This window comes from Schistosoma haematobium, chromosome ZW, assembly GCF_000699445.3.
Source record: "Schistosoma haematobium chromosome ZW, whole genome shotgun sequence".
Classification (NCBI taxonomy): domain Eukaryota; kingdom Metazoa; phylum Platyhelminthes; class Trematoda; order Strigeidida; family Schistosomatidae; genus Schistosoma; species Schistosoma haematobium.
The window spans coordinates 25,982,092-26,270,449 of NC_067195.1; the positions used below are offsets into that span (position 1 = coordinate 25,982,092).

Below are 288,358 nucleotides of genomic sequence, written 5' to 3' on the forward strand. Positions count from 1 at the left end.
ATGATGAAATACTAATTACGAGAATGAACAAGTGAAAAAAAATCTATACAAAAACCCGGAAAAAATATCACAATGTGAAAAAATTAAAAATAAGGCAATGATATATAAAATCGCATAAAGAAACAGACTCACTCTTTGCAATTTGTTGTACCAGATCACGTTGAGCTCACTAATAAAGATGCCACAGGTATTCGGAGTTTGACGACGCTTTAACCAGTAACACCGACTATGAATCGTATCACCAAGTGAAATCAAAAGACAGAAGCGAGGAGATTCGACAACATATTTGGTGGGTTATCAATATATAAAGGATCGACTGATTTAATCCGGCTAGCGATTGCAGGGGATGTTGACCACGGTGTTCCGACTCGTGATCTGGTGCGGGTGCATGACCGAGCTACTTCAGCTAGGTGAGTCCATTAAAAGTAATGTTGTCAGCATCCAATGTCGAAGACTTCATATGTTTTGGCGATTTCTTCATCGCTACAACTTCTTCATATAGCTGAAGCCATAGAATAAAGAAATTGCGACATTTCAACAACTGTTGTAAATACAAGTCGTTGAGCTTCCCATTTATCCAAATCTGTTGATCAACTTTATTGAATCATCTCGGCGGCCTATCCGGGTTTCGTGTTTCGAAATGGTCAGAGGATTGCCTGCAAAGGTCATTGTGAGAGGGCTGCCTCCTAAATTAAGTGCTGATGATTTCATCAGGATTGTTGACCCGCTACCCTCTCACACCTACTTTAGGTTTTGTGGTGCTGATGACTCATTGGGTGGTCTGGGGCTGACGCGGGTTTACATTACATTCAACGACATAGATTCTCTATTTGATTTCAAAGAAAGGTTTGATGGCTACATTTTTTTGGATAGCGAGGTAGTCCTAGTTTTTTAGTTACTCGTTCAGGGAAATGAGTCCTCTGCACTTGTAGAGTTTGCCGTTTGCCAGGCATTGGCGATTGCTAAAGGCTCTTCAGACGATAATAAGGGAGGGAAAGTGGACAAAAAACAGGGTTCCTTGTTGAAAGACTCAGCATATTTGAAGTTTATGAACTCGCACTCTGCTGAAGTTTGTGCCGAAATATCTGAATCAGAGTCTAAAAAAACTCCCTGGGAATCCATTTTAGATGATCTCCAAAACAAGGAAGCGAACGCTCTTCAGGTTAGTGCGATAATGCAATATTATTTTTTCATCCTTAATATTCAGTTTGTAGTCTTGATCATTCGTACGTATATATTGTTAAATAGGGATAAAATTCTCAAAGATTGCTGCAAACATTTTGCCCATAGTCTTCAGTAATAAGGATAGTAGGTTGGTGAACCTGTGTTAGTCCTGACAGATTGCCTTCCAGTGAAGGTTCAGCTCCTTGAAAATATTGACTGATGGGACTGGTACCACTTGTTTGGGTAAGCCGTTCCAATCATTGACTACTCAATGAGAAAAACGGGACCCCACTTTAAGTTTATTAGATCGCAGCTTGTGGACCTTCTTGCTATAACCTCGGAAATTATTAGTGCTTGAGGGAGCAAAAAAGAGAAGACATTAACACCCAAATCACCATTAAAGATACGAAATGCTAGTGTATGGTCACTTTGCGTCCTACGATACGAGAAGGGTAAAAGGTTTAGGCATTTTAAGCTATCATCGTAAGGGAGTTTGGGAAGACCTTTTACTAATTTTGCTTCCGAACGCTGAACATGCTCAAGTGAATTGATATTCTTTATCGGACATGGGCTAGGTGCCTGGATACAGTACTCTAAGTGTGGTCTTACATAGGTTGGATATAAAATTCGAAAAATTTCCTCGTCAAAGCATTTGAATGCTCGGCAAAGTGACCATAACTCACGGTAACATTTGGCAGCAGCTGCGATGAAATGCGTAGTTGTTTTCAAGTCATGACTTTTTGTACTTGAACTCGAAGAAGTGATATACCATCAATAATATAATGGTAACTACTACCATACGACTGTAAAGTTTAAATTTGTCAGTGATGCTTTCATCCTTAGGATTGACGTAGTCATTATATGGTATTTCCAGCCCTACGTAGTGAGTAATCGAAAAGTCAATTTAGAACCACATGTTCTTAGTATCTACAAAGAAAAGAAATATTGAATACTGCAGGACATCTATCCATGTTCATTCAAGATACCTTGCATTAAATTGACCGTGTTAAACTTGGAAGATCGTAAGGTGACTACAGTGTGTTGTGGCATTACATACTACAAAAGTTGATTTGTTATGTTATTAGGGGTTAATGGCAATGTAATTAGTTTGTCTATCTCTGATCGACACGAGTTACCCTTGAAAGGTTCTCATCATCTGGTTATAAGCTAGTTGTTTCCTTTCGATAGTTCATCCATGTTTTGTGCCTATACATTTCAAAAGTTCGCATTGGAGTAATTTTGAGGATCGTGAAATGTAAGCTCAAGTGAAGGTAGCCCTTCAAGGGTTTTCTAAAGGCTTCGTCGTCGTAGTGCGAGATTTAGATAGTTATATCTGGTCCTCAAATTATGAGTAAGCTAGTCTTCTATACAGCGTTACAAAAATTTCTCGATTTTCATTAGCTACTGTGTTGGATAACTCCTGAGTGAATGTTTAAAGCGTTGGTTCCCAACCACTAACTTGAAAGCCCAGATTTTCCCACATACCTCGGCCTTAGTAGCCAGGTAAAATTGCTGGCCCTTGCACAAAATGTGGGCATTTGTGGTAACTGATATAGTCGGTGACGGTGTTGTTTCCTAAATGTAAATGTTTCAAAGCCAAAAGTAACATAGTTAGCTGGGATGGACAAATAAATAAAGTACATTATTAACTTAAAGCACATATGATAGGTTATTCGATCATTCACTAATCCTTCAGTTAAAATGTTAATTTTTTTGTATGGAAGTAATATAAGTTGTCTTTGTCATTGCATATGGAATAATTCATATTGCTTCTGCCTGTCCATAAGCTTTCCACATATCACAATTTCTATTATCACCTGAATAACTTACTGAGCGTTTCGTACGGTGCTAGTTACTGTTGTGTACAATGGAATGCATAAAGGGGAAAGAACAAATATCTTTGGCACGCCACTAGTGTTGGTGTGTTTACGGTTGTAGAAAAAAGATACGTGAGGCTTCTCTCCTTCGCTCAGCGTTTTATCTCAAAACACAACCCATTCTCCAATATTGACTATTTCGTCACTAAATATTTCTTTCTTGATAATGTACTAGTTTCTAGCTATAAAAAGCTTATAAATTCCCACGTGAATTCCCATGAATAATTTTACCCTACATTCTTTTCCTTTCTGCATGATGCTGATGGTCAGATTAAACGTCTGACTACTCATCATTATCACCTATTTGCTATCTCACTAGTGCGTGAAAATATTATTTCTACCTCGTGTAAGTAGTGTCGTTATCTTTCTGATTATCCGTACTGTTTGTCTGCATATTTCTATCTTTATCCGTCTATCCAACGACCTGTTTACCAAATACGAGTTTATGTTCTTAGCTTTACCGTTTGTTTGAGGGTTTCTACCCGGTTACCCAAATCAAGTAGTGTCAAACTTGTAACATGCTGGGTTAAACCCGGATTTTCTAATCATCAAGATATCGCATATGTATACGTATTAAACCTCCGGATGATTGTTTTGTAGACACAAACTGTCACACCACTTTTAACCTACCTAAATAACCGTGGTGGAGATATTAGACGTAAAGATGAAGAATCATCACGTCACAGGCAGTTTAGACAAGGTAATGCATCTGTCATCAAGAAAACGCCGAAAGTAGACAAATCTGTACGAAGTCATCCATCAGTTAGGCGACCTCATGAATTAAAACGTATTTCTTCTGATCGCATTTGCGAGGTTTCAAACAAAGAAAACCCTCAACATAATAGCACGGAAGATTTAACGAGAGTTGATCCAAAAATGCAAAAGAATAAGAATTCAGAAAAGTTGATCACATTGGATGCAAATGAATTTCCTGCTATGCAAAGTTCCTGTGAGTTCTATTATTACTTTTTAAAAAAATTTTTATTTAAAAGTTCATCTGGTCACAACATCAAAGTGGTCGCAATGTTTATTAGTAAACAATCATTCCAAGTGATATTAAGTCCTTGTGATGGTTTTTGATGCTAAGAATTTGGGTGATGATGCTTAACCAGTCACAACGCGAATGTCAGTACAGTTAGACATTGAGAAAATTCATCACATAAAATGAATAGACATGTTAGGAAAAACATTGAGTGAGGAAGTGGCACATGAGTTTATGAGAATAATTTTTAACAAAATACAGTTTAGCTGAAATACAGCTAGAAAGACATTTTAGATTTAAGGAAGCTCATTAAACCGTAATAAAACGTTGTAATAGAAAACTACAGCATCTCCATCAACTATTCTCAATCGTATCGAACGACCTCTCAAGTCTTGCGTAATCCCCAGTCCCACTAGTAGAGTCCTAATGGCCCAGCATATCCCAGTCTTACGCAACTCAGTCAGTCAGTCAGCTACAACGTAGGACCAGGCACATATATGCATCGGTCCAGGTTGCCATACCTCATTAGCACAGCAAGATGAACACCAGATTCATAGGAGTGGTTAGGTCAAAGGTGGTAATATATAGGAGAAAGATTGCATATAAGGATACAGTACAGGAAGAAAGTAGTTAGTAGAAAGAAAGATATGAAGTGATTTTAATCTCTTAGTTTAAGAGAAGACAGGGAGTGTATACACCTACGCCATTGCGATCGATTCTGAGCCATGTCACCAAGAGTCTCTTACCATCGGTTACGAGTCACGCGGACCCCAACCAAATAGTCTGCATCTACCAACATGGCTCAGACTAGAGGTTAGTGTCTTCAAGCACTGATGCCACGTTTTGGTTTGGCCGCCCCTAATTCTCTTCCAACCATCTCTAACACCCGTTAGCATTGCACGACGTGGTAATCGGTGTTCAGGCATACGTAACACGTGGCCCAACCATCTCAGTCGATGAAGATTCACAACCTCATCGACTGATTTACCATCATTACCTAATACCCTGCGTCTAACCTCACCATTACTTATCCGGTGATCCCAGCAGACGCCAGCAATATTTCTAAGGCATCTGTGGTCAAATACTAGTAGCTTACGGGTGTCTTCTACTCTTAAAGGCCATGTTTCGCTGCCGTAAAGTAAGACAGAACGGACTGCCGCGCAGTATACTCGTCCTTTTATTGATAGATGGATATCTCGCCTTCGCCATAGGTGACGTAAGTTGGCAAAGGCCAAACGAGCTTTTCGAATCCGTGCTGAGATTTCGTCCGATACCAGCCCATTAGGGTTGATCAGACTTCCAAGATAAGTGAAGTTGTCGACGCGTTCGACCACTTCACTCCCTATCCTTAGTTCAGGTGTTGACGCAGACCATTCCTGAAGCAACAACTTGCATTTAGAGGGAGAGAAGCGCATCCCAAACATTCTGGCATTGTTGCTTAGTGCTACCAAAAGACTCTGCATTTTATCGGCGTCTTCACCAAACAGGACTATATCATCTGCGTATTCTAAGTCGATAAGTGGACCTTCTGGTAGGAGATCAATACCCGAGAATTCAGTCGAGAATGTTATTTCCATCAGTAGGTCTATGATGAAGTTAAACAGAAATGGAGAAAGTGGACAGCCTTGACGGACACCACTTGAGGTTGCAAAAGTAGATGACAGTTCGCCATAAGCTCTGACTCGACTAGTAGCGTTCGAGTAAAGAGCCTTTACAAGGTTTATGTACTTCTGGGGTACGCCTTTCAATGACAGACACTGCCACAGAATCTCGCGGTCTACTGAGTCAAATGCTGCTTTTAAGTCAAGAAAGACCACCATTGTCGGACGTCGATAAGTATGCCTGTGTTCTAGAACCTGACGAATGGTGAATATGTGGTCGATGCAGCCACGACCAGGTCTGAAGCCAGCTTGGTTCTCTCGTGTTTGCAGTTCACGAGTCTTAGTTAAGCGTCTGATAATTATTGAGGCTAGTATTTTAGATATTATATTAGTTAAACTAATCCCTCTGTGGTTGTCACAGGATGATTTTGACCCTTTCTTATATATTGGGACGATAAGTGATTGCGACCAGTTAGATGAGATAACGTCTAACTCCCAGATTTTAGCTAAAATATTAGTCAACCTAATCACTAAAATTGGACCACCATCCTTAAAGACTTCTGGAGCCAATCCATCTGGACCAGCTGCCCCTCCTCGTTTCAGATTAACTATAGCCTTTTGAACTTCTGCTAGAGTTGGGGGACCTACTTCATTGTTCCATTCACACTGTCTGGGAATGGAGGGTAGTTGTAGAGTCGCTGAAGGCCAGCTGAACTGTTCCCTAAAATGTTCCGCCCATCGTTCTAAACGTCTGGACTGGGAGTAGATGAGTGTATCGTCTTTTTCCGAAATAATCTCACTTACACTTGACTTATTAGTTCCAGTTTCTTTTATTAGTTTATAAAGCTGCCTTGTGTTCCCTATAGTCGCCACCTTTTCCATCTCTTTTGCTTTCGTTGCCCACCACTGCTCACGGTCGTTTCTTAGACTTTTTCTTAGCCTAGATCTGATTTGTTGTCGCTCTTCATCATGTTCGGAACCTGATGGGACGAGTTTGCGAGAATCCATCAGTGTGATAGACTTTGAAGAAATCCACTAGTTCGTTGTAACTCTGTGGTTTAAGTCACTAATAGATTTCATTGCTGTTTCCACAGCTGTTTGTATATCTTTCCAAGCAACATCTAGGTCAGCCTCGTTTTCAGAACTACCTAAGTGTGACCTCAGTTGTTCGTGGAACCTACTTTTGGTTTTCTCGTTACTCAACTCAGTTCTAATGGGTCTTTTTAATGTGGCTTTTTTGCGTCCAGTGAGGCGCAAGCAGATGCGTGCCCGTATTAGGGCATGGTCGGAGTCCAAGCAGGTACTCCAGAATGAGCAACAATCTTCTACCGACCCTCTCCAACTATGACTGATAGCAATATGGTCTATTTGAGTCCATCGTTGGTTTGTTGTAGGGGATCGCCATGTTAAACGATGTCTCTCCTTATGCTTAAAATTTGTGTTTGCTAAAAATAAACGATTGTCTGAGCATAGTTGCAGCAGACGATCACCATTATCTGTTCGCTGTGCCGGTATACTAAAATACCCACCTAAATGCCTTTCTGTTTGGTTTAAACTACCTATCTGTGCATTAAAGTCACCTGCCACGAGTACTATGTCTGAACGTTTAGCTTTCTGAAGAAGTTCAGAGAGCTTTCTGTAAAATTCATCTTTCACTTCATCTGAACTGCAGTCGATGGGAGCGTAGGCAGAAACGACAAAAAGGCAACGACGTGTGTCCCTATCCTTCCGAGTCCTTACGGAGCCGTTTAGCCGAACAGCACATAGACGACTGTTGACGGGGATCCAATCTAACAGTGCTTGTTCCGCCCTCATGCTTAGTGCTATCCCTACTCCTGCCAGTCCACGAGAGCTGGCCATCGGGTCACCAGATACACGGAGGGTGTATTTCGTTGGCTCTCCGTTTTGCCGAGGTGAGGTCAAGTGAATGACCACACTGGGATCCTGTATGCATGTTTCGGAGACACAGCATACATCAATGGTACGAGATTCTAGGGTTTTAGCCGAGGAAGCCTGCTGACCGATTTGGCATAGGGTGCGTACATTGAAGGCTCCAATGTGTAGTGTGGAGCGAGGTTTCAGTAGACCTGGAACAGTGTTTTGAGCACTAGAATCGTTGGCTATGGTGACACTTGAAGAGGAAGCCGAAAAAAGAAGTTTAGAGTTTGAAGTCGATGTAGGAGGAATAATAGGAATTGAAGAGGGAGGTTGATTATGAATACAGTGGTCTTGAGTGCTGTTAGAGGTATGAGGGCGGTTATCACTTTCCGGTTGCCCACACCGTGGAAGGGTTCTTCTGGAGGTACCTGAAAAGGAAATCGGATTAGAGATGGTCTTAGTGACCTGGGAGCGTGACCACAGTACCCAAGCGAAAACTGCTTGAGGTCGGTCACACACTACCTTTTTGTGAGTAATCTTTGTGCTAGCTCCGTACTTGTTGAGACCTTACCTCCGGAGACGGATATCCGTGGGATAAGGCGAGGTGTGCATTTTTAGGGTCGACCTTTTCTAACCCCACCCCTCCTTATGGGAAGGCAGCATCGCTGTCATGCTGGTTGTCTGAAGGAAACACCTTACTGCTGTCACACCTCTGTACAGTCAGCAGTACGACTTCACCTTCGGACCTTGGGTTTGTTGCATTTAGTCTTACTGCTCTTCAACCGACCTTTCTGACGTGGTAGGACCTTGAGGAACAGTTGTTCCAGTCAGTATAGCTCAGTTGCTTCATCACGATAGGCAAGCCCGACCACCACGTCAAGGTAGCAGCAGCGGTGGCGGTGAGCTAATTCAAAAGAGATGGAAAAGGCGGGAGTTGTAGTCGACTTTTCAAGTTTATCAAAGAAACAGATATTAGGAATTTACGAGTTAAGGATATTATTTGTAAACAAGATGGGATAATGATCCACTTTTAGCCCAAGAGGTTGAGATGAGGAAAACGCTGAAGAAAAATCCAAATGTTACCCACCTACCCTTCAGTTGTTTACTTTTACCAAGCAATCTAAATAGGATGCCAACATACGCCCTCCGACTCTTAATGAGACAGAAGTCATAGCTAATCTAAAGCGAGAGAACGCTCTGATGGGTTAATTTCGGAGATTTTTATGGGAGAGGTAGTCCAGTTTTATCTGTTAGATTGGCTGACATATCCGTTAGAGTCTGAGAAGTGGACGCGATCCCATCTGGGTGGTCTTGATCTCTGATCGTTCCAGTCTATAAGAATTGATAGGAATAGTTTTGTGATAACCACAAAGGAATCAACTTGGTAGTGTCTAAAATATTAGCCTGACTAATCATCTAGCGCCTAACAAGGGGTTTGTAAAGAGTAAACTTAGGAGAACCAGATTAGTTTCAAAACCCGACTTTAATGTGTAGACCAAATATTCAGTATTTGCTAGGTTTTTGAGCAGGCATACCTACCAACTATCAATTATAGTTGTACTTCTTGGCTTTTAGATAGTGCTCGACTCCGTAGATTGAAAGGTTTTGTGGTAGTTAACATCATTGAAACGTGTAACTTATGGAGCCTCTCTCTATATAGAAACTAATGGTGAAGAGCTTATAGGGAACTGTCATCGGAATCGATACCTTCAAATGGTGTTCGTCATGGTTGCCAACTGTCCTCATTTTTATTTAACTATATCACAAATGCTTTTCAGAGTTAACTCTCTTGTCGTTTGAATTGTTAGTAATCGATCTAAAAGGTTCTTATGTTCATTTAGAATACCCAAAAGATAGTCCTAGTTAGTGAAGACGCGAATAAAATACAGTCTTTCAACCGCCTCAAGCAACAATGCTATCATGTTTGGGATGCGTTCCTACCCCTCTAAATGCAAGTCATTACTTCAGGACTAGCCTGTGTCAACACCTGAACTAAGGATAGGGAGTGAAGTGGTCGAACGCGTCGACAACTTCGTTTATCTTGGAAGTCTGATCAGCCCTAATGGGTTGGTGTCTGATGAAATCACTCCACGGATTCGGAAAGCTCGTTTGGCTTTTGCCAGCTTACGTCACCTATGACGAAGGCGAGATATCCACTTACCAATTAAGGGACGCGTATACTAAGCAGCAGTTCGTTCTGTTTTACTTTACGGCTGCGAAACGTGGCCATTAAGGGTAAAAGATACTCGCAAGTTACTAGTATTTCATGACAGATGTCTTGGTAATATTGCCAGCATTTACTGGGATCACCGGATAAGTAATAGTGAGGCTAGACTCAGGGTACAAGGCATTGATGGTAAATCAGCTGATGAGGTTGTATGACGTATGTTCAATCACAGATTACCACGGCACACAATGCTGACTAATGTTGGAGACTGATGGGAGAAAGTTCGGAGAGGCCAAACCAAAACATAGCTCTATTGTTGTGACCTATACTTAGTTGTTTGAGGTCAACTCTTAACTAAACAACCTAAGCTGGTACAAAGTCATTAACCTCTGGTCTGAGCCATGCTGGTAGATGCAGACTATTTGATTGGGGTCCGCGCGACTATCGTAACCAATGGTTGGAAAATCTGAGTGTCATGGCTGGGAATCGATCACAGTGGCGTAGGTGTATCCACTCTTTATCTTTCTCTAAACCTTGCAATAAAAATTACTTTATATCTTTCTACGAACTAATCCTTTCTCCCTGTATTATATCCTTATATGCAATCTTTCTTTTACATATTATCACTACTGAAATAACTACTATGAATTTGGTGATCATGTTGTTGTGCTAATGAGATGTGGCATATTGAGCCGATGCATATATGGTCTTACATTGTAGCTGACTGACTGGTTGGTTGAACGAAACAATGGAGAGAGGTGGTTATATGCCCTTATTGTGCTTAAGGTGTTTGCATATAGCGCCTGGACTTATGATAATGAGTGAAGCACTTGAGTGCACTGATCACTTCACTTATCTTGAAAGCCTGAGCGACCATGTGGATTGATATTTGACGGAGTTCCGGAACAGATTCGGTAACTGCGATTGATTTTTTTGAACTTGCATCACTTGTAGCGTACATGAGCACTGTGTGTTTTGGGGAACGACTAAGTAACGTTGGGGTAAGGTAAGCACCAGGCAAGTAACAGATCAGTTGAAGAGGTTGTAAAATCTTCATTGATTGAGGTCCTTAGGACAAATATTACGAATACTTAACCACCGCTTACTTCAACAGGGAGTTCATTGGTTGGAGTAGGTTGGAATAAAGCTAAGGGAGCCCAAATCAACACATACTAACAGTTCATGAAGTCATTGACTATATTATTATTATTATTTATTATTATTATTTATTATTATTATTATTATTATTATTATTATTATTATTATTATTATTATTATTATTATTATTATTATTATTTAAACATAAATATTCGTAAAAGGAGGCACCAAATATATGCGCGCTATACTTCATTATTCGGTTTCAGTGAGGGATGGGATATCATCCGGGTGCCCAAACCGAAACAGGTGGTTCTCCTAGAGGCCACTCCTCGAGCCCTTGACCTACAGGTCCAATCCACAAGACGGTGGAGCAACATTATGAGATACAATTCCATGCAAACCGGAGACCAACAGTAGGTTTATACACCATTCGTTCCCTCAGGACCCTGAAGCCCATGTGCACCAATGATTTGGAACCAGGGTATTCCAACTCCCCTAGGTGGACCCTTCGTGTCCACCGACCCGGTTAAGGTATCGTACATCCACCTTTCGTCCTCTCAATTTCGTGTACAGCATCCCCGTCGCGAGAAGGCAGTGGGTAGGTCTTCCCTGGCGTCGGCAGCGCGTCCATGTGAGATCATTTCGAGAGGGAGAGCAAACTCTCCCCACCCTTGGCTGAACCAGGGCATTTACGGACCGTTGACTGTCCATTTGAACCATATTAATAAATGCAAATATTATGGTTGTGGTCTACGCGATAACCACGGCCAGTAGCTAAAGAATGCGAGTGGCATGGTTCAAAATCTTTCAAGATAGGACTGACATTATCTTCATCTTCCTCTCAATCTCCAATCATATTACTCACTTATATGTATTTTTCCACTGTCTTTTCAAATCATATTCCCATGGTTTCGTTTTTTTTATCATCAGTAACACATTATTACGATCTCTTTTGTGATTAGCCATGTTATATTCATATTTTTCATGATAATGCGGCATGTCAACTTGGGTCTATTCACATCTATGCCAGGCTGTAAGTTGACGATGATTGACAAAACCTTACTTACTTACTTACGCCTGTTACTCCCAATGGAGCATAGGCCGCTGACCAGCATTCTCCAACCCACTCTGTCCTGGGCCTTCTTTTCTAGTTCCATCCAATTCTTGTTCATTTTTCTCATGTCTATCTCCATTTCCCGGCGTAATGTGTTCTTTGGTCTTCCTCTTTTCCTTTGACCTTCAGGATTCCATGTGAGGGCTTGTCTTGTGACGCAGTTGGGTGCTTTCCTCAATGTGTGTCCTATCCACTTCCAGCGCTTCTTCCTGATTTCTTCCTCCACTGGGATCTGGTTTGTTCTCTCCCACAGTACGTTGTTGCTAATAGTGTCCAGCCAATGGATCTGAAGTATTTTGCGTAGACAATTGTTAATAAACACCTGTATTTTCTGGATGATGGCTTTTGTAGTTCTCCAGGTTTCTGCCCCATACAGTAGAACTGTCTTGACATTTGTATTGAAAATCCTGACCTTGGTGTTGGTTGACAGTTGCTTTGAGTTCCAGATGTTCCTCAGTTGTAAATATGCTGCTCTTGCTTTGCCGATCCGCGCCTTCACATCTGCATCGGATCCACCCTGTTCATCAATGATGCTGCCCAAATACGTAAAGGTTTTTACATCTTCCAAATCTTCTCCGTCAATTGTGATTGGATTGGTGCATTCTGTGTTGTGTCGGAGAATCCTGCTTTTCCCTTTGTGTATATTGAGACCTATTGCTGCTGAGGCTGCTGCCACACTGTTTGTCTTCTGCATCTGTTGTTGCGTTTGGGATAGAAGGGCCAGATCGTCTGCGAAGTCTAGATCATCCAACTGCATCTTAGATGTCCATTGTATCCCGCGCTTTCCTTCAGACGTTGACGTCTTCATGATCCAGTCGATCACCAGGAGAAAGAGAAAGGGTGAGAGTGAGCAACCTTGCCTAACACCGGTCTTCACTTTGAACGACTTTGTCAACTGTCCTCCATGCACGATTTTGCAGTGTAATCCATCATATGAGTTCTGTATGATATTGACTATCTTCTGAGGCACGCCGTAGTGTCGAAGAAGTTTCCATAGTGTTGTTCTGTCCACGCTATCAAATGCCTTTTCGTAGTCAATGAAGTTGATGTAGAGTGATGATTTCCATTCAGTTGATTGTTCCACAATGATCCGTAGAGTTGCGATTTGGTCTGTACACGATCTATCCTTACGGAATCCTGCCTGTTGATCACGAAGTTGGGAGTCTACGCAGTCCTTCATCCTGTTTAACAATACCCTGTTGAAGACTTTTCCCGGTATTGAGAGAAGAGTGATGCCTCTGTAGTTATCACACTTGCTGAGATCGCCTTTCTTTGGTATCTTGATCAGGTGTCCTTCTTTCCAGTCTTTTGGTACTTGTTCTTCATCCCAAATCTTATTGAAGAGAACGTGGAGTATCCTTGCAGTTGCCGCTACGTCTGCTTTCAGTGCCTCTGCTGGGATGTTGTCCGGTCCTACTGCTTTGCCACTCTTGATTTGTCTGATGGCCATGCTGATTTCGTCAATTGTTGGTGGACCAACATTGATTGGGAGGTCCGTGGGTGCTGCTTCGATGTTGGGTGGGTTCAGTGGAGCTGGTCGATTCAAGAGTTCTTTGAAGTGTTCTACCCACCTGTTTTGTTGCTCTTCAATGTTGGTGATTACCTCGCCTTCCTTGCTTTTCACTGGTCGTTCTGGTTTGCGGCGATTTCCAGAGAGTTTCTTTGTTGTGTCATACAATTGTCTCATGTTTCCTTCTCTTGCAGCCTTTTCCGCCGTCGTTGCTAAATCTCCCACATATTTACGTTTGTCGGTTCTGATGCTCCTCTTCACTTGTTTGTTTACTTCTGTTTATTCAGCTTGTGCCTTGGCTTTTTCTGCTCTTGTTCGGCTGGTATTGATCACTGCCTTCTTGTTCCTCCTTTCTTGAATCTTATCCAGTGTACCAACAGTGATCCATTCCTTGTGGTGGTGCTTCTTGTGACCCAGGACCTCATGACATGTTGAAGTGATTGCCTCTTTGATCCCCTTCCAGTTGCTCTCCACAGTAGTTCGTTTTCCATTGAGTAGATCATGAAAGGCCTGGAACTTGTTGCTGAGGTCTATCTTGAATTTGTTGAGTTTGTTAGTATCCTGGAGAAAGGCCGTATTGAACTTTTGTGATACTGTCTGCCCCGTTGTCCAGTGCTTCTTGAGTTTCAATTTCATCTTGGAGACCAGTAAGTGATGATCTGATGCTATATCAGCTCCTCTCTTGGTTCTCACGTCCTCTATAGTCCTCCTGAACGTTTTATTGATGCAAATATGGTCGATTTGGTTTTGTGTACAGTGATCCGGTGAAGTCCATGTGGTTTTGTGTATGCGTTTATGTGGGAATATGGTGCCGCCTATGACCAGCTTATTGAAGGCACATAGATTTGCAAATCTCTCACCATTTTCGTTTCTTTCTCCCAGTCCGTGTCGTCCCATGATGTCTTCATATCCAGTGTTGTCCGTTCCAACCTTGGCGTTGAAATCTCCCATCAGAATGGTCAGGTCCTTTGTTGGGCACTTCTCGACTATTGACTGCAGCCTATTGTAGAATTGATCTTTAGCGTCTTCATTGTAGTCGTTGGTAGGCGCATAGCATTGGATGATGTTCATTGAAATGCCCTCTTTCTCTGTTTTAAACGAGGCTTTGATGATCCTTGGTCCATGAGATTCCCATCCTATAAGTGCATTTTGCGCTTGTTTGGACAGCATCAATGCAACTCCTTGTGTATGTGGTGCATTTTCTTCTTCATGGCCGGAGTATAACAGGAGCTCTCCTGTAGTTAGTCGTTGTTGTCCAACTTGTGTCCAATGTGTTTCACTGATCCCAAGTACCTCTAGGTTGTATCTTCTCATTTCTGCAGCAGTTTGGAAGGCTCTTCCGGTGTCCCACATTGTACGAACATTCCATGTACCTAAATAAATGGTCGCTCTGGTCGTCAGAAGGGGCATCGGCCTCGTAACTTCCGAAGGAATTCGGCTTTCATCATGAGGCGTCATAATTCTTCTGAATGAAGATCTTCTGACTCCCAGGGCAGAGTTTAAAAGGTTTGAATAATTTTTTCTGGTTAGCGTTTTTTTAGCGAGTTAGTTTTCTACGGGATGGGGACGCTAAGCCCATGCCCAACCCTCCTCCTTTATCCGGGCTTGGGACCGGCAGTAGCCCCCGGAGGGACTCCAGGCGGAGTTGATTTGCAAAACCTGGCATATGCTAATTATTATCAGTACAGTCGGCAGTTGTATTCCCTTAAACTAAAAGGTTAAAATCGCTTCATATCTTTCTTTCTACGAAACAATGCTTTCTTCCTGTACTATATCCTTATATGCATTCTTTCTTTTATATATTACCACCTCTGAATTAACTACTTTTATGAATCCGGTGTTCATCTTGTTGTGTTAATGAGGTATGGCAACTTGGACCGATGCATATATGTGCCTGGTCCTACGTTGTAGCTGACTGATTGACAGTCGGCAGTACATCCGCAACTTTCGACCTTATTTTTGGTGATTTTAGCCTTTCGAGTCATTAAATCGACACAATTTAAATCCTCACATCCAGTGGAAACACTATGTTTGCAATCAAGACGCCAGACAACGTATTATACTTGGAGGGTAGTACTGAAAACCGAATTGGTTTCACTACGTTGAAACGGTAACCACGACGGCTCAAGCGTATTTCACTGTCATCCTAATGTTATTATCATTTGGCTTTTTTTCTATGCGGCGCATTAGTAGCCAACGATGTTGTTGCTACCTTGACGTGGTGGTCGGGCTTGCCTATCGTGATGAAGCAACTGAGCTATACTGACTGGAACAACTGTTCCTCAAGGTCCTACCACGTCAGAAAGGTCGGTTGAAGAGCAGTAAGACTAAATGCAACAAACCCAAGGTCCGAAGGTGAAGTCGTACTGCTGACTGTACAGAGGTGTGACAGCAGTAAGGTGTTTCCTTCAGACAACCAGCATGACAGCGATGCTGCCTTCCCATAAGGAGGGGTGGGGTTAGAAAAGGTCGACCCTAAAAATGCACACCTCGCCTTATCCCACGGATATCCGTCTCCGGAGGTAAGGTCTCAACAAGTACGGAGCTAGCACAAAGATTACTCACAAAAAGGTAGTGTGTGACCGACCTCAAGCAGTTTTCGCTTGGGTACTGTGGTCACGCTCCCAGGTCACTAAGACCATCTCTAATCCGATTTCCTTTTCAGGTACCTCCAGAAGAACCCTTCCACGGTGTGGGCAACCGGAAAGTGATAACCGCCCTCATACCTCTAACAGCACTCAAGACCACTGTATTCATAATCAACCTCCCTCTTCAATTCCTATTATTCCTCCTACATCGACTTCAAACTCTAAACTTCTTTTTCGGCTTCCTCTTCAAGTGTCACCATAGCCAACGATTCTAGTGCTCAAAACACTGTTCCAGGTCTACTGAAACCTCGCTCCACACTACACATTGGAGCCTTCAATGTACGCACCCTATGCCAAATCGGTCAGCAGGCTTCCTCGGCTAAAACCCTAGAATCTCGTACCATTGATGTATGCTGTGTCTCCGAAACATGCATACAGGATCCCAGTGTGGTCATTCACTTGACCTCACCTCGGCAAAACGGAGAGCCAACGAAATACACCCTCCGTGTATCTGGTGACCCGATGGCCAGCTCTCGTGGACTGGCAGGAGTAGGGATAGCACTAAGCATGAGGGCGGAACAAGCACTGTTAGATTGGATCCCCGTCAACAGTCGTCTATGTGCTGTTCGGCTAAACGGCTCCGTAAGGACTCGGAAGGATAGGGACACACGTCGTTGCCTTTTTGTCGTTTCTGCCTACGCTCCCATCGACTGCAGTTCAGATGAAGTGAAAGATGAATTTTACAGAAAGCTCTCTGAACTTCTTCAGAAAGCTAAACGTTCAGACATAGTACTCGTGGCAGGGGACTTTAATGCACAGATAGGTAGTTTAAACCAAACAGAAAGGCATTTAGGTGGGTATTTTAGTATACCGGCACAGCGAACAGATAATGGTGATCGTCTGCTGCAACTATGCTCAGACAATCGTTTATTTTTAGCAAACACAAATTTTAAGCATAAGGAGAGACATCGTTTAACATGGCGATCCCCTACAACAAACCAACGATGGACTCAAATAGACCATATTGCTATCAGTCATAGTTGGAGAGGGTCGGTAGAAGATTGTTGCTCATTCTGGAGTACCTGCTTGGACTCCGACCATGCCCTAATACGGGCACGCATCTGCTTGCGCCTCACTGGACGCAAAAAAGCCACATTAAAAAGACCCATTAGAACTGAGTTGAGTAACGAGAAAACCAAAAGTAGGTTCCACGAACAACTGACACTCATCTACTCCCAGTCCAGACGTTTAGAACGATGGGCGGAACATTTTAGGGAACAGTTCAGCTGGCCTTCAGCGACTCTACAACTACCCTCCATTCCCAGACAGTGTGAATGGAACAATGAAGTAGGTCCCCCAACTCTAGCAGAAGTTCAAAAGGCTATAGTTAATCTGAAACGAGGAAGGGCAGCTGGTCCAGATGGATTGGCTCCAGAAGTCTTTAAGGATGGTGGTCCAATTTTAGCGATTAGGTTGACTAATATTTTAGCTAAAATCTGGGAGTTAGACGTTATCTCATCTAACTGGTCGCAATCACTTATCGTCCCAATATATAAGAAAGGGTCAAAATCATCCTGTGACAACCACAGAGGGATTAGTTTAACTAATATAATATCTAAAATACTAGCCTCAATAATTATCAGACGCTTAACTAAGACTCGTGAACTGCAAACACGAGAGAACCAAGCTGGCTTCAGACCTGGTCGTGGCTGCATCGACCACATATTCACCATTCGTCAGGTTCTAGAACACAGGCATACTTATCGACGTCCGACAATGGTGGTCTTTCTTGACTTAAAAGCAGCATTTGACTCAGTAGACCGCGAGATTCTGTGGCAGTGTCTGTCATTGAAAGGCGTACCCCAGAAGTACATAAACCTTGTAAAGGCTCTTTACTCGAACGCTACTAGTCGAGTCAGAGCTTATGGCGAACTGTCATCTACTTTTGCAACCTCAAGTGGTGTCCGTCAAGGCTGTCCACTTTCTCCATTTCTGTTTAACTTCATCATAGACCTACTGATGGAAATAACATTCTCGACTGAATTCTCGGGTATTGATCTCCTACCAGAAGGTCCACTTATCGACTTAGAATACGCAGATGATATAGTCCTGTTTGGTGAAGACGCCGATAAAATGCAGAGTCTTTTGGTAGCACTAAGCAACAATGCCAGAATGTTTGGGATGCGCTTCTCTCCCTCTAAATGCAAGTTGTTGCTTCAGGAATGGTCTGCGTCAACACCTGAACTAAGGATAGGGAGTGAAGTGGTCGAACGCGTCGACAACTTCACTTATCTTGGAAGTCTGATCAACCCTAATGGGCTGGTATCGGACGAAATCTCAGCACGGATTCGAAAAGCTCGTTTGGCCTTTGCCAACTTACGTCACCTATGGCGAAGGCGAGATATCCATCTATCAATAAAAGGACGAGTATACTGCGCGGCAGTCCGTTCTGTCTTACTTTACGGCAGCGAAACATGGCCTTTAAGAGTAGAAGACACCCGTAAGCTACTAGTATTTGACCACAGATGCCTTAGAAATATTGCTGGCGTCTGCTGGGATCACCGGATAAGTAATGGTGAGGTTAGACGCAGGGTATTAGGTAATGATGGTAAATCAGTCGATGAGGTTGTGAATCTTCATCGACTGAGATGGTTGGGCCACGTGTTACGTATGCCTGAACACCGATTACCACGTCGTGCAATGCTAACGGGTGTTAGAGATGGTTGGAAGAGAATTAGGGGCGGCCAAACCAAAACGTGGCATCAGTGCTTGAAGACACTAACCTCTAGTCTGAGCCATGTTGGTAGATGCAGACTATTTGGTTGGGGTCCGCGTGACTCGTAACCGATGGTAAGAGACTCTTGGTGACATGGCTCAGAATCGATCGCAATGGCGTAGGTGTATACACTCCCTGTCTTCTCTTAAACTAAGAGATTAAAATCACTTCATATCTTTCTTTCTACTAACTACTTTCTTCCTGTACTGTATCCTTATATGCAATCTTTCTCCTATATATTACCACCTTTGACCTAACCACTCCTATGAATCTGGTGTTCATCTTGCTGTGCTAATGAGGTATGGCAACCTGGACCGATGCATATATGTGCCTGGTCCTACGTTGTAGCTGACTGACCGCTTACTATCATTGGGTAAACGTTTTGTCAGTCTACATATCGTGGTTGAAACTCGATAGTATGAGTTTCGTAGTATCTATGAGTTCAGTAGACGCTGATGAAATTCGTTGGTTTTTCTTAACCTATTGGTAGATATCACTGCTGTCTGGATATCATATGATTCCGCATCACTTTGACGATTGAATAGCTGGTTCTCTAGTTGTTCCTGAAGTATCTTGTTAACATTTTTGTCGTTAAGTTGAGCTCTGAGGAGTCTTCTTGACGTGGCTTTTCTGTATCCAGTAATACGCAAACGCGTGCTCGTACTGATGAATGATTAGGATCTATATGTACACACTAAGTGTGGAGGCTGTTGATAATACTCAGTTGCTCAAATTGAAGTAGACGAGGTCCGGATCCATAACTTATTGGCTCGAAGTCGAGCACACCACTGGGCTTCATGTAGTGTGGTTCACTTTTCGAGTATCAGGAGACTCAGCTACTGGTGTAAGCAAGGCATTAACTTTAAAAGCAGAACAAACATCCATGAAATGAATTCAAGTAACTAGTCACTTTTTCTGTTCATTTAAATAGAATAATGAAGACTTGTAGACCGTTGCTTTTTGTATTTTTTGACTACGCTACACTGACTGCAGTACGATTGAAGTAAAATGAGTTTTACAAAAATCTTTCGGACCTCCTACCTCCCTAAACGTAAGGCAAGACATTGTGCAGCCTAGCTATCCACAACATCGAAACAGCAGCTTCTACAAATAAACCGTATATTTATCACCCACTACTCAAGATTCTTTGGGCCTCTGATCGTTTTCTAGTTCAAGTACACATTTTCATAGGTTTTATTTGGTCCAGTAAAGTCAGAACAAGAATTTTTTAGAGTTCAAATTACAAATCCACTCAGCTTATCGCAAACTCTCATCTGAACTGGTTAAGTGATATTCACTAAGACTGCCCACTTTTACTCCAGACAGAAAGAGTTCTTCGTTTAAATTTTAATGTGTTGATCTCTTACCATAAGATGCAGTGATCGGTGACATAGTGCATTTGTCGACGTAGCTGACAAAACTAGTCTTTTAAGGGCCTAGAGTAACTGCAAGGATGTTTGGATTCAGAAAACTAACTTAGCTTTTGTGAATAGTCAATATTTGTGGTGTAGGCGGGGTAACTGCAAGAGAAGAAAACATAAGACAATTTTATGACACAACAAAGAAACTCTCTGGAAATTACCGTAAATCAGAACGACCAGTGAAAAGCATTGAAGGCAAGGTAATCACCAACATTGAAGAGCAACAAAACAGGTGGGTAGAACACTTCAAAGAACTCTTGAATCGACCAACTCCACTGAACCCACCCAACGTTCAAGCAGCACCCATGGACCTCTCAATCAATGTTGGCCCACCACCGATTGAAGAGATCAGCATGGCCATCAGACAAATCAAGAGTGGCAAAGCAGCAGGACCAGACAACATTCCAGCGGAAGCACTAAAAGCAGATGTGGCAGTAACTGAAAAGACACTCCATATTCTCTTCAGCAAGATTTGGGATGAAGAACAAGTACCAAAAGACTGGAAAGAAGGACACCTGATCAAGATACCAAAGAAAGGCGATCTCAGCAAGTGTGATAACTACAGAGGCATCACTCTTCTCTCAATACCGGGAAAAGTCTTCAACAGGGTATTGTTAAACAGGATGAAGGACTGCGTAGACGCCCAACTCCGTGACCAACAGGCAGGATTCCGTAAGGATAGATCGTGTACAGACCAAATCGCAACTCTACGGATCATTGTGGAACAATCAATTGAATAGAATTCATCACTCCACACCAACTTCATTGACTACGAGAAAGTATTTGATACCATGGACAGGACAACACTATGGAGGCTTCTTCGACACTACGGCGTGCCTGAGAAGATAGTCAATATTATACAGAGTTCTTATCATGGATTAAACTGCGAAATCGCGCATGGAGGACAGCTGACGGACTCGTTCGAAGTGCAGACCGGTGTCAGGCAAGTTTGTTTACTCTCACCCTTTCTCTTTCTTCTAGTGATCGACTGGATCACGAAGACGTCAACATCTCAGGGGAGAAGCATGGGATACAGTGGACAGGTAGGATGCAGCTGGATGATCTAGACTGTGCAGATGATCTAGCTCATCTATCGCACACGCAACAACAAATGCAGGAGAATACGACTAGTGTAGCAGTAGCCTCAACAGCAGTAGGTCTCAACATACACAAAGGGTAAAGCAAGATTCTCCGATACAACACAGCATGTACCAATCGAACCACACTTGACGGAGAAAATTTGGAGGATGTAAAAACCTTTACATACCTAGGCAGCATCGTTGATGGACATGGTGGATCTGATGCACATGTGAAGGCGCGGATCGGTAAAGCAAGAGCAGCATATTTACAACTGAAGAACTTCTGAAACTTAGAGCAATTGTCAACCAACACCAAGGTTAGAATTTTCAATGCAAATGTCAAGACAGCTCTACTGCATGGGGCGGAAACCTGGAGAACTACGAAAGCCATCATCCAGAAGATACAAGTGTTTATTAACAGTTATCTACGCAAAATACTTCAGATCTTTTGGGCAGACATTATCAGCAACAACCTACTACGGGAGAGAACAAAACAGATCCCAGTGGAAGAAGCGCTGGAAATGGACAGGACACACATTGAGGAAAGCACCCAACTGCGTCACAAGACAAGCCCTCACTTGGAATCCTCAAGGCCAAAGGAAAAGAGGAAGACCAAAAACACATTACTCCGAGAAACGGAGACAAATATAAGAAAAATGAACAAAAATTGGACAGAACTGGGAAGGAAGGCCTAGGATGGAGTGGGTTGGAGAATGCTGGTCGGTGGCCTATCCTCCATTGGGAGTAACAGGTGTAAGTAAGTAAGGCGAGGTAACTCTCCGCCAACCGCACAGGGAGTATAATGTTTTTGGAATGCACTTCATATTACTCCGACATTCTAAAATTGTGATTTTTCTCTAGATTAGCGGTATTTATCACATGTTCCTTCAAAGCATTACTCAGATATGATAGAAAAACGGAGTAAACAATACTGAAGTCAGTTACAGGTTACTTGATAAATATGACAATAGTTTACAAGGTTGTTTATCTCATTCAATGGGCTGACCGGAACACGTGTTACATATTCTTAACCACCAACAACCTCAGTCTTCAATATTATTTTAGATAGGAGTGGACTAGAAGAAAACCAGGAAGATCAGACTTAAATGTGACTTTGGTCTCACAGGGTCAGATGCATTTATTTCTTACTTCCCCCTACATCCCGAATTCCAGTATCACTCCGTGCTGTCTGTCTCCTAACTCCATTCCTTCCCGAAATATGTTCTGTATGTTTTGTCTTACTGTTGCTCTAACTCCTTGGTTATTCATCTGGTTTACATTTATATCATGTCCTAGGTTGATTACAACCGAAGGATATAATTCGGGGGATTCATTGTATACTGCTTGGTTCTTATTAGTAGCTTACAACCTGCCAAATTTATATATACAACTGCAGTGGAGTTTTGAATCGCTTCAGTCTATTGAAACAAAGCCTGTTGGTGATCATAAGTCGTATAAGACGATTATGAGATCAAAGGCTCTTGAAAAATAAATAAGATCAGTATGTTACAATGTTGTATCAGTTGTGTATGACCTGGTACGACCAATAGTGGGCAGAGGCCGCTCACCCTCTCGAAATGCTCTCACATGCCTACGCGTATATAGCCTATGCCAGGGAAGTACTACTCACTGCCTTCTCGTGGCGGGGGTGTTGTTTACGAAATTGAGAGGACGAAAAGCGAATGTCCGGCGTTTTGACCGGGTTGGTGGACACGGAGAGTTCACCTAGGTGAGTTGGAAAACCCTGATTCCAAACCAATGGTGCACATGGGCTCCAATATCCTGAGTGAACAAATGGCGTATGAACCAATCGTTGGTCACCGGCTACCATGGTACTGCATCTCCTTACGATGCTTCACTGCCTTGTGGATCAGACCTGTACGTCGAAGGCTCCGGATGTGACCCCCCAAGAAAACCATCTGTTTCGGTCTGGGCACCCGAGCAGTATCACAGCCCTCGCACAAATCATATGAGATTTGTGTGGCGTATATGTATTTGGTGCCTCCTTGTACCAATATGTTCAAATAAAAATAATAAAGTATGCTATCTAATTTACGTATTTAGTTTCACGTTATTTCTGAGGTATTTCTCCAAAATGTTCATATCGTTTTGCTGTCAGGAAATACTATATCTTGGGGCGATATTTTCCGCTTATTTGTAATATAAAACTACCTTTTTCCATTAAATCCCCAAATGTAATAAACCCTGGGTAATATGATTTCTAACTCGCCACTAAATATACGAAAATATCAGTAATGCTAACAATAGAACAGCTTAGTAGTTACTTTTAATCTCGATGTATCAGGTCATATGTAAACCAGAATAATTAGCAATAATCTAAAAAATACTTAACCCCTGGCATAAATATTGTTTATGCCTTTTCGATCACACAACTGATGTACATTACTCGCATGAAGGTCCTCTAATTTCACTCCTCTTATCTACCACAAGTTTATGTTCAATTGTATTGTATTGATACGAAATTTTGTACGTACATTTTTTCTAAATTTGAGATCACATATCTTTGAATATATGGTTTTAACTGTGAATACAAGCATTGCCACTCCACGAAGGCGTTAAACGTTTATAAACGTCAAAAGAGACATACTTTTGACCATACACTCAATATTCAAAAATAATTTTTGAATTATTATCTAGGTCAGCGTCCAAACAGGTCTACAAATCAGTGTTCGAGTTGGCCATCATTTCGGGCATCAAACATTTCAGATGCAACTTCAGAAAAACCTAGTGCATCAGCGTCCAGAAAATCAGCCATTGTAGCGGACTCAAAACCATTTTCGGGGATTTCGGATTCTAGTTCAGAAAATAGGGTTAGAATAAACCTTTCAGAATTAGAAGGACACAAATCATCAGAATGTGTGATAAAACCAACATCAAAAGAATCACTACCAAAATGTCAAAACGAACAAACTTTGAACAGCCAAAGTGAGCCAAAACATAACGACCAGAGTTCAACTCAAGGCAACGCTTTACGAACTAAAAAGGGGAATTATTTCTCTGCCCGTCCATCTGCTTCTGTCAATCAAACGCGAAAACACTCAATAGTACCAGCCGGAGGAAAACGGGATTCAGATGCAAATATGCAGAATTACACTTCATCCTGTCAGGTTGATGACCAAGAAAATGAATTTAGTCATGAACGATACAACAACTTTTCGAAGTCTGGGATTCGTGGTCGCGATAACCGACGTGGTACCGTCTCCAGTCATGAGGTACTTCATAATTCGTCTCGCGATTCCTATAAGTAAGTATTGTCATATCCACTTGTTTCATATTCTTTACTACATATAAATGTCATTTATTTTCTTCAGCGTCAATTCCTAACGCCTTCTAGTTTCCTTTTATCCTGATCGCATAATGCATTTGGGGCTATGATTGTCTTTTTACAATTACATTTTAACTACAATTATCTGTTTTAGATTCTCTTTCGTAAAGCAATCAAATTGTTAAATCAACAAAAATATGTGTATCTTCATTTTTATTTGGTACTTCCAGCTCATTCTGATGTAGGTAAAAGTGAATAATAGATTAATCATGTGTTTTCTGGGTTATATAAATGGTGATAATTTCAGTTCATAAGAAAGGTCAAGGGATCTTTTTAATGACCATAAAATGATTATTTTGACTAATATTGTCCTGAGGCTTTTGACCCACCAGCGTAAATCGATTTTATAGTTTATTTTGCTTATTGGTTTCTTTTCAAACGTTCCTTAAAACTGTTGAACCATTTTAGGGATAGGTTCAGTGGCAGCAAATGAAATTTGGTATTTAGAATGTTATGTTTCTTGTATACATACTATGTTACGTAATGTCTTTAACAAAAATAAAAGCTTTTACAACTTCTATACTTACTTACGTCTGTTGCCCCTCACGGAGGAGCATAAGCCACCCACCAGCACTCTCCATCTAACCACGTCCTGAACAATCCTTTCCAGTTGCCGTTCATCCTTTTCATGTCCACTTCCGGTTACCGACGCAGTGTGTTCTTCGGCCTTTCACTTCTCCGTTTCCCTTCAGGATTCCAAGTTAGGGCTTGCCTCGCATTGCAGTTTGGTGATTTCCACAATGTATATCCTGTCCACTTCCAACGTCTTTTCCTTATCTCCTCTTCAGCTGGAAGCTGGTTTCTTCTCTCACATAGTAGGCTGTTGCTGATGGTATCCGGCCAACGGACATTCAGTATCTTACGTAGACAATTGTTTATAAATACTTCTACCTTTTTGATGATGGTTGTGGTAGTTCTCCAAGTTTCAGCTCCATACAGTAGAACTGTCTTGACGTTCGTATTGAAGATTCTGACTTTGATATTAGTTGACAGTTGTCTTGAGTTCCATATGTACTTCAGTTGTAGGAATGCGGACCTTGCTTTGCCAATCCTCGCCTTTACTTCTGCATCAGATCCTCCTCGTCCGTGAAAGATTCCACATCTTCCATAGCTTCTCCATCAAGTGTGATTGGGTTGGTGCTCTTCGTATTGTATTTGAGGATCTTGCTTTTTCCTTTGTGTATGTTGAGGCCTACGGATGCAGAGGCTGCTGCTACACTAGTTGGCTTCATCTGCATTTGCTCGTGTGTATGGGATAGAAGGGCCAGGTTATCTGCGAAGTCCGAATCTTCTAATTGGTTCTGAGCTGTCCATTGTATGCCGTGTTTTCCCTCAGATGTCGAGGTTTTCATAATCCAGTCGACCATCAAAAGGAAGAGAAACGGAAAAAGTAATCAGCCTTATCTGACTTCGATCCTCGCTTGGAATGAATCTGTTAGCTGTACTCCATGCAGCACTTTGCACTGTAGTCCGTCGCATAAACTCCGTATGATATTGACGATTTTCTCAGGTATACCATAGTGTTGAAGTTTCCCTAGGACGCATCCCAAACATGATAGCATTGTTGCTTGAGGCGGTTGAAAGGCTGTATTTTATTAGTTCAGGTGTTGACGCAGACCAGTCCTGAAGCAACAACTTGCATTTAGAGGGATAGAAGCGCATCCCAAACATTCTGGCATTGTTGCTTAGTGCTACCAAAAGACTCTGCATTTTATCGGCGTCTTCACCAAACAGGACTATATCATCTGCGTATTCTAAGTCGATAAGTGGACCTTCTGGTAGGAGATCAATACCCGAGAATTCAGTCGAGAATGTTATTTCCATCAGTAGGTCTATGATGAAGTTAAACAGAAATGGAGAAAGTGGACAGCCTTGACGGACACCACTTGAGGTTGCAAAAGTAGATGACAGTTCGCCATAAGCTCTGACTCGACTAGTAGCGTTCGAGTAAAGAGCCTTTACAAGGTTTATGTACTTCTGGGGTACGCCTTTCAATGACAGACACTGCCACAGAATCTCGCGGTCTACTGAGTCAAATGCTGCTTTTAAGTCAAGAAAGACCACCATTGTCGGACGTCGATAAGTATGCCTGTGTTCTAGAACCTGACGAATGGTGAATATGTGGTCGATGCAGCCACGACCAGGTCTGAAGCCAGCTTGGTTCTCTCGTGTTTGCAGTTCACGAGTCTTAGTTAGGCACTCGATAATTATTGATTAAGGGCATCCAACCACCTTTCTCCATTGTCCCATTCAAGCAGTGGGCTCAGACAGGGTTGCCCGATCTCACCATTCCTCCTCAACTTTGCCATCGATGACATTCTGGAAACAGCTCTGATGGATGTAAGTAATGGTGGTGTGGATCTGTTGCCTGGAGAGAGACTTCTCGACCTTGATTATGCAGATGATATTGTCTTATTGTGCGATGATATCCAAGCCATACAATCCTCGCTTAGTCAGCTCCCTTAGGAACTGCGTGTGCTTTGCACCTTCGAATTGCAAAGTACTTTTACAAGACTGACAGGACCCTGATCCTACACTCACCCTGGATGGTGAGCAGATAGAAGTAATCGAGAAGTTTGTGTATCTGGGTAGCTACACAAGTGCTGGTGGTGGCGTGAGTGATGAGATCAATACACGTATAGTGAAAGCCAGAGCAGCTTATGCCAATCTGGGTCATCTTTGGCGCCTTCGTGATGTCAGCCTGGCTGTAAAAGGTCGGATCTACAACGCGTCGGTGAGAGCAGTTCTGCTCCATGCTTGTGAAACCTGGTCTTTTCGAGTTGAGGATGTTAGGCAACCCTGTGTCTGATCATGGTTGTGTTCGAAGGATTGCTGACATCGAGTGGCATCACCATGTTAGTAATGCAGAGCTTCTGCATCGTGTGTTCAGGCACAGAGACGATAATGCAATTTGTGTCACCATCTTGAAACGTCGACTTCAGTGGTTTGGACATGTTCTACGAATGTCGTTCCAGAGAGTTCCACGTCGTACATTTTTTGGTGTCTCTGGGACTGATTGGAAAAAGCGGAGAGGTTGTCAAATTATGATACGATGTTGTGGTGTGAAAGGAAGTCGTACAATACTTGCATCTGTTTGTCCTTCACGATATCCTGGTTGGGGTGCTAAAGATAATGCAACACACAGTGTCTAGAGACGTTATCAAAAGTGGATCAGAATAAAAGCCAATGGCGAGCTTGCTGTAGTTTTCTTTTACTTCACAAAAATGAACCTAACTTTGTCTGAATAATTCGTTCTGACTATATTATTCTTAACGTCACTGTTTCTCGCGTTATGATTATTATTCTCACTATTATTATTATTTTTTCACACTAATACATCAATTTCTCTTCGTTGTTCTCCTTTTTGTTGTACACACTTCACATTATCTAGCTCTTCACGACATCATCTTTATTATGTGGCGCATATGTATTTTGTACTCCATTGTACCAACGTTTATTAATTTAAAGAAACATATAACTAAAGTGTGGTTCTATTCACGTTAATCATATCTAAGTATTACTCTTCAATCTTTTTCTGTGCATAATAATATCACTATATGATATACTTTCTAGCATTCGATTAATTAGCAACCTCAAGAGTTAAGCATGGTAGCCAAAATTTGTGGTGTATGCCCTGATTCGTAACTGGTTAGTTTTATAATATACTTACGAAAATTCATGTAATTAAAGCCAAGTAAATTACAATATTTTACTTATGACATAATTTCACCGCCAAATATGTTACAACTCTAATTTGTTTATGAAATTTCAATTCTTGATCTAATAGGGGATCTCAACCGAGCTCCAGAGAGACTGTTAACCGTGGTTATGACTATCGAGGAGAAGGAGAGTCCGTCAGAAGTGACTATTATTCTGATCAACAAAATTCAAATGCTCGGTTTTCTGGTGCTTCTCGAAATTCGTGTTTTTCAAGCAAAGGTCGAGTAAATTCAGTGAGCACTACCAGTTATCGCCGTCCTGGTAATTACGCTTCTCGTGGTCGTGGTTCTGGTTACTAAGTGGTAATTATTTTTTGTTTGTACATATTAAGTTTTCTTACTAACTGCGTTTTTTAAAACATTTCATGAGAGCTCTCACCCATTGATTTAAGATATATAATCATAATAATCACACACTAACCAATGGTTGTGACATGAAATTTACGACCTCTATTTGAATATCTTTTATATAACCAACATGTTGAAGGTTACCACCAGCAAAGATCGAGACATTGATGTTTTTCAATTATTAATTTGCAGCGTATAAAATTTTGATGTAACTCAAAGTTTTTTGAATAATTTAACCCCTTTTGTTTGTTCTTCCTTACAGTATCTTCACAAATAATTGATTTTATTGAAATCTGCAGATACATATTAAAAACAACCTGTTTTATTGATGCAACTCATTTAATTTACTTCTACTTATGTACCCATTTTATCAAATAAAATTGTTTTTGTATTTTAATCGATTACTGGCTGGTCTGTTGAAATCACTTAACGAAGAATGGGATACATCAATTACATCCCATCCATAAATATGTTTGATTGAAAGATAACTGTGTAAGACAAATTTCGTATTACAAATTATGATATCAAAAATTAGTAAACAAGAAATTATCAGCCATGTAGTAGTTTCATAACCAGAATCTTAAAGGTTATTGGGTCGTATATATTGCAAATTATCGAGTTGAAGCTCTTCTAAGATTATAGCGCACTTGCGTTGTAGATATTAATTCTCTAATATGTGTAGTGCAAGCAAAAAACACATTACTACATTCGAACGCTCATCACAAATCACAAAATATACATAGCTTAGAAAATGATAACCTGTACTTGTTTTGCGGTTGTGCAAATAAAACCAGAAATCCCAGTCAACTTTTCTTGTATACTCAGTATACATGTATGGTTCAAAATTATTGATGTAAGTTCAACGAACCTACAATTTTTAATTACCTGAACACTTGGGATACATAGTGACAACATCCTCTGGAATTATTTTACTCTTAAAAGTTTCACACACGGATTTAACAACCACAAAGTTTGGAGCCCTGGAAATCAATAAAGAATGAATCTTCCCTGTATGATTTGCCAGCTGAAAGGACCATTGACTTCCCACATTAACTACACGAGCAACTCATTCTTATGATTGGTAGACCATCTTGTCACTGGATGTAACTCTTCAAACAAACGAACATTGAACTAAAGACTTAGATTCACTGCCATTGGCTTGCCTAAACTACTAAATGGCCGATATTTTTTGAAACACATCTTCATGCCGGTGTTATTGATTACTGTAGGTCTATTGTAATTCTGGAAACATGTTACACATGAATAGCATTTAATTTTTAACAGCTGTCTCGAATCGTAAAGTGATTTTTTAATATCATATGGCCCGTTAAATATCATGTGACAAAACCGCCAATCAGAACACCGACCTATATGAGCTTTTCCTTATGCTAAACCATTGATGCGTTAATCAGTACCAGCAGCCTTGAGTCAACTGAGTCCGTATTGGTTTTCTGTATCGCAACTTCTCGTCTAGTCCAACCCGTTCAGTCTAGGACACAAACATCAGCCTCCGCTGCATAAATTGCATGTTTCAAACATAACTGGTTTATATACAAGCAGACAGGACCTGCATCACACCATAAAATGAAAAATAATAATTATACTTCATTAAGACACAAGTGGCTGTGTGTATGAGAGACTGTAGCCAATAAATTAAGAATGGTGAGTCGAATAACCTTAGCCAATCGGTCAAATGAAAGTTGATGATAGAAGGAATACGAATATATATATAATCTAGTTAATGATTATCTATTAAGAATATATGTAATAATAGTCCCTAGCAGTTACCATACATTTATTCTTTCGGATGTAACAATTTTCGTGGAATTTTAATTGTTTTACAAAACCTTCCGTTTAAAATCTGACACCCACAAACCTCTAGAAATGATATCAGCCTCACTGTTCAAAGTACTTTGAGATAGCTTAACTCGTAACACAGTTTACGAGTTTCTCCTCAACTTGGAGAATAAATTCCTTTAATTGTCTGAAACGAGGGTTCCCATTGAGCATTTAGAACTACCTTTCTGAATTGTAGGATAGAGGAAAGTACTGAGGGCATGAAGTAAATCGAATCAATGTTACACCATTAAGATCTCGTTTCCGTTGGGTGCGTGACACATATTTTGTTGCCAGTGTGGATCATTTTATTAGCTGTAAGTGATTAATTATTCCAACCTGATCAATAAAATTCCGTTAGATTTGATTAAATGTTGAAACATTTACATTTTGCATTTGAGATTCATTTCAACGAATGATCGTCTAGTTCGGTTTAGTCATTTACAACGATAGTGTTTAAGCAACTATAGGTGAATACGATAAATCACGTTGAGTTGATTTCCATGAGGAGTTAGAATATTCATAATCTATCTCTTTAATACCAAAACCTTATGAGACCCGTTATGAGTGATACAAGTTGAGTTTACGATAAATGCAAAAAATAAATAAGATATATAAATGAGTTTTAATAGTGAGAATCTGACCCAGCTAATAAACATGAAGATATCATATTAAGTAGGTACTGCTTACCTATAATCAAAATTATGCGGAAGTAATTTATGTTATGTGTAGTGATTTTCAAATTGTCCTTTCAAGAAGAAATTTGATAACAAGTATGTATAAATGGAAGGATCAGAGATATTATCCGAATAGAAGTAGAATAAATAGATAACTTTTCCCAGCTGTTGCACTGATTAAATGCAAGTCGTGCTTAAAACTATCAAAAGCTCGGTGATTACAAACTCTGCATTATTTGGCACTAATTTTCAATTTCTTGAACCTTGCCTTCATGATTTCCGTATCTCATCTACAATATTCATGCAGGCAACTTAATAATAAGTATCCATATGAACAACTTTTTAATTCTTCTTCATTTATTACTCTACACTCACGGCAACGTTAACATTAATCAATACTTCTTTAATCTAACATATTTGGAGGTACCATTGATGGCGGGCTGAACATAATCTTTCTTCTTTATAAAGTAGACACCACTCTATTTTATAATAGTTTATTTCATCTGAAAAAATTACCTATAAATATGATTGTACAGCTAATAATATAAGTCGCCGGGGAAAGTTTTCTTCTCTCCTCATTTTTTTAACGACTCAGTGGGTTTCTTTGACTGTTTTTTTCTGTCATCAACGCTAGGTTGTAGGGAGCAAAGGAGAGTCCATAATATAAAGGAGTGGAACAAAATATATATTGAGCATTTAATAGCAATATCATTAAATCGTAAAATCAATTTCTTCACCAATCAACAGTTCACAAGAAACTAACAGTAATTATGGATTAACAAATCTCTTTGATGAGTTTAGTTTTTTCAATAAAAATATTCAAGTATTGCTGTCTATTTTATTAAACCCTGTGGAAATGTAGTCGGTAACAACGTAGTTTATTTTTTTCCTTGATCGTAACAATTTCTGTTGGTGGTAAGCATATGTTTATTGTCACTAGACAGTTCGTTATCAAAATTGTCTAAGCAAATAATATCAGAATGATGATCGTCATAATGACTTTCCACATTTTACATTACACCTTGTCAACTTTGCAGTTGATACGATTTATGTGGTCGACGACGAGCGTTGGTCAGAAAATCGTAATTATCTGGACAGACGGAATTAAACGTGATCATGACGGTGTAATGTAGAAATCTCGGATCATTTCTCGTCGTCTTTCTCCAGGCTGCACGATAATGCACACTAATTCTCGAACAAGCATAAACTACTATACGAGCGGGATCTAATGTAACCAAACATTTTAGGTCTTCAATAGTATCAATCGATAATAGCCTTACATCTCAAAAAATTAAGGATGGGTAATTCATTCTTACTTAAGATGCATTGACTTTTCAGGTCAGCATATCATAGACTGCGAATTCGAGGTTTAAAACAAAAGAAACGAGGGAACGCAGACACAGATATACAACTAAACACTTTTTTAAAAAAACATATAGGTCTTACACCAGCACAACTGTATGCCCACCTACACCGTCGACACTGATTTGTGCCTCTATAGCCTGTCTTTGTAGCACAATAAATTCCTACGATATACACCACCGCCACTCATACGTTTGACGTATCAGGAATTGATTTTAGTTTCATTTCCACTTCTCTATGATTAGTCGTATTCGACGCTTTCGCTCAAATTGAGATGCGGCTGATTCATATAATACGTATCTCTTACATACATTACAGGAAGTTTACACGGTTCGAAGTTAACCTTCATTGTTCGCTCCTCCCAACCTCGTTATTATCATATTTCTCATAGGTGTTTACTAAACTTAAGCTCTCTAAACCTCATTCGTTTCAGTCCACTTGTAGACATGACGTGGTTGTGGCTCTGTCTCAACTGTGGGTCCTTAGTCCTATGTTATTCTATCGCTCATCCTTTTCATGCTATTTTAATTTGAACTTACCAGCAACTTTTTCCTGGCAGCACTTTGGACACAAATAATCTCAGGTAGTCTCACATTCCCGACCCTATCGCGGTTGACCTACTCAACATGGTATTAATATGCGGTTGAACTTAAGAATAAAATAGATACAGGCCAGGTAACAAACATAGATGCAACAATTAGTTAATCAAATAAATAAAATGTCGTTGGAATCATGGTTTTCCTGGTCATTCTGTCAAATTAGTTGGGCTCAATATTGAAGAAGACGTAAAAAAATGATCTACGGCGAACACAAACTTAAAAAGAACACAATTTAATGCAATACGGTAACTTAAATGTTACGGCTACGTTGCATGTTGTGTGCAACAATTATATTAGTTAATACAATACATCTTAGATCAAGCACTAATATATTCGAAATCACACAGTGTACACCATCCTTACGAATCATGAAGGCGAATCACTAAGTGGGGAAATTATATATTTGAAGATATATTTGTGTCGTGTAGTGTTCTTAAACATTTACAAAAACCATACAACAACATCGCTATCTACCATATACAAAATATTTCTTTCAAGTGTCTTAGTGATTCGGTTTCGTGTGTTTGTTTCAGTGATCTAAAATGTCTCATGCTTACTAAATATGCGTTTGTGTGGCAGATATTGAATATCAGGTATCCATTGCATACATTATATATCTTAAAGACAAAACTAAATAAGTTCATGCAAACCAACAAACAAAAATGAACCAAAAAGTGTAATAAACAACGTATTTACCATTTAGAGTTACTACAATATGTCTTCACTTAACAAAGCTCTGACATCAATATGTACCAGAAAGACGTGTTTGATCGATTAAAAATGAGATGTTTATAAATGTATGCTTTTACTATAAGTGTACTAGAAAACTAGAGTGGGAAATTATCACTTAACGATTGTCAACTGACAATAAGTGTTCTGAAGACTATAAATAAATGTAAATACTGTGATCATTATTTTCGTTTATTGTTTATCGGTTCAATTTCCGAAGGACTAGACATCTTTTTGGGTACATTTTAAATTATTTTGGAATGTTCAGCGTTCTTGGACCTCTTTTTGATGTTGGTTGTTCAAGTAGATAATCGAAAGATTCGTGATAATTCAACTTCCCATCTCCATCTTGGTCGTATTTACGTATAAACGCTTGTAAATCCTTTGAACTAAAATAATTTTTGTTACCACTTTCATAAAGCACATCTTATATTTCATGCGTAGTTATGTAACCATTTTTATCTTTGTCTAATTTCTTCAAAATATGATAACAATTAAAATACCTGAAATTTAATAAACAGAACTTTGTGTAATATACATGTTAATAAAACCCACGTCAGATATCGCTTACAAGAAAAACGGGAGCTCACTAAGATTAAAAGCTTCACACAGTAAAGATGTTTACTACGACCTGATGAATTAAACTATTTTCACATCGAGCATATATTTTTATAGTTTATAATGTGTTACATAAGTTAATTACTTTAAATGTATCATATTCTCTCCCATATCTATTTCAGACAGTGAAGTTGACAAAATCTTCAAATAGATGTTTTTAAGCAGATTTGAGACTAGTAAAAGCTTATGAGAATGTGACTTTCTGTTATTTCACAATATATGGCAGTCATTGAAATCCAAATGACTTTTACATAAAATGTGTATACCGAATGAAGGGTCACCTCCAAAAACCAACAACTTAGGCAACACAAATGTTTGTCTCACAGTACATACTCTGTCCAAAAGTATAGACAGCCTGTTGATAGTGGTTCTGAATCTTATATTATAATAATAATAATAATAATAATAACATTTCGTTGTCGAATTTGAAAAATTACGGGATTCGTTTAAAGATGACTCTCCATTTGACCTTTAGAAAACTACTTTTCTGATTAGTCGTTAAGGTAAAGGGATAGAGAGTAAACCGAACAGATTTCATACCCTTATAAATTCTATTCCCCCTTTTGATGCTCACCTTTATTAATATGCGCCTTTTCGTGTGCACATTTATTAATACTCGCCCTTATGGATGTGCACCGCTAATAATAGTGTCCTTTTTCTAGCATCTTTTAGAATGGATATTGATGGTTTAAACACTGAGGCTTCTTTTTAAAAAAATTATCTTTCAATAAAATAATTACTATCCCCCTGTTATGTTACTTCCTTTCGATTTATGACGTAGCCAGAGGTAGAGTTTCTCTTGTAAATCATGGAGCTGATACAATGTTTCCTATTCTTTCAGTTTCGAGGCAAAGTTGACTGAAGATTTACTGAAATTGATCTTTTAAAATGTCTTGAGTTTTATAGCTCACTATGATGATACTGACCTGAAGATGTTCGTTAACTTCTTTTAAAATATATATGAAGATTTTCGATATTATCCATTAGTATGCATCTCTAATAAACCTTTTTCGATTAATTTTATACCAAACATCAAAACATTCGGTATACTGAAGTTGCTTAGTGGTAATAATATTAAATATAAATTCCATCCTAGCAGCTGCGAAAATTTGATTTTTCATTAAGACAGTGTTGATTAAAATCAATTTAATTAGGAAGGTACAAAATGTACTTTGAAGTTTCAGTCATGCCACATCACAATACAGTTCACAGTTTAATAAAGGTATAAACCGTGTTCAGTACTGTTTCTTAGGCGATACTTATAATTGTTACTCTGTTTTGATATCTCTTGTTGAACAAGTTTACTCTTACAAAGACAGAGCGGAATAAATAATCACCTGTGTTCTGATATTGCTAGAAGAGAGCGGTATATTGCACATAAAAAAGTATACCACCCTTTCTATAACTGCAGTTGGTATACCTCGAAAGCTGTTCTTTTCGATTTCATTCTTATGGATGATTTGCTACTTTCCATTAAATCGCTTCTGTTAAATACGTAAACAGTCTTACTGATTCTTTTGAAATATGACTTACTGAAGTTAATTAGTTAGAGGTAAAACATACACTCATCAAAAACTGTAAGACATTTCTAACTTTCAAGTTAGTACCAGTTTGATATAGAAGGTAAATTGCTATTTAAAGTGGTTTGATAGTGACATTCGTTTTAATACGTACAGTTTTTTTAAGAAACCTGGTTACTATTTATTGTTAGATAACTATTATTAACGGACGGTTCTTCATTAGAATAAGTTTATCTAAACTTCATAATGGATAAAATCTGATATTTACGAACGAACCACTAACTAACTTTTATAATCCGGTAGAAACTTGTTTATATATTTAATGCTTGCTTAATTTAATCTCTGGAAGAATTAAATATGGCACGGACTAGCGGGTAAGCCAGGGATTTTCGCGCACACGTTACACATTGTCGTGGATTTCTTGTGTCGTTATTTATCAGCTATTAACAGGCTTTTTTGCATGACACATCAATTTCTGTATTGCTAGTGCTTGTAACATAGTTTTTATTCCAATTTATTGGCAGTTTGACGTATTTCTTGCTCACCACGTAAGTAAATCTGAAGTTAGCTTAATATAGTTATTTGTAACAATACAAACTCAAGCAAGTAAAGTTCACCGTGTTTCTAGTCAAAAAATACATCACAGATTGAGTTTTCATGAAAATGAACCGTAAAATCTTTTACATATGGTTCACCTCCTTGACTGCGGTGACGGTGAACATGGATGTCGGTAGTTGTTTATAAAATGTAAGTAGAAGCAATCAAGCGTTAACCTAATTGTGAATATTATATAACTTGTTTGTATTTAGCCATAAAAAGTTATATCCATTAGAGGTACCATTGTTTTGTACTGAAGTGACATAATTATGTAACGTATAAAAAAATATGTGAGTAACAATTGACGTTTATAGTGTTGTCCAACGGCTTTCTGAATGTCTGCAGTAATAGTGTATAACACCACATCAAGTAGGAACAAAATCTTCATGAATAAAACGATCGGTGTTTCTTGTGAGAATGGTGACACAACCATGTTTTTTAGTTAATACTGATTTGTGACGTGTCTGTTATAGGGTTCACAAATGAGTTATTATATACTCTTCACTCCGTTTCGGTAATACAGTTGTTGTGTTACTTAGGAAGTTATGAATGAATGTCACTACTTGTTAATAAAAGACTTATAGGCACAGTCTGTTACTTGCTATTTGAATAACTTATTGAATATGATACTGAGAACAAAGTTTAATTGTTTGTCTCAAAACGGATTTGTTGTTTTTCAGAATAGTATGAAGCTTATGGAATTTAGGATTACGGATGATCGTGTGGAAAACCGGTTTACAAGTTTACGATAACTGTTTTATATTGCCTACTGCTATGCTCATTCATCTAATGAATTATTTAAATATAAATATAACAACCATACGCAGTGTTTTATATTATAAATCCTGTAAGTTTGTATAATTATGGTCTAAATAAAGCCAAAACAAATATTGACGCACAATCATGTGACTGCATTACATTTCGTGGTTTCTTATAAGTTGCATACAACTGAATATGCATTATAATTTAAGATTGAGGGAAGAAATAGTATGAAATATAATAGAAAGCAAAGAATTGGAATGACCTAGGTTATCAATAATAACTATACATATGTATATGCTTGAACAGGTCAAAGGTCATTTGGTGTTAGACTTAAGGGAACATAAAGGATGGGTGGTGTAATAGTCGAGTGAAGCTCAGAAGCATATAAGATAAATTGTGTGATAATTCTAGATGTAATGAATAAATCATTGAATTAAGAACTAATAAGATAAGTGAAGACAATCTGAAGAGTTAACATAATTTAGCAAAGAAGTGTGAGTGGAAGGGTGGTCTAAGGATTACGTAATCCATCTCATCAAGGAACTAGCTGCATGAAATTGTCTAGTTCCATACTAATACTAACTTGATAATGGACGTAATCTGACAACGGAAAATATGTAAGGCGGTTGTTTAATCTGTAAGGTTTTACGTGGAAGTCGCATTATTGTTTTATTTGACTCATTGATTCCTGACAATGAACAACGATATAACGCTAAGTTCTAACGACAGTTCGTAACTAATACAGTAGTACAAATTCTTAATTTTCACACACAATTATTCGTTAAAGCGATTGGTAAACCTCCCCATGAAAGTATGAAGAAGACTAAAATAAAAAATGAGAAAAAGTTTACTGATTTTTCATGACTACTAAAGTGGAAAGATAAGTTTACAAGTTGTATAAATAGTGGTATAAAATAAAGCCACAAAGAACTGTTAATCGTAAACCTGCTGTCTAGCTGTTTATAATTCTTAAGTAAAAATTGTAGACCCTTCTCTCCACCTGATTCGCGAAGCGTTCACCATATTTCTCAACAATTCGTTGTTTGCACATTCTTTGGAGCCGTTGAAGTTGTATATATTCTTTACTTCGTCTCCGTAATGAAATTACTGTGTTGTTTTGTAAATTGTGCGTATTGTCTAATTTCCATCTACAGCAACACCTAAGAAGTTGATGAGCTATGCAGTTTATATTTTATAATTTAAATAGCTTACCTGTTAGACTTCGTCTTTTAATATATGCCAGCAGGAGATGGCGGCACGGATATCGACACATATTAAACGTGCTACAATTGCATTCACAAATACTTACATCTACTTCGTAATGTTGTCCGCGGTCAAGCATAAACAACCACTCGCCGCTTTCATATTCTAAGTTAACGAAACGCATTCTTTTTAGTTCGTATAACACTTTGGATCTTGCGAATGGGGTCAACATGTTCAGCAAGGGTATAAGACGCTGTGGAGCATCATAATTGTATGCATGCTCTCTAACTTGACCGTTTTGTCGCATCATCTGCAATACCTGCTTCCGAGTCCAACCTGAAATATATTTATATACACTTACCAGTGGAGAGTTCAGCTTTCATATTTTTGACATCAGCAGCGGTCACCTGCTTACCTGTTCTTCCCTTAATACTTTCGATAACTTCGTCCGTCGACTGACAGTGCAATATAACTGGTTTCAAGTTTTCTTTTTCTTCTGATGACAATCGTCTACTCAACGGATCACAAACCATCCACGAACTTGTACACGGATGGTTGTGAGTCATGTTGTAAGATTTTATAACGTATTGTTGACCCTCCAATCTTACGCGAAACATCGATTGGCAATTTAAAAATTTAGACCTTAAAGGTAACACATTAGTTAGAGTCCTCACGGTTTTTTAATCACATTCAGACCTTCTGATTTACGTTTACGACCAAACGTGCAACGAAACACTACGAACAAGTATTTATATCTCACATCCTTCAACAATCTACTTTCTGCGTGAACATAGTGTGTATGGGTCATCTGAGAAAACATAGATTTATCCCATCAAACTTTATGGAAATCCTTTAGCGCATTATCTAATTCAATCCAGCTTCCGAATCTCTTATTCAGCATAATACGTTGGAACGCGTCGCTTACGTTCACTGAAATTTCACTTGAGCATGAAGCACTAGATACAACATACAATAGCTATTAAAAAAAGGTTATTCCTTGAAAAAAATTAACTGAAGGAAGAACAACAAATATTTAGGACTTACCCTTCAGTTGACATTTCGTCTTAACTCACGAAAACTATGCGCATCTATAACCTTTTACGTTATTTTATCTTTCTTACGTTGTTTTCCGGACCTTATCAACAAATTATATATAGCTGTTGACTTTCACTACAGCACTTAGGACCACAGATCAAGTTTCGAAGGAACAACAGAGCTAAAGTGTGCACTACAAAACAGAAAATACTCAGTTAATGCTCTTAGCAGTTATTTAGTGTTTATTATGCATCAAAAGATGACTTATATATGGAAACATTTAATACTCATAGGACCCAACACACACACGACAATTGAAATACGGAATGCCCGCTTCCAGTCAGCGCGTTCAAGGTCGTTGAAACGAAACGGCGAACAGATTTGAAAGGGATTACCGTTTATAACTTGCCCTCTAACTAATGTGTTACCTTTAAGGTCTAAATTTTTAAATTGCCAATCGATGTTTCGCGTAAGATTGGAGGGTCAACAATACGTTATAAAATCTTACAACATGACTCACAACCATCCGTGTACAAGTTCGTGGATGGTTTGTGATCCGTTGAGTAGACGATTGTCATCAGAAGAAAAAGAAAACTTGAAACCAGTTATATTGCACTGTCAGTCGACGGACGAAGTTATCGAAAGTATTAAGGGAAGAACAGGTAAGCAGGTGACCGCTGCTGATGTCAAAAATATGAAAGCTGAACTCTCCACTGGTAAGTGTATATAAATATATTTCAGGTTGGACTCGGAAGCAGGTATTGCAGATGATGCGACAAAACGGTCAAGTTAGAGAGCATGCATACAATTATGATGCTCCACAGCGTCTTATACCCTTGCTGAACATGTTGACCCCATTCGCAAGATCCAAAGTGTTATACGAACTAAAAAGAATGCGTTTCGTTAACTTAGAATATGAAAGCGGCGAGTGGTTGTTTATGCTTGACCGCGGACAACATTACGAAGTAGATGTAAGTATTTGTGAATGCAATTGTAGCACGTTTAATATGTGTCGATATCCGTGCCGCCATCTCCTGCTGGCATATATTAAAAGACGAAGTCTAACAGGTAAGCTATTTAAATTATAAAATATAAACTGCATAGCTCATCAACTTCTTAGGTGTTGCTGTAGATGGAAATTAGACAATACGCACAATTTACAAAACAACACAGTAATTTCATTACGGAGACGAAGTAAAGAATATATACAACTTCAACGGCTCCAAAGAATGTGCAAACAACGAATTGTTGAGAAATATGGTGAACGCTTCGCGAATCAGGTGGAGAGAAGGGTCTACAATTTTTACTTAAGAATTATAAACAGCTAGACAGCAGGTTTACGATTAACAGTTCTTTGTGGCTTTATTTTATACCACTATTTATACAACTTGTAAACTTATCTTTCCACTTTAGTAGTCATGAAAAATCAGTAAACTTTTTCTCATTTTTTATTTTAGTCTTCTTCATACTTTCATGGGGAGGTTTACCAATCGCTTTAACGAATAATTGTGTGTGAAAATTAAGAATTTGTACTACTGTATTAGTTACGAACTGTCGTTAGAACTTAGCGTTATATCGTTGTTCATTGTCAGGAATCAATGAGTCAAATAAAACAATAATGCGACTTCCACGTAAAACCTTACAGATTAAACAACCGCCTTACATATTTTCCGTTGTCAGATTACGTCCATTATCAAGTTAGTATTAGTATGGAACTAGACAATTTCATGCAGCTAGTTCCTTGATGAGATGGATTACGTAATCCTTAGACCACCCTTCCACTCACACTTCTTTGCTAAATTATGTTAACTCTTCAGATTGTCTTCACTTATCTTATTAGTTCTTAATTCAATGATTTATTCATTACATCTAGAATTATCACACAATTTATCTTATATGCTTCTGAGCTTCACTCGACTATTACACCACCCATCCTTTATGTTCCCTTAAGTCTAACACCAAATGACCTTTGACCTGTTCAAGCATATACATATGTATAGTTATTATTGATAACCTAGGTCATTCCAATTCTTTGCTTTCTATTATATTTCATACTATTTCTTCCCTCAATCTTAAATTATAATGCATATTCAGTTGTATGCAACTTATAAGAAACCACGAAATGTAATGCAGTCACATGATTGTGCGTCAATATTTGTTTTGGCTTTATTTAGACCATAATTATACAAACTTACAGGATTTATAATATAAAACACTGCGTATGGTTGTTATATTTATATTTAAATAATTCATTAGATGAATGAGCATAGCAGTAGGCAATATAAAACAGTTATCGTAAACTTGTAAACCGGTTTTCCACACGATCATCCGTAATCCTAAATTCCATAAGCTTCATACTATTCTGAAAAACAACAAATCCGTTTTGAGACAAACAATTAAACTTTGTTCTCAGTATCATATTCAATAAGTTATTCAAATAGCAAGTAACAGACTGTGCCTATAAGTCTTTTATTAACAAGTAGTGACATTCATTCATAACTTCCTAAGTAACACAACAACTGTATTACCGAAACGGAGTGAAGAGTATATAATAACTCATTTGTGAACCCTATAACAGACACGTCACAAATCAGTATTAACTAAAAAACATGGTTGTGTCACCATTCTCACAAGAAACACCGATCGTTTTATTCATGAAGATTTTGTTCCTACTTGATGTGGTGTTATACACTATTACTGCAGACATTCAGAAAGCCGTTGGACAACACTATAAACGTCAATTGTTACTCACATATTTTTTTATACGTTACATAATTATGTCACTTCAGTACAAAACAATGGTACCTCTAATGGATATAACTTTTTATGGCTAAATACAAACAAGTTATATAATATTCACAATTAGGTTAACGCTTGATTGCTTCTACTTACATTTTATAAACAACTACCGACATCCATGTTCACCGTCACCGCAGTCAAGGAGGTGAACCATATGTAAAAGATTTTACGGTTCATTTTCATGAAAACTCAATCTGTGATGTATTTTTTGACTAGAAACACGGTGAACTTTACTTGCTTGAGTTTGTATTGTTACAAATAACTATATTAAGCTAACTTCAGATTTACTTACGTGGTGAGCAAGAAATACGTCAAACTGCCAATAAATTGGAATAAAAACTATGTTACAAGCACTAGCAATACAGAAATTGATGTGTCATGCAAAAAAGCCTGTTAATAGCTGATAAATAACGACACAAGAAATCCACGACAATGTGTAACGTGTGCGCGAAAATCCCTGGCTTACCCGCTAGTCCGTGCCCACACACACGACAATTGAAATGCGGAATGCCCGCTTCCAGTCATCGCGTTCAAGGTCGTTGAAACGAAACGGCGGACAGATTTGAAAGGGATTACCGTTTCTACCTTGCCTTAAATATCTACAGGAGACACATACTATCAATTCTGAAGGAGTTATTAATGAGATGTACCATTAAAACAGACATGAAACGATGTATTTCCCTTAAAACCGGGTATAGGAGATCATATAAACAAGGAGTATATTGTCTTCATCAATCTCAAAATTCAGAACTCACTTTTGAAATTAATTAATCTGATAACAATAGTAATCACAATAAGAGTGAAAGTTTTCAAATTTCTAATAAAACTACAAAAATTTATTTGAAATTTCGTTTCTTTACACACTAATTAATCCCTTTAACAAATAGTACAACTCACTTTTTATGCAGATGTGAAATTTTATGTATTCCTGCTTGATATTCTTCAAAGGTTATCATGCCATCTCGATTTGAATCAAAAGTTCTTAGGAATCTCTAAAGAAAATCACTACCTCATATTTGGAGAATTCTTTTCATATATACCGTAATGAAGCATTCATCGAATTCTTTTTTGATCAAGTATCCTCTTATTTCATCGCAATCGAAAGCTCCAGACTTATCAACATCTATATCGTAGAACATCTGAATCTGCGATAAAATAAAAGACCATACTGATTTTCAAACCATTAATTTACCTGGATTAATGCATCATCTGTGGTCATTGTTTATTTTTACTTGAGATCGAGAATTTTCCCGGTGAGATGTGCTGAATTTTCTCATAATCATAATTCTTACTTGTTTTTATAGGCTTTTTCTGCTAATCCTCTTAATCCGGCCGTTAAATTATCATATTCCTTCCGGCCGAGTTGTACATTGTATTTTTTGTCCCATATATTTAAGAAATTTGAGAAGTCAATAAAATATACAGCGTCAGATACTGACCAATGAGGCTGAGAATAATGTTAGCTTTCCCATGAAAAATAATTTCTTATCAGGATTAAGGCCTAAACTTCATGTCATATTGTTTAAAGTGTCGATCATGCTATTTAGTACTGAAATAATCATTTTTATTTGTCTACTAGTATTATAAAGTGGATAACAATTGTTCTTATTTGTGAAACTAAGACTAATCATGTAAACCTGGTTATTTGAGCAGTAAACTACTACAAATAACAAAAAAGAATGTAAAAAATTGGATAGATCAAAAAGTTATGAAATTTAGGGTTCGCCAACTGATATAATGACTGAGTTCTTTGTAAACACTTATGTTACACACAACTGAGTTTGTTCAATTTTAGTTGGGTGTTTGGAGTTTTTCATATGAGAATCATTTTATTGATAAATATGGTTAAGCAGGTATAGCGGTAAATAAATCCCCAAAATAAATAGCTCTGTAAATTTTCGACATTGGATGCTGACCATATGTTTTAGTGGACTCATCTAGCTGAAGGCGTTCGGTCATGCATTCGCACCAGATCACGTGTGGTAACGCTGTGCTCAGCATCTACCGCAATCGCTAGCCAGATTAGATCACAGAATTCCGATATATTGGTTATCGCCAAATACACTCTTCCGATCTCCTCGACTCTGTCGTTTGATTTCTCTTGGTGGGTATGAATTATATTAGAAGGTGTTGCTGGTAAAAGCGTTGTCAAACACTGAATACCTGTGCCATCTTCATTGGTGAGACCGACGTGATCTGGTACACCTAATTGCAACTGTGTGTCTGTTCCTGTTAGGGATTTTAATATATTATTGCCTTATTTATTATTTTTTATACATTGAGATATTTCTTCCCCGTGTTTCAGGATATCTATATATTTTTCCCTCGTATTCTCGTACTTAATATTCCCCTATGACTGAACAGACTCCTAAGGTATTTAAGATTAAGACCATGTCCCCACTCTCGTTCCAACTCATACCCTCCTGGCCCGACACGGCACTACCGCGGGAATTCAACAGGTACGTAAAATCTAGTATGTTTACTAGTGATGTTTTTGAACCTTACGAAACCTTAAAGCGTTCGATTCTTAAACGAGGAGACCTGACCGATCAACAAAGTTTGGATCAACTCTTTAATAACATAGACCAGCAGCACGGTTCTGCGACGGACATGTTGCGAAGGATGAGAGAGGTTATAGGCCTAAGAACTTTCGACGAAGGCCCATCCAAACAACTTTTCTTGTCCAAACTTCCCCAACAGGTGCAAGCGGTTCTGATCTCGTTTCAGAACAACGCCTTAGACGAGCTGGCTGCATCTGCCGATCGTATCTTAGAAATAACGAAATCTTCTACTACCGAGATTTTTCAGTCAAAGAAAAGCCTCAAACGACTCAGAATGACATAACAGAGCAATGTCATACACTTACGCGTTATCTTGAGTTTCGTAACGACCGTAAGCGATCACACACCCCACGTAGAAGCACTTCGCGTAAGCGATCTGTCTCTAGACCACGAGAGACGGATAATCCTGACTGGTGTTGATATCATAACCAGTATGGAAATTCTTCCAGAAATTGCAGAAAACCCTGCAATTTTCCCAACTCAAAACCAACTGGCTCGAAAAACAACTCGGGAAACTTCCAAACCGGCACGCGTTAACGGCAACCGTAGCCGGCGAACATAGCTGCCTGTTATACGTCACAGATGTGACAACGAGAGTTCGCTACCTCGTCGACACTGGCGCGGAAGTTAGCGTTCTCCCAGAGAATCCCAACGACCGGCTTCAGGAATCGGCTCTAAACTTACAGGCGGCAAACGGAAAACCAATCTCCACGTATGACAAAAGGTACGTTTCCCTTAACGTGGGTTTACGCAAACCCATTCACTGAATCTTCGTTGTTGCAGATGTTTCTATGCCAATCATTGGTATGGACCTTCTACAACACCATAATCTAATCATCGACACGCGCAAACGGAGGCTAGTAGACGGAAACACTAATTCATCCGTTTGCGTAACTTCTTTTACTGGTTGCAGATCATCTCCAGTCACAATTAAGCATACGATAGACCCACTTTATCAACCGCTACTCGATAAGTATCCTGGGATTCATCAAACGCAACCGAAACTACAGTGTGTAACCAGCAACGTTACACAGCACATCACGACTACAGGACCACCTGTATTCTCTAAAGCACTCCGACTAGCCATCGAAAACTAAGGTTGGCGAAAAACGAGTTCGATCACATGATAGACTTAGATATCATAAGACCGTCGAACAGCCAATCGGCATCTCCGTTGCACATGATCCCCAAAAAGGACAGCAACGATTGGCGTCCAACTGGTGACTATCGGCAATTGAATGTGAAAACCATTCCCGATCGTTACCCGTTGCCCCACATTCACAATTTGACAGCTACCTTGAAAAGTACAACTGTCCTTTTTTCGAAAATCGACTTGGTTAAAGCGTATAACCAAATTCCCACGGCCACTGACGACATACCGAAAACCGCCATCATTACTCCCTTCGGACTCTATGAATTTTTGCGAATGCCTTCCGGTCTAAGAAATGCTGCCCAAACATTCCAAAGATTCATAGACGACGTTTTTCGAGGTCTCAGCTTCGTACATGTGTATGTTGACGACTGCCTAATCGCAATCTGAACAGAGAATCACATCTCAAGCATCTTGATCTTGTTTTCGAACGACTACAAAACCACGGCATTATTGTAAACGTTCAGAAATACCAAATCGGAGCTGACTCACTATACTTCCTGGGACACACTATAGATGCTCAAGATATTCGACCCCTTAGGACCAAAGTGGCGGAAACTCTGGATTACGCAGAACCGACCACGATCAAGCAACTACGAACGTTTAACGGCCTAGTACGTTTCTATAGGCGATTCATACCTAAATGCGCTTTACTCATGAAACCACTAACCGACCAACTTCGTGGAAATGCGAAATCCATTAATCTGGACGACACCGCACGAAAAGCATTCTCCACAATTAAGGAACTGATCGCTAAAGCAACAATGCTTGCACATCAGGACACCGAAGCACCCATTAGTATCGCAGTAGACGCATCCGATCCAGCAATCGGAGGAGTATTACAACAATGGGTTAACAACTCCTGCAACCCTTGGCATTTTTCTCTAGAAGATTGCTAGATACCGAATCAAAGTACAGCACATTCGGTAGGGAACTCCTAGCTATGTATTGTGCTGTACAACATTTTCATCACTACATCGAAGGTCGTGAATTCACTCTTTTCACTGACCATAAACCACTCACCTTCTCTCTAAGCTCTCCTTCAGACAAGTACTCTCCCCGCGAGTCTCGACAACTGGACAACATTTCGCAGTTTACTTCAGATATTCAACACATCTCTGGAGCAAACAATGTAGTCGCAGACGCGTTGTCTCGAATAACTTCCATGAACAGTTTACAAGGAATCGATCTTCTGAAACTCGCCGAGCTTCAAAAAGAAGACAGTGATCTTCAGCACGAGTTTTCGTCCCTCAAGTTACGTGTCAAACAGATGAGAACAGGTAAGGAGACCTTACTGTGTGACACATCTACAGGTAGGGATCGCCTAATCATGCTGAAACGTTATCGACGCAACGTCTTCAATACGTTGCACAAACTTTCTCACCCAGGTGTCCGTGCAACCATCAAGCTTATAGCAGAACGGTTTTGCTGGCCTGGCATGAATAAAGACGTGAGGGAGTGGGCACGCTCCTGTGTAAGCTGTCAAAAGTCTATGGTTATCAGACACAATAAATGTCCCTTAGGCTCATTTAAAACTCCCGATGCTCGTTTCGACCATGTTCATCTGGATTTGGTAGAACCTTTACCAGATTCAAATGTTTACTCTTATCTCTTAACCTGCGTAGACCGTTTCACTCGATGGCCAGATGCAGTACCTATCAAGGACACTCTTAATTCCTCAACTGACGGGCAACATACACGATGATACTTCAATAGTATCGGAAAATAAACTTAAGATGACACGTTCTGGAAGAAGAGTAAGATTTCCAAAACATTTAAACGATTATTGCACGTAAGGCAATGCTTGACATTTTATATTATCTCGATTGTTCTTTTTACGATATGTAATATTTTTTTTTTAAAAAAAAACAATTTTAATATGCTTATACATTGATATTTTTATTTAAGAAAACCAACAAGAAAAACAAAAATTTTTTTAACGCTATTACTTGTGCTTGGGTTTATTTTCCATTTTTTCGCCGACGTTGTGTTTTTACGCACATACGAGTGTATTTTGACATGCACTTACATTTTCTTTTTTTACTATGTTGTACCTCGGTCCCATATAGTAAGGAAAGACGACCAGACGCTGCTAATCCTAGCAAGCTATCAGAAGAGTGTTTACCAACGACAAACTCGTTAAGTTTAAACTTCTGGCAGGCCACGTCTTAGGGTCATCACTAACCCACTAGGGGGGAGTGATCTGTAGTGGTAAATAAATCCCCAAAATAAATAGCTCTGTAAATTTTCGACATTGGATGCTGACCATATGTTTTAGTGGACTCATCTAGCTGAAGGCGTTCGGTCATGCATTCGCACCAGATCACGTGTGGTAACGCTGTGCTCAGCATCTACCGCAATCGCTAGCCAGATTAGATCACAGAATTCCGATATATTGGTTATCGCCAAATACACTCTTCTGATCTCCTCGACTCTGTCGTTTGATTTCTCTTGGTGGGTATGAATTATATTAGAAGGTGTTGCTGGTAAAAGCGTTGTCAAACACTGAATACCTGTGCCATCTTCACAGGTTTAACTGTCCAGGAGAACCGTCTATGTAGATGTTAATTGGTCCAGTAGCTTTTCCAGCAATTCTAATCAATATCTAGTTCAGGTCACGTAGGGAAACCGAGTATTATATTTCCCTAAAATCATAAGTCTTACAAACCTAGTGCTATTAAAGGTCATCACTGATATAAGATATAACCAACTATACATGATAATTCATTCAGCCTTGTGTGAATAAAATGATACTGTACTCCGCATACATTGAACGGTTTTGAATTCAAGCCCTTCAAATGTCAAAATGTTAACTCTACCCTAAGTCACTGTATTATATGTACTAATTGATAATTTCTTTGTATTTGATTCCACGATTAATTGACTATCCAAATACAATACGTCCTGTTTTACTCAACTATTTCAATCTCTCTTAAGTCTTACTACCCTAGGAATTCTTATTTAGCGCATCAATTCAGTTACTTTTAATTATCATATATGTGTAAATTATTTATATACTGTTGAAGTTACATGGCTCTGATACTGTTGATGATTCGCGTATAAAATTCGTGTCAGATGTCATTAATCTTTAACTTCGTGTTAATTCTGTTATCGCTTGGTTTTTCAATATTTTTTCAATACCTAAAATAGCCTTTCGTCTAGATAAGTGTTTTTAGCGCCACTGATTATTCAATTTTAATGTTTTCGAGTTGTATCATGTTATCTGTAAGATTAAGGATCTTCAAACTGTTCTGTAATTCTTCGACATTGATGCTGACCTCATTGGTTTTACTAAACGCACCTATTCTAAGGTGTCCAATCGCACATTCACTCCAGACCACTAGTGGGTACACCGTTCTACACATCTCCTTAAACAACTAGCCAGCTTAGATTGATCACTTCTCGATAATATTGATAGCCTATCATATGCATCTTTGAAGCTCTTCGCTTCTGACTGGGTTGGCATACTTCAATTATAAAAGTGCTACATGTGTAGTGACCTACTTTTATCAAGAGAACGCGATTGGTTTGATGGAAACGATTATTATTATAACCAATTTTACCAGTGATTGTTTTACTGTGCTTGTTTGTTTAACTGTACTAAAGACATTCATTATTCTTCCATTCTTCCTTCCGTTGGTTTTGACATAGCACAAACTTACGTTTGCTCAGTAAATTCGCTTGTACTCCTTTGGTACAATCTCGGTATTCTTTCGATACCATGAGAACACAAACAAATATATATCGCTACAACCTTCAATCGCCCTCTGATATTTGGTACTCAACCTTCCTGTAGTGGTGATCATAGCCAACCTCTACTCGACGCCACACTACACATGTAAGGGCATTGCCAAACTCCGAATACCTATGGCATGTTTAGCGGTGAGCACGAGATGATTTAGTACATTAAAAAACAAACTGTGAGTCTGTTTTCTTGTTGGAACATCCTGTCATTTTTCAACTCTTATTTTTACATATATAATATTGGTTTAAGGTACTCGAGTATTTGTTTTTCTCGCCAATGTATATTTTTTATTTACTATAACGGAACAGACAACCAATCTCCTGAAGATTAAAACTCTTATGCACCCAACCTTTCAACTTACAACATTCTGGTTCGACGGTACAGAAGCCTGATTCTGCTAAGCATAAGCTGACTTTCACAAGAACGACGTGATAGACCCGCATACTCAATTTATCTCAGTAGTGAAGGAACTACCGCATCATTCTAACAAGTACGTCACACACTGGTGGTGTTTATCAACCTTACGACACTTCAAAGAGGGCTATGCTCAAACGCGAAATCCTAATCCACCGACAAGGGCTAGGCCAGCTCATCGATAATATAGAATTACAGCATGGTTGTTGCTACGTGTGTGATAGGATATTAGTCAACGGACCTTCAATAAGTGCATTTTTAGACACTTCTCATCTGGAATTCCCAAACACGTACAAGCGGTTCTCGTCTCATCTCAAAAGAAACTTTAAGGGGAACAGACTGCATCTGCCGGTTGGATTCTGGAAACTGCCAGAACCGACAGCACCAAGGTTCGTTCGGTCAAAGAAAGGCCTAAAAACCGGCAGGATTATCTTGGAAATAGCGAGATAAAAGGGGAGTGCTTAACGACGACATACTGATTGAAACTGCAATCCCGTCTGATGAAAATGAGGTTATCAATACATCATGAGAGGCGGAAGAGTTGTGGCTATAAATAACACATCAAACGAAAGTTCTAGAAGTCATTAGTAAATAATAATGAATTCCAGATCAGTATGTGTTCATACTATGAGTATCTGCAACGTTGTATTTAATGCAAAACACAAAGCAGCAAATATATCCTCGAACTGAATTTCTGTAAGTCACCAAAATCAATTCCAACCCTGTTGGTGTTTTTAGACGTAGCCCAACTGAACACGCTCGGTCACGCATCCACACTAAATCACGAGTGGGTTCGTCATGCTACGAATCCCTTGCAACTACTAGCCACCTTAGATGCTTCGATTGTATAAATTTCACGGGCAAAAAGTTGTCAAACTCTGGATATCTGTGGCAACGTCAACCCCTGCAACCCAACCTGTTACGCCGTACATCTACGTCCTTTAGTTCGCAATGAGACAAACACAATTGACTCGTTTAGATACCCTCGGAAAGTTGAGACATATCATTTTACCTTGTTCTTACGAGTTATTATTGTTACCAAGCGCCAGACCTCTCTTCTTATGACTGGAACAAGGTATGCTGGAGTCGGAAGGTTCAACTTTATATGAACACGACAGTTTACAGTAAACCAGTCCAGCACCAGAAGTAAAGTCATTAAAAGACTTAGCCATGGCAGAACTCATTGAGAGTGCCAAAAGTTTCACCCAGACTGTCGTTAAAATCCAAACAGATTGTAGAAACAGGAACAGATCTCAAGTGTCCAAACGGTCTGGACAGTTCTGTTGATATCACTGGAAGTTTGGCTCCGAATCAACCAGGTGCAGTCATCCATGTGCCTGGTCTAAGCAATATCCCAAAAATATGGGAAAAGAATAACCCCGATACAGGTCGGGGCTATCGGGGTGTGCATCAGCAGTCGATTGTTTTATGTTAGAAACGGAGATTCGGGCTTGAACGTTTGGGTGGATACTGGTGCTCCACTCAGTGCCATTACTCAGAATGAAAAGGAGCTGGGTCGGAAAATGTCCCCAGTTAAACTTCAAGCTGCCAACAAAACTAAAACCGCGACTTCTGGTCAGAAAACACTGACGATATGTTTGGGGCTTGGGAGGCGACTCCACTAGGTGTTCACCACAGTGGGTCCAGGTCTGACTATAATGGGAATGGACGTTTTAGAAAAATATGAATTTTTAGTCAACACTATGAAACGACGTTTAACACTCGGAGAAACATTGAATTACACAAACGCCGATAAAGGTCATGTCGCTGCTCTAAATTTGGTGCTAAATCGCCGGTAACAACTCACGAAATAACCAAATGTAACCAAACCAAACCCCCAACTTTGCAAAAGTGAGCTAAAAGTAAGTCGCACAAACAAAACTGAAGGTGCCGTGTTTTAAGAGTGTTTCCATAGCAAGGTTTATATACTGGAGAAAGAATTCACTAAAGCTGTTTGGGGCATTTTAACAACAACTATTACCACCGAAGATATCAACAACTCATGTTAGAACCTCTGTGCAACAGGCACATTTAACCAAACTTCGTCTTTGTCTAACGGCTCATAAATTATATTTCTTACCGTTAAATCTGTCGAAGCGTCTAGATCACACAATTGGGATACTCACGAAATCAAAGTTCACAAAACAGCAATTTGTCTAAAAGACAGTTTTTTATTGAATAATAGTCACAAACTATTTACAAACCTCATCTTGTGAGGTATCTGCGGCGTTTACCGCTCTGTATGTCTGAAATAAAAAGAACTTTGGTAGTGCAAATAACAGCTGATAGCTGTGTCCAAACTCGACAAAAGTTTATCAACAAGTAAGAACGGAACCAAAAGCAAACAATACGGAAATTGTTGCGTCTAAACAAGGATTAAAAGACAATACAAAGGCTGAGGATTGCTGCTACAGGCAATGAAAGTAATTGTAGTGATAAGTACAATAAGTGTTACGGGAATATGTAAACATTTTAGAATATTACACAGCAAACTTGAGTTACGACATACGCGTAGATATTGTCAGAAATACAACTGTTTACTGAATGAGTAGTATGAAACAATACACAGAAGAGTCGATGGGGAGTGAATAACGACAGGTAACGTGAAACTGAGTTGTTCCGGGTCATCGTTAGCCAATACTAGAGATCTATCATTAAGCATTATTTCTTATCCAGTCAACTAAGTGTTAAGTGTCTCATAAGACATGGTTTGTCCACTAGATAGTGCACTCAAAATTCTACGTACACTCCTAATTAATCTTTCCCATATTCTTCCACTTGCGTAGGGGGTATTGTAGTGCTGTTCCATGTTCCATCGAATTACTTCTTTGGCCACTCTATTATCCTTCAATTTTGGCAGTTCAAGGCGTGGGACACTGGCAAATTTCAAGACAGCCATTCTATATTTGCCCAGGATGAAACTAAATCTCGTTTCACTTGCGTCCTACTCCAATCTCATATAGATTAAGGCTTCATAACCGCTTTCTGAAGCATCTGAAGACAGATGTAAATATGTTTGTCCTTTACCACGCTATTCAATATTTGAACATCGTGGTATCCTTAGGGCTCTAACATCTGTGATTCCTTCCGACCAAGTTTCCTAGCTTGAGCGTAAGTGATAGAGGTGCTAGAAGCCCAAAAGGGTCATGGAAAGGTGCTCCATATGATAGAATACCTCTCTTAGTGGTCGGACAGTCAGAGAGGTTAACGTCAAGCCGCCACAGTGATAGAGGCCATCTTTAAGCGAGTCACTGTTCCTGAAATTCCCACTTTCTTTGCTACGTCACTTAGTAACTATGTCTTTTCCGACCCGTTGTCTAACGAGGCATACATCTCCACGTTTCCTGTAGAGCCATATAATCTAGTAAGTACAAATCCCAAATATGTTCCGTTTGAATAAGCGGAGTCGCAACATGCCCGTTTAATTCCATGGTGTTTTTGTTTGCGACTTTCGACGTCACGCATCATGGGTTGGCGACGGTTTGTCGCTCATTGACTAGGCTTTAAGCAACTAAAACACAGCCTACACTTCTCCAGTATTTCTAGCCTTTTTGTGTAACCCACTGACAGTAAGTGCGGACTGGAAAAGACTTCGTGAGCATTAGGACAGATAGGACAATACATTTTTTCATTACACGACAAGGTATGGACCTTAGCTCGATTAGCTAGTTAATGTCGTCTGAGCTTGGTAGCTTCCGCTTGCCAATTGACTATCAGTATTTGCAACCACCGACACTATCTCTTTTAGAAGCAGTAACAAGTCGTCGAAACTAGTTTCTACCCCCCTTCAAAATAGCGTCGACCTCTTTCGTCAATTTAAATTATATGTTTCGTGATAGTCGCTTTACTATTCATTTTATATTGGTGGAACAGTTCAAATCTGCATCTCGTCTCATTTGCGACACGACTACCTTACAATTGTCCACATGTCTTATTAGCCTCTTTAAACCAGCTATGTCGTCCTGATGTAATGACAGACCGTTTGTTAACCCTGTTAACAATTCTTTCACGATGTCATGCGGTCTGCTGCCTATGTGGTATACTGATCGCTTTAATGTAACATTCTCTTTCTGTTAGCGAGAAATAATGTTCGATGGAGTCTTTTCTTATGCCTTCACAATAGCGTATCAAGTGCGTTAGTCATTGAGTATCATCGTTCGCTCGATTAGCAATGTTCACTTTGAATCCTTTCATAAACGTCCACAAGTTTGGAGGATTTGCATCGCGTTTGATAGTTTCAATCTTAGATAAGCTCGCTGTCATGGACAGTGACCTGGTAGTATATGCGTGCGCTATAAGTTCAACCCCACTGCTCATATCTGTATTAGTATGTCAGTGACCAGCTATAACTTCAGGTGTCATGTCTTTGGATCGAGATCCAGACAGCCCAGTAGTCCGACTCACGTTTTTGTGTCTGTCTCATTTCCAACAGCCATTTACAAAGCTGAAGATGCCTAATCTCTAATTTTAATTTTTATGAAAAATTTTTGAAATCATGTAAAAGAATTGTATCTACTCTACCTCTTTTATCTTATATTATGCACTTCTATCCTACACTAACTTTTCTCATAGGCTTATGTTTCTCAAGCTCACTTAGGAGTATTTCAAAAGCCGTGCATAAATTGTGGTCACGTCGTAACGTCTCATTCATCTGATATTTTTGCAACTGATCTGCGAAGATATTAAATGATCAACGAAAAATTCGCATATGACAGGTTCGTCTGGTTAAGACGGACGAAATACGGTTCTTTGATCTCCTTGAGCAAAACTGTGAGTATGTTTAAACGTGTTTCTCGGCCTGAAAATTTAAAATGTTTGTTCAGGACTGGTCGGCGACAACATCTAGAGTCTGGGTACAGTGGGTGAATTAGTTCAAAGCATTTGTTCCATGGCTACACTGGTGTTTATACCAAATTCATGAAATCACCATTATTGTCACTTGGCAAAACCTTTCACACATGTATAAATAACAACTCAAATATTTTTTCTGGTATAACTGAATATTTTTTCAGTCTATCTTTCTCTGTAAAATAAACTGATGGTCAGTGTTTTGTTTATGGAATGTTGAGAGCACATCTGAAATCTTAGGGTGCAAAACCAAGACATGAATAATGTTGTCCTGATTGTAATACGTTTTAGACAGATGTCAATTTATGTACTAAAGGATCGTGCAGTGTTCATTGAGTAATGAGTGTTGGAAAAGATAAGAACAGAAGAAAAGTGGAGTCAATAACCAAGCAAACGCACACAGTGCACTTACATTTATTTGGGAAAACAATCGGCAGAACTAGGAGCAGATGGTTTAACTTGATACACCTAAGTTTTTATAACAGTGGTGTAAACTAAACGCTTCTTTGTCTCGTGTACATATAACATATTGAAACGCGGCCAAAATTTCGATGATGGAATATGTAGTTGTTTGTTCTATCGTATGAAGAAACAATATCATTCGTTGTAATTATCAACTAAAGGCTTCACACAATTTAATAAGAAATAAATCCCTGTCCACACAACTATGCCATGCTGCTTTTGAAGTTTTTCTCCAGTATTTCCAACGGATTTTGGGAAGTAACCTATGTATCCATTGTTATGGGGTTTCTCGCCAAAACACCTACAAAATCTCCCACTACGAGGAGATTAGAGACAAATATGTATTCAACTTTAACGGTCATATACGTTAAAAGCCATTATGTTAATTAGTTAGATTTGACTGTCATTATTGTGGTTATTACCAATATTACTCGTTGATGTTGAAAAATTATAACCACTTTGTCTTCACTGTGAATCCATAAAATTCAAAGGGTCCTCTAATTTGAAGAATTATAACTTCTGATACACATGGATGAATACTTTAAAGTGGTTCCCGAAAACTTTCTAAGTATATTTCTGGTTTTTTCTTATTAGCATGTTCTTTTTTGACGATATCATTAGTCTGCAAACACTGGACACGGAAGCGTTTTGTATGAAATATTCTTCCTTTTTGTTCATAAGAATTTGGACAATTCGATTTTTAGTGGCGCACTGGATGACCTTCGGGCTGTCGACTTTTGTTATGGTTTTTGGGGATTAGACCAACAGGAGCGTAAAAAATGAATACAAAATAGTTATCATAGCACAGAATAAAACGTTATGCCGGGAGATATTGGACGTATACCCATAATATCTCTTAGCGGATGCAAGTATTTGACCAACATAATCAATGACCTCCCTCTTCCTAAATCCACTAATGTCCCCATAAAATGTCATACTCTACTAAATGACCAGAAATTCGCTCAAGAGGCCTACAGATGTATCAATTGTCAAAACGAGGCCCTTGTTGGAGCACTGATTAAAGCTATAAGCAGTGTTAACTACGATGTGTAAGATTCCTTATTATTAATGCTTAGAAACTTTAGACAATTCAAGGATAAATCTCTTGAGCACACTATAGACTGTCCTACTTCTCCTTTGCTCCTTCGAGCCCTTTTGGAAAAGAAGCCAGATATTTTATCTGGTAAGGCTTCACAAAACATCTCGCGTCAACTTGAAGGTTTGAAGCTTTTAATGTGATGTGATATTTAGGTCTCTCCACAAATGAACTATTGGTCTCTAAAGGGTCGGCCATTAATAGGTTTAAAACAGCTGATAAGCAGAAGAGTAAGAAGCCTAAGGGTGGCAGCATCACTTATAATGCTGTGAGTGTAGCTCCACTAAAAATCTCGATCAAGAAGACCTGTACTTCAGAAGTTAAGAAAACCTCAAGTAGTGGAGAAACCCTAGATGATTATTCCACGATTCACAATATTCAGACGGTAAGTCATATCTTTGCTTTTTTGTCACCGTTGTGTGATTCGCTTACTGTAAATACGGTCTCTGTAAAAACAGCAAAATTTTGTTCCCTGTTGGACATCAAATCATCCACGTCATTTCGTGCAGATGGTTTGGTACGGTCGCAATCAATTTGTGTATTTTTAAGAGTTGTAGTGATGTGTATATTTTTAACTATTTTTAGCTAGTCACTATTAGAGATTTCCACCATTCCTGACATTATGAAGCTCTAGAATAAATGACTAGGAATTTGTTGCTTAAGTAATTGATTCCGTTCCTAGACATTCAGATAACATCACTTTTCAGGATCATGTCGCTCCCTGGCTATGTAAACGGTGATACAAAACCTCTATCTATTTAGCCTACTTATAACTTCATAAATATTCTCATGTTCCTCATAGGACAAAGTGTATGACAATTGTGTCGCTTCATAGTTATGACATATTTCCTTTGGCGGAGTACTGTATATTATATTGTTTGTAAAACCTTGTCGGACGATCTGTCTTCATGCTTGAAGTTGGTGCTTGATTGAGATAAACTCTTGTCTAAAGGCAATACTAGCGGACGGTCATCGTCATTTGTCCATTGAGCTGGGGAATTGCAAAACATACCTAAGCAACTTTGCGCTTGATTTGGCCTGTTGTTTCACCTAAAATCACCTGCTACGACTGGTAGATCCAAGGTTTTGTAGAGGAGTTGGATTACAATTAGTGAGAGCGTAGGGAGGGACGGCAAAGATGCAACGATCTGTGATTTTATCCTTTTGAGCTGACGTTTTCATTACTTCTGTGTTATTTCAAATCTCTTTGGCATTCATATTATTAACTCCAACTCGTCTTGCTGATGTGTGTGAACCGTCTAACATTTATGTGTCAGGTGTTACATTAATTATGACTGACACTACTTTAGTTACTGGCTAATGTGGAATTGCGTCTCCTAACGTTGCTCTATCGGAGTGTAGATTAGATCTCTTACGTCTCTAAAAGGACTACCACCACCTCAGTTTGGGCGTCCGAATAATGTCCCCTCTCATACAAATAATGATGATCATTATACCTTTTTATTTATCCCACATGAATAATAATACCAATGGACACCAAAATATATAAGCTCCACGCGATAATAAAATGAGATTGTGGATAGAGAAAAGAATGTGAGTATATAAAAAAGGGACTAAAAATAAGTGAGGCCAAAAATATGATGGAAGGAGCAGTTCAGTTAAGAAAAATAAAGCTAAAAAGAATCCCTTCAGTTAAAGAAGTTCCTTATTGCTTATAAGAAGAAAGTAAAAGGGAATTACAGCATTATCGCCCCTGACTTCTGTTTTGGACCGTATCTGATAATGTCTCAAGCTACCGGGTCTCATTATCTCTAGGGCCTCAACCAGGCAATCGTGAAGGACTAACAGATGCTAGTCCCGTATATCTTCCTTTCATACCTCAACATCATGTCATCAACTAGCACTTTTCCTCAGTTTCCAATCAGTTCCAGCGTCGGCAAGTAATCCACGACGTGGAGTTCTCTGGGACGATATTCGTAGTACATGTCCAGGCAAATGAAGTCGGTGTTTCAGAATGGTGACATCAGTTAAATTATCGTCACTCTGCCTGACCTACATATTGCTAATATGTTGTCACTAAGTGTTAGCAATCCTTCAGAGACAACGGTCCTGAGTGCTGTTGGAGGTATGAGGACGGTTATCACTCCCCAGTCTCCCATACTGTGGAAGGGTTCTTCTGGAGGTACCTGAAAAGGAAATCGGATTAGAGATGGTCTTAGTGACCTGGGAGCGTGACCACAGTACTCTTTAAATAACATCTCCAAACCCTAATCTTCCCGATTACTGCTTATACTCTTGCTACCTCTACCACTACGGGATTTGAATCGACAACTGCATCTCTGTGCCAAGGTGGTGTGGCAACTCGAACTGATGTACATACGTACGAAGTTCTACGTTGTTACTGACTGACTGACTGACCCAAGCGAAAACTGCTTGAGGTCGGTCACACACTACCTTTTTGTGAGTAATTTTTGTGCTAGCTCCGTACTTGTTAAGACCTTACCTCCGGAGACGGATATCCGTGGGATAAGGCGAGGTGTGCATTTTTAGGGTCGACCTTTTCTAACCCCACCCCTCCTTGTGGGAAGGCAGCATCGCTGTCATGCTGGTTGTCTGAAGGAAACACCTTACTGCTGTCACACCTCTGTACAGTCAGCAGTACGACTTCACCTCCGGACCTTGAGTTTGTTGTTTTTAGTCTTACCGTTCGAACAGTTCATCACGATAGGCAAGCCTGGCCACCACGTCAAGGTAGCTACAACGGCCGGGAGAGACAACGATAATCACATACAATGAGTCGTCTAACATCCACGATTTGGAGAGACCAGGCTTCTCTCGCATAGAGCAAAACTGCTATTACCAATACGTTATAAACTCAACCTTTTACAACCGAACTAACATCACGGTACCAATGATGGGTCAGATTGGCACTAATCCGTTTGGGTTTAACTATTATTATTATTATTATTATTTGAACACATGAATATTGGTACAAAAGGGCCCAAAATATATATGCACCACAAAAAGCAATGAGAATGGGAAGAGAAAAAAGGGAGGTAAGGAGCGTAAAAACAAAGAACAATAACGACCAGACTATTGTAAGGTAGTGTAATAATCATAATAATAATGGAGGAGACGAAAAGGTACAACCAGAAGAAATCTTTCAGTTAAGGAAGATATAACCGCATTTTTATGAAGAAAGTAAAAAAACGTTACAGCAGGATCACCACTGGCTTCTATTGTGAGCTGTATCTGATAACGTCTCTAGCCACTGTGTTGCACCATCTCTCGGACCCCAGCCAGGGAGTCGTGAAGGACCAACAGAAGCCAGCTCTTCGCAGCTATCTTTCATACCCCGACACCATGTCATGCACTGACCACCTCTCCGCTTTTTCCAACCAGTCCCAGAGTCGGCAAATAATGCACGACGTGGAACTCTCTGGAACGACATTCGTAGAACATGTCCAAGCCACCGAAGTCGGTGTTTCAAGATGGTGACACCAATTGAATTATCATCTCTGTGCCCGAACACACGATGCCGAACCTCTGCATTACTGACATGGTGTTGCCACTGGATGTCAGCAATCCTTCGGAGACAGCAATGATCGAACACAGAGAGTCGTCTAACATCCTCAACTTGGAGAGGCCAGGTTTCACAAGCATAACGCAGAACTGCTCTCACTGACGCGTTGTAGATTCGACCTTTTACAGTCAGACTGACATCACGAAGGCGCCAAAGGTGGCCCAGATTGGCATAAGCCGCTCTGGCTTTCACTATACGTGCATTGATCTCATCACTCACACCCCCACCAGCACTTATGCAGCTACCCAGATACACGAACTTCTCGGCTACGTCTATCTGCTCACCTTCCAGGGTGAGTACAGGATTAGAATCCTGCCAGTCTTGTGGAAGTACTTTGCACTTCGAAGGTGCAAAGCACATACCGTACCTACGGAAACCGATTGCTAACTGGTTAAGTGCGGATTGCATGGCTTGGGCATTATCGCACAGTAAGACAATATCGTCCGCATACTCAAGGTCGAGAAGTCTTTCTCCAGGCAACAGATCCACACCACCATTACTTACATTCATCAGAGCTGTTTCCAGAATGTCATCGATGGCAAAGTTGAAGAGGAATGGTGAGATTGGGCAACCCTGCCTAACCCCACTGCTCGGATGGAACAATGGAGAGAGGTGGTTGTATGCCCTCACTCTGCCTGAGGTGTTTTTATATAGGGCTTTTAGGATGTTAATAAACTTCTCAGGCACACCCTTCTTCAATAGACAATCCCAGAGAACAGTCCTGTCCAACGAATCGAAGGCAGCCCTGATGTCAATAAACACTACGATTGTTGGCCTTTGAAAAGTATGGCGGTGTTCTAACATTTGGCGGAGGGTGAAGATATGATCAATACATCCTCGACCAGAACGAAACCCGGCCTGCTCCTCGCGAGTCAATCTTTCTCGGGTTTTGAACAACCTACGAAGTATGACGGAAGCCAATAGCTTGGACGCAATCGGAAGTAGACTTATCCCCCGATAGTTGTTACAGGAACGACGTGAACCCTTTTAAAGATAGGGACAACTATCGACTCATTCCATGACGCTGGTACGCTCTCTAGTTCCCAAACCTTTGTAAACAACGTCGTCAATTCCTTAGTCAAAAAGTCACCACCATCTTTAAAAAGAGCCGGAGGTAAGTCATCTGGGCCAGGTGATTTGTAACGCTTCAAGAGTTGGAGTTCCTTGCGGACTTCCTCCTCGTTTGGTGGATCAGCCGTCACCGGCCATGGAGGGCAGGACAGTCTGACCGATGTTGCCGGAGCAGCAGGCCAGTTGAACTGCACTTCGAGAAATTCTGCTCATCGTCCAAGACGTCGTTGGATGTCAGTGATTGGCATCCCATCATCCTCACAGATTGTTTCACTCACACCAGACTTCTTGCTGCCAGTGGCTCGGACGAGTTGAAAGAGCTTCCGGAAGTTACCAGATGCAGCTGCTGCTTCCAGCTCATTAGCACGCTTCGACCACCAGGCTTCTCGGTCCTTACGCAAGCTTTGCCCAATTTCCTTACGTAACATCCTTCGTTTATGGTCAAACTCACGGTCACCCGGAGTAGACCGACGGGCTTCAATGAGTTGTAAGGAACCTGCAGAAACTCAGTGCTTAAAAGCGGGACGTTTCACGAACCCACAACTGACTGTACCCGCCATTTTCATGGCGTCATGCAATTGCAACCAATGCTCATCTATACTTTTCGGTGGAGTGGTAGCTAGCCTAGAGGCTAGCTCAGTTCGATACTTACTTGCAACAGAAGTTGCAACCAGATTGCTAATATCAATCCGTTGATGGCGGTCACTTCGTTGTCCACTGAAAAGTAAGGTAAGATTGGCGCAGACCAGGGCATGATCAGAGTCCAGATAGGTACTCCACAAGGAGAGGCAGTCTTGTACACAACCACGCCAGCGGTAGCTGATCGCGATGTGATCAATCTGAGTCCAGGCTTGAGATACAGAGGGAGGACGCCAGGTGGCATGTCGGCGATGACTGCGCCGGAAGTTAGTGCTAGCCAGAAACAGGTTGTGGTCTGTGCACAGTTGCAGTAGACGGTCCCCGTTATCTGTCCTGCGACCAACAAGTCCCCATCGGCCACCTAAACGACTCTCTTCTGTGCCTAGATGCCCAATCTGAGCATTCAAGTCTCCGGCTAGTACTACAATATCTGTCGAACGCACTTCCTGGAGAACAGTTAACAACTGGTGGTAGGATTCATCCTTGATTGCATCCGGGCTGCAATCTGTCGGGGCATAGGCGGAGATGACGAAAAGACGTCGTTTCTCACGCCGATCTCTTCTCACTTTGATGGAACTTTCTAATCTAACAGTACATAACCGACTGTTAACGGGGATCCAGTCGGTTAGTGCTGCCTCAGCTCTAGCGCTTAGTGCGACACCAACGCCAGCAAGACCAGACTAAGATGCCACAGGGCCCCGGATGAACGCACGTAAAACAAGCTTTTTGAAGCGTAGTACTTCACCAGAGTCTTGAATACGAGTCTCGGATAAACAACAAACATCGATATTAAGACTTTCAAAAGAAATAGCCAGCCCTATCTGTTGTTCGACCTGCATATGTGTGAACGTTGAAGGCAGCCAGTTTGAATGGTGCAAGTGGTTTCAGAAAAACTGCTTCAGTACTCATATTCGGTGGTAGCATACAATTTTCAACCGGACAGTGACTCGAGAACGTTTAGATACAGTCGAATTTCCACCAAAGACGAGCCGCTGTATAAGTATAAAAGAGGGTGAATAATGTGGAAAATAATAATAATAATAATAATAATAATAATAATAATAATAATAATAATAATAATAGTAATAGTAATAATAATAATAATAATAATAATGACAATAATTGTAATGATAATAATTTGAATCAATTGATTGTTTTTCGAAGCGAGAAAAGTAGTTTCCATAGACATAGAGAGTTCATCATGTGTGTGTGGGCTGTGATACTGCCTGGGTGCCCGAACCGAAGCAGGTGGTTATCTTAGGGGGCCACACCCCGAGCCTTTGACCTAAAGGTCTAACCCACAAGGCAGTGGAGCATCGTAAGGAGATGCAATCCCATGGTAGCCGGTGACCAACGATTGGTTCATACGCCATTTGTTCCCGCAGGATACTGGAACCCATGTGCACCATTGGTTTGTGATCCGGTTAAAGCGCCGGACATTCGCTTTTCGTCCTCATTTTCGTAAACAACACCCCCGCCACGAGAAGGCAATGAGTAGGACTTCCCTGGCAGTGGCTGTATACGCGCGGCCGTGTGAGAGTATTTCGAGAGGGAGAGCGGACTCTCCCCACTCTCGGCCGTACCAGGGCATTCGGGGGCTTGAGTTTAACTACACATAAATTGACCTCATCACTCACACCACCAGGACTTACATATCAGCCAGCTAGTCGCAACGTTGGACCTGGTAAATCGACTCAACTTACCATACTAAATTAGCTCAGAGATGAGACTATCAGGCCAAATCCTTGAATAGTAGAGATAGTAACAGTGTCAGTAGTGATTGCGAAGAGTAGATATCGAAAATACGATTCAAGAAAACATAGATTAGTTTGTTAACTACAGAAAAGTTATGAGGGACTCAGAAGCTCAGAATTTGAGGGAAGACAAATTATGAATGCAAGTGCTCCATTCCACACAATTTTGAGCCATGTAATTCAAAGTCTCGAACCAAGTAGTTCATACCTATTAACATAGCTCAGTCCTATTGTCAATGACTTCATGGACTGATGTCAGTGTTTTGGTTTAGACGTTTCTAACTCTCTTCCATCTTACTTCTACACCGAACAACATGACCCGTCGAGGTAGGCGATGGTTAGGCATACGTAAAACATCTCCCAACCACCCCACTTGATGAAGATTTACTGTCTCGTCAATAGATTTGCCGTTTTTGTCTAGTATTCTATTTCAGGTACTGCTTACTTCGTGGTCCCAAAATACACATACAATACTTCGAAGACACCTATAATTGAATACCAGTACCATGTGAATATCTTCTATCCTCAATCTCCATGTTTAACATCCATAAAGTAGGATACAGCTAACTGCTGCACAACAAATTCGTCTTTTAGTTGGCAGACGAATATCTCACCTACGCCACAAGTGACGCAAGTTTACAACAGCCAGTCGAGCCTTTTGAATCTATGATGAGATTTCGTCGAACAGCATACCATCAGTACTGCTTCAACTCCCAAAATAAGTGAAGTGGTTTGGGCGTTCAGTTACTTCACTCCTTATCATTAATACAGGCGATGACGCAAGCCAATCCTGAAGTTTCACCATACATTTGAGGGAGAGAACCGCATCCCAAACACTCTTGCATTGTTTAAGGTAGTCAGAAGACTGCATTTTGTCAGTGTCTTCACCAAACGGAACTATATAATCCGCATATTATTAGTCAGAAAGTTAATCTCTTGGTAGGAGTCAGACAATGAAAGTGTTATCTCGGAAAGCATGTCTATCACAAAGTTAAATAAAAATAGAGAGAGCAGACAACCCTGACTAGCACCACTTCGTGCGCCATAAGCTCTTACTCGACGAGTAGTGTTCTAGTAAAGAGCCTGCGCATAATTAGTGCACTTTTTTGGTACGTCTTTCAATGGCAGACACTGACGCAGAGCTTTACGATCAACGTAGTCAAATGCCGCCTCTGGGTCGAGAGATACAATTATGTTCAGACGTCTAAGAATATGTTTATGTTCCAGAATCTATCGAAAGGTAAATATTCGGTCTATACATCCACTTTCAGGTCTAAAACCAGCTTGGTTTTCTCGAGTTTGCTCTTCACGAGCTTTGTTTAAGCGTCAAAGTATTATCGAGGCTAATATTTTAGATACTATATTAGTCGGACTGATTACTTTGTGATTGTCACAAGAAGATTTCCGTCCTTCCTCATACATTTGGACGGTCAGCGATCAAGACCAGTCAGATGGGGTTACGTCCAGTTCCCAGATCCTAGCCGATATTTCAGTTAGTGTAACTGCTAAACCTGGACCACCATTATTGTAAATTTCATGAGTTAGTCTACTAGACTCTTCTGCTTCTCCTTACTTTAGATTATTTATGGCCTTTTCAACTTGTAAGATTTGGAGTTTATTTATCAATTTATTTGAACACATAAATTTTGGTACAAAGAGGACACCGAATACATATGCGCCACACAAGTCACTTGATTTGTGTGTGAGCTGTGATACTGCCCGGGTCCCCAGACCGAAGCAGGGGGTTTTCTCGGGGGCCACTCCCCGGGCCCTTGACTTACAGGTCCAATCCACAAGAAGGTGGAGCCACATTATGAGATGCAGTCCTATGCTAGCCGTTGACCAACAGTAGGTTCATACAACATTCGTTCCCTAAAGACCCTGAAGCCCATGTGCACCGATGGTTTGGAATCAGGGTTTTCCAAATTCCCTAGGTGGACCCTTCGTGTCCACCAACCCGGTTGTGTCAGACATTTACCTTTCGTCCTCTCAATTTGGTAAACAACACCCCGTCGCGAGAAGGCAGTGAGAGTTGGAGGAATTACATAAGTATACCTTACAAGTTGCTTGGAAATAGTGAGTAACTGAAGTGTTGCTGAGGGTCAGTTCAATTGTTCCCTAAAATGTGCTGCCAATTGGTACACACACAATTAAAATGAAAATGACGACATCTACTGAAAATTGAATTCTCGCTTCGATTTACAGTCAAACAATTCACATTATTATTATTATTATTATTATTATTATTATTATTACTATTATTACTATTACTATTATTTACTACGTCATTTATTCACTCTCTTTTATTCCCGCCTTATGTATCCTTATTTTTCGACATATACAGCAGCTCGCTTATGGTGGAAACTCGGTTCTATCTAAACGTTCCCGAGTTACTGTCCGGTTGAAAATTGTATGCTACCACCGAATATGAGTACTGAAGCAGTTTTTCTGAAACCACTTGCACCATTCAAACTGGCTGCCTTCAACGTTCACACATATGCAGGTCGAACAACAGATAGGGCTGGCTATTTCTTTTGAAAGTCTTAATATCGATGTTTGTTGTTTATCCGAGACTCGTATTCAAGACTCTGGTGAAGTACTACGCTTCAAAAAGCTTGTTTTACGTGCGTTCATCCGGGGCCCTGTGGCATCTTAGTCTGGTCTTGCTGGCGTTGGTGTCGCACTAAGCGCTAGAGCTGAGGCAGCACTAACCGACTGGATCCCCGTTAACAGTCGGTTATGTACTGTTAGATTAGAAAGTTCCATCAAAGTGAGAAGAGATCGGCGTGAGAAACGACGTCTTTTCGTCATCTCCGCCTATGCCCCGACAGATTGCAGCCCGGATGCAATCAAGGATGAATCCTACCACCAGTTGTTAACTGTTCTCCAGGAAGTGCGTTCGACAGATATTGTAGTACTAGCCGGAGACTTGAATGCTCAGATTGGGCATCTAGGCACAGAAGAGAGTCGTTTAGGTGGCCGATGGGGACTTGTTGGTCGCAGGACCGATAACGGGGACCGTCTACTGCAACTGTGCACAGACCACAACCTGTTTCTGGCTAGCACTAACTTCCGGCGCAGTCATCGCCGACATGCCACCTGGCGTCCTCCCTCTGTATCTCAAGCCTGGACTCAGATTGATCACATCGCGATCAGCTACCGCTGGCGTGGTTGTGTACAAGACTGCCTCTCCTTGTGGAGTACCTATCTGGACTCTGATCATGCCCTGGTCTGCGCCAATCTTACCTTACTTTTCAGTGGACAACGAAGTGACCGCCATCAACGGATTGATATTAGCAATCTGGTTGCAACTTCTGTTGCAAGTAAGTATCGAACTGAGCTAGCCTCTAGGCTAGCTACCACTCCACCGAAAAGTATAGATGAGCATTGGTTGCAATTGCATGACGCCATGAAAATGGCGGGTACAGTCAGTTGTGGGTTCGTGAAACGTCCCGCTTTTAAGCACTGAGTTTCTGCAGGTTCCTTACAACTCATTGAAGCCCGTCGGTCTACTCCGGGTGACCGTGAGTTTGACCATAAACGAAGGATGTTACGTAAGGAAATTGGGCAAAGCTTGCGTAAGGACCGAGAAGCCTGGTGGTCGAAGCGTGCTAATGAGCTGGAAGCAGCAGCTGCATCTGGTAACTTCCGGAAGCTCTTTCAACTCGTCCGAGCCACTGGCAGCAAGAAGTCTGGTGTGAGTGAAACAATCTGTGAGGATGATGGGATGCCAATCACTGACATCCAACGACGTCTTGGACGATGAGCAGAATTTCTCGAAGTGCAGTTCAACTGGCCTGCTGCTCCGGCAACATCGGTCAGACTGTCCTGCCCTCCATGGCCGGTGACGGCTGATCCACCAAACGAGGAGGAAGTCCGCAAGGAACTCCAACTCTTGAAGCGTTACAAATCACCTGGCCCAGATGACTTACCTCCGGCTCTTTTTAAAGATGGTGGTGACTTTTTGACTAAGGAATTGACGACGTTGTTTACAAAGGTTTGGGAACTAGAGAGCGTACCAGCGTCATGGAATGAGTCGATAGTTGTCCCTATCTTTAAAAAGGGTTCACGTCGTTCCTGTAACAACTATCGGGGGATAAGTCTACTTCCGATTGCGTCCAAGCTATTGGCTTCCGTCATACTTCGTAGGTTGTTCAAAACCCGAGAAAGATTGACTCGCGAGGAGCAGGCCGGGTTTCGTTCTGGTCGAGGATGTATTGATCATATCTTCACCCTCCGCCAAATGTTAGAACACCGCCATACTTTTCACAGGCCAACAATCGTAGTGTTTATTGACATCAGGGCTGCCTTCGATTCGTTGGACAGGACTGTTCTCTGGGATTGTCTATTGAAGAAGGGTGTGCCTGAGAAGTTTATTAACATCCTAAAAGCCCTATATAAAAACACCTCAGGCAGAGTGAGGGCATACAACCACCTCTCTCCATTGTTCCATCCGAGCAGTGGGGTTAGGCAGGGTTGCCCAATCTCACCATTCCTCTTCAACTTTGCCATCGATGACATTCTGGAAACAGCTCTGATGAATGTAAGTAATGGTGGTGTGGATCTGTTGCCTGGAGAAAGACTTCTCGACCTTGAGTATGCGGACGATATTGTCTTACTGTGCGATAATGCCCAAGCCATGCAATCCGCACTTAACCAGTTGGCAATCGGTTTCCGTAGGTACGGTATGTGCTTTGCACCTTCGAAGTGCAAAGTACTTCCACAAGACTGGCAGGATTCTAATCCTGTACTCACCCTGGAAGGTGAGCAGATAGACGTAGCCGAGAAGTTCGTGTATCTGGGTAGCTGCATAAGTGCTGGTGGGGGTGTGAGTGATGAGATCAATGCACGTATAGTGAAAGCCAGAGCGGCTTATGCCAATCTGGGCCACCTTTGGTGCCTTCGTGATGTTAGTCTGACTGTAAAAGGTCGGATCTACAACGCATCGGTGAGAGCAGTTTTGCTCTATGCTTGTGAAACCTGGTCTCTCCGAGTTGAGGACGTTAGACGACTCTCTGTGTTCGATCATTGCTGTCTCCGAAGGATTGCTGACATCCAGTGGCAACACCATGTCAGTAATGCAGAGGTTCGGCATCGTGTGTTCGGGCACAGAGATGATAATTCAATTGGTGTCACCATCTTGAAACACCGACTTCGGTGGCTTGGACATGTTCTACGAATGTCGTTCCAGAGAGTTCCACGTCGTGCATTATTTGCCGACTCTGGGACTGGTTGGAAAAAGCGGAGAGGTGGTCAGTGCATGACATGGTGTCGGGGTATGAAAGATAGCTGCGAAGAGCTGGCTTCTGTTGGTCCTTCACGACTCCCTGGCTGGGGTCCGAGAGATGGTGCAACACAGTGGCTAGAGACGTTATCAGATACAGCTCACAATAGAAGCCAGTGGTGATCCTGCTGTAACGTTTTTTACTTTCTTCATAAAAATGCGGTTATATCTTCCTTAACTGAAAGATTTCTTCTGGTTGTACCTTTTCGTCTCCTCCATTATTATTATGATTATTACACTACCTTACAATAGTCTGGTCGTTATTGTTCTTTGTTTTTACGCTCCTTACCTCCCTTTTTTCTCTTCCCATTCTCATTGCTTTTTGTGGTGCATATATATTTGGTGCCCTCTTGTACCAATGTTTAACTGTCCAAATAAAATAAAATAATACTCTAGACTGCTCGCATCGGGTTTTACATGTCATTGGTCCGATCGATAATTTACTACTCTCCAATTGGCGGTATCATTACGTTATACATTAACAGGGCACACAGGCTACAAGTTATAACAATAAGTTTATAATGTTTTCTGTTCGGGTTAAATTTTGCTCGCATTGTTCAGAAGACTGTATTTATAGATATTATAAATGGCTGGTTTGTCATCATTTGACTTCGATTTGATTACAAAATCCTCAAAGAGAAACGTCTGTGAAACGTGAGATATTTCATGCAATTAGTTCCCTTTATGAATTTAAATGGAGCCAGAACAAATATAGATGCAGAATACTATGAATTCATTGTATGTCGTGGTTATCAATAATGACTATATATATATATATGAAAATTTTCAGCTCTTACCACTCAAAACCATTTGTACCTTTTGGTCTGAATATAATTTACTACTTGGCTTATCCTTATTTGTAACCTAAAGTCATCTATAAATGTCATTCTATTCGAAAGTTTATTCTTTCCCACAGTTTCCAGTTATGCCCATTCTTTGCGATGTTATAGTTGCAGTCAGTTGATTATATACATAGACCAGGAGGTATCCTTGTATATCCTAATTATTTGTTTTTATCAACTATGCACATCGTAGACATTGATGTGTTCTTTACATCTATTTCTAAACAAATAACTCATACTAATTTTGTGGCACTAAAGTAATATTATTGTTCAGGTGTCCAGTTTACTTGTTGCTGATAAAAAATCCATTTGTTGTGTTAGCGGGACATAGACAGGATTAAGGCATGTTCCTTGCATGACTGTTTTGGTGCACGCTGATTGGCTCTTTCTTATCCAATCAACACTAGCAGATACTTGGAAAAGACTTGAATCTTCTCATGTAGAAACTAAATGTATTAACGTTTTTTTATTACTTCCATCTACCCTTGTTATTTGGAATATAATTTTGTTCCTGTTCACCATTGAAAACCTGGAAGCACGGCCGTTTCGTGCTATTGTGGGACTCCTCCTCAGTGCGCACCCACAATTCCGCTCGCAGGATTCGAACCCAGGGACTTCGGTCACGCACTTAAAATTGCTTTATAACTTTCTACAAATTAATTCTTTCTTCCCGTACTATATCCTTATACACAATCTTTCCTTTATGCATTACTACCATTGAAGTGATTGATTTTGGTGTTCATCTTGCGCTAATGAGGTATAGCAACTCGGACCGATGTATATATGTGCCTGGCCCTACGTTGTAGCTGATTGACCAACACACGTCTACTCTGCAAGTCTGAACAGATGTCTAATGTTAGCTATCGCTGCTGCCTTTTCCATCTCTTCTGCTTTTGCTACCCACCACTGCTCAAGATAATTACATAGACTTTTTATCAGCCTACATATAAGCTACCTTCTCTCCGTATTGTGTTCGGAGCCAGAAGTGATGAATTTCTGAACATCTCTCAGTTCTGTAGACTGAAATGAAATCCACTGGTTTCCTGCAATCCTTTGGTTTAAGTTACTAGTAGGTATCACTGCTCTTTCCACAGTTTGAATATCATGCCAAACTACCTCAAGTTGGATATCACTCACGGTTGACTAATTCATACATCAACTTGAATACACAAATTATGGAATACTTGTATCTGTTTACTATCAAGAGAATAGGCACAGACTCCTGTCAGTTTCGTAAAACTACCTTAAACTCCAAAAGTTTCTAAATAAATGCACATAGATCAAACCAAGATATATTAACAGTTCACGAAGTCATTGACTATTCTATTATTATTATTATTATTATTATTATTATTATTATTATTATTATTATTATTATTATTATTATTATTATTATTATTATTATTATTATTATTATTATTATTATTATTATTATTATTATTATTATTATTATTATTATTATTATTATTATTATTATTATTATTATTATTATTATTATTATTATTATTATTATTATTATTATTATTATTATTATTATTATTATTATTATTATTATTATTATTATTATTATTATTATTATTATTATTATTATTATTATTATTATTATTATTATTATTATTATTATTATTATTATTATTATTATTATTATTATTATTATTATTATTATTATTATTATTATTATTATTATTATTATTATTATTATTATTATTATTATTATTATTATTATTATTATTATTATTATTATTATTATTATTATTATTATTATTATTATTATTATTATTATTATTATTATTATTATTATTATTATTATTATTATTATTATTATTATTATTATTATTATTATTATTATTATTATTATTATTATTATTATTATTATTATTATTATTATTATTATTATTATTATTATTATTATTATTATTATTATTATTATTATTATTATTATTATTATTATTATTATTATTATTATTATTATTATTATTATTATTATTATTATTATTATTATTATTATTATTATTATTATTATTATTATTATTATTATTATTATTATTATTATTATTATTATTATTATTATTATTATTATTATTATTATTATTATTATTATTATTATTATTATTATTATTATTATTATTATTATTATTATTATTATTATTATTATTATTATTATTATTATTATTATTATTATTATTATTTAGACATAAATATTGGTACAAGGAGACACCGAATATATACACGCTACGCTTCATCATTCGATTTGAGTGATATGCAGCTAGCCGGTGACCAACAATAGGTTCGTATAACATTTGTTCCCTAAGGACCCTGAAGCCCATGTGCACCGATGGTTTGGAATCAGGGTTTTCCAAATCCCCTAGGTGGACCCTTCGTGTCCACCAACCCGGTTGTGTCAGACATTTACCTTTCGTCCTCTCAATTTGGTAAACAACACCCCGTCGCGAGAAGGAAGTGAGTACGCCTTCTCTGTCAGTGGCTGTATATGCGTGGTCATGTGAGATCATTTTGAGAGGGAGAGCGGGGTCTTCCCAACTTCGACTGTACAAGGGCATTGGGGATTCATGGAAAACCTGTTGGCTTTTACAATCTGATAAAATATTTATTGCTTCTTGTATCAAGTATTAGCATCCCTCAAATATACTATCGTTTGAAATTTTAGGCACTAATAGTAAAGTGATTTCGATCTTTGAAGCCTAAACCAGGTGGTCGAGTTTTTCAATTGTATATCAAACAGCCTTGTAAACTTCTTGTAATGCTGCACAACTTCTTTACCCCTTCTTTTTCATGGCTGGTTTGGTATTCATTGTATTTTATACCACCGATCTGTAATTAGAGAATAAAATTTCTTGCAAGCATATGTTCTATGTATGATTATTTAGTCAATTAATTTCATTGGACGATCATTGGTAATTAATGCTAGTATAAACATGAGTAATTTTATGTTTTTCAGTAATATTGGCCTTTATTATATCTTCTGTTTCCATGCTTCTATGTTGTTTGTAATAGGGAAATTATCTGGATAAAACTGGAACATGTCTTGTAAGAATAGCTACCCACACTCTCGATTCTCTAAATCGTTCAGCAAGCCAAACACTTGGTTCTACTACTGAATCCCAGAACAACCCATCCTATTTAAATAAATCAAAGAAATCAGAAGATTACACTGAAATAACTGACGACCCATCGAAGCCAATCAATTCTACGGGTTTGGTCTCTTTAAACTCCACGATAAATCTCGTAAAAGACCAGACTAATTACACACTATCAGATTCATCGGCGAATATTTTGATTGATGATGCATCAAGAGTGGAAGTCCCGTCGACATTTCATACCTCTCACTCTCCGTGCGAAGCTGATCAGTTGTGTACAGAACAATCCCCATCTCCTAAAATTAGTGATCTCACCTTTGGATCGTCGGGTTATGATACGAACTCAGCTCAAACTCGGCGAATCCCCGATCCAGCATTGTCCCAAATCTTTCATTCTGTGGCTCTCTTTCACACTTACCAGCCTACATGCGAGCCCGACAAAGGAGTGGATAACGAAGGTGGTGGCCTTTTTGACGACTGGGTTGATGCACCGAAGCTTTCGGAATCACCAGTTATGTCTGTTCCTACAGTACCAAATAAATCTATCCCCCCTGGATGTACTTCTCAGACCCCTTGCATTTCATCTACATCAGCAGCCATCAAGGAAAAGTTATGTGTCTGTGCTGATAATGAAACAATGGGGAGTTTTCCTCGTAGTCCTTTGTCTACGCTTGCGATTAGCTCATGCCCAACCACTTCAGGTAAAAACATCCCTGTTTCGTTTCACAATGCTACCTCTGCAGTGAGTATATCCGCTTCAGCAGTGGCAGCATCTCTCTCAATATCCAAGGTTAATACACCATCACCTACGAGATTGTTTGACTCACTTGATGAAACTCTAACTACCAACCTGTCTACTTGTAGTGCCTTGGAAGAACAGGTGAATTGTACCCCTCATGGACTGGCGGCGTATCTACCCCGTTGTAATAATCAGCGAATTAATTCCGCACATCCATCTGTATTTTCAAATGAAGATGTTCCTGCAACTTTTGCAAACTCAGTGTCTCCGAGACCAGCTTTGTCCCCGGCTATTGATTGCATTGACCTAAATTCTGTCAGTCCGTTAGAAATGACTGTTCGAACTTCCGGTTCGTTGAAAACCATCGGCTTCTCCGGTAACGGCCCAACAACTTACTCAAAGCCAAAACAAAATGGTCGTGGTCGTTTTCATCTGGAAAGCACAGAGGTGGAGGTAAAATACATTTCCATGTTTTAACAGTATAGTCTCAATTTATGTCCTATATATATATATATATATATATATATATATATATATATATATATATATATATATATATATATATATATATATATATATATATATATATATATATACGTATATGTATACCGAAACTATTCTCCGAAGTTTTTGTATGTCAGCCTTCGTGATTTTTTTTAAGGATTTACATATAATTAGTGAGACTAGTAATATTCTATCACTGTTTTTCTAGAAATCTTTTACCGAAGGATCCGTATCACATGTATCCGCTAACCACTATTGTATACGTAAATATCCACTTGATAGTCCGAAATATCTGACTCTAAATAACTCTGAGTCGAGGAAATTAGTCAGTTTAGCTTGAACAATCGTAGTCATATTGTAGTTTCTTCCTAAATCAGAATCATAAAAGTAGTCATGTTCTATTTTTCGATATTACTTTTGTTATTAACGTAATGTAGAATTGCTATGGTTTTCTTGTGCTTGACTGTTTCCAAAAGTACTTTTACTGTTTGTATCAATTCTCAGGTCGCCGTAGACGAACTGAACTTGAAGAACTTAAGAGGTGGAGTGTCTTAGATCACGCAAATCCTGGTTTCGAACAAAAAAATGAGGATCTTTGCGAAGTCCGCTATTCATCCCAAAACTCGGTTACCGGTCGGGATCCTGGGACTACGTTTGCTATATCAGAAGCTTCGGTTCAGACTGCTGTTTCAAAAAAGGATATTTCAAACTTAAATTTCTCGGATGTATGCCACCAGTATGGTGGTTTTACAGAGGCTCTTGTAGAACGTGTCAAGCGGCGTCGACAACAGCGTGAAATGGAATCTAAGGGCTTTAAAGCATCACCAAATAAAGAGACACTCAGGAGTTCCTGTGAAGTTTCCCCTCTCTCTACCCCATCTCCAGGGCAGAGTCATCTCAAAGTCACTTCACCTCTTAGAATGCATAAGTCAGCCAGTTTACTAAAACGTGAAAATAAAAAAGGTACTCAACGTACAACATTCAAAACAGAACGTGAGAGCCAAGGAAAAGGAGGTAGCATTAGTGCAGCTGTAAATGACTATACCAAACTAATCCAATCAACTGACAGTGATTGTTCGCTGTCTCCTACTAGCACAGTTTTATCATCTGTTCAGTCTAATTCACCATCCATGAGTAGTGTCCCACCTATTAACAGTTTGCAGCCTAGCCCTCCTGTTTTATCATATCAGAAAATCGACTCAACTAGTAACTGCCATACACACGACACGACTGTGTACGACAGAACAGCGAGATCGTTTGTTCCGTGTAACGTCAAGAGTCCCAACATGGCATCTAATTCCAACGATGATGTTGCTTTAGTCTCTACTTTTTCCACTCAGGCAAATGATCAGGACTCTGATTTCTCAGATGCAAAGAAAGCTCATGCTACATCACAATGGAAAGATACAAAGTCGTCGTTGACGTGTAATTACCGAGATCCAGTCACTGTGCAGGTATGTTTATTTAGCGTCCTTTTGGTATAATGAGTTAAGTCCATCATTTATTTTTATATCCAACAAGAGTAAATCCCGTCACTGTATTGACTGCTCTTATTATAAGTATAGCACTCAGTAAGGTCACGGTCACACAATTTGTTAGAAAGTGGGCTTCACTGTACACTTATTGCATGAGCCATTTCTAAATAAATTTTCAGATAATCTTCCTGGAACATCTAATGACCAAAAATATTTAATCACAAATTCTTTCCGCATCTTGATCCTGTACTTCCACAAACAAGTCAACACGTTTACACATTTTTCTATTTGTGAGTGACTTTTCTCTGAAAATCTCTTCATAATCTGTATAACTGATTCATAGGCTATTCAAGTATGAGTCACTGACAAATGTATGTTCAAGATCTTTAAACGGTTAAAGTTTTATCGTCTTCATGTTTCGCTATCTTATAGCAGGGATTAGCTGTGTGATTCATCTTTTAAGAGTTTGATTTATTTGAAATGGTGCTTTTAAGAGACATTAATGCATATCTATGTATTTGCTTGGTATAGGTCATGTGCATGAACATATATGAGTTTTTTCCCTTATATATTGTAGTGAATTGTTTGATGTCTTCCAAGAACATAGATCGTTGGTCTTTTGTTCTCCTGTACTCCAATCATATACATTTTATAAAGGAAAAATGTGTGGTATAATAGGGTAACGAGGATTTTGCCACAAAATAAAGGCATGTTATGATGTGATAAGATGGGGAAACTATATCGTGATGGCAACAATAAAGACGGCTTAAATAGGTTCCATATCAAACGCATATCTTACTGTTTATGAAAAACAGCGTCATACGTCAATACGATCTCCATTAGTTACTATTTCGGATCATGTGTTATAATGTTTCAAACTACCGAGCTGCATAATTTCTGATTCTTTATTCGGTGGTTTGTAGTGAAATAACATGATTTGATAATGATATCCTTCATTCTGAAAGCTTTTGTCCACCTTTTACATTTACTTTCGCTACGAATTAATGCTTTGCTTAGAAGCTATTGAGAGGACATGTGTAAAATAAGTCTTGCTTTCCATGAAGTTGCTTCAATTTTAGGGAACTGTAACTTAACGGACTTAGCACAGCAGATGTGAACTCCGGTCTGCCTACTTTGGTTTGACTAACCGTACGGTAACCCTAACGTTCAGACTATGTGGCTCAAAATCAACTTTAAAAATGTATACCTGGCAAATTTGTTGCACATGCGAAATGATAACACATATGCAGCTATGGTCTTCAGTACAATCATACTATCGAATTCCGACATAGTTTGTACAATGTTGTCACTGTGTATTGATTACTGTGCGAAATAAATATGGAATGATTAGGAGAATTGTTTCGGAGTAAGGAGGGGATTTCTCCAAAATATGTTTTATAGAAGAGGTGGCTCATATGCTTCTTTGGTGCATGACCATTGATTCACTATTACTAGCAGTTTTACATCCTGATCTTCACAGGATAGCAAGAAGTACAAATATTTAATTAGTTAATTGAAAACATAAGATTGTTTGTATCTGCTTATCATTGTATCATTGATGCTTTATTATGAAATCTGGTGAAGAATACCCGAATATCATGTGACTTAGGATATCAGACTGTGATTTGTTTAGAAGATATTAAGGGATATTGCTTCTCACCTAAATTGTTTGATATTAATTCTCTGTGATAACCAGCTACTGAATATTCTCGAGACGCCTTCAAAGTCGCTTCTTGTATTGTTTGTTGGTAATTAGAAATCTAAAAGTAAAATGACATGAGCTTCAGTGTGCTGGTGTTATTATAAGATACGTTTTGTAATACTACTTATGGTAATCGGTCACAAAGTCCTGAAGATAATTTTCTGTTTTTGGCTTTGTGGTTGGGAGTGGCATCCAGGATGTGCGTTTTGTTTTGGACTCATCAATCGGATGTTCCTACACCTGAAATTCACAAAAATTCTAATCCAATACCCATCGATTCAAACAGCGTCACGTTATCCACTAAACCATTGTGCCATGGTATCCACTAACCCTTTAATGTTAATGGTAGATATTTTTCTTTCTAAGGTTTCGTAATCACGTGTTGTGGACATCCAGGACTGCACTTAATCATTCTCTATTACCATATAGGATCTTCAGACAGATATCTCGATACTACTAAGATTTGCAAAGACTTGGTAAAAATCCGTATGTGTTATCAACATCGATTCATCCTCCCGGGATATACACATGCAAATGGAGACTGAGCAAATTTCTGCCAATCGGCAAGCGAAGTCTGTAAAAAATGGATAACTTATTTGACCGTTTCGAGTTTTCATCCTTATTTTGCTTTGTGATACTGATAATACGATTATTTATCATTTATGAATTAAAGCAAATATCATGGTAATAAATAGGTATCATTATTTCTCAGTATTCTTCTTATTTGTTTACATTTCCCAACAGCTATTTTAACACCAACTTTTTAAATATATTCGATTAAAAATTTCTCAGCATTTTATTAAATAATTGGTGCTGATTTTAGTTTCTCCTTTATATTATTGGGTCACCATCTCAGCAGTCTGTCAGTCGTCAAATAATTCAACATTCTTCAGCGTCAAAAATTGAAAACTCCTGCCATTTTATCGTTTATATTGGATTCAGTGTATTATGATGATATAAAATATAATCCATACTTAGTAGTATCATTATTAGTGAGGTATCAATTATTTTCCTGTTATCAAAGACTTATAAATTGTCTTTTACGAAGCAGTTATTGTTCTTGTTAACTTCTATGGTTATGTTTGAGATTTTTTTCTGACTTAAGGGATCTGGTGTATAATATAAACTTAACTGATATCCTTATATCTACATAATAATAGTGGATTACTTATTATTTTATATAGATAACTTAATGCACCAGAATAACCAATAAGTCCACCAAAAAAATTAATGACATATTTGCCTATAGAATTCCACACCTAATTGATGATTTGTTTGTGTATCACACGATTGTATTTTGTACTATGGTTTCGTATTTTAATAAATCTACGATTTTAGTTTTAATACTATCTATTACTTTGTTAAGTGGATTTGTATTCCTTGTAGTTTTCTATCGAGCTATAACAGTTGGCAACGTTAGCTAATGCAGTTAAGCGTCGTTCAGATCATTTCTTTCTTGCGACATACTTCGCTTCGGTGTGGAGCTCATTACCGAGTACACAAATTGATACTCAATCGCATTATTATTCTGTTATTTTTTAATACCAAACATTTTTATTTCAGTTAGTTTTTTGCATATTTTCAGTTGTACTTTCATTGACTTTTATCTATAAGTTTTTCGGTTATTATTGTATGTGAATATATTTTAGTCTTTCAGATCTCGTTCAATTCATGGATCTTGTGCTCGGTCAAATAATTCATCTCTACATTTGCCACCCCTCTTACCCTTGAGTCGCTACTCTCCTAGTTTACTTCATAAACCATTGTCTGTTGATGTGTTAGAAAGTGCTAGATGTCAGGACCACGTTGGTAAGTAACATGGTTGTTACAATTCAGTTGGTGGAAAATTCATTTGTCACTTTAAAAATCCTAGCATTTTTAATTAGTTTGAGACTCAATCATTAAAATTTTCTAAGTAAAGTATATTTGCAACTGTTTACTTTGACGGGCTACAATTTTTTAAAGCATTCATATTGGCTCAACTACTTGTTTAAGACCACAATTAAGTGAAACGTGTAATAATATTCCAATATCTGTTTTACAATAAGTCAACTAAAAAACAGTTTAGCAAAAACTATAAAGCTTTCCTAGGTTACTTTGTATGTTACGTTTTATGTTATCTCTGATCATAAGTCGATTCGTTATATCACTCATCCCTTATTCACTTGAGCTTTTTTCATAATGTGTTTCTACTACTTTGATAAACTATGAACGTTGCCATTTTGGTTTGTCATATCTAAATTATCATGTAAGTGGATATAACCGAATTTGATTTTTGTATATTGTTTTGATAATATTGTTGATGTGTATGGCTTTTGTACTGATTGTCATTTCCTTTTCTTGCACAACCATTATTACTGACAATGCTAGTCAAAAAAGTAGCTTCTACCTGCCGTTAATATCTCGTTCTTTTGACTAAGCGGACGCTTTTAGTTCAACATTACTCTCGTTTATGCCTTAGTTCTCATTCCCGGTACTTTAAGAAAAACAGGTTTAGATATCCATTACAGTAGAGGGAGAAATAATCCATTATAGAAAAAAAAAATAGTGGAATTCTTGGACATTCTAACTAAATATATACCCAAAATCTTTGTTGTAAAGTTCATTTGATTTTCATGCAGAATCCGTTAGACGTGTGTGAGAGTTTCAGATGTTCGAATTTATCCATACTAGAAACGATTTTCAAGCTGAATAGGAACAATCCTCTAATTAATACCATAGACACTTTACTCAGAAGAGAATAAGGATGTTCGCAAAATACTTTATACTGTGTTGGAAAAAGAAGAATAAGTATTTAACTATGTAGCAAATGATTTTGCGAATCAAATAACATGACAGATTAAAAGCACTGAAAGGGATAAAACTACATCTAATAGACATATATATGGAATAGAGACTTCCTAATATACACTTTACCCCCCATTTACGTTAATATTTGTACAAGGTATATAAAGTAAATCTTTTAAAGAAATATAACGGAACTATTTATATTTTATTTATCTTGTAGACTCAGGTTAAAATACAAATTCTATTGACAAGTGATTTATAAAATAGATACACCAATGGCTTGGAATAATAGTATTATTACGATAAATTTTGACTTGTGTTCGTGTGACTAGAATAACTAATTGTTGACAGGTGAAACTCTATATATGTGTGTAGTTGCTGGATCTCCATTCCATTACTTATGTGATACTTGAAGTTCCATCATTGCGCTATGTTTTTCTCAAATATGCTTAAGTCTAAAAATGTTCACATTAAGTTATAGTTTCGGACCCCGCCCCACCTGATTTGGCTTGAGCGACTAGGTATTAATGTAAAAAATCAAGGTGATTTAAATTAAATAAACAAATTTAAATGTAATAAAGCAAGAAGTAATGTTAATAAGTAGCAAAGCTGTTAACTTAAGCTTTGAAACTTTTCCCACGTTCATGAAACGTAGACGAACATACCCAAGTTTTTGATGAAAGTGAAAATACTGCTTATTTGCCATCAAGCAAAACTAAAAAGCTATCGCGAAAAATTCCATTTTCCTTAGCATTGTTTAGTTTATTGATGTAGATACTTAATGAAATTAGACTACACTCTCCCAATGTTATAAATCATCTTCAGTTAGCAACAAAATTGTAGGGTCGAGAAATTAAATCTTGTAAACAATTGTTTATTTGTATTTCAGATCTCATATTCGCTTTTGATTATTTAAAGGATTCCACGAATCTTTTTAGTGCTTGCTATGTACTTGGTATTATTTCATTCCTGTTCATTATAATAATTAGTACTAATAGCAATAAATCTCTATCATCCAGTAACAAATCTTCTAAGCCTCATGTTTGGTTTGTTTCATGTTCTCATCCGTTATTCCTTTCGTTGATTGTTTGAAATAATTTGGATATTTTTTCCTGGAACGTTTAATCATTTTTTATTTTGGTTCAGTTTATGTATCTTGGTCAATCCTCTATTTAAATTGCAGTAGGTAATCAATTGTTTTTTTTATGCCGTACCTGATTTATCTATTCTTTACAAACTTTTGGTAAATGTACTTTATATATGAACTATCCCCTAGTTAAACGGAGTTAATTCAATATGTTCGTTTGATTACAAATTCTCTTGTAATTCAGAATTTTTTCATCCACTTATCTGATTATTAAAAAATAATCTACTGAGAAAATGTACGTTAATGGGTATATGAATAATCGAAATACTAAACGTAGCCTAAGTTTAGACATGTTTTACATTGTTTGTTTTGTTTTATTTAATATATCACAAAGATTAATCTTCAGAACAATATGAATTATTGTTAGTGAAAGTAGTTTACCCTCATCTTTATTTTTACTCTACAGAATGTAGTATGAAAGATATGCCTTCACCACAACCGTGTTCTACACATCATACGTATTTGAATACAAAAGCAACTAAGAAGCCTGTCGTGTCACTTACTGATCTGTCTTTCGGTCATCTCACTGTTGATGTTTCCTCAAACTCAAACATTTGTTCGTCTGAGCCGAGTCATAGTGTTTTAGATAAGATTTCTAACACAAAACCTGAAACAATGAATTCTCATTTATGTAAACAATTCGATATTTGTCCAACCCAAGTAATGGATGGTCAAAATGTACCGTCAAATCAAAGTGAACCCAGTGAATCCAGCAATAGTAGCATAGCAAGTTCGTCTCCAAGATTGTTTTCAGGAATAGATACTGCATGTGGTTCTGATCACAGGTGTCGTACACCAAGTACAATAGCCTATACCCACAGCTCTGCCATGGAAGATAATGATGACGATTCCCCTGACGTCAACTGCCGTCGACATGATACAAATCTAGATGTTGGTTCTGATTCTGACTCTTCAGAAATCAAATCTTGTTCTGCTTCCACAGATCTTGATGCACCGAAAGCAAACGAATTCGGTTCCTTCTCACCGTCTTCGTTATCTTCTATCACTGATGATGTAGCTACTATTTTTTCTGATGAGCATGAATTTGAACACTCTCGTCAGTCAGATTACTCTACATCAACTGTTCTCCATCAATTTACAAACCGTCTAAGCAAAATTTTACGACGTGTTGAAGAACTTGATTTGCTCCAGTTAGCAGCCGTTGTTCAGAGCAAACTTGGTACTGTCTGCAAAAGGAGTTCCTCTGATCAAGAGGATAGTGATGAGTCCTGTGCGCGCAATAATGTTTCATCCACTTTTCCCGATTCAGCTCGTCTTACTAAACAAGAAATCATGTCGTTATGCTCCGATTCAGCTAAAATCCGATTTGCTGGGTCCATGTCAACGATACCAACAGGTCGTTTGGTTCGATTTCTAACTTTACTGTTGGTAAATATGCAAGAAGCTGCTTCCGTTTCTCCAAATATTTCAAATATTGTAAGTTAGTTTCCATCTACATTCTTGTCGTTTTCATTTCATTATATGTTAAATCGTTGAATACTGTTGTCTAAAGCTAGATGCAATGATTTTGTTGTATTGTTTCAACAACCACCTTTTTTCACCTCTTCCCATATCTTTTGAGATAGGGTTCATTCACTGTTCACTCGATCATTGCTGGGCATCAAAACTTACCTCAGTCGGCTTAATTTCAGCACATGATCACAATAGACAGTATAAATCAATTAATTACATCATGGGTATTTTTGCTCTTAAACCTTTTTGGTTAATAAACTTTAGGTAAACTGAAAATTTGTTAATCCATATTTTCTTATTGATTCATAAATCTGAAAATTTAGATTACCGCTCTTTGTGTTATCTTAAATGAAATGAATAATATTCAAACAACTTGAAATCTCTTTATAGCTCACGTACAGATCTTTCTATCCTCATTCATCAATGTAAAATATTTTTCAAAATTTTACATTAACGCAACTATTAGACAATGTGGTGACTGTTTTTAATGCATCCTCTTCAGTTTTTAACGTGACTGGCAAAGTGATTTTTCATTCAGAATAATAACTTTTTGAAGGTGGCTGTTAATAGTCGTTCTCTCATGTTGATTGTTAAAATAATTAATAGTATTAGTTTGTTTGAAATAATTTTGTCCTATTCTACTTGATATTAAAAGTCCCTGTTAAGTCCAGCAATTACTTGTGTAAGTTTTTAGATACGTTAATCGGATATCCCATTTTCTTTCATTATCAAATGCAAAATTACTGAAATACCGACTAAGATCAAGAACAGTTTATTTTAGAAAAAAGAATTATGTTGTAACAAGATCATTACAGCCCATGTTTACATATAAAATACCTTTTCCTGTCTTTATTTATTCATTAGCTGGGTGTCAAATAAATGCCTTCACACTAAAAAGTTATTTTCCAAATGATCTGATTTGGATATCGTCATATAATAATGTATACCAGTGAAGTTAAGACTGTTTTTGCGATTTCTGATAATCAATACTTTTCAAGGGAAACAGTTCCATTAGGTTGTGGTTTTTTATTTTTCGAGTTATGCGAGTATAATTGTTACGATTTCAGCTTGCTACTGAACACTTCGTGGTTATTTAAATCTAGGTTGAAACACATCGAATTTCTAAGAAACGCTATAAGTATAATGGGGAACAACTTGAAATCAGTGATAATTCTTCTACTCGGAATGGCTATTTTACAGAAACAGTCTTATGGTCTGATCCCGAATGGTCCTCCTCTCTCATTGGTTTAGATTGCGCCCGTACAGCTTTAAATATTATTGTTGGACCAGATATGCCACGGCCTTTACTCATGGAGGATTTGATCGAAGGTATTGTATCTGTAGTAAAACAGCAACTAGATTGTCTCATTCATAATATTATGAGTAAGTCCCATGTTTTTCATGTTTTCCTTGTTCCTTCATTGTTTTTTACGCTGTGTCCTGAATTCACAAATCATCTTTATTCATATTGTAAGAACTTTCATCCTTAAACATCCATCCTAATACCTACTCTAAGTGTTCTGTAAACGTTAAAATTTATGGCTGTTCTAGGATATAAACTGATTCACAATAACTCAACATTATTTCCCTGTCTGTCCGTCTGTCTGTCTATCTATCTACCTACCTATCTATCTGTTTGTCTCTATCTACCTGGTTGTGCTGATTTCATTTCAAGTATTTTTCAGCACTGTTTTAGGTTTTGTGTAGAAACAACAAAAATTCTTTTAGTTCTCCATTCCATCGTGCTTAATTTTCTTGAGGATTTATATTTTTAATTTATTATGATTATATCGTAACCGCCGTTAATTCAGTCGCCTAATTAATTGTATAAAACTTATTAAATTTATGTCTTTCATTGCAGGAGTTACTTCTCATACACCTCATTATCAAAGCTCAGCTGTGTCACCAAGTTTTTCAATACTGGGTCATGTTGGTTATCGAATAACACAAATTATGATTCTACTAGTCAATCTTATGCGATTACAGCCCAATCGTTTTACAGATAATTTAGTAATTAATCTTACTTCACTCGGGATGGCAATTCCTTCTTATTCTTTGACATCAGGAACCAGCATAACGAATGAATGGAAACGATTTTTGCTCTCTCCACAGAAACTACTCAACTTCATAAGTCATACTGAAAATTCTTCGGAATTCATGGGTTCTTCAGCAAAAACGCTTGGTACTTTGTTTATGGTCAGTTGGCCAGAGCACCTACAACGCTCAAGTCTTGCACTTTTAGGCACTCTTTATGGACAGTATGAAGCTCACAGGAAGATGATTGTTGATGAAATATTTCGTACGTTTTTATCAGGTCTTGATGTCAAGCGAAAATCTGCACCCAGTGTCAGTACAGAAACTGAAAAAATAATATACCCATCCGATAGGCGGACTGCTAAAACCTTCCGGTATGTTTCTTATGACTTCAACTGTTTATTTCATTATTTTGGAATAAAATACTAGCAATCTCCGCATTTTTTTATTTTCTGATGCTACTTGTTTCTTTAAACCCTGATAAATGGGTAGGTTTTAAACCATTTGGGTATTCATTTAAAGTGCATGAACAAGCGAGTCACACATCTGTATCTTTTTTATGCAGAGAGATAAATATAATCAACATAGATGCTGGAATGGATGAGCATTGGTCCAAGTTACCATACTTGACTCAGGATGCTGTGTTCCCTTTAATAGAAGAGTTAATTGTTTTTTCTTTACTACCTACTTGTAATACTACCATCATTTTCAGATGATTTCTCCCCACTATTTTTGTTAATTTTATTCGTGTTTATGCAATCTTCTCACCAAAATCTTTCTTAAATTGCAACGATCTTACAGCTTGTTGTCATCTTCATATTTTTATGAAGAATATTATGGCTCTAAAGCAAAATCCAATGTATCCCGTTCAATCCAAAGTGAATCTCCCCAATATTTGTACATCCATGCACTAAGTGCCCTCTTTCTTTGTATCACTCAAGGTTTAATTCACACACCGAATTTATCTTTTCCTGCAAACAACTGCTCTAACCCGTCCGTTCGCAAATTTCCTTCATCTGCTGTGTCTACTCCAACACAAAGTTCATTTGTTTCCGAAGCCGTTACAATAGATAACGCACAATTCAATAAAGATGAAAAACATGTATTGAGCAGTTATAGTACAGCTGTTAGACATGCACATTACCTGCTATCTGGTTTATTCAAAAGGTAGGTGAATAACGTAAAATGAATGCTTTTTGTTATTAATCAGATAAATCAATATTTAGTGAAAAATAATATGGTCAACTCATATTTTCTGAGTAATATTTTTTTTCGGTGCATTCAAATTTTCATAGAACCAGTGAAAATCACTCAGTGTCACTATGCTGGTAGTCATTTATTTACAGTCACACCTATCCTTGTCTTTAGATCTAAATTTTAAATTTAGAAGCTGTTAGGTATAAACGATTATCACAGCAATGTAAATGTATTTATTTTCTCTCTTTGGACTATCATTATCTTTTTGCTCTGCGTCTTATTCACCTTTTATCCGGTGACGTTATTATTCCTTTTTCTATCTTCGTAAATTTATCTGTTTTTCTACTACTGAAAAGCGTGACCCTCTGAAGCAATACATTATTCGCAGCTCTATTTCCTGTCTAGAGGAGCAACGTTAGGCGATGCAGTCCCATGGTAATAGGTGACCAATAATTGATTTGTATGCCGTTCGTTCCCTCAAGATCCCGGAGCTCCTGTACATCATTAATTTGGAATCAGCATTTTTCAACTCCCCTAATTGGACCCTCCGTGTCCACCAACCCGTTTAAGGTATCGGAGATTCACCTTTCTTCCTCCCATTGAGTATGCCTTCTCTGTCAGTGGCTGTATACGTGTGGTCACGTGAGATCATTTCGAGAGGGAGAGCGGACTCTTCCCACCCTCGGCTGTACTAGGGCATTTTGGAGCTCTACAGTTAGAATAAATATACATAGTTGGTAACAATAAGTATAAAAGCATTTCTGGTCTCTATCACCCACAGTTGACTGGACGCTTAGAACATTTCATCGACGTCACTCAGTGAGATTTGATTAACGACAAAAGGAGACAGATACTAGACCAAAAGACAAATTCGTCCTGAACGTCTCGATGAGCTACTCCTAACCGATGTTTTCCAGATGGGGAGTGACCATTTTATAGCCCGTTTGGAAGGAGAATTCGAACACTTTTCAGTACTGAATTGCTGCTAGAAAGGTTGGAGGACGAGTTGTATATATTCGTAGTTTTCATGTTGGCGAGATCGATTTCATGAAATCTTACAGGGTTATCAGTCTAAGAGAACCAGATGCAATGAAACGGAGTGTTGGGAAGTTGTTTTATGGTGTGTTATGAATGTATAGAACCTAGAATGGTCAAATGAGTTGGACCGAGCTACGAAGAATCATATTATAATGCGAGCGCGTATTTATATGCGTCTTAGTGGACGTAGGAACGACGTTGCAAGGAAACCTCTTAGGGTTATACTTAACGCTAGCCAAGCTAGGAATATATTTCAGGAACAACTGGAAAAAACAGTTAGGTAGCCATGTAAGTGATGCCCACCACGAGGCAGCGTGGAATGATATCCGAAAAGCTGTGGAAACAGCAGTGATATCTGCTAGTAAGGTAAACCATAAGGTTAGGGAGAAACGCTATCTCAGCAGCATCTACCTCATAGATGCTCGACAACTCATCCCATCTGGCTCTGAGCATGACGAAGAGCGGAGTCAGTTTAAGCGCAGGCTGATAAGAAACCTACTCAATGGTCGCGAATAGCGGTGGGTAGCGAAAACAAGAGGTGGACAAGGCAGCGGCAATAGGTAACAGCAGACAACTGTTCATACTTGTCAAGAAAACCGGTAATAGGAACCCGACTGTTAGCGAAAAGATCTCGGAAAAAGATGGACATATTATTCATTCAATCTAGTAGACTGGATCGATGGGCAGAACACTTTAGGGATCAGTTCAACTGGCCTTCAGCCACACTTCGGTTTCCCACGATCTCCAGTCAACCTGAATGGCAAGTTAATTTAGGTCCTCCGACTCCTTATGAAGTTGAAAAAGCCATAGGAAATCTGAAGCGAGGGAGGGCGACAGACACTAACAGGTTCACCCCTGAGATTTTTAAGGATGGTGGTCCTGTATTAGCAGTTAGATTGACTGAGATCTTAGATAGAATCTGGGAACTGGACGTAATCCCATCTGACTGGTCTCAATCACTGATTGTGCCGGTTTTTAAGAAAGGACAAAAGTCCTCTTGTGGCAATCACAGAGGAATCAGTCTGACTAATATAGTGTCTAAAATATTAGCTTCAATAATACTTCGACGCCTAACCAAAGCTCGTGAAGAACAGACTAGAGAAAATCAGGCTGGTTTTCGACCTGGACGTGGTTGTATAGATCAGATATTCACACTACGTCAGGTTCTAGAACAGACATTCGTTCAGACGCCCCACTATCGTAGTATTTCTCGACCTTAAGGCAGCATTCGACTCTGTTGATCGTGAGGTTCTATGGCAGTGTTTGTCATTGAAAGGAGTACCGAAGAAGTACATTAACCTTGTAAAGGCTCTCTACTCGAACACAACTGGTAGAGTGAGAGATTTTGGCGAACTGTCATCAGAATTGATTACCTCAAGTGGTATTCGTCAGGGCTGCCCACTCTCTCCATTCTTGTTCAACTTTGTCGTCAACGTACCTTTAGAGATAACACTTTCCTCATCTAAATTTCCAGGAGTTGAACTTCTACCAGGAGATTCACTTGTTGACCTGGAATATGCCGATGACATAGTTTTATTTGGTGAAGACGCTGACAAAATGCAGAGTCTTCTGATCACTCTAAGCAACAATGCAAGCATGTTCGGGACGCGATTCTCCCCCTCGAAATGCAAAATGTTGCTTCAGGATTGGGTTGCGTCGTCACCCGAACTAATGATAGGGAGTGAAGTAGTTGAGCGTGTTGACCGCCTCACTTATCTTGGAAGTCTCATCAGACCTTGTGGTATAGTGTGTGAAAAAATCCGTCTATCAACCAAAGGACGTGTTTACTGCACAACAGTTCGTCCCGTCCTACTTTATGGCAGTGAAACATGGCCGGTAAGAGTAGAGGATATTCGTAGGTTGCTAGTATTCGATCATAGGTGTTTTCGAAACATTGCTCGTATGTCCTGGGACCATCGAGTAAGTAATGTAGTTGTTAGGAAATGGGTACTAGGTAAGGATGGCAAATCGATTGATGAAGTAGTGAAACTTGATCATTTGAGATGGCTGGGACATGTGTTACGTATTCCAACCACCGACTGCCCCGACGTGCGATGTTTTCTGATGTAGGAGTAGGTTGGAAGAAAGCTATGGGCGGCCAGACCAAAACATGGCACAAGTCCATGAAGTCACTGACAAGTAGACTGCGTCATGTTGGTAGGTGTAGACTACCTGGTTGGGATCTGCGAGACGATAGCAACCGATGGTTAGAGACCTTAAATGACATGGATCAAAATCGTTTGGCGCAGGTGCATCCACTCTTCGTGTCCTCCCAAATTCTAATCTTCTGAATTCTTCATGTCCTTTTTTCCTCTTTCCAAATTTATTTCACTGTATTATACTCCTTGAATAACATCTTCAAACCCTAGTTTTTCTGATTACTGCTTATACTCTTACTACCTCTACCACTACGGGATTTGGATCAACAACTGCATCTCTGTGCTTATGTGGAACGGCAACTCGAACTGATGTACGTACGTACGAAGTTCTACGTTGTCTGTTGACTGACTGACGAAGGTGCAATTAACGCCGAGTATATTCCCTTAACCGTCCGACTTAAAATACTGAATGTCACCAATAGGTGGAATACCTCTTGAAATGAGTTTCCAAGTTTCAGGCGTATTTGAAGACACATTTGTATTCTTGGCAATTTTCTTAAAGGTAAATAACGTGACCCGTTTATAAACCCAGAAAATACTGCAGTCCTTGCAAAGTGCCGAAAATTTTCTGACCGGTCGATGTGCTTTATTAAGATGTGTGAAAATTCTCTAAAACAACTCGTGTGCTAAATCTGATCGTACAGATGTGAAGTTTGTGAGTCCTATTATCTTTTCAGGAGACTTCCAGGACTTCAACGTGTTTTATTTTGTATTTATCGTTTTTTCATAAAAAACGATAAAATAAGTAACAGAATATTATTTATTTTTTTATGGTAACCAACGGTTATAAGGGTGAATTATATGGGATTACCACGTTTCCAATTTCAGAAAGTTACTGTTTGAAAAATCACAATAATTATAAATGTTCTGGTATCACAAATAGATCACAGTCATCCAAATTATTATCAGTGGCTTTATTTAATATTATATGTTTAGTACAATATGGAATTCTGAGAAAATAGTATTTCAACAAGTTTCTTTTACAAAACTAAAGAGATCGATATCTGCATGTGCATTCGTTGAGTAAATAAACTATCTGGAATTGAATGAAATGTTCCCTAACAAGATAATAATATGTACAACTTTCATTTATCATCATGTTTAAGAATATATTCCATTGACTAGCTCAGCTCTTATAGCCTGTTCGTCGCCTAGTATATTTGCTAGATGAGGTATCGTAAAGCTTTTACACCTTTGCTCGAGTGCATGGATTCTAATATATTTCCGTCTCGTTCCACTATAAGAAATACAGGGAAAAAGATATGAATGAAAACGATGGTTACTATTTGATCGTATCACAGTTACCAGGAGTTTGGAAGATTTTAATTGTCCATCCTTAATCGTATTCATAATCAGTTGATAAGAATCACCACACACCGTGCTGGCTGTCTTCAGTATTCCCCGCAACACAGCAAAATCGTTTCTCAAAATCGGAGAAAAGAATAATGGAAAACGGTAAAAAATAATAGGTAATACACAAGAGTTAGCAAATCACCAAACAAACAACTTTCTTCGATATCAGCAAACCACGAGAAGACCAAAAGGGATTAACGGGAAAACTTACACTAAGATAAATAACCTTCGACGTTGTTTTCAGTACAGAATCTCGATTAGTACAAAATTTATGGGCTTCCAACAGAGTGTTCAAGTGCTGTTCATGTCTCAGTTTAAAATTAACATTTCGACATCTGGGGGAATTAAGTTTGAGATATTTAACAACAGTCATCGTTCAATGAGTGACAAGAACTCATTCTTATTAAAGTGATGTGATGAGTCAGAAATCTATAAGTCAACCCTAACACACTAATAACTATTTTTAGTATTATTTCTTCAAATCTATAAATGGAACTCTAAACTTGTATTTTTTTGTTTCGTTTTTTCCTATTTTCAGGGTTAGTTTGAAAGCTGAATACGATATACGATCTGTATTGGAAACAGTTACAAATGATTTATTAAGCGTTACTTTCCATGCACCTATAGAATGGCCAGCCTCAGCTATTCTTCTCAATGTACTCAGTAGTCTTTTAATCCAACAACTTAATCAAACAAATCAAAACGCCAATATTTCGACAAATCCTACCACTTCACGTTCTCGTAATACTGAATTATGTGGTAAACTTCTAGCTGTTGATACCCTTGCGTCATTGATTGTTGGTCTAAAACGTGGAGCTAAAGTATATAGCCTAGATTTACCATCCTCATTATTCATTCAAAATAAAAATCATTCTGACTTGGAGGACGGTAAAGATAATTGCATGAAAACGAATAAATGTCAAACACGTTTAATTGGTTTATTATCATCTCCAATCCCAATAATTCACCACTGGTATTTTTCGTTCTATGATATCCTTCAAATGAGTAATAAAAACGATGACTCTAATTTTTCAGAAGTTTGTGAACGGTTAAATTTGGATAAAAATATAATTTATTTGCCAGATCTTTGTTCGAAATACTACGATTTTCTTCTTCTGGTAAGTTTATTTTGCCTTTCAGATTATTCCTCAACATTCTATTCTTCATGGTAAAATCGGAGAGAAATGTATTTGTCATTTTAAATATTAGTGATTGTTAAACAGTATTGACAAAGATTTATCTGGCTTACAATCCTATCTGCTTCTTTTTATATAAGTAGAACAAAGTGACTTTTAGTAAACAGAATGTCTCAGTTCGTGGGTTAATAAGTGACATCTTAATTTATGTATCATTACTTTAAACGATCTACAACATGCTACCACTCATACTGCAATTACGGCACACCTTCAATGGCTAAGCTAACATGTGGTTCGATTCGAGTTTCGTCCTTGTACTTCGATACGTTCATCTGGGTAGTAATATCCTCATTTAGAGGAAAACAATGACGATGTTGTAAAAGTTTCCATATTATTGATTCAAAGGTTGTCTGCTTTAGTTCGAAACCTAGTAGTAGTGATTCGTTGAAAGTATCAAAGCCATTACGTCATGGTGGGAGTAACTGCTGTTATTAATTAACTGTTTGGATTGAAGTCTTTTTAATATATTGATTATTGTTTATGCTAGTCGCTCAACCTGCTTTGATATTAGATAATGTTACGGTAGTAAATCCTTTGATAAATATAATTGTTTTTACAAGATAGTTTCATTAATTTTATGTGCAGATATGCCATATAGTACTAAGGTTTAGGTTATATGGAGCGGGGCTTAGTGGTTAAGATGTCCAACTTCTGCCTCTCCTATTTCTGTTTTCTTAGCCGGGTAATATGATTTGCTCTCACATTTAGAGCGTGGTTCATGCCGAAGTACCTGACGACTAGGTTTTTAAATGGTTTAAAATCTTGATATCAAAATTAAATAGAGCCTTTCAGTGTATTTTGATGCTGCAAATATAATGCTGACACTTGCCTATTTGTAGACTGCTCACAGATTTCATCTTGCTGCATGGCTTCATAATTGTAACAGAAACGTCCCGGTCACAAATTTAGACATCCCTACCGGGAGTGCGAAAGATTCTTCCTCCAATTCTACGAAAAACAAAGCTTGTGTGGAAAAACTTCGGCATCAATTACTAGCTGAACTTTCTCTCACACATTTAAACTCGCCAGTATCTGGACTTGGTTTTCCGTTTGCTAAGCAAAACATATCATTACTCTCTGCAGCTTGTATGGGATGCCCTAATTCTTCGCAGCATTTGTCTTCACGAAGTCGTGCAAACTGTATATGTTGTTCGGGCATGGGGTGGGGAGGTTCATTTCTAGCTCAGTCCATGTCATCCCAACGTTTTATCGCATATACTCACATGCCAAAATTATGCAGTAACATGCGATTTCGTCTAGTTGCCCATGCTCATATTTCTGCGGTTTATCTCCTTGGCGCCCATGCGGTTTTGCCGAATTTCGACGTGCTTTACGGTTTCATTTGTAAAGTAAGTATAAGTATATAAAAGTATAAATTCAGAGTAGCTCTTGCCTACCGTTTTTCATCTTAGAAGTGTACGAAAGTTTGATTTTGATGCATTTGAATTAGCTATTATATTGCATAAGTTCCATCTGATAAACTAGTAGTTTCTCCGGTAACTCTTAATCAAATTTAACCACCTATAGACTAATTCGTATTCTAACCGCCGTCTTAATCTTTTTTACTTTATCCATGTACTTAGTCACTGTCATCGTGTTATTTGATCAATGTGCGTGAAAACTACCCTCATTATCTTCGTGGTTAGTTAATTAAATAATAGTATGGAATATCCCCTTAATCGTTGAAAATTTTAATTTTCAATTACCAGTTTTGGAGTTGAACTCTGGCCTCACGTAATTCGTTTAAGCAACTGAGTAGTATCATCATTCTTCGTGCAACAGTGCATGACTCCAAACCTAGGTATACCTAGGTAATGAATTAATTGTAGATCGTTAATTCAGCAAAAACTCATCTTATTAATTAATTAAACTTTTGACGGTTCTATAAAGAGTTCAGGTTATCGTGATTTTGTTATTAAATGTTAATTCTTTCTTTAAAAGATAACTTCAATGAAATTTTCCTAGTTCATTATTTCCTAAATACAGTTCGATTTTGATTGCTTTCAGTTTACTAGATTTGTTATATTCTCAATATCGCTGCTCTTACAGTAAAATGTGTAAGAGATGTTCTTGAAAGTCAACGTTTAAGGAAAATAATCACTGAGTAGTCGACATTGGTAGTTCATTTTACGTTCATCTGATGCACAACTTGCTTTTGGTATTTGTGCAATAACTGGCCTTTAAACTGAATGTGTGGCCTAATGTCCCTCTATAGTGGACCTTCCCGTTTTTCTGAACACCTAATCTTCTGTTAAGGTAACATTTAACCTTTGTGCTCACATATTTCATTAAGCTTTGTAATCGATTATGACATTTGCATTAAAATTAGAAAATTGAAGACAGTTGAATATCATGACTGAACTCGGAAATGTAGAACGTCAAGTTTCAATAGGATTATAGTTCTACCCGCGAGATCTGACGATCCTGTGGTTGTTGCTGTACGCCATAGAAATCTTAAACCGGGACAATATAACAAATTCGTTCTATGTATTTTTTAAAGTTTCTTCTGTTGACTTTGGATCTTGATAAAAATTGTTTCAAAATATCTAATGTTTAATAGTGAACTTTTTATTAGATGCACTTTAAAGATATTGTTATGTTGATTTTTAATTTTGATTGGATTATTCTTTATTGTATGGATGTGGTGGCTAGTTCTGTTATGCTAAAATATTTTTACGAAACTTAAAAAGTTTAAGTTTCTCTTCATTTCTTAGTGTGCTGCATATAATTTTCCACTTTTAGTTAGCCGGGGAGTCGTCAGTACCTATGCGGTCGAAAGCGTTGCGTTGTCTTGCTTTAGTTATTGATGCTGATCCGAAGTTGATGTCTATAAATAAAGATACTAAAAATAAAAGCACGATTTCATCGAGTCCGATTTTCGATATCTCCAACATTGTTCGCGCACGTTTATTGGACAACTCCACAGCCGTTCGCGAAGCAGCTGTCGACTTGATCAGTCGATATTTGACATTGCGTCCACAATCCTTAGCTGAATACTACTCTGTTATTGTGGAACGTGTCTTGGACAAGGGTGTCAGTGTAAGAAAACGAGTTATTCGGTGCTTTCGAGATCTACTACTTAATGATTGGAATAAATTTTTAGATTCTTCAAATTCTGGTTCTGATGGACACAATTCCTCTTTGATTGGAAATCAGATGTGTACAGATATTTGTCTGAAACTTATTCGCCGACTTCACGATGAAAACAGCATTCAAGTATGTCTTTTATTGCGTATATATATACCTCAATTACCTTTTTTGTAACATGATATTCGCCAACTGTGGTTTTATACATAAGGCTATAAGTAACATCTTCCATGTAAATTTAAGTGATACTACCGTATTTACTAAAACTGAAGTACTTTAGGTGGGATTCAAATCCGCAACTCAGTCGTTAAAACGTGAGTGCTTTAACTACCAAACAACTACTTCGTTGTTGGATGCAAATAAATGAAATGAAGTCATTAATCAAATGCTCCACTGATTTGTCCGTAGTTGGACCATTAGATGGATTAGTATTTCAACTACTGTAATATTTTCGAAGGGTTTTTTAATCTCTCCCTATAAGTGCTTTATTTCATGTAATCGCTCAACTAATCATCACTCAGTGGAGTAATTTATTGTTATTTCATTACATACATTCGCCTCTAGATTTATTCTCTCACAAAATGGCCTAAAATATTTTTCCTAGAATGCTTTTATTCTCTGCTAACGTTCTGTTAATTTTCTTTTCTTTTTTAAAGAAATTGATTACTGAAGCCTTCCAAGAACTATGGCTGACTCCAATATCGAAATCACATTCTCGTTTCTCAAAGGTTCTTGATAGGCGTATCATAAGTTTAGCATCAGTGACTGTTACTCTTAGACCGAATAACTTTGACCTGTTGAACACGTTCATTGTTCAAGTAAGTATGAATCATATTTGAAATAGTTACAATCCCATCCCGCCTTGTAGAAATCAGTTACGTCTCTTATTACCATAGAAAATACTCTAAGAACTTTCTGTTTCTATTTAGGATCTATCTTCAGGGGAACCACATCCTGCAGGGTCTCAGTTTGATGCTGCGTGCAAGCAGATTATTGGCCGTCTGATTGTTCTAATAAAACGACGTATTGGTAAGCTTGATTGCGTCATATATATATATATATATATATATATATATATATGCAGTGGTCTCATATATTATAGTTTACGAATTCTTGCTTCCCCATTTTTGTACTTTCATAACACTAATAAATGATAAATGTATCCTGTTTGTATACTCGCCAATGAATGACGAATTTGGTTCTAGACTCATGCATTTAGTTTGATCAACTTTGAAGTATTGATATGTGTGCAACTAATATGATATGTGATTACCGATCGAAATATTGAACAAAGTCTCAGTTACCCTGTAATAATAATAATAATAATGGAAATCTGTTGTTGATCACCATGTTGCCTATCTGATTACATTGTTTGGTAATATACTTGTTTGGTTCAACTCCATAACCTTCGTACGAAAAAGATCAAACTCTAAAAAAACTTTAATCAGTGAAGCATCTCGGTAATCCGTTTTACAAAACTGTTCTCGCAAAAAGTTGCATACGTAAATATCATATATTTCAGACGACAAGTGACAAGTGATATTTTAATATTAGATCTGGTCCTATAGCTTAATAAATGTAGTTGTCATAATCTTTGGTTTATTTGATATACTTTCTCAATATATTATTATTACCATTTGTTATGACCTTGGGTGTCTGGCTTTTCTATCACACGTTTTATCTACCAATCCGAATACGACTTATACGAATCTTCACACTAGGCCAACCAATGACGTTCAACCGGTGTGGGCAGTTTAGCGTCCTTATTGGTTCTATGTCCTCCGAGCCCTTCCACTTGAGTCCAGAACACAATACCAGCTTCCGTAATATGAATCGAATCGAACCGAATCGAATCGTTTATTTCAGGCATACTTGGTTTATATATCAATCAGACAGACCGCAACGTACCATAAAATAGGAAATAATATTTGTACACAAATAAGCCCAAAAAGTGGCTGTGAATGTGGGAGGCAGTAGTTAATAAACTGAACATAACTTAAGAACCGTAAATCGTACAATAATAAATTATAGGTCAAAATGAAGCTTATCATAAAAGGAATATAAATATACATAGTGTAATTGTTGAGTAGTTATACAATAAGAATATTTATGGAATGTTAGTCCATGAATAGTCCTTGGAAGTTACCTGTAATTTAATCTTCACCGGATATAACACCATTCTAATTATTTTGATGGGGTTTTGTTCTCTGAGCTGGATGGTTTGGTCGTGGAGCTTTCATCGTTCTTCTGAACGACATCATCAGCACAAACTTCAGATAGAAGTGAAGTGGTCGAATTTCTCCATATGTGTTTCACAGCTTGTTCTGTGCACCTCGATGTTGATTGGTTCTTGTTGACCTTAAATTTATCATTGTTTACTTCTTTGTTTTGGTTGTCTCCCATTGGTTTGATTTTTGTTCCCATATTTATGCATGGTTTTCCTGATTGGTTGATAAATTGGATTGATTTCAATATGTTTGTTGATTGCTGATTGACCTGAGTGCCAGGCTTCTAGAAATTCTCTGGTGTTTTGGAGTTTCCTCTGTCTAAGATTTCTACATTTTCCCAATCGAATGAGTGTCCGTAGTTATCCACGTGTATTGAAATAAGTGAAGAAATATCATGACGTTTGACTGCTAATTGATGTTCATGTAGGCGTAGGTCAATCAGCAATCAACAAACATATTGAAATCAATCCAATTTATCAACCAATCAGGAAAACCATGCATAAATATGGGAACAAAAATCAAACCAATGGGAGACACAACCAAAACAAAGAAGTAAACAATGATAAATTTAAGGTCAACAAGAACCAATCAACATCGAGGTGCACAGAACAAGCTGTGAAACACATATGGAGAAATTCGGACACTTCACTTCTATCTGAAGTTTGTGCTGATGATGTCGTTCAGAAGAACGATGAAAGCTCCACGACCAAACCATCCAGCTCAGAGAACAAAACTCCATCAAAATCATCCACCTGAGCTACAAATCTTCTCCACCATTCTAATTAATTGGGATTTTTCAATTGTTTAAGACATTTTAGCTTTTCCTCAGTGTCAAGAGTAAGTTATTTAGCTTATGTAGTACTTTCATAAAAAATGATTGTGAAATTTCGACCATGAAAGTGGAAAAAAAGATACTGTTTTAAAAGTATTAAGTCAGAACTGCATAACAAATGATAAATATTCACGTACAGGTTGTGTATTTGCAAGCGTAATCAGTTATCTATTGGAAACTCTTTACGCTCTTGCATAATGGAGACCAGTAACAGTAAATTCTTCCAGAAGAATTATCATTACAGTGTGTAGTCACAAGGAAAGTGTCACTCACTCAAATACACTTCTAGCATCATTGTACCTAGTCTTATTCATTGTGAACTAAAAGGTTAATTGACATCATGTAAATATAAGTCTGTCCTTTTGGCTTTATTAGCTGTTTGTGTACGTTATCGTCATAGTTGCTTTTCGCTTGTAACTAATTGAAATATCGTAATATGCCTTAACCTTTTATTTCTCATTCACGCTTTGCGACCTAACTGCTTCATATACAGCCACTGCTCCAGCTGGAGAAATATAAGAAGGCAGGGCCATAATAAACAAATTTTGCACTTCCAAAATTTTGTAATGAGTTACCCCAGTAACAAAATCAGTTGTCTACTTGTGTCATAGGCAAGATCAATACATTATCAACATTTTTTTGCCTACCTACGGTAACATTGTCTGTTCACTCAATTGTTGTGTATACAACCATTGTTAGCTCACAGGAACCCCCCATTCCTAATCTGTCAATAAAAAATTCTGAAAAATCACACAAATACCTCTCATTTTAGACCATCAACGCACATGATTTTATATTTAGCTTACCTGAGTATAACACCGAAAATTATGAATTTTAAATAAGTGATTTTCAAAAAATCCACACATAAGTGAATTAACTGTAATTTATTAACAGCAAGATATATAGCAATAATTAATACGTTAAACGTTAGCTTCCAATCGCGGATATATAAAATCTCATGAAACAGTAAGAAAAATCATAGAAAAAAAAAATCCTTTCTCCGCCTTTTCACAATACACCGGATGCTTTCTGGTCCGTATTGCACTGAAGAGGTTTTGTAAATGACTCAGTAAAAAGAAAATTTACGTCCATTTTTAGGACTTTAATTGATTTAATATTGTACATACTTACTTGTTTACCATGGCTGGCTATTGTAGGTCCTTTACTGGTCCCAAGTTCTAAACAACTGATAAAGCAAAGTCACCCAATGGAATCTCGGAAATCGTCACAGTCGCTTTCTTTTCTGTCGAATATGCATGGTCTTATGGCTTGTTTACATCTGGTCAGTTATAGTAAACCTAATCTTGTTCGCCCCTACGTTGGTTTTTTAATGGATCTTGTGCATAAAATATGTTTATCTGTTCCTGGAACACTGACTAGCACTGGACAAGCGGAAAATCAAATGAAACCAACAAATACGCAGTTCCTTTATCACCTGATCAATGTTGTGGAAATTGTACTCACAGAAATAGCAAGCAACTTAAGTGAGTCAGATAGTCCTCCTATGGAAGAAGCTATGTTTGCCGGCGTTCCGTAAGTTTTCGTTTGGTGTTTGTGTTTGATCTGTGTTACGTAGATTTACACAAGCACTTTTTGTTTTATATTGTGAAAGTCAGATGTTCATGTAAGAATACAAACGAAATGGCAGGTCTTAAGTTATGACCAAACTGAGAATATCTAAGGAGAACAGAACAGATTTTTCCTCTGAATTATACTAATGAAGAAGCTGTAGTGTTCTATGAGCTGGATTGATGAAGAATACAATACATCCAACTTCCTTACACTGAGATAAAGATATTCTTGGTCATCTCATGAATAAGATTTCGTCATTTTTTGATATCTGTTAATTTGAAAAAATACGATCAATAGTGGTTCAGTTGTTATTCCAAGGAAAATCACTATCCCTACCTATTTCTGTTATTGCTAGATAGTATATCAGTAATCCTTTGTCATGCATTGCAATCTAATAAACCTAACTCTTTTAGAGCTACATAATTTAGATGAGGTTATACTATCAGTCTTTTTGGATCTTCGTATTTGCTTGATTTTTGTATGGATACGCCAGCTGCAAACATCAAGTGTTATTAAAATTAAATGTTGTAATTTTACTACTTCTTTTATATTTGCCTTGATATGAGCATATATTGAGTACGTTAACTTGATATTTCTTAAAGAATTATGCTACTCTAAATAACGTCTGTGTAAACCGATTTCGTGTATTTATTCGGTGCTAAGCTTTATGTTCACAGTATTGTTGTGTTTATGCTTACGTTAATCATCGTCAACGTAAATCTCGGAATAAATGTCCAATAGATCGCACCATAAAAAGATAAAACTTATTAAATAAATAGCAAAAGAGTCAAATTAGCATTAGCATCCGTGTGTGCTGTTCATATTAAGGGATTCGAAGCAGTATTAGCATTTATATTCTGACAATGATCAGAAACCTATGCAAACAGTGAAATCATGAAATGTAAATGTGTTAGACATGTATTCAGATTACCAAGAAGGCTACTGGGGGAAGGCTCCCGGTGGACTCAAGGAAGCTCTAGAAGGGCCGAAGACATTCCATACAATCACCGTGTAGCTCTCCGATTGGACAAATGCTAAGAACCACTGCATGCTGATTGGATGATTGTAATGATTTCGTTTTTACTAAAAGCTATAAACACCTGAGTGTTTTGTACCATATTTGACTGGTTCGAATAGGATTCCTTTCCATTTTTCTTCTGTCTTCTAACTTGCGATTTGGAGGGTTCAAGCGTTTGAGTTCTCAAATTGTACGCGGCATAGCAGAAATTCAAGTTCCAGATGTGGCAGACACCATCCAATGTAATAACGTATTGAATTGCGATAGAAGTAAATTAAAAATTATAAGAATGGGTAGAAAGTGGATTGAGTTAAGTATGAATATTTAGTCTGAATATATTCAGATTAAAGTACTTATTTTAGAAAACATTTAAAAAATGTTCGCTTGTGAAGGGTTTGGTGTTTACGAGCTCTGTTTTAGTGTCTAACGACCTTGAGGGCTAATATTTTGGCACTGCTGGGCATACAGATTCCTCTATGGTTACCACTCGGGGATTTCTGTGCGTTTCTAAGAATCGGGATGATCAGTGATGTAGATCAATCACATGATTTTTCCAACTTCTCAAAGAGTCTCTGATCTTTTGTCTGTTACCATTTTAGGTTGTTTCGGAATATCGAGTGACCGGAGAGTAACTGGAGACCAGTAAAACTGCTCTTGGTTTTTCCATATCTTACTGTCGTTCCTGACGATCATCATTGTGTACACATTTTATCACTCTACTTTTAAAATGTTTCTGATCCTCATTGTTTTCAAGGTCTGCTTGCATGAGTTTCTTAGCACCTATCAAATCAGTAAAAGTTTCTAAAGTCTATCGATATTTCTTAACCTTCCGGTTTAAGTTGTTGATTGATATTAATGCTGTGTTTGCAGCTGTTTTTATAATATTACAAGCTACCTCTTTATTATCGGCTAAGTGATTGTCTGTTTCTTCCTTAACCTTTTTGCGTTCTGACTAAGCTCTAAACCATCCTCATATTGTGACTTCTGCGTTCAGTAAAATTCATGGAATTGCTTGCTTTCGCTATAACACTAATGGGGTCCAAGGAGTATGTCTCCAGAAGGAGTGACAGTCTTCTGATGGGACTCCGAAGGTGGTCGAAAGCGATATGGTGTGTTGATGTTGATATTTACTAAATAAGACAATGTCCTTCATGATTAAGGTTAATATTTATTATAGGTAAACAGCCTGTTTGAGGATAATTGTAGCTGGCATTCACTAATATCTGTTTTCCGAACTGAAACACCACATCAATCTAGCTATTGCTTAAACTGGATTATCTAACTTACTTGGGTTTTAAAATCATGTACTATGATAACTTTGTCTGAGATCCTGTATTTTTGAAGGAAGTCGAAGGATTTCTTGTAAAACCTGCGTTTCGCCCCACTGAACTGCAGTCGGTGGAAGTGTACTCATTAATGGCTAAAAAGCAGACAACACGGTGTATCTCCGTCTGGATTTTTGATTAGTTTGGATTCAAGCGTCTGTTGACAGGAATTTATTCCATATGTGTTTCTTATACTTTAGAGTTAATGCTTAACTTCTTGTAATCTCTCTTCCGTTATGAGAAGGCAAAAACGCTCAAAATACTTTTTATATGTTATTTGATTAAAGAAATATTTTATATACACTTTTGTAACGAAATGGTGCTAAATGTAATGATTATTTGTAAGCTGTTTTTAGCCCTGCAAATATCCATATGGTCAGTCATAGTGTATCTTTATTTAAATGTTTTTCCTAGACGTACTAACTTCTTTCAGTTACAAAATGATTTACTTCAGTTTGTTCAACGTCAAGGTCGTTTGGTTGTTGATTCAGCTTTATCGTGTTTAGCAGTGCTCGTTAATCAAGTTTTAAAAGACCAAACTCAAGTTATATGTTGCTTCACACAATTCTATGGTATGTATTTTACATAAATATCTACTTTTCGAATAATTGTTTTTTTTTACTTCTGTACAACATTCTAGTTGTTACTAGAATGTATATTATAATTAGAAGTTACCTTTTATCTCATTGACACAACGTCATTTCGTTCTCCTGTGGTGAAATATCTTTTGATTATTGAAATGACCTTTAAATAAAACGTATTTGTCGTTTTCACATATTTTATATTTATCTCAAACTTGAACTCGTTGTAAGGTAGGATACATATAATTCCTGTTTAGTTAGTATTATAGTGTTATTAATCAAACTGTGCATGCAAAATAGTTATCAAATTGTTGAGCACTTCGAGGAATCGTATGTAATATGATTTCTTTAATTACTCTTCATTTAAAAGGTATTGAATATGCACCGTATCTAACCAATTGGGACCACTTGTACTATCTCCTGTTGTAGGAAGTCTGTAATCAACGTGGCCATATGGCCATTACATTGGTTTAAACTACTTATGTACTAAACCACATTTCATTCTTTTGAATCATTCTCAGGCTTGATATGCTACGTATTTATAAAATTAAAAGTTTGAGTTCATTTTTTTCATTTTTTACTTCAAGGAGTCATTTTCGATTTGTGTCTCTCAGTAGTTTTCCACCTGTATATAATATGATTAAATCATGATTACTACAAATAGACATATAGTAGGATAATAAACATTCATTTTTACCTAGTTTTACTACTTTAATCTTCGATATGCAACCTGAATTTTAAAATTTTTCATTTATCACCGCATCAAATCACGCATCTATGTTCAATGATCATTTACTTATTTCTTTTTAGGTCTCCTTACGGACCTTTCATTAGAATTACGAGAGGCTCTTTCAACTAAGATAAGTACTTCTGCTCGAATATCATCCAAAACTCGACCATCAATATTGCGGGCATTGTACACTGTCGGTTTGATATGTAAATACTTCACATTGGATTATTCATTTAACAGAAATAAGAAATCGGTGAGAGTTCGTTGTTTTGTCTGAATCATTCTGAAAGTTATTTGATTATCATGTTCTATTAACTACTATTTTATTTTTTATATTTTTATTTTATTCAAAATAAAGGGTATGTCTAATTCAAACCTACTGGATGAAGTTGTGGATATACTTATGTTGTTTGCGGAATATGCATCCGTTCGTATACATGTACAAAGCAGCACCACATTTTCCAATCCCAGTAGCTCTACGAACGATCTTAACAATGATGGTGTTAATCCGTCTCATATGAAGTCTGATATGATTGATCCAGATTTATGTCGTAAAGCTATTACTGGTTTAGGATTTTTATTATTTCGTCATGATCAACTTTTCTGTACTGGTTCTGTACAATTGTTTTTAACTCGATTTCTTTCAACTGTTCAAAATTCTTTAACCAATAATCACCCAACTGATGGATCCTCATTTTTTGAGATTCAGTGTATTATACTTGACAATTTAACACATTATTTATTGCAGAAGGAGCGTAAAGCAACTGCAGATAATCGCTTGTGTAAGTTGTTGCTATTGATAGCCTTTAAAAATTATTAATGTAATAAGTCCCTTTTAACTGATATTTGTTAAGCTCGTGCTGTCTAAATTTAATTCAAAAAGAAAATTCAAACCTTCTTACGAACGACTTCAAGTTACCTTAGGAATACAAAGTTTTAATCTATTACCCGTGTTACTCTCATAATACATAAAATTCACAACTATTTTTCTACATAGACCACGGTTATCATCTTGTAGAATTCCTCTCTTCGCACTTACGGATTTGAAGACTCCTGATCCATCAATAATAGTAATTGTGATTAATATTTTCTTTTATTCTCTCCCTCTTCTATATGTCTTATTATCTGAAGATTATTTTTGCTCTGGTTATATGAACCTTGTTTCTTCTTAAATCTTCAATGATAATATAAAATTCATCATAACAGTCTAAGTTACCTACTAAAGATATATATTATGATTATTGCTGTATAAGGCTAAATGAAATGAAATTCAGAATGCACGTCTCATCCTATTTTGTTCTCGTCAGTTTTGTATACCTCCACCCCAGTTTTCTAATCCATCATCTATTTTTTCAAACAGCAACACGTCTACTGATCTATCACGTCGTAGTATCCACTAACTTTTCAAGGGTTATGACAGATATTTTCGTGTTATTTAAGACTGCATTCGATATTGCTCTATTACTATATGGACTCTCTATGCCTCTACCCGTAGCCGCAAGTTGATTATATTTTGAATTGTGGTTAGTTAGGAGTACATCCTTCTGATGAGACCCCACTGTGATAAATAAAAAACACCACAAACACAGGCATATTTGTGCACTCTTCTAATTTTTACATTCTTTATGTATGTATCTTAGTGTTCACATTTCTGATTATGATATTTTAAGCTCTGTAGGAAATATACTAATTACCCCTACCTAAGATTTCTATTTTCCCACTTAATGATTGAAATATTGATGCCAATTTATCTTATAAATATCTTGGAGTAATTTTAAGTTTGGTTATGAAGTCGATCTGTGAGATCAACAGTTTTTGACGTTAGTCTGTTTCCCATTTCTTATCCAGGGGCTACACGTTCCAAGCGTGAATCTCTCAAAGAACTAACTGATCAAGTAACTGGTCACAGCAGTGCAGTTGCCCAAACCTATTTGCCCATAGTTTTAAAATATTGTATTCTCACCCCGTCTGTTAGTGTTCGCTCTTCAGCCTTAAGCCTAATATCAACTATATTACGTCAAGGATTAATTCATCCATCTCACGTTTTGTCTTCCCTGATTTGTTTGCAAACTGATTCAGACCCAAGTATTCGTTCTCGTGCTTCAGTTTGTCTTACAGAAGCTGAACAAAAAATTCCCGGATTCGCCGCAGTAAGTTTATTTTAATTTATTTTTATTATGTTTGATGTTCATGGCTTTAAAATCAATTGAAATGTTGATTGCTTTCATACTACCAGTTCATTTGCAATAATAATACAAAGTTCTAGATTACCTAGATATTAGATCTTATTTTACAGTTCCGTACCTACATTTAATGGGGAAATTTAAATAAACTTACATTTTATTGCTTCTATACAGAGTATTCAATAGGCTAACGTCACTGAATACATATATTTGGTTGCTTAGTCAACATCAAAGATAGTTGACATCTGTGGATTATTTTTTCTAGATTTGTATGAAATCTTACTGGATATAGACAAATGTTAGGTTATAAGCTACTTCAAGGATTGTATATCGTACTTGCTGTTATCAGGACCATGAAATTTTGAAACTTACAAGTACTCACCATACGAAAAGAATCAGTGGTTGATCACTGAATTACTCCTTATCTAAAGTTTGCTCTGGTGGCTAATAAAACATTTGTAATTTGTGTTTTAATCCATGTTTACTGACGAAGTTTCTTGAACTAATAAGTAAATTTCTTCACCATTAATTGTCCTATAACTAATTATGGCATTGTTATCATGTATATTAGGTAAACGAAGACTGAACTGGAATAAGTCAGGAAACTAATAATAATAACTGGAATAATAGCGGATTTTAAGCCATTTAATCAAAGCTCCGTTCATTTTATTTTGAATACAGAACCCATGGAGACCTTGGATATTTGTGTTCTAAAATGTCTGCATGTTAATTCAAATATGTTTATCAGTATATAGGAAATATAGTAGGTTAGTTTATTTCCTGTCTATATTTTGTCAGCGAATTTTACTTTATGGGTCTCTGAGGGTCTAGTTTGTGCGGAGTATTTTTTTCAAAATAAATAAGTTCCCTAAATATTTAACAAAATTTAAAAAACCGATTTGTCATTGTTTTAGATGATAAACTTCAGCCTACTTACAATTCAAAAGAGATTTATGCATTACCCTTGACTTTTTTCATAGATGCGAGCTGTCTCTGGAATTCGCATGTCACATCAGTTGCAATTAATTATACACACTAATGAGTTTTCTTCACTCATAGTTCGCGGAGCTAAAGATTCTAAAACCGCTTCTGAAAGTAAATCACTTTCACCGACAAATAATTCTACATCTACAGTATTTTGTATAAATTATGGACTGTACAACATGTTGAGAACTAATCGACAATATCGTCGATCGTTAATTGTTAATTTGTTATCTATATTTGATGAATACCAGGTAAGATAATCAAGATTTCAACGTTTTTGTATTCTGTGAGCTTCTTACTGCACTTAACTATATGACACAGTCTCCAGTGTTACGTTTGAAGGCATTCCCCACTTGAATAAAATGCCTCATAGTAAAATTCTTTCATTTTATGGTATTTTCATTTAGATCCAACTAACTCGTCTTACGAATGAGAATGACGTCATTTAATACAGGCATAAATCTATTGTCTTTTAATATTTGTTGACGTTAAGTATAGTTATCACCATAAGCTATAAATCTTCCCTATTACTACAATCAGCATGATTTTTTCATAAATATAAGGCTTTAGGTTGCGAAGGTTTGACTAATATAGTGTCTAAAATATTAGCTTCAATAATACTAGGTAAGGATGGCAAATCAATTGTTGAAGTAGTGAAACTTGATCATTTGAGATGGCTGGGACATGTGTTACGTATTCCAACCACCGACTGCCCCGACGTGCGATGTTTTCTGATGTAGGAGTAGGTTGGAAGAAAGCTATGGGCGGCCAGACCAAAACATGGCACAAGTCCATGAAGTCACTGACAAGTAGACTGCGTCATGTTGGTAGGTGTAGACTACCTGGTTGGGATCTGCGAGACGATAGCAACCGATGGTTAGAGACCTTAAATGACATGGATCAAAATCGTTTGGCGCAGGTGCATCCACTCTTCGTGTCCTCCCAAATTCTAATCTTCTGAATTCTTCATGTCCTTTTTTCCTCTTTCCAAATTTATTTCACTGTATTATACTCCTTGAATAACATCTTCAAACCCTAGTTTTTCTGATTACTGCTTATACTCTTACTACCTCTACCACTACGGGATTTGGATCAACAACTGCATCTCTGTGCTTATGTGGAACGGCAACTCGAACTGATGTACGTACGTACGAAGTTCTACGTTGTCTGTTGACTGACTGACTGAGGTTGCGAAGGTTTGTATAATTTGTAAACGCTTTCGAACTCAATAAAGCAATTTAAAGGATATTCTCTAAGTTTACGACGCGTAAGCCCAATACAACAATACTTCAGTTCCTTCTAACACACGCGATAAAAAGACCAAGACTGATATTATACAAGGAAGGTTTTGTTGTTTCTAGAAGTAGCATTATTAGTGTGCATTCCCGAACACATCCGTAACAAGCTTAATGGAACTTATCATTCAGCGTATAAATACTGCTGTTTGCTTTATATTAATTTACAGAAATCATCACTTCACACCACTGAAAATGAGAGTATTCAAAGTCGGTTAAGTCAGTTGATTTTCATCGCAGATCACTTGGCACACTTTCCATATGTAGTTCTTGATGAAGTTTACTACGTTGCTGACCTAATAGAACAAAGAATAAGCCTAATAGGATCTACTATTTTAAGATCCTTATACCGAAGTTTGTTATCTGCTGCTCAAAACAAATGCTCAAATTCAGAAGTCTGTGAGTTATCCAGATCTTCAATGAACAATGATCGAAAATTCACTAGTGAAACTGACCTCATGGATTTCCTTGATAAGTGTGAAGCAAATTTACCTAGAGAATATGACTTCAACACTTCCTATAAATATGTGGAAACAATGAAAGCTCTTGATAATCAAATTTCATTTAGTTCATCTGAGAAAGACCTACAAAACATGTTCAAACACTGTCAGTCAGATTCTTTAAAAGGAAAGGCACGATCATCTATGGTATACGCAGGACCATCGTGTCTACTCCTTATGACTATCAGAAAGTTTATACGTGAATACTATGGTGTAACTTACAGGTAAATTTTATTTTCATATATGCTTCATACTGTATTAAATGTTACCAGCAAAATATTAATTTCGTACTAAGGTAAGGTATTATAGAATAATTTGTGAGTTTATTATTATTGTAAATTTTATATCCTATGAATAGGACTAAAACGTAGGTGTGTTGTCATTTATACTGAGAATTAATTCTACTATAGGGAGTTATAATGTATGCATTTTTTCATTTTGTATTAGGATCGACTAACAATTTGATTGCTCATTGCTCAAACAAGGGTACATCTTAAAACTCTGCTAAATAAAAATGTTATGTAGAGTACCGTAGATTTATAGCCTTTAACATGTTCTACAGATAATTATATTTCTTTTTAATAAATATTCACTGTAACGGTTTCAGTAAACTGAAAGATTACTCACCTTCTGATACATCGAAACTTTGGGAGAAACCAATTATATTAACAAAACAATCAAGTTGTTCTGGCCAGCTCATGACATTATCGTGCATAGTTTACCAGTACGTTTTGAACCCTGGGTGGAGCGATGTATCTAAAGGCCCTCCAGATCATATTCTTTTACGCCATTTTCTTGTACTGCGTCGAGAATTAATGCTTCATGAAGACAGTTCATTAAATGAGCAGTCGGTAAAGTGTACTTCTAAGCCTAATGTTCAAATTTCTGACATTGAAAATGACATAAAAGGTAAGTTCTAAATCAGCATCAGTTTTTCCTATGATTATTTGTTATTCTGTTCCACATTACAACTGTATACAGCACTTTAGTCGATCCTCATTTTACTCTTTTAGTATTATAGTGGCAACTCCGCCTATAGCTCTTCTGGAGTTACAGTAATTCCAAAGCCCAGGTAAAGGAGGACAGCTGGGCATGGGGTCGGAAACACCATCCCGTAGATAACGATCTTTCTAAAATAACGCTAACCAGATTAAACAAATCAAACCATTCAAACTCTACCCTGGGGGTTGAAGGAATAATTAGGGCGCCTCAGGATGAAAGCCGAGATTCTTCCGAAGTCGCGCGGCCGATGCCCCTTCTAATAACCAGAGCAACAATTTTCATAGGTACATTGAACGTCCGGACAATGTGAGAGGTCGTGAGGACCAGTCAAATAACAACGGAAATAAGGAGATACAAATTGGCAGTACTTGGAATCAGCGAAACCCACTGAACTCAAGCTGCACAGCAAAGGTTGGATACGGGAGAGATGCTGCTGTACTCCGGTCACGAAGAGGAAAATGCTCCACACACTCAGGGAATTGCTCTAATGCTGTCCAAAGTAGCACGAAATGCACTTGTAGGATGGGAATCTTACGGATCCAGAATCATCAAAGAATCATTCAAGACAATGAATGAGGGGATCACAATGAATGTTATCCGATCTTATGCACCCACCAATCATAGTAACGACGACAATAAAGATCAGTTCTATGAGAGGCTGCAATCAATCACAGCTAAGTATTCAGGAAAGAAACTGACCAACCTGATGAGAGACCGAAACGCCAAGGTCAGGATGGACAACACTGAATAAGAAGATATCATGAGACGACATGAACTGGGAGAGAGAAACGAGAATAGTGACAGATTTTCAAATCTACGTGTATTCAACAACTTGGCTATAAGTGTCACAATATTCTCACACAAACGCATACACAAAGCTTCATGGGTCTCACCGGATCATACCATGGATAACCATATAGACCATATTTACATCTATAAAATTCAGAGGGTCAATGAAAGGCGTGTGAACAAGGATGATTACTATCGCTCTTTCTTTTCCTTCTGATAGTTGACTGGATTATGAAGACTTACAAATCTCAGAGGAAGCACGGCTTACAATGGACAGCTTGTATGCAACCAGACGATTTGAACTTCGCAGATGACCTGGTCCTTCTATCCCATACACAAAAGCAACTGCAGGTGAAAACACACAGTGTATCAGAAGCCTCTGCAGCAGTAGGCCTCAACATACACAAGAGATAAAGAAAGATCCTGAAATCCCACACAGAACACCAACCCAATCTCACTTTATGGAGAAGCTCTGGAAGATGTAGAATCTCTCACGTACCTGGACAGAATCGTCGATAAACAAGGGGGATCTGATGCATGTGTGCGGGCACGCATTGGCAAAGCAAGGGCAGCATTCCTACAATTGAAGAACATATGGAACTCAAAACAACTGTCAACCAATATCGAAGTCAGAATCTTCAATACGAACGTCGAGACAGTTCTACTGTATGGAGCTGAAACGTGGAGAACAACTACAATCATCGACAAAAATATACAAGTATTTATAAACAGTTTTCTACGCAAGATATTCAATGTCCGTTGGCCTGACACCACAGCGACAACCTACAGCAGGAGAAGACATACCAGCTTCCAACTGAAGAAGATATAAGGAAAAGACGCTGGGGGTGGGTGGGACACACATTGTGGAAATCACCAAACTGCAATGCGAGGCAAGCCCTAGCTTGGGACCCTGTAGGCAAAGGGAAAAGTGGAAGGTCGAAGAACACACTGCGCAGAGAATTGGAGACAGACATCAAAACAATGAATCGCAACTGGAAAGGATTGCCTAGGGCAGGGTTAGATGAAGAGTGATTGTCAGCGGCCTGTGCTCCTTCTTGAGAGGTAACAGGCTTAAGTAAGTGAGTATTATAGTGACGGTTTATTTGATCAGCGTCTGTTCCATGATATTCATAATTGTAGACATAACAACTCAGCAAAATAAGTGCAATTGTAACTTTCAGTTTTAAAAATATCTGTGTTGTTGGTTCTGGATCACTAATCATAACAGTTACTGTTTTACCCGTTTGTTCATGATGTCGAGCTAAATATATTTACTGCACTTTCGTTTGAAAATAGCTTATATTCTGCAGAGTTTGCCACAGAAGTAGATTCAAATTCAACATGCAACAGAACTATACGTTCAGTTTTTCTCATATTTATTCCTTATTATATCATTTCCTTCATGACTTATAGCTTCCATATGATTTTTACTGCATTCATGGTCGATTGATCGCAACTTTTTCCCATGACGACAAGTAGTCTAACATCCATCAGTAATGTAAGATATATAATTATTCTAGTGTTACGTTTACTAGCGCTATGTTATCACCGATAGGGTTTCTTCCAATGAGATGCTTGTTATTTATTTTGGTCATTACTTCGTCTGTATCTCAGAGGATTTACATTATACTGCCTGTTGCATTTAGAATTGTCGGTGACGCAGCACATTTACAAAACATTGTACTAAACTGTGTATTTCAAACCTCTTGAATCCATAAGAGATTCTCACTAATAAAACTCTACGGACTTTTTTCTATATCTAAAGGTGTAAAAATAGTTTCCTACAAATTATTTCGCCAAACGGTTACTTCATTCTATTATGTTACTGATTTTTACCATTTCATAAGATTCTTCATTTTCCCACATGTATTTGCCCTCTCAGTCAGTCAACAATTGAATACTGTATTTTACAGAAGATTGTCAGGCGGAAGTGGAAAGTGGAGAATGCTCTACAACCTTATGCAATCCGTCAACTATATCCAAACGTAGCAAGTCAAATTCTGCGGAATGTTTACCATCTGTTAAACAGAGTCTTGATAGCTCTTTTAATCAGACAATTGGGAAATCTGGTAAGCAGCTTGGAAAACATAAAATTGTAAAACGACAGTCTTCAAAATCATCTTTATCAGATCCTTCCATTGAGGCCGTAGGCGACACTGGGATGAAAAATAAAGAAAAACATTTTGTTGACTTACAATCTCAATGTTTAATTTCAAAGTCCATCAAAAAGCATAGACGGCTATCAGAACATTCCAGCTATTCTACCAGCTCTGATTCAGTCGAGTTAAATAATCTTAGAAAGTCACAGAAAATTGGTAGTTCACGTGGTCACCAATCTCTATTGCAGTCAAGTCCAGATTCGCCGGTAAGTATTATTTTACAACAGTATTTCCGCCTTTACATTTGTTATGCAATTTATTGCTGTTTTAGCTAGGTTTACATTACTACGTTATTATACTGCATTAAATTTCCTATAATTTCATCTTATTTCTCGCAGTTATTCGTTTACATTATTCATGGTTTCATTTACTCTATCTCAAGATATGAGATGTTAACATCCTAGTTTCTATGTTGATCTACATATTCTGAAAACTCTTTTAAAACGATTAATTGTTCTATGTTAAAGATGTTGTTTGATACATTTTTGTATTTCTTTTAATTTGCGGCTATTTACGTTACGCAAACACAGTACTATTCAGTACATTCTGAAATCCGGTGTTTAGTTTACTAGTATGGCTGAATGTCCTTCACTTTTTGATGTCGTGTTTTGTCACTGGTGTACTTAAAACTGCTTTCCTATACAGCGAAACCATTATGTTAACCTCAAGTACTAGTTTCTCAGTTCATTGAGGGGTTAATTCAAATCACTAATCGGTCATGATAAAGTAAATACATTCATTCCTGAATATCTCGTTAATATGCCGAATGATTAATATTTCATTTTAGCTTTGATTTCTTCGAAAATAAAGAATCATGTAATTGATATTACACGTCATAATTATAACTGAGGAAAATTTGTATGGTATGTATTCATTGCCATCGGTTGCATGAACTAAATGTGACTAAGTGACAATTACTCACAAATTCGAATTGTTGATGCAAGGTACACAATGAAGAGATATCAGAATAATCTTTCAGTAAAACATTTGAGTCGTATGTAAAAAAATTCACACAAAATATTTCACCCGATTTAAATGTTATGAAAATATGAAAAGTTGATTGATTACGTGATTCATTTTTTTAGATCGTTTAATGACCTATGATATCAAGACCTGATTATCTTGCTTAATTATGACTGCCCATCATATCACAACTTAAATATTTGTAACAAAAAATCTTCTCTGTAAAATAACATTCCTCCAATTGTTTTCCTCTTTGTAGAATAAACCTAGTTTTCAAAATCAAACTCACCATACGCATTTCGAATCGTTAGATTCTGATGCCAACTCAGAAACTAACTCTGTGGATAGCTGTGTTAGAAAGAATAATAAGATAGCTATGATTTCAAAAGTAAAACAACCTAGTGTTTCGAATTATGCTAATCAAACAAAAAAACAATCAACTTCACAATCTTATATGCAAAAAAATACTAAAACGAAAAAATCCAACTTTCAAAATTTGGGAGTTATTGGTCATGCTAAATCTCTTTCTCATCAGTGTCGTTCGACTAATTCAAAACAGTCTACAGGTCCAACTCGCACTCTTGCTCCACTACCGTCTGCTATGATGAATAGTACAAATACATCTCGTCCGGGGAAGCATTCCATTACGAATAGGAAAACTAAGCACGATTCTAAACGTTCGGAATTCGCCAGTAAATATGAAATGAAACATGTATCACATCACTTTGCTTCAGGTGGTAATCATCACACTTCGCGAGTGAAGAATTCGAAATCTAAGTCATTACCTTCCAAAACCAGTCATTCAAATGAAAGTCAAACTCACAAGCCACATTCGGAAGAACAACGAACAAGTAAAAAACACTTGTCTGAATGCCAGAGTTTCAAAATGCGTCAAATTAATTTAGCAACCAAGGAGAGTTCCATTAGAAACGGCCAAAAGGTATATAATCTTTTATTCACGTTATTTTGTAAAAACGCATTTCTCATTTTATTCAATTGTATGTTTTTTTCCGTAATTTAGCTAACGGTTTGACTTCTAAGCATGATATTTTAAACGTTCATATTTCATATACTGTTTTTTTCATTTTGTTGGTCCTCGTCTGATAATTTAACAAGCTTTTTATAGCCTCTTTTGTTGATCGTGTACATTTAATTATTTCTCCGTGAAGTGTAGATATTAGGCGTACTTACTACTATAACTCTCAGTAATCACACTTCTGTATACTCTTGATCAGACATGAATTTTGTGGTTCAGTTATTGAAATATTCAAATCTACATCAGTAGTTTGAACCACGTTCTATTACGTAGTTCGACCATTTAATTAGTTTTATCAGTCATCTCAACATAGAGACATCAGTCGAATTCGTTTAATTGAACTACATGGTACTTTTCACTTACTATTCCTTCGACGTCACAGAAATAATGATATTTTTCTTCTTGTCACACTTTTCACGGTTATATTAATTGTAATACAATGCGTATCGTATTTTTTGGCGTATTTTATTCTTATTTTCAGCTGGAAATCCTATCCAATTGTGATAAAAGTGAAGAACAACTATCCGATTCTAGTGAATCCTCCTTGTCATCCACTTCTACATCATTGTCTTCATCGTCAACATCATCATCAGAAGATAGTATGTCCTCTTTTTCCTCGTCGTCATCCTCGACTCTTCAGTCCAGATTAAAGCAAAAAAAGAAAACAAAACTCACTTGATGCTTTCCTTGTTTGTTTTTTATGAAACATTAAAGAAACAATTCGGAGGTCCAAATCTCTCAACACTTAAAGTAACATTTTAGGGCTGTTTTATTATTGTTGTTCTTTGCCAACCAAACCTTACGTTTTTATTGCGATTTTTTTAATGCTTGTTTCTGTTCATTATTATTCTCTAGCAAATAGTATTTTTACACAGAGGAAAGGTTAACAAACGCACCCTACATTCAAAAGCATTCCTTTTAAAGCGCCTTTGCTTTACTATTACCTATGAACAAATCGGATTATCTCCATAATGTTGATATTGATTTAAATAGGTGTAGTTACGCAAAAATATCTGATTTTTGTGTATCATCCATAGTTTTTTATGCTATTGTTGTATAGTGCTTTCAATATTCAGCTTTATTTATCAACACATATTTTGTTTTCATCTCCTTAAATGTTTTTAAAGATTCTGTATTGTGTGTAATATATTGAGTTATGCTTGTATGTGTACTTGCTGCCTTTTGTTCAGCCATGTTACAATCTTGGAAATAAGAGGCCATACTTATAACCTTTATATGAACATGAATCTATCGACCTACTACGTCGTCCAACAAGTTGCTTCTGAGCTCATGTATGTCTTTTTTCTACAGATTCGGATACTTTCTGAGCATACCTATCCCTTTCAAAATTCCCATTTTTTAAAATACAATACTTCGATTATTTCCCTTGCATTCGTTCTAATATATTCGTTAATATTCCACTTACAAACTAATTTTTTTCAATTCCGCAACAGTTACTGTCCCAATATTATTTTTACATTTCTTGTTTCTTTGGTTGGTTGATTATACCAATAACAATCAAGATAACGATTTTGTAATTTTTTGATTCACTTCTTTCATTTCATTGTTTGATTTTTTCTTGGTTTGTTTGTTGCTTTCCAGTTGGTCATACTTTATTTGCGTTGACCATGTTATCTGTTGTTGTTTGTTTAACGTATTCGAATGTTCCCAAATATTAGTCACCAGTAGTAGCTGAAGGATATATATATATATATGCTAAAATATTGTTAACTTCAAATTACCACCGTCAATATTAATTCTTGCTATGATTATCTCAGTTTAATTTGTACAGGTTGAATCGCACTCTCGATTTACACATCTCAATAATCAAAACGTCAGAAAATAAAGCAATCAAGTTCATATAAATTATTAATTTTATGAAGTATTTAATTCCGATCATTGTTTATCTTTACATATCCCATTTTGCTCTATCAAATGTGTATTCATTTCAAACAATTTATGTCCTAAAACTTCGGTTAACGATAGTTGAGAATCAACCAGTATTGTACACAAAAAACATTTGGTGCACTAAGAAACGCTTCAGAAAGATGATTACATTGTGAAACATTAAAAAAAAAACATATTAACAAGTAAATTTTTTTAGACAAAAACACTACTTATCTATACTTCATAATGAAAAATACAAATCAGCTAAAACTCATTTGGTTAAGAATAACATACTCTTTTTATGAGTAATGTAAGGAACAACGATAGGATCGCCACTGGGCAATACTCTAACCGCAACCTTGTACACATTTGTTTGCAGTGCGGCCTATATGAATGTATACTTGAAATTCGGAAGTAAATTGCCAAGTGGGGTCGCTGTGCGGAACGTTGGTATTTGTGAGAAATAGGTTATTTGCATAATTGAAGCAGACAATTCCTAATATTCAACCTGCAACCAACAAGTCACTATTCGTCATTCAAACTCCTCGCTCATGTTTCTAGTTGACTGGATTGTCCAACTCTCCCAGCTGTCGGGTCACTATTTTTGAGGCACGTTTTGTTGATACGTTTCTTCATTCTATAACAGTATTGCTCATTTAGTGCATACGAACAACAGTCGGGGCGTAGGTAGAGATAACGAAAAGGGATCGCTCTCCACGTTGTTTACTTTCGCTTAATCTCAACAGAGTATAAAACAAGTGTAAAGGGATAACTTGTCAATGGGTTCTTTCTCAGCTTTGGTACTTAGTGCTGTATCGATCGCAGGATCTAATGCTAAGTAGAACAAACATTTTTAATTATCTGTATGAAGCTGTAGTACTTCACTAGATTATCGAATATGTACATATGATAACTAGGAGTATTCGAATTAATGTGCTCCAGAGAATTCCCAAAATAGTGCAATTTAAGATAGGAACGTATTATATTTGAAGTTGATAGTGATTATCATGTTCACCTCACGCGAAAGGTCCTTGGTTCGAACCCAGGTTCGACCAGGCTAAGATGCGGTGACCACAAATACCCTGGTACGGCCGAGAGTGGGGAGAGTCCGCTCACCCTCTCGAAATGCTCACGCGTATATAGCCTCTGCCAGTGAATTACTACTCACTGTCTTTTACGCGGCGAGGGTGTTTACGAAATTGAGAGGACGAAAGGTGGATGTCCGACACCTTAACCGGGTTGGTGGACACGAAGGGTCAGTATAGGGGAGTTGGAAAACCCTGATTCCAAATCAATGGTGCACATGGGCTCCAGTATCCTGAGTGAACAAACGGCGTATGGACCAATTATTGGTCACCGGCTATCATGGGACTGCATATCCTTGCGTTGCTTCACTGCCTTGTGGATCAGACCTGTAGGTCTAAGGCTCTGAGTGTGGCCCCCTAAGAAAACCACCTGTTTCGGTTTGGGCACCCGGGCAGCACCACAGCCCTTGCACAAATCAAATGAGATTTGTGTGGCGCATATGTATTCGGTGCCTCCTTTAACCAATATCTAGTGTTCAAATAAAAAAAGTTAGTACAAATACCACAGTGCGCCAAACATCAGTAACGAATCTCCTTGTGTCTCCAACCCAAAGGTCTAATCAAATGAGGTATCATCGGGAAATAAGGTCTCATAGTAGCACATGGCATTCTTTCAATATCCTATGGTCCGTGTATGTCATTGGTTTGGACTAGGGTCTTCCAACACATGTAGTCGTCCACTTCGGCCATTCTAGATCAAACTCCAAATTTCCACTTCTGTAATGATAATCAGCAGGACTTCCCTGGAAGAGGTCATAAACTTGAGAGTGTATGAGAATAAGTGGACTCCATTGTCTCATCCTTGCTAAGGTAGGGGATCATCGTGTTGAATATTCAATCATGCTCCTATGACAAGTAAGACTCCACAACCGTATTCTACATTTGCTTACTAAGGCGTACTTCTACTCGGTTTCTCAAGGTGAATGTGTTATGACGTGAAAAATAAATGCTCCTGATTAAGGGGTAGCGAATTATTGATCGGACCAAAGACGCGCAAACACGTAGGACGACCTAGGGTTCTGATTGGTCTCGCTTCCCTGTCTAGCCCAGTCAACTGAGTCCAGAACACAAGTCTCAGCCTCGGATTTATGAATCATTATATTTCAAACATACTTTGTTTATATACCAGTCAAGCAGTCCACAACGTACCATAAAATAGAAGATAACATTGTACAATAATGGCCAACAGGAAAATAACACGTCAAATAAATATTGACCAATAAGATGATACCATTTCAAGTAAACGTTGTCTTGGTATAGAATCAAAAGCTGAAGTATAGTCCAGAAAAGCACATCGAACATACTTCTGACCCTTTTCTAAGTTGAACACTATGTTCTGATGCAGCACAGCAACAGCATCTACGGTGCTTCTTTGCATCCGTAAGCGAACTGATACGGATCAATATGCTCCTTTATCGCAGGCTGAAGTGAAAGTATCAATAATTTTTCTATTGTTTTGAGAAAGGATGCAGTTGTTGCAATAATTCCAAATTTTACATTTATATCGCCAGATACTTTCTTGGGTACAGGGATTATCTTTATCTTTCTCCACATTTTCGGTATGAGATTAGATGTGAAGGACCCGTTAAAAATAGTCGTGAATGGATAACATGGATTGTCAGCGCACTTTTAAAAAAAGGAAGTTTGGGATACCATCAGGTCCTAAGCATCGGGATGAATTAAGTGATTGGAGACATCTTTGGACATTAGTTTCAGTGAAACTAGGAACACGGATATTCATTAAACCTATGGACGTAGGGAGCATCACATCAGATGACTGACGTACAAAAGACTTATTTAAGTCACAAACATTCAGCTGGTCATCGCCCCTAATATATCCGTCATTTTTAAGTTCTTTAAAGAGTTTCCACATACTTGGAGAGTTTTTGCGAGGTAAGAGTTTTTGGATAAACATAGAGTTCAGACCTCTAATCTCTAGGTTAATCACATCATTTAGCTTACGAACTTCATTAGAGTTTTTCTCCTTGTACATTCTTCATTTCACCCTCCGTAGTCGTTTTAGTTATGGAGATGTAAGTCGGTCAAAACTTACAAGAATGGTTTCAGTGGGACAATAAATATCGAAACAGAATCTAAGGCAACAAATAATAACATCAGTAGTGTTTTCCAGTGAGTCATCTGTAAATAATTCCCAGTTAGTAGTATGAGACATGCTTTTCGGATTTTGGATATTTTCTTCTGATTTATTCCTATATTTGACTTTCTTGGTTTGATGTAAGAGTGTACTCGTTCCATGCTTTCCATATACTTCAGGGTAGAACACAAATAATACAGTGATCCAAAATAGAAAACGGAGCACTTTACGAGTCAGATATATACCCACATCATTAATGAAAGCAAAGTCTAAATCATCATCCAAACGAGTAGGAAAATCTACTACATTTTTGTGACCTAGTGATGTAAAGAACATACAGTCAAAAGAATTGAAATGGCCCCATACAACTGAAAGTGAATCACTGAAAACAGTAACAGCGAACTCAGTGCATTCATCAGCAAAAACAGATAGTGCAGATGATGTGAAGTCTGGAGACATTTAATTCAGAACAAGTGAAATATGTGAACAATATTACATCATTACAAATGGTCTCCAGAATTCAACTTCTACCATAGAGTAAATCACTTGATTTCAGCTATGAAACAATTTGTAGACGTGAATAAGCATAAACACTAAACACTTGATTACAGGGTTCCCAAAATCCCACTAATGCCAAGCGTGAACTCTGACTACGCTTCATATTCTATTAGTGCTCACACTTAACACAAATGGTAATTTCAGCTAAGTCGAATTTCTAACCTTTTGTTTCTGCGAAAATTGCGGTGACGTAAAGGAAAACAAGATACACACTTAGTAAGCACGAGAGCTTGGATTTGAGGATTCTCATATATGAATCTTACCCTATCTAGCTATGCACCATGAAGAGTAATACAGACTAGCCATGCTGTAATTGTATCCGAAACTAAAACCACCAATTTAAACTGGACTATTCGCACACTTTTCAACGAAGTGCACTGTCGACATTTTTTGTCACTATTTATCAGCTAGAAAATATAAACCATCTGGTTTAATGAACAAGACTATACAAACAACATTTAATGCTACTAGATCTAACTGCGAAATAAACTATTTCCCCAAAACTATAAAAACAACAAATTTGTGTTAAAAAATAATTTATACTTTTTTAAATCAGGAATATAAACATCAGGTACAAACGTATATATAAAAGCATATATTATTGACTGGTTACTTTTAAAAGGAATAAATAATACTTTAGCGCTCAAAATAAAATGAGTAGTTTTGTGTTCATTTATCTATATCAAAAGAATTGTCAAAATATCTTTTCACTTTGCACTATTACATAAACATTCTAATAACTTATTTCTATCAATCTGAAAAGATTGCCAATACGACACCATTTGTAAACCAGTATCAACATTATTATTATTATTAGAGTTGCTCTCAATCATCCCGTCCATTATTGACACGAAAGAAAAATTGGCCTATCGAATAAAAACGAATAGCTAAATAAAATATAACAATCACCAAATTAACGCATTAGAATTAACTTTACAAATGAATAAAGACAATTAAGACATGGCAAGGCAGCGACTGAATCCATACATAAGCGAAATCATCACATATTCTTTACTCATTTAACTTCAAATGAACTTGGTTTCGTTATATTAAATTTAAAAGCAAACAATCAAAAGACACATGAATGCTTAAAAGTCGTCCAGTACTTCCTTAAGTATGCCTTGATTGGTGCTCTCTGTTTTGTACTGTAGAATATTCAACTTCCTTTTGTGGATGCTGAGACCTACTGCTGTAAAGGTAGCTGCAACACTGGCTGTCTTCACCTGCATTTGTTTTTGCGTATGGGATAAAAGAACTAGATTATGTGTCAAGTTTCAATCACTTAGCTGCGTCCGAGGTTTCCGCTGTATCCAGAGCTTTCCTTGAGTTATGGAGTTCTTAATAATCCGTGCAACATCCGGTGGAAACAGAAAAGGCTATAATAGTCAGTCTTCATTGACACCAGTCTTCACTTAGAATGCATCTGCGAGCTCCTCTCCATGCACAACTTTTCAGCTCAGTCCTTCATTAGTTTCATATGATAGTGACTATTTTCCCACGTATTCCATTATGTCGAGGGAAACTCCTTAAGGTTTTTGACGCACGCTTTTGAATACTTTCTTATGATTTGGTCGGTATATGATTCATCCTTACGAAAGCCAGCTTGTTAATCTTGATATTGACCATCTACTGGATCTTTCATTCGGTTCGACAAACCTGTTGGCATTTGTTCTTCCTGTCAGATCTTTCGTAAAAGAATGTGCAACATCTTCATAGTTCCCGCCGTATGTGAGTCTAAGGCCTCAGCTAGTATGTTGTTTGGTCGTCCTGCTTTGCCATCCTTGGTCCATCTGGTGGTCTTGGTGGTTTTATCTACTATTCGTGTGGTATCATCTATGAGGAGGTTTGTTGTGTTGCTTTGCTTTGATATTCGGTGAGTTCAATAACTTTGTTTCATTCAACAGCTCTTAAAATTTGCCTACCCATCTGTTTCGCTAGCCTTAAACCAGTGATTGGTTTTCCTTTTTCATCTTTGACTGGTCGTTCTGGTTTACTGTACATCGCTCTGCTAGCTCCTTTGTTGTATCATGCAGTCTGTTGTGACGGGCGGTGTCCAAAATCGGATACTGATACACGGTGTATTACGCGCTAATACCCCCAACTGACTACTTGAGCGGGAAAGTGTATTGGGCTACCGAATAAAATGCACAAATACTCATTCATAAATATACGATACTGATTTTCAGGAAATTAATACGACTTTTTACCAGTGAAATGCACTTGTACTTTAGGTCACTTCAGGATTGTCGTCTATTGACCTACTCAATAGGCTACTCCTGACTGGCTCTTCATATCAGCTTTCCCTACTGAAAAATAAATCCTCCACGTTGGATTTAATTGAAGGCGTTGAGAGGATTGTTAGATCATTAAATTTGACTGTACATTGTGATAAGTCTTGTTAATTTGGACGCTTTATTCGGTTCCTAAGCTATTCTGGTAACCCGCGAGCTAGAACTACGCAGCGACCTGAACTCGAGAGAAAAAGCGCGAAATAAGCGAAAAACACTTTACTCCAAAGGTTCATTTTTGTACAGAAAAACACGGATATTCATAGATGTTAACACTTGTTAAATCAACATCATATTTTGGTCAATCCGCTAAAAGACATATTATGCTACTGACTAATAGTAGCACACCACGTTGATATTCTAGAAAGCTCCATCATGCTCTGATTGGCTAGAACTCTTCGGCTCCTTCAGGGCCTCTGGAGGCTCCGTTGCAGTTCTCGGAAAGTCGACTCAACACATTGTACATTCTAGAAATTGAGATTGGGATGCCCGATGGATTATTTATGCAATCGATAGTAGGATGAATGCTTGACCGACCAAGTTCGTGCTAAGTTTTGCAAGGAATCAAAGTAATATCGGATTCAGTGTCTAACTGCAAAGTCTTAACGCGTTCATTGACAATAATTGATGAACACTTGCATAAGCCTTTGAGGTTAGATTTCCACAATGCATTTACACAATTTATCAATTTTGGGCATCGACAGTGGGATGGGGGTTCGCTGCGTTTGTTCGACCGTTATTGACTGCTGTTTTCTTGTTTTTCCTTTTCTGAGTCGTGCCAGCGTTACCTATGAATGTCCGTACGTCACGCTGGTGCATCTCGTAAATAAGTGAATTCACCTGTGTAAAGAGTGGGAGATATCATTGTTTTGGGACACACTTGGTTGCACTATGTGGAGTCATGACTCTTCTATATGAAGACTTTTCAATTCCCAGTGTACAGTTAGGGTGGATAAGATAATTTGTTCTGGTTAACGTGCTTTTAAGGAATTTTTCTTACGTCGTAAGATTGCTAACCCAACACCTATCCGTTCTCGTTTACCAGGGTTTGGAACCAACAATAATCCTAGAGGATATCCAGGTGAATGTCTGGGATTTCTAAACATGTAAACATACTTATAACATTCAATTTGTTTTCTATTGTAATTCCATCCAATTAACATTTGTAAAAGTTGATTTCGATTCTGCCGTAGTCGTTGGATATCTGTTTATTGTAAGTTTCCATACTTTGTGTTCTTTATTCTCCTTTTCATAATGTTTGCCATTATAATTTCGACTCAGCTGTCATACACAGCTTATCGTATTTTCATATGAATAACTTTCCAAATTCGTTTTGGGAAGCATACTTCTTTGACTGTACGCAAACTCGGTAGATATCGTAAACAAATTGACGTTCGTACTGCGTTTCATACATATAGGCAATAACAGTACAATAATTGTAGACAATCTTGTCAAGGATTTTACGCGTCCCTCATTCACATGGTTGTTAACTTCGATCCTATGGGTAGGAACTTTGATATTCCTAGGGTTACACACACGACCAATCAACTATTTCATAATAAAAATAAACTTGTCATGGAATCTGGCACACACCATCATTAACTATTGTTCTTCTGGTTGCTGTGTCAATGTTTCGTTCACTGATGAAATCCCCGACGATAATTTCAAACAACCCGAAATTTAGAACTTAACGCGATAGTTTACTCTAACGGAACACTGTTCGCATTATTCAGACACCTTTATGTCATTTTTATTGCATGATTTGACACAAAGAAACTATAAAACACAACAAGCATGTCAGTAAACATCATTATGTATGGTTTGTTTCGTAATTTTGCCACACACTAGCCAAACAACACGGAAATTCGACGTAACCGCTAGCCTTCAAGATAATAAACAATATTTAAATCGTAGAGTAACCATGGCTGAAACATAATGTCCAGCTTGATCATATTATCTGAGTTCAAAACTTACATTCTATGTTGCGTTAATAAAATCCCTTTAAAGTAAAATGAAACATTAAACTAAATCAATAACACCCAAGAAATCCTTCCAAAAACCCAAGTACATTTTAGCAGGTCTATCCGATATCTTTATTCACTTTAAATCCAGCCATCGACGAAATTCCGAAAACAGATTTGAAGGAAGCAGATGAGACAAACATGTTAACTGACGAAAGTAACAAGTGCTAAATGAAGTAAATCGTACATTTCGTTATTTTCTCAATTTCGCTAGTGGTACATCCTAAAAACACTAAAGAGTTGAATTATATGTGACTGATTAGTGTCTGACTATTTATGTTGTGGTTAACATTCATTGGTATAAGGGTTTCATCAAAAAATTCCAGACACGTGATTATACATCAGACTTGCAAAAACATATAACATCATTTGTTCAAAGGTAACTAACTAGATGAACAAGATCCTGGTTTGTCGTTACGAATTTCATTGCCAAAAACACGTAACTTATCGAAATAATTCATGTACTATCAGAGAACCAACTATACATCATGGTGTTTTGTTTTAATACGTTATAAGTTTATCATTCTTACAGATAACATAGATTACCTGAAGGACCAAGTTATATACGTGAATTGATCATCACTTTGGTCCTACAATTTAGCTCTTGTTTTAAACTGATAAATGTTAATGGATGATAACTAACAAGAGACAAATCTAAAACATTTCAATAGCTGATTTTCTAATATCTAACGCCTATCGCGGTTTATTTATTTTATGTCATAAAGTACAAGATGTTTACTATAACCGATCATCACGACTAGTCACTGATGCGACGCTGACCGATAAGCGGTTATATGAAATAAATTTTAAATTACGTTTGCTAGCCTCAATAACGTGCTATAAAATGTCAACTATAACCGAGTGTCGGATATAATTAGCAACTAATTCCTGTGCAGAAGCATATGATTTAAGAATATTGCATGATTGTCAAGAATCGATCAGCCAGGTATATTGTGTTTAAGATTTTTGCCATTAGAATTGTAAAAAGTATGATTTACAATAATAAATTGATGAGGACAGTTTTATCATACTTATCATCATCAACGTCAGGAAAAAATAACCAAACACAGATGTAGACTTACATTGTGTTTCCCACACTTCTTAAATTCGGAGTTACAAGCGACATTAGAACTCGTTCGATTTCTAATCAAAAACAACAGAATGTTAATCGTTATGACTGCGAAAAATTATATTGGTGAAATACAAATCCATATTACTGATGTTTGCTTGTTTTACTCTATAGAAAAAATAGTTGGATATTTAGGTTCTGTTTTAATATGTCGGAAGCGTCATGATATTTCAATACATTGTGGTAGTTAACGCTTGGATTCAGGATACTCACCATACTACGGACAGATGTACTTAGATTCGACAGTTTCGAGAAACAAAGCATTTATAACTAGAATAAACAGTGCGCTTTATTTCACGTAAGCATGAGATAAAGAGATAGATAATGATTATACAAAACATTTTGCTTTCTGAATGTAAACTACTAAACTTTACCACGCTTCAACTTATTCGGTATAATGGAATATAAATTTGAGTAAAGAACTTCGCGAAATTTTCCTCGCTCGAATCGAATGTATAGTGTACATGACTCAAATTCGCGTCACTGTACAAAACCTTACACTAGTTATTGGAACTGTGGGGCACGGCATTTCTCTCGTTTCTGCCCTTTCAATGAACATAAATGCGCAAAATATGGAGTAACTGACCATAAGGAGGGATCCAGATGATCCCATTGTTTATGGTTCTGATAAGGTAGTTCATGACCAGAGACTTATTGCTTTATTGAGTCCTTTAACCAAAAAGAATATTATGGTGGATCCAAATGAGTGTTCATTTTGTTTATCTAGTTTCTAATGTCTTGGATACCTAGCTGATGGTAATGATTTAAGACCACATATGAAACGACTAGCTCGACTGACAAATGCACTGTCTCCAAAAAATCTTACAGAATTGCGTTCACTAGTGAGTGCTCTTTAATACTATTCCCGTTTTATTCCTAATTTTTCTTGTCGTGCCAATTGTTTATTTAATATTTTGACATCCAATTCATTCAAATGGGGTGAGGAACAAGAGTCATGCCTACGAAGTCTACTAAAGTTTCTTCAAAGTGATGCTGTTCTTCGAACTTACTCCCCTAGCGTACATTCTATGCTTATTACTGATGCATCACCTGTGGGTATTGGCGCAGTCTTGAAGCAGGAAGGTAGACCAGTTATCTATGTTTTACGCAAACTTACTGCTACTGAATAAGGTTATTCATAAACATAGCGAGCAGCATTAGCTGTGTTTTGGACTGTTAAAAGATTTCATAAATATTTACTCAGAAAGAAATTCACTATTATTACTGATCACGAAGCTTTAAAGTTCATTCATCATCCTGAAAAATCCTTAGCTGCTACGGTTAAACGATGGAGTATTGTTTTGAGCGCCTATGACTTTACGGTCCAGCACAGGAATGCCAAACAAATTCGAAACGTTGACTACATTTCTCGGAAATCATTACAAGATAGACCTGTTAAAGCTTCAGACTGTTTGTTAGTGCAACCTTTACCGGTGAAACGTCCAGATCTCATGAGAGAAACTCGTATGTACTTTGGATGTATACTCAGTGCTATACGAAAAGGTTGGGATGCTAATCTGAAACGTAGATTTCCTGTCTATTTTTTAAAGTGAGATGAGTTATCCACTACTCCTGATGGTATTTCGTCTTTAAATGATCGTGCTGCTATTCCTCCTCTATTGTGTAAATTTGTCCTTGAAGATTTTCATAGTGGACATTTGAGTATTGAGAAAATGAGGTCCTCGGTAAGGCTCACATGTCGGTGGCCAGAGATAAATGCAGATATATTTTGTACAACAAACAATTGTGGGAAATGTCATAAGTTGAAAAATCAGCCTTCAAAGTGGACTCCATGGCCAGTATCGTCTGAGGTCTGGCAGAGAATTCATGTGGACTATTGTGGTTCGTTTCTTGGCAAATACTATGCACTTGTGGTCATTGATTCTTTTTCGAAGTGGTCTGAGGCTTTTCCACAACTTCACCAAATTCTGACTTCACAGTCCAGGATTAAAAAGGTGTTTAGTCGAGAACGGGTTCCCATGGTGTTAGTGACTGGTAATGGTCCTCGTTTTGTTGTGGATGCAGTCACTGCTTGGTTGAATGGTATGGGGTGTACACATCTGTTTACTGCTCCCAGACACTCTTTTTCTAATGGTCAAGCGGAATATTTTGTCGCGACATTGAGACTGCTATTGATTTTATTGCTGCTTCAACATTTAATGAACTGGAGAGGGAGTAGATACATTTCTACTGCAATATAGAAATGCTAAATATTCTGTGACGAAAGAGACTCCATCAGAGCTATTAAAAGAAAGAATTCTTTGTTTGAATATTAGGTGTTTGGAGTCTGCAGAAGTTACATATTATCGTGGGAATGGTCTTCAATCAGTCACGGAGATTGTAATGAACAATGTCGGAAAATCTACGGTGCGAAGTCTATAAATCAATGACTTAAGTATACACAACTGCGGGTGAAAACACACAGTGTATCAGAAGCCTCTGCAGCAGTAGGCCTCAACATACACAAGAGATAAAGAAAGATCCTGAAATCCCACACAGAACACCAACCCAATCTCACTTTATGGAGAAGCTCTGGAAGATGTAGAATCTCTCACGTACCTGGACAGAATCGTCGATAAACAAGGGGATCTGATGCATGTGTGCGGGCACGCATTGGCAAAGCAAGGGCAGCATTCCTACAATTGAAGAACATATGGAACTCAAAACAACTGTCAACCAATATCGAAGTCAGAATCTTCAATACGAACGTCGAGACAGTTCTACTGTATGGAGCTGAAACGTGGAGAACAACTACAATCATCGACAAAAATATACAAGTATTTATAAACAGTTTTCTACGCAAGATATTCAATGTCCGTTGGCCTGACACCACAGCGACAACCTACAGCAGGAGAAGACATACCAGCTTCCAACTGAAGAAGATATAAGGAAAAGACGCTGGGGGTGGGTGGGACACACATTGTGGAAATCACCAAACTGCAATGCGAGGCAAGCCCTAGCTTGGGACCCTGTAGGCAAAGGGAAAAGTGGAAGGTCGAAGAACACACTGCGCAGAGAATTGGAGACAGACATCAAAACAATGAATAGTAATGGGAGACAACGAAATAGGATTGTCTGGGTCAGAGTTCAATGGAGAATCCGGGTAGGTGGCCTATGCTCCTCTACGATGGGTAACAGGCAATTTTCAGGGCGATCACAATACTCAGATTTTGTTAACAATGCGGAAATCTTTTCTAATTCAATTTTACGCATGAGCTGTAGCTTTTAATGATTGGTTGTTATTACTTCCAGTTAGCTAAATTTCTATGTGCTTGAAGTTCATATTATTGTAACTATACATTCACGGAGTTGTCTATTTGTTTTGAGATACTTCTCCTACCTTAAATATCAGGTTTCCCTATCTATGCGTTAGCTGTCGGATGTTGTTTGTGAAGTGCCGTTATCGTCCACGAAACGAACTGACCACATTTGGGTACGTAACTCTCCAAGTATTGTAGACCAATACTAAACTTCAATGACGAGATACAACATTTACTATTATTACCATCATTATTTCATTATTATTATCATTACGTAAAACGAGGTGATGACGTATATCTGATAGATCCATTGGCATTATAAACAAAATGTGCACAGAATTTTGATAGTAATCGGACGACTATCATTTTTCTGTTTGATTAGGAAAAAGAGAAGTTCTCAAACTAAAACAATTAACTTAATGCCAGTTGACCTGCAGTAAATTTTATACGTTGCTTTGTTGTGAATTTCATGTATTTAAGTTATCAGATGGGGCCGTAGTATAGTCTGACCAAAATAAGCAACAACGATAACTTTATACGACTAAGTTAAAATAATTGATAATTTCGGTAACATGATAGTAACAATATGAGGTGTATTACCTCGATTTTTCACCGGTTTTTCCATCCTCAGATAAAGATTGATTGGGACTTTTTGACGTGTTTGATTTCTTATTCTTTTTTTGCTTCTTGGACGGGGTACTGGTTGCATTCACTTTCATATTTGACAGACTGTTTATTGCATTGTGTTGAAGATTAACAGAATAATTCATAGAATTACCACAAAGGCGTTCTGATTCAGATAACGCTAAACCAGGTACTTTGCCTGACAGTCGTTGTTCTACGTACAGTTTCAGTTGCCTATAGTTAAGTTACAAAAATAAATAAGTGTATTATAAACTCTCTAAATGCAATGACAATAATAAACTTGTTCGCTCACTTTAACCACTTCTCGAGTTTGTGTATGTAATGCGACGGTTATAGATGACAGAACAATAAAGTGTTACAGGCAAACTTACTTACTTACTTACGCCTGTTACTCCTCGTGAAGGAGCATAGGCCGCTCACCAGCATTCTCCATCCAACCCTGTCCTGGGCAATCCTTTCCAGCTCCGTCCAGTTGTAATTCATCGCTTTCATATCTGCTCCTATTATCCGACGCAATGTGTTCTTTGGCCTTCCTCTTTTTCGCTTCCCTTCAGGATTCCAAGTCAGGGCTTGCCTCGTGATGCAGTTTCATGATTTGCGTAATGTATGTCCTATCTATTTCCATCGTCTTTTCCTAATTTCTTCTTCAGCTGGAAGTTGGTTTGTTCTCTCCCACAGAAGGCTATTGCTGATGGTATCCGGCCAATGTATGTTGAGTATCTTGCGTAGACAGCTATTTATAAATGCTTGTACTTTCCTGATTGTGGTTGTTGTAGTTCTCCAAGTTTCAGCTCCATACAGTAGAACTGCCTTGACGTTCGTATTGAAGATTCTCACTTTGATATTGGTTGAAAGTTGTTTTGAGTTCCATATGTTCTTCAATTGTAGGAATGCGACCCTTGCTTTGCAAATCCTCGCCTTTACGTCTGCATCTGAACCTCCTTGTTCATCGATGATGCTTCCCAGGTATGTGAAGGACTCTACATCTTCCAGAGTTTCGCCATCAAGAGTGATTGGATTACTGTTCTCCGCTTTGAATTTGAGGACCTTAGTTTTCCCTTTGTGTATGCTGAGGCCTACTGATGCAAAGACTGCTGCTACATTGGCTGTCTTCATCTGCATCTGTTCGTGTGTACGCGATAGGAGGGCTAGGTCATCAGCGAAGTCCAAATCGTCTAATTGATTCTGAGCTGTCTATTGACTGTTCGACAATGATCCGTAGTGTCGCAATTTGGTCTGTGCACGACCGATCCTTACGGAATCCAGCTTGTTGATCTCGAAGTTGGGCGTCTACTGCATCCTTCATCCGGTTCAGCAACACTCTGTTAAAGACTTTCCCTGGTATTGACAGTAGTGTAACGCCTCTGTAGTTTTTACATTTGCTCAGATCTCCTTTCTTCGGAATCTTGACGAGGTGTCCTTCTTTCCAGTCCATCGTCTCTTGTTCCTCCTCCCAAATCTTTTTGGATAGAAGGTAAAGCATGCTTGTGGTTGCTTCGATGTCTGATTTCAGTGCTTCAGCTGGTATGTTGTCGGGTCCTGCTGCTTTCCCGTTCTTGATTTGTCTGACGGCCATTCTAATTTCTTCCGTAGTTGGTGGATTGACATCTATAGGAAGATCTATGTGTGCTGCTTCGATGTCCGGTGGATTCATTGGAGCCGGCCTATTCAGGAGTTCCTCGAAGTACTCTACCCATCTGTTACGCTGTTGTTGAATTTCGGTGATTGGCTTGCCTTCTTTGTCTTTGACCGGCCTCTCTGGTTTACTGTATTTCCCTGCTAGTTTCTTCGTTGTATTGTGAAGCTGTTTCATATTTCCTCCTCTTGCAGCTTTTTCCACCGTCGCTGCTAGTTCTTCCACGTATTTCTTCTTGTCGGCTCTAATGCTCCTCTTCACTTTTTGTTTGCTTCTATGTATTCAGCTTGTGCTTGGACTTTCTCTGCTCGTGTTCGGCTGTTGTTAACTGCTGCCTTCTTGTTCTTCCTTTCTTTCATCTTGTCCAGTGTTTCTGTAGAGATCCATTCCTTATGATGGTATTTCTTTAGACCGAGAACCTCTTGACACGTTGAAGTTAACGCTTCCTTGATGCCTTTCCAGTTGTCCTCCATAGTAGTTTCTTCTTCTTTCAGTAGATCTTGTAAGGCTTGGAACCTGTTGTTGAGAGCTATCTTGAATTCATTGAGTTTGTCAGTATCTCGAAGGAAGGCTGTATTGAACCTTTGTATTGCTGTTTGTCCACTTGTCCAGTTCTTTTTTAGCTTCAGTTTTAAATTGGCTACAACTAGGTGGTGATCTGAAGCTACGTCAGCACCTCTCCTGGTTCTCACATCTTCCATTGTCCTTCGGAATTTTTTGTTGATGCAAATATGATCTATCTGGTTCTCTGTAGTGTGGTCCGGTGAGATCCATGTAGCCTTGTGTATACGCTTGTGTGGAAATATTGTGCCTCCTATGACCAATTTGTTGAATGCACACAAATTTGCAAATCGTTCTCCATTTTCGTTTCTTTCTCCCAGTCCATGTCGTCCCATAATATCTTCATATCCAGTGTTGTCTATTCCGACTTTGGCATTTAGATCTCCCATCAGAATAGTTAGGTCCTTCCTTGGGCATTTCTCAATGATTGACTGCAGCCGCTCGTAGAACTGATCTTTAATTTCGTCGTTGCTATCATTGGTGGGTGCATAACATTGGATAATATTCATTAAGATCCCCTCCTTCTTTGTTTTGAATGATGCTTTGATGATTCTGGATCCGTGAGATTCCCATCCTACAAGTGCATTTCGTGCTACTTTGGACAGCATAAGAGCGACTCCCTGAGTGTGTGGAGCATTGTCCTCTTCGTGACCGGAGTATAGCAGCATCTCTCCCGTAGCTAGCCTTTTCTGTCCAGCTTGGGTCCAGTGGGTTTCGCTGATTCCCAGTACTGCTAAGTTGTATCTCCTCATTTCCATTGATATTTGACTGGTCTTCCCGGTTTCCCACATTGTTCGAACGTTCCATGTACCTATAAAAATTTTTGCTCTGGTTGTTAGAAGGGGCATCGGCCTCGTGGCTTCCGAACGAACTCGGCTTTCACCATGAAGCGTCATAATTCTTCTAAATGAAGACCTTCTAACTCCCAGGGCAGAGTTAAAATGGTTTGAATTATTTTTTCTGGTAAGCGTTTTTTTAGCGAGTTAGTTTTCTACGGGATGGGGACGCTAACCCCATGCCCAACCCTCCTCCTTTATCCGGGCTTGGGACCGGCAGTAGCCCCCGGAGGGACTCCAGGCGGAGTTCCTACAGTTTCTTTAGTCCTTCCATATTGTTGAGATCATTATTTTTAAACACATCGTCCCACTGAGAATACTGAATCTAATTAAACTTTGGGACGGCAAAGGTCGTACAGAGTCACGTTAAACATGTGAATAAAAAAACATGCCTAAATATAAACTACAAAGTTTGATCTAACCTTAACAGTTGTAATTCAATATTTGTATTCCATATAGGTTTTTATGATTGCTAGGGTACATGTGATACGGAGCATTTACGCTGGCTAGAAATGGATTCAAAGAACATTTATGGGACATTGTACAGCAAATACAAACGCCAGTAATTTGGAGATATATATTTCCACTATTGAACTTGTCACAAAAAAGAAAGGACCGCTATCGCTAAGCGGAGTAGCATTCCAAGTTCACAGAGTTCTTACAATACTTACACCTCGGTAACAAAATTCAACTTGATTTGAATTGTCATGAAAAAAGCCTGGCTGGATAACTATTGTAATGAAATGTAGTTAGTTATGTGCTCTAGTGTAGCATGAAGTAAACATAGAAATTAGTGAAGTGCAGTTGAAACGTGACTAACAACTAGGCTTCATTGCATAGCTTGTAGAGCACCTGACCGGTAAGTGAAGGACCACTGGTTACAATGCTATCCAGACCCTGGTGTTTGGATTTACAGAATTATCCTTATTAGCAAAACTCAGCTTGGCAATTAAAGTTATCTTAGATAGCCTAATCCATAAGATAAGAACCTAGCACTGTTTAAATATAAGAAAATTACATCGTTCCATTTTCCCATCAAATGATGAATAATAACCCAATAAAAAATGTTCATCAATATTTTACTCAGTTTTGTAAAATTTAAATAGAGAATGGGAAAGGGAGGAGATACTTGGTGAAAAGGAAGTGGGAGTACTAAAAACTTAAAAATTTCAATGTGCGGTTCTTGGTTAAAAAGCGACTTTTGAAAATAATGAACTAGTCTAGTTCAGAAACAGAAGGAACAAGGGGAAGTATCTAATAACAATAAACGGATTTTGACTGAAAAGATTGTGCTCCGACACCAGTCAGTTTACTCGCTTTCCATCACAAGCAAATCATTCAGTGTTTATGTATGCAGGTAGATTGAACTCATGATACCTACACGGTAAGCTCCACTTATCTCTCTTTGTTAATGAACAAACTTTGTGGTGTGGACAGTAAATATGTTTCAGTAATAAGCGGAGCAATGTCTTAGTGAGTAAAGGATTCAACTTTAAACCAATAAGTTGCAGTTTCGAACACCGCCCAAGTTTGGACATTGAATTAGTGCCACGATACGCCTACACAAACCTATAATACGTAAGAGTCAACATACAATTCTAGTAATTTTCTTTTCAATAATGACTTAGATCACGTTATTGGAATCATGACTTCTGGATAAACAAACATGAATGAAAAGATTACTTTACATAGGTTAAATGGAATAAGTATATCAGTTACTGCATAGAATAAGACTAATGGGGATGATTATAAAAACCAAATCAATAAAAAATAATATAGAAATGAGACATACATCGTCGTAATTATAAAAATCCTTTTTTTATTGCATTAATATGAAGTGAATCATATACTTCCAAGTATGTTAGATGTGAGAAATCACGAAATTACATTGTAAAGTGGAAAACAAGTTACATAAAATTTATGAGCATTAATAGTCCTCAAAACCGACTAAAATGCACGTTCGCACACGAATAATGACTAACAATATATCTCTATTATCGTTTGCTTGCTGACCAAACAGCAATATGATGTGTAAATAAAGCTAATTATTATGTATTTATTTGAACACAAAGATATTGGTACAAGGAGGCACCAAATACATATGCGCCACACAAATCTCATTTGATTTGTGCAAGGGCTGTGATGCTGCCCGGGTGCCCAAACCGAAACAGGTGGTTTTCTTAGGGGGCCACACTCAGAGCCTTAGACCTACAGGTCTGACCGAAGTTATGGTTAGATTTTATCGAATAATTTCGGTTAACGGATGAAGGAACATAATATCTGCTGGCCAGCAAACGATATTACTATTAGAAAAAAGACTGTGGCTGTCTGTAAGGAAAAAACTAAGATATTTAGATGCATTAAAGCCAATATAGAGTACTACATAAATTTAGTTTTACCCACAGAATTGCAAGAGTAACAACTAAGAAAGTTTTTGGAAAAACACCGCGAATTACAGTGACTAAAATTTTGATCAGTAAGGCCCCGATTCCGAAAAGACATTTCACCAGCTTGTTATGTTTTCTTACGACAATAACACATAACTCACTCCTGTTAACATAAAACACAGGATGCACATATCAAATCCCCAAATCTTTAATCAGAACACTAGAAAGCAGATGAGCGATTACATGTACTTTTATTATTTTGATCTATAACGGATCATATAGACACAAAACGAGATGACATTGAATTACAATATGCACCCAGCCATAATATTTTACTAAAAACCTATGTAATGCATTTACAGTTTATTACGCGTAGATTTATGAAAGTAAAGATACATCGATAATTAGCCAGTTGAAACGTCTATTTGTAGGATCATATGGAAATACAATAAATCAACTATTTGAATGATACTTCTCGAGGTTGAAAACTCCGCCTGTAGCTCTTCTAGAGTTACTGCCGGTCCCAAGCCCGGATAAAGGAGGAGGGTTGGGCATGGGGTTAGCGTCCCCATCCCGTAGAAAACTAACTCGCTAAAAAAACGCTTACCAGAAAAAATAATTCAAACCATTTTAACTCTGCCCTGGGAGTTAGAAGGTCTTCATTTAGAAGAATTATGACGCTTCATGGTGAAAGCCGAGTTCGTTCGGAAGCCACGAGGCCGATGCCCCTTCTAACAACCAGAGCAAAAATTTTTATAGGTACATGGAACGTTCGAACAATGTGGGAAACCGGGAAGACCAGTCAAATATCAATGGAAATGAGGAGATACAACTTAGCAGTACTGGGAATCAGCGAAACCCACTGGACCCAAGCTGGACAGAAAAGGCTAGCTACGGGAGAGATGCTGCTATACTCCGGTCACGAAGAGGACAATGCTCCACACACTCAGGGAGTCGCTCTTATGCTGTCCAAAGTAGCACGAAATGCACTTGTAGGATGGGAATCTCACGGATCCAGAATCATCAAAGCATCATTCAAAACAAAGAAGGAGGGGATCTTAATGAATATTATCCAATGTTATGCACCCACCAATGATAGCAACGACGAAATTAAAGATCAGTTCTACGAGCGGCTGCAGTCAATCATTGAGAAATGCCCAAGGAAGGACCTAACTATTCTGATGGGAGATCTAAATGCCAAAGTCGGAATAGACAACACTGGATATGAAGATATTATGGGACGACATGGACTGGGAGAAAGAAACGAAAATGGAGAACGATTTGCAAATTTGTGTGCATTCAACAAATTGGTCATAGGAGGCACAATATTTCCACACAAGCGTATACACAAGGCTACATGGATCTCACCGGACCACACTACAGAGAACCAGATAGATCATATTTGCATCAACAAAAATTCCGAAGGACAATGGAAGATGTGAGAACCAGGAGAGGTGCTGACGTAGCTTCAGATCACCACCTAGTTGTAGCCAATTTAAAACTGAAGCTAAAAAGAACTGGACAAGTGGACAAACAGCAATACAAAGGTTCAATACAGCCTTCCTTCGAGATACTGACAAACTCAATGAATTCAAGATAGCTCTCAACAACAGGTTCCAAGCCTTACAAGATCTACTGAAAGAAGAAGAAACTACTATGGAGGACAACTGGAAAGGCATCAAGGAAGCGTTAACTTCAACGTGTCAAGAGGTTCTCGGTCTAAAGAAATACCATCATAAGGAATGGATCTCTACAGAAACACTGGACAAGATGAAAGAAAGGAAGAACAAGAAGGCAGCAGTTAACAACAGCCGAACACGAGCAGAGAAAGTCCAAGCACAAGCTGAATACATAGAAGCAAACAAAAAAGTGAAGAGGAGCATTAGAGCCGACAAGAAGAAATACGTGGAAGAACTAGCAGCGACGGTGGAAAAAGCTGCAAGAGGAGGAAATATGAAACAGCTTCACAATACAACGAAGAAACTAGCAGGGAAATACAGTAAACCAGAGAGGCCGGTCAAAGACAAAGAAGGCAAGCCAATCACCGAAATTCAACAACAGCGTAACAGATGGGTAGAGTACTTCGAGGAACTCCTGAATAGGCCGGCTCCAATGAATCCACCGGACATCGAAGCAGCACACATAGATCTTCCTATAGATGTCAATCCACCAACTACGGAAGAAATTAGAATGGCCGTCAGACAAATCAAGAACGGGAAAGCAGCAGGACCCGACAACATACCAGCTGAAGCACTGAAATCAGACATCGAAGCAACCACAAGCATGCTTTACCTTCTATCCAAAAAGATTTGGGAGGAGGAACAAGAGACGATGGACTGGAAAGAAGGACACCTCGTCAAGATTCCGAAGAAAGGAGATCTGAGCAAATGTAAAAACTACAGAGGCGTTACACTACTGTCAATACCAGGGAAAGTCTTTAACAGAGTGTTGCTGAACCGGATGAAGGATGCAGTAGACGCCTAACTTCGAGATCAACAAGCTGGATTCCGTAAGGATCGGTCGTGCACAGACCAAATTGCGACACTACGGATCATTGTCGAACAGTCAATAGACAGCTCAGAATCAATTAGACGATTTGGACTTCGCTGATGACCTAGCCCTCCTATCGCGTACACACGAACAGATGCAGATGAAGACAGCCAATGTAGCAGCAGTCTTTGCATCAGTAGGCCTCAGCATACACAAAGGGAAAACTAAGGTCCTCAAATTCAAAGCGGAGAACAGTAATCCAATCACTCTTGATGGCGAAACTCTGGAAGATGTAGAGTCCTTCACATACCTGGGAAGCATCATCGATGAACAAGGAGGTTCAGATGCAGACGTAAAGACGAGGATTTGCAAAGCAAGGGTCGCATTCCTACAATTGAAGAACATATGGAACTCAAAACAACTTTCAACCAATATCAAAGTGAGAATCTTCAATACGAACGTCAAGGCAGTTCTACTGTATGGAGCTGAAACTTGGAGAACTACAACAACCACAATCAGGAAAGTACAAGCATTTATAAATAGCTGTCTACGCAAGATACTCAACATACATTGGCCGGATACCATCAGCAATAGCCTTCTGTGGGAGAGAACAAACCAACTTCCAGCTGAAGAAGAAATTAGGAAAAGACGATGGAAATGGATAGGACATACATTACGCAAATCATGAAACTGCATCACGAGGCAAGCCCTGACTTGGAATCCTGAAGGGAAGCGAAAAAGAGGAAGGCCAAAGAACACATTGCGTCGGATAATAGGAGCAGATATGAAAGCGATGAATTACAACTGGACGGAGCTGGAAAGGATTGCCCAGGACAGGGTTGGATGGAGAATGCTGGTGAGCGGCCCATGCTCGTTCACGAGGAGTAACAGGCGTAAGTAAGTAAGTCTCGAGATTTAAGCATATATATCATAAAACAATTATTCAATTATCGTGCTATCCTTTTTTCCTTTTAAAAGTTCGAAATTATCACCATGGTTTATGAAAAAAAACTAGAAGATCTAAACTGTAGAAAAGGCATTATCCATGATAGTTGGGATTTAATTTGACAATTTTACGGATCAAACTGACACAGGCAGACCCGCGAAAACCGACACATCAAAAAGCGTCACTGAAATAGGTTATTTATTTTATTTATTTATTTTAACGCATAGATATTGGTACAAGGAGGCACCAAATACATATGCGCCACACAGATCTCATTTGATATCTGCGAGGGCTGTGATACTGCTCGGGCGTCCAAACCGAAGCAGGTCTAAAATAGGTCTGTATATTTAGGTTTTTTTGGGATGGTCTAGGAAAATTATACATTATCTACTTTCACCAGCTAGTCCTAAGTTTAAATCCTATTTACCCTCCTTTAGCACAAACACCAGTTTCCGCAGTTTAAATAATAAAGGGTCCAAAGATGAGGCTGAAGTGTGTCTAACATCTAAATAAACAATATGACAACTCAAGTATTTTTCATTCCTGATAGTTCTCTTTCATACGGTGTAATAGCGACGAACCATAGTAAATAAGTGACTTAGTGATATATTCATTTGAATTTTATGTAATAGAGGAGCTGAAACTCGATCAACTTGTTTCAATTTGATAGCCAAGATAAACACAAATCCAAGCTAGAAGTCGTTTACAGTTCACCACATCTACCTTACTAGGCAGTGGGGTTTCAAGCAACCAAAAGTTTCATAAGAGGAAAGAACTAGTGATGAGAAGGAATTACAGGAGAATTGTTTGGGAGGTTATATATATATATATATATATATATATATATATATATATATATATATATATATATATATATATATAACAAGTGAAACGCTTACCGAATAAATGGGATCACCAGGTAGAAGTTGTTCGGTCTTGAATTCAATTTTTCCATAGTAGTAATATCTTGTATATGTGTTGGCAAATCAGCAATCCCAAACCAAGTTATAGCCTCAATCTCGTTTTTTGTACCAGGCTTCAACCGAGAAGTCCTGGGAAGTCCTTCAACAATGAATGCTCGTCTTAAAGTACCACCAATATAACGATCAATATAGAGGGACGGTAAGATACGATTTGCTAAGTCCAGACCCGTTTCTTCCATTACCTATAGAAAAATACCTAAAAATTTATGCCACTTACTTCACGAGAAGCACAATCAACAAGAGATTCATCTTGATTAATTTTGCCACCAGGTAGGCTCCAACGATTGCCATAAAATCCTTGGACTAACAAGATCTAGGAATTAAATCAATAAAAAGCTTTCTTACCATCTTGTAATGTTCGTCAATAATTATCATGCTCCCAGTAGCTGTGGATCCACGGTATTTCTTCCATTCGACAAACTTTTCTTGCCAGTTTATACCCCTGGGGACAATAGAAGGAAACTTCTCAAATACTAAAAGATTATGTGTTATGAAGCTGAAAAACTACATTGTTGAGTTAGCCCGAACATATCAACACCACCAACTGAAGGATCTTCAATACAATAATCGACATAAAACCAATGAGCCCGCTCAACTTCAAAAAAGATTCTTACGAAATTCTTTGCACAATCTTCTTTCAACTCATCGGGAATATTAAGAAGAAATCGCCTACAGGGTCGAAAAGTTGACAGTAAGATGGTACTTACGTGTACAAATGTAATAAGATGTTATCTGGCACAATATGTAAAGGTTCCTGGGCCATCATTGGTTTATATCTAGGGGAGTAATACCAAAAAATGTCAGAATCTTTCAATGATGAAAGTAAATTTAATGTCTACCTTTCATGCACCTAATCATATTGTTCACCCCAACTATTCAGCTGTCCCACAAACGCAAGGTATTAAAGGATGACAAAGTCAAATCATTCGAATTTTTACTATATATTACGATTAGTGAAACATTGACATGAAAAATACTTCCCACAAACTTTAACTGCTCTATAGGTAGGGCAAAATAATAATAATAAACAAGCTGTTCACTGGCTTAGACGGGAAGTTAGTATCACGCAGCATATCACAGCTGCAGTAGATAAGCAGTGGTATGTTGTAATTGTACGGTAGTACAACAAATTTGCGTTAAGCTAATAAATTACTTTTTGAAAAAATGGCGTGTAAAAAACTGAATCTTCAAGCACTCAAGTAAGAAGGCAATGATAGATATGATATTTCTATAGTCCTCTTTATAAACCAATAAATTTCTGCTATGATATTAAAATCTATTATTCGGTGAGACTGTAATTTATGGACGAACCAGTCAGATATAAGATAACGAGTCTTGAATTTTGGCGAGAAATTCATTCATACATTTGATTAAATAGCCTTTCGGCGTCATAGCCGATGTCAGTTCCTGATGAAAACCCTAAATCTAATTCCTAACCCTTTAGGGTCGCTCAAAGGTCGTACATAAATTATAGTCTCACCCAAAAGTTTAGTAGAATAAGGGCAGTTGTTTCAGATTCAGATTCGTGTATTAAGGACAAAAGGCCCGCGGCCTATGTTATTTCTTTTCTAGTATGCTTCTGTGAGTGTCTAGTCTTCTCTTGAAAGAGTCAATTGAAGGTGCGGACACCACTGCTTCGGGTAGCAGGTTCCAAGTATTGATGACTCGGTGTGAAAACCTGCTTGCCACGGGAATTTTGTTCGTTCTTGGCTTTTCTACTCGCCTGCTATGTCCTTTGAGGTGTCCCGATTTAGTGGGAAGAAAAAGACAGAATAAGTTAGGTCCATAATCATTTCTCATTATTCTGTACATTAAAATCAGATCTCCCCTTAGTCTGCGATAGGACAAAGTAAAGAGGACCAGCTTTTCAGGACGCTCTTTGTATGGTAAGCCCCAGAGTTCTGGAATTTCACAGGTAGCTGCCCTCTGTACTTTTTCTAGGATATCAGTCACCTTTTAAACAGGGGCTTGCATCCTGAACGCAGTTTTCAAGCTTAATTCTCACTAAGGTTGTGTATACTGTGATGAACATGGGAGTATCTTAGTGAATGTCCGTTTTAAAGCCCAGAGGTTTCTAAACCCCTCAGCTACGACCTCCCGGCAATGGGCCATCGTCTTAAGATCATGACTCACTGTCACCCCTAGATCCTTGAGACCGGATCACGGGTACTGGCACTTATCCTATGCTGAACCTATTAACCTTTGAATCCCCCAAGTGCATGTAGACACTTTGCCGCGTCGATAGGCATCAGCCACTCTTCAGACCAGTTAATCATATCATTTAAGTTTGAAGAGCGCATGCGTCTGTGTCTCCAGTTATTACTCACCAGATTTTCACATCGTCAGCGTATAATAACATTGGGGACTGCACTAAAATTAGATCATTTACATACAGTATAAAAAGTAAAAGACCCAGGACGGGACCTTGAGGTACTCCACTAGGCACTGGGCTCCAAATGGAGCACTTGGGATTTATTCTTACTTTCTGTTTAAGACCTACTAGGAAATCCTTAAGCCATTTTAAAAGATGTCCAACAATACCAAGATTTCCTAACTTCAATAGCAGTCTATTAGTTGGCACCTTGTCAGAAGCCATACTGAAGTCTATGTAGACAACATCCACTGAGTTTCCGTTGTCCAGCGCCTTTATCCCAAATCCCCTTGCTATAAGGAGGTTCTTTGTACAAGATGAGCCCTTTGAACGCTCTTGGTCAAAAATCACCACATAGATTCAAACTAATGTGTTTACTAACAAATAACTTGTCTTGTTAAACACTTAGACATTGTGGAGCAAATGGCTTATGAGTCAGACAGTAGGAAAGTCCCTGTATGCAACTGGTTTCATTGCAATTGTTGAATCGAGACAAAGTAATTCTCGAATTATCTGCCTGTAACAGGTTCGTAAACCAACCTTATCAACCGTACATTGTATTAGCCAGGTAGTATTCAATTTCCCAATCTCCCAAATTCTTAGAACATTGAAGATCTTGAGGGAAACCGTTGAACTAATGTACGAACCAACACATGCCCGCCTCGAGATTTATTGGGCGGATGATTACATATGATTCTCGCATTATAGTTGATGTAACTAAGAGATAAAAGCCCCGGCAAATCATCTAGAATCTGCAGAAGCAAAGTAATTGGTCAACCTTGAACTAAGTTTCCGTCAGCGAAAAAAAATTTGATTTTGGAACGCTTTAATATTAAAAGGTAAAACGGTGATAACTAATAAACGAATTACCATGTATGCTGAGAAGTAATGCACGAAATACCAGGACGGCAAGGTATAAACGGTAATCCCTTTCAAATCTGTCCGCCGTTTCGTTTCAACGACCTTGAACGCGCTGACTGGAAGCGGGCATTCCGTATTTCAATTGTCGTGTGTGTGTTGGGTCCTATGAGTATTAAATGTTTCCATATATAAGTCATCTTTTGATGCATAATAAACACTAAATAACTGCTAAGAGCATTAACTGAGTATTTTCTGTTTTGTAGTGCACACTTTAGCTCTGTTGTTCCTTCGAAACTTGATCTGTGGTCCTAAGTGCTGTAGTGAAAGTCAACAGCTATATATAATTTGTTGATAAGGTCCGGAAAACAACGTAAGAAAGATAAAATAACGTAAAAGGTTATAGATGCGCATAGTTTTCGTGAGTTAAGACGAAATGTCAACTGAAGGGTAAGTCCTAAATATTTGTTGTTCTTCCTTCAGTTAATTTTTTTCAAGGAATAACCTTTTTTTTAATAGCTATTGTATGTTGTATCTAGTGCTTCATGCTCAAGTGAAATTTCAGTGAACGTAAGCGACGCGTTCCAACGTATTATGCTGAATAAGAGATTCGGAAGCTGGATTGAATTAGATAATGCGCTAAAGGATTTCCATAAAGTATGATGGGATAAATCTATGTTTTCTCAGATGACCCATACACACTATGTTCACGCAGAAAGTAGATTGTTGAAGGATGTGAGATATAAATACTTGTTCGTAGTGTTTCGTTGCACGTTTGGTCGTAAACGTAAATCAGAAGGTCTGAATGTGATTAAAAAACCGTGAGGACTCTAACTAATGTGTTACCTTTAAGGTCTAAATTTTTAAATTGCCAATCGATGTTTCGCGTAAGATTGGAGGGTCAACAATACGTTATAAAATCTTACAACATGACTCACAACCATCCGTGTACAAGTTCGTGGATGGTTTGTGATCCGTTGAGTAGACGATTGTCATCAGAAGAAAAAGAAAACTTGAAACCAGTTATATTGCACTGTCAGTCGACGGACGAAGTTATCGAAAGTATTAAGGGAAGAACAGGTAAGCAGGTGACCGCTGCTGATGTCAAAAATATGAAAGCTGAACTCTCCACTGGTAAGTGTATATAAATATATTTCAGGTTGGACTCGGAAGCAGGTATTGCAGATGATGCGACAAAACGGTCAAGTTAGAGAGCATGCATACAATTATGATGCTCCACAGCGTCTTATACCCTTGCTGAACATGTTGACCCCATTCGCAAGATCCAAAGTGTTATACGAACTAAAAAGAATGCGTTTCGTTAACTTAGAATATGAAAGCGGCGAGTGGTTGTTTATGCTTGACCGCGGACAACATTACGAAGTAGATGTAAGTATTTGTGAATGCAATTGTAGCACGTTTAATATGTGTCGATATCCGTGCCGCCATCTCCTGCTGGCATATATTAAAAGACGAAGTCTAACAGGTAAGCTATTTAAATTATAAAATATAAACTGCATAGCTCATCAACTTCTTAGGTGTTGCTGTAGATGGAAATTAGACAATACGCACAATTTACAAAACAACACAGTAATTTCATTACGGAGACGAAGTAAAGAATATATACAACTTCAACGGCTCCAAAGAATGTGCAAACAACGAATTGTTGAGAAATATGGTGAACGCTTCGCGAATCAGGTGGAGAGAAGGGTCTACAATTTTTACTTAAGAATTATAAACAGCTAGACAGCAGGTTTACGATTAACAGTTCTTTGTGGCTTTATTTTATACCACTATTTATACAACTTGTAAACTTATCTTTCCACTTTAGTAGTCATGAAAAATCAATAAACTTTTTCTCATTTTTTATTTTAGTCTTCTTCATACTTTCATGGGGAGGTTTACCAATCGCTTTAACGAATAATTGTGTGTGAAAATTAAGAATTTGTACTACTGTATTAGTTACGAACTGTCGTTAGAACTTAGCGTTATATCGTTGTTCATTGTCAGGAATCAATGAGTCAAATAAAACAATAATGCGACTTCCACGTAAAACCTTACAGATTAAACAACCGCCTTACATATTTTCCGTTGTCAGATTACGTCCATTATCAAGTTAGTATTAGTATGGAACTAGACAATTTCATGCAGCTAGTTCCTTGATGAGATGGATTACGTAATCCTTAGACCACCCTTCCACTCACACTTCTTTGCTAAATTATGTTAACTCTTCAGATTGTCTTCACTTATCTTATTAGTTCTTAATTCAATGATTTATTCATTACATCTAGAATTATCACACAATTTATCTTATATGCTTCTGAGCTTCACTCGACTATTACACCACCCATCCTTTATGTTCCCTTAAGTCTAACACCAAATGACCTTTGACCTGTTCAAGCATATACATATGTATAGTTATTATTGATAACCTAGGTCATTCCAATTCTTTGCTTTCTATTATATTTCATACTATTTCTTCCCTCAATCTTAAATTATAATGCATATTCAGTTGTATGCAACTTATAAGAAACCACGAAATGTAATGCAGTCACATGATTGTGCGTCAATATTTGTTTTGGCTTTATTTAGACCATAATTATACAAACTTACAGGATTTATAATATAAAACACTGCGTATGGTTGTTATATTTATATTTAAATAATTCATTAGATGAATGAGCATAGCAGTAGGCAATATAAAACAGTTATCGTAAACTTGTAAACCGGTTTTCCACACGATCATCCGTAATCCTAAATTCCATAAGCTTCATACTATTCTGAAAAACAACAAATCCGTTTTGAGACAAACAATTAAACTTTGTTCTCAGTATCATATTCAATAAGTTATTCAAATAGCAAGTAACAGACTGTGCCTATAAGTCTTTTATTAACAAGTAGTGACATTCATTCATAACTTCCTAAGTAACACAACAACTGTATTACCGAAACGGAGTGAAGAGTATATAATAACTCATTTGTGAACCCTATAACAGACACGTCACAAATCAGTATTAACTAAAAAACATGGTTGTGTCACCATTCTCACAAGAAACACCGATCGTTTTATTCATGAAGATTTTGTTCCTACTTGATGTGGTGTTATACACTATTACTGCAGACATTCAGAAAGCCGTTGGACAACACTATAAACGTCAATTGTTACTCACATATTTTTTTATACGTTACATAATTATGTCACTTCAGTACAAAACAATGGTACCTCTAATGGATATAACTTTTTATGGCTAAATACAAACAAGTTATATAATATTCACAATTAGGTTAACGCTTGATTGCTTCTACTTACATTTTATAAACAACTACCGACATCCATGTTCACCGTCACCGCAGTCAAGGAGGTGAACCATATGTAAAAGATTTTACGGTTCATTTTCATGAAAACTCAATCTGTGATGTATTTTTTGACTAGAAACACGGTGAACTTTACTTGCTTGAGTTTGTATTGTTACAAATAACTATATTAAGCTAACTTCAGATTTACTTACGTGGTGAGCAAGAAATACGTCAAACTGCCAATAAATTGGAATAAAAACTATGTTACAAGCACTAGCAATACAGAAATTGATGTGTCATGCAAAAAAGCCTGTTAATAGCTGATAAATAACGACACAAAAAATCCACGACAATGTGTAACGTGTGCGCGAAAATCCCTGGCTTACCCGCTAGTCCGTGCCACTTTTCAAACAGACTGATTTATTTTATTATTTCTTCCATCCACTTAACTCCTGACATTTTACTAATAGATACGTTTTAACGAAACAATCGTATCGCTTTATAACGAAACACTTCGCCCAGGAAGTAGTTCAAGCTCTCCCAAATATTTCATTGTTACCGACTAGAGTAGAGGCCACTTTGAGGAAACACAGAATCTTCCCTAGAAGTTGTAGGAGTTTTAGGCAGGTATCTTCAGTTCCAAATGTGCTCAAAAACACCTCTCCTTCGCTTCGGAGACCCTTAGAGTATTGTTCCACTGTGGACAGTTTGAAAGTATAGGTCATCATATTTACTAATGTCCTTAACTGATTTAATCCATTCGAATATACACCTTTTTGACGAATTCGTACACACCAAATGATCTCCTCACTCTCGTTTTTTGTTGTTTTCATACGATTCCCGGACTTTGGTAACGTCCAGTGATAGTCTATTCGAGTACAATAATTCTAGTCAGTCGTGTAATTATTTGGTAGTTTGTGTACCCTAAAATCTAAGAACATTTGTCTTTGGGCAGTAGGGTTTTTGCAATTAGCAGCTATCGCATTACCGAGGGTATTAAGGTTCCGGATTAGCACCGTTTGACGACGGCTCAGCATATTAAAGGCTAAGCGTTCGCGCGTGTCGCCTAATTTCGTGTGTTGCATTGCTGAAGAGTCATACGCCCGTGCAAAACCACTGTCCAGTATATCCAGGTTTTCGACAGTGACCTAGCTTTTATCAGTTCTTGATTTCAATGAAACAGGGCTATTATTCTCAATAAACCCAACATATCCTGGGAGAATTCACCTCAATCTACTACTCTTTTCTTCACATTTCTTCATACTCTCAAGTCTGTACACTTCATACCGCACTATATTGCTGGTTGAAAGTGGAATTACACTCAACTTCAGTTATGCTTTCGGAATAAATACTGACTCTACACTATTTTTGCTCAGAATTATATTTCCAAGTACGATGTTTCGTTTATTTTTTTATATTGCCCAACTATGCAATGACCACATGCCTGACCTCGTTGCTTTATAGAGGATGATATCATGAAGGCGAGTTTGCGTTCTGGAGGTTTTCCCCGACCGTCTTATTGGTCGAATCGATCTAAAAGTAATAGCTATTTAAGAAAAGGAATGTTCAAACAGAATGATGTAATAGAAGGGCCAGTAGCTCCAGGAAAGACTTCAGACGTTAACAGGCTGTTTATATATGATGTTTGTATGAACTAATTATTCCTTTGTACTCGGTGTCCGCCTGATTTTGAATTCCAAATACAACGCGTTCGTTTGTGCTCACTTAGCTCTACCTGACGTAAGTTGCTCTATTTCGAGGATTCCTGGTTAGTGCAATAATTCAGGTACTTCAAATCATCACATGGGAATCTCAATGGAACCTGGGATGGAAGAGTTGAATAAACATTCAAATTTCGATACTTTCAAGGATTATATGGAAGAGTTCAAAATCTGGAGTGTGACTGAGGAAGATGTTGAGGATGTTAATATTTTGACTCATTTCCTTTTATTCATCAAAAAGAAGCCGACAGCTTATTAAACATTTTGGCATTTCAAGATAAACCGAATTCATTTTCCTTCGCAAATTTCAAGAAACTACAACTAAACCATTAAAGTTTACAAATTTCGAATGCCGTTAAGGAGGAAAATTTCATAAAATGATTCATCAGGGCATCGAGAATTCCACTAAATTACTAAGTAATCCCAGTCCAATACGTGCCCAAAGTTATGCGGATAACAATTCATTGAGGAGTTGCGAAGTATGTCACGAAAACAAACACACGTGTTGCAACAGAAAGAGAAGGGTGAAAATCCCTCTACAGCATTTTGTCGGACTATACTGTCATTTATTTGTTTAGTCTCCCTGTCGTGTATTTTAACCCTTGTTCAGATCTCGTTTAAGCACACCTTTTGTTCTTCAGTCTTCCTCGTCTGAGCTTTTATTATGTGATTTTGATTAAAGACTTCTCTTTTTTAACCTAATTTTCTATTGCATGTTGCCGGACTGTTGACAGTAAGGTCGTGTTTGACTAAGCTAAAGGTCGCGGCGTGATTCAGTGTGTGACTGTGTAACGGGATTAAAATCATCATGTATGATGTTGTTAATAGATTTTGTTTTCTTTCCATTGCAGGGCAAGCAAGAATAAGTGCTTTAGAAAAAGAAGAGCAAGCCCTTCATGCACTAAACTTACAGGACGACTCACAAGACCGTTTTGTAAACTAGCTGTCTTTTCTGTGCATAACCCGCGAATTTTAATTTTCAAATAAACGACTGGTGGTCTCCATTCCGTGTTCCCTCTGTGGTGTGAAGTGCTCAGTTAACATTGTGTGTGCTATGGCTTCAGGTCTTCCCGCCTTCCAGTGACTGCTGATTACACGTGTTACAACTGGCGATGGAGGTGCCGACAGAAAAACGCGATGAGAATCTAAACGAACCGCCTCTGATTCCAATCAGGGCTGCTCCCGGTTCAACCCCACGCCAGCCACTACTGCTTGAAACGTCGTCAGATTACTCCGTTTGGAAATTTGAAGTCACAGCGTACCTTCAGAGAGTTCCGTTGACCGAACATTTCAACTATCTCGTTTCTTATCTGAGAGATGAATCAGTACGCAGGGCTATAGCGAATGGTTTTGCGGCCGATAACACGCTCTCACACAACTGGAGAATTCTAGACGACTGTTTTCCCATTCCCGTAGACACCCAGCAGGTGACAATTCAGTTTTTATCACGCCACCAGAAAGCAAGCGAGAGTCCAATAGACTATCTTCATTCCCTGCAGCAAGTCGCAGTACAAGCATTCCCTCGTTTAGATATGATGGGACGAGAGGAATTAATACGCTCACGTTTTGTCGAAGGCCGGTTGTTCGGACCACTTAAAGAACACTTTCTTCGAAATCCACCAACTGATACGTCTGACGTAAAAAGAACAACATTACGCTCCCTGGCCGCTGACAAACTAGTGAATTTATCCAATGTACATTCATCATCAGTGACGACTGTGGAACGAGCTACAAAATCTAGTGGCCTGGACAGCTGCCAGACTAAAATGGCTGTCATCAACCTTTGCGGCCGAGGTGCTATCCGCGGACAGTCAAATTAGAGGTAGAATAAACAACTGGCAGGGGGCAACTACAATGGGCGTCAAGCCGAGTGTATATATTGCAAGAGGTTTGGCAGGAACGCTAGAAGATGCGGTCACAACCGCCCCCGTAAACCAGGCGAGCGGCGTTTTGGTTATTCATCTTCCTATGTTAATCATGTCAATCCAACTACGTTTAAAGGTAGAGTACAAAACATCGAGCTAGACATACTTCTAGACACAGGAGCTTCAGTATCCCTCATTAAGGAAGACTTCTTGCAGAGACTTAGCCACAGCACTCAGCGTAAACAATGCTCCTCTACAATAATTACGGCGAGTGGAGACCCCTTGATTGCGTGTTCTAAGATAGGGTTAAAGCTAACAATAAACAAGAACTCTTTTCGACATGAATTCCTGGTTTGCCCCACACTGACCTGGAACATGATACTCGGGGTTGACTTCATGTTAAGATATCAGGTCTCTATAGACATGAATAAGTCGGAAGCTAAAATTGGCGGGGTTGTCGTGCAACTACAACGCCAGGAAATGCCAACCGTAACCGTAGTTCAGGTGCGAATTGCAGAGATTGTACGTCAGGTACAAGATAACCAAATAATAAGCGAAAAGGACCGTCGAGCGACCATTGACGTACTCTGTTTTCTCGGAGAATATCTCTGGGAATCGGACAACCATTGTTCAACATTCCATTGTTACAGGTGACCACATGCCATTACGCTAACCACCTCGCAGAATATCAGTGCATTATCAGCCTCACTTAGAATCAATGATGAAAGATATGCTAGAAAAAAGACTATTGTACCATCTTCGTCACCCTGGGCATCGCCCATTGTTTTAGTAAAAAAGAAGGACTCTTCCCTACGACTGTGTGTAGATTGCCGACGCCTTAATGTTATAACTAAGTGTGATTCTTTTCCACTTCTACGGATAGACGCTACCTTAGATATCATGAAAGGTGCTCGCTGGTTCTCAACTCTAGACTTAGCATCAGGGTATTGGCAAGTGGAAGTCCGACCCCAAAATAGAAAAAAACTGCATTTATAGTGCTCATTGGCTTATATGAATTTCAAGTAATGTCTTTCGGACCAACTAATGCCCCAGCCACCTTCCAACGATTAATACGGACAGTTCTACACGGTCTCGTACTGCACCAGTGCTTAATTTACCTTGATGATATTATTGTATATGGCAGCACGCCAGAACAACATAATGCCAAATTGAAGGCAGTCCTACAACGTATTAGGCAGTGTAAGATCCAAACTACGGTTTGGACTGCTGAATAGCCTTCCACGTACGTTAGACACGCGCCCTTTCCCGTCGAAATCAAAACAAGTAATCGGGTAATTAGCGGTTCTATAATTCATCATAAATTTAAACAAATATTACCACCCGGCTACTCAACCAATAATTGTTCAATCAATAAAATCTAAGTTACAATAAATAAAGTAGTTGATGAAAGATGAGAGAAAGTTACCAGTAACAACAAATGAACGTTATTCTATCCAGACTGGATAGAACACACAAAAGGAGGAGCAAATCAATATGGCTGCCGCCAAGAACAAGTGTCAAGTAAAACAACATAGATACAGTTCGGGAAGAAGCACAAAAACTTAGTGAAGGCGTAATAAAATAAAAACTATGATAAAATACAAATATTAACAATTCAAATGTAATCAAAAAACTAACAATGTACAACTAAGGGGATCAATAGGAACAAAGTGCAAGTATATGCATGGAGGGATTTTCACAAACACAAAACATTCAAAATGGATCTTACAGGCAGCATAACCTAAAAGTTAAAACATCCAAATGTCAACTATTGCAAAAAGAAATGCTCTTTTTAGGGCACCGTATTACGGAAGATGGAGTGGCAACAGATAAAGAAAAGACACGTGTGATTGTTAACTGGCCGCAACCAAAATCACTCGAAGACGTTCGTAGCTTCCTTGAACTAGCTTCTTACTATAGACGCTTTGTACGTGATTTCGCATCATTAGCAGCACCTTTACATCGATTAACCCACAAGGGACGAAAATTTTTATGGACCAGCGAGTGTCAACAAGCGTTCGATGCTTTGGAGGCCCGGTTAACCTCTCCACCTATATTAGCCTTCCCAGATACGTCAGCAGACGGAAGCAAATTTATACTTGATACAGACGCTAGTTCCTCGGCTATTGGAGCAGTTTTATCACAAGTAGCTCGAGATGGACACGAAAGGGTCATTGCGTATGCTAGTCAACGACTAGATAAGAGTGAAGCACGATATTCCACAACACGTAGGGAGATGTTAGCAGTAGTAAAATTCTTACAACACTTTCGCCATTATCTCCTGGGCAAACCCTTTCGCATGCGCACGGATCACCGTGCACTACAGTGACTCCGCTCTTTCCGCGAACCAGAAGAGCAAGTGGCACACTGGTAGGAATGACTACAAGAGTTTGATTTCACATGCGAGTATCGACCGGGAGATCGACATGCAGACGCGGATGCCCTCTCCTGAATACCCCAGACCACAGATATTATTAACGCGATTCTTAGTACAGCTCCGGAGACGGATTGGCCCTCCCTACATGCAACAGATCCAGACTTACAGATTGTTTATCAAAGACAGCTAAATGGAAATAGTAAGCCATCCATGAAGGAGCCAAAAGATGAATCCGTGACAACTCGTCGTATTTGCACTAAATGGAGCAACCTCAAACTACATGGTGACACATTATCCCTAACTAATGGATCAAAACAACCCCTACTGATAGTAACGCGAGTGAAAGTTAAGAGCATTGTGGAACAGGTACACCGCGAACTTGGTCATGCGGGAGAGCGGAGAACTAAACACGCTGTCCGTCGACGCTTTTGGTGGCCATCCATACACGAAGATGTAGCGCAGCTTTGCAAGAATTGTAACACGTGCTGCCGTTTTAAATCGCTTCAACAGACACCCTGTGCACCAATGACGCCGATGGTGACAACAGGACCACGCCAGCGAGTTGGCATAGATATCATGGGACCACTGACAACGACAAAAAACGGGAACCGCTACATACTGGTTATGGTGGATTATCTCACTAAATGATGCGAAGCTGCACCCATTCCACAGCAAGACGCCCTTACTGTTGCCCGAGCTTTCATCGATCATTGGGTCTCCCTTTATGGTGCCCCTGTTTCACTCCACTCCGCCCAAGGTCCATCCTTTGAAAGTCACCTCGTTGCTGAGATATGCCGGCTATTAGGAATCAGGAAGACACACACCAATGCGTATCACTCAGAAGGTAACGGCCTCGTGGAAAGAACAAACAGAACTATTAATGCCATCTTGCAGTCGTTCGTCAGCAGATCGTCACCTCAGTTATGTGATGAGGTGCTCCCCCAATGCCTTTTAGCATATCGTACGTTGGTACATGGGTCCACGGGATTCCCGCCTGCTATTTTACTGTTTGGGCACGAATTACGCTTACCAGTAGAGATACGGTCACCCCTGCTGCCCTACGAAGAATAAGAGCTGTCTTTTCTGTACATAACCCGCGAATTTTAATTTTCAAATAAACGACTGGTGGTCTCCATTCCGTGTTCCCTCTGTGGTGTGAAGTGCTCAGTTAACATTGTGTGTGTTGTGGCTTCAGGTCTTCCCGCCTTCCAGTGACTGCTGATTACACATGTTACAACTGTTAACCTTTTGATTGTCTGCTCGGGAGGATTTCTGGAATCCCTGCAGATAGATATTTGATCTCATCTTGTTGGGAATATTTTTATTGATTCTCAGGTATCGAACATCTTGGTATTAACCGTTTCATTTGTTGTTTAGCGCGCTACTTTACGTTAAGGAAACTTCTGACTTTATAGCACAGGCTGTACCGTTTGAGGTATTTTGTATTTTTGATCTAATTTGTTCTGTTTCCTAGATTAGGACCGTTTAAACTGAGCACGGAGTTTGCGTTTTGATATGATTTGATACGAGCAACTCAAAAACACATCATACGCTATACAGAAGAATGTAGTTTTGTCTAACTGAATAAATTTTGGTTCATCAGTCCTGCGTTCAAACCGAATATTGTCATTGCGGTTTTTACATCTCTATCAAGTTTAATGACTGTGGCAGAAACATTTTATTGATCTTGCTCCACTAATGTTATTATCCACTAACTCCTTAATTTTTAAAGCCTTTTATTTATACAGACAATGTTAAGGTCCTGTTATGTACAGTAGATCACTTAGTATTACAATCTTTCTATTCAGTCATATTTGTCCAATGTCTCATGACATTGTCACGTTCACATATATACGATTCGAAAGCTCGATTCCTTCGATGAACTTCTTGTTTTTAACATTTAAAAGTGAATTATACGTCTAAATTCTGAAACTGCTTACCCTAGCTAAAAAGCTCTTGCACCGATATATGCCACTAAAGATTTCTTGCCGTGTATGTTAACTGAACTCACTTGGCGAGCACAAGTATAAACCTACTGTCTCGATGTTGTATATTAATAAATATGAAATGCTGATTTGTTGTTCACAAAAGTAGATCACACATGATTTTATTTAATAGTGTTTCTCTTTAAATTGCCATAATTACTTGTGAGCTGCAATAAATTTACGCAAAAACTAAGCAAATTTATTACCTCTGGATTAAAAGCAAATAGGTGTTCTATTTTCAGGAAATGTTGAGGCCCAGGTCTTCCTTAAGTGAACTATATATTCCATTAAATGTCTACATGTTATCAGTTTTGAGATTTAAGACCAAATTTTATAATTCTTCTTAGGTCACCCTTATGCATTTCCTCTGGAAACATTCTGATCAAAACGAAAAAAATAATATGCGTAGTGACGCATATAATTTCGACTTTATTTGTCCTCCTTTTTTCAGCGATTCTAAAATAATTCACCGTTTAAGTTCAGATAAAAAAAGAGTTAAGCGTGAGGTGAATAACTTTTTATGGAAGGAAATGTCTTGCAAAAAGACGCTAAACAAAAAATACCATCTAAACCATCTAAAATTTGCCACAGTAATTAAATGGCATTAATTTATGAGAGTTATGTCGCCCGATCACGAAAGCTGTTATTCTTCTGTAGTCAAGGGGTCAATGCTTTTAGAAATCAGGGCAACAATGAATCTTGATAGAAGGTATGTCTGCATAATGTGGGAAACCAGAACAGTCAGTATAATAACTGGAATGAGAAGATACAACGTAGTGACTCATGGAATGAGCAGAAGGCATTAAGTACATGTCAAAAAAAACGGAGGAGCTTTGAGAGAGGAACAGTTTTATTGTGTTGATATACAAGAAAATAGCTCAAAAATAGAAGGGGTTGAAATGGAAATAGACAAATAACCGTGAAAGAGAATAGGAACGAAATTCACATCGACAAGTTATTAACAGCGTATGGTAAAAACAAAGAATAAAATACAAAAATCGACATCCAACACCACGCAAACAAAAGTTAAAACAATGAAGAACGTCAACAAACTTTGAAATGGGCTGCAGTTCATCGCAGAGAGGATTTCAGAACTGAACATTTGGTGGGAGACCTAAACGCCAGATCTGGGCTGGACAACATAGGGAATGATGATAGAAACAAAAACGAATGAAGAATGTTAGACGTATGTGCATTTAACAGCAACGTAATGGTCAAAACAGCATTCCCATAAAAACGACACTAAAAAACTACTTTGATGTTTGATTATGAGGATGATTTATGATAATGAAGTAATAGTCTTCTCATCATATAATTTACTTTCATATTTCTTTAAACAGCATCAGCGCATCTCCTAGCGTATATGGGTCATTTTGTTAGTGAACGGAAAGCAATAGCAGTCCTTCTGAGGTCATTGTCGTTGTCAAGGCATTTGAATGCTCGATGAAGTGACCAACCCACTCAAAAATCTTCAGCAGCTGTTTCATTACATTACGCAGTCGCTTTTAAATCACCGATGAATACTAATAGAGCTTACTGCTTCCCCGCGTGTGAGAATGGTCGACCATTGACCTTATGCTGGTGTCTGTGACCATAAGTGATGTACATTAGTGCAAACCTTCTACGAATAATCTCCAAACCTCAAGTTTCTGTTCGTCTAACTGATCCTTTCAAACAAACTTGGATATTGGTGGGATCAGCCACATTATTTGTTGTTCTCTAGACTCTGAAACCATTTGTGGCGGTATCGGTTATCAACCACCCCATCGTAGGTGGCGTACATTCGATAGCTCAGGCATGCACATGTAGTCACTCCTTGTAACCACTTGCTTTTCATATTAAATACACTATTCTATCTCCTGTTCATATATGTTTTTCAGAAGTCCTAAACGGCATATTGCTGACTGTCATGCTGGAAACATTTATTATAGACATTAATGCGACTTCCACTTAAAGTCTTCTAAATTATGTAGTCACACCATGGCGAATCTACGGTTTTGAGGTTAGGTCTATTATTTTAGTAGCAGTGAGAAATGAGAATGATACCGACCCAGACATAAGAATCTTTCAAGTCTGTCTTTAAAATGCAGTATAAGACTTTTCTGTTGTAAGGGTCGAGAGGTATTTTAGCCGGGTGCACAAAAGACTATAGTACCCCCACCCTTATAAAGTAAACCTTTCTAAAAATACATTCAGTGGAGATGGTGATTTAACACATTCGCAGTCTTTTAGCCCGTTAAAAGAACTAGAAAGATAAGTAAATGTGGAGTCAGCAACCCTGCGGAAAAGCATAAAAGAACTAGCTTGAATAATACTTTCTCCAAGGTGGAATTATCAGGTACGAGCCTTTCTTTCACGACTCTCAAGTAATCTCTTGCACATTGTGGTTTATATTTATATGAATGGACTAAGATGCCCTATGGTCAATAGGTTCTCAAATTTTAAACTTTTGAATGTGATAACTTTGAACGGCTGAGTTAAAAAGCCTATCTTTGTTCTGACAATAATAAGGTTGCTGATGATGTCTGCTTTATAATACCTTACAGTTTGCAGATCAGTCTGTAGGAATGATGGATAGTAGGTGTTTCAGGTGAATCATGTTTATACGTGACCACAAATAAGGTTTGAAAGAATTAAAATGTACTATGTTTGAAGACATCAACAAACTGACAATGACACCACTAGCAGTTATCCTTGGTGAAGTGAGAGAGTTCTTGCAAAGACGTTAAGTGAGAGAGGGGGAACAATAAAAATAAGTTGAATAAAAAATATGTCTTTATGTCTGAAGGTCCATTTCTTCATGCGATCTCATTTGGACTGGCCAGCATGGGGATTCGGAGCCATTAGGTCCTAATGTTCTAGATACAAATATATTCGGCCATTACCATCATTCAGACTCACCATACCCGCTTTCCTAGTTCCTTACTATTTTGGAGACCTAGGCACGACTAGTTCCAATCCGATTCATGTGTACAAACATTGAGGGGGGTAGTCGATTTTGTACTACTGATGTAATATATTCGCAAGCATCCGTGACCTAAGACTACCGTGCTAAACTGAGTTTTCTAATGTAACTAACTAATGGTATCGATGCTAACTTATAATGCTAAATACCTCTTTGACTTACGTCTGTAGCCTTGAATTGGTTTCACTTCTTACCAAAAAAATCCTATTACAAGCGAAACTGAACAATTAGGCTAAAACAGTCCCCTTATGACTCTGCAAATCTTTAGAAATGAAGATGAGCTGTAATAGATTTGGAAAAAATAGGATATAAAGAGAGATTAACCATTTACATATTTGAATATAGTGTTTTCCGTACTACTCTTTAAAACTACACAAAATCCTGAACTGTCAGCCGCTTTGCAAAGCGCCTCCATTTATACATTCCATTATCCGTTCATCGCCGTACTTTGACTTGTTTACTACTAAAATGTACTTGCTTAAATACTGACTCAGAAATAGAAAACAAGTTTAAGAAGTCATACTAAATTACTGGATCACGAATGAATCAACTTCAATAGTCATGAGCATTGTTTGCTCAGCTTCTCGTCCTTCCTTTTTCAGTCTCCTCTTCAGCATCCTCGTGATATACCACCGAAAACAAATAGAACATTTGACTTCGTGCTGCTCTATCAATAATACTTCAGATATTCCAGAGGGATATAAGGCTGTATTTTCTGGAAGCTCTCAGCTTTACATGGGTTTATTCTCGACCACCAGCTGCACGTTGAAACGCATCCTTAATAAAACGCGTCAACTTTTAAAGTGATAATTCGAGTCTTACCAACGTTATGTATATTCATATGTGAGAAACGTTATTCCCTGGTTTTGTGTCCAATGTTCTCTATAACATATTAACCTACCTGATTGCTTTATTACAGTGAAGCATGCATCACTTGAAGTAATTAGATCTTGCTTTTAAAATGGCGTAAATCATGTAACATACTGTCATTTGAGAAAAAGATTACTATAATTTGATCGCTTAGTATGTTTCTTCCGGCTGAAGCAGATCAATTATTGTTAAAAACGCTATAAGAACTGAAAACCAAACCATGTGGCTACCTCAGATCATGGTTGATATAAATTTGAGCTTAGTGATGTTCTATTCGTGATGGGTAAGTATAACTTAAAAAAATAGCTCATTGTTTTGATTATTATGAGATTATGTATAATTATGGTCTAGTTCGATATTAGTACTACTTTAATAAAAGACCTAATCTCGAAATTGTAGATTTGTAATTATGTGACTACATAATATATAAGATCTTACGTGGAAGTCACATCATTGTCTACAGTGACTATTGATATCGTAGCAATCAGCAATATGTCGCCTAGCACTTCTGAAGAATATATTTATACCAAGTGCAGGGTTATATGACCACATCTGCATGACCGAGCCATGTGCGTTCGATTATTTTCCGCTATTTTCGACATTGCTGAACTTCTCTCAGTCTTAAATGTTGAATGTGAATTTTCTCAACTATTCTATGTTCAGCTTTGAGTAACGTGTGGTTATAACCAATATCATTACACCACTCTTCCACCCGAACCAACATGACGTTCGTTCGCTGCCATATAGAGTGGGATTGTTGAGCATCCTGGGTTACGAATAGAATGATGTTAATCCTCCGGACCTTGGTAAACTGAAAGATAAATCAAAGAGAAGGTAGCAGCGACTGATCGAGAAACACGTCATAATTTCAAAACCTTTGAATACATTCTTAACACACTCAAAATAAAAATCTATGTGAACATTATTCAAGTACTAGACAAAGTGGGGTTACTATAAAGAAGAATGATTTGATACAGAGGTATTTCAGAAAGTCATGTTAAGATACATGGTAATCACCTTTGGTTAAGATCTTCACATATAGGCAGTAATAGCAATAGAAATAGAAATAGAACAACAACCAATAATGTAGAAACGTTGATATTCGTATTATTTTTGAATTGAAACAAAACGACAGTTGATTTTCATGTTAATATGCTGTCCGTACGAGTTGATTTTCAACCGTATTTGCATTATTAGGCTAAACTGAAAGAACAAAAGTATAACTGCGGTGAGCAAGAATTGCAACTAGTGTTACAGGTAGTTTGTTTACTTTAATACGGTTTATTTAGTTGTGGGAGGTTTTCGCGACCTCATTATAGTCTAACCGTGATAGTAATTAATAAAACTACTATTCCATATGAATGGTTAGCCCAAATTGTTTTGATAAGTGGAAACTGATGATCATGTTAATTTCGGACAAATAGCTCAAATATGAGTAATTCATGAGAGACCTGCCCTAGACTCAATATTCTGATTTGGAATAGAACATTTATCCACATTCATGCATACTGGTTGAAGGTTTATACATGTCATCTGCAAGTATTGATTTTGGGATACTAAGGAGATCGATTTTTATGAACTTCAGTGACTATAGGACATTAAGATCAACGGAGCTTATGTGCCACAAATATAGTTGATATGGAGTTGTACAATGCTTTGGGCTAAATAAACTTTCACAAGATGATAAACAGTGATTGCTGCCCATGTGATTTTCAGGGAGAGCAAAAGTTGTAACCAATGAAAGTGCAACTCCCAAATCATATATATGATAATGGCAAGAACCTTTCTCAGTTTCGTGAGGTGAATTTGACAGCGACGTTTTCGGTTTGCAAGTCTTCCTCAACTGCTTATACTGATGCTTTGCAAGAATGATTGCATCGCTAAACATCTAAATAGCCCGAAAGGTTCTGAGATGTACAGGTCATGTGCTTCGTCTTCAAAGTTTAAGTTGTATAGTTGCATGCACACTGTTGTGGAGATAGACTTGACAACCTTATTTTGTAAATAGTTTTCAATGTTATTTCTATTTGTTTTGTCAATTTTTCACTGTATGTACATTTATCATTAAATGACTGTACGTGTTGTTTTAGTCAACGACCTTGAACACTTTTTCCGTTGTAATTCTAACATAGCGTGACACACATTTTCGGTTGTTCACAAATACACTATTACGCACATACCCATTGTTCTATTCTCGCTCGTTACCAAGTCAATTGCGTTCTAAACTGGATATTATCCTCATTTCAGACTGCAGTGTCATTCCCATTATATCCTACATCAAAGAAACTTATTGGCGTCATATTTACCTCTGTGGAATTATTACGCATTTATAATTGTGGATTTTTGAGACCAAAACTCAACAGAACACGCAACGACTAGCCGATTTAAGTAACGTCCCTAATTTGTTATTGCATTTGTAACATTTAACTTGTAAATATTAATATTACTATTGATTGCTATTAACTTTGTTGATACTTTTGCGTTTATATATTGTTTGGTCCACCACAATTATTTGGTGAGCCTCGATTATTTTTTTTATAGACATTTACTATATATATCTACATAATTTTTTATTATTATTGATTAGCACGACACCATTTCTTGTTTTTTGTCATTATGAACTCTCCGGGTAAACTTATTGATATTGATAGTTCACCGACCAACCTTCTAAACTCTCCACAACCAGAGGATAATGTTTTAAACTCAATCAACGCTATCTCAGAACTAAGATTACCAACGTACGGTGTTAATAATCCCAGGATCTGGTTTGCACAGGTTGAGGCATTATTTTTGTCGAGAGGTATACGCTCGCAAGCGACAAAATATGCATACATCGTTGGAGCATTACCCATAGAAGTGGCAGCAGAAGTCGGAGACCTGATAGATAACGTACCAGAAGCGGACCCATATGACAAAATAAAAGCCGCAGTAATCCACCGTACTTCGCAGTCTGATGAAAAACGCTTACAGCAACTACTCACCGCATGCGAGTTAGGGGACAAAAGACCTTCACAGTTGCTTAGACACATGAGACAACTAGCAGGCTCATACAAGTTAGATGAAGCATTACTTAAGCAGATGTGGTCACAAAGGTTACCTTATAGCGTCAGACAAATTCTCAGCGTATCAGGAGCCTCTGTCAGTCTTGATGATTTAGCAGACATGGCCGATAAGATAATAGAAATATATCCCGATAGTCGGGGAATTAACGCTGTACAACCCGCTAGTAGAGATGCTATGAACCCTACTCTTGACATGCAGCAACAAATGGCACACTTAACACGGCAGCTAGCATCACTGCAGGCGACTATCTCCACCATCCATTCTCGACGCCCCAGATCTAGGTCCAGAAGGAGATCAGTATCCAGACATCGTCTTAGGTCACCTAAGCGGGCAGCCGGAATTTGTTGGTATCATTCGAATTATGGTGAGAAAGCACGTCGTTGCACAAAACCGTGCAACTTCACGGCAAGCAAGCCAGACCATCAGGGAAACGAAGTGGCCAGACAGTAATAGCGGCAGCTGTTACTGGCCAACATGTCAGCCGCCTCTTCCACATCAGGGATCGTATTTCTGGCTCAGACTTTTTAGTCGATACGGGAGCAGAAATCAGCATCATCCCACTCCATCTCTCACGCAGACAACATACGACAAGCACTAAATTGTCCTTGGTAGCGGCTAACGAATCAGTTATCAAAACTTATGGAGAACAATCTCTTATATTAGATCTCGGGCTCCGTAGAAGATTCACATGGGTATTCATAGTTGCTCAAGTCAAACGACCCATCCTCGGGGCCGATTTTCTTAGTGCGTACAACCTGTTAGTTGATATGACCAACAAGAGATTAATCGACGTAAACACACGTTTACAGGTAAATGGTACACTCTCCAACGACAACGAGATCCATGGTGTTCGAATAATGAAACCTGTGAACAACAACTTCAACGACATTCTAACAGAATACCAGTGCATTACGAAATCAGATTACCAAAAGGAAGGTAACCCACAGCTGGTACAACACCATATCACTACCACCGGACCACCTATTAGCGCCAGGGCGAGGAGATTACCACCAAGCAAGTTGCAAGTAGCTAAAAGAGAATTCGAACATATGATGCAACTTGGTATTATCAGACCATCCAACAGCCCCTGGGCCTCGCCGTTACACATGGTACCAAAGAAGGACCAAGATTGGCGTCCGTGTGGTGACTATCGACGATTAAACAATCAAACCATCCCGGATAGGTATCCTATTCCACATATACATGACTTCGCGTTAAATTTACATGGTAAATGCATCTTCTCGAAGCTCGACCTAGTGCGAGCATATCACCAAATTCCAATGGCACCGGAAGACATTGAGAAAACAGCCATAATAACACCTTTTGGTTTGTTTGAGTTTCTAAAGATGCCATTCGGATTAAAAAACTCTGCGCAGACATTCCAACGCTTCATGGATAACGTAACAAGAGGCCTTGATTTCGTGTTTGCATACATCGACGATGTTCTCATTGCAAGCTCATCTTTAGAAGAGCATATCCAACATGTCCAGACCCTTTTTGATCGTTTTAAAAAACATGGCGTCGTCATCAATCCTTCGAAATGCATATTCGCAGTCCCAGCCTTAGAGTTTTTAGGACATTACATTGACTCTCAAGGCATCAAACCACTCCCAGAAAAGGTTGAAGCTATTACCAATTATCCCGAACCAACCTCGGTGAAGTCATTACGACGCTTCCTCGGTATGTGTAATTTTTACCGCCGTTTCTTACGACATTGTGCTGAAGTATTACAGCCATTAACCGATCTGTTGAAAGCCGACAAAAAAGGTACGAAGAGAGAGAAGAATCAAACATTCAACCTATCTCTTGATGCCAAAACAGCGTTTGAAAAAGCAAAGTCGATGATAGCTAATGCCACCATGCTACAATATCTAAATACTGACCCCACAACCCACTTAATTCTGTGTACCGATGCATCTCAAAAAGCCGTCGGGGCAGTATTACAACAACAGGTAAACAATATGACTACCCCCATAGCGTTTTTCTCCAAAAGATTGTCACCAGCCCTGGAACGCTATAGTACCTTTGGACGGGAGTTACTTGCTATCTACTTAGCCGTTAAACACTTTAACTTTTTACTACAAGGACGAACTTTTACCATCATGACCGATCACAAACCTTTATGTTACTCATTCCACACATCGTACGACCGACATTCACCTCGCGAAGCACGACAACTGGATTACATCTCCCAGTTTACGACAGATATCCAATTTGTCAAAGGACACACCAACGTCGTAGCTGACGCATTGTCACGTAAGGACGTAAATACCCTGTTACGTAAACAAGACATCGATCTAGAAACCATCGCAAAACTACAAGTAGACGATGCAGATTTGAAGGCCTGCCAGGAGAAGTCTAACTTGAACCTTAAACCAGTACCCATCCCTTTCTCAAATACATCTATCATTTGCGATGTTTCAACGGGTAACAATCGCCCTTTTGTACCTCTAGCATGTCGTCGACAGGTATTTCATCAACTGCATGACCTTTCTCACCCAGGAATCAGAGCCACAATCAAATTGGTTACTGAGCGTTTTGTGTGGCCAAAAATCAATTCAGATATAAAACGATGGACGCGAAGCTGCCTACAATGTCAACGCAGCAAGATTCAGAAGCACACGATCAGTCCAGTTGGCAAGTATCCCCTGCCGGAAAAACGTTTTCAGCATATCCACTTAGACATAGTTGGTCCATTGCCACCATCTAATTCATTCACTCATATTCTCACTGCGGTGGACAGGTTCACAAGATGGGCCATAGCATGCCCTATTGCTGATACTTCTGCAGAAACAGCCGGCGTATTCCTTGACCGTTGGATAGCAAATTACGGAGTACCTTCCATCGTCACTACCGACCGTGGTCCCCAGTTTCAGTCTATCTTATTTCAGGAATTCACAAGACTTCTGGGCGTGAACCACATCAAAACAACAGCCTACCACCCAGCAGCTAACGGCTTGGTCGAAAGATTTCACCGCCAATTGAAAAGCTCGCTGATGGCACAAGATGATACGACAAAATGGAGTGACGCATTACCACTTGTACTCCTGGGTATCCGTTCAACTATAAAGGAAGATATAGGTTGTACAGCCACTGAGCTAGTTTACGGTACAACCCTTACATTACCAGGTCAACTAGTGGACCCAAACACTTTAACACCAACGGACCCAAGTCGTTTTGCTAGCCAACTGCTGCAAACCATGCAACGAATCAAAGCCATACCGCCTCGTGAACATAACAATCGAATACAACTCAACAGAAATCTAGAAACATGCAAGTTTGTCTTTGTTCGAGTTGATGCTGTTAAAAAGCCATTGAAACAACCTTATGAAGGACCATATCAAGTAATTAAAAGAACGACCAAACACTTCATAATCAACAAGTGTGGAAAGAAAGAGACTATCGCTATCGATAGAATAAAGCCTGCTTTCTACGAAGCACAACTTGACAAAGAACATACTATTTCACTGAACCAACCCCGTCCAGCAACCACCACTACAGCAGACAGGGAAGAAAAACTGAGTATCAAACCTACTTGTTTAACGCGCTCAGGCAGAGCCGTAAAAAAACCCAAACGCTATGTACATTTCGCCGAATAAAAAAAAATCTAAACAAACAATTACTGATGTACTATACGATTATACTCACCCGATTTTTCCCAACAAAATCCATGATTTTTTTCCCTTTTTTTACAGTGTACATAATTAACCATATTTTTTTCCCACAATTATTCGTTTTGTCACATTTTTTTTCATAGAAAAAAATTTGTTACAATAATAAACGAGTAAACTCTATTTAATTATTCATTTGTTGTACACACACACACTCAAAAAAAATAAGCAGTTCATTTTTTTTGGGGGTCAGTAACAGTCTGCACATTATTATCATTGTTAGCAAACCAAGCTTTTAAATGACGGTATTCTCATTACTTTTGTTTGTCATGCTATGCCACATCACCGCTATTTTCACGCAATAACACACTGTATATTGTTAACGTACATGTCATACGCATCTCCACATTGTTAATTGGTTATTATTGTAAATAATTTTTTTTTGGTATAAAATTTTTATTATTGTTATTGTAACCAGTGTTACCTCCGGACACTCTGGGGGGAGCTATGTGGAGATAGACCTGACAACCTTATTTTGTAAATAGTTTTCAATGTTATTTCTATTTGTTTTGTCAATTTTTCACTGTATGTACATTTATCATTAAATGACTGTACGTGTTGTTTTAGTCAACGACCTTGAACACTTTTTCCGTTGTAATTCTAACATAGCGTGACACACATTTTCGGTTGTTCACAAATACACTATTACGCACATACCCATTGTTCTATTCTCGCTCGTTACCAAGTCAATTGCGTTCTAAACTGGATATTATCCTCATTTCAGACTGCAGTGTCATTCCCATTATATCCTACATCAAAGAAACTTATTGGCGTCATATTTACCTCTGTGGAATTATTACGCATTTATAATTGTGGATTTTTGAGACCAAAACTCAACAGAACACGCAACGACTAGCCGATTTAAGTAACGTCCCTAATTTGTTATTGCATTTGTAACATTTAACTTGTAAATATTAATATTACTATTGATTGCTATTAACTTTGTTGATACTTTTGCGTTTATATATTGTTTGGTCCACCACAATTATTTGGTGAGCCTCGATTATTTTTTTTATAGACATTTACTATATATATCTACATAATTTTTTATTATTATTGATTAGCACGACACCATTTCTTGTTTTTTGTCATTATGAACTCTCCGGGTAAACTTATTGATATTGATAGTTCACCGACCAACCTTCTAAACTCTCCACAACCAGAGGATAATGTTTTAAACTCAATCAACGCTATCTCAGAACTAAGATTACCAACGTACGGTGTTAATAATCCCAGGATCTGGTTTGCACAGGTTGAGGCATTATTTTTGTCGAGAGGTATACGCTCGCAAGCGACAAAATATGCATACATCGTTGGAGCATTACCCATAGAAGTGGCAGCAGAAGTCGGAGACCTGATAGATAACGTACCAGAAGCGGACCCATATGACAAAATAAAAGCCGCAGTAATCCACCGTACTTCGCAGTCTGATGAAAAACGCTTACAGCAACTACTCACCGCATGCGAGTTAGGGGACAAAAGACCTTCACAGTTGCTTAGACACATGAGACAACTAGCAGGCTCATACAAGTTAGATGAAGCATTACTTAAGCAGATGTGGTCACAAAGGTTACCTTATAGCGTCAGACAAATTCTCAGCGTATCAGGAGCCTCTGTCAGTCTTGATGATTTAGCAGACATGGCCGATAAGATAATAGAAATATATCCCGATAGTCGGGGAATTAACGCTGTACAACCCGCTAGTAGAGATGCTATGAACCCTACTCTTGACATGCAGCAACAAATGGCACACTTAACACGGCAGCTAGCATCACTGCAGGCGACTATCTCCACCATCCATTCTCGACGCCCCAGATCTAGGTCCAGAAGGAGATCAGTATCCAGACATCGTCTTAGGTCACCTAAGCGGGCAGCCGGAATTTGTTGGTATCATTCGAATTATGGTGAGAAAGCACGTCGTTGCACAAAACCGTGCAACTTCACGGCAAGCAAGCCAGACCATCAGGGAAACGAAGTGGCCAGACAGTAATAGCGGCAGCTGTTACTGGCCAACATGTCAGCCGCCTCTTCCACATCAGGGATCGTATTTCTGGCTCAGACTTTTTAGTCGATACGGGAGCAGAAATCAGCATCATCCCACTCCATCTCTCACGCAGACAACATACGACAAGCACTAAATTGTCCTTGGTAGCGGCTAACGAATCAGTTATCAAAACTTATGGAGAACAATCTCTTATATTAGATCTCGGGCTCCGTAGAAGATTCACATGGGTATTCATAGTTGCTCAAGTCAAACGACCCATCCTCGGGGCCGATTTTCTTAGTGCGTACAACCTGTTAGTTGATATGACCAACAAGAGATTAATCGACGTAAACACACGTTTACAGGTAAATGGTACACTCTCCAACGACAACGAGATCCATGGTGTTCGAATAATGAAACCTGTGAACAACAACTTCAACGACATTCTAACAGAATACCAGTGCATTACGAAATCAGATTACCAAAAGGAAGGTAACCCACAGCTGGTACAACACCATATTACTACCACCGGACCACCTATTAGCGCCAGGGCGAGGAGATTACCACCAAGCAAGTTGCAAGTAGCTAAAAGAGAATTCGAACATATGATGCAACTTGGTATTATCAGACCATCCAACAGCCCCTGGGCCTCGCCGTTACACATGGTACCAAAGAAGGACCAAGATTGGCGTCCGTGTGGTGACTATCGACGATTAAACAATCAAACCATCCCGGATAGGTATCCTATTCCACATATACATGACTTCGCGTTAAATTTACATGGTAAATGCATCTTCTCGAAGCTCGACCTAGTGCGAGCATATCACCAAATTCCAATGGCACCGGAAGACATTGAGAAAACAGCCATAATAACACCTTTTGGTTTGTTTGAGTTTCTAAAGATGCCATTCGGATTAAAAAACGCTGCGCAGACATTCCAACGCTTCATGGATAACGTAACAAGAGGCCTTGATTTCGTGTTTGCATACATCGACGATGTTCTCATTGCAAGCTCATCTTTAGAAGAGCATATCCAACATGTCCAGACCCTTTTTGATCGTTTTAAAAACATGGCGTCGTCATCAATCCTTCGAAATGCATATTCGCAGTCCCAGCCTTAGAGTTTTTAGGACATTACATTGACTCTCAAGGCATCAAACCACTCCCAGAAAAGGTTGAAGCTATTACCAATTATCCCGAACCAACCTCGGTGAAGTCATTACGACGCTTCCTCGGTATGTGTAATTTTTACCGCCGTTTCTTACGACATTGTGCTGAAGTATTACAGCCATTAACCGATCTGTTGAAAGCCGACAAAAAAGGTACGAAGAGAGAGAAGAATCAAACATTCAACCTATCTCTTGATGCCAAAACAGCGTTTGAAAAAGCAAAGTCGATGATAGCTAATGCCACCATGCTACAATATCTAAATACTGACCCCACAACCCACTTAATTCTGTGTACCGATGCATCTCAAAAAGCCGTCGGGGCAGTATTACAACAACAGGTAAACAATATGACTACCCCCATAGCGTTTTTCTCCAAAAGATTGTCACCAGCCCTGGAACGCTATAGTACCTTTGGACGGGAGTTACTTGCTATCTACTTAGCCGTTAAACACTTTAACTTTTTACTACAAGGACGAACTTTTACCATCATGACCGATCACAAACCTTTATGTTACTCATTCCACACATCGTACGACCGACATTCACCTCGCGAAGCACGACAACTGGATTACATCTCCCAGTTTACGACAGATATCCAATTTGTCAAAGGACACACCAACGTCGTAGCTGACGCATTGTCACGTAAGGACGTAAATACCCTGTTACGTAAACAAGACATCGATCTAGAAACCATCGCAAAACTACAAGTAGACGATGCAGATTTGAAGGCCTGCCAGGAGAAGTCTAACTTGAACCTTAAACCAGTACCCATCCCTTTCTCAAATACATCTATCATTTGCGATGTTTCAACGGGTAACAATCGCCCTTTTGTACCTCTAGCATGTCGTCGACAGGTATTTCATCAACTGCATGACCTTTCTCACCCAGGAATCAGAGCCACAATCAAATTGGTTACTGAGCGTTTTGTGTGGCCAAAAATCAATTCAGATATAAAACGATGGACGCGAAGCTGCCTACAATGTCAACGCAGCAAGATTCAGAAGCACACGATCAGTCCAGTTGGCAAGTATCCCCTGCCGGAAAAACGTTTTCAGCATATCCACTTAGACATAGTTGGTCCATTGCCACCATCTAATTCATTCACTCATATTCTCACTGCGGTGGACAGGTTCACAAGATGGGCCATAGCATGCCCTATTGCTGATACTTCTGCAGAAACAGCCGGCGTATTCCTTGACCGTTGGATAGCAAATTACGGAGTACCTTCCATCGTCACTACCGACCGTGGTCCCCAGTTTCAGTCTATCTTATTTCAGGAATTCACAAGACTTCTGGGCGTGAACCACATCAAAACAACAGCCTACCACCCAGCAGCTAACGGCTTGGTCGAAAGATTTCACCGCCAATTGAAAAGCTCGCTGATGGCACAAGATGATACGACAAAATGGAGTGACGCATTACCACTTGTACTCCTGGGTATCCGTTCAACTATAAAGGAAGATATAGGTTGTACAGCCACTGAGCTAGTTTACGGTACAACCCTTACATTACCAGGTCAACTAGTGGACCCAAACACTTTAACACCAACGGACCCAAGTCGTTTTGCTAGCCAACTGCTGCAAACCATGCAACGAATCAAAGCCATACCGCCTCGTGAACATAACAATCGAATACAACTCAACAGAAATCTAGAAACATGCAAGTTTGTCTTTGTTCGAGTTGATGCTGTTAAAAAGCCATTGAAACAACCTTATGAAGGACCATATCAAGTAATTAAAAGAACGACCAAACACTTCATAATCAACAAGTGTGGAAAGAAAGAGACTATCGCTATCGATAGAATAAAGCCTGCTTTCTACGAAGCACAACTTGACAAAGAACATACTATTTCACTGAACCAACCCCGTCCAGCAACCACCACTACAGCAGACAGGGAAGAAAAACTGAGTATCAAACCTACTTGTTTAACGCGCTCAGGCAGAGCCGTAAAAAAACCCAAACGCTATGTACATTTCGCCGAATAAAAAAAAATCTAAACAAACAATTACTGATGTACTATACGATTATACTCACCCGATTTTTCCCAACAAAATCCATGATTTTTTTCCCTTTTTTTACAGTGTACATAATTAACCATATTTTTTTTCCCACAATTATTCGTTTTGTCACATTTTTTTTCATAGAAAAAAATTTGTTACAATAATAAACGAGTAAACTCTATTTAATTATTCATTTGTTGTACACACACACACTCAAAAAAAAATAAGCAGTTCATTTTTTTTTGGGGGTCAGTAACAGTCTGCACATTATTATCATTGTTAGCAAACCAAGCTTTTAAATGACGGTATTCTCATTACTTTTGTTTGTCATGCTATGCCACATCACCGCTATTTTCACGCAATAACACACTGTATATTGTTAACGTACATGTCATACGCATCTCCACATTGTTAATTGGTTATTATTGTAAATAATTTTTTTTTGGTATAAAATTTTTATTATTGTTATTGTAACCAGTGTTACCTCCGGACACTCTGGGGGGAGCTATGTGGAGATAGACCTGACAACCTTATTTTGTAAATAGTTTTCAATGTTATTTCTATTTGTTTTGTCAATTTTTCACTGTATGTACATTTATCATTAAATGACTGTACGTGTTGTTTTAGTCAACGACCTTGAACACTTTTTCCGTTGTAATTCTAACATAGCGTGACACACATTTTCGGTTGTTCACAAATACACTATTACGCACATACCCATTGTTCTATTCTCGCTCGTTACCAAGTCAATTGCGTTCTAAACTGGATATTATCCTCATTTCAGACTGCAGTGTCATTCCCATTATATCCTACATCAAAGAAACTTATTGGCGTCATATTTACCTCTGTGGAATTATTACGCATTTATAATTGTGGATTTTTGAGACCAAAACTCAACAGAACACGCAACGACTAGCCGATTTAAGTAACGTCCCTAATTTGTTATTGCATTTGTAACATTTAACTTGTAAATATTAATATTACTATTGATTGCTATTAACTTTGTTGATACTTTTGCGTTTATATATTGTTTGGTCCACCACACTGTCCATTGTGAACCGTGCTTCCCCTCAGATGTCGGGGTCTTCATAATTCAGTCAACCACTATAAGGAAAAGAGAGGGCGAGAGTAATCAGCCTTGTCTGACTCCGGTCCTTACTTGGAATGCATCTGTCAGCTGTCATCCATGAACCAATTTGCACTGTAGTCCGTCGTATGAGTGCCGGATAGTGTTAACAATTTTCTCGAACTCCATAGTGTCGAATAATTTTCCATAATATTCTCCTGCCCACGCTGTCAAAAGCTTTATCATACTCCTCCTCCCAAATCTCCTTGAACAGAAGGTAAAACATGGTTGTAGTTACTTCAATGTCTGACTTCAGTGCTGCAGCTGGTATATCGTCAGGTCCTGCTGCTTTCCCACTCCTGATTTGTCTGATGGACATCCTGATTTCTTCGATCGTTGATGGAGTAACATCAATAGGAATATCTGTATATGTTGCTTCAATGACCGGTGGATTCAATGGAGCTGGTCTATTCAACAGTTCCTCGAGGTATTTTACCCATCTGTTCCTCTGTTCTCGAGTCTCCATGATTAGCTTGCCCTCTTGCCCCCGACCGATCTCTCTGGTTTTCTATATTTCGTTGCGTCACATTTCCTTTTCTTGTAGCTCTTTCTGCTGTAGTTGCTAGTTCCTCCACGTATTTCTGCTTGTCGGCTTTACTGCTCTTTTTCATGTGCTTGTTTGCTTCTGTGTACTCAGCCTTTGCCTTGAATATCTCTGCTCGTGTTCAGCTGTTGTTAGTTGCTGTCTTCGTGTTCTTCGTTTCTTGAATCTTGTCCAGGGTTTCGATAGAGATCGATTCCTTATGATGATGATGCTTCTATTGGCCTAGAACCTCTTGACACTTTCAAGTTATTGCTACTTCGATACCTTTCAAGTTGTCCTCCATAGTGGTTCCTCCGTTCAGTAGATGTTGTAATGCTTGAAATCTGTTGCTGAAAGCCTTCTTGAATTCGTTGAGTTTGTCAGTATCTCATAGGAAGGCATTAAATTATTTGTTTTAGTTTGAGAACTTCTCTTTTTCCTAATCAAACAGAAAAATGATAGTCGTCCGATTACTATCAAAATTCTGTGCACATTTTGTTTATAATGCCAATGGATCTATCAGATATACGTCATCACCTCGTTTTACGTAATGATAATAATAATGAAATAATGATGGTAATAATAGTAAATGTTGTATCTCGTCATTGAAGTTTAGTATTGGTCTACAATACTTGGAGAGTTACGTACCCAAATGTGGTCAGTTCGTTTCGTGGACGATAACGGCACTTCACAAACAACATCCGACAGCTAACGCATAGATAGGGAAACCTGATATTTAAGGTAGGAGAAGTATCTCAAAACAAATAGACAACTCCGTGAATGTATAGTTACAATAATATGAACTTCAAGCACATAGAAATTTAGCTAACTGGAAGTAATAACAACCAATCATTAAAAGCTACAGCTCATGCGTAAAATTGAATTAGAAAAGATTTCCGCATTGTTAACAAAATCTGAGTATTGTGATCGCCCTGAAAATTGCCTGTTACCCATCGTAGAGGAGCATAGGCCACCTACCCGGATTCTCCATTGAACTCTGACCCAGACAATCCTATTTCGTTGTCTCCCATTACTATTCATTGTTTTGATGTCTGTCTCCAATTCTCTGCGCAGTGTGTTCTTCGACCTTCCACTTTTCCCTTTGCCTACAGGGTCCCAAGCTAGGGCTTGCCTCGCATTGCAGTTTGGTGATTTCCACAATGTGTGTCCCACCCACCCCCAGCGTCTTTTCCTTATATCTTCTTCAGTTGGAAGCTGGTATGTCTTCTCCTGCTGTAGGTTGTCGCTGTGGTGTCAGGCCAACGGACATTGAATATCTTGCGTAGAAAACTGTTTATAAATACTTGTATATTTTTGTCGATGATTGTAGTTGTTCTCCACGTTTCAGCTCCATACAGTAGAACTGTCTCGACGTTCGTATTGAAGATTCTGACTTCGATATTGGTTGACAGTTGTTTTGAGTTCCATATGTTCTTCAATTGTAGGAATGCTGCCCTTGCTTTGCCAATGCGTGCCCGCACACATGCATCAGATCCCCTTGTTTATCGACGATTCTGTCCAGGTACGTGAGAGATTCTACATCTTCCAGAGCTTCTCCATAAAGTGAGATTGGGTTGGTGTTCTGTGTGGGATTTCAGGATCTTTCTTTATCTCTTGTGTATGTTGAGGCCTACTGCTGCAGAGGCTTCTGATACACTGTGTGTTTTCACCCGCAGTTGTGTATACTTAAGTCATTGATTTATAGACTTCGCACCGTAGATTTTCCGACATTGTTCATTACAATCTCCGTGACTGATTGAAGACCATTCCCACGATAATATGTAACTTCTGCAGACTCCAAACACCTAATATTCAAACAAAGAATTCTTTCTTTTAATAGCTCTGATGGAGTCTCTTTCGTCACAGAATATTTAGCATTTCTATATTGCAGTAGAAATGTATCTACTCCCTCTCCAGTTCATTAAATGTTGAAGCAGCAATAAAATCAATAGCAGTCTCAATGTCGCGACAAAATATTCCGCTTGACCATTAGAAAAAGAGTGTCTGGGAGCAGTAAACAGATGTGTACACCCCATACCATTCAACCAAGCAGTGACTGCATCCACAACAAAACGAGGACCATTACCAGTCACTAACACCATGGGAACCCGTTCTCGACTAAACACCTTTTTAATCCTGGACTGTGAAGTCAGAATTTGGTGAAGTTGTGGAAAAGCCTCAGACCACTTCGAAAAAGAATCAATGACCACAAGTGCATAGTATTTGCCAAGAAACGAACCACAATAGTCCACATGAATTCTCTGCCAGACCTCAGACGATACTGGCCATGGAGTCCACTTTGAAGGCTGATTTTTCAACTTATGACATTTCCCACAATTGTTTGTTGTACAAAATATATCTGCATTTATCTCTGGCCACCGACATGTGAGCCTTACCGAGGACCTCATTTTCTCAATACTCAAATGTCCACTATGAAAATCTTCAAGGACAAATTTACACAATAGAGGAGGAATAGCAGCACGATCATTTAAAGACGAAATACCATCAGGAGTAGTGGATAACTCATCTCACTTTAAAAATAGACAGGAAATCTACGTTTCAGATTAGCATCCCAACCTTTTCGTATAGCACTGAGTATACATCCAAAGTACATACGAGTTTCTCTCATGAGATCTGGACGTTTCACCGGTAAAGGTTGCACTAACAAACAGTCTGAAGCTTTAACAGGTCTATCTTGTAATGATTTCCGAGAAATGTAGTCAACGTTTCGAATTTGTTTGGCATTCCTGTGCTGGACCGTAAAGTCATAGGCGCTCAAAACAATACTCCATCGTTTAACCGTAGCAGCTAAGGATTTTTCAGGATGATGAATGAACTTTAAAGCTTCGTGATCAGTAATAATAGTGAATTTCTTTCTGAGTAAATATTTATGAAATCTTTTAACAGTCCAAAACACAGCTAATGCTGCTCGCTATGTTTATGAATAACCTTATTCAGTAGCAGTAAGTTTGCGTAAAACATAGATAACTGGTCTACCTTCCTGCTTCAAGACTGCGCCAATACCCACAGGTGATGCATCAGTAATAAGCATAGAATGTACGCTAGGGAGTAAGTTCGAAGAACAGCATCACTTTGAAGAAACTTTAGTAGACTTCGTAGGCATGACTCTTGTTCCTCACCCCATTTGAATGAATTGGATGTCAAAATATTAAATAAACAATTGGCACGACAAGAAAAATTAGGAATAAAACGGGAATAGTATTAAAGAGCACTCACTAGTGAACGCAATTCTGTAAGATTTTTTGGAGACAGTGCATTTGTCAGTCGAGCTAGTCGTTTCATATGTGGTCTTAAATCATTACCATCAGCTAGGTATCCAAGACATTAGAAACTAGATAAACAAAATGAACACTCATTTGGATCCACCATAATATTCTTTTTGGTTAAAGGACTCAATAAAGCAATAAGTCTCTGGTCATGAACTACCTTATCAGAACCATAAACAATGGGATCATCTGGATCCCTCCTTATGGTCAGTTACTCCATATTTTGCGCATTTATGTTCATTGAAAGGGCAGAAACGAGAGAAATGCCGTGCCCCACAGTTCCAATAACTAGTGTAAGGTTTTGTACAGTGACGCGAATTTGAGTCATGTACACTATACATTCGATTCGAGCGAGGAAAATTTCGCGAAGTTCTTTACTCAAATTTATATTCCATTATACCGAATAAGTTGAAGCGTGGTAAAGTTTAGTAGTTTACATTCAGAAAGCAAAATGTTTTGTATAATCATTATCTATCTCTTTATCTCATGCTTACGTGAAATAAAGCGCACTGTTTATTCTAGTTATAAATGCTTTGTTTCTCGAAACTGTCGAATCTAAGTACATCTGTCCGTAGTATGGTGAGTATCCTGAATCCAAGCGTTAACTACCACAATGTATTGAAATATCATGACGCTTCCGACATATTAAAACAGAACCTAAATATCCAACTATTTTTTCTATAGAGTAAAACAAGCAAACATCAGTAATATGGATTTGTATTTCACCAATATAATTTTTCGCAGTCATAACGATTAACATTCTGTTGTTTTTGATTAGAAATCGAACGAGTTCTAATGTCGCTTGTAACTCCGAATTTAAGAAGTGTGGGAAACACAATGTAAGTCTACATCTGTGTTTGGTTATTTTTTTCCTGACGTTGATGATGATAAGTATGATAAAACTGTCCTCATCAATTTATTATTGTAAATCATACTTTTTACAATTCTAATGGCAAAAATCTTAAACACAATATACCTGGCTGATCGATTCTTGACAATCATGCAATATTCTTAAATCATATGCTTCTGCACAGGAATTAGTTGCTAATTATATCCGACACTCGGTTATAGTTGACATTTTATAGCACGTTATTGAGGCTAGCAAACGTAATTTAAAATTTATTTCATATAACCGCTTATCGGTCAGCGTCGCATCAGTGACTAGTCGTGATGATCGGTTATAGTAAACATCTTGTACTTTATGACATAAAATAAATAAACCGCGATAGGCGTTAGATATTAGAAAATCAGCTATTGAAATGTTTTAGATTTGTCTCTTGTTAGTTATCATCCATTAACATTTATCAGTTTAAAACAAGAGCTAAATTGTAGGACCAAAGTGATGATCAATTCACGTATATAACTTGGTCCTTCAGGTAATCTATGTTATCTGTAAGAATGATAAACTTATAACGTATTAAAACAAAACACCATGATGTATAGTTGGTTCTCTGATAGTACATGAATTATTTCGATAAGTTACGTGTTTTTTGGCAATGAAATTCGTAACGACAAACCAGGATCTTGTTCATCTAGTTAGTTACCTTTGAACAAATGATGTTATATGTTTTTGCAAGTCTGATGTATAATCACGTGTCTGGAATTTTTTGATGAAACCCTTATACCAATGAATGTTAACCACAACATAAATAGTCAGACACTAATCAGTCACATATAATTCAACTCTTTAGTGTTTTTAGGATGTACCACTAGCGAAATTGAGAAAATAACGAAATGTACGATTTACTTCATTTAGCACTTGTTACTTTCGTCAGTTAACATGTTTGTCTCATCTGCTTCCTTCAAATCTGTTTTCGGAATTTCGTCGATGGCTGGATTTAAAGTGAATAAAGATATCGGATAGACCTGCTAAAATGTACTTGGGTTTTTGGAAGGATTTCTTGGGTGTTATTGATTTAGTTTAATGTTTCATTTTACTTTAAAGGGATTTTATTAACGCAACATAGAATGTAAGTTTTGAACTCAGATAATATGATCAAGCTGGACATTATGTTTCAGCCATGGTTACTCTACGATTTAAATATTGTTTATTATCTTGAAGGCTAGCGGTTACGTCGAATTTCCGTGTTGTTTGGCTAGTGTGTGGCAAAATTACGAAACAAACCATACATAATGATGTTTACTGACATGCTTGTTGTGTTTTATAGTTTCTTTGTGTCAAATCATGCAATAAAAATGACATAAAGGTGTCTGAATAATGCGAACAGTGTTCCGTTAGAGTAAACTATCGCGTTAAGTTCTAAATTTCGGGTTGTTTGAAATTATCGTCGGGGATTTCATCAGTGAACGAAACATTGACACAGCAACCAGAAGAACAATAGTTAATGATGGTGTGTGCCAGATTCCATGACAAGTTTATTTTTATTATGAAATAGTTGATTGGTCGTGTGTGTAACCCTAGGAATATCAAAGTTCCTACCCATAGGATCGAAGTTAACAACCATGTGAATGAGGGACGCGTAAAATCCTTGACAAGATTGTCTACAATTATTGTACTGTTATTGCCTATATGTATGAAACGCAGTACGAACGTCAATTTGTTTACGATATCTACCGAGTTTGCGTACAGTCAAAGAAGTATGCTTCCCAAAACGAATTTGGAAAGTTATTCATATGAAAATACGATAAGCTGTGTATGACAGCTGAGTCGAAATTATAATGGCAAACATTATGAAAAGGAGAATAAAGAACACAAAGTATGGAAACTTACAATAAACAGATATCCAACGACTACGGCAGAATCGAAATCAACTTTTACAAATGTTAATTGGATGGAATTACAATAGAAAACAAATTGAATGTTATAAGTATGTTTACATGTTTAGAAATCCCAGACATTCACCTGGATATCCTCTAGGATTATTGTTGGTTCCAAACCCTGGTAAACGAGAACGGATAGGTGTTGGGTTAGCAATCTTACGACGTAAGAAAAATTCCTTAAAAGCACGTTAACCAGAACAAATTATCTTATCCACCCTAACTGTACACTGGGAATTGAAAAGTCTTCATATAGAAGAGTCATGACTCCACATAGTGCAACCAAGTGTGTCCCAAAACAATGATATCTCCCACTCTTTACACAGGTGAATTCACTTATTTACGAGATGCACCAGCGTGACGTACGGACATTCATAGGTAACGCTGGCACGACTCAGAAAAGGAAAAACAAGAAAACAGCAGTCAATAACGGTCGAACAAACGCAGCGAACCCCCATCCCACTGTCGATGCCCAAAATTGATAAATTGTGTAAATGCATTGTGGAAATCTAACCTCAAAGGCTTATGCAAGTGTTCATCAATTATTGTCAATGAACGCGTTAAGACTTTGCAGTTAGACACTGAATCCGATATTACTTTGATTCCTTGCAAAACTTAGCACGAACTTGGTCGGTCAAGCATTCATCCTACTATCGATTGCATAAATAATCCATCGGGCATCCCAATCTCAATTTCTAGAATGTACAATGTGTTGAGTCGACTTTCCGAGAACTGCAACGGAGCCTCCAGAGGCCCTGAAGGAGACGAAGAGTTCTAGCCAATCAGAGCATGATGGAGCTTTCTAGAATATCAACATGGTGTGCTACTATTAGTCAGTAGCATAATATGTCTTTTAGCGGATTGACCAAAATATGATGTTGATTTAACAAGTGTTAACATCTATGAATATCCGTGTTTTTCTGTACAAAAATGAACCTTTGGAGTAAAGTGTTTTTCGCTTATTTCGCGCTTTTTCTCTCGAGTTCAGGTCGCTGCGTAGTTCTAGCTCGCGGGTTACCAGAATAGCTTAGGAACCGAATAAAGCGTTCAAATTAACAAGAATCATGGAAGCCGTGATGCAGAAATTGTGCCTGTTTCAGCAAAACAAGGGTTTTGCTGAATCACAAGTATCTCATATTGATTCAATCATTAATGCCATTCATGAATTTAATTTTTACGGTGCAGCAGATGTAACTTTTGATTCTTGGTTTAGGAAATATGAAGATTTGTTCTAAATTGATCTCTGCAGAGTTGATGACGCCTCAAAATTTCAGTATACTTCTAAAAATACTTGGGACGACGGAACATGAACGCTATAGTAACTTCATTCTTCCAAAGAACTCATGAGACTAGAGTTTTGATGAAACAGTTAAAACCCTTTCTCAAATCTTTGGAGAACAGTCATCTCTACTTAATATACTTTACCAGTGCTTGAAAATAACGAAAGAACCAGGAGATAACTGAATGAAACCTGCAGGAATTGTGAACCGAGAGTGTGAGAGGTTCAAGTTGTCTTCCATGACTGAAGACCAGTTGAAATGCCTAGTATTTGTCTGTAGCCTACGTTCACTCGAAGATGCTGACATCCGAACAAGATTCCTAAGCAAGCTCGAACACTGCCTCAACATGACCTTGCAGGAAGTAACTACCGAATGCCAAAGGTTAATGAACTTGAAGCATGATACCTCGATGGTAGAGAACAGTAACCGTTTCCCTAACGTCAATGCAGTTGAGAGAAAAGTCTCACAAGGTTCCAGCACTCAGAATTATCGTAATGACAGCGACAAACCATCATCTCCATGCTGGTCATGTGGAGGTTAGCACTATAAGAGGTATGTTATTCAAACAAACTAACGGTGGGGCAATGGGATCCCCCGTGTCCTCGATTGTAGCCAACCTTTTTATGGCATACATACAATCAAATATCTTCGCCCACAACATTATACCACGAATTTGGCTTAGATATGTAGACGATACATTTGTTGTTATAAAAAAGACTCATCTAAGATCTTTTTCTAAACGAATAAATACACTTTCATCACACATCAAATTCACCAATGAAAATGAAAATGTACATGGTGAGCTACCATTCTTGGATTGCTTAGTAAAAAGAAATCTAAATGGAAGTCTAAACCTATCCATTTACCGAAAACCGACGCACTCAAATCGTTATATTGACTTCCATTCAGCACATCCTTTCAGCGCTAAGATCTCGCTAGCCTTAAATCTTTTTAGAAGAGCTAACAAGATTATCACATCAGAGGAAGACAAACAAAAAGAACAAATGAATGTAATCAGCATCTTACAATTTAATTTTCCTATGAAGATTATTAGAAGCATATTAAAACAAAACAGTTCATTACATTATAATAATGATTCGAATGAAATGCCATGGATTGGTACTGCAGTTCTATCATACCGTCATGGCACAACAGAAGAAATCCAAAGAATCTTAAAACATCACAAAATTAAAATATATTACAAAACAACGAACACCCTACGTAATACTTTAGTTCGCCTGAAAGAAAAAATCCCTTTCATGTCCACACAGAACTGCGTCTACAAACTAGGTTGTATCGATTGTGATGTCTATTATATTGGACAGTCATCCCGCGAAATCTTGACTAGTGCCAAAGAACATATTATGTACACAAAGAAACCTCCTAACAATCCTGTAGAATTGAACCAACTTCAAATTAAATCGGCAACCACCAAATCGACTTTAAAAATATCAAAATATTGCAAAAATGCTTTTCCAACTACAAAGAAAGGAGGGTAGCTGAGGCGTTCCATATAATGCTTAATCCTACTTCTCTCAATAGAAAAGAAGGCCTTACCATACATCCTACTTGGACCATCTATCCTAACCATTCAGTCTGATCGTATTTACAATTTCACACTATCATATTAAAAATTTAAACTCTATCCTTTCTTACCATAAATGTCACACAAGTTTTCATTCTTAAACAATGCACACATACATACACACACAAATTTACATACATATCACCTATGAATCACCCTGACAGAGATGACAAGACATCAACTTGTTCAGACTTGTTTTTGATTGATCAAATACTATTCTTGCATTGTTCCGTTGTACTATTTAAACTTGGATTAATTTTAATTTGGTTATTTATTCTCTGAAGAAGTGACTTACACTAAGTCACGAAACGTCAGAAAATCTAATTTTCTACTCATTGGGATATTACAAATATATTATTTTTATTTATAACAATCAACTCAATTTATTCGAAATTATCAAATCAAACCTTGGTAATGATACCTATAAGAGGTTCTGCCCGTATAAAGAACATTGTTGCAGTGTGTCATCGGAAAGGCCATATAGAAACCAACTGCAGAAAAAGAAACCATAAAATATGTCCTGCAAAACCCTACTTCAAGAAATACAGGTCTGGCGTATTAACAAAAACAATATTGGTATCACATAATGAAGCACGGAATTACCACCAAAGAAAGTAGGTAGCTTTAGATATTAATAAACACCGTACTCGCCTTCAGCTTGATACATCACCTTAGAGTGGAGCCAGAAAAATTTCATGCTACAAAGACGCCACAACGTGTTTAATGAAGGATTGGGGGAATTTACGAAGGCTAAAGCATTATTAACCCTAAAACCTACAGCTACTCCCGTCTTTCGAACTAAAAGACTTTTACCTTATGCTGCTCTTCCAATCGTTGAACAAGAATTACAGCAACTTCAGGAAATGGGTGTTATCGGACTTGTGAACTTCTCGAACTGGGCTGCACCAGTAGTGGTGGTCAAGAAGTCGAATGGAAGCGTCCATCTATGTGCAGACTACTCTACCGGATTGAATGAAGCTCTAGAGTCTCACCGGTATCCGTTACCCTTACCGGAAGATCTTTACGTTAAGCTGAACGGTGGTAGATATTTTGCGAAATTGGACTTATCAGACGCGTATCTACAAATCCCGGTATCTGATGAAAGCAAAGATCTCCTAACGATCAACACATACAAAGGTCTGTTCCGGTATAACCGACTACCTTTTGGGGTGAAGATAGAGCCCTCTATTTTCCAGCAAATTATGGATACCATGTTACAAGGTATTCCAGGGGCAGCAGCTTATTTAGACGACATCATAATTATGACAGCAGACAAAAAGGACCTGCGGAAGAAACTGGATCAGGTACTAGAACCCATAGCCGATTATGATTTTCGCCTCCGAGCAGAAAAGTGTGACTTCTATATGCAGCAAGTACGGTACCTTGGGTTCATAATAGATAAGGACGGAAGACGACCAGATCCATAAAACCTTGAAGCTGTAAGAACAATGCCTAGACCCGGGGACATCACTACTCTACGAACGTTCTTAGGATTGGTCAGTCGTTATGGTACTTTCCTCCCCGATATGCATCGTCTACTTTCTCCACTAAACAACCTACTAGAAAAGAAAACAAGATGGACTTGGTTTGCAGACTGTCAAGCATCTTTCGAGAAAATAAAGCAACTCCTAACTTCTAATCTCTTATTCACACATTATAATCCTTCGCTACCGATATCCGTTGCTTCAGATGCTTCTAACTACGGTGTGGGCGCAGTCATCTCTCACGTTTTTCCTAATGGGTCCGAAAAAGCTATCTCCCACGCTGCCAGATCTTTGACAACGACCAAAAAGAACTACACTCAAATTGAGAAAGAAACCCCACCGATTATCTTTACAGTGAAAAAGTTCCACAACATGTTATATGGCTGACATTTTACCCTAATGACAGACCATAAGCCACTACTTGCAGTTTTCGGGTCAAAGAAAGGGATTCCTGTTCACACAGCTAACCGACTCCAACGATGGGCAACCACACTTGTGGGTTACGATGTAGTGGTTAATAAATCCCCAAAATAAATAGCTCTGTAAGTTTTCGACATTGGATGCTGACCAGATTAGTTTTAGTGGACTCACCTAGCTGACGGCGCTCAGTCATGCATCCGCACCAGATCACGTGTGGTAACGCTGTGCTCAACATGTACCGCAATCGCTAGCCAGATTAGACCAGAGAATTCCGATATATTGGTTATCGCCAAATACACTCTTCCGATCTCCTGGACTCCGTCTTTTGATTTCTCTTGGCGGGTATGAATTATATTAGGTGTTGCTGGTAAAAGCGTTGTCAAACACTGAATACCTGTGTCATCCTCAACGACTTCAAAATCAATTATCAGTCTAATACCGCCTTCGGGCAAGCTGACGCATTGTCAAGATTAATAGGCTCCCTATGAAAAACTCCAGAGGAAACCCTTGTAGCTTGCAGGACCCTGGGTAAGATTTCACGCATATTTTGCTGGTTCAATCCAAGGGAAAATGTTTCTAATTATCTTAGATGCATTTACTAAGTTGCCAGAAGTATATACTATGCCCAATCGTACAACATCAGAAACAATCCACAAGTTGTCTACCTTGTTTAGCTGCTTCGGAGTTCCAGAGACCTTTGTAACTGATAATGGCTCGCAATTCATCGCAGAATCGTTTAAGTATTTCTGTAGCGCAAATGGAATAACTCATCTTCGTTCTCCGCCCTATCATCCGCAATCGAACGGACAAGCAGAACTGTTATGACCTTGGATCGCTTTTACCCCGTGATACTTGTTATGACTTGACCTTGGTCTGTGTAGTCTAAATTATGACCTTAACGCGTTAGGCTGAGTGGCTTAACCTTGAGTCTAATACGCGTGAGTTCGATTGGGGTAGAGAGAACTATTCTAAATCCTGATTGGTTGGCAAGCACGCGAGTGAAAGAAGACAAGACAGTTGGAACACTAAACTCTGGATTCTCTGAATTCGGATTACTACAAAAATGTACATGAATAAATAAGTGCATATCTTGACCACGACGTAGGATAATTTGGAAAAATACAGTTATGCCCGAACAGGGAATTAGGGTAGAAATTATAGTGCAAAATATAATGTTTAAATTACAATATTTTTGGAACAAAAAAGGGTATGCTAGTGAATGATACATAGAACGAAAGCTCGTGTTATGTAGAATAAGATAGGGACAAAAATAAATATAAGTGTTTTACAGGTTTTGAATGAAATGCAATAACGTCCCAAGAAAATAGCTTTCGTAATTGTCTGGGCTTCTTAATTCCCCGTTCATAACACCTTCCCCCTTTAAAAAAAAAGAAAAAAAAATGGTTAGTTACTATATACAGGTAAGTGCTGAGATATCATCATTGATATCTTCCTTCGGAAACGTATGTTCTCCTCTTTGGGTCTACCTGTAGAATATCTGGTCTTCTGCGTTTCCGTGATGCTTTCCTAATAGGACTTTGTTCAGGTTGCGTGGTCTTCTGAGTCGCTGAGCATTTTATGTCAAAACTGTCCAGAATGATTCTCCACATTGAGTCTAATTTCTCGGTTTTCTGTGAAGTGCCAGCATTTTCCAGTATGTGGTTGACATGGCGTGTCCACTTCTGTCCTTCAACTTCCACCACATACATTACGTTCCCTTGTCTCTTAAGTATGCGTCCACTGGTCCATTGTGGAGGTGAATATCGGAAATCGCGGACGTATACTTTTTGATTTTTCTGGAAAATTCTGCGTTTCGCCCCATGATGGCGATCAAATTGGTTTTCCATCTTTCTGTTTCTTTTTCCGATGTCTCTTTGCTGTGGTTTCATGGCATCGAGGGCAGTTCTTACTTTTCTACCAAACATAATTTCTGCTGGGGACATTTGATTTGGTGTTGATGGGTTTGGAGTTGTTCTGTAGACCAAGAGAAAGTCATCAAGAATCTCCTCTATCTTTCCCTCCCCTTTTGCCTTCAGTAGCACTCTTTTGAAGGTATCTACAAACCTTTCGGCCTGACCATTCGATTGTGGATGGTACGGAAGTGAACGGACATGTTTGACTCCAAACCTCTTGCAGAAATCTGAGAAGATGGAAGAAATAAACTGAGTGCCGTTATCTGTCACGAGAACATCTGGAACTCCAAAACGGGAGAATAACTGCCGTAGCTTCATGATAGTCTGTTGCGAAGTGATTTGATTTATAGGAAAAATCTCCGGCCATTTTGAATAAGCATCAACACAAACGAGGAAGTACGTACCCTGGAATGGGCCAGCAAAATCAACATGTATACGCGACCAAGGTTCTTCTGGAGATGGCCAGGAATGTAGTTCAGCTTTTCGTGGACACTTAGAAACCTCAGCACATTTTCTGCACGCACGCACGAAATCTTCGATGTGTTCATCGATATTAGGCCAATATACATAACTTCGAGCAATAGCTTTCATTCTTCCAGTACCTGGATGGGCTGTATGCAGTTGTTTCAGGACGAGTGAGCGTAAGTTATACGGAACCACTACGCGATCAGCAACCATTATACAGTCATTGACGATGGATAAAGATTGGCGTCGTTGATAATACTGTTTCAGTTCATGAGATGTTATACGTGAGGGCCAACCACGCTGGATAAATGTAGATAATCGTCTTAAGATAGGATCGCGGCGAGTGTGTTCAGCGATTCGAGCAGCTGTCACTGGAAGAATTTGTCGAAGATGGTTTATGTAAGATACGGACGACAATTGAGAGGAAGCAGAAGACTTTGATGTAGACATAACATTAGAAAGAAGTACATGAGATTCCGAAGTTTCACTAGCGCATACTTTGTCTGAAGTATTCGATTTGGAAATTTTATGAGAAGGCAATGAATCGGCGGTATTTGATTTGACATGGTGAGAACACATAACATTTGAATTGTTTGATTCAGAAAGATCATAAGAACATGTTTCATCAGAAGCATTTAATTCGTTAATATCCAGAGAGGATGATTCGTCGGAGACATTTGATTTAGAAATATCATTAGGGATTTGGATAGAATCATAGGAAACATTTTGAGAACATACCTCATCTAATAATTTATTCAAAGTATCAACATGTGCAATCCAATCTAATCCCAATAGATCTAAATCGTGTCGATTTGTTAGATAACAAACATCTGTAAATTTACTTCCCATAAGTTGAACATTGCATAGGACCTCTCCTGTCAACTTTACTATGTCTCCTGACGCATTTCGGGCGACATGTTCTGTCGGTCGGATGGATGGGCATCCTAACTTGTGCCATGTGTTCTTTGAAATCAACGTGACATCAGAAGCAGTGTCTAACTGAAGTCGTATAAGTTTTCCATTTACTAATAAATTTACAAATTTCCGCCTATTTTTAAATCCAACTTTAAAGGTTGCAAACGTGGTTTTAATCTGACTATTTGATTGTTGCTTTGAATTTTCACTACGATGTTTAGTCTTGCGTTTATTTAACGAACAATGACCTTCTTTGTGGCCAATGCGATGACATTTGCGGCATTTATGATTCTTAAACGGACAGAATTTTGCAAAATGCCATGCTACGCAGAACCAGCATGGTGATGGGGGGTTGGCAGGTTTTTTCATGCTTGTACAGTTTTGTTTCGATGATTTTATGGATCGGAGCGCATTAATTGAATCAGAACCGGAAGGTTTACCCTTCTGTTGCACCATCGCAGTGTCATGCTTGAGATTAAGTAACCGCTGACATTCGGTTGTGACCATTTGTAATGTCATATTTGGTTCTTGTTCAATGCGTACCAACATTCTGGTACGGACATCTGCATCTTCTTCATTCTTTAGACCACATATGAAAATCAAGCATTTAAATTGGTCCGCTGTGATTTCGTTTATTTTGAAGCGTTCGCACTGTCGATTTACCTTCCCGGCATACGTGAGATAATCGTCCTCTGGAGATTTCGTTATTTGGAAGCATTTATAGCGAGTATTAAATAATGAGGACTGTTCATCGAAAATATCAGATAAAATCTGGACTGTATCTTTGAATGATACATCTCGTGGATTTTGCGGCAAGATAAAATTCACATATTTATTATATTCCTGTGTTCCCAGTCTTCTTAAGAGTAAGCGGACTTTTGCTGCGTCATCAAGATGCGAGCATTCAACGCGGAAAATATCTTCACAGCGGTGAAACCACGAACTGAAAATGACATTAGCTTCAGGATCATACTGGAATTCAGAAATAGAATTTATGATGCTTTCATGCTTATCTGATTGACAAGCTGAGGACGACTGTAATGAGAACATTCGTGCGAATGCATCCAAAAGCTTCGTCTGATTTGCCTCATTTTGTGCTTGCTGCATTTGAAGAATAGTTTTAAGGTCATCCAATGAAACAGGCATTTTGTACTGGATCAATCAATATAGGAAAGAAAAAAAATTCTCCGTCGCCAGTTGTTATGACCTTGGATCGCTTTTACCCCGTGATACTTGTTATGACTTGACCTTGGTCTGTGTAGTCTAAATTATGACCTTGACGCGTTAGGCTGAGTGGCTTAACCTTGAGTCTAATACGCGTGAGTTCGATTGGGGTAGAGAGAACTATTCTAAATCCTGATTGGTTGGCAAGCACGCGAGTGAAAGAAGACAAGACAGTTGGAACACTAAACTCTGGATTCTCTGAATTCGGATTACTACAAAAATGTACATGAATAAATAAGTGCATATCTTGACCACGACGTAGGATAATTTGGAAAAATACAGTTATGCCCGAACAGGGAATTAGGGTAGAAATTATAGTGCAAAATATAATGTTTAAATTACAATATTTTTGGAACAAAAAAGGGTATGCTAGTGAATGATACATAGAACGAAAGCTCGTGTTATGTAGAATAAGATAGGGACAAAAATAAATATAAGTGTTTTACAGGTTTTGAATGAAATGAAATAACGTCCCAAGAAAATAGCTTTCGTAATTGTCTGGGCTTCTTAATTCCCCGTTCATAACAAGAACGCTTTGTGAACACCTTTAAACGAGCATTACTGAAAGGGGGAGGCGAAGGGAAAACTGGACAGGTAATCACAAAATTTTTAACACCCTACAGAATCACTCCGAACTCAAATGTTCCAGATGGCAAGTCTCCTGCTGAAGCCATATTCGGAAGACATGTTCGGACCGTTTTCAACGCCATGTTTCCATCCAGATTAGTGGATGTGCACAGTCACAATCCAAATATCTTCAGCTTTAATGTTCGCGACGAAGTTTTCATTTAATCCTACATAGGGAAAAACCTATGGGAGCCGGGAAAAGTTGTACAAAAATTGGGAAACGTTCTGTACAGAGTCTGAGGAACTTTTGGAACTTGCATACGACATACGAATCAAATCCATAAGGACAAAAGAACGATGCAGACTCGATATAACCGGCCGAATACTCCGTTAGAGTTAATCTTAGACGCAACAACGCTACATATCTCCAAGGACACAGAAAAGAAGCCTCGGACAAGGAAGACGACAAGAATAATGGGATGCCGCCGAGACCCAGTTGTCAAGCTACAAGTAGATCTTAGAAAGAAATCTTATTTAGGGGAGGTGTTGAGTTGGCTTTCCGAGAACTGCAACGGAGCCTCCAGAGGCCCTGAAGGAGACGAAGAGTTCTAGCCAATCAGAGCATGGTGGAGCTTTCTAGAATATCAACATGGTGTGCTACTATTAGTCAGTAGCATAATATGTCTTTTAGCGGATTGACCAAAATATGATGTTGATTTAACAAGTGTTAACATCTATGAATATCCGTGTTTTTCTGTACAAAAATGAACCTTTGGAGTAAAGTGTTTTTCGCTTATTTCGCGCTTTTTCTCTCGAGTTCAGGTCGCTGCGTAGTTCTAGCTCGCGGGTTACCAGAATAGCTTAGGAACCGAATAAAGCGTCCAAATTAACAAGACTTATCACAATGTACAGTCAAATTTAATGATCTAACAATCCTCTCAACGCCTTCAATTAAATCCAACGTGGAGGATTTATTTTTCAGTAGGGAAAGCTGATATGAAGAGCCAGTCAGGAGTAGCCTATTGAGTAGGTCAATAGACGACAATCCTGAAGTGACCTAAAGTACAAGTGCATTTCACTGGTAAAAAAGTCGTATTAATTTCCTGAAAATCAGTATCGTATATTTATGAATGAGTATTTGTGCATTTTATTCGGTAGCCCAATACACTTTCCCGCTCAAGTAGTCAGTTGGGGGTATTAGCGCGTAATACACCGTGTATCAGTATCCGATTTTGGACACCGCCCGTCACAACAGACTGCATGATACAACAAAGGAGCTAGCAGAGCGATGTACAGTAAACCAGAACGACCAGTCAAAGATGAAAAAGGAAAACCAATCACTGGTTTAAGGCTAGCGAAACAGATGGGTAGGCAAATTTTAAGAGCTGTTGAATGAAACAAAGTTATTGAACTCACCGAATATCAAAGCAAAGCAACACAACAAACCTCCTCATAGATGATACCACACGAATAGTAGATAAAACCACCAAGACCACCAGATGGACCAAGGATGGCAAAGCAGGACGACCAAACAACATACTAGCTGAGGCCTTAGACTCACATACGGCGGGAACTATGAAGATGTTGCACATTCTTTTACGAAAGATCTGACAGGAAGAACAAATGCCAACAGGTTTGTCGAACCGAATGAAAGATCCAGTAGATGGTCAATATCAAGATTAACAAGCTGGCTTTCGTAAGGATGAATCATATACCGACCAAATCATAAGAAAGTATTCAAAAGCGTGCGTCAAAAACCTTAAGGAGTTTCCCTCGACATAATGGAATACGTGGGAAAATAGTCACTATCATATGAAACTAATGAAGGACTGAGCTGAAAAGTTGTGCATGGAGAGGAGCTCGCAGATGCATTCTAAGTGAAGACTGGTGTCAATGAAGACTGACTATTATAGCCTTTTCTGTTTCCACCGGATGTTGCACGGATTATTAAGAACTCCATAACTCAAGGAAAGCTCTGGATACAGCGGAAACCTCGGACGCAGCTAAGTGATTGAAACTTGACACATAATCTAGTTCTTTTATCCCATACGCAAAAACAAATGCAGGTGAAGACAGCCAGTGTTGCAGCTACCTTTACAGCAGTAGGTCTCAGCATCCACAAAAGGAAGTTGAATATTCTACAGTACAAAACAGAGAGCACCAATCAAGGCATACTTAAGGAAGTACTGGACGACTTTTAAGCATTCATGTGTCTTTTGATTGTTTGCTTTTAAATTTAATATAACGAAACCAAGTTCATTTGAAGTTAAATGAGTAAAGAATATGTGATGATTTCGCTTATGTATGGATTCAGTCGCTGCCTTGCCATGTCTTAATTGTCTTTATTCATTTGTAAAGTTAATTCTAATGCGTTAATTTGGTGATTGTTATATTTTATTTAGCTATTCGTTTTTATTCGATAGGCCAATTTTTCTTTCGTGTCAATAATGGACGGGATGATTGAGAGCAACTCTAATAATAATAATAATGTTGATACTGGTTTACAAATGGTGTCGTATTGGCAATCTTTTCAGATTGATAGAAATAAGTTATTAGAATGTTTATGTAATAGTGCAAAGTGAAAAGATATTTTGACAATTCTTTTGATATAGATAAATGAACACAAAACTACTCATTTTATTTTGAGCGCTAAAGTATTATTTATTCCTTTTAAAAGTAACCAGTCAATAATATATGCTTTTATATATACGTTTGTACCTGATGTTTATATTCCTGATTTAAAAAAGTATAAATTATTTTTTAACACAAATTTGTTGTTTTTATAGTTTTGGGAAATAGTTTATTTCGCAGTTAGATCTAGTAGCATTAAATGTTGTTTGTATAGTCTTGTTCATTAAACCAGATGGTTTATATTTTCTAGCTGATAAATAGTGACAAAAAATGTCGACAGTGCACTTCGTTGAAAAGTGTGCGAATAGTCCAGTTTAAATTGGTGGTTTTAGTTTCGGATACAATTACAGCATGGCTAGTCTGTATTACTCTTCATGGTGCATAGCTAGATAGGGTAAGATTCATATATGAGAATCCTCAAATCCAAGCTCTCGTGCTTACTAAGTGTGTATCTTGTTTTCCTTTACGTCACCGCAATTTTCGCAGAAACAAAAGGTTAGAAATTCGACTTAGCTGAAATTACCATTTGTGTTAAGTGTGAGCACTAATAGAATATGAAGCGTAGTCAGAGTTCACGCTTGGCATTAGTGGGATTTTGGGAACCCTGTAATCAAGTGTTTAGTGTTTATGCTTATTCACGTCTACAAATTGTTTCATAGCTGAAATCAAGTGATTTACTCTATGGTAGAAGTTGAATTCTGGAGACCATTTGTAATGATGTAATATTGTTCACATATTTCACTTGTTCTGAATTAAATGTCTCCAGACTTCACATCATCTGCACTATCTGTTTTTGCTGATGAATGCACTGAGTTCGCTGTTACTGTTTTCAGTGATTCACTTTCAGTTGTATGGGGCCATTTCAATTCTTTTGACTGTATGTTCTTTACATCACTAGGTCACAAAAATGTAGTAGATTTTCCTACTCGTTTGGATGATGATTTAGACTTTGCTTTCATTAATGATGTGGGTATATATCTGACTCGTAAAGTGCTCCGTTTTCTATTTTGGATCACTGTATTATTTGTGTTCTACCCTGAAGTATATGGAAAGCATGGAACGAGTACACTCTTACATCAAACCAAGAAAGTCAAATATAGGAATAAATCAGAAGAAAATATCCAAAATCCGAAAAGCATGTCTCATACTACTAACTGGGAATTATTTACAGATGACTCACTGGAAAACACTACTGATGTTATTATTTGTTGCCTTAGATTCTGTTTCGATATTTATTGTCCCACTGAAACCATTCTTGTAAGTTTTGACCGACTTACATCTCCATAACTAAAACGACTACGGAGGGTGAAATGAAGAATGTACAAGGAGAAAAACTCTAATGAAGTTCGTAAGCTAAATGATGTGATTAACCTAGAGATTAGAGGTCTGAACTCTATGTTTATCCAAAAACTCTTACCTCGCAAAAACTCTCCAAGTATGTGGAAACTCTTTAAAGAACTTAAAAATGACGGATATATTAGGGGCGATGACCAGCTGAATGTTTGTGACTTAAATAAGTCTTTTGTACGTCAGTCATCTGATGTGATGCTCCCTACGTCCATAGGTTTAATGAATATCCGTGTTCCTAGTTTCACTGAAACTAATGTCCAAAGATGTCTCCAATCACTTAATTCATCCCGATGCTTAGGACCTGATGGTATCCCAAACTTCCTTTTTTAAAAGTGCGCTGACAATCCATGTTATCCATTCACGACTATTTTTAACGGGTCCTTCACATCTAATCTCATACCGAAAATGTGGAGAAAGATAAAGATAATCCCTGTACCCAAGAAAGTATCTGGCGATATAAATGTAAAATTTGGAATTATTGCAACAACTGCATCCTTTCTCAAAACAATAGAAAAATTATTGATACTTTCACTTCAGCCTGCGATAAAGGAGCATATTGATCCGTATCAGTTCGCTTACGGATGCAAAGAAGCACCGTAGATGCTGTTGCTGTGCTGCATCAGAACATAGTGTTCAACTTAGAAAAGGGTCAGAAGTATGTTCGATGTGCTTTTCTGGACTATACTTCAGCTTTTGATTCTATACCAAGACAACGTTTACTTGAAATGGTATCATCTTATTGGTCAATATTTATTTGACGTGTTATTTTCCTGTTGGCCATTATTGTACAATGTTATCTTCTATTTTATGGTACGTTGTGGACTGCTTGACTGGTATATAAACAAAGTATGTTTGAAATATAATGATTCATAAATCCGAGGCTGAGACTTGTGTTCTGGACTCAGTTGACTGGGCTAGACAGGGAAGCGAGACCAATCAGAACCCTAGGTCGTCCTACGTGTTTGCGCGTCTTTGGTCCGATCAATAATTAGCTTCAACACTGACAGCTGGATAACCAACTGGCTATGCTGTTTTTTCACCTCTTCTTTTCTTTTTTTTCTGCATTATCTGCCATCTTTCACACTGAACACTTTTGTGAAATATGCGGATGATCTCACTGTATGTATGCCTATCTCTTCTTCTTTACACCCAAAAGAAATAAATGATATTTTGTCTCGTATTAATTGTTTGTCTGTTGTTATTAGTCTCATACTTAATCCGTCTAAATATCAAGCTGTTAACTTTAGCATGAGACATAAACGGCATCTTAACGTCATTTTGAGATCCCGTAATGATTGTGCTATTGGAGACTCTTCGATAAACAGTGTCAAAGGTCGATTATCTTGGTGTTACCTTTTTCTCTGACCTCTCTTGGTCTTTTCACGTTTTATTGTTATCGAAGAAAGTTTTCTGTCTCACTTACTACATAAAGAGACAGCATGCTCTTGGGATTACTCGTCATTTACACTTACAATTTGTCGATTCTTGCACATTACCTATTATTCTTTACTGTTCTCCATTATTCTTTCCCGGGCTTTTGAGGAAAGACTTTGCTGTATTGCGGAGAATGCTGAAGGCAGTTAGCAAGGTATGTGGCGAATCTTTCAAGATCATACTTAATATGGTTGTGGATGGACATCCTAAGTCATGCAAACTCCTGGCAGGTGTTATTTTATCAGATACTAACCAACCCTTTCACCCATATCTTTCTCCTTGTATATCATCTGGTAGAACGAGACGCATTTACATTAAAATCCATGCCCATAAGCAGAAGTTTAGAAGTTCTTGTTAGGTTCGTTAACCTTGAGGATACTACTGATTGGACTTATTCGGAACGGAACGAAGGCTCAGGATTCAGAGACTCAATAGACTATTCTGGTCCGTTGTCATCGACTCAGCTAACTCGATCAAGAAGTCTTGGTAAGGCGTAGGAAGTGTATTCTACAAGCAACAGCAGATACCAAGCCAGGTCAGGCAGATCAGATCAAGCATACAAGTCAAGCGTATTTATACAAATATATATCGATTTTGTCATAGGGAATTTTTAAACAATAATCAATGAGTCATCAATTGTCTGCTATTTAAAAATTTAATCGATAAGTTCATCAACTGACTGCCATTTAAATATTTAAACATTTAATCGATATGATAAAATTACAAAATATGAGTTTGGGGATATATCGGCCCCAACAGTTCTATAATACCTTACATAGCCAATATACTCTGTGACGAACAGGTTGTTAGAGTTAGTCTAGTCAACATATCTTTAATATGGAAAGTTGTACAGTTTTTCGGATTCTTTAACTCTGTTTCCTTTTCGTTTCTGTCTTTTTTTGTATAAGAAACTTGTCGAATCACCTTGTACCGATAATTCTTTATTATACTGAAATGTAATATTGAATAAAGCCGTTTATAACAATAACATTAAATTACTGACTGAATGTGTCCTTTCCATATTTGAAACATTTAGCAGTTCGTAATGCACATGAATCGCGAGAACAAGATTTGCCATAGGATAAGCATTTACCAAACTTTCACTTTGTTGAATCGCATTTCAGATTTTTACAAAAACATGAATCACTATTAAACAAACGCAAGCCTGGTGGACCCTGAGATCGCATCACATTATAACGATTGAACAAAGGTTTGGAAATGTTCGACTGAAGATCAAGTTTATTCATTGCTTTGGAGTTGACACGAGCAGTTTGGCATTCTTAACAACTATCTTTCTAGATTTAGTATGTTAATTCCTGCAAATAATCGATCCCTCAGCTGCACACGAAGTTGATCATCTAACTTGCACTTGGCAGCTTGTCTTTACAATTCAAGAATGAATTCCCATACCTTTTGATTATTCCGACGAATAATCTTATGAAATTTCCTTCTCTCACAACATTTTAAACGGGTGCACTTTACATGATTTTGAAGTAGTTCCTTAAGAGTTGCGTAAGGAAGTGAGATGAGGTCTTCTGGATATGCCGAAGTTTCCAATAAACTGTAGACTTCTTTTCCGATGAATGCAAGGAAAACATTTCACATCTTTCTAGATTTCGAACCTTTCCAGATAAGCTTCAGAAGATATGTGAACGTTCAACAGTTTCACCACAGGCTCCATCGCTGCGCCCATGAATGGAAGTATTTAAATTATAGTACAAACTAAGTTCACAGGAATAACGCAGTTTAACAAGGAAGATTTATGTGAGTAAGAACGAACTCATTCTATTTGGAATTCGAAGTCAGACAATCATCAAGTACAAAGGAATCATTTGTTCATATTCCAATGAAATGGACTAGATTCAGTCACGAAACGACAGAAACACAATTGTTCTACACAATAGGATAAAAAATATTATTAGTATTAATTTTCTAACCAATGCTCAATTTCTTTTAAACAATCAATTCCAACCATGGTAATGATATAACTTGTTGAATGCACGTAGATTTGCAATTCTGTCACCATTCTAGTTTCTCTCTCCCAGTTCATGTCGTCTCATGATATCTTCATATCCGGTGTTGTCCATCCCGACTTTGGTGTTTCTTTCTCCCATCAGGATGGTCAGTTTATTTCCTGAATACTTCGCTGTGATTGATTGCAGCCTCTCATAGAACTGATCTTTATTGTCGTCGTTGCTATCATTGGTGGGTGCATAAGATCGGATAACATTCATTGTGATCCCCTCATTCTTTGTTTTGCATGATGCTTTGATGATTCTGGATCCGTGAGATTCCCATCCTACAAGTGCATTTCGTGCTTCTTTGGACAGCATTAGAGCAATTCCCTGAGTGTGTGGAGCAATTTCCTCTTCGTGACCGGAGTACAGCAGCATCTCTCCCGTATCTAGCCTTTGCTGTGCAGCTTGAGTTCAGTGGGTTTCGCTGATTCCAAGTACTGCCAATTTGTATCTCCTTATTTCCGTTGTTATTTGACTAGTCCTCACGACCTCTCACATTGTCCGGACGTTCCATGTCTCATATAGTGTGTTGATGCGCATGGTTTGTTAGAGGAGCGTATGACACGCAACTATATCATGTTATTGAATTTGTTCTTTGTGACAGCGAGACGAGAGAGGTCAATGCGTCTTTGACATGCGAATTCCTGTGATACCTCTGTTTTAATGTAGTGTATGTGTCAGTTTGTCATGTTTGAAACGCCGTCGTAATAAATCTGGAAACTGATTAAGTAAATTGGTGTATTTATCATTCTCATAATGAGGTTTTATTAATAAATGTATGGACGTCTCCATAGATATGATTTCTTTAGTTTCTCTGCTATGACCGATATATACAAATTTCCGGTTTCTATCATCAACGAGTATTTTATTGAGTTGCAGAAAATCAACGCTGGTTATGGGAATATGGACGTCGGCTACGATGAGGCTCCATAGAAAGTTGGATTTGGGACCGAAATGTAACTTTGGTTGCATTTTACTGTATGTCTTGATCTCAGATCTATTCGCGGCTTGCAGTTTTAGTTTGAGGTCAGGTGTGTTTTTCTCAATCGTAAGCGCTGGTGCTACACTACCCTCTGCCCCAATGTCGACCAGGAACTTTGTTCCGGTATTTTTGCCTGCGACGTATAACAAACGACTGTCTTGAGCGTTTCGGCCGGCCCTGGCGTTACTTTTGCCGTGTGCTTGCAAATTTACAGGGAGGAGTACACTTCTTGGCTTGTTTACTGTACTTTCTATGATACCAACAAATGTTATGTCCAGTGGTGCTTGGACTACGACGTCTACGGCTTCTGAGCCTTCCTCTACAATTGCAGTGAAGAGTATTCGGAAATTAGAGTCGGGCTATCCGTTTTATGAGGATGTTGACTGTTTGCCGTAACTCTGTGATCTTGTCAGCTGAGTTTCTTTGCATGTGTAATACCGAGTGAGTCCTAGTTCACTCGAGGTTCTATCGGCTATATCAGCTGGCCTATCAAAATTGACATCTTCGTCTCTAGTTGCTAGTATCTGTTGGACGTTTTGCGGGCGACGTCTGAGCCATGATCAATATAATAGACGTTTATCTACTATACAATCCCATAATACATTTGTCATGTGGGGTTTTAGTTTATAAGGTGTGCTGTCACCTAACTCTACATCGGCTTAAAGTTGATCACTTGTCTGCTGGTCGGTGAGAGGTGAACACGAATTTCTTCTCTTTTTAGGCAATCGTACGGTGAATCTGGATCCAGCTTAAAAATGATGCTAGGTACTTGTTCAATAACGCCGTCCGGCAGCAATGGGTCTGCGTAACTAGATTTCGTGCTCTGACTTTTGATTCTATTTGCAACAAAAATGTTTTCTAAGAGTGCAAACCAGATTTCAGTCTCTTGAGGGTTACAGACAGGTAAAGGTACAGAGGTGGCATCCTCGGAGATAGACTTAGATGAAAGACTTGGTAAATTATCAATTTACATCATACGAAGTGTTAACAATAGTAATAATAATAAGCTTAGGATCGAAATATACAGTATGAAGAAATAAATAAAAATAAGAAACCTACATGAGAGATCCACCGAAAAAATACTGTCACTTCGGGTTTAAATATGCGAATATACAGCAATAATTGCGATGGAACAATGTTATAGATGAATTTATCATGATTGTCAGTGAATTATTAATAATTGTAATAGTAATTCCAATGTGACGTTCGTTGTTATATGATTGGAGAATATACAAAAGGCTTTGTAGAGAATGGTGCGTGCTCCAAATGCGGCTCACCAACTGTGTGCAGGTAATTTTCCTCTATATCTGACTCCAATAAATAATATCTCGTCAACCGAGTAAATAACTCAGGCTAAATCTTCCAGCAGAATTATGGATTTACTTGAGATCAGTCAATATGTGGTGGACCAAACAATATCTGAACTCAAAAATAACAACAGAGTTATTAAGTAGAAATAGTAATGTTAATATACATCAGTTAAATGTTATAAACACAACAAAAATTAGAGACGTTACTTAATTCAGCAGGTTTGTGCGTGTTCTGATTGAGTCTGGTACCAAACGTCCACAATTATAGATGATTGAAGATCCCAGTAAGGTTGATGTCCTCCCAGTGGTATAACCAAATGTAGAATATGATATATTCAGATTATAGTCTATAAATATAGACAGTATCTGATTTAGAGTTCAGTTAACACACTCACGAGAAAATGGAGAACAAGAGGTGTGTATAGCAGTGTATTTGTTACCAGTTAACAGAGTGTGTCATGCTATGAATTTAACACGACGGAAAAAAGTGTGTCCAAGGACATACATTTAAACAACACGTACAATCATTGAGTGGTAAATGTACATGCAGTAAAAAATTGACAGAATAAATACAAACAACATCAAAAACTATTTACAAAATAAGCTTATCAGGCCTATCTCCACAAATAGCCCGGACACCAGTTATAGAGAGAGTTTGTTGTTAAAGATAAGTAAAATCCGCTAACGTGCAGGAAGCAAGCACAGAGGGAAAACGTGTGTGTGTGTGAGCTAAAAATCCATATATATCTATGAGTGTTAATCGATTGTGGGTAAATTATTGATTGTCTTCGCTTACAGCCAGCGAGGGAGTAGGTTAAAGATTGATGTACAAACACACGCTCAATCAGACTCACACATATTTTTTACGCAGTGGATTAAGTGTCTTAATTACAGTGAGTAGGGTAGAGTTTAAACGGTTTATTTGATTTGTTTAATCTGGCTGGCGTTTTTTGGCAAGATTTTTTTACGAGATGTGGTCGCTAACCCCATACTCAACCCACCTCCTTTACCTGAGCTTGGGACCGGCAGTAACTCTAGAAGAGCTACAGGCATAGCTGAAGGGCGAGAACTGGATTTACTAACCTTATGATCCTACTGAGGCACATATAAACGATTAAAAACTTACAGAGTCTTACTAACTTGGTGATGCGTGCTTTCAAAGAATCTTCTGTCGGGACAGTTTTAGTAGCAGATTACACACTGTAGATCACCAACGTAGATGATCTATGTCGAAATGATTGGAGGCCTACTCGAGTTAGACGTGAATGGTGTGACGAACCAACTAACGTCGAAGTCACACCTCGTGGTCAGCACCTTACGTGGACTACCCCCATTGACGTATCAAGGTACCATAGATGCTTTGAAGACTGTACAACACAGAGGTTATTACAGAGATATATTAGTTAAAGTAGATACAAGCGAAAGTAAGACCACTGCCACATGGGCCAGTCCATCGCATACGATTAACTAATGTGCGTTGGTTGTACATGACCTTGGCAGGGAGCGATGGTCTGTACGACGTTCAGTGATCCAACTGCCGGATGATTTGGCTAGGGCTCAGTGACATTTCACTGACCCTACAACACTGATATTGTGAACGCCGTTTATCTTGAACTTTGCTTAACGGAAAGCCTTTTATAAATCATTTTCACAGTTCAATTCCATCCAAATCAAGTAGTATCTTCTGCACCAGTTGCTGCGTTCTGAAACTTTGAATTTGGGACTTTGCGCCAAGTCGAAAGTGTGGTTATGGCGGGTCCTGAAATTACTAAAAATTCCATTAGACATCATGTCCACGCTTTGTCCAAAATGTTTGGGTTTGTCACTCCTATATGCTACTCACTCCCAACAGTGTTGATTTGATGTATGATCCAAATGTGTATGCGTTTGCAGACAGTCTAGAAAAGAGCATTGATAGTTCGGCTGACACTCAGGTAAAAAAACTGCCAAGTTTAATAAAGTAGTACAACATTCATGATTTAGTTACCAGACTTTGCAGCGATAACCCACAATACGATGCATTTTTACGGCGGTATGAAGAGTTGAAACCTAGAAAGTTAGCACAGTCCTTAAAATTACTGGGAATTTTAGCATTAGGGAACTTTCCGCTGTTGTTTATCTCTTATCAAAGCTGAAGTCGGACGACGCTATACTCAGAAGTTTAGAGTATCTTCCTTTGTCTACTAAGCCTCTTAATGGCCAAAGCAAAGTCTCTACTATTCCCGTTTGTGGGAAGGTAAGCTCACATCATACAACTTATTTTGTTCAATTCTTTCTCACTAATGACATTGTGCTTTATATTTTAAGTTTTTTGATGGAAAAAAGTGGAGCGCTTAACTAGAATTATCAATTATTTGTGTGCTACTGAAAATCTATTTTGGGTTGTAGTTTTTATGTCATCCCAGGTATCCTTCTGTTAATGTCGACTCGTAATCTTTCGACCGTCTTTAATTTACCCTTTAGTAAAGTTTGTGCGTTTTATTGGTCTTTACATCAGTTATTGTTACGCTTCCCCAAAATGTTTTTTGTCAACCCAGTAGACTATGATAATGACAGGTATCCGTTTATTTTCTGTATTGTAGCTTAGTTATATGACCTACTTGTAACGAATGAACTTTAGTTTGGGAATGACCGTTAAATGGAAATACTACGTCACCCCCGCCTATGAGATTCCTCCCAGTTAATCCAACCTTTGAGTGCGTTGAAAGGAGCTGTAGTCAAGTGTAAAGGTCCTGACCGTTGCTGCTACCTTGTAGTAGTCGGGCTTGCCTCTCGTGATGAGCCGTTCGGGCTATACTGGCTGGAACAACCGTTCTTTAAGGTTCTACCATACCAGGCAGATTGGTTGAAGAGCCGTAAAACTAAAAGCGGCAAACCCAAGGTCCGAAGGCGAAGTTGTAATGGTGACTTCACAGTACTGTGATGGAAATAAGGTGTTTGCCTCAGAACCAACATGACAGCGATGCTTTCTTCCTACAAAGAAATGTGGGGTTATGCACACCTCGCTTTGTAACACGGATATCCGTCTCCGGCCGTAAGGTCTCAACAAGTACGGAGCCAACACAAAAATTACCCATAAAAAGGTCGTGTGTGACCGACCTTAAGTAGTTGTCCCTTGGGCACTGCGGTCACGCTCCCAGGTCACTAAGACCACCTCTAATCCAATTTCCTCTTCAGGTATATCCAGAACAACCCTTCCACGGTGTGGGCAACCGGGAAGTGATAACCACCCTCATACCTCTAACAGCACTCAAGCCCACTGTATTCATAATCAATTTCCCTCTTCAATTCCCTTTAATCATCCTACCTTAACTTCCAACCCCACACTTCCTCCTTAACTGTCATCATGGTGAACGATTCTAGTGCGCGAAGTCCTGTCTCAAGTCTACTGAAAGCTTGCTGCAAACTATACATTGCAGCTTTCGACGTCCGCACCGTATGTCAAATCGGTCAGCAGAACTCCTTAGCTAAGACACTAGAATCTTGTACGATTGATGTACACGCATCCAAGATCCTAGTGTTCTCATTCATTTGCCTTCACCTCGCAAAAACGGAAAGCCGACGAGATATACCCTCTGTGTATCTGGTGACCTGATGGCAAGTTCTCGTGGACTGACGAGTGTAGGCATAACATCAAGATGGCTAAACAAGCACTCCCATCAGGATGGTCAGTTTATTTCCTGAATACTTCGCTGTGATTGATTGCAGCCTCTCATAGAACTGATCTTTATTGTCGTCGTTGCTATCATTGGTGGGTGCATAAGATCGGATAACATTCATTGTGATCCCCTCATTCTTTGTTTTGCATGATGCTTTGATGATTCTGGATCCGTGAGATTCCCATCCTACAAGTGCATTTCGTGCTTCTTTGGACAGCATTAGAGCAATTCCCTGAGTGTGTGGAGCAATTTCCTCTTCGTGACCGGAGTACAGCAGCATCTCTCCCGTATCTAGCCTTTGCTGTGCAGCTTGAGTTCAGTGGGTTTCGCTGATTCCAAGTACTGCCAATTTGTATCTCCTTATTTCCGTTGTTATTTGACTAGTCCTCACGACCTCTCACATTGTCCGGACGTTCCATGTACCTATGAAAATTGTTGCTCTGGTTGTTAAAAGGGGCATCGGCCTCGTGATTTCAGAAGAATCTCGGCTTTCATCCTGAGGCGCCATAATTATTCCTTCAACTCCCAGGGTAGAGTTTGAATGGTTTGATTTGTTTAATCTGGTTGTTTTTTAGCAAGATTTTTTTCTGCCCTCCTCTTTTACTTGAGCTTGGGACCAGCAGTAACTTTAGAAGTGCTACAGTCGAAATTAACAATGAGAAAACCAAAGATCAATTCCGTGAACTACTTACGCATTTCGAAAAGCGAAGCTGACCCAGATGTTGCTTGCGAATATATTGGATTAGTTGTGGAAACAGCAGCGACGTCTATTGTTGATTTTAACCAAGTGGTGACGAAAATCCATATGATTTATGCGACATCTGTCACACCGATAGACTCTCGTAAACTTTTCTCATGATGCTCCGAACATGATGACGAGCAAAATCAAATCAGATCTAGGTTAACCAAAAGTCTACAGAACGATCGTCAGCAGTGACCGGGCAACGAAAGCAGAAGAAATAGAAAAGGCATCGGCTGTAGGTAACCCAAAACAGCTTTTCAGACTAATGAAAGAAACTGGAATTAAGAAGTCATTTGTAAGTGAGACGATCTCAGAAAAAGACGATACTTATCTGCTCTCAGCTCAGACGTTTAGAACGATGGGCGAAACACTAAGGTGCAGTTCAGCTGACCTTCAGCTACTCTACAGTTGTTCACCATTCCAAAACAGCCTGAATAGAACACTGAACTAGGTCTCTCGACTCTAGTTGAAGTTCAAAAAGCTATAGCCAATCTGAACGAGGAAGAGCGTCTGGTTCAGATGCATTGGCTCCAGAGGTCTTTAAGAATACCGGTCCAATTGTAGCGATTAGGTTGACTAATAGTTTAGCTAAAGTATGGGAGTTAGACGTAATCCCATCTGACTGGTCACAATCACTGATTGTCCCAATATATAAGAGAGGGTTAAAATCATCCTGTGATAACTATAGAGAGACTAGTTTAACTAATATAGTATTTAAAATACTAGCCTCAATAATTATCGGGCGCTTAGCAATTACTTGTGAATTGCAAACACGAGAAAATCAGGCTGGTTTCAGGACTGGTCGTGGTTGTATCGACCATGTTCACTATTCGTCAGACTCAGTACTGACGTGCATCAACACCTGGACTGATGATAGGGAGTGAAGTAGTCGAACGCGTCGACAACTTCACTTTTCTTGGAAGTCTGACTGGTTCTAATGGGTTGGTGTCTGACGAAGTCTCATCACGGATTCAGAAAGCTCGTTTGGCTTTTGCGAACTTACGTTACATATGATGAAGGCGAGATATTCTTCTATCAATGGAAGGACGAGTATACTGCGCAGCAGTTCGTTGTTTTACTTTACGGCTACGAAACGTGATCATTAAGAGTAGAAGATACTCGTGAGTTACTAGCAGTAGTCCAGTTGTAGTTGGATGAGGTTCGTACAATGTCAAGAATTTCTTAACTATGCTACCTTCCAAAGTTCCTTAGATCCTCTCACCACTCGTATTTTTTGTACGATGTGTTTTTTTTGTACACGTTAAAACGTGTTTTTCAAGTATGATGAATGTCTTTCAGGATATAGCACATCTTCAACATGTGAATGACGAGTCTTGTACACAAGGATCAAGTTCAGAGCAACCAGTCAGGAATGATAGTCTGAGACCCTTGTTTGGTGCGTCAGATGAATTATCTTTGTTTTCAGCATGTGGTCTTGGCGCACATTCCAGTTCATTTGTTCAGGCTTCCAAGAATACATCTAAAAAGTTGGCTTCTAGCAACACAGTCCAACCTCCAACATTTCCTCTGCAACCAGAGTGGATATACTCACGCGGGACACTTTGGGATGACTTCCTGTCGATTTCACTTAATTCAGAAGTGAGTCTTAGTGTGTTAAGGGTTTTCCATGTGTTAGTTCTCGTGTTTATGATGAAATTTATTTAGTGCTCCCCCTAAAAGTCGGAGTCGTCAAATTTAGTCTAGCGTTAAAGCAAATGCACTATATTTTTTAGTATTGGTAATAGATGGACAGATGTGTCACCATGCCTGTATCTTGTTTTAATCAATCTTTCAAAAATCATTGGATTTTCAGGCAGTCGGCTCACAGAATGCTTTTACTTGTATACGTCAGCGATTTGCAACCGTGAATAAATGAAGACCAAATAAAGTGACATGTCGTTACCTTATTACTTTGACGTCCTAAATATTGCTTCTTATTGTATTCTGGCTCGATGATGATCAGATTATTTGAACAGTCGTAACTAATTCAAAGTTGAGCTATTAATTTAACAAGAATGATTAGCTGACTATCCAACTTGACATTTCTATAAATCGATGGTTTAAAAGTACTGTAAAATTTACTGCCCATTATTTAAGGATCATTTAGCTTCTGTATACATACTTCAATATTTGTACACATCTTTTTGTGCTACGTGTTCATATCTAATCTACTTCAGGTACAATCTGTTACAAACTAACGAAGTTGGTTCTGTTTTTGTTGATATAAACGACTGAAAACCGCCCTTATTTGCTAAAGTCCATTCGTCATTCGTGGTGTCTAATTAGTTAATTTTATTATAACGTTCTTTTTCATTATTTGTTCCCTTCATATTGCTTTTTTGAATCCATAAGAGATTGAACTAATGTTTCGTACAAGGCCTTTAATGTAACCGACTGAATCCAGTTAAATAAATTTATGTTTAAAAACCCTCCCTGGCGATTTTCGGTTGTTGTGGGCATTAGATTTCGGCTGAAAAGTTCATTAATAAAGAATGTATGACAGTTGAGTGAAGGGTTAACTTCATTGATGTGTTATCAGTTACATAGCTAATTTCGGGTTGTTTGTGATATGTTCGTGCACTAAGGTAAGATTTCGTAACTCTGACTTCAATAATGAACGAGACTACTTCCATCGTTTTTCTCCATCCCCCTTTGTCTGAGGTAAAAAGTCTGAATTCTTAACTGAAGCTTTATTGATGATAACCCTAGTATAATTAAAAATACATGTTATTCCGTTATACATTGATTACAATGATCAGTATTTATAAACTGAGTAATTGTTACTTAACACAGTAAAACTACATTAGAAGTTCATAAAGTAATGTGTTGAAAGTTGACCTTCCACTCACCTTAAATCGATATTGATTTCCTTCCTTATAAGTTGTAGTGCTTGGTGTAGTTCGTTTAAAGTATATAATTTCGCGAATAATGTTGATAGTATAAACTTCCTGTAGTTGTGTGACGCATTTATCTGATAGGGTATGTACTCAAGGTCTGGATTCACTTACTTAGCTTATTTGAGATTTTTTATTTGTATATGCAGAAATCACTATTCATTAACTTGTAAATTTTACTCGTTTGCTTTTCCCTTAAGTCTTTCCAGCAACTCCCCATCGAATCTCTTTCAAATGCTGTCCAGGAATACGCTGTTGTTAGCGATCTACTACAGTGTTTGCAAGTAAATTTCATTTTAATCTATTTGTTTTATATAAACACAAATAATAGGTCTATTCATTCCAAATTATACTGCTCTTTTATTTATTTTTTTTGTCGCAATTAAATTAAGAATTACTCTTAAATTTTCTTAAACATTTCAGGGTAACCAAGGAGTTTACATCAAACCTCTGCCTTTATCGAATCGTTACGCAGTCCGATGTTTTAAAGTAGATGAAAAAATGAGTACGTCTGTTTTACGTTCATATGTTCATTCCGTGAAGATATCTGTAGTTAGTGATATTCACTAATTCTATTAGAAAGATTTTATCATAGTATTTTTCATCGCTAATGTGACTAATGCTCAGCTCTCTAGTCAGTAGAACACTTACCTAATATCTGGGTGTACCATGTTTAACTATATTTAAATGTCTAAGTTATTACGTTTCTGTTGTATGGACAAAAGTTCGTGTGAGTGTTTACGGCTTGTAAATCTTACAAAAGTCCTTTTGAAAGTCAAGTAAGATGTTCGCTGATGGTTAATAATTTGACCTCGTACTCGTAAAATTACTTCCTGTGTTTCTAAATAGTGTGGGTGAGCTGTCTCTAAAAATATTTGGTCTGCCTATTACTCCTTCTAGGAGTACATTGTGTTAGGATCTATCACTTTATCAAGTGAAGTAACTTCTTCAGACTGAAAAATGAATCTGGTGCGCATCATCATTGTGCATGGTCATTTCAGAGTCCGAAGGAATTTGTAATTAGTATACACAGAAACTCATTCAAAACTCCATGACATTGTTCAGAAGGTCAAGGAATTTCTACTGCCAACCTTTCCAGAACATAGGGCATCCATCCAAGTCTATGGAGAAGTTTAAAATAACTGGATACTTCATTGTCAAAAAACACTTCAAGTAATATATCAAGTCGCTACTTTCTATCAAGAAAGAGTTTAGATCTTGTTTGCCACAGAATAATTCAATTTTCTAGTTTCTGCTAAATATTGGCTATATCTTCGTATGGGTTGCATAGGTTGTGCCGAATATGGATTTTCTTGGGAACTTTAGACTACGGTCGGTTAGTATAGACCCTTTTGTTTAGGTTTTAGAAAGTTTATTTTTGGAAAGCACCAACTTTATATATATATACAACTTCGACTGTATCACTTCTAAAGTTACTGCTGGTCCCAAGCTCAAGTAAAAGAGGAGGGCAGAAAAAAATCTTGCTAAAAAACAACCAGATTAAACAAATCAAACCATTCAAACTCTACCCTGGGAGTTGAAGGAATAATTATGGCGCCTCAGGATGAAAGCCGAGATTCTTCTGAAATCACGAGGCCGATGCCCCTTTTAACAACCAGAGCAACAATTTTCATAGGTACATGGAACGTCCGGACAATGTGAGAGGTCGTGAGGACTAGTCAAATAACAACGGAAATAAGGAGATACAAATTGGCAGTACTTGGAATCAGCGAAACCCACTGAACTCAAGCTGCACAGCAAAGGCTAGATACGGGAGAGATGCTGCTGTACTCCGGTCACGAAGAGGAAATTGCTCCACACACTCAGGGAATTGCTCTAATGCTGTCCAAAGAAGCACGAAATGCACTTGTAGGATGGGAATCTCACGGATCCAGAATCATCAAAGCATCATGCAAAACAAAGAATGAGGGGATCACAATGAATGTTATCCGATCTTATGCACCCACCAATGATAGCAACGACGACAATAAAGATCAGTTCTATGAGAGGCTGCAATCAATCACAGCGAAGTATTCAGGAAATAAACTGACCATCCTGATGGGAGAAAGAAACACCAAAGTCGGGATGGACAACACCGGATATGAAGATATCATGAGACGACATGAACTGGGAGAGAGAAACTAGAATGGTGACAGAATTGCAAATTTACATGCATTCAACAAAGTAGTTATAGTTGGCACCATAGTCACCACAAACGTATGCATAAAGCTACGTGCCGACGAAGTGGAAAGAAGCACATCTCATCAGTACCAAAGAAAGGAGATCCGAGCAAATGTAAGAACTTCAGAGGTATCACATCACTATCAGTACCAGGAAAAGTTTTCAACAGAAGACAGCAACTAACAACAGCCGAACACGAGCAGAGATATTCAAGGCAAAGGCTGAGTACACAGAAGCAAACAAGCACATGAAAAAGAGCAGTAAAGCCGACAAGCAGAAATACGTGGAGGAACTAGCAACTACAGCAGAAAGAGCTACAAGAAAAGGAAATGTGACGCAACGAAATATAGAAAACCAGAGAGATCGGTCGGGGGCAAGAGGGCAAGCTAATCATGGAGACTCGAGAACAGAGGAACAGATGGGTAAAATACCTCGAGGAACTGTTGAATAGACCAGCTCCATTGAATCCACCGGTCATTGAAGCAACATATACAGATATTCCTATTGATGTTACTCCATCAACGATCGAAGAAATCAGGATGTCCATCAGACAAATCAGGAGTGGGAAAGCAGCAGGACCTGACGATATACCAGCTGCAGCACTGAAGTCAGACATTGAAGTAACTACAACCATGTTTTACCTTCTATTCAAGGAGATTTGGGAGGAGGAGTATGATAAAGCTTTTGACAGCGTGGGCAGGAGAATATTATGGAAAATTATTCGACACTATGGAGTTCGAGAAAATTGTTAACACTATCCGGCACTCATACGACGGACTACAGTGCAAATTGGTTCATGGATGACAGCTGACAGATGCATTCCAAGTAAGGACCGGAGTCAGACAAGGCTGATTACTCTCGCCCTCTCTTTTCCTTATAGTGGTTGACTGAATTATGAAGACCCCGACATCTGAGGGGAAGCACGGAATACAATGGACAGCTCAGAATCAATTAGACGATTCGGACTTCGCTGATGACCTAGCCCTCCTATCCCATACACACGAACAAATGCAGATAAAGACAACTAGTGTAGCAGCAGCCTCTACATTAGTAGGCCTCAACATACACAAAAGAAAAAGCAGGATCTTCAAATACAATACGAAGAGCACCAACCCAATCACACTTGATGGAGGAGCTATGGAAGATGTGGAATCTTTCAAGGACGAGAAGGATCTGATGCAGAAGTAAAGGCGAGGATTGGCAAAACAAGGTCCACATTCCTACAACTGAAGAACATATGGAACTCAAAACAACCGTCAACCAATACCAAAGTCAGAATCTTTAATACGAACGTCAAGACAGTCCTACTGTACGGAGCTGAAACGTAGAGAACTACTACAACCATCATCAAGATGGTACAAGTAATTATAAATAGTTGTCTGCGCAAGATACTTAACATCCATTGGTCGGATACCATCAGCAACCGTCTTCTGTTGGCGAGGACGAACTAGCCTCCGGCTGAAGAGGAAATTAGGAAAAGACGTTGGAAGTGGATAGGACATACATTATGGAAATCACCAAACTGCAATGCGAGGCAAGCCCTAACTTGGAATCCTGATGGGAGGCAGAAAAGAGGAAGGCCAAAGAACACATTACGTCGGGAAATAGAAGCAGATATGAAAAGGATGAATAACAACTAGAAAGAACTGGAAAGGATTGCCCAGGACAGGGTTGGATGGAGAGTGCATGTGAGCGGCCTATACTCCTCTATGAGGGGTAGCAGCATAAGTAATATATAAAATCTGCTACCAACCTCCTCCTGCAACACAAGCCTGTATTCAAATTAATAATGTTGCGAGTAGTTATTATGATCAAAATATGTACGGATATGGGTTCTTTTTAGATTGCTGTTTTGATTCTGGTCGTCCTCTTGTGTGCCTCAAACTCATTTCTCTTTTTTAGCAAATTTTTCCAAGACGTATTGATTTAAGGGAATTTATTCTATCAACTATTAGATCCAAGTGTCAAATGGAAAATTAGATTTCAACTCAGTGGAAAGTATAAAAAAGATTGAGTAAATTTGCCAGACCCCATGATGATGCGTCAGTCAGTAATCTTCAGAGCGTTTGAATTGCTAAGCAGAGCGCTCGAAAGGATAATTTACCTATCTACCCAATTACCGCAACAACTTTGATAAATGTGTCATGTACTCTTTGGTCAAATACTACTGATTCACCCAAGAAAGTCGAGTTTTAGATGAACCTTCAACCTCTGAAACATCACAAATCATTAGGTCCAAACGACCCTACTTTTCTCATGGATAGTGATGAAATTATGATGAGAGAACTGTCTTGATTGTTTAACAAGGTTCAGTAGACATCCATCATCCTAAAATGAAGCAATTGTGACACCTATACTTGGAAAGAACATAAATAAGACACGTGATTATAGACATCTCTCTTTGATCCTATTCAAATTATTAACCTTCATAGCTATGTGAGCGCTGGTGATATGGTAAATAGAATCAATATACGTGTAGTAAACTCTATCATTGTTTGTGTTCATCACTGTAACGTTTGATGCTATCCTGATGTTCTTCTGGTCGTTCCACTTGATTTTTGCTTATCTCGTTTGCGTTCTTTGCTCACTATTGTTCATAATAATTGCGTAAACTTCTATTCTGTCTATTTCTTCCCAATGGAATGGATTTCTAATTTAGTAGAAACTTGTGAAATCGATTAATCTTTTCTAACTGTTTTGGTTAGGTTCTGAAAGTAATCATTACTGTTTTTATAGCACCAAGTGTAACGTTGCTGTAGACTGTTGTAATCTGTGACTCCGATGCAATCATAGTATACACACATTGTCCAAACGCTCACATAAATTTCTATTCAAGGGAAAAGACTGAAATTGATTAGGGAGTGTTAATACAAAATCAAATAATCTGCATATAGTTCATAAGTATATGTGTGTCACTGATATGGAAGCAGTGACTTTGGCTAAATAAATAGTACCTATTCCCGTCGGATGCTTCGTTCATACTTCTAACTTACCGGTGGCTTTGAGACATATGACCGGCCCTTGCAAACCACTTGCCTATGCTCAGCCGATTAAGTGCTTAGGTACTTAGAAACACCTTTAATATTCCCATAATCTAACTAAGCTTTGAATCTTGTTGCAATTTTACTGCACCCAATAAAGCACATATAATTTTGCAAGCTCATCCGTCAACAGAAATTCAGTTCAGGAGTGCCTGTCCTATCTTTAAAATTAATATCATCCGTACTTCACCAAAACCACAAAAGTTGACGTCAATTTTTCAATTACCCAAAGGATAAACCATCCTGGACCTTCATATTGTCAGTGGGATCGAATGAATCACCATGCTTGGCTTGTGTGTTCGGGTTTTGGGGGTACAGTATGTTAATAGTGCAAAATTTAGACGTACAGACTAGTATAGTATGTCTGGCATGAAAAGGTTCAAACACCGAAGGCTACTAATAAAGTTTGGAGTCCGGTTTCAAGGGACTACAGGTAACATTTTTTAAGCTTGAATTGTTAGTGCTTGTTGCGCATAGAATGAAAACAGAGGAATGGTCGGTAATTGGAATAAGTCAGGCACTAAAAGGAGAAGGGGTTTGACTAAAAATAAGGTAAATTTGGGTTGAATTGTGGTTTATGAGAGGATAAAACTTCTCGTTTATTTACACCAAAGAATATTCTTTTTCCAAGCCTTAAAATGGATTAGTAATGGTGGTTTTGTCGATCTGGCAGCGTAACCATGGAGTTCAGTCGCACGACTTATTTGTGATATGTTTTTTGTGGTATGAACTCCGTGTTTTCATCTGGTTCCTAATGTCCATGGGACAAGAGACTTTTTATTTAAACACAAACGTTGATATAACGAGGCACCAAATATAGATGCACCACACTTCGTCATCTGATTTGTATGAGGACTGGAATACTGCCAGGGCGCCCAAACTGAGGCAGGTGGTTTTCTTAGGGGGCCACCTTTCGAGCCTTTGACTTAGAGGTCCCATCCACAAGGCAGTGGAACAACGTTAGGCGGTGCAGTCCCATGGTAATTGGTGACCAATAATAGGTTCGTACGCCGTTTCGTTTCCTCAGGACCCTGGAGCCTATGTGCACCCGTGGTTTGGAATCAGGATTTTCCAATCCCCCAAGTGGATCCCTCGTGTCCACTGACTCGGTTAAGGTGTCGGACATTCACCTTTTGTCCTCTCAGTTTCGTAAACACCACCCCTGTCGCGAGAAGGCAGTGAATAGGTCTTCCCTGGCAGTGGCTGTATACGCGTGGTCATGTGAGAGCATTTTGAGAGGGGGAGCGGAGCCTCCCAACCTTGGTGGGGGAAAGGTTCGATGTGGTATTTCCACATACAACCTATTCTTATTCACCCTTAATTCTGGTAAAATAGTTTACAGACGGTAGTTATCTTCATCAAACACTTTACACCAACAACATTTTAATACAGCTGACAGTACGTGTTCGCTCTCTGCCCCGCTGAGTTTGATGCTTCTGATTTCGCAACTATTTAGATTACCCCAAAGAATTAGCATTCCGGCTAATGTTGCCTATTTAATTCTTTATGATAGACAAGATGGATAATTGTGTCAGAGTTACAGCAACTCATTGGTTTGAGACGTTGCCAGACATAGCTCAAAGTAAAAGTCAGTGGCGATTTTATTCTTGTTTTTCACTAGGCTTCTCATGTAGGATTCACCTTTTCAATAAACGACTTGGATTGTTGTTCTAACCAAATTATACGACCTAACTCTCTTCCATTTTTTATTAGTTATCATTTCACTTTACGTAATAAAATTTTAATGCCCTATTTTACCAAATTTTCGTGTTATAAATATGAGTCAATAATAACGTTTTACGGACAGTTAATATTTAACTGGATACCTAGTAACTCTTACTAGTCATTGACACTTTTACAGCTCCATTGGCTTCCAGTTTAAGGTTCTTCTCTTTTATGTTCCATATCAACTGATACATGTCGCATTCCATTCTTTCTGTTATTTCATAGTCATTTATTGTTACTAGCAATAGTAGGTTTCTGTTCAGTCGTGTGCTAGTACTTGAGCTAGGATACATTCGTTGCATAAAAATACTCCACATTATAGTTTGATGGCCGTGATTTATTCGCTTGAGTTATCAGAATCGCTCTCGCGACTACAAAGTCGGATAATTCACTCAATCATTTTGTATCTCGTAGTTTTATTTCATATTTGTCGTGAAACACTCACTACCCTTTATGAGACTGTCGATTTTAATTGCATGAGGACAACTGAGCTAACGTATTTTAATGAATTAACCCCTAAAGACTTCATTTAATCGACCACCAAAAATTATAAGTGAAGTGCCTAGAACTATGTTTATTACAAGAAAATTACGTATATGGCTGAGCTAGGGCTATCACACTCATTTTCATATCAATTTTCTGTGGTCACAATCTTAAGACCATACCTGTAATCATCAGTTTACATGCTCAAACTAACTTGAACTCGACTAAGGATCTGAGTTGTATAATAGTAATTGTACCTTTTTTATTCAAGCGATTAGTTGTGGCTTTCCGCCGCCTCATGTATTTACTTTTAAATCCTTCGTTTTAGCTCCCGCTTTATCAGATACTGTAAATAAAATTCTCCCAGTTTGTTCGGACTATTCAACAGTGGCTAGATTTATAGGTGGTAAGTTTCTGTTTCATTTCATTGTTGGTTTTATCTTTTCATTCCACATAATCTTGGCCAATGTTAAACACAGGTCTTGTTAAATTGCTTGCTGACAACCCCACTCTATTATTTTTTAGTTTTAATCCCTCTCATTTGGGTAGCCATCTGATATAACCGGTTTTCGCACAAAAGTGAAGTAAAAAGACAGGTACACAAAGCTGTACCTGGTTAGTGGTTCGCAAGCAACCAAACTATTCAACAATGGGCGAGAAATAGCCTTCCAAGCAATATAATCTAACTTTAGCTAATACTTATAATAGCACTGGGATATTATTACACATTATTTTTGTTTACGAATTATTGTGTCGATAATGTATGGAAATTTCTGAGAATCATATTTTTTAGTTTATAATCAGTCTTATTTAAATATGTTTTTGTTTGCCAAAGAGAAGTCCACATTCGAATATGGAACGGTCAACCAGGCACTAGCAGGTGCAATGCGCGGTTTACTTAAGGATTATCTTATTCTGTTATGTCAACTTGAATACCAGTATAAAATTGGTCAATTGGGAATAGTTAAACTCCACTTTTTTTTGCAAGTAAGCGATTTTGTGATTAAAATTTAAATGACATTCAAAAGACATTTACACAAAGCGTAAGAAGACGAAAATCAGTCTAGAATCCTAAGAGGTAATGATTTCGAATCCGAAGCTTGGAAATAGACTAGTTAGGAGTGTGGTGAAAATCTTAAAGGTTCATTATGAGGTTGGTGTTCATACACAGGCCTGTTTGTGAGATAGTTACTACTTCTGGTACGATTGGTTCCTGTTGTATCTCTTGCAGACACTTCATAGATATATATTCTCTTCAAAGTTGTCAACATATCGAATTTACTTTACCAACTAAAAATTCAATAAACATAAGATTCGAAATACGCCTTTTATTATAGATTTCTATCATTGAAGTCCCAGTTTAAACTGTTTGGTTTTTAGTTGAGTTAATACCAATCAAAACTCCCCTCTTATCCATATTTTTTCGATGGGCAACCTTTTAGTATCATTATTTTTCATACCATTGTATGTAAAACGAAGACAACCTCAGAGTATTGTGACAAGCCAACACATGATAATTCAATACTAATGCCTTTCATCTTGTTGTATCACTTCATAAACAGACCACCTCCCTACTTTTGCAGCTCACTCTCAACTATCATTGCTCCTGTATGGTTGTCACCGGGATAACATGCATAATATGTTCAGGTTGTGTGACCCAATATTTCAAAATATATGTTGAATGACAATTCCCTTTTTGCCCAGTGACATGTTACTGGACCCTAGGAGTAACTACACAGTGTTGTCAGTCAGTGTGTTCTTCGTGAGTCAAGGATGGTTGAACTGATTACATGCTCTTATTTTACTTACTGTATTTTTGTGAAGGACTTTAATAATGTTCATAAACTTACGTATTCACCCCTAACAAACGGTTCCAGAGAACAGTTTTATCCAGCTCACGCAACCATAAATACAACAATATTCTTCAATGAATACAACTATGATGATGGATCCGAACGAAAATCTATCCATTCTTTATGAAACAGCCTCATGAGTTTCTCACAATCGTCAGAGTTCTATAAAAGCTAATATTTCACGTAAGATTAGAGGGAGAACGCATAATCACATGCCTTATTTATGCTCTTTGTAAGTATATGTGTCACAATTGCGCTCTAAAGCACTAAACATCTTAAAATAATTTGGAATTTGCGCAACAAAAGAAAGTGCAGTTCAATAATTGTTTCAAAATGACTCAGTAAGAGCAGATGGAAACCACCTATCTTCTTCCATTACCCAAAACAATTGACACAGATCATTCGGTTGTTAATAACTCAGCCTTTGTAATATTGTATAAAAGTTATTTAGTGAGAATGGTTGGATTTGTTGGACCGTTAATCACACTCAAGTCCTAATCCTTTTTGTATGTTTGAAAACAATTTATACTTCTGGTAAACCTATCCTGATATTATTGATTTGTTAGTCGGAGTTATGATTTGAATTATTTCTTCCCTATCTTTGCTTTTCTTATCTCCCAGTTTGTCTAATATTAGCTTTTCATATATGAATATCTTATTAAGTAAATATGTAATCAGGCTGTTCGGAATATATTCCGCTGGTATATATAATATTGGTCTTATAAATTTCGCTTTCTCATTGCACCATTTAAATTTATCAAATGGGATAGCTTTCGAAGGTAGCAGGGATGGTTTGTTACCCAAACAACAAACTAACAGATTAATTTATCTTGAAACAAGTCATACGAGTTTATTACTCTCTTAAACACAAGATATATTTGGGTTTGTCGTTGATTTTAAAAATAAATGTGTTACATCTGCAAGGAGTGGCATGGGTTTTTCAATCTGCCAATGTGTTGTGACTTTCTTTTTACGAAAAGTTAAAAAATGTTGGAATATTGAGATGCAAAAAATCCGGGTTACTTAAAGTAAAAACTAGCTATGCCATGTAAACTATCCACTCAATTAAACTTCACTTTTAATAATATTTTTATTTTTATTTATGAAGGAAACAGCTACCGCTTTTAATCAGTTGACTCGCCTTGTTTATAATATAAACACAGGACAGTGTTCTGGTGGTGCAGTGTTATCAGTATTGTATGATTCTCTAAGGTCTGTTTATGGTGTTAAACAATTACATGATTTAATGCTTTATCTCCTGTGTTCTGTAAGTTTGAAAATTTCTTTATTTTGATATTGTTGATACACACATATTGTTTCACTAGGTTTTCTTTTATAGTACTTTTATTAATTTCATTATAGCGATTAATCCAACGTATTCTGAAACATTAGTTTAATACGAAAAACCTATAACTCGGGTTTAACTATGGTGAAACTGAATTAAACCATATTATTTCCCCTTTTAGAACATAAGTGGAAACTGATGTGTTCGGTTTAAGTATCCACTAATTAGTTACTAAATAGTAACCGAGGACAGGTTTAGTCTGTGAGACCCAGTTAATAAAATATGATCTGTGAAACGGAGTGTACAGTATTAAATTGGTTAATACTTAATGCCTGATAAATCCAAATATTACGGTTCTCCAAGTGATTATTTGCGATGTGAATAGCTGCGTAATAACGCTTGTGATAATAAAATTAGATAGTGCATATTCAAACACTATGAGAAGTATCAGTTACATCAAAGTTGCAGATACACCTAGGTGATGAGTGTCACGTAGCATAAAATCTATGTCTAGGGCTTCCTTTCCGTTGCATCTAGGCCATAACATCAAGTAAGAATATCACTTATGCGCTCAGCCTAATCTTCAAACCACTATTGGATCTCATTTGTTATTACAACTCTTCCGTGCTTTGAATACGTAAGTGCCGCCCACTTAATAACTCAACCAACCACCGTTGGATGTTATGGTTAGTCAGATAGTCATTTTGAGCATAAAGCAATTGAAGACAACCAAATTATTTAGTAGGTTAATGGTTACTACCGTACTTTCTAGAGAGCAATATTATCCTGATAACCAAAACAATTTATTTGATAATTCGAAGTGTTTTAGTATCTCAGGTATATTATCCGTAATTTACGTAACCAGTTTATAATATCTAAACGATGAGTGTATTGTTTCTGGATCTTTCTTATGTCTTAGTGACGTTTTCCCAACAACTATGTTAAAACTCCACGTAACCATCAACGAAACACTTATTAGTTGCAAGTTTCCTGTACTCGTTTGAGGATTATGGTGCGTACACCAGCTATGGTTAAGAAACGCGAATATACAAAACGGATACTTTTATCAACTAATACCGATTCTTAATATCACTGTTTGTTATAATAAAGTCAATTTCCTTCAATTTCGACAGACCACTAAATAAAGTCGGCCGGTTAGTGGAAAAGCACTTTAGTTTTATTTTTTCATAAGACCTTTACTATGTATAAGCTAAAAAAATGTATGATACACGAAAGCAATAAGAGTATGATACGTAAAATATCAAAGATCATTAACATCAAGATGTATACACTTCATAAGAAAAGTGAATTCAAGTGCACAATTTTCAGATGGTATATAGTTAAACCAGTTAAATACTGACCGATTAAGGTGTTAGTCAGTTTGTAGATTGATCTTTTTTTGTAATAGAATTAAATCTCCGACATCCTTTTCTTATTAAAACACACGTCAATTTTATTGCACTTAACTTTACTACTGGACGTTTCTTGCTACGTCTGCACTACGAATTTTATCTGGTTAATATATCAATGCATTCGTTGTTACAATTAAATGTATCATTCCTATTTCGCGTTTTGTTGTATGTTTTCCATCTTGTGTGCTCCAGCTTTCCTAAATTATTTTCCTGTGATTTATTTTATATCAGGCTACCGTACCTTTTTTTAAAATTCTTCAAAAATGGATATATCGGGGTGTAATTTCTGACCCATATAAAGAGGTTAGTCAGTCAGTCAATAATCCTTTGTCAAGAATATGTCGAATATATTATGCGCATCATATTTAAAAAAGTTTCTACTCTTTTTTTCCAGCATAAAAATAATGTCTTAAGGTTTTGAATAATTGTTGATTTAGCATTTACACTTTGCCAACATCTTTGAACTCAGAATACATTTTATTGGATATTTTCTTCGCATTTTGGACTCACTAACTCATATTCTCTCACATAAACTGATAACTCACCAGTAGCCCTGTGTAATTTGTCTTATATGTGCAACAAATTACTCCCAGGCTCAGTCTCTTGAGTACGATGAGCAAACAACTTTTGCACTATCGGGTAAACAAAAGAGCAATCTTGTTCATAAGAACAAAGAGAACGAAAGAGGACTACTGCATACAAATATATTTGAGATGTCCTTTAAGGTAGGCCAGAAATATACTGACAAAGTAAATATTGTGGTTCGAGTTTTAATAACGTCATAAATATGCTAATCCAATTGAGCAATTAAAAACAAGATGTGAACGACAGATTGTATTAACATAAACTTACAAACTGAGAATTGAGATCACGTAAACATTGATACCGAATAATATAAATTCATATTTCGTGGTTTATCAGCTGCTTACGATCACATATTTATTGAAAGTTTACCTTGAGGCTAAATATAATGTCAAACAATTGACGAAAAACGAAAAGAATTAGAATGACAAAGGCTATTAATAATAATTATATATATAAGATAGATTGTGTGATAATTTTAGAGATTATGAAGAGCTTTCATAGAATTATTGGAATTAAAGATTGATAAGTTGGGTTACGTAGTAATTAAACAGTATTTGAGGCAGATAGAGACGAATACATTATCAAAGTAATATCCATTTTAAATTATTCCACGAGATTTATCATCGACTCAGAAAGACGTGACAGATGCAGATCTTGGTGGGAATTTTTTCTCGGAGTTGGATGGTTTGGTCGTGGATCTTTCATCGTTCTTCTGAACGACATCACTAGCGCAAACTTTAAGTGGAAGTGATGTGTTCAAATTTCTTCACGTGTGTTGTATCGGAGAATCTTGCTTTACCCTTTGTGTATATTGAGATCTACTGCTGCTGCTACACTGGTCGTCTTCTCCTGCATTTGTTGTTGCGATTGAGATAGGAGGGCCAGATCATCTGCGAAGTCTAGGTCGTCCAGATGCATCCTAGATGTTCACTGTATCCCGTGTTTCCCTTCAGATGTTGACGTCTTCGTGATCCAGTCGATCACTAGAAGAAAGAGAAAGGGTGAGAGTAAACAAACTTGCCTGACACCGGTCTGCACTTCGAACGAGTCCGTCAGCTGTCCTCCATGCGCGATTTCGCAGTTTAATCCATGATAAGAACTCTGTATAATATTGACTATCTTCTCAGGCACGCCGTAGTGTCGAAGAAGCCTCCATAGTGTTGTCCTGTCCATGGTATCAAATACTTTCTCGTAGTCAATGAAGTTGGTGTGGAGTAATGAATTCCATTCAATTGATTGTTCCACAATGATCCGTAGTGTTGCGATTTGGTCTGTACACGATCTAGCCTTACGGAATCCAGGCTGTTGGTCTCGAAGTTGGGCGTTTATGGAGTCCTTCATTATGTTTAGCAATATCCTGTTGAAGACTTCCTGGTATCGAGAGAAGAGTGATGCCCCTGTAGTTATCACAGTTTCTGAGATCACCTTTCTTTGGTATCTTGATCAGGTGTCCTTCTTTCCAGTTTGTTAGTACTTGTTCTTCATCCCAAATCTTGCTGAAGAGAATATGGAGTGTCTTTTCAGTTACTGCCACATCTGCTTTTAGTGCTTCCGCTGGAATGTTGTCTGGTCCTGCTGCTTTGCCACTCTTGATTTGTCTGATGGCCATGCTGATCTCTTCAATTGTTGGTGGGCCAACATTGATTGGGAGGTCCGTGGGTGCTGCTTCGATGTTGGGTGGGTTCAGTGGAGTTGGTCGATTCAAGCGTTCTTTGAAGTGTTCTACCCACCTGTTTCGTTGTTCATCAATGTTGGTGATTACTTGCCTTCCTTGCTTTTCACTGGTCGTTCTGGTTTACGATAATTTCCAGAGAGTTTCTTTGTTGTGTCATAAAATTGTCTCATGTTTCCTTCTTTTACAGCCTTTCCCACCGTCATTGCAAGATCTTCCATATATTTACGTTTTTTGGTTCTGATGCTCCTCTTCATTTGCTTGTTTACTTCTGTGTATTCAGCTTGTGCCTCGGCTTTTTCTGCTCTTGTTCGTCCTTTCTTGAATCTTATCCAGTGTATCAACAGTTATCCATCCTTTGTGGTGGTGCTTCTTGTGGCCCAGAATCTCATGACATGTTGAAGTGATTGGTCCTTTTTTCCTTTTCCAGTTGCTGTCCATAGTAGTTCCCTCTCCATTGAGTAGATCATGAAAGGACTGGAACTTATTGCTGAGGGCTATTCTGAATTGGTTGAGTTTGTCAGTATCCCGAAGGAAAGCCGTATTAAACTTTTGTGGTGTTGTCCACTGCTTCTTAAGTTTCCATTTCCATCTTGGCGACCAGCAAGAGATGATCTGATGCCATATCAGCTCCATCATTCTCCTGAACTTTTTGTTGATGCAGACATGGTCGATTTGGTTCTGTGTAGTGTGATCTGGTGAAGTCCATGTGGTTTTGTGTATGCGTTTGTGTGGGAATATAGTGCCACCTATGACCAGTTTATTAAAGGCACATAGGTTTGCAAATCTCTCACCATTTTTGTTCCTTTCTCCTAGTCCATGTCGTCTCATGATGTCTTCATATCCGCTGTTGTCCATTCCGACCTTGGCATTTAGATATCCCATCAGAATTGTTAAGTTCTTTGTTGGGCACTTCTCGACGATAGAACTGATCCTTAACATCTTCATTGTAGTCGTTGGTAGGCGCATAGCATTGGATGACGCTCATTGAAATGCCCTCTTTCTTTGTTTTGAAGGAGGCTTTGATGATCCTTGGTCCATGAGATTCCCATCCTATAAGCGCATTTTGCGCTTGTTTGGACAGCGTCAATGCAACTCCTTGTGTATGTGGTGCATTTTCTTCTTCATGGCCGGAGTATAACAGAAGCTCTCCTGAAGTTGTTGTCCAACTTGCGTCCAATGTGTTTCACTAATCCCAAGTACCTCTAGGTTGTATCTTCTCATTTCTGCAGCAATTTGGAAGGCTCTCCCGGTGTCCCACATTGTACGAACATTCCATGTACCTAAACAAATGGTCGCTCTGGTTGTCAGAAGGGGCATCGGCCTCGTGGCTTCCGAACGAACTCGGCTTTCACCATGAAGCATCATAATTCTTCTAAATGAAGACCTTCTAACTCCCAGGGCAGAGTTAAAATGGTTTGAATTATTTTTTCTGGTAAGCGTTTTTTTAGCGAGTTAGTTTTCTACGGGATGGGGACGCTAAGCCCATGCCCAACCCTCCTCCTTTATTCGGGTTTGGGACCGGCAGTAGCCCCCGGAGGGGCTCCAAGCGAAGTTCACCTACTTTATAGTCTTGATGAATAACTGCTCATTACTTTCCAGTTTTATATAGGACTAACAATATCGTGTAGAAGTACCATAAGTAATTGTTTTAACGAATTTGCCAGTCAAAAATTCATTTAATTTTGTGGATTTAGTTTTTCATTTCAGCTGGATCTATGCCGAATTTTTATGATCCTGATAAAGCATCTCCAAATAATCTTCATTCAGCTTCATTCCAGTTTGACCGTTTTACACAGAATTATGTGGACTGGGCATTCTTTTGGGAGTGTCATTATTCTCTTGTACCAATAAACTTACCAAGTTTTCTTGAACCTAATGCTTCGAAAATTCTTAGTACGGGCAAGTATTTGAATGTTGTACAGCAATGCGGTGAGTTTTCTTAAAGTAGCCTTTCGTGTGTATAACAAATTTCTTTGTTTATAGTTGTAGTAACTCTCGTAGTCAAGTCTTTCATAAGTTATAAGGAAGAAAAACGTGACTGATGTGTGAAGTTTCTATTTTTAAAATATTAGTAGTCCTAATTCTGTTTTTTAATTTAGCACATTTCATCTCATATTTTTGGATCAGTTAACAACGATGGTTCAAAAGTAAATTTTGTTTCTGTGTCATTGAGATTTTTGGTCGTATGTTAGAACTCACAGTTACTACTTGCTGATGATAGCCAACGAAGACAAAATTCACATTTATTGTTTCTTAGTTAGTCAATCGTATGGGATGTACTGGTGCTTCTTAAATCTATTGTAGATTTTTAGTCAGATTTCAGCGTTACAATTTTTCATGAGTGGAATCTGATTATCGTTGAAGTTCACTGTGTTTTTTGGTTAGCATTCAGTGATTTAGTGGTAGGTAGCTATGAATCAGGAAGTCCTCTAGATAATATTACCTCCAGTTGAGCACAAAAAATACTTGCTTTTTTAACTAGTGTCAGTTTTTATATGCACACAAAATTCTAGGCTGGAAATTCAGAGAGCAGGTAGTCGTAATACATCTTGTATTGTATGTATGTATATGGAGAAAATACCTGTTTAATGCATATCTTGTATATCAGTCAGCTACAACGTAAGACCGGGCACATATTTGCATCGGTTCAAGTTGCCATACCTCATTAGCACAACAAGATGAACACCAAATTCATAGAAGTAGTTAATTCAGTGGTGGTAATATATAAAAGAAAGATTGCATATGAGGACATAGTACAGAAAGAAAGAATCTTGCATATAGCATTACGTTGACACAACCGCTCGCAAACTATCAGTGAGACTCGTTGTTCGATTTACCTTGAATCAGAATATTATAAATAATCAGCATGTGCAAAGTCGTGTTTAATCAGGTTAGCAAATCTCTTGTTCGTCCGATTTATACGATGGTTCGGATCGCAGATTAACTCATGTTTCCAAGAGACACAGGCATGGTATATCGCCAATTTAACTTTGTAAGCTTACATTGTGAATGAGTGACACTGTTTCAACTGTAGTTAAGTACCAGTGTAGTTACAGTCTCTCTACTCTTATATAAATTACGAATACACCACTGTATAGCGAAAAATCATCTTAAAAACGTTAGTGTCCTATGGACCTTTTTTCAACTGTACAAATATTAAAATAAATTTTCCTGTTTTAACAACTCATTTGTGTATGACAATCGCCTAATGTGATTCACACGCTTTTTCAAGAGGCTAACAACCTGTTACGAAGCTAACTGTTACAAAATTCACGAGGGATCATCACAGTAATCCATATTTCGTCCTCTTTGCCTGTTCTTTCAGAGAAACAAAAGGCGGTTACATTAGATTTCATATATCAAATGTATTATCAAATAAGTTCCATAGATGCTACGTAAATTGGTTGTAGACTATTATTGGGGAAAATAAACAGCACCTTATTACTGTGGGTAAAACTTTTTTATGCCTGTTTCAATATTGCACATTTTTGCTTAGAGTTCTTTATTTTAATCAAACATATAAAATTGAATAAAATAATTACTGCTATTTCAAATCACCTAACCGTTGGCTATTCATGGATTTAAAAATAACCTACAGGTTAATATTTTCAGCCATATATTGGTCCACACATAACTGACATTTAATTAGTTAATTGATTGTCAAAATGCTCTCTGTTGAATCTTGATTTGAGGGTTCAACAATAACTTTGTTTGTGGTAGATTTGGAAGTCACACATCACGTTTCGTTTACAGTTAAGGAGTATGTGCTACTGAATGATCCAATAATATGATGAATAAAACTGCCCTTATATGGAGAAATGCTTCAACAGAATCTATTCTGGAGGCTAAAATTGTTCATAAAGAGTATTATCAATATAAATATATTGAACAAAACGGCCGTCTATTGCTTCCAGGTTTTCAGTGTTGGTCTAATACTGATCGGTTTATGATTTAAACAAATAAATGAGTTGAAAAGGATAATAGGAATGACGAACTGCTTTCCGAGTTACCAGATCCTCCGTGACATGTATTTATACGAAAATTGTTTTCCAATACTGTCACAGAGGAGATGATGAATTGGGTGTATTTCTTTTGACATCAGATAGTTCACTACTATTAACCACTATGTTAACTGCATATTGTAACCAAAATTGTAATATGTAATTGTTTTCTCTTTCTTGTTATAACTTGTTGTCGATTACTCAAAATTTTAACTTACTATTTCTTAGCCGATCGTTATGAGCTTCCTACGTGTGAAGAACTTGTTTATAATAAAGAGCATTCAGTGTTTCTTGATAAAATTGACCAAGCTCATCTGTACGCAAGCAGTTTATTATTGAAATTGATGCTGCAACAAAAGGATTTAAAAGAACACCTAAAGTAATTCTATCATATTTACATTTAGTAAATTGTCATAATAATTTTCTCCAGAAAAACTAGCATATGTTTTAACTAAGATGATTACGAAAATACGTGTACTTTACATAATAATTGGTCAATACATTTCCTAGTTCATTTTGCTAGTTTCAGTGAATTGATATGTTTAAGTATACTGCTTCATTGCGATTAGTGGTACCTGTCCTCACTTCCAGCTAGAATCCATTCAAAGGTTACATATTGTAAATAAGAACCCTAGAGATTCATTTTGGAAGTCATTTTGTTTGAAATGGTGAGTTTTATGTACACTGATGACTTCTGGGACTCATTTAGGAACGAATATTCTTTCAATGATGAATTTGTTCTCAAGCTTATGTTTTAGGAAATAGACTAATGAAGTGAAGAAGCATTTCCCTCCAATTTCCCATTATAACCCTATAGTAAAATATTTATTCTCCTATAACAGTAAAACCAATGCCAAAATATCTATGAAAATGACGATTAATGATTTCGGAAGTAAATATAGGCAATCGAATGAACAGGGCAATTATAACTTTCAAAGGCATTTTGTAACTTGCAGGTTCACGCATGTAATTACAAAATGGACAAATTATACAGTAGCGGGTAATAGAATTTAAAGAGACTTTTATCAGTTAGAATAATAACAAAAGTTATGTAACGAAATAAAGACGAACATCAGTAAGTCATGTATAAACAACGGATATCATAATGGCCGGAATTTAGAAATAAAAGGAGAAAGGGAGTTATAATAGAAATATTAATAATAAGAAATAACTAATTCCTTAGTTACATTTTTAGAATATTAAATAAAAATACTTCCACCTGTGTACTGCGAATTGTTATTTTAGTGAATAACGCTTTAAGAATTAGTTGTTATTGAAAAAACCCTACTTTCTTTAGAAATTTCCGTAACCCCTATGTGTGGAGAGCCGCTCTTAATAGTAGTATTTGACTGATTCCTTGTGATTATATATGTTTCTATACCTGCATACCCTTATTCCAAATCAGATTGAATAATCCTCTACTATTTTCATGAATGCTTTCATCCTAACAAATGAAAATTTATTAATGTTTAAAACTGTTAGCTTGCTGCTACAAATGAAAATGCATTATAGTAAGTAAAACGACAAATACCTTCTTTAAAATAACTTCATATTTATTTGTATTGCAGATCTGTTAAGCGTTTCTTTCTGTTGGATCAAGGTGATTTTATTGTTCATTTTATGGATGCCGCTGCAGCAGAATTACGTAAAAATAGCGAAAGTAAAAATGAATATTAATATTATTATTCACAAATGTGTTAATCATAATTATTTGCGTATTGTGTTCAAATACTATTGCATACTATTGAGATGTACATTTTAAAGTTGTTTGAACAAATTGTATTGTTTTAATGTGCTTGTGCTTGGGATAATGCTAGCTGAGACATGATATCGACGTCTTTTATAATTGGAAAAGAGCGAGTTTTTGTCACATACCTTTCATGTATTAATCTTTTTTTTTCCAGTTATTTCTCAACTACGTTTAAATTCTTTATTGGAATTGGCACTTCGTACTAGCACTGCTAATAGTGATCCATTCAAAGATAATTTATCGTAAGTAAAATTCGCTACTGAAAATGTTTTACATCGAAAAATCGTTGTTATTTATTGCTATATTGTATTTAAATGATAGTTTAGTTTTACTATCTAATCAGCTTTAATAAACCAAACTTGTGCTGTTTCATGATTTTCAAAATACGTTTATTACTTTCTCTGTTTATTTGTCATTTAGCGTTGTGATATTTCAATTTGATTTAATCTCTCAAATTTTAATGGTTCTACGAGCTGGATCAGAAGACGAACCGGGTAATCTAAGTTTTCACACCCTATCATTTCGTTATTTTTTTCTATTACCCTACAATATAATAGTTTCGGTTATTTAACTATCCGGAAAATAATTACAGGATTCTATTACTTAATTTTTCCATTTATATGGGTGGTTTTTCACCTTTTATAGCTTTTACACCGACGAATGGTCGTGCAATAAAAATTTACTACGCTTGGTAGCTTCAATTTATCAACAACACGCTAATAGGAATCATTATCATTTAAGATGGTAGTGAATACCACATTTCTTTTACGAGTGTATATTTTAACCCTGATTAGTTAGCTGAGCACACCTAACATATCCCTTCTGATTTATTTTGAAATTATGGTGTACCAAGAATTTAAATTGACTATATTTTCAAGTTCAACCGTATCCTATCTAGCCATTTAAGTGGATGTCTGCAAATAAACCAACATTAAAAATGCATTCAGTGTATATAAAATAGCATACGTTAGTTTGTTATTTTTAACATTAGGTCTAACCCCATTGCTTTTTTTGCGGAATTAATTAATGTCTCTTACCCAGTGACTTGTTGCATTAGTTTTTCTCTGGTTATTGGCTTCGTATGTGTATAAACAATTCTTTAGCTAATGACACACTAACAACAATATTGTCTAACAAACCATTTCAAAATTGTTTAAAGAGTAACCCCTAGGTAGTTTGGAGTAATTTGTTTTCACTCAAGTAATCAATGTAGAAGCTTAATCGCAAATGATGAAAACTATTTCATTACAAGCAAAGTATATATTTTTAACGTAAATCCTTCGAAAGCTATTCGCTGTTGATCTCCCGTAATGTATATGAACTCTGAAGCCTGTGCAACTCACAATTTACTTTATTATTGTTAATCTGGTGATGCCCTTACTATCGGGACATTTGTGGGTTCCTAACAATATTCAGGAACACAGATTGTCACATGTTTTAAACAAATTTCTCAATTAATTGAATAGTGCGAAAAGGACAGTGTTCGAACTTCAAACTACCATCAGTTGTCTTCCAATGTTAACTTCAATTTAAAATTGTTATTTACTCCATCAAAATCAGTTGTGGTAGACCAATTTTGAGATTGCTGACAATTCAAATGCAATTATTATGTTCTCTCAAAGATCAGTATGATCATATAGAGTGTAGCAGGACGTTTAAAATTTTAGGTATCGTCTCGCTACATATTGTTCACCGCCTCTTCTGTGTGACAACAGATAACTCAGAGTCAGTATTTTTAAAGTGAATTAATAATATTCGTAATAAACATACTTTTTTAATGTTATTTATTTGTGACTTAGACAACGTCTTACCGATCGAGGATAAAAATCTTTCAGGACTAGAGGCTTTCTGTTTGGATTATAGAGTTGGCTGGCCTATTGATTTAGTGCTCAATCGTCAAGTAATGGATCGCTATCAAATGCTTTTCCGTCATCTTTTATACTGCAAACATGTTGAGAGATTACTATGCAAGTAAGAAATACTATGTTAGCACCTTTTCTTTCATTTTGTTTACCACCTGTAAACAAATTATTTAAGCCGAATTAGGAATACATGCTTACCGCGGAAAATTCCACTAATCTCTGAACTATGAAAATTATGACCGTGAGTTTTAAACACATTTAGAAACCAGCAACCAAATACCGGTTTGTGTACACCGCTTTAATCCACATTACCGTGTGAAGGCTAACTACGTCGCTTGGATCGCTGAACTGGAAAGTCAAGTGCATAAGCTACCGCCCAACTGTAATTATAACTTGTGAATGTATCGGATATCACTGATATTGCCCAGGTATTTGTCAAACTCAGCGAAATCAAAAATGGACTATTTCCCTCGCGTAGGCGTTTTAATAATCAAACTGATTTCTACAATAAAGTCTGGGATGTTTAAAAGTTGTCATCCATGGATAGCTGCAAAATCTTGGTTTAATTCACATTTTTACGGATTGTGAATAGTTTAGTGATATGTGTTAGTGAGGAGAAAATGTGATTGGTCATTGAGTTTGGACAAACAGGCAATTCTCCTACTAACTACTAAATATGTGTTTTTCTTTCCTATTATTGATTTAGACTCGGGACTCACTGAGTGTATCTATTTGTAATTGTTGAATAAAATATCATTTAGTGTTAATCTGGTTCTCTATTCTGGGTTGCGAATCTTGTATACGATATAACTTGACCAGTCTCATTATCGTATCAACGTATTTGTGCAGCATACGCTGTGAGGAAAATATTTTGGACCATCCGTTATATCAGTTAGAAAGCTGTTTTTGTCATGAATATTCATTTCTAATTAAATGTTGCTGGGGCATTAAGCCTTTGGTATATATTGATTCAAAGCATAATCTTGAAATAAGTTACTGTAAACTATCGTCTAACCTTTTCACTATCATTTCAGCTCATGGATTCTAGGCAAACTTGCTCGTAAATGTGATAACCTTATGACTACCTGGTTTACAACCGCTTTCCTATTGGCCCAACGAATGCTTATTTTTATTCAACATTTCCAATATTACATGTCTGTTGAGATCATTGAACCAGCATGGCACAATTTTTCCAAACGCGTTGACAAAGTATGTTGTTGCCAATTCCTTTATTGTTATATATACACATACATCATTTCCACGTATCCAAGTCGTTAAGCACGCACAAAGGAAATTAACATAGCTATATTCAACAAGAGATAAATGTAAAACACACTACTTACAAATCACAAAATATTAACCTGGGCATACAATGAAGGCAGCTTAACTGTTGAATCATAAAAAATCGTGATAATCGAAAAATTTTGTTTACCATAAATGTGAACGTTAATTCATTTTAACGATTCCATTGGATTTTTCGCACTGAATAAAGATTTTGTTACAGCTAGCCACAAAAACAAGACTTGTATCAAAAAAGTGTTTTGTTGAGGGGAATGGAGCAATCAAACTAGTCAGACAGGAAATATAGCAACACCCTTTAATCTGTATTACTTGTTCTTCACAATTTTTTCAGACTTGATTCATAAATTTTCTGCAAAACGTTGCTACCTAGATGGTGGTATTTCTCAGTTTAAACTTTAGTTAATTTGACACTTGTCTGTAACCTAAATCACCTCCTGCTTACATTTTTATTGTATTATTTACCATAATGAATTTCTAATTTGTTCATTCTTCGGTAGGTATCTAATTTGGACTTACTTTTAGACTCACATCTACATTTTTTGGAAGTATGTATGGATGATTGTTTACTAGCTAGTCCTGATCTATTAAGTTTAGTTGGAAAATTATCTGTAGCCTGTGTAACGTTTGCTAATTTTATCCAACACTTGGCGTTCTCTATAACAGGAGTCAATTTATCATCATCTGGAGATAATGATCAATGTATTGTTTATTTATCGCGGCATAGTAATGATATGGAAAAGCCTTTCCTACACGATCCAACACCGTCATCAAATTTAGGTCGAACAAAGAATGATTTAAAATATGCACCTCGTGAATCTACCACTAGTTCAGTAGAATCTATGATGACAAAGGTAAGTAGTCGATTGATCTTTCATTACCTGACAATTTTTGTGTTTTATTGTTGTAAGACAGAAATGAAGTAATCAGTCCTTTTTATAGATCATCCAAGTAGTTGCAAACATCAATTCGAGTGTGATATTCTTCATATATTTACATATTTCTTGAAAGTTCTGACACCATTGAAGCAGCTGCTTTGTCATGTTCAAAGCATATTCGGTTTATGTATGTTGAACTATATGTGTTTGCTTTGGCATTTATTTTCTGCGTTACTTGTACAAAACTTTTAGACAAATAGATATATTATCGCAGAACATTGAAATTATGTGCATATTTACAAGTCGCCACGCATGTTTTTGGAACTATTCACATTCATGTGTAATACATAGTTATCTGAATATATGGCAATAATGAACTACTGTTGTCTTAATGAATGGTCTCAGATCCAGACAAGATTACTTAAATCGTAACACTTCTTAAACTTCAAGTAATAGTATCATTCTTAGTATATAGGCAAATGCGAGTTGTAATTCACACTAAAATTGCTTTATTCTGCATAATTTTAATACATAAATGTTCAATTTAAAACAGCTAAATTTATGTACATTCAACATCATGACTGGAAACTGTAAATTTGGAAAATATTCTGATTGCAACGAGTGCTTTTGCTGCATAATATTCACTGACACAATGTCCATCAGTAAGTATATAGTAATTTCATTCCCCTATAATTTTAGGTTACTAGAGAAGAGTTTGGTAGAATGAGTTTGTCAGATGATATGGCTAAAACGGTTACAAACTTTGATACAAATTTCAACAGAATGTTAGTTGAACTGCTTGAAAAGATCAAACAATATGCTAAGCATCACAGTAAACTGTTAAGTCTAGTATCAAGGTTAGTTAATTCTTCTTATATATTACTACTCTGATTTTCGTCTTCTGCAATTGCATATTTTATGTTCTTTCACTACATAGTATCCCTTGAAAACTAGTTTATTCGGATCTTCTCTGACCAACTTAAGAATTACAAGAGAGCAGTGTAAATTCCAATAAATTCGAATAACAAACACAGTAGTAAAAACACTAGTTTATATAGGATTCGCATAGGGATCTTTTAGCATCTCCTTGATTCGTTTGGCAGCAATGATTGTTTGAAAATAAATCTGTCGTATTCCGAATAGAGCTTGACGAATGTAACATTCAGAACTTTATCCTGCTAACACCAACAATCGCACTTGATGTTTTATTCGTATGCGGTAGTAAAACCCCCCAAACAACGTGTTGGTAGTAGTGAAACGTAAACCTTTATACATGGAAATTCCAAACACATCATAAGTACTCATGTAAACTTGCAAAACGTTCTAAGGGTATTCATCAATTTTCTCCATTTGATGACTTTTATATTGGTTAGTATATCTCTGTTGCTTGACTGTTAGTGATTACGTATATACATCGATATAGTTGCACATATCAAAGAATTTTTATTTGTTTTGTGATTTAAAATGTCTAACATTATCTAATAACCTGTTATAATTTATTTTCTGGTCTGACAGTGATACATTTCTCCTTCTTGTACAGACTCGATTTCAATGAATTTTACACTGAATTTGCTATGCAGTATGATCAGAGCGAGCGATCTTCTGAATCACCTGGTGATCATGAACCGTCTCTTGATAAAGATACCCTTGTCGAACACAAATCAGTACCACAAACAAACTCGGAATCCGACAATGAGGATTATATATAATATAGAATTTGTATTTTCAGTTTCTTTGGATAAATTATTTTCTATGTATTCCACTTCTAACGGTTCTTGATATTAAACTTTCGTATTTTTAGTGTTATTAATCTTAATTCCAAATTCACCATATCATTTTTGTTTACTGATCACATTCACGTAAACATTATGCCGTATATGTTTCTTCTTAGTACGATACATCACCGATAATCCAGGTGGTGCTAAATAACATTCGCTAGACATGTGCATTTTAAACCCATTCATCGCAAAAAATATTAGTGAAGTAGACAAAATGGGGCAACTAGATCTATTTGTTCCCATTGGGATTAACACCTACGGCAAATATCCAACTGTTTTCTAATAGGCAATACGTGTCCTTTGTTTATAACAATTTTCCATTTTCTTCGTGCAGCGACTTGAACAAACAAGAAATTATCAATCTCAAAAAGTACACCATTTGCATTATTATCGTTTTGGATAAATTAGGATGACTATGAGAGGTTTTAAAATATGTAGAAACATGTTTGAACTGATCTGACGAATGTGAAAATTGTGCTTACCATTCTCAATTTTACTCGTACAAACGTAATAAAGAGCAAATAAACGACCATACGACGTAACTTATGTGCGTCAAGGATGAATGCATTTACCAGCACTTACATAAACCTTTCTCATCTCATGGGTTAACCTGCTATTTTATACGACGAGATAGTGTGGTCTAATATGCAGTTGCGCACATATTACGTATTTCTCTGTTAGTTAGGTTTTACATATGACTAGTGATGAATCCACTGTGCTGGCTAAACTTATGATACCAACCACACATTTCTCAGCATCAGTACCTAATTTCATGCTAACGTATATCATAAACACTCAGTCCAAGTAAGAAGTTATACTATTTGAAATGTTTGGTGAAGACGATAAATATAACAAAATTCATCGAGAAAGTCAAGAAGTATGGTTTGTTATAACAGTAAGGACATACGGAGATTCACAATAGACTAGTCTGCAAAGTGTATATACGTCTGTCACAAATCAGCTTTCAAAACATCATCCGGTATTAGAATTCTTTCGCCAGGCTTAAATGGTGGAAGCCCACGGTAAGGGCATGTAGAACATCGGAAAGCATCCCCGAGATAACACTAAAAGGTATTTTAAAACACGGTTGAAAATAATACAACAAATTAAACTAATAAATACAGTTCAAAAACAAGCACCAATAAATGAACTACACAAAATATATAATATCCACTAAACCTGAAGAAAATGTTTTTAAGTTAATCGAATTAGTCGGGAATATGTGTTGTATATATCTAATCTTTTGTGCTACCCTTGAATCTACAATCCAGCGGTCCACTACTGGGCTCTATATATGTTTTAAATTTCTTCGATAAGCGCACAACTAGGCAGTGAAATATGATTGTCAGACGATTATTATATGGATGATAACATGTTTGTTTTATGAAAATAAGTGCGCAATTAGATGAATTCAGCTTGACTTACATAAAAGGTTTGCACTAAAAAAACTATATTGTTCAGAATAACCTTGTGTGATAAATGGTTATATATACTCGCAAATTATAGGTGACCCGACCGTTGTTGCTACCTTGACGTGGTGGAAGGGCTTACCTATCGTGATGAAGCAACCGAGCTACACTGGCTGGAACAACCGTTCCTCAAGGTCCTACCATGTCAGACAGGTCGGTTGAAGAGCAGTTAAAACTAAAAGCAACAAACCTAAAGTCCGAAGGCGAAGTCGTACTGCTGACTGTACAGAGGTGTGACAGCAGTAAGGTGTTTCCTTCAGACAACCAGCATGACAGCGATGCTGCCTTCCCACAAGGATGGGTGGGGTTAGAAAAGGTCGACCCTAAAAATGCACACCTCGCCTTATCCCACGGATATCCGGCGGTAAGGTCTCAACAAGTACGGAGCTAACACAAAAATTACCCATAAAAAGGTCGTGTGTGATCGATCTCAAGGAGTTGTCCCTTGGGTACTGTGGTCACGCTCCCAGGTCACTAAGACCACCTCTAATCCAATTTCCTCTTCAGGTATATCCAGAACAACCCTTCCACGGTGTGGGCAACCGGGAAGTGATAACCGCCCTCATACCTCTAGCAGCACTCAAGACCACTGTATTCATAATCAACCTTCCTCTTCAATTCCTATTATTCCTCCTACATCGACTTTCACCTCTAAACTTCCTCTTTCGGCTTCCTCCTCAAGTGTCACCACAGCCAACGATTCTAGTGCTCAAAACACTGTTCCAGGTCTACTGAAACCCTGCTATAAACTACACATTCGAGTCTTCAATGTACGCACCCTATGTCAAATCGGTCAGCAGGCTTCCTTGGCTAAAACCCTAGAATCTCGCACCATTGATGTATGCTGTGTCACCGAAACACGCATACAGGATTCCAGTGTGGTCATTCACTTGACCTCACCTCGGCAAAACGGAGAGCCAACGAGATACACCCTCCGTGTATCTGGTGACCCAATGGCTAGTTCTCGTGGACTGGCAGGTGTAGGCATAGCACTAAGCATGAGGGCGGAACAAGCACTGTTAGATTGGATCCCCGTCAACAGTCGTCTATGTGCTGTTCGGCTAAACGGCTCCGTAAGGACTCGGAAGGATAGGGACACACGTCGTTGCCTTTTTGTCGTTTCTGCCTACGTTCCCACCGACTGAAGTGAAAGATGAATTTTACAGAAAGCTCTCTGAACTTCTTCAGAAAGCTAAACGTTCAGACATAGTACACGTGGCAGGTGACTTTAATGCCCAGATAGGTAGTTTAAACCAAACAGAAAGGCATTTAGGTGGGTATTTTAGTATTCCGGCACAACGATTAGATAATGGCGATCGCCTGCTGCAACTGTGCTGAGACAATCGTTTATTTTTAGCAAACACAAATTTTAAGCATAAGGAGAGACATCGTCTAACATGGCGACCCCCTACACCAAACCAACGATGGACTCAAATAGACCATATTGCCATCAGTCATCGTTGGAGAGGGTCGGTAGAAGATTGTCGCTCATTCTGGAGTACCTGCTTGGACTCCGACCATGCCCTAATACGGGCACGCATCTGCTTGCGCCTCACTGGACGCAAAAAAGCCACATTAAAAAGACCCATTAGAACTGAGTTGAGTAACGAGAAAACCAAAAGTAGGTTCCACGAACAACTGAGGTCACACTTAGGTAGTTCTGAAAACTAGGCTGCGGCTATAAAGGACACAAGACAGCTTTATAAACTAATAAAAGAAACTGGAATTAATAAGTCAAGTGTAAGTCAGACTATTTCGGAAAAAGATGACACTCATCAGAGAACAGTTCAGCTGGCCTTCAGCTACTCTACAACTGCCCTCCATTTCCAGACAGTGTGAATGGAACATTGAAGTAGGTCCCCCAACTCTAGCAGAAGTTCAAAAGGCTATAGGTAATCTGAAACGAGGAAGGGCAGCTGGTCTAGATGGATTTGCTCCAGAGGTCTTTAAGAATACTGGTCCAATTGTAGCGATTAGGTTGACTAATAGTTTAGCTAAAGTATGGGAGTTAGACGTAATCCCATCTGGCTGGTCGCAATCACTTATCGTCCCAATATATAAGAAAGGGTCAAAATCATCCTGTGACAACCACAGAGGGATTAGTTTAACTAATATAGTATCTAAAATACTAGCCTCAATAATTATCGGACGCCTAACTAAGACTCGTGAACTGCAAACACGAGAGAATCAAGCTGGCTTTAGACCTGGTCGTGGCTGCATCGACCACATACTCACCATTCGTCAGGTTCTAGAACACAGGCATACTTATCGACGTCCGACAATGATAGTTGTTCTTGACTTATAAGCAGCATTTGACTCTGTTGACCGAGAGATTCTGTGGCAGTGTCTGTCATTGAAAGGCGTACCTCAGAAGTACATAAACCTTATGAAGGCTCTTTACTCGAACACTACCAGTCGAGTCAGAGATTACGGTGAACAGTCATCTACTTTTGCAACCTCAAGTGGTGTCCGTCAAGGCTGTCCACTTTCTCCATTTCTGTTTAACTTCATCATAGACCTACTGATGGAAATTACATTCTCGTCGACTGAATTCTCGGGTATTGATCTCCTACCAGGAGGTCCACTTATCGACTTAGAATACGAAGATGATATAGTCCTAGTTGGTGAATAGGCCGATAAAATGCAGAGTCTTTTGGTAGCACTAAGCAACAATGCCAGAATGTTTGGAATGCGCTTCTCTCCCTCTAAATGCAAGTTGTTGCTTCAGGACTGGTCTGCGTCAACACCTGAACTGATGATAGGTAGTGAAGTAGTCGAACGCGTCGACAACTTCACTTTTCTTGGAAGTCTGACTGGTTCTAATGGGTTGGTGTCTGACGAAGTCTCATCACGGATTCAGAAAGCTCGTTTGGCTTTTGCGAACTTACGTTACATATGATGAAGGCGAGATATTCTTCTATCAATGGAAGGACGAGTATACTACGCGGCAGTTCGTTCTGTTCTACTTTACGGCCACTATACGTGTCGATTAAGAGTAGAAGACACCCGTAAGCTACTAGTATTTGACCACAGATGCCTTAGAAATATTGCTGGCGTCTGCTGGGATCACCGGATAAGTAATAGTGAGGTTAGACGCAGGGTATTAGGTAATGATGGTAAATCAGTCGATGAGATTGTGAATCTTCATCGTCTGAGATGGTTGGGCTACGTGATACGTATGCCTGAACACTGATTACCACGACTCGCAATGCTAACCGAAGTTGGAGATGGTTGGAAGAAAGTTAGGGGCGGCCAAACCAAAACGTGGCATCAGTGTTTGAAGTCACCAACTTCTAGTCTGAGCCGTGTTGGTAGATGCAAACTACTTGGTTGGGGTCCGCGTGACTATCGTAACCAATGGTTGGAGACTCTTATTGACATGGCTCAGAATCGATCACAATGGCGTCGGTGTATACACTCCCTGTCTTCCCTTAAACTAAGAGGTTAAAATCGCTTCATATCTTTCTTTCTACGAACCAATTTTTTCTTCTTGTACTATATCCTTATCGCAATCTTTCTTTTATATATTACCACCTCTGAATTAACTACTTTTATGAATCCCGTGTTCATCGTGTTGTGCTAATGAGGTATGGCAACTTGGACAGATGTATATATGTGCCTGATCCTACGTTGTAGCTGACTGACTGAAATTATAGGTGCAAGCAAGAAATTCTACGATGAGGCTATGAATATCTGTTGTCATTGCTTTCCGACTGCATAAGAAGGAACGCGAGTTATGGGTGTACTTCTTGCTACAAAAGCTGGAATATGCTAATTAGTAGCAACCTGAAGCCCATGTGCTTCATACTTCGGACATGCGACTGAGTACCAAGCTTAAAAACAACAGAGAAATTGATCTCAAACTGGTTTGTGTAACTGGACCATTTCCGAATGTAACGGGTTAATACATTATCCAGTTAAGATTGGTCAAAGACGAAGTTTTGGTAAGTTCGAGAACAATTTATGTTTGCAGTATTCCCAGCCTATACTTCAGTAAGGCAATATGTATCGTGTTGTTTGTAACTTAAAAAATGTCTAACATTATATTTTTCTATAACACTATCATCATAAACTACTTGTTTACTATGGTGTTCTCCGAAGTAAAACAGATAATCATGACTTACATTTCCACAGGACGATATTGGGACGTCAGATTTAACTTCTTCCGCTGCTTCAATTTCAGCCAAGCCACATGTACAGTTTTTACAAGCCCGTTTCTTTTTTCCATCTGAATCAGTAGCAGGGTCTTTGCCACAGACAGCCAAAGGAGTTTTCAAATCTGATTTTTGCAAAAGTGAATTTGTATTTATAATGTTTCCATTGGCGTCAGATGTATTATCAACATTTTCCCAAGCCGCCTCGACATCACTGTTAGCCCACGGAAGTTTGACACTAGAACCCTGCGTATAATTGGATGGAACAGAGGCACTGAATATTAAGTGGTTTTCACATGACAACTGAAATGTGAATAAAAGATAAAAAAAGATTGAACATCTTTGTGTACAGATAAAAAGCAGTACCGTTGATATTCTCCAAATCTACCAAGTATTTGTACAGAATTCATTACAGTCACGTTGTTATAATTTCTCTTCTTGCTCAGTATTTTTGAAAACCAATTCACTCGACAAGTCCCCAGATCAGAACACGGTTGAACAGGAACAAAATTATATTCCAAATAACAAGGGTAGATGGAAGTAATAAAAAAACGTTAATACATTTAGTTTCTACATGAGAAGATTCAAGTCTTTTCCAAGTATCTGCTAGTGTTGATTGGATAAGAAAAAGCCAATCAGCGTGCACCAAAACAGTCATGCAAGGAACATGCCTTAATCCTGTCTATGTCCCGCTAACACAACAAATGGATTTTTTATCAGCAACAAGTAAACTGGACACCTGAACAATAATATTAATTTAGTGCCACAAAATTAGTATGAGTTATTTGTTTAGAAATAGATGTAAAGAACACATCAATGTCTACGATGTGCATAGTTGATAAAAACAAATAATTAGGATATACAAGGATACCTCCTGGTCTATGTATATAATCAACTGACTGCAACTATAACATCGCAAAGAATGGGCATAACTGGAAACTGTGGGAAAGAATAAACTTTCGAATAGAATGACATTTATAGATGACTTTAGGTTACAAATAAGGATAAGCCAAGTAGTAAATTATATTCAGACCAAAAGGTACAAATGGTTTTGAGTGGTAAGAGCTGAAAATTTTCATATATATATATATATAGTCATTATTGATAACCACGACATACAATGAATTCATAGTATTCTGCATCTATATTTGTTCTGGCTCCATTTAAATTCATAAAGGGAACTAATTGCATGAAATATCTCACGTTTCACAGACGTTTCTCTTTGAGGATTTTGTAATCAAATCGAAGTCAAATGATGACAAACCAGCCATTTATAATATCTATAAATACAGTCTTCTGAACAATGCGAGCAAAATTTAACCCGAACAGAAAACATTATAAACTTATTGTTATAACTTGTAGCCTGTGTGCCCTGTTAATGTATAACGTAATGATACCGCCAATTGGAGAGTAGTGAATTATCGATCGGACCAATGACACGTAAAACCCGGTGCGAGCAGTCTAGAGTACTTATTTTATTTTATTTGAACAGCCAAACATTGGTACAAGAGGGCACCAAATATATATGCGCCACAAAAAACAGTGAGAATGGGAAGAGAAAAAAGGGAGGTAAGGAGCGTAAAAACAAAGAATAATAACGACCAGACTATTGTAAGGTAGTGTAATAATCATAATAATAATGGAGGAGACGAAAAGGTACAACCAGAAGAAATCTTTCAGTTAAGAAAGATATAACCGCATTTTTATGAAGAAAGTAAAAAACGTTACAGCAGGATCACCACTGGCTTCTATTGTGAGCTGTATCTGATAACGTCTCTAGCCACTGTGTTGCACCATCTCTCGGACCCCAGCCAGGGAGTCGTGAAGGACCAACAGAAGCCAGCTCTTCGCAGCTATCTTTCATACCCCGACACCATGTCATGCACTGACCACCTCTCCGCTTTTTCCAACCAGTCCCAGAGTCGGCAAATAATGCACGACGTGGAACTCTCTGGAACGACATTCGTAGAACATGTCCAAGCCACCGAAGTCGGTGTTTCAAGATGGTGACACAAGTTGAATTATCGTCTCTGCGCCCGAACACACGATACCAAACCTCTGCATTACTGACATGGTGTTGCCACTGGATGTCAGCAATCCTTCGGAGACAACGATGATCGAACACAGAGAGTCGTCTAACATCCTCAACTTGGAGAGGCCAGGTTTCACAAGCATAACGCAGAACTGCTCTCACTGACGCGTTGTAGATTCGACCTTTTACAGTCAGACTGACATCACGAAGGCGCCAAAGGTGGCCCAGATTGGCATAAGCTGCTCTGGCTTTCACTATACGTGCATTGATCTCATCACTCACACACCCACCAGCACTTATGCAGCTACCTAGATACACGAACTTCTCAACTACTTCTATCTGCTCACCTTCCAGGGTGAGTACAGGATTGGAATCCTGCCAGTCTTGTGGAAGTACTTTGCACTTCGAAGGTGCAAAGCACATACCGTACCTACGGAAACTGATTGCCAACTGGTTAAGTGCGGATTGCATGGCTTGGGCATTATCGCACAGTAAGACAATATCATTCGCATACTCAAGGTCGAGAGGTCTTTCTCCAGGCAACAGATTCACACCGCCACTACTTACATCCATTACAGTTGTTTCTAGAACGTCATCGGTAGCAACGTTGAAGTGGAATAGTGGGGTCGGGCAACCCCGTCTAAGCCTACTGCTTGAATGGAACAATGGAGAGAGGTGGTTGTATGCCCTCACTCTGCCTGAGGTGTTTTTATATAGGGCTTTTAGGATGTTAATAAACTTCTCAGGCACACCCTTCTTCAATAGACAATCCCAGAGAACAGTCCTGTCCAACGAATCGAAGGCAGCCCTGATGTCAAGAAACACTACGATTGTTGGCCTTTGAAAAGTATGGCGGTGTTCTAACATTTGGCGGAGGGTGAAGATATGATCAATACATCCTCGACCAGAACGAAACCCGACCTGCTCCTCGCGAGTCAATCTTTCTCGGGTTTTGAACAACCTACGAAGTATGACGGAAGCCAATAGCTTGGACGCAATCGGAAGTAGACTTATCCCCCGATAGTTGTTACAGGAACGACGTGAACCCTTTTTAAAGATAGGGACAACTATCGACTCATTCCATGACGCTGGTACGCTCTCTAGTTCCCAAACCTTTGTAAACAACGTCGTCAATTCCTTAGTCAAAAAGTCACCACCATCTTTAAAAAGAGCCGGAGGTAAGTCATCTGGGCCAGGTGATTTGTAACGCTTCAAGAGTTGGAGTTCCTTGCGGACTTCCTCCTCGTTTGGTGGATCAGCCGTCACCGGCCATGGAGGGCAGGACAGTCTGACCGATGTTGCCGGAGCAGCAGGCCAGTTGAACTGCACTTCGAGAAATTCTGCTCATCGTCCAAGACGTCGTTGGATGTCAGTGATTGGCATCCCATCATCCTCACAGATTGTTTCACTCACACCAGACTTCTTGCTGCCAGTGGCTCGGATGAGTTGGAAGAGCTTCCGGTCATTACCAGATGCAGCTGCTGCTTCCAGCTCATTAGCACGCTTCGACCACCTGGCTTCTCGGTCCTTACGCAAGCTTTGCCCAATTTCCTTACGTAACATCCTTCGTTTGTGGTCAAACTCACGGTCACCCGGAGTAGACCGACGGGCTTCAGTGAGTTGTAAGGAGCCTGAAGAAACCCAGTGCTTATAAGCGGGACGTTTCGCGAACCCACAACTGACTGTACCCGACATTTTCATGGCGTCATGCAATTGCAACCAATGCGCATCTATACTTTTCGGTGGAATGGTAGCTAGCCTAGAAACTAGCTCGGTTCGATACTTACTTGCAACAGAAGTTGCAACCAGCTTGCTAACACCAATCCGTTGGTGGCGGTCACTTCGTTGTCCACTGAAAAGTAAGGTAAGATTGGCGCAGACCAGGGCATGATCAGAGTCCAGATAGGTACTCCACAAGGAGAGGCAGTCTTGTACACAACCACGCCAGCGGTAGCTGATCGCGATGTGATCAATCTGAGTCCAGGCTTGAGATACAGAGGGAGGACGCCAGGTGGCATGTCGGCGATGACTGCGCCGGAAGTTAGTGCTAGCCAGAAACAGGTTGTGGTCTGTGCACAGTTGCAGTAGACGGTCCCCGTTATCGGTCCTGCGACCAACAAGTCCCCATCGGCCACCTAAACGACTCTCTTCTGTGCCTAGATGCCCGACCTGAGCATTCAAGTCTCCGGCTAGTACTACAATATCTGTCGAACGCACTTTCTGGAGAACAGTTAACAACTGGTGGTAGGATTCATCCTTGATTGCATCCGGGCTGCAATCTGTCGGGGCATAGGCGGAGATGACGAAAAGACGTCGTTTCTCACGCCGATTTCTTCTCACTTTGATGGAACTTTCTAATCTAACAGCACATAACCGACTGTTAACGGGGATCCAGTCGGTTAGTGCTGCCTCAGCTCTAGCGCTTAGTGCGACACCAACGCCAGCAAGACCAGACTAAGATGCCACAGGGCCCCCGGATGAACGCACGTAAAACAAGCTTTTTGAAGCGACAGATGGAGAGCGAATTTGTAGTACTTCACCAGAGTCTTGAATACGAGTCTCGGATAGACAACAAACGTCGATATTAAGACTTTCAAAAGACATAACGAGCCCTATCTGTTATTCGACCTGCATATGTGCGAACGTTGAACGCAGCCAGTTTGAATGGTGCAAGTGGTTTCAGAAAAACTGCTTCAGTACTCATATTCGGTGGTGGCATACAATTTTCAACCAGGCAGTAACTCGGGAACGTTTAGATAGAACCGAGTTTCCACCATAAGCGAGCTGCTGTATAAAACGAAAAATAAGGATACATAAGGCGGGAATAAAAGAGAGTGAATAAATGACGTAGTAAATAATAATGTGAATTGTTTGGTTATTAATCAAAGCGCGAATACAATTTTCGGCAAATATCGTCAATTTCATTTTATTTGTGTGTGGGTTGTGATACTGCTCGGGTTCCCTGACCGAAGCAGGTGGTTTTCTTAGGGGGCCACACCCCGAGCCTTCGACCTAAATGTCTAACCCACAAGGCAATGGAGCATCGTGAGGAGATGCAGTCTCCTAGTAGCCGGTGACCAACAATTGGTTCATACGCCATTTGTTCACTCAGGATGCTGGAGCCCATGTGCACCATTAGTTTGGGATCCGGCTAAAGCGCCGGACATTCGCTTTTCATCCTCTCACTTTCGTAAACAACACCCTCGTCACGAGAAGGCAGTGAGTAGGACTTCCCTGGCAGATGCTGTATACGCGTGGCCGTGTGAGAGCATTTCGAGAGGTAAGTCGGGCCCACCATACTCTCGGCCATACTACGGCATTTCGGGGCTCTAGAGTACTTATCGGCCCTACTCCCTGCCTAGCCCAGCCAGTTCAGTCCAGAACATCAATGTTAACCTCTGCGCTATGAATCACTTATTTCAAGCATACTCGGTTTATATACCAACCAGATAGACCACATCGTACCAATAAAATAGGAAACAACATTTATACAAGATTTGGCCAAATATATCTGTGAATGTGAGAGGTAATAATTAATTGACAGGGCATAATTCAAGAATGGTAAATCGTATAGTAATAGTTCATAGGTCAAAATAAAGCTCGTAATAAGAGGGACATGAATATGTATAGTTTAGCTAATTAACAATTATACGATAAAAATATGCGCATAGTATTGGTCCATAAATGGATCACAAAAGTTACCATTCATTATGCTTATCGGGACATAACACTTATATGGAGCTACTGGTCACTACAATTCTTTATTTACTATTCGACTTCAATAATCACTTATGATACACTAAATGAGATACACATATGCGTGAAAATATTTACGACGTAAAAAATAGGCTTGATTTACTGCTGCTTTACTTGAAACAAAAACTGAAAATGTAGGATTTTGTAAAATAAAAAAAGGCTATAACATATAATTCTGTAGCTATTACTTTGCATACTATAAAAATCATACCTGGTAAGGATTTATGTACCCAGAAAGAGTTAGGTTCTTTTTCAAAGAATCCCAGTCACCCGTAATTAGGTCACGACCAAAAAATCGCCCACCAGGTCGCAAACAGGATAAAAGGTTTGATAGCAAGCCAAGTTTGAGTATGTTTACGCCTATCGAGTTAGGCCAACCACATAGTATGACAGAAAAATCGTGAAACTGACTATCTACAGTTGAAATGTCCAAGAATTTCTCCAGATTTTCGAACTGCAGCTTCTTAACATATGTAGAAACAGCCACTTGTAGACCACGCATAACGTCTTCTTGAACTTCGCCCGACCATACAATCATCACACAGTCATCACTCTTAAGACAATCAGCTACACATTGTTCCATGATGACACCTGAGTAAAAGTCATGACGTATGTAAGTTTATTTTGACAAAATATATTTGCGTTTTGAAATAAAGTTTAGATAAACAAACTAAATATCAATTCTGTTTTAGTGCACAAATGGAACGAACAGAAAGTGGAAGTATAGATACATTTCCCTGACATAAGTGGTGGAATACAGTCTACATGACGATTAAGATGTGCACTTCTTGAAAAAAAAGTGTGAAATTCAAATACTTGCACACTTTCAAATAATTAAACTACAACGTTGCAGTAAAAAACCAACTACCGCCAGGCAACATTTGACGTGCTTCAATGGCTTAAATCGAAGGCCATGAGCAAAGGTTCTTTGAGAAAGTCACCTGTTGGGATCTGTATATCCATGAGGCTTCAGAAATCACCATGATTCAATTATATTAGACGGTTGTGTTCGAAAGATATGAAAACAAATTTGTTTCATTTCACTTTGATGTCCTACTTTTTTTATTGTACGTTTTCTTATAATAATCTCAATCTTTAACCTAATTACTGTTAAAAGTTATGCGCTGTCGCTAAACAAACCTGACACAACTAGGAAACCATGTGTGCTATTTTAGCTCGTTACCGTCAGCACTCACTGACTGGTGCAGATCGAACAACTGACAGCTTTAATTGTCACTGAAGCCTCAACATTGACGTATGCTGTGTAACTGAGACTAATATTCAAGGTTCTAGTGGAGTATTACGAATGCGCTCGATTGAAAACGCTTAACGTATGCTTTATCGAGAAACTCCGTAGAGTCGGCGCCCTGGACAGGTTCGGTGTGACACTAAGAGCTAGAGCAAAGACAACAATAATTTTTTTCGTTTTTTAGGTTAGAAGATTACGTTAAAGAGATTGGAAACTAACATGGGGAACGATGTGTTGAGGATGTGGAATCTGAACATATACTCAGTTCGAATATCCTATTTATTTTTTTATTGACAATATGAATCGACAAACTTAATGTATTTTGCTCACTCATATTGGGTCAAAATCAAAAAGCATCATTTGTAAAGCCGGTGTTTTTACTCTGGCTAGTTGGTAGGAAGAAGTGGAAAGAACGGATTCCTTCACGATACTGAAGTCGACGTAGCGATTCATTAGTAAAGCGTACAAACGTATCACCATGTGACTTTATAGTCTTCGCCTATAATTCGATGGATACTAATTCAGGTGTTATAAAAATGAATTTCCAGAAAAGCGCGTTCGACATTGTTGTGAGAAATGCGTTTAGAAACAAACAAGAACGTTTCTGTGTCCAATGGAGACTCGTTGGTCCAAAGCTAAGTAATGGGACCATTTTCCGGAACTTTTTACATAGCATAACCTGCTTCTGTGCATCATCTTTCCCAGTCCATCTGCAACGCAAGGATGGACTGGAATCGACTATATTATCACCATTTGTTCATTGTCAGATCTGAAAAAAGACTACCGCTCCACTTAAGGTAAGTACCTAGATTCCGCACATCTGTAGGCATGCTTCAAACTTCTGATTGTTTTGGTCGCCAAGAAATATATTGTCACTTAAATCCCAAGTGTCAAAACTAGCTACTTTTAGAACCAACTATTAACTTATCACGTCGTGTAAATCCGCACTGACTAAACTCACAAATCCTCCCAGGTTGAACTTCAGTTAGCAATTTATAGTAATAAAATAATAATCTTATTTCATTATTAGCAATTAGCGTTCATAAGTACGCCTAGTATCTTCGCAATGCAAAGTAGTTCTTCAAGAATGGTAATGGCTTGCAAGGATGTAATGTTTTATATAAATAAATAACAATTCTGAGTATTTACTTGGCTTTTGTAGTAAACTGTTGAGTTCTTGTACTGGAGCAGCTGTACAAGTACTGGTTGTGTTGTGGCATATGAGATTAATCCACCTAATATAAACCCCAAAACGGTTTATCGCACCTTTGACGTCATAATATTAGTCAGGATGGAATAGGTCAGGTGGAAGTAATCCCACGCAATATCTGTGAAATTCGACCATTTCTGGGATATTTGGTGACTGTGTTCGAGCTTCATTATCTACGAAAGACTGCTCTAGCGATTGAATCGTGTTCTTAGTGCCGAAATTTCACAAGATTTTTAGGGGCTGTGGTGATAATTTAACTGACACCGACTTTGGTAGCTGCGATATTCTGCGAAACTTATTCTAGAAAATTTCAAACTGGCCATTACTTGCTAACACTAGGACTGGATGGAAAAAACAGAGTGGTAGTATTTATTGCTGACGAGTGAAAACTGACCAACTGAAGCTTTAAGTAGTATAAAAGCAGAGAAGAAAGTGTGAAATTATCAACCCTCTTAAAATCAGATATCTCCGAAAATTTAATCATTTCTATTGACAAACTAAAGATGTGCTATCTAGACACGTCCATGATTCCTAAAAGAACATTTCAGATACCATATTAGTAAAACTGATTTTTCGGTTTTGCATCGCTGACTTCGTCCGGTCGTGCACGTGTGAACTGGAGAAACTAAGATCTGCACACATTTACGGCGGGTCATACATTGTTCACCTGTTAGGAAATTGAGATATGCACATTTGAATGTCAAAATGTAAAATCCTTCTAGCACCGTTTATTTGACAACTAAATTATATTGGGTTAACATTTTGTTTAGGTCACATTGAAGATCCTACGCACACCCCAAATGTAGAGTCGGACACTAGAATTGACAAACAACAACGCACTCATCAGTATATCATATTAATCAACCAGCATCCAGTCACTCACCTGACTGACCATTGCTTCGCACCAAAATAGCAACGCAAAGAATTCACTACAATCAGTCAGTCAGCTACAACGTAGCCCGACCGACGGAGGGGCTCGATAGAAGACTGTCGCTCATTCTGGAGCACATGCTTAGATTCAGATCATTCTCTAGTGCGAGCGCGTATTTGCCTGCGTCTTACTGGACGTAAGAAAGACGCTGCAAGGAAGCCTCTTAGGGCCCTACTTAATGATAGTCAAACTAAGAGTATATTTCAGGAACAACTAGGAAAATAGTTAGGCAGCCATGTATGTGATGCCCACCCCGAGGCAGCATGGAATGATATCCGAAAAGCTGTGGAAACAGCAGTGATATCTGCTCGTAAGGTAAACCATAAGGTTAGGGAGAAACGCTATCTCAGCAGCATCTACCGCATTGATAGATGCTCGGAAACTCATTCCAACAGGCTCCGAACATTACGAAGAGCGGAGTCAGCTTAAGTGCAAGCTGACAAGAAGCCTACGCAATGATCGCGAACAGTGGTGGGTAGCGAAAGCAAGAGAAAAGGCAGCGGCAATAGGTAACAGCAGACAATTGTTCAGACTCGTTAGGGAAACCGGTATTAGGAATCCGACCGTTAGCGAAGCAATCTCACAGAAGATGGACATATTATACATTCTCAATCCAGGAGATTGGATCGATGGGCAGAACACTTTAGGGATCAGTTCAACTGGCCTTCAGCCACACTTCGGTTTCCCACGATCTCCAGTCAACCTGAATGGCAAGTTAATTTAGGTCCTCCGACTCCTTATGAAGTTGAAAAAGCCATAGGAAATCTGAAGCGAGGGAGAGCAGCAGGCCCTGACAGGTTCACTCCTGAGATTTTTAGGGATGGCGGTCCAGTATTAGCAGTAAGATTAACTGAGGCCTTAAGTAGAATTTGGGAACTGGACGTAATCCCATCTGACTGGTCTCAATCACTGATTGTGCCGGTTTTTAAGAAAGGACAAAAGTCCTCTTGTGGCAATCACAGAGGAATCAGTTTGACTAATATAGTGTCTAAAATATTAGCTTCAATAATACTTCGACGCCTAACCAAAGCTCGTGAAGAACAGACTAGAGAAAATCAGGCTGGTTTTCGACCTGGACGTGGTTGTATAGATCAGATATTCACACTACATCAGGTTCTAGAACAGACACTCGTTCAGACGCCCCACAATGGCAGTATTTCTCGACCTTAAGGCGGCATTCGACTCTGTTGATCGTGAGGTTCTATGGCAGTGTTTGTCGTTGAAAGGAGTACCGAAGAAGTACATTAAACTTGTAAAGGCTCTCTACTCGAACACAACTGGTAGAGTGAGAGATTTTGGCGAACTGTCATCAGAATTGATTACCTCAAGTGGTATTCGTCAGGGCTGTCCACTCTCTCCATTCTTGTTCAACTTTGTCGTCGACGTACTTTTAGAGATATTTTTATTTTTTATTTCAACACATAGATATTGGTACAAAGAGGCACCAAATACATATGCGCCACAAAAATCTCATTCGATATGTGTGAGGGCTGTGATACTGCTCGGGTTCCCTGACCGAAGCAGGTGGTTTTCTTAGGGGGCCACACCCCGAGCCTTCGACCTAAATGTCTAACCCACAAGGCAATGGAGCATCGTGAGGAGATGCAGTCCCCTAGTAGCCGGTGACCAACAATTGGTTCATACGCCATTTGTTCACTCAGGATGCTGGAGCCCATGTGCACCATTAGTTTGGGATCCGGCTAAAGCGCCGGACATTCGCTTTTCATCCTCTCACTTTCGTAAACAACACCCTCGTCACGAGAAGGCAGTGAGTAGGACTTCCCTGGCAGATGCTGTATACGCGTGGCCGTGTGAGAGCATTTCGAGAGGGAGAGCGGACTCTCCCCACTCTCGGCCGTACCAGGGCATTTGGGGGCTTTCACTAATCGTGCATTGATCTCATCACTCACACCCCCACCAGCACTTATGCAGCTACCTAGATACACGAACTTCTCAACTACTTCTATCTGCTCACCTTCCAGGGTGAGTACAGGATTGGAATCCTGCCAGTCTTGTAGAAGTACTTTGCAGTTCGAAGGTGCAAAGCACATACCATACCTACGGACACTGATTGCCAACTGATTAAGTGCGGATTGCATGGCAACTTGAACTGATGTACGTACGTACGAAGTTCTACGTTGTTACTGACTGACTACAACGTAGGACCAGGCACATATATACACCGGTCCAAGTTGTCATATCTCGTTAACACAACAAAATGAACACCAAATTCATAGAAGTAATCATTTCCATGGTAGCAATATATAAAAGAAAGATCGCATATCGGGATATGATACAGGAAGAAAGGATTAGTTCGTAGAAAGATATAAGGCAATTTTAATCTCAAGGAAAAAGGGAAAACAAAGAGTGTATACACCCAGTGTCCAGCCATTGATTACGATAGTCACGCGGACCCCAACCAAGTAGTCTGCATCTACCAACACGGCTCAGACTAGAAGTTGGTGACTTCAAACACTGATGCCACGTTTTGGTTTGGCCGCCCCTAACTTTCTTCCAACCATCTCCAACTTCGGTTAGCATTGCGAGTCGTGGTAATCAGTGTTCAGGCATACGTATCACGTAGCCCAACCATCTCAGACGATGAAGATTCACAATCTCATCGATTGATTTACCATCATTCCCTAATACCCTGCGTCTAACCTCACTATTACTTATCCGGTGATCCCAGCAGACGCCAGCAATATTTCTAAGGCATCTGTGGTCAAATACTAGTAGCTTACGGGTGTCTTCTACTCTTAATCGACACGTATAGTGGCCGTAAAGTAGAACAGAACGAACTGCCGCGTAGTATACTCGTCCTTCCATTGATAGAAGAATATCTCGCCTTCATCATATGTAACGTAAGTTCGCAAAAGCCAAACGAGCTTTCTGAATCCGTGATGAGACTTCGTCAGACACCAACCCATTAGAACCAGTCAGACTTCCAAGAAAAGTGAAGTTGTCGACGCGTTCGACTACTTCACTCCCTATCATCAGTCCAGGTGTTGATGCACGTCAGTACTGAGTCTGACGAATAGTGAACATGGTCGATACAACCACGACCAGTCCTGAAACCAGCCTGATTTTCTCGTGTTTGCAATTCACAAGTAATTGCTAAGCGCCCGATAATTATTGAGGCTAGTATTTTAAATACTATATTAGTTAAACTAGTCTCTCTATAGTTATCACAGGATGATTTTAACCCTCTCTTATATATTGGGACAATCAGTGATTGTGACCAGTCAGATGGGATTACGTCTAACTCCCATACTTTAGCTAAACTATTAGTCAACCTAATCGCTACAATTGGACCGGTATTCTTAAAGACCTCTGGAGCCAATGCATCTGAACCAGACGCTCTTCCTCGTTCAGATTGGCTATAGCTTTTTGAACTTCAACTAGAGTCGAGAGACCTAGTTCAGTGTTCTATTCAGGCTGTTTTGGAATGGTGAACAGCTGTAGAGTAGCTGAAGGTCAGCTGAACTGCTCCCTAGTGTTTCGCCCATCGTTCTAAACGTCTGAGCTGAGAGCAGATAAGTATCGTCTTTTTCTGAGATCGTCTCACTTACAAATGACTTCTTAATTCCAGTTTCTTTCATTAGTCTGAAAAGCTGTTTTGGGTTACCTACAGCCGATGCCTTTTCTATTTCTTCTGCTTTCGTTGCCCGGTCACTGCTGACGATCGTTCTGTAGACTTTTGGTTAACCTAGATCTGATTTGATTTTGCTCGTCATCATGTTCGGAGCATCATGAGAAAAGTTTACGAGAGTCTATCGGTGCAATAAATGTCGCAAAATTTAATTGGTTTTTCATGACATTTTTTTGGAAGTAGCGATCAAATAGAAAAATAAAGCTTTAACGTATTTTAAGTTCTAGAACCAACCACCACAAACTGTTTTGTCCGGATTATTACGAAAAATTACTAACCATAGACACCAACTTGCTTTAATGTAATGAAAGCTGATAGAAAGATCTCATCAACTCTGCCCAAGCAAAGACTTTGCGGAGTATTTAATCCTTAAAACGTACTACCGGAATATGTCCACAACTGAAGTCATATCATTCAGGAACAGCTTAGACGCTCGCGGAAGCTTACCAATAAACCACCAACACAGACCACTAACTATATGTACTGACGGAAAATATTTTAATCTTAATCAGTGCGAACTGGAGATGAATACTCCAACAGACTACAATTATCTATGATTGTAAAACCAGGCACATAGGAAGCGAAACGAAAGTCAAGGTGACCAACAAAACAGAATTCGATGAGACTCACAAGACACGCAACCTACAAATCAACCACGAGCTTCAGGAGCAACTTCAGATGTTCAATATCTCTAGTCTTCAGTTGTAAGGATCGGAAGTCTATCGACTTATATGAATCCTTGAAATTAGTGTCGCCGTAAAGATCTAATCCTTTTTTAGATGTTTTAAATTGAGGTCATGATGTTACGTATTGTGGTAGGGAATTCCATTATTCATCAGTAAAGGGTTGTGGAAATTATTAAGTTTTTGATTGAGATCATGAACTGATTGATGTTAGACCCCCATCGGAAACTTGAAAGTACTGGACGGCCGTTTCGTCCTATTGTGGGATACCTCAGCATTGTACATCCACGACCCCGTGCACAGGATTCGAACCCAGTCAAAAACTTAATAATCTCCACAACACTATACTTATGATTACCATGTGCTCAAATGGTTCAGATGGTTGTGGACGGAACAGAAGAAGCTTTCGCTTAACAGGCTTCCGTGTCTAATAGCAAGGGATCACCAAATCCTCCAGGCAGGAACCTAGGTATGCTAACAACAATAGATGAAAAGAAAGTAGTAAACCATAGTGTGATACTATCCTTAGTCCTTAAGAATGGATCAAGTTGCCTCTTAAAGGACTCCTGGGAAGTTGCTTGGACTAGCTCGCTCGGCAGCGAATTCCAGCATCTGGCAACTCTTAAGGAGTAGAAGTTGCTCACTAGTGACTAGCTTCGTGAGATAATTCACGGAGTTCTGGTGAGAAGCCGTGACTAATGGGGTTAATCTGTGTCGAGTAGAGACAGGTGTTTACCTCAGTACAATAAAAGATGGTCTCACAATTTCGTGGATTGGTTGAGGTTAGACACTAACACCGTTGGATGCCGACTCAGTGATCCAGAGGCTTAGTGCTCGCGCGCGAGACTGAAGGCCTTGAGTTCGAATCACGCAAGCGGGATCGTGGGTGCGCACTGCTGAGGAGTCCCACAATGGGACGAAACGGCTGCTCAGTTCTTCCAGGTTTTCAATGCTGGTTTGAAATCAATCAGTTCATTATTTCAATCAACAAATTCCATTAATCTATCACGCGGCGTGGGAAACTGTGCTCCGGACGTAAACGATTTTATCCAAGTTTTTAACTTCAGAATTTCATCTCATTCGATCAGTCATAGAAGGAAAGAAGAGACAAGACACAATAATACCAAGACCATCACTGAATATACGGTAAGCCAATAATCGATCACTCGTTGGTGACCCTTTAATCTAACACCATGTGAACCGTATGAATGATTGGTTATTATTGGAATACACATGCCAGCCATCCTCGTGTATAATTACTGACCTGATCTGCGTTACTGAATAATTGAGTTGAGTAACCCGAATACGAGAATGGAAGTTATATATGTTTATATCATACACTCAGTGATCTCAACAGGATATCAGGGAGACGAAACAAAGAGGCCAGAGCATAACATATTGGAGAACATAAGATAGACATCTCGATTTATTCATGTGTTAACCAATATTTATAAATATGATCTACAGACATGTGATGAGTAGGATAAGATGTGCACACACATACACTCATCCAAAAACAGTCAGGATAATTAAGCCAATAAGTGAAAAGGTCTAAATATGGTTTAAAAAGCGAGTAGATTGACTTGTCCGGAAGCTAGAATAAACTACGATGGCGTAACCTAGCACTCGACGTTACGCTAACCCTCATAAATCCGTAGCGTGATGTAGGATAACAAAAATAAGTCGAGGCGTCTCATTCTATCTTTATAAGATATGCCAGAGATATATCAAACCACTTAAGCCTCTCGCTGGTGAACTCGTTCCATCACATCCGCCTCAAAATTGAAGTAACAACTAGCTGCTTGAATCCTATGACTTATTATTGCTAAAGCTAAATAATAATAACCACCCACACATTCAATAGACCGGTGTGTTTAGGTTATATTGTAGAACTCGTCCAAGTCACTACGTAGTACGATTATACAAGGGAAATTAGTCAAGTTCGTCTACCACTTTACTTACATATGATACTCATTAACTATGGTGAACCGACGAGGTTTCTTTGCGAGTGAAAAAACTTCTGTCTGTTACTAACGTATACCGACTCTAGCTTATCAAAGACTAGTAAACTAAACAGTCTCCTATACATTATTCGTGACTCTGAAACAGTCTTTGTAAGCAGAATTAAATGTATAAGTTGCAAGTGTTTTCAAAGTACTGCTTGTGTATGGTAACAATGCATGGTATTTAGATGGAGAGATATACATCTCAAATATGCTTTTATTGTTGCTAAAGGTGGTCAGTCGAACTTCTATAAACCCAACAGTTGAAAAGACAATTCGAGAACCTATAAGTTCTCATGTGTGCTTTGATGGTTTTTCTTTTTGCTGTGCAAGATAGATTTTTTGTTTAACTTTAAAATGTTTCAAAACATGATAACCGACATGATAAATGACATTTCATCTATCGCAGTGATCCACTGACTGAATCCATGACTCCTGACCCTGCAAGAGGAACGCATCTAGAACATGGGGAAAAGTTTATGTTGACAAAAATATGTGGGGATGTGAACTGAAAACCAGGGTCATGGTGAGGCAGTAACTCCAGGACCTAGCATTAGCGTTTGCCAATTCAAGCTACTACAACTCATAATCGCAAAGAAAAGGGGATTAACTAGACGGGAATCAAACATGAGAAAACTACCAAACGAGTCAAAGGTCTGAATTTGTAGCAAACACAGTTGCTTCTAGTTAGTTTGGAGGCAAGCCTTATCAAACGCGTTCTTCTGCATATATTGCGCCATTGTAACAGCCATTGAACAAAATGTTGAGACCCAAAACAAAGTAATTATTCTGACTGCAGTTTCACTACGCATCAAATCGTACTCCGTCTTCACTGGAGAATGTAGGTATTGTTTGAGACACGGTAGTTTGAAGGACAGTATTATTTAATGAACTTCAACATGATTTCACCATCGAAATAATAAGATACAATAAAATGTAGTAAAAAGACTTTGATGATATCGAGCTGGAAAACCTGAATTATATGTTTAAAAGCAGACAGTAGTTAAATTTTTCTAGCCCTATTAACATAAACTAGTTCCTAGCGTCTTAAAATCCTTCTTAATTGTATTACAATCAATTATGCTATCAATTCATTTTTTCGAATCTCTTCTAACTCAGTAGTTTTAGTTTTAACTGAGATTTACCCATTTCTTTCTGAATTATTAGCATCTTCTCATTATGTAGTTGCTTATTGTTAACCCCTTAATTTATTATTACTATCAATATTTTAGAGTTTCTAACTGGAAATGATATACATTCGCAATATTTTTATTTATTCTGTTAATTCAACTACATCTCTGCTGTACTATGCTGGTATGTGTCCACAACACCTCTCAATGAAACTCATTTGTCTAAGTGCTTCTAATCCACCTTGTAATTCTGACTTTTAAATACCACAGATTGTAAACAGGTAACAAGAACCTGACGAAACACAAAACGCACACATGTTAATTAGCTCAGGATCCCGTTCTTCTACTAAAAATACATTCGTTAGAACTGGAGTTTCTTATTGTACAGGTTTCTTACTATATAAGTGAGAATAACGATCAGATAAATTAGTTAATACTTCATGTCGTAGTGGCTTAGGTTAGCTGTTACTTTACATATTTCCTTTTGAAGCCTAATATTTCACCACGTGTGACATTGTCGCCCTACTTTCTTATGTCTTTTAGTCCATTTTTCCACTTTAATTTTTCCTCAGTTCTCTCCTTCTCTGCTATCTAGAACAGGAGCAATATTATTTAAACATTATGAGACCCTCTGTGCGATTAACACCCATTAGCAGCATTGTAGCGGTGTACTTATTAGCATGTTAGGACGTCACATTAAATCTATCTTGCTTGAAAGTATGACGTATCTTCTCTAAAATTTGTGACTCCTTGACCATGAAGCATCAACTTGTGTGTCTAATTGATGAAGATTTAGCAATGTATGTTTTTGAACAAATCGGCTGATATAATATAATGTCAACTCATTCGCCAGGCACTTAGGTATGAGCCACACTGTAAATGTGAGGGCTGATAATACTACCTGGCCGCCAGAACTTAAATAGGTCAGAAACTTTCTGTAATAGTTTAACAGTGTCATCGTTAGAACTTCCCTCTATCGTTATGAAACTGTAATTACTAGCTAAAACGGTCTTGCTTAAATATTACTAATGTATGTGAGACAATGATGGCATATCAAGGAAGCTCGAATCCGACATGTTACCGTAAACTGGATACATGTCTTTAAGGTGAAAACATCAGAGAAAAACCCCTAGGGCCATGGATTTGTTTAGTAATTTATTTTCACTTCAGATGGCAAAAGCCACCAAACTGGCGATTGACAGTTTGGAAACACTCATTTTATTTGTTCCAGCGTGTTATACAGCCATAACTGGGTGTCAGGTTTACACTCTCTGGGGATATCATCGAAAGAAATATTCACAAGCGTAGAGTTTGCTAAGGTTTGGGGAGTAAAATTGTATTTGATGGTCTTTATTCATTAAGCTCAGTAGATTTGGAATTTCAATCATCCGTTCTCTCTGAAGATCTTGCAAAGATTCTTTAATGACGTGAGAGAAAAATTGAATAGCGGTTATTCCAGAAGGAAAGGACATGTACGTAACAACCTGCGAATCTGACTGCTGTCAGGATTTTCTAACAGTAGCGATTTGTTTTACCAAACACAAAAGTAAGTCTCATCCAATGTTTGTACGTATTATCGGTAAATAATTTAAGGGGAACCCAGGAATAACTAATAATTCTTATTCCATTTTATAATTCAATCGATCACTGCCAATATTTTTGTAGGTCGTGGTTTAAATTTTCGAAATTAAGTGACTTATTACACACAAATCAACCTCCTAAATTAGTTGAACTGCTTGGAAGTTAACCTTCGTGTGAAAGTAATGGCGAACACAGATACTTAGGACAAAAGTGGGCTACTTTTGTTGAGATCAAAATTTTGAAACAAGGCTTACCAAGAGAGAGATTTAAGAAAAATTCGCAATCTCCCTGTGGCAGACGAAAGAGGCAACATTCTGATGCATTTCCGCCAAGAATTCCGTCAAATTTCCTCAAAGAATACCCGCCCCGATTTCACCATTGTTGTTCGCCTGGCTTGATTTTAGGCAGTAAGCGCATCCAAAAGTGAGTAGACGTGCAAAAATAGATGTCATAAAACTCCAGTTAAGTCATTTTGTTTTCTGTCCTTAAATCAAAAATATCGTATGATTCATCGTTCAACAAGCAACAAATGATGGTGTTCATCCAGCCAAATATTTATGGAAATTTTGAGCGAGACTATAGTTTATGGACGAACCAATCAGATTTAGGATAACAGGTCCTGGATTTGGGCGCGAAATTCACTCACTTATTTGTCTAAATAGTGTTTTGGCATTTTGGATGATGTCAGTTCGTGATGAAAACCATAAATCTAAACCCTAACCCTTACCATCAACTGTAAATCATAATCCCTATTCTTTATACTTCTTTATAAACCTCATTCACCTCCAGTAAGCAGGCAGACATTCTCAAGGTCACTTTAGCGTCGCTCAAATGTCCATAAATTATGGTCTCACCACTTCTAGATATAATCACTGACTAGATGCAATGACGTATATTGTGGAGAACAATGTGTAAGACCAAGACAAACAAAAGAGCACGAATTATTGAACCAAAATCCAAGGTTTTGAACTATTCTACACCCAAAATGCACAAACTAAATCATAAATAGCGTAATCACTGAAAAATCTAACAATTTTCGCAGGTTTGCAAGGGAGATACGATAAAAGGTCCTTATAATAATTACTTTAATGAATAGCAAACAATTTCACGGACTATTTTGTAGTGGTTACTTATTTCATTGCGTTAAAATCACGAGAGATGTGGTAACTAACTGCGAACTACCTTGAAGAGATTTTCAAAACTGCTGGAACCGGTACCATAGAAACCGAAATTCAATGAACAACATGCTCACAAGAGACGAATATAAATCGAATAGTTATTTTGTACTTCCACTTAAACGTTAAGGAGTGGTTTCAGATATTTGATAGCATCTAGTGAAGATATTCTATCCACCCAACTGCATTAGCCGTATTTCACTTGACAATTTTTCGGAGGTCGGTATATTTTGGGGGTAGGTGAGAATATGTGTCCCAGAAATGGTGAGATCATTGTTACTGGCACCTTTCACACCACAGGCTGGCCGTTTGGTCGGTCGCAACAAAGTTTTGTGATCAAAATGGGAATAATGAACAGACGCAGATAGAAGATAAAACTTACAAAACAAATAAATAGATAGATGAAGACAAGTGAATAATTTGCAATAATGATTTGTCAAATAAGAGAAAATGCTTGGGCAAGGATGTGACAGGGAGTGTAAAGGGAATAAAATCAGTAAGTGTGATAGCGTATTGCCTTAGAGGTACATTTACGTTTTGTCTTTGCATGTAACACGTATCAATGTACGTATGTGTCTATGTATGTCTGTGTGTGTAAGTCTGTGTGTATATATGCACATGTATATGAATGAACGTGTTTTTATGTACATATTAATTTAGTTGTGTATGTGGGCATGTATGTACATATGTGTGAAGGTACGAATGGATGGATTAACCGGCCTCGGGGGTGGGGTAACCTGGACTACTCAGGATGTTCTATACCATGATCCCATCCTTTTTCGTCCTTTTATAGCTGAGGCGAAACACCCCAAATCAATGAGATCGATCTCCATACGATTTGCCTTTCGATTATGTAAAGTTCTTTGTCTCACGTCTCTACTATCGTTTCAAGAGATACCAAACTTTCTTAAGGAGAAAACTTCAATAATGTTATGGGCTCAAGGGTTTGACCGGGCGTAAATCCCAAGCAATATCTAGAACAGGTCACATGTCAACATGCTCAGCTGTCTTCTAAAGAATTGGGTCAGGATGTAGGATTTATTTGGGTCTCCTGGATAGTTATCGCTCGTTATCACGTCTAATGTCAGCAATACACTTGGGCCAAACTGTGTTGAACTGCTGGAGAGGTGATAATAAATGTAGGTGGGAAATCTGTCTCTCCACGTGAGCACAGAAGAAATGTTGTTGACATATATGAAGGACGAAAAATGGCGTAATGATGGCTCCTCAAGATACCTAAGACACAGTCTTTCTCTAGCCTCAGAGCCCTCTACTTCCGTTCATAACCTTGTGTTGTGAGACTAATATTTCAACCAAGAAAATGGCGGTTTTGTGTAAACCACTTACCAGTGATCATTCTGTCTCACGTTATTATATCAGTGACGGCCGCATTGAAAATGCCCAGAGTTGTACGCCCTCCCTCAAGATTCCCGGAATTGAACATTTTTGCCAAACGTTGTGTGGTTGCAATGCGATGGTTAAATGAAATTTGGTAAAACCCAAGCGAACTTTATGGAATTAATGAAGTTTTATTAAATTTTTGCCAATTTGTAACGCCAATTGCACACCACGAGAAATCAGTGGATGTTTATAATATGGACGTACAATTGGGAACGAGGTTTCGATAGAAATATTGCAATCTATGCCAACCTTTTGGTTCCTTCAACGAAGCAGTAACCAGTTGTTGCTTTACTATTTTGACCTCCTCTTAAAGTTATATGATCTCAAGAAGGTTTGCGCTTGTCGCTCGGTTTTTCTGTACCGTTACAGATATTAAATATTATCTAATTGGCTGTAGTTTATAGACTGGAACGCACTAATAATGTCAGCCTGGTAGATATTTGTGGATTTGTATTTCTTGTGATTTCAGTATATTTGTCTGGGAGAAGTCAGGATTCTCGATACTAGCACCTACACATTACGAGGAAGGAGATTGGTTGTTGAAATGTTGATATAATAAAGTCGTTCTTTGAGTGCTAAGGATAATGAATTTTTCAAACCAAACAATCGATTCAATTAATTGGTAGTGCGTGTGCGAATGGAATTAAATAAATCTAAGTGAAAACGGGGATGATAATAATTGGGATGAGAAGTGCTTACTGACATGTGGTAACGATAAAGGTGTCAAATTTTATGACTTGCAACAGAGTCAGCCTGTCGAAGATGGGTATGGCGATCCGTAATTTAATACGTGTTTGTTAAATTTTCTCTGAAAACTGTCTACTGGTGAGGATGTGGTCACTTGGACTGGAAGAGCATTATAAATGTGGGCAACTTCCTGTGAGAAAAAGTGAGATCATACTCGGGCGTTCGCTTTTAGACGTGCAATTTTGATGCTGGAATTTACACTAACCAGCTTTTTGCTGAAAGCCACACATGGTCTTCATTTAAAAGAAACTACATCAGTGGTTGTAGTAGGTTTTTGATCAGATAACTTAACAGAACTGTTTGTGAGCGAAGTTACAATTTCAAACACACAAACCTTTCAATAATTATAATATGATAGCAGAGAATATAATCTATGTTGGAAATAAAGATGTTGACATACGCTTGATCTGGAATGTTTCGACATTACCACGATATCTTCGGTTAAACGTTCACCACCTGTCTTGGTCAGTCAGTCAGCTACAACGTAGGACCAGGCCCATATATGCACCGGCCCAAGCTGTCATACCACATTAGCACAACAAGATGAAGAACACCAAATTCATAGGAGCAGTTACTCCAACGGTAGAAATGTATAACAGAAATACCGCACACAAGAATATAATACAGGAAGAAAATATTATTTCGTAGAAAGAAAAATACGGAGCAATTTTAATATCATGGTTTAAGGGAAGACAAATAGTGTATACACCAACGCCATTGTGAAAGATTCTCAGCCATGTCGCCCGGGGCCTTCAACCATTTGTCACGATAGTCACGCGGACCCCAACCAAGTAGTCTGCATCTACCAACATGGCTCAGACTAGAAGTTAGTGACTATGGGCTGATGCTACGTTTTGGTTCGGCCGCCTCTCAGGACGAATCAGACTTCCAAGATAAGTGAAGTTGTCGACGCGTTCGATTACTTCACTCTCTATCCTGAATTCAGGTGTTGACGCAGGCCAGTCCTGAAGCAACAATTTCCATTTAGAAGGGAAGAAACGCATCCCAAACATCCTGGCATTGTTGCTCAGTGTTACCAAAACACTCTGCATTTTACCGGTGTCCTCACCGACCATATCATCTGCGTATTCTAAATCAACAGGTGAACCTCCTGGTAGCAGATAAATTACCGGAAATTCAGCCGATGAAAACGTTATTTCTAGCAGTAGGTTTATGATGAAATTGAACTAAATGGACATAGTGGACAGCCTTGCCGGACACCACTTGTGGTTGCAAAATCAGATGACAGTTCGCCATAAGCTCTAACTCGACTGATAGTGTTCGAGTAAAGAGCCCTTACAAGGTACACCTTTCAATGACAGACACTGCCACGGAGCCTCTCGGTCTTCAGAGTCAAATGCTGCTTATAAGTCAAGAACAACTATCATTGTCGGACGCCAATAAGCATACCTGTGTTCTGAAACCTGACGAATGATAAATATGTGGTCGATACAGCAACAACCAGGTCTGAAGCCAGCCTGATTTTCTCGTGTTTGCAGTTTACAATAGTATTAGATCGTATATACTATACGTTATTATATCAAACATGAAACCCAAAAATGTTCAACAAATCGATTATACTCTAATTATCACTCGGAAAATGGTTGGTAATTTAACAAAGTCATGAGGTCATCCTGAAATTTTAACCTTTTATTGTCTGCGTTGTGACTTACTTCCATGACAACACGTAAGGAAGTTCATATCTCTATTCGGAACTATTATTCATGACTAATGGATAAAATCCAACGGTGACTACTTCACTATACAGATCAAAGTAGGTGGAGTACATAAGTGTTCACAAACCAAAAGTTATGGGTTGAGTGCATAAACAATTACATCACGTGTCAACTAATTAAACAATAAATGATAAGTAGAACAAGCAACTAAAGCGGACCCCAACCAAGTAGTCTGCGTCTACCAACATGGTTCATACTAGCAGTTAGTGACTTCAAGGACTGATGCCACGCTTCGGCCACACTTAACTTTCTTCCGTCCTTCTCCAACACTACTCAGCATTGCGCGTCGTGGTAATCGGTGTTTAGACATACGTATCAAGTGGCTCAACCATCTCAGTCGGTGAAGATTTACAACCCCATCAACAGATCCACCATCATTACCGAATACCCTGTGTCTAACATCACTACCTAACTAAAGACGTTAGCAACCTCCGGACGTTTGTCTCAAAGATCTTGGTGATGACGCTATAGTATAATGCTGGTTTCGTGGGGCTTTACTTACTTACTTACTTACGTCTGTTACCCCCAATGGAGCATAGGCCACCCACCAGCATTCTCCAACCCACTCTGTCCTGGGCCTTCCTTTCTAATTCCGTCCCATTCTTGTTCACTTTTTCATGTCTATCTCCATTTCTCGGCGTAATGTGTTATTTGGTCTTCCTCTTTTCCTTTGACCTTCAGGATTCCATGTGAGGGCTTGTCTTGTGACGCAGTTGGGTGCTTTCCTCAATGTGTGTCCTATCCACTTCCAGCGCTTCTTCCTGATTTCTTCCTCCGCTGGGATCTGGTTTGTTCTCTCTCACAGTAGGTTGTTGCTAATGGTGTCCAGCCAATGAATCTGAAGTATTTTGCGTAGACAATTGTTAATAAACACCTGTATTTTCTGGATGATGGCTTTCGTAGTTCCCCTGGTTTCTGCCCCATACAGTAGAACTGTCTTGACATTTGTATTGAAAATCCTGACCTTGATGTTGGTTGACAGTTGCTTTGAGTTCCAGATGTTCCTCAGCTGTAAATATGCTGCTCTTGCTTTGCCGATCCGCGCCTTCACATCTGCATCAGATCCACCATGTTCATCAATGATGCTGCCCAAATACGTAAAGGTTTTTACATCTTCCAAATCTTCTCCGTCAATTGTGATTGGATTGGTGCATTCTGTGTTGTATCGGAGAATCCTGCTTTTCCCTTTGTGTATATTGAGACCTACTGCTGCTGAGGCTGCTGCCACATTGTTCGTCTTCTCCTACATCTGTTGTTGCGTTTGGGATAGAAGGGCCAGATCGTCTGCGAAGTCTAGATCATCCAACTGCATCTTAGATGTCCATTGTATCCCGCGCTTCCCTTCAGACGTCGACGTCTTCATGATCCAGTCGATCACCAGGAGAAAGAGAAAGGGTGAGAGTAAGCAACCTTGCCTAACACCGGTCTTCACTTCGAACGACTTTGTCAACTGTCCTCCATGCACAATTTCGCAGTGTAATCCATCATATGAACTCTGTATGATATGAGGCACGCCGTAGTGTCGAAGAAGTTTCCATAGTGTTGTTCTGTCCACGCTATCAAATGCCTTTTCGTAGTCAATGAAGTTGATGTAGAGTGATGAATTCCATTCAATTGATTATTCCACAATGATCCGTAGAGTTGCGATTTGGTCTGTACACGATCTATCCTTACGAAATCCTGCCTGTTGGTCACGAAGTTGGGCGTCTACAGAGTCCTTCATCCTGTTTAACAATACCCTGTTGAAGACTTTTCCCGGTATTGAGAGAAGAGTGATGCCTCTGTAGTTATCACACTTGCTGAGATCTCCTTTCTTTGGTATCTTGATCAGGTGTCCTTCTTTCCAGTTTGTTGGTACTTGTTCCTCATCCCAAATCTTATTGAAGAGAATGTGGAGTATCCTTGCAGTTGCCGCTACGTCTGCTTTTAGTGTCTCTGCTGGGATGTTGTCTGGTCCTGCTGCTTTGCCACTCTTGATTTGTCTGATGGCCATGCTAATTTCTTCAATTGTTGGTGGACCAACATTGATTGGGAGGTCCGTGAGTGCTGCTTCGATGTTGGGTGGGTTCAGTGGAGCTGGTCGATTCAAGAGTTCTTTGAAGTGTTCTACCCACCTGTTTTGTTGCTCTTCAATGTTGGTGATTACCTTGCCTTCCTTGCTTTTCACTGGTTGTTCTGTTTTGCGGCAATTTCCAGAGAGTTTCTTTGTCGTGTCATACAATTGTCTCATGTTTCCTTCTCTTGCAGCCTTTTCCGCCGTCGTTGCGAAATCTTCCACATATTTACGTTTGTCGGTTCTGATGCTTCTCTTCACTTGTTTGTTTACTTCTGTGTATTCAGCTTGTGCCTTGGCTTTTTCTGCTCTTGTTCGGCTGGTATTGATCGCTGCCTTCTTGTTCCTCCTTTCTTGAATCTTATCCAGTGTACCGACAGTGATCCATTCCTTGTGGGGCTTTACGGAACTTAAATGTTATATGTCATCATCTACTCATCTCATATACTTCTTAAATTGAATAAAAACAACCTTATGTATTGAAATCTGACCCCATCTTCCTAATTTGTCTATGGGATTTGTGTCCATTTTGAAGACGGAAGGCGCAACGGCAATATGGATTTCAAAGAATGGCCGTGTGCACGTTTCAAAAAGTCGAAAAACTATGATATGATTGCGCCAAGTTATCTACGCGTTAAGTGGAAAATTACATTTGCCTTGACTTCGTTGCTCATGTTTTTTGGGCTGAGATCTAAGCTCTTCATAGTCAAAAGATGGAGATCGCAGTCTACATGGGCCATCATCAGCGGATTTCCAAAGAAGCTGCAAGTGCGTTTTGCAAACTGAAGCAGAATGTTCTTGAATCGATATTTCGACAAGTGAAGTATAAGTTCTCTGTTAATTGCTCATCCTTCTATTGTTATAAGGTTCTTTATACTGTCCATACCACCCGTCTCAACAAAAAAATCATGGAGTAAATGAGTGGAAGTGTGCAATCACTTCTGAGTATAGAAAGCACATTTAAAAATAAAGGTTAGTATATTGATTGTTCATTAAATTTACCTGTCCTATTAACACCTGAATTTCAATGTTAAGAAATACTGTTAGTACAGCAAACAATAGTCTCACACACATTGGTGGAGTTTCGTTCTCCGAGCTGGTTGGTTCAGTCGTGAAGTTTTCATAGTTCTTCTCCGCCATTCCAGTTTGGGGACGTTGAGTGTATTGCCTTAAGTGATCCAAGTTGGGACATTTGGATAATTTTACGGATATAATTATTATCTAATTATCTTAGTCTAACTATCCATGTGATTGTAACGACCGAAGAACCAATATTCGGTTTGAACGCAGAACTAACGAACTGAAGTTTATTAGACCACGTTTTTTTGTATGGCCTACAGAGCGTTTATGAGTAACTCCTATTATATTATATTGAAGCACACGCTCCGTGTTCAACTTAAATTGTTGTGATTCGAGAAAGAGAACAAATTATATCAAAAGAATAATATACCTCAAACGGAACTTCTTGTGCTATACAGTCAAAACAAACAAATAATATGTGTGAAATATCTCAATGAGTAGAAAAACTAGATTTTCTGACGTTTCGCGACTTGGTGTAAGCCACGTCTTCAGAAAATAAATAACAAGTTCGGTTAATTTTTCCTTGAAGACGTGGCTTTCACTATGTCACGAAACGTCAGAAAACCTAATTTTTCTACTCACTGGGATATTACAAATATACTATTTATTTATAACAATCTACTCAATTTATTCGAATTCATCAAATAAAACCTTGGTAATGGTACCTATATACAGTCAAAAGTTTCACTAGCATAAAATAATGTGCTAGAGGGCAAAAGGAATAGTTAATAAACAAGAGTTCGACACCTGGGAATCAATAAAAATATTCTCAGCGAGATAAGATTCCGTTAATTTTTCCAAGCAGTCAGTCAAACGTTAACAGTTATACAATGAATCATGCCGTGACTTTGAGTTTGGTCAAGCACGACCCTATCGTCAATGGTCCAGTAGTATACAACGGTGAATTAAATAATAGAAGATATATCTTTAACCAGGAATAAATAACAAATGCCTCGAGAAGTAAGGCTTAAGAATATAAAGTATGGTTAACTAGAGATCTGAATAAAGGTCAAAACACAAGACAGGGAGGAGGAACAAATAAATGATGTTGATGTCAAAGGACATCTCAACTTTTTCTCTCCGTTGCACGCTTATTCCATATGCTTAATTCCGTCAAGGACAAACCATCTTTAAAGGAAACTACTCACGATTTTTGAAAAAGAAGTTTGCAACGAGAGAAATATTCACTGTACTTCTTCGGAGAAGTTGGTTATACTGAGTCACGAAACATCAGAAAGTTAATTTTTTCTATTCATTGGGGTATTACAGTTATGTTAATTTACCTACTATGCTTGTTTTCACTTTTATATGACGGCCTAAAAACCTTTATTAGACGGACCTTTATGTTTCTACGACAACGAGATTCATTAGTCCTTAGGGTTGCTCTTCACAAACCTTCAGATTGTAAATACTAACGACAACCAAGCAAAATGTCGAAATGTTTCAATCACTGAAAAGGAAAGTTTCTCACCTCCTCACAATTATCACGGACCATATCAGCGTTCTTTGAATCATCGTTTAACATATATTAATCCTCCATCTTCGTAATATTGGTTTTCGCGAAAACAAGTCCCTGAAATTGCTTTCTATGAGATACTTGAATGTTGAAATATAAAGGAATTGGTGATTTCCCAGTCACTCATTCATGAAATATTGCTTAGATAGCATTTGTAATTTATGCATGCTAAGTGACCTTATGGTAGTCACTTTGCAATTTTGTAAGTAGCTGAAATGTGCTTGTATGGGAAGAAAAAGTCATTATACATTCATCGCCTAACGCAATAACTTGATGGGTATTACTTCATTGTTGCAAATCGTACATATGTACACATCTTAGCGTAAAGACATGATGATGTCTTCTAGTAGTAAATTATTGACCAGAATTGAAGTCAGACAGAAATCGATGGACGTAAATGAGGGTGTTTTGATTGTAATCCAAATGAAGCTCGGAGTTCTGTGCAAATCAATTTATAAGTAACACATAAGTCACACCATCAATCCTATGTTACAGCCGGAAAAAAAGAAATAAGTTGACGTACATATCTTCGATTGTTCGAATTATTTTGAATGCTTTTTGGATTGGGAAATGTATTTGAGTCATTTGAGAGAGCTATGAATGCAAACATGGCAGAATTCGACCTTGGTTTGTGTATATGAACAATGCTATCACAGCCGATGTTTTAAAGATGAAGGTCTGTAGTGGCATTGGACAATAACCACACAATCCACAAAGCTGAACACGAGACTACTCAGAAAATAGATATTCAATATTTAACGCGGAGAAATACCTAACGATGGAGAAGGCGGGAAGAATGTATTGAATGAACTGGAGTTGGTCGAATGGCATGGCTCGGCCATGCAGGCGTGGTCCTTGTTGAATGTTATCCTATATCTTTTATTCATATTACATATATTGTTCTATCTCTAGCCTAAGCTTGTTCTCCATCATGCATTGGTAGTTGTTACGATACAGTGAGTTGGTGTAGAGGATGATGTGACTTCCACGTAAGGTCTTATAGACTAGGCAGTTATATCATGAAAAATCTACAATTATATGATTAGGTCTATTATTAGAGCAGTACTAATATCATAGTAGACCATAGTTCTACATTGGCAAGCCCGACTAAAGAAACATATCCTTTTATTGCTAATGTAAAGCCAGTGAAATGTCACTGAGCCCTAGCCAAATCATCCGGCAGTTGGATCACTGAATGTCGAACAGACCATCGCTCCCTGCCAAGGTCATGTACAACCAACGCGCATCAGTTAATCGTGTGCGATGGACTGGCCCATGTGGCAGTAGTCTTACTTTCGCTTGTATCTACCTCAACTAATATATTTCTGTAATAACCTCTGTGTTGTACAGTCTTCAAAGCATCTATGGTACCTCGATACCTCAATGGGGGTAGTCCACGTAAGGTGCTGACCACGAGGTGTGACTTCGACGTTAGTTGGTTCGTCACACCATTCACGTCTAACTCGAGTAGGCCTCCAATCATTTCGACATAGATCATCTGCGTTGGCGATCTACACTAATCTTATTTCGACTTTAACTTTCTTGGTCTATTTTATATTTATGTTAACCCAATATTCTAATAGTCTTCTGATTAATGCTCACATGGATTATCGTAATGTTATATTGATTAGTTCTCATGACATACTAGCTCAATCGATAGTAAAAACTGGTCGTCTATATTAACTGATTAACTTTGATGGTTCGTTAACAAGCTTTAATAGCATTTACATGCTTCAGCGATATAGACTTGTTTAAACATCAAGCTCTAGCAAATATGACCTGTAAATAGCGTAAATATACATTGACTAACAATGCAATCAAGGACTAAATAGTTATCTGGATCTAATTCTCAGTGTTCCTTCACTTAACACCTCATCCGTCCCCATTTAGAGTACGGAAACATAATACTTCCCCCCTCACTCCAAAAGGACAAGGTCACTTTGGAGCGAGCCACGAAATCAGTTCGAGGACTCAAGTGTAAACCTTACGAAGAAGGCCTCCATTCACTAGATCTTTACCCATTAGAGTATAGGCGTCTTAGAGGTGATTTATTAATGGCTTATAGTATTCTTAACACTTCTGGACATCCTTTTAAACACCTACTTAAGCTTGGTTCGAATAACAACCTAAGATGTAACACCCAGAAACTGGAAACACAAAATAGCAAGACGGAATGTAGACACAACTTCTACTCCTTAAGAGTTGTCAAATGCTGGAATTCGCTGCCGAGCGAGCTAGTCCAAGCGACTTCTCAGGAGTCCTTCAAGAGGCAACTTGATCCATTCTTAAGGACTAAGGACAGCATCACACTATGATTTACCAATTTCTTTTCCTCTTTTATTGTTGACATACCTAGGTTCCTGCCTGGAGGATTTGGTGATCCCCTGCTACTAGACACGGAAGCCATTGCCAAACAACAAGGACGATACTTCTCCGAAAACATACGATGGGTCGTTCAGTGGTGGCCACACAATTATCTGGATTCATTCGATTGTTCTGGTCCGAGCTAGCGGCAAAAACGTCAACAGCATCAAGCACCCTGGAAGTGATTGCCATACTGCATGTTTTATTCTGGATACTTTTGGATCATTACTACTCACGAATAGCGTTATATATGTCGTCCACTGAATAATCTAATTTTCAAAAATAATCAAGGCGAGTTCAACTATTTTACTTAATGATTTTTTGTACTTAACATGTATATGTTTTCCAGTTGCTTTTGCCATATATTTGTAAGTGTCCCTAGGCTAAATGCAGTAACTTCTTATGGAATGTTTATAACTCGTCATATTCCCGCCTGAAGTTTCACAAGCAGTCTTAACTTTGAACTATTTATCTGGTCATGTTCATTATTTTTAAATTGTCATATACGTCAACAACCTGCATGTTAACTTGGCCCGTACATACGTTACACTATATCTTCATGTCTTCTAAATTTAGAAATCATCTGAATCGCCTTTAACATTTATCAATAAACCTATCATAGTCGTTGTTGCTAATCGTATTAAAGTTTATGGCTTGGTTTATCATATTAGCAGCCTAAAATGCGAACATCGTTTAGATAATAAGATTAAAAATTTAGGTGCTATCAACTGCACTAGTAAAATAACTAAATCCTCAGGTAGCTGTTGGCTAAACAAACGTTTAAAACCAAAACTCCGTAGCCTACTAAAATTAACAATAAAAGAATATTTCTGAATTGAAATTTATAATTAAATTAGGCGTCTCGGATTCTTTAACGTTGTAAATTTCTGATAATTTCGAATCACCTAAAGCAACAATAACTATTTTTCCAATGACTAATCCACAATCAACACTATAACTAGTTAAACGTAATAGTTTCAGGATATCGGCATAAAGCATTGTCATGACTTGACAATCACGTAATATGATTGATAAAATTAATGAAACTATTAACAAAATCGGTGAGCAAATTATCACTAGTGTTGTTTTTCTTTTATCTTCATTCACTACAGATGATCCCGATCGTTGTTGCTACCTTGAAGTGGTGGTCGGGCTTGTCTATCGTGATGAAGCAACCGAGCTATACTGGCTGGAACAACTGTTCCTCAAGGTCCTACCATGTCAGACAGGTCGGTTGAAGAGCGGTAAAACTAAAAGCAACAAACCCAAGGTCCGAAGGCGAAGTCATACTGCTGACTGTACAGAGGTGTGACAGCAGTAAGGTGTTTCCTTCAGACAACCAGCATGACAGCGATGCTGCCTTCCCACAAGGAGGGGTGGAGTTAGAAAAGGTCGACCCTAAAAATGCACACCTCACCTTACCTCACGGATTTCCGTCTGCGGCGGTAAGGCCCTTTGAAGAACGGAGCTAACACGTCAAAAACCTCCCACGAAAAGGCCGTGCGCGACCGGCCTCAAGCAGTTGTCCCTTGAGCACTGCGGCAACGCTCTCAGGTCACTGAGACCACCTCTAATCCAATTTCCTTTTCAGGTACCTCAAGAAGAACCCTTCCTCGGTGTGGGCAACCGGGAAGTGATAACCGCCCTCATACCTCTAACAGCACTCAAGACCACTGTATTCATAATCAACCTCCCTCTTCAATTCCTATTATTCCTCCTACATCGACTTTCACCTCTAAACTTCCTCTTTCGGCTTCCTCCTCAAGTGTCACCATAGCCAACGATTCTAGTGCTCAAAACACTGTTCCAGGTCTACTGAAACCCTGCTACAAACTACTCATTCGAGTCTTCAACGTACGCACCCTATGTCAAATCGGTCAGCAGGCTTCCTTGGCTAAAACCCTAGAATTGATGTATGCTGTGTCTCCGAAACACGCATACAGGATCCCAGTGTGGTCATTCACTTGACCTCACCTCGGCAAAACGGAGAGCCAACGAGATACACCCTCCGTGTATCTGGTGACCCAATGGCCAGCTCTCGTGGACTGGCAGGAGTAGGGATAGCACTAAGCATGAGGGCGGAACAAGCACTGTTAGATTGGGTCCCCGTCAACAGTCGTCTATGTGCTGTTCGGCTAAACGGCTCCGTAAGGACTCGGAAGGATAGGGACACACGTCGTTGCCTTTTTGTCGTTTCTGCCTACGTTCCCACCGACTGAAGTGAAAGATGAATTTTACAGAAAGCTCTCTGAACTTCTTCAGAAAGCTAAACGTTCAGACATAGTACACGTGGCAGGTGACTTTAATGCCCAGATAGGTAGTTTAAACCAAACAGAAAGGCATTTAGGTGGGTATTTTAGTATTCCGGCACAACGATTAGATAATGGTGATCGCCTGCTGCAACTGTGCTGAGACAATCGTTTATTTTTAGCAAACACAAATTTTAAGCATAAAGAGAGACATCGTCTAACATGGCGACCCTCTACACCAAACCAACGATGGACTCAAATAGACCATATTGCCATCAGTCATCGTTGGAGAGGGTCGGTAGAAGATTGTCGTTCATTCTGGAGTACCTGCTTGGACTCCGACCATGCCCTAATACGGGCACGCATCTACTTGCGCCTCACTGGACGCAAAGAAAGCCACATTAAAAAGACCCATTAGAACTGAGTTGAGTAACGAGAAAACCGAAAGTAGGTTCCACGAACAACTGAGGTCATACTTAGGTAGTTCTGCAAACGAGGCTGACATTTATTGCACCGATAGACTCTCGTAAACTTTTCTCATGATGCTCCGAACATGATGACGAGAAAAATCAAATCAGATCTAGGTTAACCAAAAGTCTACAGAACGATCGTCAGCAGTGACCGGGCAACGAAAGCAGAAGAAATAGAAAAGGCATCGGCTGTAGGTAACCCAAAACAGCTTTTCAGACTAATGAAAGAAACTGGAATTAAGAAGTCATTTGTAAGTGAGACGATCTCAGAAAAAGACGATACTTATCTGCTCTCAGCTCAGACGTTTAGAACGATGGGCGAAACACTAGGGAGCAGTTCAGCTGACCTTCAGCTACTCTACAGCTGTTCACCATTCCAAAACAGCCTGAATAGAACACTGAACTAGGTCTCTCGACTCTAGTTGAAGTTCAAAAAGCTATAGCCAATCTGAACGAGGAAGAGCGTCTGGTTCAGATGCATTGGCTCCAGAGGTCTTTAAGAATACTGGTCCAATTGTAGCGATTAGGTTGACTAATAGTTTAGCTAAAGTATGGGAGTTAGACGTAATCCCATCTGACTGGTCACAATCACTGATTGTCCCAATATATAAGAGAGGGTTAAAATCATCCTGTGATAACTATAGAGAGACTAGTTTAACTAATATAGTATTTAAAATACTAGCCTCAATAATTATCGGGCGCTTAGCAATTACTTGTGAATTGCAAACACGAGAAAATCAGGCTGGTTTCAGGACTGGTCGTGGTTGTATCGACCATGTTCACTATTCGTCAGACTCAGTACTGACGTGCATCAACACCTGGACTGATGATAGGGAGTGAAGTAGTCGAACGCGTCGACAACTTCACTTTTCTTGGAAGTCTGACTGGTTCTAATGGGTTGGTGTCTGACGAAGTCTCATCACGGATTCAGAAAGCTCGTTTGGCTTTTGCGAACTTACGTTACATATGATGAAGGCGAGATATTCTTCTATCAATGGAAGGACGAGTATACTACGCGGCAGTTCGTTCTGTTCTACTTTACGGCCACTATACGTGTCGATTAAGAGTAGAAGACACCCGTAAGCTACTAGTATTTGACCACAGATGCCTTAGAAATATTGCTGGCGTCTGCTGGGATCACCGGATAAGTAATAGTGAGGTTAGACGCAGGGTATTAGGGAATGATGGTAAATCAATCGATGAGATTGTGAATCTTCATCGTCTGAGATGGTTGGGCTACGTGATACGTATGCCTGAACACTGATTACCACGACTCGCAATGCTAACCGAAGTTGGAGATGGTTGGAAGAAAGTTAGGGGCGGCCAAACCAAAACGTGGCATCAGTGTTTGAAGTCACCAACTTCTAGTCTGAGCCGTGTTGGTAGATGCAGACTACTTGGTTGGGGTCCGCGTGACTATCGTAACCAATGGTTGGAGACTCTTATTGACATGGCTCAGAATCGATCACAATGGCGTCGGTGTATACACTCCCTGTCTTCCCTTAAACTAAGAGATTAAAATCACTTCATATCTTTCTTTCTACGAACCAATTTTTTCTTCTTGTACTATATCTCTATATGCAATCTTTCTCTTATATATTACCACCTTTGACCTAACCACTGCTATGAATCCGGTGTTCATCTTGTTGTGCTGATGCGGTATGGCAACCTGGACCGATGCACATATGTGCCTGGTCCTACGTTGTAGCTGACTGACTGACTGACTACAGATGATTACAGTGTGTTTCTCCACAGTTGCTCATTCAGTAAATATCTCAGAATTTTGTCAGTCTAATTGATGGTTTAGCGACACAATCATGCATGCAAATAATCAGTATAAACAGTCGAGCAAATCTCCTGCAAACTGAAAACACCAATGTCGAATTTACCCCAACACTGACTAAGGTTCAAGCCATTATCATAGACATGAGTTGGGAGCGTACTCCCCTTGGTTACAACTTATGTTCTCTCTGATAATCACATGAGCATCTTTCACTATTAACCATCTTGTAAAAACTTATTTAGCCAAATACATCTTGCAGCACCACATCACTTAGTAATATGACACATAGGCTTAACTGATTTCAATAACTTATAACCACTGTATCTCAATTAAATCGTATTTCGCCTTATGATAAACTGTATACTTGCAACTAACTTGTATGCCCAATCAGCCGGCACGTATAAATATAAATAAATAGTCTGCCACAGAACAGAACATTGAGTCTAGAGCATGTCTCATACGAATGCAATCATGTTTAACGAATCACTCTTAGTTATCTGTCCAAAATCCATATTATTATCACTCACATATCTAAATTTTGTTTTGATAACCATTCATGTGTATTAGTAGTATTACTAAATTCTATCACGGTCAAGTAAAAATGAGGTTGAGAAAATCTCTCCGTAACTAAATAAACCGTATCAAACTAACTGGAGCACTAGTTGGAATTCTTCTCCACGGTAATACTTTTGTTCTTTCAGTTAGCCTACTAATATAGATGCAATTGGAAATCATATATGGACGGGTTAACAGCATAATTGTAAATTGATTTCATAATTTAAACCAAAACTAATACCGATATTAACATTTCTAAAATATTCATTACTTTAATATTTCTAAACACAATACTTACTACCTATGCGTTAAGTTATTAACCATCGGCTATCAACACGCATCGTTTTATTATTATTATTGTATTCCCATTTTTTATAGATCAAATAATCTTCACCCAAATTTTCATTTTAAGCGTGTTAATCATGAAAGCAGATATTTTAAGATTATTACATGTATTTCCCGACCAGATGCTGCCGCCTTCTTTTTGATTTATCTTTCAGCTTATCATTACCCGGGAGATTCTTACTAGTCTTGGTAACCTTCGGCGCACGACAATCCCATCCAATTCGGTATAGAACCAACATCACGTTGATTCTGATGGGAGAGTAGTGTAGTGGCATCGGACAATAACCACACAATCCACAAAGCTGAACATGAGACTACTCAGAAAATAGATATTCAATATTTAACGCGGAGAAATACCTAACGATGGAGAAGGCGGGAAGAATGTATTGAATGAACTGGAGTTGGTCGAATGGCATGGCTCGGCCATGCAGGCGTGGTCCTTGTTGAATGTTATCCTATATCTTTTATTCATATTACATATATTGTTCTATCTCTAGCCTAAGCTTGTTCTCCATCATGCATTGGTAGTTGTTACGATACAGTGAGTTGGTGTAGAGGATGATGTGACTTCCACGTAAGGTCTTATAGACTAGGCAGTTATATCATGAAAAATCTACAATTATATGATTAGGTCTATTATTAGAGCAGTACTAATATCATAGTAGACCATGATTCTACAGGTTCTCAATAACCTAATAAATCATTTGAACATTCTGAGTTCTGTGGTTTAATGTTAGACTCTAAAAATATATTTAAGGAGCCCTATGTTCTACTGAATTCAACACAACAAAAACCTTCTTGAGGTCAGTTAAATTTGAGAGGAGATAAAAATAGTAAAACAACAACTGGTTACTGCTTCGTTGAAGGAACCAAAAGGTTGGCATAGATTGCAATATTTCTATCGAAACCTCGTTCCCAATTGTACGTCCATATTATAAACATCCACTGATTTCTCGTGGTGTGCAATTGGCGTTACAAATTGGCAAAAATTTAATAAAACTTCATTAATTCCATAAAGTTCGCTTGGGTTTTACCAAATTTCATTTAACCATCGCATTGCAACCACACAACGTTTGGCAAAAATGTTCAATTCCGGGAATCTTGAGGGAGGGCGTACAACTCTGGGCATTTTCAATGCGGCCGTCACTGATATAATAACGTGAGACAGAATGATCACTGGTAAGTGGTTTACACAAAACCGCCATTTTCTTGGTTGAAATATTAGTCTCACAACACAAGGTTATGAACGGAAGTAGAGGGCTCTGAGGCTAGAGAAAGACTGTGTCTTAGGTATCTTGAGGAGCCATCATTACGCCATTTTTCGTCCTTCATATATGTCAACAACATTTCTTCTGTGCTCACGTGGAGAGACAGATTTCCCACCTACATTTATTATCACCTCTCCAGCAGTTCAACACAGTTTGGCCCAAGTGTATTGCTGACATTAGACGTGATAACGAGCGATAACTATCCAGGAGACCCAAATAAATCCTACATCCTGACCCAATTCACAGCTGAGCATGTTGACATGTGACCTGTTCTAGATATTGCTTGGGATTTACGCCCGGTCAAACCCTTGAGCCCATAACATTATTGAAGTTTTCTCCTTAAGAAAGTTTGGTATCTCTTGAAACGATAGTAGAGACGTGAGACAAAGAACTTTACATAATCGAAAGGCAAATCGTATGGAGATCGATCTCATTGATTTGGGGTGTTTCGCCTCAGCTATAAAAGGACGAAAAAGGATGGGATCATGGTATAGAACATCCTGAGTAGTCCAGGTTACCCCACCCCCGAGGCCGGTTAATCCATCCATTCGTACCTTCACACATATGTACATACATGCCCACATACACAACTAAATTAATATGTACATAAAAACACGTTCATTCATATACATGTGCATATATACACACAGACTTACACACACAGACATACATAGACACATACGTACATTGATACGTGTTACATGCAAAGACAAAACGTAAATGTACCTCTAAGGCAATACGCTATCACACTTACTGATTTTATTCCCTTTACACTCCCTGTCACATCCTTGCCCAAGCATTTTCTCTTATTTGACAAATCATTATTGCAAATTATTCACTTGTCTTCATCTATCTATTTATTTGTTTTGTAAGTTTTATCTTCTATCTGCGTCTGTTCATTATTCCCATTTTGATCACAAAACTTTGTTGCGACCGACCAAACGGCCAGCCTGTGGTGTGAAAGGTGCCAGTAACAATGATCTCACCATTTCTGGGACACATATTCTCACCTACCCCCAAAATATACCGACCTCCGAAAAATTGTCAAGTGAAATACGGCTAATGCAGTTGGGTGGATAGAATATCTTCACTAGATGCTATCAAATATCTGAAACCACTCCTTAACGTTTAAGTGGAAGTACAAAATAACTATTCGATTTATATTCGTCTCTTGTGAGCATGTTGTTCATTGAATTTCGGTTTCTATGGTACCGGTTCCAGCAGTTTTGAAAATCTCTTCAAGGTAGTTCGCAGTTAGTTACCACATCTCTCGTGATTTTAACGCAATGAAATAAGTAACCACTACAAAATAGTCCGTGAAATTGTTTGCTATTCATTAAAGTAATTATTATAAGGACCTTTTATCGTATCTCCCTTGCAAACCTGCGAAAATTGTTAGATTTTTCAGTGATTACGCTATTTATGATTTAGTTTGTGCATTTTTGGGTGTAGAATAGTTCAAAACCTTGGATTTTGGTTCAATAATTCGTGCTCTTTTGTTTGTCTTGGTCTTACACATTGTTCTCCACAATATACGTCATTGCATCTAGTCAGTGATTATATCTAGAAGTGGTGAGACCATAATTTATGGACATTTGAGCGACGCTAAAGTGACCTTGAGAATGTCTGCCTGCTTACTGGAGGTGAATGAGGTTTATAAAGAAGTATAAAGAATAGGGATTATGATTTACAGTTGATGGTAAGGGTTAGGGTTTAGATTTATGGTTTTCATCACGAACTGACATCATCCAAAATGCCAAAACACTATTTAGACAAATAAGTGAGTGAATTTCGCGCCCAAATCCAGGACCTGTTATCCTAAATCTGATTGGTTCGTCCATAAACTATAGTCTCGCTCAAAATTTCCATAAATATTTGGCTGGATGAACACCATCATTTGTTGCTTGTTGAACGATGAATCATACGATATTTTTGATTTAAGGACAGAAAACAAAATGACTTAACTGGAGTTTTATGACATCTATTTTTGCACGTCTACTCACTTTTGGATGCGCTTACTGCCTAAAATCAAGCCAGGCGAACAACAATGGTGAAATCGGGGCGGGTATTCTTTGAGGAAATTTGACGGAATTCTTGGCGGAAATGCATCAGAATGTTGCCTCTTTCGTCTGCCACAGGGAGATTGCGAATTTTTCTTAAATCTCTCTCTTGGTAAGCCTTGTTTCAAAATTTTGATCTCAACAAAAGTAGCCCACTTTTGTCCTAAGTATCTGTGTTCGCTATTACTTTCACACGAAGGTTAACTTCCAAGCAGTTCAACTAATTTAGGAGGTTGATTTGTGTGTAATAAGTCACTTAATTTCGAAAATTTAAACCACGACCTACAAAAATATTGGCAGTGATCGATTGAATTATAAAATGGAATAAGAATTATTAGTTATTCCTGGGTTCCCTTAAATTATTTACCGATAATACGTACAAACATTGGATGAGACTTACTTTTGTGTTTGGTAAAACAAATCGCTACTGTTAGAAAATCCTGACAGCAGTCAGATTCGCAGGTTGTTACGTACATGTCCTTTCCTTCTGGAATAACCGCTATTCAATTTTTCTCTCACGTCATTAAAGAATCTTTGCAAGATCTTCAGAGAGAACGGATGATTGAAATTCCAAATCTACTGAGCTTAATGAATAAAGACCATCAAATACAATTTTACTCCCCAAACCTTAGCAAACTCTACGCTTGTGAATATTTCTTTCGATGATATCCCCAGAGAGTGTAAACCTGACACCCAGTTATGGCTGTATAACACGCTGGAACAAATAAAATGAGTGTTTCCAAACTGTCAATCGCCAGTTTGGTGGCTTTTGCCATCTGAAGTGAAAATAAATTACTAAACAAATCCATGGCCCTAGGGGTTTTTCTCTGATGTTTTCACCTTAAAGACATGTATCCAGTTTACGGTAACATGTCGGATTCGAGCTTCCTTGATATGCCATCATTGTCTCACATACATTAGTAATATTTAAGCAAGACCGTTTTAGCTAGTAATTACAGTTTCATAACGATAGAGGGAAGTTCTAACGATGACACTGTTAAACTATTACAGAAAGTTTCTGACCTATTTAAGTTCTGGCGGCCAGGTAGTATTATCAGCCCTCACATTTACAGTGTGGCTCATACCTAAGTGCCTGGCGAATGAGTTGACATTATATTATATCAGCCGATTTGTTCAAAAACATACATTGCTAAATCTTCATCAATTAGACACACAAGTTGATGCTTCATGGTCAAGGAGTCACAAATTTTAGAGAAGATACGTCATACTTTCAAGCAAGATAGATTTAATGTGACGTCCTAACATGCTAATAAGTACACCGCTACAATGCTGCTAATGGGTGTTAATCGCACAGAGGGTCTCATAATGTTTAAATAATATTGCTCCTGTTCTAGATAGCAGAGAAGGAGAGAACTGAGGAAAAATTAAAGTGGAAAAATGGACTAAAAGACATAAGAAAGTAGGGCGACAATGTCACACGTGGTGAAATATTAGGCTTCAAAAAGAAATATGTAAAGTAACAGCTAACCTAAGCCACTACGACATGAAGTATTAACTAATTTATCTGATCGTTATTCTCACTTATATAGTAAGAAACCTGTACAATAAGAAACTCCAGTTCTAACGAATGTATTTTTAGTAGAAGAACGGGATCCTGAGCTAATTAACATGTGTGCGTTTTGTGTTTCGTCAGGTTCTTGTTACCTGTTTACAATCTGTGGTATTTAAAAGTCAGAATTACAAGGTGGATTAGAAGCACTTAGACAAATGAGTTTCATTGAGAGGTGTTGTGGACACATACCAGCATAGTACAGCAGAGATGTAGTTGAATTAACAGAATAAATAAAAATATTGCGAATGTATATCATTTCCAGTTAGAAACTCTAAAATATTGATAGTAATAATAAATTAAGGGGTTAACAATAAGCAACTACATAATGAGAAGATGCTAATAATTCAGAAAGAAATGGGTAAATCTCAGTTAAAACTAAAACTACTGAGTTAGAAGAGATTCGAAAAAATGAATTGATAGCATAATTGATTGTAATACAATTAAGAAGGATTTTAAGACGCTAGGAACTAGTTTATGTTAATAGGGCTAGAAAAATTTAACTACTGTCTGCTTTTAAACATATAATTCAGGTTTTCCAGCTCGATATCATCAAAGTCTTTTTACTACATTTTATTGTATCTTATTATTTCGATGGTGAAATCATGTTGAAGTTCATTAAATAATACTGTCCTTCAAACTACCGTGTCTCAAACAATACCTACATTCTCTAGTGAAGACGGAGTACGATTTGATGCGTAGTGAAACCGCAGTCAGAATAATTACTTTGTTTTGGGTCTCAACATTTTGTTCAATGGCTGTTACAATGGTGCAATATATGCAGAAGAACGCGTTTGATAAGGCTTGCCTCCAAACTAACTAGAAGCAACTGTGTTTGCTACAAATTCAGACCTTTGACTCGTTTGGTAGTTTTCTCATGTTTGATTCCCGTCTAGTTAATCCCCTTTTCTTTGCGATTATGAGTTGTAGTAGCTTGAATTGGCAAACGCTAATGCTAGGTCCTGGAGTTACTGCCTCACCATGACCCTGGTCCGTGTGATTATCGTTTCCAATGGTTAGACTTTGAATGTAGTAGCTAAGTCGTTTAAAATAACCCAGATACACCCAATCTTTATCTTGCGTTAGACCCTAGATTTATGGATTCCTCACAAATTCTGTTTCGTTATTTCACTAATTTATCTTAGATGACTAGTCTTTCCTATTGCCGTTAATAGTTTTAGTTTGAATTGTCCTTTCTGACTAGCGTTTTTTTGCGAGTTAGTTGTCTACGGGATGGGGTCGCTAATTCCATGCCCAACCCTCCTCCATCCGGGTTCGGGATCTGCAGTAACCCCAAAAGGGGCTTCAGGCGAAATTTTTTAATAATGTTACCACATCTAATACTCTGGGATTTGCTCTGACGATTTTCACCTCTCTGTGCTAACGAGATATGGCAACTTGGGGCGATATGCATACGTGCCAGGTTCTACGTTACGTCTGTTTGACTGACTGAGCTAAAGGAAAACATGGGTTAGCAGATTAAGACAAACTCAACACAAGAGATGACAGGTCGTGAATTTTTTCACAGTCTCCATCACGGCTAATAATCAAATAAAATGAAGTATTAACACAGTCACATTGACAGCTTGAGATACCATAACTTAAAAAGAAACGTCCCAATCAACAACGAAGAATATCGTGTGAGATCACTTATCTTCTATGAGACGTAATCTCCAGACCTGGACCTTTTACCTGTATCACTGTTGAATGCAATACCAAGTGCTATCTTTTCGAATTCTTTGTGGAAAATAGGTTTCTTGAATCGAAAGAACAGCTTTAGATGATTATATCAATCGACGTAAAACAAGCATTTTTAATTCGTCGCTTTAACCGCTTATTGTTGAACCCCATGGACTTCACTGCTGCTTTGAATGTTTTAAATGTATATCCACAAACCGATATTTTATTACCCTTTCACAAATAGAAGGAAATCTCCTTACATCTAAAGTCACCACAGAAGCTTATAACTAACGATATTATTTGATCAACGAGTAAAACCTTAAAGTCACTAGTGTCTTTTAAAAGGTCCACTTACTTTTCATAAAATGGGTATTCACTAATAATAAGTTTGAATAAGATCACTAGGTAAAATTTACATGAAATCTCTCTGTCAACGTATAAAATCTATCAAAGTGATCAGGAGAATAGACATCAGGCCTTGCAATATTCAGCTCGTTGGTCGAATAGTCTAATGACTGGCTAAACATATTTCTGGGTGGTACATTAGTTACAATACTTCTGGTCTGATTGATGTATGAAGCAGCCAAATCCATTCAACTTGGATAAATATCTTAAACGAAGTACCAAGTGCTTTTTGCATTTTATTCTTTCAAAAAGACATATTTATTGGGCTACATCCTGTTTTGGTGTGTTTTTTTAGTACTAGACAAGTTGTGCTCTCTCTTGTATTTTAAGACCTTAAGACCGTAGATGATTTTAAATATCATTTTAGGCCTTGAAATTATACAACTCGTTTCAGAAATGTCCAGGGAAAATTCTCCATATATTCATATTGAAAGAACACTCTTAATTATTAAGCCGGACATTATTAATTATGCAGATAAAATAGAAGAGTTTATCTTACGAAAAGGATTCTTGATAATACAGGTAAATATCGATTCCCCAGAATGTATAACCAAAATTGATGCATTTGATAGAAGAGACGCGTTCATTTGACACCAGAACAAGCAAGCGAATTTTATGCAGAACATTACGGGAAAATATTTTATGCAACATTAATTGCCTACATTAGCAGTGGTCCGATAGAAGTACTAGTCATAGCTAGAGAAAATGCTATATCTATTCTTCATGAATTAATTGGTCCACAAAATTCATTTAAAGCTAAGGCGACGGCACCTGCAAGGTTAACTTACTAACATGAAACTTGAACATTCTTATTGAATATTTCTTGTGTAGTTTAAGAGCTATTTATGGTACAGATGATCAACAGAATGGAATACATGGAAGCGATTCGTTTACAAGTGCTGAAAGAGAAATCAGATTCTTCTTCCCAGATAGTAAGTAGCTTGAATGAAGTTTTGTGTTTCTTTCTCACAAATCTCACCAAACTTGCCATGCTACTAATAATCATATTCTTACTGAAACTAACTTTGGGGCGATTTTTCAGAGATCCAGTGAGAATCTATGACCTATGGAATTGAACCATGTCGACTATGAGATAAGCACCATTGATTACAGTGGATGATAGTCATTCAATATTGGAGAGTGACTTGAGTTGAAAGCATGAACCCCTCGATGACAGTTCAGTAATTTGAAGTTTGAGCCCTGCTAGGATTGTTTAGGGAAGCTGACGAGGAGTCTTATATTAGAACAAAACGCCGCTCTAGTGCTTCCTGATTTTTAACAGCTTCCCAGCTAAATCTAGTACCTGATATAAAATATAAACTATTTTTTACTGTATGCTTATGATAGTGGAAACTATGATTATGTGGCGCCAAAGAATCACTCAGAAACCAACTTTAGTTCGTCATTTTGCCTTAAAATTGACGTAAGCCTATTAGCTTTTTGTTTACATTTCAACATGTGTTTGCTTCACCCACTTTGACAGTAAGAGAAATGGTTAAGAAAGCATTTGTAAGATAAAGCTTAGTTGAAGATAAAAATTCTAAGATAAATCAAATTAGCTTTAATACAGTCAGTCAGTCAGTCAGCTACAACGTAGGACCAGGCACATATGTGCATCGGTCCAGGTTGCCATACCGCATCAGCACAACAAGATGAACACCGGATTCATAGCAGTGGTTAGGTCAAAGGTGGTAATATATAAGAGAAAGATTGCATATAGAGATATAGTACAAGAAGAAAAAATTGGTTCGTAGAAAGAAAGATATGAAGTGATTTTAATCTCTTAGTTTAAGGGAAGACAGGGAGTGTATACACCGACGCCATTGTGATCGATTCTGAGCCATGTCAATAAGAGTCTCCAACCATTGGTTACGATAGTCACGCGGACCCCAACCAAGTAGTCTGCATCTACCAACACGGCTCAGACTAGAAGTTGGTGACTTCAAACACTGATGCCACGTTTTGGTTTGGCCGCCCCTAACTTTCTTCCAACCATCTCCAACTTCGGTTAGCATTGCGAGTCGTGGTAATCAGTGTTCAGGCATACGTATCACGTAGCCCAACCATCTCAGACGATGAAGATTCACAATCTCATCGATTGATTTACCATCATTCCCTAATACCCTGCGTCTAACCTCACTATTACTTATCCGGTGATCCCAGCAGACGCCAGCAATATTTCTAAGGCATCTGTGGTCAAATACTAGTAGCTTACGGGTGTCTTCTACTCTTAATCGACACGTATAGTGGCCGTAAAGTAGAACAGAACGAACTGCCGCGTAGTATACTCGTCCTTCCATTGATAGAAGAATATCTCGCCTTCATCATATGTAACGTAAGTTCGCAAAAGCCAAACGAGCTTTCTGAATCCGTGATGAGACTTCGTCAGACACCAACCCATTAGAACCAGTCAGACTTCCAAGAAAAGTGAAGTTGTCAACGCGTTCGACTACTTCACTCCCTATCATCAGTTCAGGTGTTGACGCAGACCAGTCCTGAAGCAACAACTTGCATTTAGAGGGAGAGAAGTGCATTCCAAACATTCCGGCATTGTTGCTTAGTGCTACCAAAAGACTCTGCATTTTATCGGCGTCTTCACCAAACAGGACTATATCATCTGCGTATTCTAAGTCGATAAGTGGACCTCCTGGAAGGAGATCAATACCCGAGAATTCAGTCGACGAGAATGTTATTTCCATCAGTAGGTCTATGATGAAGTTAAACAGAAATGGAGTAAGTGGACAGCCTTGACGGGCACCACTTGTGGTTGCAAAAGTAGATGACAGTTCGCCATAAGCTCTGACTCGACTAGTAGCGTTCGAGTAAAGAGCCTTTACAAGGTTTGTGTACTTCTGAGGTGCGCCTTTCAATGACAGACACTGCCACAGAATCTCTCGGTCAACAGAGTCAAATGCTGCTTATAAGTCAAGAACAACTATCATTGTCGGACGCCGATAAGTATGCCTGTGTTCTAGAATCTGACGAATGGTGAATATGTGGTCGATGCAGCCACGACCAGGTCTGAAGCCAGCTTGATTCTCTCGTGTTTGCAGTTCACGAGTCTTAGTTAGGCGTCTGATAATTATTGAGGCTAGTATTTTAGATACTATATTAGTTAAATTAATCCCTCTGTGGTTGTCACAGGATGATTTTGACCCTTTCTTATATATTGGGACGATAAGTGATTGCGACCAGCCAGATGGGATTACGTCTAACTCCTATACTTTAGCTAAACTATTAGTCAACCTAATCGCTACAATTGGACCAGTATTCTTAAAGACCTCTGGAGCAAATCCATCTAGACCAGCTGCCCTTCCTCGTTTCAGATTACCTATAGCCTTTTGAACTTCTGCTAGAGTTGGGGGACCTACTTCAATGTTCCATTCACACTGTCTGGAAATGGAGGGCAGTTGTAGAGTAGCTGAAGGCCAGCTGAACTGTTCTCTGATGAGTGTCATCTTTTTCCGAAATAGTCTGACTTACACTTGACTTATTAATTCCAGTCTCTTTTATTAGTCTGTAGAGCTGTCTTGTGTTCCCTATAGTCGCCGCCTTTTCCATCTCTTTTGCTTTCGTTGCCCACCACTGCTCACGGTCGTTTCTTAGACTTTTTCTTAACCTAGATCTGATTTGTTGTCGCTCTTCATCATGTTCGGAACCTGATGGGACGAGTTTGCGAGAATCCATCAGTGTGATAGACTTTGAAGAAATCCACTAGTTCGTTGTAACTCTGTGGTTTAAGTCACTAATAGATTTCATTGCTGTTTCCACAGCTGTTTGTATATCTTTCCAAGCAACATCTGGGTCAGCCTCGTTTGCAGAACTACCTAAGTGTGACCTCAGTTGTTCGTGGAACCTACTTTCGGTTTTCTCGTTACTCAACTCAGTTCTAATGGGTCTTTTTAATGTGGCTTTCTTTGCGTCCAGTGAGGCGCAAGTAGATGCGTGCCCGTATTAGGGCGTGGTCGGAGTCCAAGCAGGTACTCCAGAATGAACGACAATCTTCTACCGACCCTCTCCAACGATGACTGATGGCAATATGGTCTATTTGAGTCCATCGTTGGTTTGGTGTAGAGGGTCGCCATGTTAGACGATGTCTCTCTTTATGCTTAAAATTTGTGTTTGCTAAAAATAAACGATTGTCTCAGCACAGTTGCAGCAGGCGATCACCATTATCTAATCGTTGTGCCGGAATACTAAAATACCCACCTAAATGCCTTTCTGTTTGGTTTAAACTACCTATCTGGGCATTAAAGTCACCTGCCACGTGTACTATGTCTGAACGTTTAGCTTTCTGAAGAAGTTCAGAGAGCTTTCTGTAAAATTCATCTTTCACTTCAGTCGGTGGGAACGTAGGCAGAAACGACAAAAAGGCAACGACGTGTGTCCCTATCCTTCCGAGTCCTTACGGAGCCGTTTAGCCGAACAGCACATAGACGACTGTTGACGGGGACCCAATCTAACAGTGCTTGTTCCGCCCTCATGCTTAGTGCTATCCCTACTCCTGCCAGTCCACGAGAGCTGGCCATTGGGTCACCAGATACACGGAGGGTGTATCTCGTTGGCTCTCCGTTTTGCCGAGGTGAGGTCAAGTGAATGACCACACTGGGATCCTGTATGCGTGTTTCGGAGACACAGCATACATCAATTCTAGGGTTTTAGCCAAGGAAGCCTGCTGACCGATTTGACATAGGGTGCGTACGTTGAAGACTCGAATGAGTAGTTTGTAGCAGGGTTTCAGTAGACCTGGAACAGTGTTTTGAGCACTAGAATCGTTGGCTATGGTGACACTTGAGGAGGAAGCCGAAAGAGGAAGTTTAGAGGTGAAAGTCGATGTAGGAGGAATAATAAGAATTGAAGAGGGAGGTTGATTATGAATACAGTGGTCTTGAGTGCTGTTAGAGGTATGAGGGCGGTTATCACTTCCCGGTTGCCCACACCGAGGAAGGGTTCTTCTTGAGGTACCTGAAAAGGAAATTGGATTAGAGGTGGTCTCAGTGACCTGAGAGCGTTGCCGCAGTGCTCAAGGGACAACTGCTTGAGGCCGGTCGCGCACGGCCTTTTCGTGGGAGGTTTTTGACGTGTTAGCTCCGTTCTTCAAAGGGCCTTACCGCCGCAGACGGAAATCCGTGAGGTAAGGTGAGGTGTGCATTTTTAGGGTCGACCTTTTCTAACTCCACCCCTCCTTGTGGGAAGGCAGCATCGCTGTCATGCTGGTTGTCTGAAGGAAACACCTTACTGCTGTCACACCTCTGTACAGTCAGCAGTATGACTTCGCCTTCGGACCTTGGGTTTGTTGCTTTTAGTTTTACCGCTCTTCAACCGACCTGTCTGACATGGTAGGACCTTGAGGAACAGTTGTTCCAGCCAGTATAGCTCGGTTGCTTCATCACGATAGACAAGCCCGACCACCACGTCAAGGTAGCAACAACGGTCGGGTAGCTTTAAAACAACGATGGGTTGATGACAATATGTTTTGAATGGTCAAAGTTGACCGAGCATATCAATAGGAAACTGAAGATATATTGATGCGTCCTAGTTTTTATCCATCATAAAAGTTCCAAATATCTCGAATAGAAAATTTGTGAAAATTGTATGATGAATTAGCACACTGATCCACGATTCCCAAACAGTTCTCTGTGTACAAATTAAAATCCTGACGTGGAACCCAAATATTGTTGTAAAAATTCATTTTCCCTTCTAGCATATGCACATCAATAAACCCATTTGAAGTTGATAGAATCCATAAAGCTGTCTACGAAATCCAATACTAAGCGTCAAACCTACCTTTGGTAGCTCACATCAGTACTTCTCAGATAACCAAGTCACCCAAATAAGTAATACAGCGAAGATGCCTAAAGATTTCACCCCCCTCCATTTTTGGACTAGATTTCAGTGCGAAACCATCATCTTGTTGTTAGCTTGTATGAACATACGGAATCTAATCAACCTAAAATATGGAGACAGAATGCTTTGCGAAGGGTACTTTCAAGAATACAGCAGGTAGATTGACTAATCAAAATAACACAAACTTAAAATATATGTTTAAACAGAGTTGTCATGTTTTTGAAATTGTGTGGTTATTTTTTTCGCACAATGTAATGTTCTTATTATTAAAATTACTCATTCATTTAGTGATCGTTGCACCGATCCCCGTAAGACTTGCAGCAAAAGATTACTTAGTTCGGAATGTAAACCCAACTTTACTAAAAGGTTTGACAGAACTGTGCAAACAAAAACCTAAGGATCCAGTAGTAAGTTGATATTTCTTATCGTATGGGCTTATTGATTTTTCCAAAGATATTTTCGAGCTCACGCGATAGCATGTAATAAATACAGGATCATAAAGTTCTCATGGTTTTAAATGAACCTGGACTGTTTTTGTTAGAAGCTTTAATTTCTTGCCGTTGATTTACTAGACTGAATTAATTAATCACTGAAACATTTTTTAATATCGAAATTTATTGATTCATAAGTTTGCTTTTATTCTAGTATAGACTTAATAAACACTAGAATGAAGTATGTACCTAGTTAATGGATTCCAAATACTGTAGAATTTAAATTCTTAGTTCCAACAATGGCCACAATTAAAATAAAAGTTTGGATAAAATAATGGTAGTACTCGGAGTGGTAAAATTGAATGTGGAAAGTAAAGCAAACCGGGACTGACACAGTTATATTGGATATGATACTCTCATTTTGTAGGTAATAGACGATTTCGCGTTCAGAACTACGATAGCGTAAAAAAACAACAGATGACGTAATGCTTTTTTTGTTTAGAAATTCGGCATTCAGTAATATCACACTGTTCTTTGACATTAATGTAATCAACGAGGCCGTTAAGTCGCCAAAAACAATTCACGGATAAGATTATCTTACTGTTGTTAAGTTTTATATGAATATTCAACTTCAATGATCTTTTAGGTGCTCAGTTAAATGGTAAGTTAATGGGCCACTGGGATGCCATATTTTGTTTAGACGCATGGTGAGGTCCTTTATCTGTGCATTGATGTTTCAGTGTAATTAGATTTCGACAAATTGGGTGACCCTTTACTTGCAAAATGATTTTATGCTTGTGAATAGCTCAATGACATGTACCTGATTCATTAGTAAGAGAATAAAATAAAAATACAGCTCTCCTCAAAACTCAATAATTTCACGTGGAATTTCAGTAAAATATTTCCGTCTACCTACAATTTCGTAAGTTAAAATATCCCAATGATAAGGACATATTAAATTGCTCCAAACATTGTTCAACTGGGTTCCTTTCACCAGCTTCCCGATTACCATATAACTGTGGTCGGTTCCCTATACTATTTTGATCATGTTGTTCAAATAAATTAAATTCCAGTTATCAGTTGAGATTGATTTTAACGCTGTTAAGCCACTGAAGATAGATGTTCATTTCATAAAAATTGAGTATTATTACTTAACGTCTCCTTAATCTTCATGTACATGAGACTTGAAACTTTAAACATTTGACATTGAATGGTTTTTATTGATAACAAATGCTTGTGTTTGATTTTCTGCTTGCCTAGCTTTGGCTGGCCGACTGGCTGCTGGAAAATAATCCAAATAAACCTCATCCCATCGATATGGTCACCTCTTGAAACACTAATAAGAAAATTTTAAAGAACGTATGAAGGATTATGAGAGTGCAGAGTTTTCATAAGAACCTATAGTCATATCTGAAAATAAACATACTTCGTTTTGTTAAATTTCTTCCTAGTAATGGATGTGAAGCGGTAGTGGGTTGCAGTCTAGCGTGACGAGTTCTATTTATTTATTTATTTGGACACATGAATATTGGTACAAGAGAGCGCTAATATATATGCGCCACACAAAACAATGAAAATTCGAGAGGAATACAAAGAAAGAAAAAAAAAAGCTAGGGAGCGCAACAAAAAAAAGAGAGAACAATAACGAAGAGATTGGTGTAAGGTAATGTGCTAGTAATCAGGGAACGCAAAGGTACAATCGGAAGAAATCTTTCAGGTACGGGAGACAGAACCACTTTTTATGAAGAAAGTAAAAGAAGGTTACAGCAGGATCGCCACTGGCTTCTATTCTGAGCCATATCTGATAACGTCTCTAGCCACTGTGTTGCACCATCTCTCAGACCCCAACCAGGGAGTCGTGAAGGACCAACACAAGCCAGTCCTTTGCAGCTTTCTTTCATGCCACGACACTATGTCATGCACTGACCACCTCTCCGCTTCTTCCAACCAGTCCCAGAGTCGACAAATAATGCACGACGTGGAATTCTCTGAGACGACATTCGGAGAACATGTTCAAGCCACCGAAGTCGGTGTTTCAAGATGGTGACACCAATTGAATTACCATCTCTGTGCCCGAACACACGATGCCGAGCCTCTGCATTACTGACATGGTGTTGCCACTGAATGTCAGCAATCCTTCGGAGACAGCGATGATCGAACACAGAGTCGTCTAACGTCCTCAACTCGGAGAGACCAGGTTTCACAAGCATAGAGCAAAACTGCTCTCACCGACGCGTTGTAGATCCGACCTTTTACAGCCAGACTAACATCACGAAGGCGCCAAAGATGGCCCAGATTGGCATAAGCCGCTCTGGCTTTCACTATACGTGCATTGATCTCATCACTCACACCCCCACCAGCACTTATGCAGCTACCCAGATACACGAACTTCTCAACTACTTCTATCTGCTCACCATCCAGGGTGACGAGTTCCGTGTTACCTGTAATGTATTTACGAACTGACCACTAAGTGAAAGCACATCAGTGGTGCTTAATTTATATAGGAGTACCAGTACTTGAATACTTTGTAATCATGAAGTAAATAGGTTGCCAAAACACTATAACTTGCTAGCATGTTCGGAAGTGTACATCTATGGATATAGTTAAACCACTCATAAGCATTTCGAAATTTTACCTTAAATCGACTTTAATTTAGCCGAAGAATTCAGTGGCATTTGCAGTTTTACTATCAACTATTTCAACGGATATACTTGGAGTTATGAGACACTATTTCATACTCTTTTTAAAAAATAGTTTAAGAGGGGATTCGCCCTCTTGTCCATATAATCAAACTTTTATTACTAATTACAATCATATATTCGTATGAAACCATTGCTAAACATACCTTACCATGCGACTGAGAAACGTCCTATAGAATTCCTGGGACCACTTCACTAAAGACGTTGCAAAACAATGCGAAAGATAATTGTTAGGATGCCAGTAAGATGGAGAATTAGAAAGTTGATGAGGAATTTATGGTATCACTTGATGTGTCAGCATTACTCACGAATGTACCCTTAGTGGGAACAGGAGATTATACATCCGTAGGATAACTGATAGTACTGAATATATTGTATGATACAGATATATATACGGATATATCTAAAACGTACTCTAGTAGCTACGAACAAACTAGTGATCGTAGATAGAAGATTGTGAACGCACATAAAGGCAATATATTAGAATTACAATAAAGTGCACAATTTCACAGATTGAAATCATGAGTCAGTTGAAGCTAGACCACCATTGAAAACCTGGAAGCACTGGACGGCCGTTTCGTCCCAGTATGGGACTCCTCAGCAGTGCGCATCCACGATCCCGCACCACGCGGGGCTCGAACCCAGGACCTACTGGCTTCGCGCGCGAGCACTTAACCACTAGACCACTGAGCCGGCACCCAACGGTGTTAATGTCTAACTTCAACCAATCCACGAAGTTGCGCCACCGTACACCATTGTCTAGGACGAAACGGCCGTCCAGTGCTTCCAGGTTTTCAATGGTGGTCTAGCTTCAACTGACTCATGATTTCAATCTGTGAAATTTCTAAAAATCTCCACAAAACCCATTCTGATAAAGTACACAATTATGAACAAATCAGTTATCCTTTTATATATAAAAAAATCACATTTACAATAGCTTAAGTAGAATTCTAAACTATTGTACTTCACTTAACAAGGGGTTCGAATGTTTATTGAATATGTACCATACTTCGTATTGGGTGAGGCTACTGCGTTATCTGGGATAGATTATTTTTATTATAAGTAAATGGGATTGGAACGAAATTAGCTGGATCCTCAAAACTCATTTGATTAGTGTGGCTGTTATGTACATTTGGACAATCCATATTCACTGTGCGAGTGATGAATTTGGCAATATTCTTTAGTAAACATCTCAAGGATAGTTGAAAAGTATTTCTTTGATAGCAACCTGTAAGCACTCCATGTTCGAACAAACATATCTTTCATCAAGCAACTTTGCCGGTTTCATCAGTACGAGAAGGCATAACACACATTTATGAGCTGGAAAAGATCATTCATTCGCCTTTTCAGTTCGTTGAGCTTTGTTGCACGAATAGAACCGGTTGAAGTTTTCAGGGATTAGACGAAATTTTTTATTTAAACATAAAAATAGAGATATCTCGAAGTGAACAAATCTTTGCACTTCCACTAATCAAGTTTCTGGGTAACTTATCTGAAATGTTTTCAGCCAATAAAGTTGCACTTTAAGTATTCTTAAAATATAAGTACAGATTCGTACTATAGGTTGTTGCAGAGTTAGTCGGATTTCAACGATCTCAACAGGAACTAGTCTTAGGCGACCAATAAATACCAGAGAGTGATCAACATATATAGACCATAGTCACTGACTGAAATTTCA

General features: G+C 38.4%; 7 protein-coding genes across 12 annotated transcripts; 5 read left to right on the top strand and 2 right to left on the bottom strand.

The window, feature by feature from the left end:
• The first annotated feature begins 437 nt into the window (after positions 1-437).
• Positions 438-30,805, top strand: UPF3A (regulator of nonsense transcription). 2 transcript variants are annotated; one of them, XM_051210834.1, is made up of 6 exons: positions 438-877; positions 908-1,162; positions 3,642-3,990; positions 23,914-24,520; positions 28,389-28,623; positions 28,931-30,805. In XM_051210834.1, exons 1-5 carry the CDS (start codon positions 641-643, stop codon positions 28,618-28,620), a joined length of 1,680 nt encoding a protein of 559 aa, XP_051070854.1. In that variant the 5' UTR covers positions 438-640; the 3' UTR covers positions 28,621-28,623; positions 28,931-30,805. The 2 variants fall into 2 exon arrangements, with proteins under 2 accessions (XP_051070854.1, XP_051070853.1); XM_051210833.1 differs by having other exon boundaries at positions 438-3,990; positions 23,914-30,805.
• A 25,442-nt stretch (positions 30,806-56,247) lies between these two features.
• Positions 56,248-118,202, top strand: SCC2_1 (Sister chromatid cohesion protein 2). 2 transcript variants are annotated; one of them, XM_051210841.1, is made up of 26 exons: positions 56,248-56,634; positions 56,671-56,804; positions 56,837-57,066; positions 72,831-74,105; positions 74,661-75,610; positions 78,983-79,142; positions 81,674-82,704; positions 83,844-84,123; positions 84,602-85,148; positions 85,576-85,941; positions 91,060-91,639; positions 92,557-93,066; positions 94,460-94,933; positions 95,461-95,622; positions 95,734-95,833; positions 99,022-99,397; positions 102,194-102,351; positions 103,171-103,343; positions 103,449-103,872; positions 104,939-105,240; positions 106,254-106,508; positions 107,723-108,276; positions 108,660-108,961; positions 111,757-112,208; positions 113,225-113,905; positions 114,483-118,202. In XM_051210841.1, exons 5-26 carry the CDS (start codon positions 74,954-74,956, stop codon positions 114,678-114,680), a joined length of 8,742 nt encoding a protein of 2,913 aa, XP_051070856.1. In that variant the 5' UTR covers positions 56,248-56,634; positions 56,671-56,804; positions 56,837-57,066; positions 72,831-74,105; positions 74,661-74,953; the 3' UTR covers positions 114,681-118,202. The 2 variants fall into 2 exon arrangements, with proteins under 2 accessions (XP_051070856.1, XP_051070855.1); XM_051210840.1 differs by having other exon boundaries at positions 99,022-102,351; positions 107,723-112,208.
• Positions 118,203-119,365: 1,163 nt separating this feature from the next.
• On the bottom strand, positions 119,366-144,920 carry DCP2 (mRNA-decapping enzyme subunit 2). Its single transcript, XM_051210842.1, has 9 exons — positions 142,050-144,920; positions 139,516-139,584; positions 139,317-139,477; positions 139,154-139,281; positions 139,026-139,121; positions 138,725-138,990; positions 128,925-129,182; positions 125,018-125,078; positions 119,366-120,492 (listed from the first exon to the last, which is right to left on the bottom strand). Exons 2-9 carry the CDS (start codon positions 139,572-139,574, stop codon positions 120,334-120,336), a joined length of 1,188 nt encoding a protein of 395 aa, XP_051070857.1. The 5' UTR covers positions 139,575-139,584; positions 142,050-144,920; the 3' UTR covers positions 119,366-120,333.
• A 14,271-nt stretch (positions 144,921-159,191) lies between these two features.
• Positions 159,192-190,120, top strand: TY3BI_8 (Transposon Ty3-I Gag-Pol polyprotein). Its single transcript, XM_051208624.1, has 4 exons — positions 159,192-162,648; positions 167,859-169,929; positions 174,719-174,779; positions 188,995-190,120. Exons 1-2 carry the CDS (start codon positions 160,948-160,950, stop codon positions 168,987-168,989), a joined length of 2,832 nt encoding a protein of 943 aa, XP_051070858.1. The 5' UTR covers positions 159,192-160,947; the 3' UTR covers positions 168,990-169,929; positions 174,719-174,779; positions 188,995-190,120.
• A 7,706-nt stretch (positions 190,121-197,826) lies between these two features.
• TUBGCP2_1 (Gamma-tubulin complex component 2) lies at positions 197,827-229,545 on the top strand. 3 transcript variants are annotated; one of them, XM_012945265.2, is made up of 21 exons: positions 197,827-198,113; positions 198,149-198,230; positions 198,261-198,352; positions 198,388-198,532; positions 201,997-202,296; positions 203,792-203,875; positions 204,015-204,096; positions 211,350-211,427; positions 211,857-212,008; positions 213,983-214,141; positions 215,803-215,874; positions 219,526-219,760; positions 222,061-222,211; positions 223,401-223,492; positions 223,737-223,824; positions 224,003-224,076; positions 225,382-225,553; positions 226,479-226,653; positions 227,244-227,597; positions 228,321-228,478; positions 229,162-229,545. In XM_012945265.2, the coding sequence occupies exons 1-21, from the start codon at positions 198,046-198,048 to the stop codon at positions 229,328-229,330; spliced, it is 2,982 nt and encodes a 993-aa protein (XP_012800719.2). In that variant the 5' UTR covers positions 197,827-198,045; the 3' UTR covers positions 229,331-229,545. The 3 variants fall into 3 exon arrangements, with proteins under 3 accessions (XP_012800719.2, XP_051070859.1, XP_051070860.1); XM_051210844.1 differs by having other exon boundaries at positions 198,024-198,113; positions 198,149-198,352; positions 229,137-229,545; XM_051210843.1 differs by having other exon boundaries at positions 211,857-214,141; positions 222,061-223,824; positions 226,479-227,597.
• Positions 229,546-230,175: 630 nt separating this feature from the next.
• Positions 230,176-248,616, bottom strand: CIAPIN1_1 (Anamorsin). 2 transcript variants are annotated; one of them, XM_035729401.2, is made up of 4 exons: positions 248,480-248,616; positions 241,022-241,401; positions 234,993-235,325; positions 230,176-230,463 (listed from the first exon to the last, which is right to left on the bottom strand). In XM_035729401.2, the coding sequence occupies exons 2-4, from the start codon at positions 241,391-241,393 to the stop codon at positions 230,350-230,352; spliced, it is 819 nt and encodes a 272-aa protein (XP_035586502.2). In that variant the 5' UTR covers positions 241,394-241,401; positions 248,480-248,616; the 3' UTR covers positions 230,176-230,349. The 2 variants fall into 2 exon arrangements, with proteins under 2 accessions (XP_035586502.2, XP_051070861.1); XM_051210845.1 differs by having other exon boundaries at positions 230,199-230,463; positions 234,993-235,268.
• Positions 248,617-274,458: 25,842 nt separating this feature from the next.
• On the top strand, positions 274,459-285,709 carry NME5 (NME NM23 member 5). The gene is made up of 5 exons (XM_035729400.2): positions 274,459-278,225; positions 278,276-278,481; positions 278,535-278,635; positions 283,839-283,957; positions 284,004-285,709. The coding sequence occupies exons 1-5, from the start codon at positions 278,049-278,051 to the stop codon at positions 284,031-284,033; spliced, it is 633 nt and encodes a 210-aa protein (XP_035586501.2). The 5' UTR covers positions 274,459-278,048; the 3' UTR covers positions 284,034-285,709.
• The last annotated feature ends 2,649 nt before the right edge of the window (positions 285,710-288,358 follow it).

What these genes read in the sequence shown, in the direction of transcription:
- UPF3A (XM_051210834.1), top strand. Translation starts at nt 641, where the DNA reads ATGGTCAGAGGATTGCCTGCAAAGGTCATTGTGAGAGGGCTGCCTCCT. An exon ending in ACATTTTTTTGGATAGCGAG is followed by an intron (nt 878 to 907) that starts GTAGTCCTAGTT and finishes TTACTCGTTCAG; the next exon opens with GGAAATGAGTCCTCTGCACT. An exon ending in TCCTGCTATGCAAAGTTCCT is followed by an intron (nt 3,991 to 23,913) that starts GTGAGTTCTATT and finishes ATTATTATCTAG; the next exon opens with GTCAGCGTCCAAACAGGTCT.
- SCC2_1 (XM_051210841.1), top strand. Translation starts at nt 74,954, where the DNA reads ATGGAATCTAAGGGCTTTAAAGCATCACCAAATAAAGAGACACTCAGG. An exon ending in CTCCAAATATTTCAAATATT is followed by an intron (nt 82,705 to 83,843) that starts GTAAGTTAGTTT and finishes ATTTAAATCTAG; the next exon opens with GTTGAAACACATCGAATTTC. An exon ending in GCTATGTTTGCCGGCGTTCC is followed by an intron (nt 99,398 to 102,193) that starts GTAAGTTTTCGT and finishes TGTTTTTCCTAG; the next exon opens with ACGTACTAACTTCTTTCAGT.
- DCP2 (XM_051210842.1), bottom strand. Translation starts at nt 139,574, where the DNA reads ATGATGGCCCAGGAACCTTTACATATTGTGCCAGATAACATCTTATTA. An exon ending in TTGACGAACATTACAAGATG is followed by an intron (nt 139,122 to 139,153) that starts GTAAGAAAGCTT and finishes TTTAATTCCTAG; the next exon opens with ATCTTGTTAGTCCAAGGATT. An exon ending in CTGGTGATCCCATTTATTCG is followed by an intron (nt 129,183 to 138,724) that starts GTAAGCGTTTCA and finishes ACTTAACTATAG; the next exon opens with GCAACTGAAACTGTACGTAG.
- TY3BI_8 (XM_051208624.1), top strand. Translation starts at nt 160,948, where the DNA reads ATGACCAACAAGAGATTAATCGACGTAAACACACGTTTACAGGTAAAT. An exon ending in CTCTAGCATGTCGTCGACAG is followed by an intron (nt 162,649 to 167,858) that starts GTATTTCATCAA and finishes TGTCGTCGACAG; the next exon opens with GTATTTCATCAACTGCATGA.
- TUBGCP2_1 (XM_012945265.2), top strand. Translation starts at nt 198,046, where the DNA reads ATGGCGGGTCCTGAAATTACTAAAAATTCCATTAGACATCATGTCCAC. An exon ending in TGCTTTATCTCCTGTGTTCT is followed by an intron (nt 214,142 to 215,802) that starts GTAAGTTTGAAA and finishes ATTTTATATCAG; the next exon opens with GCTACCGTACCTTTTTTTAA. An exon ending in CTGTTAAGTCTAGTATCAAG is followed by an intron (nt 228,479 to 229,161) that starts GTTAGTTAATTC and finishes CTTCTTGTACAG; the next exon opens with ACTCGATTTCAATGAATTTT.
- CIAPIN1_1 (XM_035729401.2), bottom strand. Translation starts at nt 241,393, where the DNA reads ATGGAACAATGTGTAGCTGATTGTCTTAAGAGTGATGACTGTGTGATG. An exon ending in GGTACATAAATCCTTACCAG is followed by an intron (nt 235,326 to 241,021) that starts GTATGATTTTTA and finishes TTCACATTTCAG; the next exon opens with TTGTCATGTGAAAACCACTT. An exon ending in CAATATCGTCCTGTGGAAAT is followed by an intron (nt 230,464 to 234,992) that starts GTAAGTCATGAT and finishes AATACCTTTTAG; the next exon opens with TGTTATCTCGGGGATGCTTT.
- NME5 (XM_035729400.2), top strand. Translation starts at nt 278,049, where the DNA reads ATGATTTTAAATATCATTTTAGGCCTTGAAATTATACAACTCGTTTCA. An exon ending in AAGGCGACGGCACCTGCAAG is followed by an intron (nt 278,482 to 278,534) that starts GTTAACTTACTA and finishes TTTCTTGTGTAG; the next exon opens with TTTAAGAGCTATTTATGGTA. An exon ending in AAAAACCTAAGGATCCAGTA is followed by an intron (nt 283,958 to 284,003) that starts GTAAGTTGATAT and finishes ATTTTTCCAAAG; the next exon opens with ATATTTTCGAGCTCACGCGA.